The sequence below is a fragment of the Nomascus leucogenys genome, chromosome 22a (genome assembly GCF_006542625.1).
Source record: "Nomascus leucogenys isolate Asia chromosome 22a, Asia_NLE_v1, whole genome shotgun sequence".
NCBI lineage: Eukaryota > Metazoa > Chordata > Mammalia > Primates > Hylobatidae > Nomascus > Nomascus leucogenys.
In genome coordinates this window covers 57,264,877-57,517,362 of record NC_044402.1, presented here as the reverse complement: position 1 = coordinate 57,517,362, position 252,486 = coordinate 57,264,877, and the positions used below count along the sequence as shown (strand labels likewise).

Genomic DNA, 252,486 nt, shown 5'->3' with positions numbered 1-252,486 from the left:
ATACTTGTTACTAAATGTCAGCTCTGGGTTTTATTTTATTGAGTACAAATTGAATCATAAAATTTTTTATATTTTATTTTATTTTCCTTTAAGTTCTGGGATACATGTGCAGAATGTGCAGGTTTGTTAAATAGGTTTACATGTGCCATGGTGGTTTGCTATACCTATTAACCCATCCCCTAAGTTCCCTTCCCTCACCCCCCGCCCCCTAACAGGCCCTGGTTTGTGCTTTTCTGCTCCCTGTGTCCATATGTTCTCATTGTTCAACTCCCACTTATGAGTGAGAACATGTGGTGTTTGGTTTTCTGTTCCTGTTTTAGTTTGCTAAGGATGATGGCTTCCAGCTTCATCCATGTCCCTGCAAAGGGCATGATCTCATTCCTTTTATGGCTGCATAGTATTCCATGATGTATATGTACTACATTTTGTTTATCCAGTCTATCACTGATGGGCATTTGTACTAGTTCCATGACTTTGCTATTGTAAATAGTGCCACAATAAACATATGTGTGCATGTGTCTTTATAGTAGAATAATTTATATTATTTTGGGTATATATCCAGTAATGGGATTTCTGGGTCAAATGGTATTTCTTGTTTTAGATCCTTGAGGAATCATCATACTGTCTTCCACAGCAGTTGAACCAATTTACATGCCCACCAACAGTGTAAAGGCATTCCTATTTCTCCACAGCCTGGTCAGCTTCTACTGTTTCTTGATTTTTTTAATAATCACCATCCTGACTGGTGTGAGATGGTATCTCATTGTAGTTTCGATTTGCATTTCTCAAATAATCAGTGATGTTGAGCTTTTTTTATATGTTTGTTGGCCATGTAAATATCTTCTTTGGAGAAGTGTCTGTTCATGTCCTTTGCCCATTTTTTGATTGGGTTGTTTGTTTTTTTCTTGTGAATTTGTTTAATTTCCTTGTAAATTCTGGATATTAGACCTTTGTCAGATGGGTAGATTGCAAAATTTTTCTCCCAGTCTGTTGTTTGCCTATTCACTCTGATGATAGTTTATTTTGCTGTGCAGAAGCTCTTTAGTTTAATTAGATCTCATTTGTCAATCTTGGCTTCTGTTGCAGTTGCTTTTGGCATTTTCGTCATGAAGTCTTTGCTCATGCCTATGTCCTGAATGGTATTGCCTAGGTTTTCTTCTAGGATTTTTATGGTTTGGGGCTTGACATTTAAGTCTTATGTTTAAGGTTTAAAGTCTTATGTTTAAGGTTTAAGAAAGGGTTCCAGTTTCAATTTTCTGCATATGGCTAGTGAATTTTCCCAGCACTATTTATTGAATAGGAGATTCTTTCCTCATTGCTCCTTTTTGTCAGATTTGTTGAAGATCATATGGATGTAGATGTGTGGTGTTATTTCTGAGGTCTCTGTTCTGTTTCGTTAGTCTATATGTCTGTTTTGGTACCAGTACCATGCTGTGTTGGTTACTGTAGCTTTGTAGTATAGTTTGAAGTAGTGTGACTGGCTCCAGCTTTGTTCTTTTTGCCATTCCAAACAATTGAAAAGGAGTGACTTCCCCCTAACTCATTTTATGAAGCCAGCATCATCCTGATACCAAAAACCAGGAAGACACACACACACGCACACACACACACACACACACACTTCAGGCCAATATACCTGATGAATATCAATGCACAAATCCTCAACAAAATACTATGAAACCGAATTCAGAAGCACATCAAACACTTATCCACCACAATCAATTCAGCTTCATCCCTGGGATGCAAGACTGTTTCACCATACACAAATAAATAAGCATAATCCATCAACATAAACAGAACCAAAGACTAAAACAGCGTGATTATCTCAATAGATGCAGAAAAGGCCTTTGATAAAATTCAACACCTCTTCATGTTAAAAACTCTCAATAAACTAGGTATTGATGGAACATATCTCGAAATAATAAAAGGTATTTATGACAACCTTACAGCCAATATCACAGTCAATGGGCAAAAGCTGGAAGTGTTGCCTTTGAAAACTGGTACAAGACAAGGAAGCCCTCCCCCACCACTTCTATTCAACATAGTATTGGAAGTTCTGGCAAGGGCAATCAGGCAAGAGGAAGAAATAAAGGGTATCATATAGGAAGAGAGGAATTCAAGTTGCCTCTGATTGCAGATGATATGCTGTTATATTTAGAAAACTCCATAATCTCAGCCCCCAAACCTCTTAAACTGATAAGCAACTCCAGCAAAGTCTCATGATACAAAATCAATGTCCAAAAACCACAAGCATTCCTTTACACCAACAGTAGCCAAGCAGAGGGACAAATCATGAATGAACTCCCATTCACAACTGCTAAAAAAATGAATAAAACACCTAGAAATACAGCTAACAAGGGATGTGAAGGACCTCTTCAAGGAGAACTACAAACCACTGCTCAAGGAAATAAGAGGACATAAACAAATAGGAAAACATTCCATCCTCATGGATAGGAAAAATCAATATCATAAAAATGGCCATATTGCCCCAAGTAATTTATAGATTCAATGCTATTCCCATCAAACTATCATTGACATTCTTCACAGGATTAGAAAAATCTACTTTAAATTTCATATAGAATCAAGGAAGACCCCATATAGCCAAGATAATCCTGAGAATCCTGAAAGTTTTCATAGTTATAATAATCTTCTAATGAGTACAAGATTATCATTTTTCTTCATATTTTCAGTTGGTGACTTAATGAAATAGGGTATTTTTTCTCTTTTGACATACAAATACTCTTCTGATGGTCAAAATATTAATGTTATTTATCTCTCCTTGTTTCACTTCAAAGGCAACCAGAATCATGGCATTCTGAAGACTAGAGATGCAAATCTCCCTCATTTGGCATCCCACTGGACCCGACCTGTTTTTCATTGCAAATGTCCTACCGCTAAGACTATGCAAGGACCCTCCCTTTAGGCCCAGAGATTGTTGCAGAAGAGATGGGTGCATGAGATTGTAAGGGCTGGTTTTGATGGATACAGTTAGCTCAGACCCTCCAAATCAAGGAGGGTACACAGGTGCCTAAACAGCTTGTAAAACAAAGAACTTTGCTTTCTCAGCCATTATGTGGCACCTTTTTATCCACCCCAACCATGAAAAATGTCCTGCTTCCTGGAATTAAAAGAAAATAATTATTAAGAGGATAAAGATACCTCATGACCAAGCCTCCTGGGTATAATACTCCCAGTTATAACTTTTGCAGATATATATATATTTAGATATACAAAATTATTTTTTAGAAAAATGCTTATGTTTTGTATAGTTAATCACCATAAGTCTGTAATTAAAACCAAGATTATAGTAGTTCAACACATAGAAGTGAAAGAAGTCAATTTTTGTAAACTCGCCATTGGCTTTTTGTTTTTGGCTCTTTACTTTAAATAAATCTTTTAAGGGGTAATGAATGCCTGTCCGAGTCCATTCCTATCTTTCCTAGAACACTTACTTGTGTATAAGTATTTTGACTTTAAGCCCTTCCACCATAGGGAGTCTCACTGAAGGACAGAATGGACACAAGGCAGGCAGCCATGCCACCCTAGCAGTGCTAGGGGAAAAAAAAATTAATAGCCATTGATGCTGAAGCTGGCAAATATTGGCCATAAAGGGAAGAATGTAAACCAAAAATAAAATTCTAAGTCCCTCAACCATCTGAACGTACCCCTCCTCTCGGGCATAGGGATTCCACAGTGAACCTGAAAATCTAGTTCAGGCCATGATGGAAGAGAGCGTTGGACATGCCTCATTATATTTCTCCAGCATTAACATCAACACAGACCTTAAGACATCAACATCAGACCCAAGAGTCTGATCAGAAATATTTAACATCTATTTTCTCTGAAGCCTGCTACCTGGAGGCTTTATCTGTATGATAACATCTAGGTTTCTCCAACCCCTTATCTTAACCCAGACATTCCTTTCTACTGATAATAACTCTTTCAACCAATTGCCAATCAGAAAATTTTAAAATCTACCTATAACCTGGAAGTCCCCACTTTGAGTTGTCCTGCCCTTCCAGACTGAAACAATATATACCTTACATGTATTGACTGATGTCTCATGTTTCCCTAAAATGTGTAAAACTAGGCTGTGCCCTGACCATCTTGGGCACATGTTCTCAGGGTCTCCTGAGGGCTGTGTCGTGGGCCATTTGTCACTTATATTTGGCTCAGAATAAATCTCTCCAAATATTTTAGAGTTTGACTCTTTTTGTTGACCAGTCACTCCCTAGTAAGTTTAGGAGCAGGGATCTGACAGCAACCAAATCATGCTCAGAAACAGCATTCTCTTATCCACTGTCCCCAGGCTCTGCAGAACCCAGGGTCCTGGTATCCATAACCCAAGGAAATGGGAAGAAGTCATGAGCTCTTGGGCTTTCTCATTCTCTGAAAATGGGCAATTGATAACTAGCCTTGATTTTGTTTAGAAGTATAAATAAATGTCACATTTCTAAGCAAAATCAAGTCTGGTTTCAAATGTGTGAAAGGAAAATAGAAACTTGGGACCCCAATTCACTCTGCCAAAAGGAGAAAGTTAAGCTGAAAGCTGAGTCATGCGAGAAGCCAACTTTCCTTTTGCTCCTAAGCACACAGCTCCAGATAGAATGTTAAATATCCCCACAGGTAGGTGCTCTGTCCTCATCTTACCTTATGTGAAGTGCTGAATTACTGAGCATAAGATGAATACAAAACTGACTATTCCCCTGCCTTATCCTTTTCTTTTGCAATGTGTGGATTCAGTAATGTGATCATACCCTTCTTTCCCCTCCAGCACACTCTTACCCTTTAAATATTGAAGGCTCAACATCATCTTTGGAGAAAGGCACAGACCACAGATTGTTTCTATGATTCTGTGTTTTCTCCTTCCAACTTGTCCTTAATCTTGGCAAAATAGACTTCTAAATTGATTGAGACCTGTCTCAGATAGTTACTGGTTTATGAATATTAGAAGCAGTTTGTGTTCTCATTGTGTGTGTTATTACAGCTATCCCTTGTTATCCAAACTTTTATTATCAACTCAATAATTGAATAAAATCAGATAACTTTTTAGTGAGTCCCTTTCCATATAAACTCTTGCTATTCATACTGGAGCTACATTCATTAGGATAGTGCTCTCCCTCCTGAGTCAAGCTTGGTGCTTGACTCTTCCTATCCAAATCAGAAGCCAAATAGACTTGGAAGGTTCGGGCAGTCAGTGTACACAGAACACGCACCGAGCTTTTTGTTTAGCCATTGCTAGTTATCTCTAGTGGGTGTAATAATGAGAAAAGTTTACTTTTCAAATACATTGCTCTGGTGTTTTAATTTTTACAAGCGTGTTTACATAACTAATTTTTATAAAATACACCTGTTGCTGCATACCTCTTGTCCCTATCTTGATAACCATCACCCAGATTTGCAAAGGAGGCCTTGCTCAAATATTTGGAAACTAATGCCCTCAGAGAGATATCCACCAGCCTTGTTCCTCTCATTCCTATTTAAAGATGGTGATGTCATTGGATCTTTCCCTAGGCTGGACACTCCTGTGTTGAATATGCATCGACTCACATACTGCACAAATGTTTTAGATTTTACGGTGAAGGAAACAACTCACTCCTCAGACCCTCAGTCACCCAAGTCCACATCTGGACTTGAGGTATGGCTTCTCTGGTCCTAACTGGGACTTATCTGACCCTGACAGGAGATAACTCCGGCAGGGACTTTCCCTAATAGCGAGCATGCACACTTCAACTTGGCTTGCCCTGAAGGTAACATTTGCTCATTTTAATGGTAAAAATCATGCCCCTGGGTGGAGATTTCAGAGATTACTAAGACATGTGATATATGTACTAGCATGTATCACCATATAGCATGTGCACCCAGGAGACCACCCAAAACATGTTTGCTAGTAACACCCCTTCACAACCCCTTTCATGAATAATCATATGAAACCTTCATACGGGAGCTTCCCCAGTGCCAATCAGTGCTGTCTCTTTTTCCAAGCAGCCCGCTCTGACTTGGCTTTTAGAGTGTACTGTCTCTTTAAATAAACTCTGCAGCTGCTTCACTGTCACTGCTTACTTCTTGGCTGAATTCTTTCCTCCAAGAAGACAAGAACTGAAGACACCACACCTCCCAGTAACATTACCAACTCTTTCTACTTTTTCTCTGGAGCTGGTGCTCAGATGTTGAGAGCCCTGTGCTAATGGTCCCAGGATGGGAGCCTGTTTGCCCCTGTCTGGTACTCAGCAATGTCCTTGGTCAGCTGCCTGGCAACAGCTGTCGATTACCAGAGGGAACAAGTGATCAGCACCAGAGTCTATCACTTCACAGAGGAGCTGAAGTGGACGGGGTCAGCTCAGGCCTCCGGGACCAGGGCGAGAATGTCCCGTGATGGCAGGTTAGTGTCTTAGCTACCTTGGAGACACCTCTTCATAGACTGCAGGGATCATTTAGGTAAAAATATAGCCTGTTGATTTTTACACCTTGCTGAAAATCTTTGCTAATAGCGATCTGTTAACTGTAACAATTACCATTATTTTTTATTTTTCATTTTGTTCCTTATTACTGAAGATATTCTATGGAGATTTAAAGCCTCCTGCAGCAAGAAACTAATAAAGAAAAATACTGTTTGGAGGAAGGAAAATTACCCACAATTCTTGATCTCTAAGGTGCGTGGTTGTCATTCCAACAGCCATTCTCAGCAATGAACTGAGGACCCTCAGATGTGTTTCATTCCCTTAGTATTTTAATCCTCTCCTCCACTCTCAATTGCCACTTTTCCCATGAATGGGGGAAGAGGGGTTGGGATTAACATCTCCTGTCTTGGGCCCATAGATTTTGAAGTTCAAGTCAGAAGCTCCAGTGATTGCCTGTGTGTAGTAGCCAGGGGGCGAGACAGATGTGTGGTTAGTAGTCTTTCCTTCTCTGTACATCTGGCAGCCTCTCTCCTCAAGTTGGGGCTTCATGGAGTCCCAGAACTTTGAACCTGAAGTAGTGTCAGCAGCCATGCTGCAGCTGGAGCCAGGCCAAATGTTGGTCTCTCTCCCTTGTGACTGGGACGCTTGGAAGAGCCAAATGAGCAGGCTTGGAGAGCACGTACTTTTGGAACTCAAGTGTATCTTAAACCATTTCATTGCAACTATGTGTGTGTGTGTGTGTGTGTGTGTCGGGAGGATGCATAACATCCTCACTGAGGGGTGACTGACATATAATAGAAGGACCGTGAAACCATCACCATTATCAAGACAGCGAGAATGTCCATCCCCCATAGGTTTTCTTGTGCTCCTTTGTGATCCCTTCCTCCTGCCTCTCCTGCCATGCTCCACCCCAAGCAACCACTGATCTGCTTTCTGTCACAATATATAGATCAGCAAACTACTTACAATACCAGTTCTAACCTCATCAGGCAAATACTTTCTTTTTGTAAGTTGGGCTTTTCATTGTGTGTTCAACATTCTTGATTCAGAAAGAGTGAGAGAGAAAGGCTGGTGTGGGCCCCTCCTGGGAGGCCTGGCACTATCCACAGCTCCAGTGTGGCTCACATGCCCTGGAGCCCCTGCCCACAGGACAGCCCTGACTGCTCATTCACAAGCTTTGCGGTATCCTTTACCATTCCTGGGCAGGCTCTGTACAGTGCAGAACTTTCTCCTAGTCCTTGCACCAAGATAACAAATGCCAGAGATAGTACATTTGGAGTCAGTGGCTGTGCCCTCACCTCTAGATGCCTGTAATACTGAGCTGCTAAGCAAGAGGTCCCTCCCTTCTTGCCCTTTTCTTGGGGCCTCACCCCTTGTGCTCTGCTCTTCCTCACACAGGATCTATCTTCTGATTGCTCCTCTCCCACCTCCTACAGTCCCTGGACCCCCATGGCAATACAAACAGACTCTTCTATATCCTTAGTCCATTGCAGGACCACAGCTCTGACCTGGCTTTCCTGCATTTTCCAAGCCGTGCACCTGTGGAGTTGGGAATTAGCACCCACCTGACCCCATTGTGGCATCAGGCCTACCCTCCCCAATGCAGGAAGAGTTCCAGATGTTGGGGAGCTATGGCATTATCCTGCACACATATCGTGTCCTGGCCTGGGAAAGTGATGATGATGATATTTTCTCACAAAATAGACAATAACATCATGAAAGTGCCTAGTTCATTTTCTAGCATAATATATATATCAAAGCAGTGGGGTTTGGTAGGCATATGTAGATTTTAAAAGCTCCTCAGAAGGCAGGGAATGATTTCTTCAATAGAAAAAAAAAAAAACACTACCCCAAAACGAGAAGATCAATACATTAGTTGATAGTAAAATTAAGAATCCCTCAAGAAATTCAATGAGAGGGAAAAGATAAGTCACAAATGGGAAATATGTTTGTCACAATATAACAGGGAAAGTACTCATGTCCAGAGTGCATGAAGAATTTCTACAAATAAAATAAAGAATCCAACAGAAAAATGAACAAGAGAAAGGAATAGGAACTTCATTTTTTAAAAAAAGAAAGAAAAGAAAAAGGAAGTAAGGAAAGACAAATGAACATCCAAATGGCCAGAAAGCATATAAAAATGCCCAACCTCATAAACCATCAGACAAATGTGATCCACAATGAGAAGCCAATACACACCGACCAGCATGGCTAAAATTAAGAAGACTGTTAATACCAAGTGTTGGTGAGAATGTGAAGTAACTGAAACATTTATACACTGCTGGTGGAAATGTGAAATAGCACAACTACTTTGGAAAATTATTTGGGAATACTGCTAAAGGTGAGCACCCCTATGATCCTGAAATCCCATTCCAATGTGAAAACCCAAAAGAAATGCATTCTGATAGAGGCACTTTTAATAGTAGCCCAGTGTTAATCACGGAAGAATGGACAAATATATATTATACCATGGAATTTTTATAGTAATGAAAATAGATTAATAACTGACATGCACAGTTTGTGAATCTCACCAACATAATGTTGAGTGAAAGAAACCTGATACAAATAAATGTGTGCTGCACTATTTCATTTCTGTGAAGCTCCAAAACAAGCAAAATGAACCTATAGTGTTATAAGTCAGCATAGTGATTATCTTAGTGTTTGCATGGGAGTTCTAGTAATGTTTTATTTCTTGATCTAAGGGATGGTATCCCAGATGTGTTCACTTTGTGATAATTCATCAATCTGTTTTCTTGGGATTTGTGGCTTACCTGTACAGATATCCTTCAATTAAAAAAATCATTCAACTCAATGACAACAACAACAACAACTTGATTTTTTAACATTTTGTGGAGCGTTTATTATGATCCAGTCAGCATACTAAATACACTATTTTATTTGATCCTTAAAATAACTTAAACAACTTGATTTAAATATGAGCAAAGGACTTGAGAAGACATTTCTCCAAAGAAGAAATACAAAAAGCACATGGAAAGACCCTTGACATCATTAGTCATCAGGGAATGCAAATGTAAACCATGGTGGGATACAACTTCACACATGTTAGAATGACTATTATCCAAAAATAAAACAAACAGAGAATAACAAGCATTTGCAAGGATGTGGAGAAATTGAAACCCCCATGCATTGTTGGTGGGAATGTAAAATGGTGCAGCTGCTGTGGAAAACAATTTGATGGCTTCTCAGAAAACCATACACAGAATTAACATATGATCCAGCATTGCCACTTTCAGGTATATACCCAAAACAATAGCATGAAACACATAAAGAGACATGTTCATAGCAGTATTATTCAGAATAACTAAAAGGTGGAAGCCATGTTAAGTGTTCATTGACAGATGAATGGATAAGCAAAATGTGGTATATCCATCCAATGAAATATTATTCAGCTTTTAAAAGGAAGGAAATTTGATACATGCAACAACATGGATGAATCTTCAGGACATTGTGTTCTGTGAAATAAGCCAGTCACAAAAAGACAAATACTACAAGATTGCAAATACATGGATGCCTAGAATAGTCAAATTCATACAGACAGAAAGTAGAATGGTGGTTGCCAGGTCCCAAAGCCAACATAAAGCAGCGGTTGTGTACAGCTTCAATTTCAGCTGAACTTGACTCTACGTTATGCTGAAACCAGGGTAATCTGATGTCCAATACTCAGAGCCAGTTAAAACTTTTGTTTCTGGCTACCTGGGGAGCTGATGGTGCTTTTCAGGCATGCCAGGGATGACTCTTATTTCCCAAATGGGTTGGGAGATTGTTGTGGGTGCCAGGTCTTTGATGGAATGGATTTAGACACAAATAAATAGCCTGCTGGGATTTTGATTGGGATTGTAGTGAATCTATATTGAAGCTGTGTTTTAAGAGTATAACCTCTTAACAATATTGAGTCTTCTGACTCATGAACAACATATATCTCCCCATTTATTTATGGCTTCTTTAATTTATCATAGCAATATTTTATAGTTTTCCGTGTACAGGCCTTTTACATTTTTTGTCAGATTTGTTCCTAAGTACTTTACATTTTTCATGCTATTGTAAATGTTGTTAATTTTTTTATTTTAATTTATTTTTTACTTGACAAATACAAATGTTATCTATTCATAGTATACAATATGATATTTTGCAATATGTATACATTTTGGGATCGTTAATCCAACCAATAATATATGCATTACATTTTAATTTTGAATTGTTACAAAGCTCTCATTAAACAATTTTTGTACACTAATTTATCCTGAAACCTTGATAAACACACTTATTAACTTCTTGTACATTCTACTGAATTTTCTACACAGACAATCATGTCGTCTGTGAATAATGACAATTTATGTCTTTCTTTCCAAACTGAATGTCCTTTATTTCTGTTTCTTGGCTGATTGCACAGTCTAGAGCCTCCAATGCAGTGCTGGATAGAGGTGGTGAGGGCAGGCATCCCTAGTGTGTTCCTGATATGAAGGGGAAAGTATTCAGTCTTCCACAATCAAGTGTGATGCTAGCTGAAGGATTTTTGGAATTGCCCTTTATCAGCTTGAGGAAGTTCCCTCTGTTCCTAGTTTGCCTCAGTTTTTATCAATAATGGATGTTGGATTTTGCCAAATGTTTTTTCTATATTGATTATGGTGACCATATAATTTTTTAGTTTGTTTATGTGGTAAATTACATTGATTTATTTTTTTATTCTTAAATCAACCTTGCATTTCTAGGATAAATACCACTTAATTATGATGTATTACCTTTCTATTATATTTAGGATTCCATTTGCTAAACTTTTGCATTGAATTCTTGCCCCATGTTCATTAGGAATATTGTTCTGTAATTTTGTTTTCTTCTAATATCCTTGTCTGGCCAGGGTACAAGGATAATTTTGGTATAAGGGTAATGCTGACTTCATAGATTGAGTTGGGAAGTATTTCCTCCTCTTCAGTTTTTTGGAAGAGTTTGTGAAGTATTGTTATTACTTCTCCCTTAAATGTTTGGTAAAATTCACTACTGTCACCATCTGGGCCTGAATTTCTTTATAGGTAGGTTTTTATGTTATGTTATTCTTTTTTTTTTTTTTGAGACAGAGTCTCGCTCTGTCACCCAGGCTGGAGTGCAGTGGTGCAATCTCAGCTCACTGCAGCCTCCACCTCCTGGGTTCAAGTGATTGTCTTGCCTCAGCCTCCCAAGTACCTGGTATTACAGGTGAATGTCACAACGCCTGGCTAATTTTTTGTATTTTTGGTAGACACAGGGTTTCACTGTGTTAGCCAGGATGGTCTCCATCTCCTGACCTCATCCTGAACTCATGGTCCACCCACCTCAGCCTCCCAAATTGCTGGGATTACAGGGATGAGCCACTCATCCTTTTTTTTTTTTTTTTTGAGGGGGAGTCTCACTCTGTTGCCCAGGCTGGGGTGCAGAGGTGTGACCTCAGCTCACTGCAACCTTGGGGGAACCCACCCCCGATAATTCATTGTGGGTCATTTTCTATTTTCCCTAAGTGTCAGCCAGTCTGAGAAATAAAGGGAAAGAGTACAAAAGAGAAATTTTAAAGCTGGGTGTCCAGGGGAGACATCACATTTTGGCAGGTTCCATGATGCCCCGCAAGCAGCAAAAGCAGCAAGTTTTTATTAGTGATTTTCAAAAGGGAAGGGAGTATATGAAAAGGGTGTGGGTCACAGAGATCACATGCTTCACAAGGTAATAAAATATCACAAGGCAAATGGAGGCAGGGTGAGATCACGGGACTGGGGCGAAATTAAAATTGCTAATGATGTTTCGGGCACGCATTGTCATTGATAACATCTTATCAGGAGACAGGGTTTGAGAGCAGACAACTGGTCTGACCAAAATTTATTAGGTGGAAATTTCCTCATCCTAATAAGCCTGGGAGTGCTACAGAGACTGGGGCTTATTTCATCCCTTATCTGCAACCATAAAAGACAGACATTTGCAGAGTGGTCATTTCAGAGACCTCCCCCTAGGAATGCATTCTCTTTCTCAGGGCTATTTCTTGCTGAGAAAAAGAATTCAGTGATATTTCTTCTATTTGCTTTTGAAAGAAGAGAAATATGGCTCTGTTCTACTTGGCTCTCAGGCAGCCAGACCTAATGGATATCTCCCTTGTTCCCTGAACATCGCTGTTATCCTGTTCTTTTTTCCAGGTGCCCAGATTTCATATTGTTTAAACAATTTGTGCAGTTAATGCAATCATCACAGGGTCCTGAGGTGACATACATCCTCAGCTTATGAAGATGATGGGATTAAGAGATTAAAGTAAAGACAGGCATAGGAAATCACAAGAGTATTGATTGGGGAAGTGATAAATGTCCATGAAATCTTCACAATTTATGTTCAGAGATTGCAGTAAAGAAAGATGTAAGAAATTATAAAAGTATTAATTTGGGGAACTAATAAATGTGCATGAAATCTTCACAACTTATGTTCCTCTGTCATGGCTTCAGCCAGTCCCTGCATTCGGGGTCCCTGACTTCCTGCAACACGCCCCCATCCCAGGTTCAAGCAATTTTCCTCCCTCAGCCTCCCAAGTATCTGGGGATACAGGTGCCTGCCACCATACCCAGTCAATTTTTGTATTTTTAGTAGAGACGAGGTTTCACCATGTTGGCCAAGCTGGTCTCGAACTCCTGACCTCAAGTAATCTGCCTGCATCAACCTCCCAAGGTGCTGGGATTAAAGTCATAAGCCACTGTGCCTAGCCTATAGGGAGGTTTTAAAACAACACTTTGCATCACTTCTAGGCCTTTTACCCAAGATCAAGTGTAAAAACCAATTTGAGTTTCTTTAATAGATACAGGGCCATTCAGGTTATCTATTTCTTTTTGGGTGAACTTTGGTAATTTGTCTTTCAAGGAATTTGTCAATTTTATCCATGGTGTTGAATTTAATTGGCATAAAAGTATTCCTAATGTTATTTTACTATCCCTTTATATCTGTAGAATCTTTAGTGATGTCACCTCTCTCATACCTTCTACTGGTAATTTTCTTTCTTTTTTTCCCTGATCAATCTGGCTGAAAATGTATCAATGTTATTGATTTTCCCAAAGAACAAGCTTTGGGATTCATTGATTTTCCTCTAACCTATTTTCTTTCACTGATTCCCACTTTGATCTTTATTATTCCTTTTTTCTGCTTACTTTGGATTTAATTTGCTTTTTTTCCCATCTTTAAGTGAAAACTGAAGTCACTGATTTGAGACTTCTTTTCTAATATAATATTTAATGACATAAATCTTCCTCTAGGTACTGTTTTAGTGACAGCCCATATATTCTATATTGTTTTCTATTTTCATTCACTTTGAATTGGTTTCTAATTTCCCTTTAGATTTCTCCTTTGACCTATGGGTTATTTAGAAATATATTAGATGTCAGATATTTGGGGATTTTCAAGGATCTTTCTGTCACTGATTTCTAATTTAATTCTAATTCATCATATGCAGTATGTTCCACAGAGAACATACTGTGTATGATGAATACTTTTGAATTTATTGAGACTTTTAAAAATGAGCCACAATATGGTCTAGATTCATAGATGTTCCATGGGCACTTGGGAAAAATCTGTATTCTGCTATTGTAGAGCAACGTGTTCTACAAATATCAAGTCAAGTTAGCTGATAGTGTTGTTCAAATCTACTATATTCTTTTTTGTTTGTTTGTTTGTTTTTGAGATGGAATCTCATTCTGTAGCCCAGCTTAGAGTGCAGCAGCACAATCTCGGCTCCCTGCAACCTCTGCCTCCTGGGTTCAAGTAATTCTTCCTGCCTCAGCCTCCCAAGTAGCTGGGATTACAGGAGCTTGCCACATGCCTGGCTAATTTTTGTATTTTTAGTAGAGACAGGGTTTTGCCATGTTGGCCATGCTGGTCTCGAACTCCTGACCTCAGGTAATCTGCCCACCTCAGCCTCCCAAAGTGCTGGGATTACAGGCATGAGCCATTGTACCCGGCCAAATATACTGCATTCTTACTGATTTTCTGCCCACTTTTTCTTTCAATTATTGAGAGAGGGCTATTAAAATATCTGATATTTGTGCATTTTTCTATTTCTCTTTGATGTTTTATTAGTTTTTCTTTTATTCATTTTGAAGCTTTATTAGGTACAAAAACATTTATGATTGTTATATCTTCTTCACTGACCACATTGTCAGTATGAAATAACCTTTGATTCCTAGAAATGATTCTTTGCTCTGAAATGTATTTTGATATTAATATAGCCACTCTAAATTTCTTTTGACTAGTGTTAGCATGGTATATCTTTTTCCATCTTTATACTTTTAACCTATTTGTGTCTTTATATTTATGGTGCCTTTCTTATAGGCAGAATATAGTTGGGTCTTAGTTTTTCAATGTAATCTGACATTCTCTGCCTTTTAGCTGGGGTATTTAGACTATTTACATTTAATGTGATTACTGATATGATTAGGTTGAGCCACTCACCTTGCATATGTTCTTTATTCATCTCATCTGTTTTTTATTTCCTTTTTCCATTTTCCTTTGAATTAATCAAGTATTTTTATCATACCATTTTATCTCATTTTATCTCTCTTGTCAAACGGCCACAATTCTTTTTTTTTTTTTTTTTTGAGATGGAGTCTTGCTCTGTCACCCAGGCCAGAGTGCAGTGACGCGATCTTGGCTCACTGCAAGCTCTGCCTCCTGGGTTCATGCCATTCTCCTGCCTCAGCCTCCTGAGTAGCTGAGACTACAGGTGCCCACCACCACACCCAGCTAATTTTCTGTATCTTTAGTAGAGACGGGGTTTCACCATATTAGCCAGGATGGTCTCAATCTCCTGACCTCATGATCTGCCCGCCTTGGCCTCCCAAAGTGCTAGGATTACAGGCATTAGGCACCATGCCTGGCCGACAATTTTTTTTAATTGTAAACCTTAAGATAATACATTTTATTTGAAGAAAGGTGCTGAAGAGGTGTTATTGGTGTAGGGTGTTAAAATAATGGTAAACTATGAAAAGGGGAAAAGGGCATTGAGGCTAAGGAGTTAGTATGAAAAAAAAAAAAAACAGACCAGTACACATGGGAATATTGGTGTAGTTTTGTACTGGGGTGGTTAGATTTGCAGTCGCTGAAGCTAAGTTTGTAGGCAAAGACTGAAGGAGAGATGAATCTGGAATGGCAAGTTCAAATTAGTCACTAGAAGACCTCAAACCATCCCCCCTACAACCCCAGTTCTGTAGATATTGAAAGAATGGTGGACCCGGGGCCTGCTCTCTCTGAACTTGACTCCTCACTTCCGTATGAAAGCTGGCTTTGCTATGTGCCCTGTAATATATATCTGTTTGTCCCCACTTTACAAAAGTATGAACCTTGTCTCTGGTTTACCTCCAATGCCTAGAAAAATATGTGGCAGAATGCATGCTTCAGTAAATAATCTTTTAATCAGTGAATATTTCAAGAATTCCACATAATTCTATATGACATTACTAACTATTGTAAATTTTTAAGTGGAGAAAAAGTACTATGTTGCCTTTATTTCATGAAAGCAACCTTAAGAGTTGGCATGAACACATCTATCCATCCACTTGTATTTGTGCTCATATACTCGTATCCCACTTACTATGGATGAATGGAATGATCTGTCATCTAAAGTCAGTATTTCTTTTTCCTAACTTCCAATCGAAGGACATTATTCCAGAAATACTTCCTTGTATTTCCTACATTATCAATTTTGTCCTCTCTGTGGAATATTTCCATTGGCATGCAAACATGCTATTATGTTTTCTCGTCTTATAGAACATTAAACACAGCAATCTTGACTCTACTTCCTCTATAACTACTTACCTTTTCTCCATTCCCTTTTTGAATGAAGCTTCTTGAAATTGTTGCCTGTGCTTACTGCATTCAACCCCTCTACTTCGTTCTCTCAGAAATCCCTTTCAGTCAAGCTTTCTCCTTATCACTTCACCTAAAGGACTCTTGTGAGGTCATCAGGGCTAGCCACTTTACTAAATTCAATGGCTGATTATCAGGTCTCATTTTATGTCAACTTTCAGCAGCATTTGATAAAGTTGGCCACCATTTTCTTGAAATAATGTTTTCCTTTGGCCTTGTGAACATCATACTCTCCTTTACTGGTTGCTTTTCAATTTCTTTTTCTGGTTCCTCTTTACCCTTCTTTATTTTTATTTCAATAGGTTTTTGTGGGGAACAGATGGTGTTTTGTACATGAATAAGTTTTTTAGTGGCAATATCTGAGATTTTTGTGCATCCATCACCAGAGCAGTGTACACTGTACCCAATGCGTAGTCTTTTATCCCTCGATCCCCTCCCACCCTTTCCCCCAAGTCCCCAAAGACCATTGTATCATTCTTATGCTTTTGCATCCTCATAGCTTAGCTCCCACTTACCAGTAACAACATACAATGTTTGGTTTTCCATTTCCGAGTTACTTCACTTGGAATAATGGTCTCCAATTCCATCCAGGTTGCTGAAAATGCCATTATTTCGTTCCTTTTTATGGCTAAGTAGTATTCCATTATATATATATATACATACATACATACATACATACATACATACATATATACCACATTTTCTTTATTCACTCGATTGATGAGCATTTGGGCTGGTTCCTTATTTTTGCAATTGTGAATGCTGCTATAAACATGCATGTGCAAGTATCTTTTTCATGTAATGATTTCTTTTCCTCTGGGTAGATAACCAGAAGTGGGATTGCGGGGTCAAGTGGTAGATCTCCTTTTAGTTCTTTAAGGAATCTCCACACTGTTTTCCATAGTGGTTGTTATTAGTTTACATTCCCACCAACAGTGTAAAAGTGTTCCCTTTTCACCACATCCACACCAACATCTATTTTAATTTTTTCATTTTTTTATTATGGCCATTCTTGCAGGATTAAGGTGTTATCGTGTTGTGGTTTTGATTTGCATTTCCCTGATAAGTAGCAAGGTTGAGTATTTTTTCATATGTTTGTTGGCCATTAGTATATCTTCTTTTGAGAATTGTCTATTCATGTCCTTAGCCCACTTTTTGATGAGATTGTTTGTTTTTTCCTGAATAGCTACAATTCTTTGGCTTGTTATTTTAGTGGTTGCTTTAGGGTTTATGGTGCATGTCTTCAACTGATCACAGTCTACCTTCAAGTGATAATATATCATTTTAGTATAAGAAACTTACATCAGTATACTTCTTCCCTCCTGGTGTTTAAGCTATGACTGTCATCCATTTTATTTTACATGTCATAAATTCCATAGTAGTTTATTATTTTTGTTTAAACAATTATATTTTAAAGAGGCTTAAGTAATAATAACAAATCATATATTTGCCCATGTTGTTACTATTTCCAGTGCTCTTCATTCCCTTGTGCAGATCTAGATTTCAATATGGTATCCTTCTTACTGCCTAAAAGACATCCTTTAATTTTTCTTGTAGTGCAGGTCTTCAGGTAAGAAAGTCTTAAGTCTTTACAAGTCTAAAAATGTATTTATTTCTTCGTATCCATTATTCTCTTTTTGGTAGTATCTAGTTGGCTGTGACACAAATCCATTAAACTTTCCATTTCAATTATGGTATTTTTCAAATCTAGATTTCTATTTGGTAATTTTTCCCAATCTACTTGATTATTTTCATACTCGTGCTCTTTAATCCGCTTGTTTCTTTACGTGTAAGACACACTTTATGTGATGTTTGGTGACTCTAATATCTTAAGTCTCTGTAGGTTGTTTCCTCTGTACATTGTTTCTGCTGGCTCTTGCCCATTATACATGTTTGTAATTTTTGATTAAAAACTTACATTCCTTGAAGCTGTCTTCCATTTTGCTTTTGCCAGGCACCTGGAAGGCATTAAAAACCTGATGTCACTTTAAATTTGCAGCTTGGGACTTTTTAGATTTTACAGCTTGTGTGTGAAGCCACCAGTGGAAAGGCTGCCCATGGTTATATATTAATGTATACTCACTCTCAGAGGGATGTTTTCCCTCAGGGTGGACAATCTTGTCTGCTGTTCCAGGGGCTGCAGGGATTGAGGGGGCAGAAGACAGGGGAGGCAGACAGGTTGATTCATAGTTCCCTCCTACACTAAACCTATCATTTTGGTGTCCTACTTTCTGATGTCTTTTCCTAACCCTCCCACCTTGGACAGGATCTAAACTTTGTCTGCTATTCTGCTGCCCCATCCTCATCCCAGACTATGAAAAGAGAGTTTCAGTATGACACTTGGCAACTATCTTAAGGGTGAAAAGTGGCATCTAATTACTTCTTTGGGTTTCTACTTTCACTTTTTAATTTTAATTTTTTTGCCTTTGCGAACCCTTAATTATTTTGCAGCTCATTGATACATTTTTTAAAATGGTTCTTGATATGTATTCCAGAAGTTTTTGTTGTTTTCTGGTCCTTGTCAGCCCATGTTGCCAGAAATAAAATTCTTTCAACTTGTTCTTTAACAATTTACAGCATCCATATATTCTTTCCTGTTCCAGAGGCAATAGAGTGAGAACACACACTTAGGAGCCAAATTGGCCTGAGATTAAGATCCACCAGCAATGTGACCTCAGTAGCCTATTTACATTCTGAGCCTCAGTTTCTAATACGGTTGGTGTGATAATTAAATGAGGTAATATATGAATAACACTTAAAACAGAGACTGACACTGGCAAGGATGGACTTTCTTGTTATCACTATCTGAAAAAGTTGAAAAATTATGATCCTGAGTAACAGTTATACATCTTACCCAATGGTTCACTAACCTCTGGTCCCTGGCTACCCTGGCCCCCTCTACTATGCAGTCACCCACACCCATGCTTATACTGATGGAGAGGAGTCAACTATGAGCTATTCACTGGATGACAGGCCCAGCTACGGTCACAGATGCGCTCCAAGTGCAGGACAGAATGCTAGCAGATAGCTGCTGGTCTGAGAAATGTCATCATCATATAAGCCTGAGTGAAAACACAGCCCCTTTACTACTAAGAAATCTGAAAACAAACAGACATAAACAAACACAATTTTAAATTTTGTATTTTTTATGATGTCATTTATCCCAACAGCCATCTGACATCAATAGCCCTGATTACTAAAAGCCTCAACGTTATAGAAATGTTCTCCTCCTTTTTGAAAACCACGTTTATTTTTCCCCCACAATACAGCGCTATCTGCAAAGCCTTGAACTGATAACATAGCTCAGGGACTAATTGTGTCTTAGCAGAGTAGCAGCTGAAAAAAGAAGACAATTCTTAAACAGGGAGACCAGGAATGCTCACTTCTAAAAACATTATTTATTCAGGGCAAGTGGTATTTCTGATGTGCGAATGAAGCTTAAACTTCAGCTTTAATTTATAAGAATTAGGAAATGCAGATTAAATCTCTGATGCCATATTGTGAATTCAGTGAAGGTTAAATAATCTACGACGCAAAGACAAACGTTAGCTATCCTAAGCTTATTATTCTGGAAATCTAATGAAAATTAAACAAGCAGACTCACAGAGTGTAAGAATTATCCCTCCGCCTTAACAGTGCTGTTTTCAGCCTCTGTTGCCTGAAACATTGCAGAATAATTCAGATTTTTTTAACCCCACCTTTTTATTGAGTAAAACCAAAGTACTAAACTAATAAATGTGAAAAAGGATGTTGGGTTTAAAAAGAGCCTCTAGCCATCGAGCCTCTCAGATATTTTAAAAGTGAAGACTGAGAAGCAACGCACTGTTGCTAAATAGAATTAGAGGATTATGGTCAGTTTATAATCCTTTCAATACGGGATTTGAATGTTCTGATATTAGATATGATGTACACACTTTATTTATATAGTACCTCCCGAGAAGAAAAAAAAGCAGTATTTGTTTATACAGTATTTGGCATGCTATTCACGTATGCAGTGATGTATATGATGTCAAAGCTAGAAAATAGCTTAGATACGATTTGGATTCAGCGCTGGGCGGGTCCGCCCCCGCCAAGCCCCGCCCCGTCCCCTCCCCCTCGCCTCGCCTCATCCTGGCCCTCCGCCCCGCCCCCTCAACCCCGCCCAGTCCCCTCAACCCCGCCCCGCTCGCCTTGGCCCCCTCCGCCCCGCCCCGCCCCGTCCCCTCCGCCCCGCCCCGCCCCGTCCCCTCCGCCCCGCCCCGCCCCCTGAGGCATGCGCAGTGCGCCTGGCCGGCGGGGCTGGCTGTTTGAGAACTGCGAGCGGAGCTCCCTGTCCGGTGTCTGAAGTCATCAGTTTACTGCTTGTAAGGAACATAGCGATCACTGGGAACCTGGAAGTAGAGACTCCTTTCTGCCGTCTCTCCGTCCCTCGGACTGCTGCGAATCTTCCCCCACGCCGGTCGCCAGGACCCCGGGCTAGCTGAACGCCCGCACCGGTCCCGCCGCCCCAGGGCCCGCTACGCGCCCGGCATAATAGGAGAAAAATCACGACGGAAAGGCTCAGCCCCTCTCCATGCAGACGGGAAGCTTGGCCGCACGTGTGATCACCCTTACGCCCCTTGGGGCTTCACCCCCGCTTCGCAGGCTCCAACAGCCTGGGTTGGGGCCTCCTTGTCCTGTATGGGCCTCTCAGCGGTAAGAACACAGTCCCGAGCCCCAGCGAGCTCGCGGGCCTCCCACCCGCCGTGCACAGGCTGCACTTCTGCGCCCCAGCACTGCGCCTGCGGGACCACCTGGGTCACTTTTCCATTCTGATGACGTCCTGTACTTCGTGACTGCAGGCTCCTCAAGCCCCAGGTCTGTGCAGGGACGAGCAAAGCAGCAGAATATCCATGCCACATCTTTCTGGAGCACCCATTTTACTACCAGATTTGGAAGGAACGCAGTTAAGTAATTTCCAAGGTAAGTAATTAAAATTTTACGATGAAAAGGCTGGAAACTCTTCTGCTGGTAATAACTGTCAGACATATCTGTGCCTGAAATGTCAGACTTTCTCTGAGAAAGAAACTGAAAACTTGTTTCCCATTATTTTAAATAGGAAAAATTATAGGGCACAGCAAGTCAATAGAAAAAAACCTACCAATTTCCTAACTCAAAGTGTGGCAGTAGGTTTAAGTTGCACATAAGTTAGGATATAAAATGCTTAAATGTTGCCACTTGGTCACCCACATTTGATATGGTTGTTAACATGCAGTTGCCTTGGATGCAGTAGCTGTGGCTTGAGACCAGCAACATCACACGTGAACCTCCCCTTTGTCAACACAACAAAGCTTTTTGAAGTGACTGTCATGATCCTGATGGACTACCAGTTGTTTCTGGAAGCAACATGTGGCTTTTCCAGCGAACTATTTAGTTTAATATGTTGTAATTTTTGAAAGCTCAAACATTATGTCTACAACCATCAGCCGAAAAATCTGAGACAGGTTCTTGCTCTTTTGCCCAAACTGCACCACGATAGGGGCTCCAGCGATCCACCTGCTTCAGCCTCCCCAGTAGCTGAGACCACAGGTGTGTGCCACCATGCCTGTTAATTTCTAAATTTTTTGTAGAAACTACATCTCCCCACATTGCCCAGACTGGTCTCGAACTTCTAGACTCAAGCAATTTTTCCTGCCTTGGCCTCCCAAAGTGCTGGAATTACCCGCGTGAGTCACCGACTGCACCCAGCCTGAAAAATGTTTTGTGAGATAAATAGCTGCTATACAGTTTAGATATTAAAAACTAAGATGTGTTCTTCCAGGAAAGTAATAATTTCGGGTATATTCTGTGTCACATCCTGTATTATGAAATAGATGGCAAAAAAAAAATCCCATTAATTTAAAGATGGAAGCTGTAACTTCAAGTAAATTTGGAGCTGAGGAGTCCTTTCGGGCTATGACCCCAGAATTCTGGGGTTCTCTGTACTGATTTTTTGCTAGTGTCCACACACAAGCATTCCTTAGTGCTGTGCGTTAAACAAATAGACCTTCTTTGACCCCAGGTTTCTCTCCATTTACCATTCTGTTTCTCTGCTCCATTCAACTACCTCACCTCCTGTCCTCTCTTGAACCCACTCCTTTCTAGCTTTCCTCCAGGGTACTTTGCTGAAACGACTTTTATCTCAGTCATTTAGCTGCATTTGACACAGACGATACAATTGAGGAGTTCCACCCTTTCTTCTGCATTTTAAAGACCTTCCCTCCTGGATTCCCTCTCACCTTTGTCTTCATCCTCCTGCTCCTCTTCCACCAGATCTCTAGTGATCCTCTCAGAATGATCCCACACAGTCTCATAGCTTTAAATACCATTCATCTGTTGATAACCACTAGGCTTGGGTCCTCTTCCCTGAGGGGAGCACCAAGAGTCATCCCTGACTCTTTTCCCTTCTCCCCCAACACCCATGCAACCACACAGCAAGTCCTGTGGCTCTTGAGTGCAACCAGCATCCTGATTCACCATCTCCATTTCTACAACCAGTTTCAGTCACCTTCCTCTCCTACTGGTCTACTGCCAAAGATCCTCCAACCTTCCTGTATCCTGTGTTGCCCTCCTACAGTCCAGCCTCCCCTCAATCATCCAGAGTGATCTCTTGAAAATATTAAAACATGATATAGGCATACCCCCACCCCTGTGTAAACCCTGCCACTGTCTACTCATTGCAGTAGAATAAAAGCTCAGACAACCTGGTGCCTGCCTCTTCAGCCTCATCTCCTACCCTTGCTTGTTCTTGCTATGTGGGTCAGATTTTCTGGTCTCCAGAGCTGAAAACAATCTTAACTGACAGACATTAGATCATAGACTCTATCCACAGCATAAGACATGGAAGGAAAAGTCTGAGAGAATGAAGGGCCAGAAAAGTTTGTTTAAAAAAAACTGGAAACATAACTAACCTGTATTTATATACTCAAAAGAACGTGGAAACAAAATGAACTCTTTAGAAACTGAGCCAACAGACTTGCAAACAAATAGAAATACTTTGGTCTTACTCTGAAAACAAAAAGAATCCTTAGTGAGTATACAAGAACAAAAATTGTACACATTTCTGGGTCATAATGCAATAAAACTAGAAATAATTGAAAGAGAATTTAAAGATGTTCAGCTTCCTGAAAATGTAAATTATCCTTTTCAACAAATTAATGCCTACATCAGGGTGCAAATCCAAAACACAAATACCTTGCCTATAAAAATATATATATATATATATTTTTTTTTTTTCCTTTCCAATTGGTATACCTTTTATTTCTCTTTCCTGTAGAAAGAGAACGGACGGAACGTGGGGCACACCTACAGCTCGCGCAGCCTCCCAACCGCTAGGACTCCGGCCCGGTCTGGCGGGATCCTTCCCCGACTCGGAAGGGGGAGGCGCAGGCCACACAGTAGGCGACGAGCCACCCTCGGCCCCCACCGCGGAGGCCCGCGGAACCCTCGCTCTCCCCCCTCACCCCATCGAGGGGGAAGCGGAGGAGTGTCCTCTGCAAGCGAGTCACTATGGCAGCGCTACCTAACGCAGAGAGACGTGGCAGGCCGGGGGATCCTGTACCCCAAAGGCACACCTCTCGGATCGCTAGAGAAGGCTTTCTCACTGAGGGTGTGTCACACTCCCCACCCGCCAGTCGCCCCTCGTGGGGCCTGCAGAGGCGCTCAGGGACGCCTGGGGAAGGGAGGGGGCCTGCGGTACGAGGAAAAATCTGCCTGCGGCAACCTTGAGCCTTTGCGGTCTGGGCGGGGGGTCCTGGCCGGTGCGCATGCACGCAATCCCCCAAGGCCCCACCCCCCCGTCCACCCGCCTCCTTTCTCCCAGGCAAAGCACCTCCAATCCAAGTAAACCCACACACAACCGGACGGAGGCAGAACGGTAGCCCCTCGGCGGCCGGCCGGCGCACACGTCACCTGCCCGAGCCCACCGCGATCGCTCACACGGCCAACGCGCACCCACCAGAGGGGAGCGTGGGACCTGCGTTCGCCAGACCAGGCGGCGCCCTTCCCCGCGTGGGAGGGGCGCGTCTTAACCGCCTCGACCCCCACACCAACGAGCTCCCTCAGGACACACTCGCGGACACCGAGGCGGCTACTGGAGGAGGGGGCGCTGGGGGTGGGAACGACACACCACTGCTAGGCCTCGGGCACCTGAGGGATAAGCTGGGGGGGGACGGGGGGAGCCCGGCGCGGTAGGCTTACGCCTGTCATCCCCCCACTTTGGGAGGCGAGGGAAGGTGGATCCCTCCATCCAAGCCTTGGCAACATGGTGAAACCTAGTCTCTAAAAAAATACAAAAACTAACTGGTTTCATAACCTGGACTCAAAGTTAATAAATAGATAAATAGGCCCGGCGCGGTGGCTCACGCCTGTAATCCCAGCACTTTGGGAGGCCGAGGCGTGCGGATCACGGGGGTCAGGAGATTGAGACCATCCTGGCTACGACAGTGAAACCCTGTCTCTACTCAAAATACAAAAAATTAGCCAGGCAAGGTGGCGGGCGCCTGTAGTCCCAGCTACCTGGGAGGCTGAGAAAGGAAAATGGCGTGAACCCGGGAGGCAGATCTTGCAGTGAGCCGACATCACCCCACTTCATTCCGATCTGGGCAACAGAGCGAGACTCCGTCTCAAAAAAGAGTAATAATAATAATAAATAGATTAAAATTGAAAATTTAAAAAAAAACGTAGCTGGCCAGGTGCAATGGCTCATGCCTGTCATCCCAGCACTTTGGGAGGCCGAGGCGGGCGGATCACAAGGTCAAGAGATCGAGACTATTCTGGCCAACATGGTGAAACCCCACCTCTATTAAAAGTATAAAAATTAGCTGGGCATGGTGTCGGGCACCTGTAGTCCCAGATACTCGGGAGGCTGAGGCAGGAGAATCACTTGAACCCGGGAGGTGGAGGTTGCAGTGAGCCAAGATTACACCATTGCACTCCAGCCTGGGTGACAGAGCGAGACGCTGTCTCAAGAAAAAAATAAAATAAAATAAATATCAAGAGAAAGTATAATTCTGAAGTCATAACTCTGTGGAAGCTTTTTTGTCAGATACGGTTATCTTTATGGTTAATTATTATAGCAGTTGAGTTTTATCACTTGATTTGCTTCTAAATCTGAAACATTATATTACTAAAACATTTTTTGATTTGTGAATGTGTTGCTTAATGGATTATATCTCATTTTGCAGTAGTAGTTGCAGTGCCTGAAAGATGGCCAAAAAAATAGTGCTAGCTTTTGCTGACCAATGTAACAATCAACTTGCCAATACTGCCTTCTCTTCTGATGGCTATGTTCTCCGTAATATTTTAAGAACTCAGTTCTTCATAAGACCTGTATTGTTTTAGATTTTTTCCCAAGTCTGGTTGATCCTTGTGTTTTTTTTTAAATGTGTATTGTCTGTTCAGCTATTTTGCAGGGAGCACATTCTTAAAAAACTTAACCATATCAAAAATTGTGTTTAAAGGAGGATTATTCAGATTGGCAAGCTTTCCCTAGGAGAAGTTTAAATTCTGACGTATTTAGGTAACTCTAAATACTGAGCAACTGTATTCTAACTACAAAATAGATAGCCTTTCTTTTGTTTTCACTTTTACTATCATTAGCACCGTGTTTAATACCTTTTCTTCATCTATAACGATATATAAAGCCACTCAAAGCAGATATATTGTGCTGTTAAAAAAAAAAGAAGTCATTATGTGGCACAGAATGAGGTGTGGCTCGAATCTAGAATCTCCAGTGAAAACCAATGAAACAGGGTGAAACCTCGTGTCTACTAAAAATTAAAAAACGAGCCGGGCATGGTGGCGCAGAGGCAGGAGAATGGCTCGAACCCAGGAGGCAGAAGATGCAGTGAGCTGAGATCATGCCACTGCACTCTAGTCGGGGGGGGGACAGAGCATGAAGGCCGGGCTCCCAAGAGTCTCCCCGGAGTTGGGGCCTTGGGCAGGCTCACAAGGATGCTGAGGGTGATGGTTGGTGACGGTGATGTAAGTTGGAGGCCTCGGGCCAATGCAAAGGTATCCATTTGACCTCGGTGGGACAGGTCAGCTTTGCGGAGTCCCATGCGTCCTTCCAGAGGCTCATCCAGCGCTAGCAAGCATGGTCCCGAGAGGATCCCAGCTCCCAGCAGTCACTTTTGTTCACACGGAATCCTGGGCAGGAAAGTTCTCAGCAGGCTTAGGCCTCCTAGCCAAAAAGCCAAAGCCACTTATGGGATTTTTTCAAAGAGCCAGTGGTTCCACAAGGGGCCGTGGGTAGTTGTGGAAATGGAGAGAAGTGTTTGCAGATACATATTTGAGACAGAACAGACAGGGCTGGGTCACAGGTCATTTAGGACACGGGCAGATGCACATTGAGAAAACCCTCCCAGCATCCTAGGTGAACAGAGGCATGATTTTTCGAGACAATCGAGGGAGATGCAACCCCAGATTTTAGGGTTGGATCTTTATTAATATGTAGTATCTATGAGGTATCCAAGTTCAGAAATCAACTCGCCAGTTCTGTACAGCATTCTGAAGGGAGATCAAATCTGGGATGTCTAAAGCTAAGAATTCAGGCTGTGGTAATGGATTAGATTAGATGTACTTGAACTTATTTTGCAAAGAAAGAGAGGGCAGGAGATAGCGAGAGCCAGAGAGCGAGCGAGCGTGAGAGAGAGAGAGAGACAGAGACAGAGACGGAGAGAGATAGACAGAGAGAAACAAAGATACACAAAGAGAGAAAGACAGAAAGACAGAGAGAGATAGACAGATAAAGACACAGACAGAGAAAGACAGTGATGGACAGAGACAGAGAGAAACAGAAAGAGACAGATACAGAAAGAGAGAGAGAGACAGAGAGACAGACAGACAGGCAGAGAGAGTAAAACAGAAAGCAGACACAAACACACACACAGAGAGAGAGAGAGACAGACGGAGAGACAGAGAGAAAGAAAGAGACAGACAGACAGAGAGAAAGAGACAGAGAAAGACAGAAACAGAGGGAGACAGAGAGAAACAGAGAGACAGAGACGCAGAGAGAGAGAAACAGACAAGGAGAGAGAGAGACAGACAGAGAGAGAGAGAGACAGACAGACAGGCAGAGAAAGACAGTAAGACAGAAGACAGACACAGAGAGAGAGACAGACAGAGAGAGAGAGACAGAGACAGAGAAACAGACAGGCAAAGAGACAGAAAGAGAGAAAAAACAGGGAGAGAGAGAGAGACAAACAGACAGACAGGGAGAGAGAGAGAGAACTGAGAGAGAGAGAGAGAACTGACAGAGAGACAGACAGGCAGAGAAAGAGAATAAGACAGAAGACAGACACAGTAAGAAAGACAGGGAGACAGACAGAGACAGTGAGACAGAGAAAGAAAGAGAGATACAGAGAGACAAGGAGACAGAGAAAGACAGCGATGGACAGAGAGAGACAAAGAGAAAGAGACAGAAAGAGAAAGACAGAGAGAGAGACGAAGAGAGAGATGGGCAGGCAGAGAAAGAGAGTCAGACAGAAGACAGACACAGTGAGAGAGATAGGCAGAGAGAGAGACACAGAGACAGAGAGAAAGAAAAAGAGAGACAGACAGAGAAAGACAGAGATGGACAGAGAGAAACAGAAGGAGAGAGAGGCAGAGACGGAGAGAAACAGACAGACAGACAGGGAGAGAGAGAGAGACAGACAAGCAGAGAAAGGGAGTAAGACAGAAGACAGACACAGTGAGAGAGACAGGCAGAGAGCGAGAGAGAAATAGGCAGAGACAGAGAGAGAGAAGAAAGAGAAAGAGAGACAGAGACAGAGAGACCGAGAGAGGAGGAGGAAGGGCGTGCTCAGGAAATAATTACACATATTTTATAATGCTTTTGATCCCATAAACGGTGGCCGGGGTGTGCTTTGAAAACAACAACAGCAACAAGAGCAGAAGCAGCAGCAAGAGCAGCAGCAGCATTCGCTTACGGATTTCTAGAAAATAAGAAGTTATGAAGTATAGTAAACATCAACCGGCTCTCACTGCACTCGGAGAGATTCAGAAAAGTGCTAGTTAATAACAGGAGAAAACAGCTGGTTCCCAGCTACCGAAGAAGAATCACTGGAACCCGGGAAGCAGAGGTTTCACTGAGCCCAGAGAGCGCCACTGCACCGCAGCCTGGGTGACAGAGCAAAAGAGACTCAGTCCAAAAAAAAGAAAAGAAGAAAAAAAAAAGAACAGGCCCAAATACTTCATTGTCGCTGAATGTTCCCCCAAAAAGCCGGAAACCCCGACTCAGGTCAAGGAGGTGGTGTTTCATTTTACTTCTCTCTCTCTCTCTTTCTCTGTCTCTTCCCCTCTCTCCCCCTCTCTCTCTCTTTCTCCCCTAACTTTCATTTCTTGTTCAAGCATCCATGTGCAAGATTGTTACATAGGTAATCTTCTGACGGGGGGGGGGGGGTTCAGTGTGCAAGTGATTTCATCACCCGGATACTCAGCGCAGTACTCCACAGTTTTCCTGTTTTGTTGTGTTTTGTTTTTTCCTGAAGCTGTCTGTCCTTCCACCCCTCCTCCCTCAAGTAGGCTCCCACGTCTCTCGTCCCCCTCGTTCTGCCCACGCAGAACTCTCGTCTATAAGTTCCCACTTCTAGATGAGAACACGCGATATTTAGCTGATTGTTGCTTTCATCTTCGGTGGTGGCGGTGAAAGAGACATGATAGTAAATCGACCCTTAGAAGGCTCCCCTCCGTCCCCACCCCGCACCCCCTCCCCACACACACCCTCATTCCTGCGCCCCCTCCTCAAACGCAAGAAAGGAAGAAAGACAGAAATTAAAGTAAGAAGTGAGCCTCCAAGACGGTGGAGGCAGGGGATCTCAAAGGGTGAGCAAGCGATGGGGGTCGGGGGATGTCTTGGCTGAGCTTGCAACAATAGGATACCGAGTGTCCAGCCCCACCACACCCCCCTAATCCTCAGCCGCAGCCAGCCTCTGGGTGGGGTTGTGCCTGTAAAAGCTTCTGAATGGAAAGAAGCCCAAGGCAATGGAAGGCATCAGCTCCAACTCCAGGAAGGGAATAGGGCTCTGTGCATTTGAATGGGGCTTTAGAAGGCGGTGCTGCGGCCTTGCCTCACCTCGCCTCGCTCCATCTCAAAATCAATCAATCAGTCAATAATAAAAAAATTCATCAATAAGAAAGAAAGAAAGAAAGAAAGAAAGAAAGAAAGAAAGAAAGAGAAAAGGAAGGAAGAGAAAGAGAAAGAAAGAGAAAGAAAGAAAGAATTAGTACAGCGATCGTGGTCCTGAATCATTCCCCGGAGTCCAGGCGCAGTGGCTCACGCCCGTCAGGCCAGCACTTGGAGACGCAGAGTCAGGAGGGTTGCAACAAAACGATGAGACCCTGTGTGTGGAAAAACATGTAAAAATGAAGGCCAGGCGCAGTGGCTCACCCCTGCCATCCCAGCACTTTAGGAGGCGGGGAGGGCGGATCACCTGAGGTCGGGAGTTCGAGACCAGCCTGACCAACATGGAGGAGCCCCGTCTCTACTAACAATACAAAATCAGCCAGACATGGTGGCGCATGCCTGCAATCCCAGCTACTCGGGAGGCTGACGCAGGAGAATTGCTTGAACCCGGGAGGCAGAGGTTGCTGTGGGCCAAGACCACGCCATTGCACTGCAGTCTGGGCAACAAGAGCGAAACTCTGTCTCGGGAAAAAAATAAATAAATAAATAAAAATGATCTGGGCACAGTGGCACGTGCCTGTGGTCTCAGGTACTCCACTCTGGAGGCTGAGGTGGAAAGATTGCTTGAGTCCAGGAGCGCCCACGCTGCAGTGAGTGAGTTATGATAGCACCACTGCCAGGGTGACAGAGTGAGACGCTGTCTCTAAATCAGTCAATCAATGAATCAGATCACTGGAAGGCGCTGTCTGTGCCTTACTTTCAAAGGGAGTCTCTTTAGGCCAAGTAGGCATGGTTCCTCACGCCAGTAATCCCAGCACTTTGGGAGGCCGAGGCGGGAGGAAAGAAGAAAGGGAGGAAGGGAGGAAAGAAGAAAGGCGGGAAGGCAGTCAGGCAGGAAAGAAAGAAAGAAAGAAAGAAAGAAAGAAAGAAAGAAAGAAAGAAAGAAAGAAAGAAAGAAAGAAAGAAAGAAGAGGGAGGGAGGAAGGGAGGGAGGGAGGGAGGGAGAAAAAGGGGAAGAAAAAAGAAGAAAAGAAAAGAAAACAGGGAGGTGCATATCTCCTTGACTGGTGACTGCCCAGGATACAGCTGACTGAAGCCTCCACCTGTGGGGTCTCAAGTGATCTTCTCTTTATCTCAGCCTCTCGAGTAGCTGCGACTACAGGCAGGTATCAGCACGCACAACTAATCTTATAATAATATTATGATTATTATTGAGACAGAGTCTCGCTCTGTCTCAATAATTGCCATGGCACGATCTCAGCTCACTGCAACCTCGGCCTCCCTGGTTCAAGCAACTCGCTCGCCTCAGTCTCATGAGTAGTTGTGATTACAAACCTATGCCACCAGGCCTGGCTAATTGTTCTATTTCTCATAGAGATGGGGTTTTGTCATGTTGGCCAGCCTGGTCTTGAACTCCTGGCCTCAAGTGATCCACCCGCCTTGGCCTCCCAAAGTGTTGAAATGACAGGCGTGAGCCACTGTGCCCAGCCCAAATAATCTTTTTAATCAATTGTAGAGAAGGAGTTTCGTCAGCCGCCTGGTGGAGGTTGGGGTGGGTTTTACTCAGTCTGCGTACTGTGAAAAGGGTAAATTAGTGTGGTTTGTGAACTAGATGTGGAAATTGTGTGTGTGTGTGTGTGAGAGAGAGAGAGAGAGACAGAGACAGAGAGACAGAGAGAGAGAGACCAATCCCACCATGAGGACCTGGAAATGGTATTTGATGTGGGTCCCTGTCTAGTCACCTGTCTGTAGATGACTGAGGATTCCACAAATGAAGGTCAACAGTATCTATTGAGCTGTTTCTCCCTCTCATGGGTCTCATCTGTGTGGTGGAGGAAGGGAAGAAAAGAGGTTCTGATGGGAAGATGTCTTCATGCCTGAGGAAGCTGCAGGCAGGCTGACTGGAAGGAGGGCATCCTATGTGCCATTTCCATACCAGGGCACCCTTTACAATGCTGGGGCTGCCAGTCCACCCTGTACGTCAACCCACCCCCAAGAACAGCACGGTCCGGGGTGGTCCAGTCTCAACCCATCCGGCCCTCCTGGGGCATCTGGTGGAAGTCTTCGCTGGAGGATTCGAAAGCAGCATCAACGCGGTTCCCTTGAGGTCGCCTGGCAAAGGCCAGCCGGGGGAGGGTGGCGGGATGTGAAGGGGGGCGGGGCATCGGCCTCAGAGCTCCCCGGAAGGTGGCAGACAGCCGGAAGGTGGCAGGCAGCCGGTGGGGCACGCTGGGCCAGAGACGTCTGGCAGGATATAGATCTGGAAGCCGTGTCAGTCTTCTCCCATACCTCTCCCATGGAAAATCCCACGGCGGCGGTGGGAGCCTTGGCTGGAGGAGAAGCGGGGACAAGGGGGAGAGGGAAGGAGGCCCTCAGGAGGATTTAGCACTGAAAACCCACCCAGCCAAGCTCCCTCCCTCCTATCGGGTCCAACGTACACCCTGGGAGGCGGCAAGAGAAACGTTCACCCCGTGCTTTTTGTCTTTCTCTTTATTTTTTCATCTTTTCAATTTTATGAGAGATGATCATTTCAACAACCAGACAGTGGATGTGACGGGAGAAGTGTCAAGGCCAGGAGTTTGAGACCAGCCCGAGCAACTGAGCAACACAAGTAGGAGAGCCCAGCTGAAAAAAATGAAAAAAAGGAGGAGGAGGAGAAGAAAAGAAAAGAAAAGAAAAAAGAAAAACAACCACCAAGAAAGTTACAATTTTCCAGTGGTGCAGGCACAAAAATGAGTGAACTAGATGTGGAAATTGTGTGTGTGTGTGTGTGAGAGAGAGAGAGAGAGACAGAGACAGAGAGACAGAGAGAGAGAGACCAATCCCACCATGAGGACCTGGAAATGGTATTTGATGTGGGTCCCTGTCTAGTCACCTGTCTGTAGATGACTGAGGATTCCACAAATGAAGGTCAACAGTATCTATTGAGCTGTTTCTCCCTCTCATGGGTCTCATCTGTGTGGTGGAGGAAGGGAAGAAAAGAGGTTCTGATGGGAAGATGTCTTCATGCCTGAGGAAGCTGCAGGCAGGCTGACTGGAAGGAGGGCACAAAAATGAGTGATTTCACGTCTTTTCCCACAACATGGATAGAGCTGGAAGCAAGTATGTATCCAGTAAACTGCCTTCTTTTTTTTTTTTTTTTTTTTTGATACGGAGTCTTGCTCTGTCGCCCAGGCTGGAGTGCAGTGGCGCAATCTCGGCTCACTACAAGCTCCGCCTCCCGGGATCATGCCATTCTCCCGCCTCAGCCTCCCGAGTAGTAGCTGGGACTACAGGCGCCCGCCACTGCACCCAGCTAATTTTTTTTTGTATTTGTAGTAGAGACGGGGTTTCACCATGGTCTCGATCTCCTGACCTCGTGATCCGCCCGCCTCGGCCTCCCAAAGTGCTGGCATTACAGGCGTGAGTAAACTGCCTTCTACTCACAAGTGGGAGGTAAACAGTGGGTAGGCACACAGTCATCAAGATGGAAATAACAGACACTCCAAAAGGGAGGAGGAGGGTAAGAAGGGGATGAGGGATGAATAAATCGCCCGTCGGAGAAAACGTTCACCACGTGGATATCGGATACACTGGAGGTCCACTTCTACATCCGGAGGCAGTAGTATGCTGTTCTAACAAACAAGCACCTACACCCTCTGAGTCTGTAAAATACCAAAACAACGACGACAGCACCAGCAGCAGCAGCAACAGCAACAACAACAACAACAGAACAGAAGCTGGAACACAAAAGCAGCACCACCACCACCACCACCACCACAATCACCAGTTGGGGGTTGGGGGAGGGTAGCCGTGCTCTAGGCCCTCAGGCTCAGTCACCTCGGGTTTAAAAAAGAAAACAGCAGACTCATTCCTGTCTGTAGACAGGAAAAATCCAATCAAAGTTCTCCGTTGCTAGAAAGGGAAGTAGAATAAGGAGAAGGGCTTATTGATCTTGTGATCGATCGAGACCATACATGTAGGAAAAAATTAAATACAGACAGCAACACTTTCTACACTGTTCAAAAGCATCGGAGATCAGGCGCACCACACACGATGGGGCTTCTGCCACTAGAAAGAAAAGGCAGGCTGGGCACGATGGCTCACGCCTGTCATCCCAGCACTTTGGGAGGCCTAGGCGGGTGGATCACGAGGTCAGGAGATCGAGACCATCCTGGCTAACATGGTGAAACCCCATCTCTACTAAAAATACAAAAAATTAGCCAGGCCTGGTGTGGGCGCCTCTAGTCCCAGGTACTCGGGAAGCTGAGGCAGGAGGATAGCATGAACCCGGGAGGTGGAGCTTGCAGTGAGCCGAGATAGAGCCACTGCACTCTGGCCTGGGTGAAAGAGCGAGATTCCGTCTCAAACAAACAAACAAAAATAGCCAGGCATAGTGCTGCATGCCTGTAGTCCCAGCTACTCAGGAGGCTGTGGTAGAACAATCACTTGACCCAGCAGTTTGAGGCTGCAATGAGCTATGATCGTGCCACTGCACTCTGGTCTGGGTGACAGAGTGAAACCCTATCTCAAAACAAAGAACAACCAAAAACCTACGAGCATACTCAGAGACAGTGTGGGTTTGGTTCCAGACAACCACAATAAGGCAAATGTTACAATCAAGTTAGTCGCATGAACATTTTGTTTCCCAGTGCTTATAAAAGTTATGCTTAAACTGTGTTGTAGTCTAATTAATTTAATAAATAATTATTAATTAATTAATTAGTAATCGCATTATGTCTAAAAAACTATGTACATACCTTAACTTAAAATACCTCATTGCTGAAAAATACTAATGAATATCTGAGCCTTACCAAGTCATAATCTTTTTGCTGGTGAGTGAAGGGGTGGCCTGCCCCTCCACACTTGTGGGTATTTCTAGTCAGGTGGGATGAGAGACTGAGAAAATAAGTAAGACACAGAGACAAAGTACAGAGAAACAACAGTGGGCCCAGGGGACCAGCGCTCAGCATACCAAGGACCTGCACCTGCACCGGCCTCTGAGTTCCCTCAGTTTTTATTGATTATTATTTTCATTATTTCAGCAAAAAGGAATGTAGTAGGAGAGCAGGGTGATAACAAGGAGAGGGTCAGCAAAAAACATGTGAGCAAAGAATCTATGTCATATTTAAGTTCAAGGGAAGGTACTATGCCTGGATGTGCACGTAAGCCAGATTTATGTTTCTCTCCACCCAAACATCTCAGTGGAGTAAAGAATAACAAAACAGCATTACTGCAAACATGTCTCGCCTCCCACCATAGGGCGGTTTTTCTCCTATCTCAGAATTGAACAAATGTACACTCGGGTTTTATACTGAGACTTTCAGTTCCCAGGGGCAGGCAGGAGACAGTGGCCTTCCTCTATCTCAACTGCAAGAGGCTTTCCTCTTTTACTAATCCACCTCAGCACAGACCCTTAACGGGTGTCAGGCTGGGGGATGGTCAGGTCTTTCTCATCCCACAAGGCCATATTTCAGACTATCACATGGGGAGAAACCTTGGACAATACCTTGCTTTCAAGGGCAGAGGTCCCTGCGGCTTTCTGCAGTGCATTGTGCCTCTCGTTTATTGAGACTAGAGAATGGCGATGACATTTACCAAGTATACTGCTTGTAAACATTTGGTTAACAAGGCACATCCTGCACAGCCCTAGATCCCTTAAACCTTGATGTCATACAGCACATGTTTTTGTGAGCTCCAGGGTGACTCAAAGTGGTTGGGGCAAAGCTACAAATTAACAACATCTCAGCAAAGCAATTGTTTAAAGTACAAGTCTTTTTCAAAATGGAGTCTCTTATGTCTTTCCTTTCTATATACACACAGTAAGAGTCTGATCTCTCTTTCTTTTCTCTACAGTGAGGGTCTTGCCTCTATGATGATGGCTGCTGACTGATCAGTGTGGGGGCTGCTGAAGGTTGGGTGCCTGTGTCAATTTCTTAAAACAATGAAGATTGTTCCTTTCACAAAAGATTTCTCTGTAGCATGTGATGCTGTTTGATAGCATTTTATCCACAGTAGAACTTCCTTCAAAATTGGAGTAAACCTTCTCAAACCCTGCTGCTGCTTTATCAATTAGGTTTACGGAATATTCTAAATCCTTTGTTGTTATTTCAACAATGTTCATAGCATCTCCACCTGGAGTAGATTCCATCTCAAGAAAATATTTTCTTTGCTCATCCATAAAAAGCAACTCCCCACTTGTTCAAGTTTCATCATGAGTTTATAGCAATTTAATTTCATCCTAAGGCTATAATTCTAATTCTAGTTGCCCTGTGATTTCTACACATCTGTAGGGACTTCCTCCACTGACATCCTGAGCCCTCAAAGTCGTCCATGAGGGCTGGAATCAACTTCTTCCAAACTCCTGTTAAGGTTGATATTTCAACCTCCTCCCATCAATCACAAATGTCCTTAATGGCATTTGCTATTAAGGACATTTGTGGTTCATGGGAGGAGGTTGAAATATCATGAGGGGATTAATGGTGAAACCTTTCCAAAAGGTTTTCAATTCAGTTTATCCAGATTCATCAAAGAAATTACTATCTATTACAACTATACCTTTACAAAATGCATTTATTATTTAATAAAAACACTTTAAAGTCAAAACCACTCCTTGATCCACAGGCTGAAGGATAGATATTGTGTTAGCAGCCATGAAAACAACATTAATTTCCAAGTACATCTCCATCTAAGCTTCTGGGTAGCTAGGTGAATTGTCAATAAGCAGCAATCTTTTTTCTTTATTTCTTTTCTTTCCTTTTTTTTTTTTTTCCTTTATGTAGTTTCCCTCTTGTTGCCCAGGCTGGAGAGCAGTGGTGTGGTCTCTGCTCACTGCAACCTCCACCTCCAGGGTTCAAGACATTCTTCTGCCTCAGCCTCCCAAGTAGCTGAAATTACAGGTACCACCACCATGCCCGACTATTTTTTTTGTATTTTTAGTAGAGACGGGGTTTCACCATTTTTGCCAGGCTGGTCTCGAACTCCTGACCTCAGACGATCCACACACCTCGGCCTCCCAAAGTGCAGGGATTACAGGTGTGAGCCACTGCGCCTGGCCAAGCAGAAATCCTTTTAAAGGAATCTTTTTTTTTTTTTCTGAGCAGTAGGTCTCAATAGTGGGATTGAAATGTTCAGTAAACCATGCTGTTAACAGATGTGTTGTCACTCAGACTGTGATGTTCCATTTCTAGAGCACAGAAAGAATAGATTTTGCATAATTCTTAAGGGCCCTGAGATTTTCAGAGTGGTCAATGAAATGAGCATTGGCTGTAACTTAAACTCACCAACTGCAGTGGTCCTCAAAGAGAGTCAGCCCATCCTTTGAAGTTTTGAAGCCAAGTGTTGATGTCTCTCTAGCGATGAAAATTTTACATCTTCACTAAGCTTAATCATTTCTAGCTCTGGACTTCAAGTGACAGACGTGCAATTCTTCCTTTCACTTGAACTCTTTGAGGCCACTGTGGTTACTAATTAACACCCCCGGCGGGTGTCAGCCTCCTCCCTCCTCAATCGAGTTCACCCACACCCGGGCGTGGGGAACTGGGCTTCCCGCACCCCACACGCCCTGCACGCCTGGGGATCTCCCACAGGGGGCTTTCGTGAGCCAGGGAGCAAGTGACGTTCCCCCGCTCCAGCCCAGCCAGGCTGAGCAGGCAGAAGGAATCTCTCAACCTGCCCTGGCACGCGGGGATTTTGTGTTCGCTGCCCTGGTTCCTCTGGAAGTAGGACTGTCCCACCATCGGACTCCTCAGTGGCCTCCGCACCCCAGTAAACGCCAGGAGGACCAGGACCCGCAGCACAGTGGCCTGCTAGGCGCGTGCTCAGTGGGACAACTTGGGCCCCCTCAAGCTGTGTCACAGGGGCAAGGCGTGTTTGTGCCACCCACGTCCCACCGGAGTCCGCGGTGGGGTTGGAGCCCTAGGTCGCCAGGGTGGCATGGGAAACCGAAGACGGGGCACATCCACCTCCGAAGCTCGCGACCCCAGAGGCCTCCGCGTCAAGCACAGATGCAAGCCATCCAGGCGCCTCCCAACCACTTAGGAGCCGGGGCGCTCGTCTACACTCACCCCCAGCCTGTTAGATGAGCTCCTGTCAACCCCAGAGTTTCAGCAAAAGTCACAACCTTTCCTAGATCCAGCGCCACTGGGTTAGCTGAAGGACGTGGAAGAGCCCGCTCCGCTGGAACCACTCCTCAGTCAGGAAGAACACCGGGCTCTGCTGGAGGAGCTTTAGGACGCGGGGTTGGGGCGGGTTGGGGGCAGGGCGGCGGCCTGTCTTTCGCGGTGAACCTCTGAGTCTGTATGGAGAGGCGTGTCTTCCCTTCCAGCTGACCTGCCTAGGATCCCTGAGTTCCAGGTCCCGTGAGAGACTCCACTCAGAGGAGGGCTGCCATTCTTTCCTGAGCATCACGGGGATCCCAGGGCCCGTCCAGGTAGCGGGAGGCTGACTGTCTACTGCTCATGCGCGGGTTAGCAGGCAGCAGCCTAGGTTTTCTAACTAGCCAAGGAGGAGCTCTCATTCCTTCCCTCTTGGCCCCCGCCGCGTTCTTCGGTGGGGCCGGCGGAGACCATCCCGGGAAACACTGGCCCAGGCAGGCGCCAGTCCTGCTCTTCTTTCCGAGCCCTTTCTACGCGGGAGGGAACTCAGGCAGAGATGGGGAGAGGAACGGAGACAGATAGGGAGGGAGCGATGGAGGGAGGAAAGAACGGATGGACAGTGGGACCTCAGAAGGGATGGAGGGATAGAAGGAGGGAGAGAGGGAAGGAGGGAGGGAGGGAGGGAGGGAGGAACTGAGGGGGGACGGAGAGCAAGAGGGAGGGAGGGAGCAAGAAACAGAAAGAGGAAGGCAGAGAGAAAAGCGGTCTTCTGCCTCCAAGACCAGCAGGATCTCGCACTCCGGGAAAATGTTGGGTGCCCAGTGCAGGCTAAGTGCTGGGCCCACAGCCGCGTCGGCCTGCGGGGCTCTCACCGGCCCTCCGGATCGCCAGCCTGGGTTACTTCATCCGGGAATGATTCAGACGAATTTCGTCTCCCAAGGAATGAGCGAATTGCCCAGAGAGCAATGAGCGGAGACTGGGGTGATTGTCCATTTTTCATCCACATGGTTCACAGATGAGATAGCCCCACGTTGAGCCTGCAATGGAGCTCGAGGTGGATAGTCCCGTCCACACAGGAGTCACACTCAGGCCGACTGAAGCGTGGTTTCGGGTTGCACATTCCTTTGCCTTCTGCAAGGGGGCCTGTTGCTCATGTGTCTCTGGCCCCTGAAAGCGTGACCATGTGGACTGTTTCCCGAGCTCTGTGGGGACACAGAAACCTCCAGAGAAGCGTGGAAAAGCAGCATCGTGTCTTCGCTCTCCTTTCCAGTTTCCTGTTTGGAAACAGGCCATAGTGGAGACTCCCCATGTTGCAGGAAACAGGAATCCATCGTCAGGCCGTGATGCACAGGGCGTTTCTTTTCTCTGTAGTTTCGCTCTCGTTATCTACATGAAAATGAACGAGATCCATAAGGAATCAAAAAAGGATTTATAGTACACAAGTCTTGACCACTGTTGCATTCCACTTTGAAATCACTCTGAGCTAAAACAATAATTTTCCAAGATTTAAAGAAAAATAGATTTTATAAAAGGGATTCTTTTATTCACTCAATACGTCATTTATGTTACTGACAGTAACAAGTGACATTTTTTCCACTATAATTTGCTCTGATGAAAGAAATAATTCTTTTAATTCCTAACAAATGCTACATTTTCAAGACTAAAGGAATTATCAGTAGGCATTCTTTCTTCTTGATCTAAGTTATTTGTCTCTAAAATATGTCAAATAAGCTTTTAAAGATTCAGGGAGAGGCAGCTTCATGATTTTTTCCTCAGCAAATATTGAGGTGGCTCCTCTGGCTTCATCGCTTCACTGATCTTTTTCTTCCTCTTCTTTGTTATCTTCTTCCATTTTTTCATCCTCCTCTCTGTCTAGAGGCTGAGGAATAAGCTGATTACCCACAAATACGTAAGTGGTAATTCTCTGTTTAACTCACTTTCTTTTCCTTTTGGGTGGAGCCCTTTGAGGAACCCCCTTGGCCTGCATCTCATCATTTATGAAATTTCTAAGTGTGCGTCAAATGTAAATACGAGCCAAGTCCTGTAGATTCCTGACAGTGATTCCTTACAGATTTGTAGTGGTGAGGGTCAGATTTAATTTTATATAAGGTTTAAATAATTGTTAAGCTTATGTAACCTGATCTGAATTTGCATTTCCTCTATGAAAACTTCATTTATCTACTAAGGAAATAAAATGCTTTGCAGATCTATTTACCTTACTTTTGTTGCAATCACTGTTGCCGGGTTGCTGTATATATATTCCGGGCAACAGATGAGTGCAATAACAATACAAAATATTGAATAATTTAGCTTTTAAAAATCCCACAAATTTTATGAAATTTTACAGCACTGCTACTTTTGCTTTTGAATCTCTTGACAAAAGACATGAGTAAAATATTCACTTCTCTCATACAGATTTTAAGAGCACAGCAAGTGAATTATTAAAATAGGAAGTATGTACTTAATACAACTCTTTCTATGGACCCTTTACATTTTCAGTATTTTAAAAAATGAGGTTGTCTTAACTCTCTAGAACTTTAAAAGTATATTTAGAATTTTTTTTCTGTAGTTCACTGTATAAAGTATTTGGTTTTCTTAAAAAAGCAAAACCATTGTTATGTGTGACTCTTGATAGACCACAGAACGAGTGAATGAGCATGAGTGAGGCCACTTTCTTAGATGGCTGTAAGTAGCAGGGCCATGGTACACCTGGTCAGCGGATGCACTTTAGCAGTTGGAACTTCTAGTTTATCTGAATATTTATCTTTGACAAGGTAGGGCTGAGCCTACATTTGCTTTGGATCTTTCTAGTACAAGAAATATTTACAGAAATTGTATGTAGATACCCTTTGTTTTGAAAATCCTGTTCAGAATCATAGTGTAATCTTTGGGACTTATGCCATGCTCATTTGACTTCTTCCTATATTTTTTATGTTTCTTTTGGTAAAACTATAATGGTTTTCATTTTTTACTTAATATCACATAATTAAACTGTCCATATTTGAGATTTATTGTAGCTCATCAGTGATAAAAAACAGGTAGTAACTGCCATTGTTTGTTTGTTTGTTTTCCTAATAAGGCCTGAAAACAGCCATTCCTTGTTAAGAAAGTGTGCAATGTAACATATTTGCTAGAGTTACATGGATTATATATTTCTTAAAGGGAAAAATTTGAGAGTATCATGGACTACCACCAGCATTATTATTACAGTAGTTGCTCAGATTTGGTTAAGGAAGCCCAATCAATGTATAGTGAAAGGATTATTATCTCTCTGCTAAGATTCAGATATTGTTTCAAAAATCTCAGCTCCAATAATTCCACAACATCTAAAAACAAGTGTTTGTGATCATGTGTAAGCATGAAATTGTTCCAAGTAAGTGAGGATATTTTAGTTATGTGAAAGACAGTATCAATGGACGGTTATTTGTTTTATACCAGTGGCTGGGATGGTGGAATTGGGGTTATTTCTACAGTTATTCTTAGATGATTACTAAACTGTTAAGAAATGCCCCATATCATTTGTATCTAGGAAAGAAAAAAAATCAGTATCATACTGTTGTCATCTGTCAGAAATATTCATTTTATTTTGAATTAAATGTGGCTTTTGAAGTTACCTTGAATTCCTGGTGACCACATGTTTTTATCTGGAAAACCTGGGGAAAGTTATCTGTCTCATCTACCCTGCTTTTTTTTTTTTTCTCTGTTGGAGCTGCTGTTTAGATGATGCTTTTACTATATAGGAGAGAGTTTTTTTAAGGATATATTTGAAGATTGGCTTTTCCATATTGTCCTTCATTCTTTGACCTTGGCAAAGTGTACAGTAGATTTTCATGATCATTGCATACTTCTTGTCACTAAAATGTATCTTTTATGTTTTTAAATGCATTCATTTTACACTTGTGACTTTATCATTGACTTTAAGAGGTAGAAATAAAAAATGAAAATTAAAAAAAAAGAAAATGAATGAGATCCACACACCTGCGTGTGTGAGACTATCACAGCAACGGTGACACCCACAGGCATTGCCGCCTTCATGGAGAGGGCCTGGAAAACTCCAGACTGTCATGGAGGTTCAGTTCCACACTCCACCCTTCCAGTGTGGTTTCTCCCTGAAATCCTGTGTGAGCCCAGAGAGAAACTTCCAGTTTCCATAGAATTCTGGAGAACTCAGAGAACCAGCCCCAGAAGCCCCCTTTCCCGGCCGATCTGGCCCCCACTTCACCTACCACACAAGGCCCTGTGTCCTTGGTTTCTGGCTTCGGAGGGCGGGTTACCCAGGGCCCTTGCGTGCTCATGCATATTCATGAAGGGGTGAAGCTGGTGGGTCTTCATAAGGGCCACTGGCGGGGTCGGACTCCTGACTGGACCTGCATGCAGCACAGAGGCCAATTGAGGCTCACGGGAGCCGCCGGCCTCTCTCTGCCCGTGTCTGTCCGTGAAATTCCAGCCAGGTGCCCCCGCGATGGCTCTCCCGACACCTTCTGACAGCCCCTTCCCCGCGAGAACGAGGACGGCGGAGGAGACTCCTTTGTAACCTGAACGAAAAAGATGCCCTGCCAGCGTGCTTTGAGCGGAACTCGTACCCAAACTTGCGCAGAGAGACCTGACTTTTGGAGTCCGGGATTCAGATTTCGCGTCAGAATCGAAGGTCCAGGCATCCAGGCCAGGGTGGCAGGGAACCCGCGCACGCAGGCGGCCTGTGCAACGCGGCCCTCAGCGGGTGCCACCCTCCCTCCTTGGTCGCCTTCACCCACGCCAGGGCGTGGGGAACAGGGGGCTTTCGTGAACCAGGCAGCAAGGATCGCCCCTCTGCTGCAGCCCAGCCAGGCTTCGCAGGCAGAAGGAATCTCCCAACCTGCCGCGGCACACGGGGATTTTGGGTTTGCTGCCCTGGCTCCTTCGGAAGTGGCGCTGTCCCACCCTCAGACCCCTGGGTGACCTCCGCACCCGAACAGATGGCAGGGGGACCAGGACCCGCAGTACGGTGGCTTTCTGGGTGCGTGCTCAATGGGACAGCTTGGGCCGCTCAGGCTGAGTCAAATAGATGGCAGGGGGACCAGGACCCACAGCACGGCGGCCTTCTGGGTGCGTGCTCAGTGGGACAACTTGAGGCGCTCAGGCTGAGTCACAGGGGCGAGGTGTGCTTGCGCCGCACACGTCCCACACGAGTCCGTATTGGGGCTGGGGCCAGGGTCCCCACGTCGCCAGGGCGCGTGGGAACGCGAAGCTGAGGCACATCTACCTCCGCAGCTCACGCCCATGGAGGCCTCTGCGTGTTAGAAGCAGATGTAAGCCATCCAGGCACCCTCCCAACCGCTCCAGGAGCTGGAGCGTTCATCTGCAGTAGCATCCACCCTGTTATATGAGCTCCTGTCGACCCCAGAATTTCAGCAATAGGCACAACCTTTCCTAGCAACGGAGCCACTGGGGGAGTTCAAGGATGTGGAAGAGCCCTCTTTTCTGGAACCACTCCTCAGCCAGGAAGAACACTGGGCTCAGCTGGAGGAGCTTTAGGACGCGGGGTTGGGACCGGGTGGGGACAGGGCGGTGGCCCCTCTTTCGCGGTGAACCTCTGGTTCGGTATGGAGACCTGTGTCTTCCCTTCCGGCTGACCTGTTTAGGATCCCTGAGTCCAGGTCCGGCGAGAGACTCCACAGAAAGGAGGGCTGTCATTCTTTCCTGAGCATCCCAAGGATTTCAGAGCCAGCCCAGGTACTCAGAGATGGGCCATCTACTGCGCATGCGCGGGTCCGCGGGCAGCCCGCTAGGGTTTGGGACCAGCCCAGGCAGGGCTCTCCTCCCTCCGCTCGCCCCCCGCGCCGCTTTCTTCAGTGGTGTAGGCGGAGACCTCCACCCCGGGAAACACCGGCCGGGGCAGCGGCCAGGCCTGCTCTCCTTTCAGGGGCTCAACTCCACTACCTCCCCGCTCCACCCTCACTTGCCCACCCGTGCCCCGCCATCCTCGTCGGCATCACGTGGAGCGCCCGGTAACTAAATGTAGACTCCGAGATCTCGCGCAAACCGTGGTTCTGCCCTTTCTAGGCGGAGGGAAGCCAGGCAGAGATGGGGAAAGGAACGGAGACAAAGTGAGAGGGAGGGACAGAGGGAGGAAAGGACGGATGAACGGAGGGAACTTGGAAGGGATGGAGGGAGGAAGGGAGGGAAAGAAAAAGACAGGAAGGAAGGGAGGGAAGGATTGAGAAAGGGAGGTATGGATGGAGGGAGACAGGGAAGGAGAGAAGAACAGAGGGAGGGAGGGAGAGAGGGAGACAAGGAAGAACAGAGGGGAGGATGGACAGAGGGAGAAAAGGAGCAAGAAACAGAGAAAGGAAGGCAAAGAGAAAAGCAGTCTTCTGCCTCCAGGACCAGCAGGACCTCGAACTCCAGGAAAATGTTGGGTGCCCAGTGCAGGCTGAGTGCTCGGCCCACGGCCGCGTGGGCTGATAGTGCGCTCACCGGCCCTCGGGATCGCCAGCCTGGGTTACTTCATCCGGGAGCGATTCAGACGAATTCCGCCTCCCAAGGAATCAGCGAATTCCCCAAAGAGCAGAGCCGAGACTCCTAATGGTTGTCCGTTTTTCATCCACATGGTTCACAGATGACATATCCCCACGCTGAGCCTGCAACAGAGTGCGAGGAAGACACTCCCGTCCACACAGGAGTCACACTCAAGCCGAGTGAACCATGATTCCGGATTCCACGTTCCTTTGCCCTCTGCAAGGGGGCTTGTTGCTCACGTGTCTCTGGCCCCCAAAAGCGTGACCATGTTGACTGTTTCTTTCCCGAGCTCTGTGGGGACACAGAAACCTCCAGCGAAGCGTGGAAAAGCAGCATCGTGTCTTCGCTCTCCTTTCCAGTTTCCAAACAGGCCATTTTGGAGACTCCCCATGTTGCAGGAAACAGGAATCCCTAGTCAGGCTGCGATGCCTCAGTCTCCTGCCCAGGCTCCAGGCCCACCAGGCGGCCTCCCTTTCGCTGACACTCCAGGCCTTCCCCCGGCTCGCGAGCTTCCGAGCTTCCAACACATCGGGCCGGCTCAGTACAGGGTGTGCTCGGAGGCGTCACGGCCCGGGGCCCACAGCCCTGGGATCCCCTCGGGTCCTCCGCCATGCCACGGAAAATTGTTTTGGATCCCTCGCCGCCCCTCCTGCAAGGCCCCCTTTTGCCCCACACACCCAGAGCCGCCAGGGCTGCCCAGGGGCGAACAGCAGGCCCAAACCCGCGGGACTTTTTTTCTCACAATGCCCACACCATCGTCGCTTGTCCCGACGAGGACCCGCCCATGGCCAAGGGGACAGGAAGGCCTTGCCCCGCGCTGGCACTAGAGCCCCGGCAGCCTGATCCCGGGAAAGAGGGGCTGATGGACACCCAGACACACCACACCACCACCAGGAGCAAACCCACCCCGACACACACACAGATACACACGGGTGCACGCACACAGGCACACACGCACACACACGGACACACACACACACACACAAGGACACACACACAAGGACATACAAAGACACAAACACAGCTTGAAAGAGAGCTAGGGAGACCGGGATGGAGAGATAGAAATGGGGGGAGAGAGAGAAAGGTGGAGGGGGAGAGAGACAGAAGGTGACAGAAAAGCGAGAGGTGGAACGGGGAGTACAGAAAAGGAGAGGGTGAGGGAGTTGTAGAGCGAGAGAGACAGAGCCTTGGAGAGGGAGGCTCTGCTCAGGTAGACAGGGCACCTTTGAGCAAGCCGGGGTGAGGAGGAGGGTGCTTGGGCCAGGCTAGAACAGGGGGTCAGGGCCCCCCTGCAGGATAACCAATGGAAACCTGAGACGTGTTTTTTTTTTTCTTGGATTGGTTGGTTGTTTTGGGGGTGCGTTTCGTAGGGTCCTTCCTTTGTTTGCTTCTGTCTCCTTGGTGCAGTGGGCCCCGAGATTTGTAGAGTGCACCCGTCCATCTGGTGGAAGTCGTGGCACCGAGCGTGTCCACGGGGGCCAGGCCTGGGTCTCTCTCATGTCCTTGGGACTAGAGTTTACACGAAATCGGTGGCAATGGGAAACAGGGTGCGCAGGGACGGATTTCTTCATGGCTGGCGAAGACATTGTCCTTCCCCCGGGGAAAGCAGCCCACGGGTTCTGGAGCGGAGGTCTTGGCTGGCGACTGTGGGCTCTGCTAACCCAGCTTGGACGGTCGCGCCGGCGCTTGATGAATGAATTCAATTGCCTGGGGTCCGGGGAGCGGGGAGACACCCAGGAGGGCAGGAAACCCTAGCCTGCGCCTTCGGGGTATTGTACCGGCTAGAGCCGGGCTCCTGGTGGGGCTACAGCCAGGCGGAAGAGGTGGGATGCTGCCTCCTGGCGGTATTGCAGCTGCGGACCCCCACGAGGAGGTTTCGTCTCGACAAAAATCTTTTTTTTTTTTTTTTTTTTTGAGACGGGGTCTCGCTCTGTCGCCCAGGCTGGAGTGCAGTGGCGCGATCTCGGCTCGCTGCAAGCTCCGCCTCCCGGGTTCACGCCATTCTCCTGCCTCAGCCTCTCCGAGTAGCTGGGACTACAGGCGCCCGCCACCACGCCCGGCTAATTTTTTGTATTTTTAGTAGAGACGGGGTTTCACCGTGGTCTCGATCACCTGACCTCGTGATCCGCCCGCCTCGGCCTCCCAAAGTGCTGGGATTACAAGCGTGAGCCACCGCGCCCGGCGACAAAATCTTTTTCTTTCTTCAGCTGTTCTGTATCCTTAATTTTAGATTAGTGGTAACTCCACAAATATAGAGGCGCAAAATGTGGTTGCCCACACCTAATAATCGCATTACCACCTCCCATTACCACCACCTTTCCCCCTCCACCCCACCCTCAACGCATAGACTAGGTCTCGCCATGTTGCCCAGGCTGGCCTCAAACTCCTGGGCTTAAGTGATTTGCCTGCCTTGGCCTCTCAAAGTGCTGGGATCAGCGGTGTTAGTCACCATGCCCAGCCAACCACCCAAGTTTCGATTCAGCAGCACTGGGTCGTGGAGCTAAGGACCCACAAGTTTAGAAAAGTTTTTAAATATCATAACGTTTCTGTGAGGAAATAGTATTTGGTATTACATTTTTAGACTCTTTTATAATGTTCTGTTTTTTTCCACTGAGCACAGTACTAAGTAGTAACTGGAAAATCACAGCATAAGTCATATTACTTTTTCTAATACAGACACCTTGGCTGTTCTCTAAGCTAAACCTAATCACCTACATTGAGAAAAAAAAAAAGCCCCAGAGTGTGAGGAGAGAGGAGATAGTAGCCAAACATCCAAACAGGTGGGAGTGAATAAGGCAGATGACACAGATGAGATGTCCAAAGGTCAAGGAGAAAGCCAGATCTTAAGTGGTTTGTGAAGCTATGCTCCAGTGGAAATCGTTTCTGAGAAGCCCTGATTTCTTTCTCTTGCTTTCAATAGAGACAGACGTCTTCTGCCCCATGCTCTTCAATTTTCTAGGGCTGGACTTCCCCTTCGACGATCATTCATCTAGGTTACAAAGAAAATCAAAGCCCTTTGCATGGCTTACAAGGGACTGGAGGACCTGGCTGCTTGCTCTTTTATTGCCTTTGAGGACATGGGGCCATCTGTGATTTTTAAGGAACTCTATATTAAACATTTTCTAATTTCCATTTTGAGTCTTGTCTAAAATGTGTGAGAGTAGTGGAGATACTGGGATTTGGTTTAGAAATCCCAGAAACACCACATCCAGATGTCCTATGTTTTCTGCTTTATAATTTCATATCCTGTGAAGGTTTCTAATGTGATTCTACAGAAATTCGTACTCAATAATTTTATCAGAACACTAAGCATCTGCCCCATATAATAAAACCTAATGTTATTTTACTTCAAAATTTTAAGTTTTTGGTATGTATTGAGGCTAATAGTGTAAACACTCTGTGCCATAATTCCTAAACTGTAATATGGTTTAATGTATCTACTTTCTACATTTAAAACATGTACTTTGCCATTGAGGAACTTAGAATATTGCTGAGCATGTATGAAATACCCATTTGTTTCCTCATTTTTAAATAGTTATCATTTTATAATTTTCTCTTGTTTAGTTTGAAGCTCACTAGGATTTTGTCATTGATATGTATGTGTGTATATATATATACACACACACAAGTATATATACATAACAACATATGTAATTGATATATATATGTGTTTTATATATTTGTATATACGCATGTGTACATAACATTAATTTTTTGACCAATAAAAATTGCATAATTATGTATTGTGTACATTATAATAATTTGATAGATATATAGTAACATGTTTAATAAAATTAAGTAGATGAACATTTATGTCACCTCACATGGTTATGTTTTTTGTAGCGAGAGCATTTGAGGTCTCCTACTGTTGTAGCAAATTTTAAGCATACAAAACACTGTTATTAACTACATTTTAAAGCTATACATTAGACCCCAAAACTTATTTATCTTATAACTGAAAGTTTGTACTCTGAACACCTTATCATTTTTTCTACCTCCAGGCCTGGTCATTACCATTGTACTCTCTGCTTCTATGAGTTCAGGCTTTTTAAATTCTCCATTTAAGTGAGAACATACAGTGTTTGTCTTTCTGTGCCTGGCTTATTTGGCAGAGCATAATGTACCCAGGTCCATTCATGTTGTTGAAATAGCAGAATTTCATTCTTTTTTATGGGTGAATAATATCCAGTTGTCTATTTATACCACATTTTCCTTATCCATTCAGCATTTACAGATAAGTCGTTTTTTAAAAAAATGCCCTTGACGGTTGTGAATAACGCTGCATTGAATACAGGGGTGCAGATTATTTTTGAGAAGCTGATTTTATTTTGTTTATAGACAGAAGTGGAATTTCGGGATCGTACAATAGTTCTATTTTTTAAAATAACCTGCATACTAATTTTCATAATGACTCTTCCAGTTTACAACTCATTAAGACTGTTCAGAAATATTTTGCCACATCCTAGTTAACACTTGTCATATTTCTTTATTTTTATATTAGCCATTCCAACTTCTGTAAAGTGGTATCTTTTGATTTGCAATTTTCTCATGAATGGTAATGTTTAGCATCTTTCTACACAACTGTTGACCATTTGAATATGTTTGTAAAAAATATTTAGTCTTGGTCAGTGGAGCCAAGATAGCCGAATAGGAACAGCTCCAGTCTACAGCTCCCAGAGTGAGCAATGCAGAAGATTGGTGATTTCTGCACTTCCAACTAAGGTACCAGGCTCATCTCACTGGGGAGTGCCGGTCAGTGGGTGCAGGACAGTGGGTACAGTGCACCACGCATGAGCTGAAGCAAGACGAGGCATCGCCTCACCTGGGAGGTGCAAGGGGTCAGGGAATTCCCGTTCCTAGTCAAAGAAAGGGATGGCAGATGGCACCTGGAAAATTGGGTCACTCCCACCTTAATACTGTGCTTTTCCAATAGGCTTCACAAACAGCACACCAGGAGATTATATCCTGCATCTGGCTCTGAGGGTCCTACACCCACAGAGCCTCACTCATTGCTAGCAGAGCAGTCTGAGATCAAACTGCAAGGTGGCAGTGAGGCTGGGGGAGGGTCGCCTGCCATTGCTCAAGCTTGAGTAGGTAAACAAAGTGGCCAGGAATCTCGAATTGTGTAGAGCCCACCACAGCTCAAGGAGGCCTGCCTGCCTCTGTAGGCTCCACCTCTGGGGGCAGGGAACAGATGAACAAAAGACAGCAATAACCTCTGTAGACATAAATGTCCCTGTCCCACAGCTTTGAAGAGAGTAGTGGTTCTCCCAGCATGCAGCTTGAGATCTGAAAATGGGCAGACAGCCTCCTCAAGTGGGTCCCTGACCCCCGAGTAGCCTAACTGGGAGGCACCCCCTAGTAGGGGTGGAATGACATCTCACACGGCCAGGTGCTCTCTGAGACAAAACTTCCAGAAGAACCAACAGGCAGCAGCATTTGCAGTTCACCAATATCCTCTGTTCTGCAGTCACCGTTGCTGACACCCAGGCAAACAGGGTCTGGAGTGGACGACCTCCAGTAAACTCCAACAGACCTGCAGCTGAGGCTCCTGACTGTTAGAAGGAAAACTTACAAACAGAAAGGACATCCATACCAAAAACCCATCTGTACGTCGCCATCATCAAAGACCAAATGTAGATAAAAACCACAAAGATGGGGAAAAAACAGAGCAGAAAAACTGGAAACTCTAAAAATCATAGCACCTCTACTCCTCCAAAGGAATGCAGCTCCTCACCAGCAATGGGACGGAGAATGGCTTTGACGAGTTGAGAGAGGAAGGCTTCAGAAGATCAAACTACTCCGAGCTAAAGGAGGGAGTTCAAACCAATGGCAAAGAAGTTAAAAACTTTGAGAAAAAATTAGATAACTAGAATAACCAATGCAGAGAAGTCCTTAAAGGGCCCAATGGAGCTGAAAACCATGACACAGGAACTACGTGATGAATGCACAAGCCTCAGTAACCGATGCGATCAACTGGAAGAAAGGGTATCAGCGATGGAAGATGAAATGAATGAAATAAAGCATGAAGAGAAGTTTAGAGAAAAAAGAGTAAAAAGAAACAAACAAAGCCTCCAAGAAATATGGGACTATGTGAAAAGACCAAATCTATGTCTAATTGCTGTATCTGAAAGTGATGGGGAGAATGGAACCAAGTTGGAAAACAATCAGTAGGATATTATCCAGGAGAACTTCCCCAATCTAGCAAGGCAGGCCAACATTCAAATTCAGGAAATACAGAGAATGTCACAAACATACTCCTTGAGAAGAGCAACTCCAAGACAAACCATTGTCAGATTCACCAAAATTGAAATGAAGGAAAAAATATTAAGGGCAGCCAGAGAGAAAGGTCAGTTTACTCACAAAGGGAAGCCCATCAGACTAACAGCTGATCTCTCGGTAGAAACTCTACAAGCAAGAAGAGAGTGGGGAACAATATTCAACATTCTTAAAGAAGAGAATTTTCAACCCAGAATTTCATAGCCAGCCAAACTAAGCTTCATAAGTGAAGGAGAAATAAAATCCTTTACAGACAAGCAAGTGCTGAGAGATTTTGTCACCACCAGGCCTGCCCTAAAAGAGCTCCTGAAGGAAGCACTAAACATGGAAAGGAACAACCGGTAACAGCCACTGCAAAAACATGCCAAATTGTAAAGACCATGGAGACTAGGAAGAAACCGCATCAACTAATGAGCAAAATAACCAGCTAACATCATAATGACAAGATCAAATTCACACTTAAGAATACTAACCTTAAATGTAAATGGGCTAAATGCTCAAATTAAAAGGCACAGACTGGCAAATTGGATAAAGAGTCAAGACTCATCAGTGTGCTGTATTCAGGAAACCCATCTCACGTGCAGAGACACACATAGGCTCAAAATAAAGGGATGGAGGAAGATCTACCAAGCAAATGGAAAACAAAAAAAGGCAAGGGTTGCAATCCTAGTCTCGGATAAAACAGACTTTAAACCAACAAAGATCAAAAGAGACAAAGAAGGCCATTACATAATGGTAAAAGGATCAATTCAACAAGAAGAGCTAACTATCCTAAATATATATGCACCCAATACAGGACCACCTAGATTCATAAAGCAAGTCCTTTGTGACCTACAAAGAGACTTAGACTCCCACACAAAAATAATCAGAGACTTTAACACCCCACTGTCATCATTAGACAGATCAATGAGACAGAAAGTTAACAAGGATATCCAGGAATTGAACTCAGCTCTGCACCAAGTGGACCTAATAGGCATCTACAGAACTCTCCACCCCAAATCGACAGAATATACATTTTTTTCAGCACCACACCACACCTATTCCAAAATTGACCACATAGTTGGAAGTCAAGCACTCCTCAGCAAATGTAAAAGAACAGAAATCATAACAAACTGTCTCTCAGACCACAGTGCAATCAAACTAGAACTCAGGATTAAGAAACTCACTCAAAACCGCTCAACTACACGGGACCTGAACAACCTGCACCTGAATGACTACTGGGCACATAACGAAATAAGGCAGAAATAAAGATGTTCTTTGAAACCAACGAGAACAAAGACACCACATACCAAAATCTCTGGGACGCATTCAAAGCAGTGTGTAGAGGGAAATTTAGAGCACTAAATGCCCACAGAAGAAAGCAGGAAAGATCTAAAATTGACACCCTAACATCACAATTAAAAGAAATAGAGAAGCAAGAGCAAACACATTCAAAAGCTAGCAGAAGGCAAGAAATAACTAAGATCAGAGCAGAACTGAAGGAAATAGAGACACAAAAAACCCTTCAAAAAATCAATGAATCCAGGAGCTGGTTTTTTGAAAAGATCAACAAAATTGATAGACCACTAGCAAGACTAATAAAGAAGAAAAGAGAGAAGAATCAAATAGACACAATAAAAAATGACAAAGAGGATATCATCACCGATCCCACAGAAATACAAACTACCATCAAATCATACTATAAACACCTCTACATAAATAAACTAGAAAATCTAGAAGAAATGGATAAATTCCTTGACACATACACTCTCCCAAGTCTAAACCAGGAAGAAGTTGAATCTCTGAATAAACCAATAACAGGCTCTGAAATTGAGGCAACAACTAATAGCTTAAAAAACAAAAAAAGTCCAGGAGCAGATGGATTCACAGCCGAATTCTACCAGAGGTACAAGGAGGAGCCGGTACCATTCCTTCTGAAATTATTCCAATCAATAGAAAAAGAGGGAATCCTCCCTAACTCATTTTGTGAGGCCAGCATCATCCTGATACCAAAGCCTGGCAGAGACACAACAAAAAAAGAGAATTTTAGACCAATATCCTTGATGATCATTGATGCAAAAATCCTCAATAAAATACTGGCAAACTGAATCCAGAAAAACATCAAAAAGCTTATCTACCATGATCAAATGGGCTTCATCCCTGGGGATACAAGGCTGGTTCAACATATGAAAATCAATAAATCTAATCTAGCATATAAACAGAACCAAAGACAAAAACCACATGCTTATCTCAATAGATGCAGAAAAGGCCTTTGACAGAATTCAACAATACTTCATGCTAAAAACTCTCAATAAATTAGGTATTGATGGGACGTATCTCAAAATAATAAGAGCTATCTCTGACAAACCCACAGTCAATATCATACTGAATGGACAAAAACTGGAAGCATTCTCTTTGAAAACTGGCACAAAACAGGGATGACCTCTCTCACTACTCCTATTCAACATAGTGTTGGAAGTTCTGGCCAGAGCAATCAGGCAGGAGAATGGAATAAAAGGCATTCAATTAGGAAAAGAGGAAGTCAAATTGTCCCTGTTTGCAGATGGCATGATTGCATATCTAGAAAACCCCATCATCTCAGCCCAAAATCTCCTTAAGATGATAAGCAACTTCAGCAAAGTCTCAGGGTACAAAATCGATGTGCAAAAATCACAAGCATTCTTATACACCAATAACAGACAGAGAGCCAAATCATGAGTGAACTCCCATTCACAATTGCTTCGTAGAGAATAAAATACTTAAGAATCCAACTTACAAGAGATGTGAAGGACCTCTTCAAGGAGAACTACAAACCACTGCTCAGTGAAATAAAAGAGGATACAAACAGATGGAAGAACATTTCATGCTCATGGGTAGGAAGAATCAATATTGTGAAAATGGCCATACTGCCTAAGGTAATTTATAGACTCAACGCCATCCCCATAAAGCTACCGATGACTTTCTTCACAGAATTGGAAAAAAAAAACTACTTTAAATTTGATATGGAACCTAAAAAGAGCCCACATAGCCAAGTCAATCCTAAGGCAAAAGAACAAAGCCGGAGGCATCACGCTACCTGACTTCAAACTATACTACAAGGCTACAGTAACCAAAACAGCATGGTACTGGTACCAAAACAGAGATATAGACCAATGGAACAGAACAGAGCCCTCAGAAATAGTGCCCACATATATACAACTATCTGACCTTTGACAAACCTGACAAAAACAAGCAATGGGAAAGGATTCCCTATTTAATAAATGGTGCTAGGAAAACTGGCTAGCCATATGTAGAAAGCTGAAACTGGATCCCTTCCTTAAACCTTATACAAAAATTAATTCAAGATGGATTAAAGACTTAAATGTTAGACCTAAAACCATAAAAACCCTAGAAGAAAACATAGGCAATACCATTCAGGATGTAGGGAAGGGCAAGGACTTCATGTCTAAAACACCAAAAGCAATGGCAACAAAAGCCAAAATTGACAAATGGGATCTAATTAAACTAAAGAGCTTCTGCACAGCAAACGAAAGCACCGTCAGAGTGAACAGGCAGCCTGCAGAATGGGGGAAAATTTTTGCAATCTACTCATCTGACAAAGGGCTAATATCTAGAATCTACAATGAACTCAAACAAGTTTACAAGAAAAAAACAAACAACCCCATCAACAAGTGGGTGAAGGATATGAACACACACTTCTCAGAAGAAGACATTTATGCAGCCAAAAAACACATGAAAAAATGCTCACCATCACTGGCCATCAGAGAAATGCAAATCAAAACCACAATGAGATACCATCTCACACCAGTTAGAATGGCCATCATTAAAAAGTCAGGAAACAACAGGTGCTGGAGAAGATGTGGAGAAATAGGAACACTTTTACACTGTTGGTGGGACTGTAAACAAGTTCAACCACTGTGGAAGTTGGTGTGGCGATCCCTCAGGGATCTAGAACTAGAAATACCATTTGACCCAGCCATCCCATTACTGGGTATATACCCAAAAGACTATAAATCATGCTGCTATAAAGACACATGTACACGTATGTTTATTGAGGCAGTATTCACAATAGCAAATACTTGGAACCGACACAAATGTCCAACAATGATAGACTGGATTAAGAAAATGTGGCACATATACACCATGGAATACTATGCAGCCATAAAAAATGATGAGTTCATGTCCTTTGTAGGGACATGGATGAAGCTGGAAACCATAATTCTCAGCAAACTATCACAAGGACAAAAAACCAGACACCACATGTTCTCACTCATAGGTGGGAATTGAACAATGAGAACACATGGACAAAGGAAGGGAAACATCACACACCTTCTGTTGTGGGGACTGTTGTGGGGTGGGGGGAGGGGGGAGGGATAGCATTAGGAGATATACCTAATGCTAAATGATGAGTTAATGGGTGCAGCACACCAACATGGCACATGTATACATATGTAACAAACCTGTACATTGTGCACATGTACCCTAAAAGTTACAGTATAATAATAATAAAAAAAAGTTTAGTCTTTTGCCTATTTTTTAGTTAGGTATTTTAATTATTATTGTTTAGCTTCTGATTTGTATGAGTTTCTGCTATATTTTGAATACTAACCTGTTATATATGGTTTGCAAATATTTTATCCCATCTTAAATGTTTTGTTAATTTTTGCTGTGCACGATAGTTTAATACACTACAACTCTATGTCTGGTTTTATTGCTATACTTTTGATATGATATTTAAAAAAACATTGCCAAGACCAGTATCATGGAGGCCTTTCATATGCTTTTTTAAAGATTTTCTTTTAAGGATTTTTGTATTAAATTTAAGTCTTTATTTTAAGTCAATTTTTGTGTCTGGTGTAAGAAATATGATCAAGTTTTATTATTGTGCTTGCGAGTATCCAGTTTTCCCAGCACTAAGTATTGAAAAGGTTAAACTTTTTGCATTGCGTATTCGTAGTGCCCTTGTCAAAGATTAACTTTAGATGCATAGATTTACTTCTAGGCTCTGTATTCTGTTCCATTGGTTTTTGTGTTTGTTCCTATAAACATAGCATTCTATTATGCTTACTGTAGTCTTGAAATGTAGTTTTAAATAATAAAGTATAATGTCCCCAGATTTTGTTTTATTCCTCATGATTGCTTTGGCCTTTCAATATTTCTTATAGTTTTATATACATCACAGATTTTATTTTCTATTACTGTAAAAAGTGGCACAAGAATTTTGATAGGAAGTTGAATTAATCTACTTTTTTCCAAATTTACTTAATTTGGAAATAATTTACTTAATTCCAAAGCAAAGATTGCTTTGGATAATATGGCACTTAGACAATATTCTTCTAATCCATAAACATGTATTATATTTACATTTATTTGTATCTTCTTTATTTTTTTCATTATTATATTTTATTTTTTATTGTAAAGATCTTTCACCACATTGGTTAAATTTATTGGGAAGAAATCTATTATTTTGTTGCTATTGTAAACGAGATTTTTTTTCTTTTTTACTGGTTCGTTGCTAGCATATAGAAACAAAACTGGTATTTGTATGTTAATTGTATATTCTGCTTCTTTACTGAGTGCATTTATTAGACGGACTATATATAGAGGAATTAAATGCACTATTTAAATGTACTATTTATGTTTTTTATATATAACATTATGTCATCTACAAACAGTGAAGTTATTTCTTCTTTTCAATTTGGATCTTTTAGCTTTTCTTGCTTAATTATTTGATGTAGGACTTCATTATTCTATGTAGGACTTCCAGTTCTATGTTAAAATAGAACCGCTAGAATGGGCATAATATAGACTTGAATTGGTGTTTGTGCATTTGAAGGAGCAAACACCTCTTTTCATTTTGTTGTTATTGTTGTTGTTTTGTTTTTGAGATGGAGTCTCGCTCTGTCACCCAGGCTGGAATGCTATGGCATGATCTTGGCTCACTGCAACCTCCGCCTTCTGGGTTCAAACAATTCTCTGCCTCAGCATCCCGAGTAGCTGGGATTACAGGTGCCAACCACCATGCCCAGCTAATTTTTGTATTTATAGTAGAGACAGTGTTTCACCATCTTGGCCAGGCTGGTCTTGAACTCCTGACCTCGTGATCCACTCACCTCGGCCTCCCAAAGTGCTGGGATTACAGGTGTGAGCCACTGTGCCCAGCCATCTCTTTTCATTTTTATAAACTGGTTTTTGTAGGTAAAGATCTTCAACTGTTGGGTCTCAAGTCTGATGAGATCTTTACTGGGTTTGCAGTAAAAAGGATTGTAGCTGCGTCACAAGGTGGCTGCCGAATCTGGAGTGGGTTTTACCTTTAGTGGGCTTGTTACCAGGAGCACGTGTGGTTGTGAGTTCTGTCATGTTTTTGGGCAGGCTGGATTGTCTTCAGGGCTTTGTTCTGTGGAGCAGGCACTAGGGCAGGTTCTGCTATATGTTGGGCCTAATAGCAGATGTGTGGGTGAGTGTGTGGCTCCCACTGAGTACCTAGCAGGGTTTCCCCAGGTTATCTACAAACAGTGACTTTTGAACTGTTGTGTGTGAGTCACGAGTATGATGTCCCCATCTTTTTCTTATTCCTCATGTTTGTCTTGGCCATTCAGCCTACATGGTAGGCTTGCATTTTCTATTACTATAAAAAGTGGGACAGGGATTTTGATAGGGATTTGAGTTAACTTACAGATTGCTTTGGATAATATGACACCTTATTAACCAAAGGGCCTGCCTTCTCAAAATGACTCTTCTCGATCTTGGGTTTTAGCAAGGTTTCATAATGCCCTGTATCCCGAAGCTCACTATATTGCCCAGGCTGTTTTTAACTCCTTGCCTGAAGCAGTCCTCCCGCCTCAGGCTCCTGAATGGAGGAGGTACTGTCATGAGCCACTGTGCCTGGCTCTCTCATAAAGTTACTTTGGTTGATGGATGGCTGACTAGTTTTTATTGCTGCAGGGGAATACAAAAGTAGGGACCCCTATTCCACCACCTTGATAATGTCACTGTCTCCATACATTTCTTCCTTATTTTGTTGTCTTTTATGCTTGTGTATTATTTTAGGTTCAAATATTAAGACCAATAGGCTAGGATTTATACATTGCGTAAAAAGTAAATTAGATAGCTAGTAGGTATCCTATATATATTAGAATGTTCACCTATAAGATCAAGTTTAGTGCAGGCAAAAAGGGCTCATTAAAATTTTCATCCACTTTTTTCAACCTCTATCCAAACTATGATATAATTTATGCCCCAATTTTTATTTTATCAATTACTCTTAACTGTACTTCATAAAATTTATATTTTTTCCTTATTTAGAAATGTAAGGCTATTATTTGCTTTTACAGGCTATAATACAGCTTTTTTTATTTTGTGAAATAATAGCAGCAATATTATAAATATTTATAGTGTAAATACTTATTCATTAAAATCTTCCCATTAGAGAATTTTATTAATTATTGTAGTGCATTTCTGTAAAATTGTACTGCCACACACCACAGGGCAATGATTCAAAATGCCTGTTCTTCACAGATGCACAGTCACAGTTGAACATTGTAGTTATTTAGAAAAATTCTTTTCTAGTGTTATATCAATGTTCCAAACAATATTTTATGGGTAAATGTTTCTCCCATTCTAGTTTTGCAATTCCATGTTAACTGTATTTTTATTTTAGGGTAGGTTCCTTGACATTGGCTTATAGTATTTTTGGTTTTACCTAAGTATTATTTTGGATGACAATGTGCAGCAACTTTTAATGTACAGTTTATGTCAACGTGAAGTTTAATCACAATATGAATCAGCCATATATTTATTCACAATTCAAGTTTAACAAACTTAATGAAAACTAAGCAAACTAAAGTTACATGATAAAGCCCCAATCAGCTATCTTATACTTAAGCAAATACACCAAAAAATAGTTTGTAGCTTTATTGCTGCTTTTGTTCAAACTATGTTTTATATTCCCTATGACCAAGGAAATTTGTGACATTGTCCTACCAGGCTAAAGAAACAAACAAAAAGACAGTGATTATACTTTCAAGTAGCAGTTTGTTTAGAGCACCAGATATTCCATCTGTAGACCACTATGCTCATATTTGTTTGTTTTAATAAGGCTGTAGCCCAAAACCTTACATTTTTGTGGAAATTAAAGATTTTCTTTTCCATACTAAAGACAGGACAGCCCCATTATCTAAATCCAAGGGTGATGGCTTACAGTGAGGACCATTCCTTGCTGAAACGGAGATGGTTGAGTTGGTCTACAATAAATCTATGGGAGAGACAGGTTGTGATTAGTTGGAAGTGTTGACTGCCTTCATGGTCTTAAAGTCCTCTGTCAATTTCACCTCAGCACTGCTGTACTCCTGTTCTGCTGTCAGGTTGGGAATGCTTGGCCAGTAGTGGTTCTCCACATGGTCCTCAACTGCCAGTGCTTCCCTGATCCACTGCTTGCCAGAAGTGCAATTGTAGCAGAGGAGGCTGGTAAGGGGATAGAAGCCAGAGATGGTAACTGGCCACCGCCTGGCTGGGGAAGAGAGCGGTAGACTCTCAATCCTAGCTCACATGCCAAGTACCATTCTCATCCCAGCACCCAGCGGTGTCCCCCATAATGTGCACTGCCTGGCCTGAGGTAAATGGAGAGCTCAGCTAAGGCCTAAAGTTGAAAAGGGGCTTTCCAGAGCCCCAAGTGTGCTGGACATCTCACCAGCCATGGAAAGAGTCTGTGTCCTTGTGGCCACATACAGGCAATGATGGGAGCCTGCCCACATTTCAGGGCCTTCTGGAGTCTTCACTTGAGAGTTCAGCTCTGGCAACACAGAACACTTCTTGTGTTCAGAGATTCTCAGTGCCTGGAGGATGTAAAACTGATTGATGGCATCTGCTGGCTTCTGGGAGCACTGCTTGGCCATCCTTATCTGTGGGTCCCAGCCAAGGCACTGCAGAAAGCTTTGCCTCTGGCTAGCATTCTGGACTGTGAGACAGCGTGGCTGCAGCTAGCACTGGATGGAGAGAGTACAGTGTGGTGAAGTGGGGACAGTGGACATTCTGCCACATGGCCTAGGGTTTCTCGTGACTCTGGACTGCCCACATGCAGTGACCAGAAGGTAAACACTTTCTAGGCCACAGCTCAGGGAGGGTGAACCCAGGCTGAGCCTGGTGATGGTCCTGAGTTGAGGAGATGAAGCTGGGAGTCCAGGGAGACTAAGGAAGCTCAGATAAACTCTGCAGGGCAGAATATTCAGGCCATGAAAAGGACAAAGTCACAAAACAAAAAAGCTCCAAAGTCTTCAGCTAAATACTAATCAGCACATGTATGTGTGTAAACTACAAGTCTGGGGGAAAAAATACCTGAAGGAAACAGAAAGAACAATGCTTGAACTTCTCACAGAACCAGGCATATTTGGTGTTCCCACCAGCAAGAGTGGACAAATCTTATATTTCTCAGACCATTGGATGAAACACTCAGAAACGAATTGCCTCAGTAGTGTGGAAGATTAGATCTAAGCCAAGGCTGCTAAGGTCCTACTTAACAAGACCTCAAAGAAAACCCTCAAAGAACCAAAATCTTTCCAGATAATTTAACTGTATCCTAGAACATAGCTCAATAATATTTATAGGCACCCAAAAATATCCAACACACAATAAGATAAATTTCACGTTGTCTACCATCCAGCTGAAAATTACCAGGCATGTGAAGAAAAAGGAAATGTCTCAATAATGAGAAGAAAACTTGATCAATAGATACAGAAATGGCAAATAAGATGGAATTAGTAGGCAACAATATTAAAACAGTTATTGTAGTGATAACATTTAACAAGAAGAAGGTAAAGGGAAGCTAGAACATGGAAGTAGAGACATGGAAGACCCAGCTTGAACTTCTAGAGATGAAAAATACAATGTCTGAGATGAAAAATATACTAAATGGCATTTAAAATAGAATAGATATTATACAAAAAAGGATTAGTCAACTGGAAGATGTAGCAGTAGAAACTATCAAAAATGGAACATGGAGAAAATAATGGAAAAAATTGAACAGAAAATCAGCACCAACAGGACTAATATATGTGCAATTGGAGTTCCTGAAGAAGATGGGGAGGAGTAGAAGAAAAAATATTTGAAAAAACTGTGTCTGAAAAATTTTAAATTTGAGAAAAACTGTAAACCCAGAGATCTAAGAACCAATGAACCCCTAGCATAACAGACATGAGGATGACACACTGAAGCACATCATAATCAAATTGCCCCAAACCAGTGACAAAGAGAAAATCTGAAAAGTTACCAAAGGGAAAAGGACATTATACAGAGAGGAGCAAAGATGAAAATGGGCTGAGCGTGGTGGCTCACACCTGTAATTCCAGCACTTTGGGAGGTTGAGGCAGGATGATCACTTGAGACCAGGAGTTCAAGACCAGCCTGGGCAAAATGGCAAAACCCCATCTCTAATAAAAATACAAAAATTAGCAGGGCATGGTGGCACACATCTGTAACCCCAGCTACTCAGGAGGCTGAGGCAGGGAGAATCGCTTGAACCTGGGAGGCAGAGGTTGCAGTGAGCTGAGATGGCGCCATTGCACTCCAGCCTGGGAGACAGAACAAGACTCTGTCTCAAAAAAAAAAAAAAAATATGGCAGACATCTGGTTAGAAACAACACAAGGCCAGGCGTGGTGGCAAATGCCTGTTATCCCAGCAGTTTGGGAGGCCAAGGCAGGATTTGAGCCCAGGAGTTCTAGACCAGCCTGGGCAACATGGCAAAACCTGGCCTCTACATAAAATGCAAAAATTAGCTGGGTGTGGTGGCACATACCTGTAGTCCCAGCTACTTGGGAGGCTGGGGCGGGAGGATTGCTTGAACCCAGGAGGTAAAAGTTTCAGTGAGCTGAAATCCTGCCACTGCACTCCAGCCTGGGTGACAGAATGAAACCCTGTCTCAAAAAAAAAAAAAAAGAAAGAAAGAAAGAAACAATGCAAACCAGAGGATAGTGGAGTAACTTCTATAAAATACTTAAGGATAAAACGATTGTCAGTCTAGAATTCTACACCCAGCAAAAATATCTTTCAAACATGATAGTGAAATAAAGACATTCAGACATTGAAAAGCTTGAAGAATGCATTACCAGCAAGTCCTCACTACAAGGAATATTAAAGGAAATCCTTCAGGCAGAGGGAAAGTGAAACCAGATGGAAGTCTAGATCTACACAAAAGAAGGTAGAGCACCAGAGATGGCAAATGTGTGAGCAAAAATACAACATTAAAAAGCATTTTTAAAAGATAATTGACTGTTTAAGGCAAAAATGATAACAAATTAACGTGAGTTTACAGCACATATAGAAGTAAAATTCATGAAAACAATAACACAAAACCAAAAAGGAGGGAAATGAACGGGCACTGTTTTAAGGTTCTTATCCTCTATGTGAAGTGGTATAATGTTGATGGCAGCCAATGTTAAGTTAAATACATATACTGTATTAGACTGTTCTTGCACTGCTATAAAGAAATGTCTGACACTTCTCAGAAGAAGACATTTATGCAGCCAAAAACACATGAAAAAATGCTCATCATCACTGGCCATCAGAGAAATGCAAATCAAAACCACAATATCATCACTGGCCATCAAAGAAATGCAAATCAAAACTACAATGAGATACCATCTCACACCAGTTAGAATGGCCATCATTAAAAAGTCAGGAAACAACAGGTGCTGGAGAGGATGTGGAGAAATAGGAACACTTATACACTGTTGGTGGGACTGTAAACTAGTTCAACCATTGTGGAAGTCAGTGTGGTGACTCTTCAGGGATCTAGAACTAGAAATACCATTTTACCCAGCCATCCTATTGCTGGGTATATACCCAAAGGATTATAAATCATGCTGCTATAAAGACACATGCACAAACATGTTTGTTGTGGCACTATTCACAATAGCAAAGACTTGGAATCAACACAAATGTCCAACAATGATAGACTGGATTAAAAAAATGTGGAACATATACACCATGGAATACTATGCAGCCATAAAAAATGAAGAGTTCATGTCGTTTGTAGGGACATGGATGAAGCTGGAAGCCATCATTCTCAGCAAACTATCGCAAGGACAAAAAACAAAACATCACATGTTCTCACTCATAGATAGGAATTGAACAATGAGAACACATGGACACAGGAAGGGGCACATCACACACTGGGGACTGTTGTGGGGTGGGGGGAGGGAGTAGGGATAGCATTAGGAGATATACCTAATGCTAAATGATGAGTTAATGGGTGCCGCACAGCAACATGACACATGTTTACATATGTAACAAACCTGCACGTTGTGCACGTGTAACCTAAAACTTAAAATATAATAATAATTTAAAAAATAATAATAAATAAATTTTAAAAAAAGAAATGTCTGAGACTGGGGCGGGGCATGGTGGCTCACGCCTGTAATCCCAGCACTTTGAGAGGCTGAGGCGGGTGGATTATGAGTTCAAGAGATTGAGACCATCCTGGCCAACATGGTGAAACCCTGTCTCTACTAAAAATACAAAAAAAAATTAGGTGGGCTTGGTGGCATATGCCTGTAGTCCCAGCTAAGCTACTCGAGAGGCTGAGGCAGTAGAATCACTTGAACCAGGGAGGCAGAAGTTGTAGTGAGCAGAGATGGCACCACTGCACTGCAGCCTGGCAACAGAGAGAGACTACGTCTCAAAGAAAATAAGTGTCTGAGACTGGGTAATTTATGAAGAAAAGAGATTTAATTGGCTCACAGTTCTGCAGGCTGTACAGGAAGTGTGATTCTGTCATCTGCTTGGCTTCTGGGGAGGCCTCAGGGAGCTTACAATCATGACGGAAGGGAAAGGGGAAGCAGGCACATCTTATGTGACTGGAGCAGGAGGAAGAGAGAGAGGGGGAGGTGCCACATGCTATTAAACAACCAGTTCTTGTGAGAACTCACTCGCGATATACTACCAAGCGGGGATGGTGTTAAACCATGAGAAACTGGCTCCATGATACAATCACCTCTCTCCAGGCCCCACGTTTGGCATTGGGGATTACATTTCCACATGAGATTTGGGTAGGGACACAGATCCAAACCATATGATATACCATAAACCATAGAGCAATGATTAAAACTCCAAACTAAACCAAGCAAAAATAGTTATATGTAAAAGGCCAACAAAGAAGATTAAATGAAATAAAAATACTCAACAAATTCAAAAGAAGTCAGAGAAAGAGGTAAAGGAGAACAAACTACAGATGGGACAAATAGAAAGCAAACAGGAAGATGACCAATTAAAACTAAAGTCTCTGGCATTTCACCAGTTGCGTGTGATTATTTAGCAACTCACTGCCTCCAACAACAATACCTGTCACATAGGGTTGTCATCAGAGCTTGCCACATGTGATATGGAAAGCCTGCTGTTCACAGACATGCAATCATTATACATTAGCTCGTATTGTTTGTAGCAGAGTCCCAGGTCTCTGTGTTGGTCATGCTGAGAGCTCCCTTCTCATTGCTCTGTTTCCCTCCTCCTTTCATCCCTTTCTATACTTCCACGCCCCACACCATCTGGTTGGAGAAGATTCTCAGCCTCCTGGTCTGCAAATGTTCAAAGTCCTTGAATCAAATAGCCAACAAATGTATTTCTGTACGTTTATCTGCTACCCAGGGATCCAGGAGAAATGCTTTCCTTCCTGCAAGAAGTCCGTGGCTGCTGAGGCCAAAAATGTGCTCGCTCTGTCCTCTCCTCTTTTCTGATCTGCATATTCTCAACTGCCCTGCACTTCCGGTAAGACTTTACACAGGGACAACTACGAGTTTTTGTAAGAAGATGAGAAGTCACCACTGTGGGAACCATCCATTAGACATTCCAATATTGCTGCAGACATGGACTCTAGCATGTTCTCTTCTTCTCTGACACCCACCCTTCCCCCATTGGCCACAGCAACTTGGGTTTGCTCTTCAGCTATGGCAGTGCCTACCTCCGGGGAACTGTGACTTGCTTTATACCCTATCCAATAACACAGTGTGTCCTTATACAAAGTAGGCATTCAATATACATCTGTTGAACGGATTTCATCACAGGTAAATCTGTGGAGAGTTCAGCAGATAAGTGAGTTGCTCAAGATGGTCAGAGGCTGTCTTATTCCATTTGGGCTGCCGTAAAAAATGGCTTAGCCTAGGGGGCTTATAAGCAGCAGAAATTTATGTCTATAGGTCTGTATGATGGCAAGTGGAAGGTCAAGGTAGTGGCAGATCGGGTGTCTGTTGAGGGCCTGTTCCTTATAGAGGGCACCTCCTAGCTCTGTCCTCACATGGTGGAAGGAGAGAACAAGCTCCCTTGACTCCCTTTTACAAGGCCACTAATCCCATTCATGGGGTCTTTGCTTTCATGATGAAATCACTTCCTAAAGCCTTTGCCTCCTAATTCAAACCTAACCTATCAGGAGTTAGGTTTCAACACACGGATTTTAGGAGCTTACAAACATTGACTCTAGCAGAGACATAGCTGGACCTGGGTCTGGGACTGTCTGGGTCCAGCTCCATTATGACACTCACACTGCACATGGTCTCCCACATGATGTAATTCTGCCCTGTGACATTGTGGCCATGAGGCAGGGATGCAGTAGAGGCCTCTGCAGACATGGCTTGTTCTTGGGACGTCTGCCTGGCTTTGTGCTGCAGGCCTGGAAGAATCCACCAGCTAACCACTCTCATGCCTGACTCAGGTTCGTGGGTCCCTCCAGGCACATGTCAGATAGCCCACTCAATTTTTTACTTGCCCCACCTCCCTGGGTTCCCTTCTAAATTCAGGGACCATGGAGGGAGCTGGGAGTCTCTGTTTTCAGTTCATGCTCTTGTCTCCTGTTTGGGAACAATGCCCAGGCAAGGGAATCTCTTTCCTACTGTTTTCTAAGAACATCAGGGGCTTCCTCCAAACTCTTCACCCACTCCCTCCATTAATCCCTTCTCCCTCAGGGACACAGGGCAGCTGGGACACAGGGCACAAGCCCCCTCCTGTGTGAAGACCCTGCCACAGGGTGGCTCTTTGGTTTTCTGCGGGTATCCAGACAAGAGGCTAAAGGTGAATGCACTCCGGAATCCAGGAGCACTGGCGATTTTCTCTCCTTAGCTCAGAGAGCATCCTCACAGACACCCCGCGCCCCACCCCGGGCTCCCTGAATCCATACCATAAAATGTATGTCAGTTTGTTTAAGTAAGAACCCTGCTGAGTATTTAGTCCCTATTTAAAGATGATGTTTATTTTATTTTTGAGCTTAATCAGCCTCATGATACAGAATTAGATAAGGCCGGGATTTAGCTCCCCTGGAATGATTCGTTTCACATCAAGCCTTCTTAACTCTTTGGCTGCAGAGGGGAAGTGCCTGTATCTTTCTCTGCAGAGTTGCCTAGGGCTGGCCAGGTGAACAGATATGCTCCCTCCTCCCCATCCTGCCAGCCAGGGCACGGTGTGTGCTTATGATGCAGGGAGTTAGAATACTAGCCTTTCCAGCACAACAGTCATAAATCCTCACACAGGGAAATAGAGATAATATACAAGTAGGAAAAAAAGAAAAAAGAAGCAGTCTTGAATTCTGCTACCTAAAGATAACCATTGTTACCATGTAGACAAGTTTCCTTTCATGCTGTGTCAAGTGTTTAAAAAATATGGCTCAATATTGTAAACACACAGGACTATGTAGAGTATAATGATATCAAACTTTCATGTACCTCCCAGTTAAAATTCAAACGTGCTAGCTTTTGGATGCATTTGCTCCAGAGTTTAAGGGAAGAAAACTACGGATTCAGCCATAATGTTCACGCTGACGCTCGAGTTATATGTCCCTTTTCTAGTCCAGTTACCGCCTCCCTCCCCACTATTCTGAAGTCAATGTGTGTCTTCCCATCCATGTTTAATACCTAGTGTGCATGTCCATGAAGAATGGGTAGTGTTTTTTGGTCTGTTTTTGCAATTTTATACAAATAGCAGTCCATACATACTCTCCTGAAATTTGCTTTTCCCTTCAACAATATCTTCCAGAAGAATCTAGAATTCTGCATTTCTGGTGAACAGAGGATGTGCGCCACCCCCCCGCAACCCCCATGTCAAGGTGATGCTGATGTTCTGGTCCAAGGCCTGCACGTAGCCTGGTGAGGCTTGGGGTCTTGGGAAAGGTCTGTTGTCAGCCCTTCCTAGGAAGCACAGCCAGATGACCTTGGGGCTGGAGTCCTCACAATGCCCCTCGCCAGCAGTGCGCACATCCGTCTTCACTCATCTTCATCAATATTTGTTATTGCACTTTCTGGTATTGTTCCTGGATTTTGCTGTGCAACTGAATGCGTGCCTTGTGTTTCCCAGCCCTTCAGTCTCCTCCTCTGTGAATTGCTCCTGGCCCATTTGTCTGTTGGGTCTTTGGTTTCTCCTTGCTGACCTGTAAGTGCTATTTTTTTTTTTAGATGGAGTTTTGCACTTGTTTCCTAGGTGGGAGTGCAATGGCATGATCGCGGCTCACCGCAACTTCTGCCTCCCTGGTTCAAGCGATTCTCCTGCCTCAGCCTCTTGAGTAGCTGGGATTACAGGTAAGTGCCACCACACCCAGCTAATTTTGTATTTTTAGTAGAGACGGGGTTTCTCCATGTTGGTCAGACTGGTCTCGAACTCCCGACCTCCAGTGATCCACCCACCTCAGCTTCCCAAAGTGCTGGGATTACAGGCATGAGCCACCACGTCCGGCCAATTTTGATTTTAATGATCTGGATATCAATGCTTTTTTGGCCAAATACCTTACAAATATGTTTTCCCTATTTGTGCACTGTATTAGTCCATTTTCACACTGCCCATAAAGACATACCCCAGACTGGGAAGAAAAAGAGGTTTAATTGGACTTACAGTTCCACATGGCTGGAGAGGCCTCAGAATCATGGTGGGAGGTGAAAGGCACTTCTTACATGGCAGTGGCTAGAGAAAAATGAGGACCATGCAAAAGTGGAACCCCTTGATAAAACCGTCAGATCTCATGAGACTTATTCAGTACCAGGAGAACAGTATGGAGGAACCGCCCCCATGATTCCAATTATTTCATTTCCCACCAGGTCCCTCCCACAACACAAGAGAATTATGGGAGGACAATTCAAGATGATATTTGGGTGGGGACACACAGCCAAACCATATCATGCACTGTCTTTGTCTTTTAACTGTATTCATCGCCTCTTTTGTCAGATCGAAGCTTCTACATTTAATATGGTTGAATTTATCAGTAATTTCTTTTATGGTATCTGTGTTTTGTGTCATATTAAAATAAGTTTTTCTCTGCTTAGTGTCATAAAATATGTCCTCTGTTTTCTTCTAAAAATTGGGAATCTGCTTTTCACATTTTATATTTTATTTCTTTTGTTCTTTGATGCATAAGGATGTGAGGTAGAAATCTCTATTAGTTAACTCTTGCTTTGTAACCAGCAACCCCACACCTCAGAGGCCTATGACCATAGGCCACCATTTCTCACTCATGAGCATGGGTTGCTTGGTAGGTTTCAGCTCGAACTGTGGTGGCTGAGCTGGATCTGCTCCAAATGTCTCTGATCCTCCTGGGGTTGGGGCCTGCCAGGGTGCCTTCTTCTCATGGTGATGGCAGGAGTGTAAAGAACAAAGGGAAATGTGAAGGTCTCTTATCTTACCACCCAGTCTCATAATGGGCAGACTATCACTTTACCACATCCATTGGCCAAAGTGAGTCACGTGGCCAAACCAGAAGTCAAGGGCAGGAAGTTTAATTATGAATCCCATCTCCATGTGCTATGATTTCCTGGTCTTTCAACTTCTTGAGGCTGAATTGTTTTATTCTCACCGCCCCAGACTGCAGAAAACACATTTTCTCCAGGACTCCTTGAGCCACCGGGCAGAATGATTGTAGTTGACAAGGACTAGATGGAACTCAAGGCTCCAGCCTCTGTGCAGTGGAAGGGTGCCATCTGGCCACTGAGGCCACTTCCTTCCCCTTGTCTCCATCTAGGGCCTCTGTTCTGCTCCAATCTCCCTGTCATTCTGCCCAGGCCTTCCAGGCATTAGCCTCTTAATAGTTCCTGGCTTTGTTCCCTCTCTTCACTTCTACTATGTGAGGATTTCCATCCTAATTTGGTGTAGGAGGACTGAACTGAGTCAACTCAGCCTGTCACGTCCCCACTCTCTGCACCTGGGTACCCCTGAGTGCTCAGCATGAGTGGGGTCCCCGGTGTCTCCCTCCACAGCACGTTCTGAAGGCATAGGAGCTGGACTGATATTCGAGACAACTAAACCTTTGTTCCACTTCTGCCGTGACAGCTTCATGGGCCCAGGCAAATCATGCAGCTCTCTATGCCTCATTTTTTTATTCCTCACACAGTGGAATGACATTAACCTCAGTGCTTACCTAAGGGAGGAGAAATGATTCCTCTGCCTTCTCCCCATTTCGGCATCTGCCAGAGCATCAGATTTTTGTGTCTGGCCAAGAATATAGGGAAGGAAGAACAGGGAAGCTTAGGGCACAAAGAGTGCATTTAGGGGTTTCACTTAAGGAAAGAAAGTCAGGGGGCAGAGAGGGGTGGTGGAGCATGATCTTGGACCAATGGTGAGGAATTAATGAAGTGCATTGTGCACAGGTTAGGGTATGCAGCGGCCTGGGTCCCATCAAGAGATAGAAATCACACAGTGGTTCTAATGGGGAAGTGTAGTATAAAGGATTGCGACTATGATAAAAGAGTCACTGTAAGACATAAAGCAACTCTGCCTGGTGCCCTAGTGCAGAGGGAGGTACCCAAGGAAGCACAGATTTGAAAGGGGTTCAGATGTCATAAAATGTGGTTCAGCCACCACATAAGAGACGTTTGTGGATTTGGCCAGGCTGGAGCTAGTCAGCAGCTTTTGCACAAGCACTAGGCCGGCCACTGGAGTGCAGGTGAGTGAGCCACTGGAGTGCAGGGGAGGGAGCCGGCTGTGAGCCGCTGGTGCAGGGGAGGGAGCTGGCCATGAGCAGCTGGTGCAGGGATGCATGGCGGGAGTCTGGCTGCCTTTGTAGGGCAGGAAGCCACCAGAATGCGTTGAGTACTGCAGGGTCTGGCAGAAGGAATGGCAGCTCTGTGTGGACCCTCTAGAATACAGGTCACTGTGTGCACGTTGCACAAGGGGTACAAGAGGGGGTCTGGACAACTTTTCAGGAAGTTTCAGATCACATGGGCCCTACTGCGTTTTGGTTTCCAGGTCGAGATGTTGCAAGCCAAGGCTGCAAGGTGGCTGAGGGACCACGCCTCGGTCTGTGGTTGGGGCTTGAACATGATCAAGGCCCAGCCAGAGAGCTCCTGCCCCCTGCAGTCTCTCCATCCTCTACCTAGATGCCTGCAGAATGTTCACTTCCAGAAGGTATATTGAACAGTGTTTCCCAGTTTATCACAGTGCACATATTGAAAGGTGCACTGGGAGCTGGGAGGCAATAGACTGAAAACTGACACAGGAGACGCTGGCTCATAGCAACGAAGAGAAGCTGAAAAGGAGTGGGAAGGAACTAACTGTAATTTTACATCAATGATCTGCATCTTTGTTTCGGTGGTTTGTGGCAACCAAAATGACTATTCTTTCTACCCTCCTAGTTCAGACATAGCCTGAGACTTTTTTTTTTTTTTTGAGATGAAGTCTCACTCTGTCACTCAGGCTGGAGCGCAGTGGCGTGGTCTCGGCTCATTGCAATCTCCGCCTCCCGGGTTCAAGTGATTCTCCTGCCTCAGCTTCCAGAGTAGCTGGGGCTACAGGCACCCACCACCACGCCTGGCAAATTTTCGTATTATTAGTAAAGATAGGGTTTCACCATGTTGGTCAGACTGGTCTTGAACTCCTGAACTCAGGTGATCTGCCCGCCTCTGCCTCCCAAAGTGCTGAGATTACAGATGTGAGCCACTGTTCCAGGATGCCTGAGACATTTTTGGCAACAGCTGTGACAGAAGAAATGTGTATCCCTTCTGGGCAGGGGATTTAAGAAGTGGCTCATGGCTGATTGTGTTTTCTTTGCTCTGTTTCTGGAACTGTGGGAGCATCTTCTGGGATAAGGGTCTATCTGTTTGAGTCTCTGAATGACTACGACCACCAGAGCCCCCTTGTTGACCCGTGATGGATGTGAAATCAATTGAGAAGTTGAGGCTGGGCTCAGTGGCTCACGCCTGTAATCCCAGGACTTTGGGAGGCTGAGGCGGGCAGATCATGAGGTCAGGAGATCGAGACCACCCTGACTAACACAGTGAAACCCCATCTCTACTAAAAATACAAAACATTAGCTGGGTGTGGTGGCAGGCGCTTGTAGTCCCAGCTATTCGGGAGGCTGAGGCAGCAGAATCGCTTGAACCCAGGAGGTGGAGGCTGCAGTGAGCTGAGATTGCACCACTGCTCTCCAGCCTTGGTGACAGAGCAAGACTCCATCCACCGCACACACACACACACCTCCCCCCCGCCGCAAAAAAAGAAAAAAAAGAAAAAAGAAAAGAAGTCAATTTTGCTGTTGAAGCCACTGAGGTTTAGGGGCTTGTTTGTTACACAGCATCACCTGTCCTGACCAATGCATGACTCATTTCATCCTTGGCACAGCCCCTGAGAGAAGGGGCTTTATCTTCATTTCACAAATGAAGAGTCAAGTCTCAGAGAAGTTAGCAGCATGAAAAAGTTCACACAGCGAGGGGTGGAGCTTGGATTTGAATCCAGGTCTATCTAACCTCAAAGACTGAAGTGGGGATGAAAATAAGTTGTCATTGTTGTTTGCCTGTCACCCAGGTGATGTAACTCTTGTCTAGGCTTTGCATATGGAGGCTTTGTGACATATCTCTGCACTGATCACCCAGGTGATGGGACTCTTGTCTAGGCTCTTCTATCCTTGGATTGTAACCTTGCAGGGTCTTGCCATGATGAACTTGTGGAAAAGTAGGCAATATTGCCAAATGCAAAATATCTGGGCTATATTTTGGTCTGAGATAACCATTTGAGATTCCTGGAAAATAGGGAATATGGAGGCCAACTCTCATAGGGATGTTGTATAAGACAGCAGGCCCTAAGTCAATGATCTCAACCCTGTGGATCAGCACCCTCCATGCAATGGGGCATCTTAACCCATTTTGTGCTGCTATAACAGAATACCATAGACTAGGGAATCTATAAAGAAAAGAAATTTATTTCTTAGAGTTCTGGAGGCTAGGAAGTCCAAGGATGAGGGGTCTGCATCTGGCGAGGGCCTTCTTGCTGTGTCATCTCATGGCTGAAGGCAGAAGAGCAAGAGTTTGAGAAAGAAACAGAACAAAAGGGGCTGAACTTGCTTTTAATACAAGCCCACTTCCAAGATAACTAACCCACCCCCAAGATAACTAAGCTACTCCTAAGATAATGACATTAATCCATGTATGGGGCAGAATCTCATAACCTAATCACTCTTATTAGGCCCCACCTCTCCACACTGTCACATAGAGGATTAAGTTTCCAACACCTGTGCTCTGGGGGACACGTGAAGACCATAGCATGGGGGACTGATGAGTATATGGGAGGGACCAGTCATGAATATTTTGGCTGAGAGTTGTGTTTGAGAGCTGAAGCCATGCTCCATCATGGCAGGGCACACATAGACCCTTGAATGCTCTGAGGAATGAATACTGAACAGTGTAACTTATGGCAGAAGGTGGAATATTTAAAAGGCAGAACTACCTGGGTCAAGTGAAATAGTGCACAAGCAGCCTGTAGCCTGTGACTGGCTCCTCTTCCCTTCCCGTCCCCACCTTTCACCTTCCTCTCTTTCTTTCTTTCCCTCCCTCTCTCCCTTCCTTCCCTCTGTCCCTCTCCCTCTCCCTTCCCTCCCACTCTCCTTCCTTCCTTCCTTTTCTCTCCCCCCTTCCTCTTACTCTCCCTCCCTGCTTCCTTGTTTCTTTCCTTCTCTTTCCCTCTTTCTCTCTCTCATTCCTTCCTTCCTCTCTTCTTTCTCTCTCTCTCATTTCCTTCTTTCCATCTTCCTCTCCCTCCATCCTTCCTTCTCTCATTCTTTCCTTCCTTCTCTTTCCTTCTTCATCCCCTTCCTTCCTTCCTTCCCTCCTTCCTTCCTTTCTTCCTCCCTCCTTCCTGCCTTCCTTTCTTCTCTCTTTCTTTGACTGATGTGTTCTGAGCCCAAGAACCCTGTGAGGTATTAAGTGGTACCAAAATTGACTCAAGAATCAAGAAGAAATAGAAAACCTAAGAAGTACTATAACATGAAGAACATAAAATCTCTAGTAAAATAAAATCTTTCACAAAGGAAGGACTAGGCCCAGATGGTTGTATGAGCAAATTTTACAGACTTTCAAAGAATGGATCATTCTAATTATGTCCCAAACAACTGTAGCTAGGAATATTAATGCTTGATTCTCAAGAGCCTCACTTCCTAAAATCTGTAGATTCAAAAGTAGACTGGCAGGTGTTGGAAATCCTCAAATGTTGTGCAGTTCCTTGGAGTTTTAGCATTAAAAAAGAAAGGTCTTGTCTGCATTAACTTTGAATTTTGTAACAGTTACCAGTTAATAGAGATACTCTATGCATTTTTATACACTCTGATTTTATAGGAATGGAGGCATATCAGTCACATAGGTCTGCACCCAGGTTTTTTACTTTGTAACATATCTTGGACATCATTTTTGAGCATCATTTTAAAATTTACTGTTTTAAATAGCTGCATAGTATTCTATCATATGAATAACCATAATTTCAATAAACAGGTGATAATCATTAATGTGATTGATAAACATTAAGGTGATTTCTAGACTTTTGTTAATTAAAAATGTGGTATAATACTTTTTCCCATTCATACATAATTCCAGGCATCATGAGTATGTCTGTAGGGTAAATTTCTGGAAATGAAATTGCTGAATTTCCATTTATAATTTTGGTATATATTGTTTAATCACAATTGATAAAGTTTGTATGAATTTATAATCCCAGTAACAAGATGTGAGTACCACTTCAAACTCCACAACTTCACTGGCAGTGCTTGAAGTCATGATGCATATTGCCAGGCTCCCTTCAAGTAAAGTTCTATTAACTCTACAGAAATTTTATAAATGGCAGACGTTACATTTCCAGATAGCTTTGTGGTAACCAAAAAAGAATTGATTTATTAGCAATTTTTATATCACATTGAGACAAAATATTATTTGTGATAAATATCATTATTTTTACATATTTAAAACATCTCATGTATTAAGAAATCATACTTTAGATGGGGCCAAGCTGGCCAATTAGAAGCAGCTGTGGCCCATGGCTCTCACGGAGAGCAATGAAAACTGAGAGTGAATTCTGCACCTTCAATTGAGATATTCAAGTTCTTGCATTGGGACTGACTAGGCAGAGAGCTTGACCCACAGAAAGTCAGGAAAAGCAAGTGGGGCAATGGCCCACCCAGGTATGGCCCAGAGCTATCTGAGCCCCCACTCGCAGGCAAAGGAGTCCATGAGTGATTGTGTGACTCTGCCCGGGAAGCCATCCTTCTCCCATGGATCTTTGCAACCTGCAGATCAGGAGGTCCCCTCATGAGCTCAGCCACCATGACCTTGGGTCTGAAGCACAGAGCTGTGTGAATTCTTGGTGGAGTGCTCACTGGCTCACTGGGAGCATGGAAACCAGGGAGTTTTGCATACTCTGCCCCGAGAATTCCAGCAAAGTGGGAGATACATCCGTGCATTCCCCTAGGAAGGGGGCTGGATCCAGGCAGCCAAGTGACATCATTCTGAGGCCCCACTCCCACAACACCTCACAAGACCCATTGGCTTGGAATTCCAGCTGGCCAGCGGCAGCAGGCTGGAGACAGCCAGAGGTGGACCGAGTTCCCAGGGGGAGGGGCAGCCACTCTATCTGTGGTTTGAGTTAGTCGCTCTAGCCTGTTGGCACCAGGGACCAGGAGGAGTCCCCTGTAACACAGCATAGCTGTTGTAATTGATCATGGCCAGGCTGCTTCTTTAAGTGAGACCAAAATCCATCCCTCCCCTCACTGGACAGAGCCTCCCGATTGGAATTTTAGCAACTCCAGCCAGAGTTCTATGGACAGAACTCTGATTTCTCCCTGGGATGAAGTCCCCAGGGAGAGGGGTAGCTGCTGTCTCCCCAGTTCAGCCGATTGAGCCTTTCCAGCCTGTTGGCTCTGGAGACTCCTGGGGGTCAGCACAGCATACCTGCTCTGCCAAAGGGCAGTCAGACTGCTTCTTTAAGCAGTCCCTGATCCTGTTCCTCCTGACTGGGTGAGACCTCCCAACAGGGGTCTCAAGACACCTCCTACGGGAGCCTTCCAGCTGGCATCAAGTCAGTACCCCCTTGGACTGGTGCTCCCAGAGGAAGGATCAGATTGCCATCTTTGCTGTTTTGCAGACTTCACTGGTGATACCCCTAGATGCAGGAGAGACTGAGGCAACTAGGGCCCAGAGTGGACCCCCAAAAACCACAGCAGCCCTAGTCCTAGGGAAGAGTGGTCTGACTGTTAAAATCAAACAGAAAGCAACAACAACATCAACAAAAAAGACCCCACAAAAACTCCGTTCAAAGGTCAGCAACGTCAAAGATCAAAGGTAGACAAGCCCACAAAGATGAGAAAGCATCAACACAGAAATGCTGAAAACTCAAAAAGGCAGAATGCCTCTTCTCCTCTAAATGATAACAACACCTCCCCAGCAAGGGCACAGAACTGACCTGAGACTGAGATGGCTGAATTGACAAAAGTAGGCTTTAGGAGGTGGGTAATAACAAACTTCTCTGAGCTAAAGGAGCATGTTCTACCTTAATGCAAGAAGCTAAATATCATAAAAGAACACAGTAGCTTATAACCAGAATATTCACTTTAGAGAGGAACATAACTGACCTGATGGAGCTGAAAAACACACCATGAGAACTTCACAATGCAACCACAATTATCACTCACAGAATAGGCCAAGTGGAGGAAAGAATCTCAGAGCTTCAAAACTATCTGTCTGATATAAGACAGGAAGAGAATAGAGAAAGAAGAACAAAAAAGAATGAACAACAAAACCTTCAAGAAATATGGGATTATGTAAAAAGACTGAACTTAAGACTGATAAGGGTACCTTGACCCACCATGATCAAGATGGCTTCATCCCTGGGATACAAGGTTGGTTCAACACAGGCAAATCTATAAATGTAATTCATCACATAAACAGAACTAAACACAAAACAACATGATTATCTCAATAGATGTAGAAAAGGCCTTCAATAAAATTCAACATCCCTTCATGTTAAAAACTCTCAATAAACTAGCTATTGAAAGATCACACCTCAAAATAATAAGAGTCGTATATGACAAACCCACAGCCAATATCATACTGAATGAGCGAAATCTGGAAGCATTCCCCTTGAAAACTGGCACAAGACAAGGATGGTCTCTCTCACCACTCCTATTCAACATAGTACTGGAATTTCTGGCCAGGGCAATCAGGCAGGAGAAAGAAATAAAGGTATTTAAATAGGAAGGGAGGAAGTCATACTATCTTTGTTTGCAGATGACATGATCCTGTATCTAGAAAACCCCATCATCTCAGCCCAAAAGCTTCTTAAGCTGATAAACCACATCAACGGAATCTCAGGATACAAAATCAGTGTGCAAAAATTGTTAGTATTACTATACACCAACAACAGGCAAGTAGCCAAATCGTGAATGAACTTCATTCACAATTGCTACAAAGAGAATGAAATACATAGGAATACAGCTAACAAGCAAAGTGAAGAACCTCTTCAAGGAGGACTACAAACCACTGCTCAGAGAAATCAGATAGGACACAAACAAATGGAGAAGCATTCCATTCCCATGGATAGGGAAGAATTAATTCCTGAAAATGGCCATACTGCCCAAAGTAATTTATAAAAGAATTCAATGTTATTCCCATTAAACTACCAATGACATTCTTCACAGAATTAGAAGAAACTATTTTAACATTCCCATGAACCAAAAAAGAGCCCAAATAGCCAAGATAATTCTAAGCAAAAAGAACAAAGCTAGAGGCATCACATTACCCAACTTCAAACTACACTATAAGGCTGCAGTAACCAAAACAGCATGGTACTGGTACAAAAACAGACACATAGACCAATGAAACAGAATAGGGAACTCTGAAATAAGACCATACACGTACAACCATCTGATGTTTGACAAACCTACAAACACAAGCAATGGGGAAATGATTCCTTATTTAATAAATCATGTTGGGAAAACTGGCTAGCCATATGCAGAAACTGAAACTGGACATCTTCCTTATACCTTATACAAAAAATAATTCAAGATGGAACAAAGACTTAAACATAAGACCTAAAACCATAAAAACCCTAGAATAAAACATAGGCAATACCATTCAGAACATACACATGGGCAAAGACTTTATGACTAAAACATCAAAAGCAATGGCAACAAAAGCCCAAATTGACAAACGGGATCTAATTAAACTAAAGAGCTTCTGCACAGCAAAATAAACTATCATCAGCATGAACAGACAACCTATAGATTGGGAGAAAATTTTTGCAATCTGTCTGTCTGACAAAGGGCTAATATCCAGAATCTACAAAGAACTTAAAAAAATTTACAAGAAAAAAACAACCCAATCAAAAAGTGGGCAAAGGAAATGAATAGACACTTCTCAAAAGAAGACATTTATGCGGACAACAAACATATGAAAAAAAGCTCATCATCACTGGTCATTAGATGAATGCAAATCAAAACCACAATGAGATACCATCTCACACCAGTTAGAATGGTGATTATTAAAAAGTCAGGAAACAGCAGATGTTGACGAGGCTGTGGAGAAATAGGAATGCTTTTACACTGTTGGTAGGAGTGTAAATTAGTTCAGTCATTGTGGAAGACAGTGTGACAATTCCTCAAAGATATAGAACCAGAAATACCATTTGACCCAGCAATCCCATTATGGGGTATATACCCAAAGCATTATAAATTATTATACTATAAAGACACATGCACTGTATGTTTATTTCACCACTGTTCACAATAGCAAAGACTTGGAACCAACCCAAATGCCCATTAATGATAAACTGGATAAAGAAAATATGGCACATATACAGCATGGAATATTATGCATTTATATCCTTTCCAGGGAGATAGATGAAGCTGGAAATCATCATTCTCAGCAAACTAACACAAGAAAAGAAAACCAGGTCAGAAGCAGTGACTCATGCCTGTAGTCTCAGAACTTTGGGAAGCTGATGTGGGGAGTTTGAGATCAGCCTAACCAACATAGAGAAACCCCGTCTCTACTAAAAATACCAACAATTAACCAGGCATATTGGCACATACCTGTAATCCTAGCTACTTAGGAGGCTGAGGCAGGAGAATCGCTTGAACTCAGGAGGCAGAGGTTGTGGTGAGCCAAGATGACACCATTGCACTCCAACCTGGGCAACAAGAGTGAAACTTTGTCTAAAAAAAAAAAAAAAAAAGAGAAAGAAAAAGAAAAAAGAAAAGAAAACCAAACACTGCATGTTCTCCCTCATAAGTGGGAGTTGAACAATGAGAACACATGGACACAGGGAGGGGAACATCACACAGTGGGGCCTGTCATGGGGTGGGAGGCTAGGGGAGGAATAGTGTTAGGAGGAATACCTATGTAGATGATGGGTGGATGGGTGCAGCAAACCACCATGGCACCTGTATAACTATGTAACAAACCTGCATGCTCTGCCCATGTATCACAGAACTTAAAGTACAACAAAGAAAACTTTACATAAATGCATAAAGTCTAGAACAGCTAATATATTATAATGAAATGTCAACTATAATCCCAGCTCAAAGAGAACACCGTAAAATTATGAAGAGCTCTCCACAAATCTCTAAATTTATGTCCTCATAAGATTACATTTCTATTTCTTCTTGAATAATTTCCTCATTTTAGCTATGATTTAGTGATAGTAAGATGGTAATTATGAGGAGAAAATTCTCCTAACACTCCATTGAGAAAATTCTGCCTCATTTCACCACACACCTGAGTCTTAAGTAGTCCCTTCTAATGTAGCTGAATAATAGATCCTCACCTGGCTGAGTCTATGAATTGAATCCATGTATGTGAAATAAGACCCCCAAGGAGAAGTAATAAGCTGGGAATGCCATCAGCTCATCTTTCTTCAGACCTTTATTTGTCATTGTCACTTGTAGAAGCAGGACAGCCCTGGCATTGGGATTGGCAGAAACAGAGAGTACCAAAGGGAAAACTGAACTTCCCTAATTTTTGGGAAACAGCAGATTGGAAACAGATGGGCTCCAGCGTTTTCCTTGTGTGAGGTCATTGTCCCAGGTAGCCTTACTCAGAACCACATTTCTTGTCAGCAAAACAGAAGTCAAACGATATTTCTACCTTCCAAGACAGTAGAACATAATGTCAAATTTTCTCATGGATTCCCACAAGTTCAAGAAACTTTCATGGCCTTACTTAAATGCTTAAGCATTTCAACTAAAAAATTATTTGTCTTTCAAATACACAGGAATCTGGAAAAATTTTAACCAGAAAAAATTGGAATTCTAAAGTAAAAAATGCATAAGGCCATGAAAATTTTTTACAGCTTTTAATTTAGATGTCAACTGGGGAAAAATAAACATTCTCTGAAGTTTGCTTTTATACCATTAAAGATTTACTTTTTATTAACAGCAATACAGGGCGACTTATTCAGGTTGAATCTTGAAGGTAAACTTTAACTTAATTTTATTTATTTATTTATTTATTTATTTATTTATTTATTTATTTTTTGAGACAGAGTCTCGCTCTGTTGCCCAGGCTGGAGTGCAGTGGCACAATCTCGGCTCACTGCAAGCTCTGCCTCCCGGGTTCACGCCATTCTCCTGCCTCAGTCTCTCCGAGTAGCTGGGACTACAGGCGCCCGCCACCACGCCCGGCTAATTTTTTTTGTATTTTTAGTAGAGACGGGGTTTCACCGTGGTCGCAATCTCCTGACCTCGTGATCCGCCCCCCTCGGCATCCCAAAGTGCTGGGATTACAAGCGTGAGCCACCGCGCCCGGCCAACTTTAACTTAATTTTTAGTGTTGGCTAATTTTTAAGCATTTCTCAGTCACCTACCATGATTTCATCTCAGAAACCAAAATCTCAATTTCATTTAGACCTTTGAAACATTAAAACAGAAGATTAAATGCTTCAAAATAATATTCATGTAGAGACTTACATATGTGGACCAGGAATCTCCATGTATTACAAAGTTTATGAGAACATAACAAATGTTGATACACACATTTAATTCTGCAATAAAAACTTACAACAAGTAAAACTGTAACAAATCAAGAAAATTTTGTAGGTTACATATTTTATGTCTAAAAATATAGGTATTAAACAGTCAAGGATGGATAAAAGAAATCACAAGAGAAAATAGAAAATATCTAGAGACAAATTAAAAATATGAAATACCAAAAATTAAGAGATACATCAAAAACAGTACCATAAGGGAGAAATTTATAGCTATAAATGATTATAAAAAATAAGATACCGAATCAACAACTTTACTCCTGAGGAACTTAAAACAGGGAAAATGAGGGACTATTAAAGAGGGACAACTAAAAGCTAGCAAAATTAAAAAAATGATAAAGATAGCAGTGGAAATCAGTGAAATAGACAATAGAAAAACAATATCAAAAATCAACAAAGCCGAGTTTGTTCTCTGAAAAAGATCAAAACTGACAAAATTTTATCCAGATTGACTAAGAAAAAAAGGGAATACTTAAATTATTAAACTCAAAAATAAAATGAGTACATTACTGGCAAATTTTTGGAGTAAAAAAGGGATGTAGGAGAGTACCATAAGGAACTATACACTAAAAAATTGAATAGCCTAAATAAAATGAACAAATTCCTAGAAACAAAAAACCTACTAAGACTGAATCAGAAAAGTTGAATAAACCTATTCAACAAGGAGATTCAGCAGGAAGATTGCATCAGTAATCAAAAACCCAGCAACAAAGAAAAGCCTGGACCAGATGGCTTCACTGTTGACTTCTACCCAATGTTTAAAGCGGAATTAACACCACTTTTTCTCAAACTTTTTCAAAACGTTGAAGAGGAGGTAATGTTTTCTAACTTATTCTAGGAGGCCAGTATTACCCTGACACCAAGCCAGACAAAGGCATCATAAGAAAACTACAAACAAACATCCCTTATAAATGCTGATGCAAAAATCCTCAACAAAATAGAGCAACTCAAACTTAGCAGTACATTAAAAGGATTATACACTATGAATGAGTATAATTGACTCCTGAAATAAAAGTATGTTCCAACACATGAAAATCAGCGTAATATCACATTAACATAAAGAAGGAAAAAACTCTCATGTGATCATCTTAATCAAAGAAAAAGCATTTGTCAAAATGTAACCCACATTCATGATAAAATATACTTCATAAACTATAAAAAGAAAGAAAACACCTTAACATAATGTTATACAAAAAACAAAAACAAAAAAAAACACACAGCTAACATGGTGAAAGACCAAAAGCTTTTACCCTAAGAGTGAAAACAAGGATGCCTGCTTTTACTACTTCTATTTAATACAGTACTGATTGAATGTTCTAGTTAGCTAAAACAATAAGGTGAGTAAAATAAAAGATATTCCAATTTTTTTAAAAGTAAAATTATCTGTTTGCAGATGACATAAACTTGTATATTAAAAATCTTTTAGTTTCTGTGAAATAAACCATCAGATGCAATAATTAAAATTCAGCAAAGCTGCAGGATACAAAATCAATACACAAAAATCTGTTGTATTTCTACAATAACAATAAACTATCTGAAAAAGAAATCAAGACAACAGTATCATGTATGATAGCATCAAAAGAATAAAATACTTAGAAACCCACTTAACCAAGGAAATGAAAAACCTGTACAGCAAAAACTATAAACATGGCATGAAAGTATTAAAGATGACACAAATAAATGAAAAGACATCATGTGTTTATGGACCGGAAGACAAAATCTTGTCAAGGTGCCATTGTTATCGATAGTCATCTACAGATTCAATAAAATCACTATAAAAATTCCAATATTTGCAAAAATAGAAAAACCTATTCTAAAATTCAGATGAAGTCTCAAAAAACCCCAAGTACCCAAATCAATCAATCTTAAAAACTAACAAAGTTAGAGGACTAACACCTCCTGGTTTCAAACTTCAGTACCCAAAACAATGCTGTACCAGCATAGTGACAGACACAAAGACCAATGCAATAGAAATAAGGAACCAAAAAAATATGGTCATGATTTTTAACAAGGGAGTCAACACTATTCAAAGGGAAAAGGAGGGTATATTTTAAATGGTGTTAAAAATGGATATTTACATCTATCTATCTATCTATATGTATATATATTCCAAATTAACTTTTTGCCCGTCATGTATGTTGCAGATCTATTTCCCCAGTCTGTTGACTTTTGACTTTGAGGCATTTTTCTCTCATACAAAGTTTTAATTTTATGGAGTCAAATACATCAGTCTTCTGTTCAGTGACTTCTTCATGGGTATGGTGTTTCAGTTTAGGATGATAAAGAAGTCGTAGATATGGATAAATTAGATAAATTCAATGGTTGGACAACACTAAATATACTGGATGCCACAGAACTGTACATTTAAACATGGTTAAAATGTTTTAACTTTTATGTTATATATATATATATTACCACCAAAAAAGGGCCAGGCTTACATGTTTATATGTTAGAGGTTTGGAGTACCTCTAACATTTATTCCCTTCCAGGGGAATAATTTATAAGCACCCACACAAGAAAAGTAGATACTGACTTCACAAATCTCCTTAAAAGTCCCACAGCAGGGGCAGTCTGGGAAAGCAGAGGTGGAAAAAGTCACATAAACTTGAGGTCAATGTGAGACCTCCCACCCCCCACTCTGGAATCAGATGGAGGAAGGCATGCATGCAGGCTGAGCTGGAGAGATGAGCTGGGGTGGGCAGAACGGTCCTCCCATGACCCTAGACCTGAAGTGCTCCCACATGCTCTCAGGCATGTATCAAACCAAGAAAGCAGGCTAGGAGGGTAACACAGCTACCTGTATACAGGGAGCGATGAAACATCTGAGCTGCGCAAGTGGATGGATTCCTAGATCACTTCTTCCAGTTATAAGTGGTGTTTGCCTGCTGGTGGGTTGATGGATGTCAACAGCTACATTTCCCAGGAATGAGGCCTTAACTCAGGCAATGAATCTCACCCACCACTGAGACCATCACGGCCAGGGGTGGGCTACTAGGAGGGTAGGGATGAACCACTGCTAGAGATCCCGACTCCAGAATTCTGCACTCAGCCCTGGGGCCATGCCACCTTTTCTCCATCTCCCCAGGGAGATCAGGCCCTGATCTGGGGATGGACCCCTGGGTGCCCGTAGTAAAGGGGTTCATTTAGGCCTTCCTTCTACAAACATCAATTGAGTACCTGCTGTGTACTGGGCACCAGGTGAGGCATTGAGTTTATATCCATTTTTCAGACAGTTAAAGTCCTGAAAAGTGGCAGGTCATTGAAAATGACATAAGTCAAACTGAACTTCTCACAGAGAATTTTTTTTTTTTTGAGGTGGAGTTTTGCTGTCACCCAGGCTGGAGTGCAGTGATGTGATCTCAGCTCACTGCAACCTCTGCCTCCTGAGTTCAAGTGATTCTCCTGCCTCAGCCTCCCTAGTAGCTGGGACTACAGGCACCCGCCACCACACCAGCTAATTTTTGTATTTTTAGCAGAGACGGGGTTTCACTGTGTTGGTCAGGCTGGTCTCAACCTCAGGTGATCTGCCTGCCTTGGCCTCCCAAAGTGTTAGGGTTACAGGTGTGAGCCACTGCACCTGGCAACAAAGAATTTTAAAAAGCAGGAGATATATTCTCATGGTTTGAAAAAGTGGCCAGACATGATTACATTACAGTTAAAGAACTGACAATAGATAAAGACAATAGATAAAGAATTTATGAAAAATGAGTATAATAAAAAGTCCATTAATGAAACAAATGATAAAAGTCACTGTCTTGGTCCAGTTGAGCCATTTACAGCATTAACCCATGAGCATGAGCTCTGGTCTTCCTCTTCTCTATTAGGTGGATTCTTGCCTAGGAAGGCTTTTTCCCTCATAGGAAAGTTCCAGATCTAGCACTTGATTTAATCCTGTTGGCTCTGCTGGGTCTTGGGCTCTTACTGCAGGAAGCCTCGGCTGATGCTGGAAACCCATCCTCTTTGTCACAGAGGATCCTAGGGCCCCAGTCTTCCTTGGCTTCCTCCTCTGGTCCCACAATGTTAGTGATCCACATTTTCTACTCAAATGTTCTCACAAAAGGTTTGTAGAGACACACAGAAAACACAGACCTTTACAGAGCAAAGGCCTGTACCGCAGAAATGTCCAGATCTGGTGGTAAATGCGAGGGCGGTGTGGGCTCAGAGGGAGCCTGTTGAATGCCAGTGTCAGGGCCCTGCACTGCTGGTGTGCTCCCTCAGTGAGACCTCTGTCCTCAAAGGACCTCAGTGGGAACTAAGCCACCAATGGGACAGCCCCAGAACTTGAGTGAGGAATTTAAAGCAGGTTGTTCTGAAACCAGTATATGCAACTCAGAAATATTTTAATCCTGATCTTGATTTTTTAAAGTCCCAGATCCTTGTGAGTTAATTGCTCATATACCGGGGATGGGGAATGATGGTGATGGTGAGTAAACAAAGGGGAATAGGGTCCTGGCTTGGAAAGTTTGCACAGAAGTAGGGGAAACAGATGTAGCTGATGAGCAAACCATTGCTGTCCCCAGGGAGAGAAGACGTGAGAAGTGTGCCCATTGGGGACAGTGCTGGACAAAGTGGTGCTGGTGAATTCGGCTTGAGAGTCACCAGGGAGAGTTTCCCTCCGGAGAATCACAGGCTTCTGCTCTCTTTTTCCAACTTCCCTTTTGGAGGGCTGAGGTCTAGAAGCACAGCGGGGCTGTGGGCCTTCCGATCCTTGAGGGGGTCAGGGAGACTGCACAGGAAATGGGATTCTGGGCTGTGGACTTCTCTCCACGGAAAGGCCTGCAGTTTAAAACCATGTCCACTAGGTGGTGCAAAAGCCTCTTTTTGTGTTAGTGTGGGGCCGGGCGGTGGCTGACTGCATGTTCTATGGACAGCAAGCCTGCCTTCCCCCACGGGGAGGTGTGTACTCTCCAGCTCAGGCATGCTCCGTAAGTAGACATCCAGGCCCTGCTTGAACACCTCCAGTGACGGGGAACTCACACCTCCAGGGGGCAAAGTAAGTAGCAGGGGTGGGGGTGGAATTGAGGGGCACCAAAAAGCCAACTCTCCATTGATAGCGTCAGCTTCCTTCCTAACCCACAGGCCACTGGTTTCTGCAATTCCTATTTTCCCAGTCTCTTTATTGGGAATAACTTCTTATCTCCTCTTCTTATGATCACTTTAACCTTGAGTAGTTTGTCAGCAGGGGCCTAGATGAGGCCTCTTACAGATCTGGGACATCTGCTAGGGGCGTGTCAAAGCCTCTCTACCCTCACCCTACCCATGTAGACCTGATTAGGAATCAAAAAGACTGGCCGGGCATGGTGGCTCACACCTGTAATCCCAGCACTTTGGGAGGCCGAGGCAGGCAGATTACGAGGTCAAGAGATCGAGACCATCCTGGCCAACATGGTGAAACTCTATCTCTACTAAAAATAAAAAAATTAGCTGGGCGTGGTGGCACATGCCTGTAGTCCCAGCTACTTGGGAGGCTGAGGCAGGAGAATCACTTGAACCCGGGAGGTGGAGGCAGTGAGCTGAGATTGCGCCACTGCACTCCAGCCTGGCATCAGAGTGAGACTCTGTCTCAAAAGAAAAAAAAAAAGGACCGAGGCTTCCTTAATTTTCTATTAGCTTTAGTTACACCACCCTTCTAGGCCTCACTTTCCACTTTTGTAAAATGAAAGACAACATCCTTTGCCCTGCTTAGCACATGGAGTTGCTGAAAATTTCAAATGAAGTAATGCATTCATTTATTTAACATTCATTGAGTACCTACTATAGGTTAAGCACTGTCTAGAAACAGGAATATCGTGGTGACCAGAACAGATAAACAAATCAATACAGAATATAATGGCAGGTGGTGTTATGTGCTATGAAGGAAAATAAAATAGAATCAAGTGAGAGGGGCCAAATTTAAATTGAGCTGTCAGAGATGTAAAAAACATGTGTAAGCAGGAACAAATCATCTTTACCTATGTCACTTTCTCACCTGTAGTAGTCTGTCCCCTTTCTTTCTTTTTTCTTTTCTTTTTCTTTTTTTTCTTTTTCTTTTTCTTTTTCTTTTTTTTTTTTTGAGACTGAGTTTCGCTCTTGTTGCCCAGGCTGGAGTGCAATGGCACGATCTCGGCTCACCGCAACCTCCACCTCCTAGGTTCAAGTGGTTCTCCTGCCTCAGCCTCCTGAGTAGCTGGGATTACAGGCATGAACCACCACACCTGGCTAACTTTTGTATTTTTAGTAGAGACAGGGTTTCTCCATGTTGGTCAGGCTGGTCTTGAACTCTCAACCTCAAGTGTTCTGCCCACCTCAGCCTCCCAAAGTGCTGGGATTATAGGTGTGAGCCACTGCGCCCGGCCTGTCCATCCTGGGCGCAGTGGCCCAGGTCAAGTCTATTTAACCTGCAGGTCACACCATGAAAGATGGACACTGTTGTTAGTTTGTTGTGTGCAATCCAATGCAATCTTATTGGACATGAATAATGTAGACAGGCTGGGAGGAGAAGATCATCTTGGCCTAAAGCTGCCCCTCTCCCATCCTCATCCTTTGCGGGAGCCATCAGCTAAGACCACTGAGATCATAAAGTCTCCTGAATAGACCTCAGCTCTCCAGATCTGGCCTAGCTAAACATCCCAACTCAAGGCAGCACGGTGTATTGTTGAAAGTGCTCTGGCTGGAAAGCCCCAGAGTTCTAAATGTGGCTCTTAAAATTCCAGCAATTCTGAGCAGGAAGAGATTTCCCCTCAGTCACATGATCATATGCTCCAGCCAGTGACAAGCTCAGGTTCTCGACCTGTGGGGTGGGGTGGGGAGTACATACCAGATTCTCAGGGGACAGCTGATTGTGGGTGGCTGAACGTGGCGTGCAAATCTCTAGAGAGCTTCTAAAGCACCAACAAAGGCACTTTCTTCTCCACCACCCCCACGAGTGTCAGTGAGCTGACCCAGTTTTAGGATTTGGGGGATGGGGAAACTGAACATCAGGGGGACCTTGAGATCTGGGATTCTGGGCTTTCAGCCAGGGACCCTTCCAACCTTAGGAACAGAATATGCCAACTCTAGCCCTCTGCAAACTCTAAAATGATTTGCAATAAGAACATTATTTTTTCCTGACTGACCAGTGAGTAATTTACCAAGATGGGTCTTGATTGGCCACCAAAAGAAAAAAGGGCCTTTGACAAAGCAGGAGACCTGAACTAGAGCCAGCAGTAGAAGGCCCCCAGTGAAATGACAGAAGCAAAAGTTTGGCAGCTCAACCACATCTTTATTTTGAGCAAGATGAAGTGCCTTTCTGACAATACAAATTAATTCACCCAGCTTTTAAGTGAGGAAGACATGTCCAGATCAAAGTTCGGCTTCCCTTCTAAGGAGGCCAGCCCTACGCCATCTGCAGCTACTGCATCAGTTAGAGTCATGCTGGCCATAGCATCTCAAGTGAAATCTCAGTGGCTTGATGTGATAGACATTCATTTTCTTGGCCACATAAAGCTTGGTTCATGGGTGGGGAGGGATCTTCCCCATGAAGTCATCTGGAGACCCAGGCTGATGGAGGTTGTACTGTCTCCTTCATGTGGCTTCTGTGTGGGGGATTGACACCCAGCCAGCAGGTAGGGAAGAGAAAGCGTGAAGGATTGGGGAGGTGTTTTTTTGTTGGTTTTTGCTTTTGTTTTTGAGACAGAATCTCACTCTGTCACTTGGGCTGGAGCGCAGTGGCACAATTTTGGCTCACTGCAACCTCCACCTACCAGGTTCAAGCGATTCTCGTGCCTCAGCCTCCCGAGTAGCTGGGATTACAGGCGTGTGCCACCAAACCTGGCTGATTTTTTATATTTTTAGTAGAGACAGGGTTTTGCCATGTTGGCCAGGCTGGTCTCGACTTCTGACCTCAGGTGATCTGCCTGCCTTGACCTCCCAAAGTGCGAGATTACAGGCTTGAGCCAGCACATTCGGCCGGGGAGGTGTTCTTATGGGAGGCGCCCATCATTTCTGCCCATATTCGTTGTCAGAACTCAGGCTTGTGATATTCCACCTATGTTCCTTGCTCCTTTTGAGTGACTTTTCCCCTTATCTATACCATTCTCCACCCTTCTTCATCTTGCTCTGTGGCCAGGAGACTGTCCTATATGGATTGCCCCAATGGGCTTCCTGTCCTCTGGCTCCTGGTTGGTTTTAGTCAAGGAACTCTCTGGTTGGAGATTGCCAAGGTGTTTTATTTCTCTAGTCCCTCCCTGCTGGCTCCCATAGGTTGGCTGTGTTCTCCTACTTAAGGCCGCAGCTCCTGTGCACTGCCCTCTTTGTGCAGCCATATTCTTTCCAAGCTGTGTCACTGCTCCTTCCTCTGGACCTTTTAGGCTTTCGGTTGAAATCTGTTCAACTGACATTCAGCAGCCCTCTCAGTGGCAAATGGTATCTTGATTTTCCTGAGATACCTGGCTCCCTACATGTAGATTCAAACATAGGTTTCTCCTTGTGGATCCAAAAAAAAGAGATAATTTGTAATGCACTGTCTGCCATATATCTTCTCCCAACTTCCCATCAAAACTCCATGCTGGCTTCCAATCCTTTACAGCTGCTTCTCTGCGTTATGGCATAGAACTTTGATGAATTAACCTGTGATGATGTTTTCACGGATGGTGATGGGGTCCCTTAAATTTCCCTCCATAGTGTATCTCTACTTGATACACGCATCTTCACAGGACAATGCCTTAATCCTTAGGAGAGACTGGCAGTAAAGTAATGCAGGTATCAGCCCAGCATTTCATCCACTGTCCTCCTGGTAATAACTTCATCTCAGGGAGCAACTCTTTTCCTACTCCATCACAGTGTCCTGCCCCCAGCAGTTGAGGGGGACCCTGTAGCCCAGGCTGGGCCATTAAGAGAAGCCCATTTCCGTGGCCACAGCAACTGGTCCAGATGGTGCATGATCCAGGATAGGCCAATCAGGGTCCTCCCTGGGATTTCTCTTTCTGTGTCTGGCTGGGAAGTTACCCCAAGCTAGTGGTAGCTGTGTCTTCTGCCATGAGGGGACACCAGAGGGGCATAAAGGTGAGGTGAAGTCCCTGGAGGGTCTGGTCTCCACTTCTAATCTTGGGGCTCTTGGAGCTGTCATGATCCCTGCAGATCTTTCTTCAATTCTTTTAAAAAAATTGATATATTATAGTTGTATATATGTTTGGGATACATGTGTTTGTTTGTGTGTGTGTGTGGTTTTTTTTTTTTTTTTTTTGAGACAGGGTTTCACTCTTTTACCCAGGCTGGAGTGCAATGGTGCCATCATTGCTCATTGCAACCTCTGCCTCCTGGGTTCAAGCCATTCTCCAGCTTCAGCCTCCCGAGTAGCTGGGACCACAGGTGTGTGCCACTACACCTGGCTAATTTTTGTAATGAGATGGGGTTTCACTATGTTGCCTAGGCTAGTCTCAAACTCCTGAGCTCAAAGCAATCCACCTGCCTTGGCTTCCCAAGGAGAAGGGATTACAGGTGTGAGCCACTGCGCCCAGCCCACATGTGAAATTTTGATAGCTGTAATTGCTTCAATTCTTTGACAATCCCAATAGCTTTCGAATACATCTCCTTTTCACTTACGTTAGTTTGAGTTGTGGTTTCTGTCTTGCACAATTATGAAAGGTCTATTTCTTGAGGAGGTAAAATTTTTAGTCAAGGGATTGTTTGATACTCTTTAGGTTCACCACCAGGCCTACCACTTGTCTCTGTTGTAGGAGGAGAGTTCCTGTAACGAGAGGTTTTTAAGATGTCCTTTGTTCTGGGATGAATCAGAGGGAATGACTGCCTTGGAGCTCAGGATATTAAACTGAGTGGTGTCAAATATTCCCAGGATCAATCGACAATGCCATGTGTACCATCTCCTCCTGCAGGGATTAAAGGCCTGACATTTGGATATGATTCTAGTTTTCTCTCAAATCCATACTTTAAGAGCTTATGGGCTGGGTGCGGTGGCTCACACCTGTAATCCCAGCACTTTGGAAAGCCAAGGTGGGCGGATAAGTTGAGACCAGGAGTTTGAGACCAGCCTGGCCAACATGGTGAAACCCTGTCTCTACCAAAAAATACAAAAGTTAGCCAGGCGCAATGGCGCACGCCTGTAATCCCAGATACTTGGGAGGCTGAGGCAGGAGAATCACTTGAACCTGAGAGGTGGAGGTTGGAGTGAGCCAAGATCATGCCACTGCACTCCAGCCTGGATGACAGAGTAAGACTCTGTCTCAAAAAAAAAAAAAAAATCTATGAACATCAGTGTTATATACCACACTAATCTAATAAAATGAAAGACAAAACCCACATAATCATCTCAATAGATACAGAAAAAGCATTTGACAAAATCCAAGTGTCTTATCATAAGAATATTCAACAAACCAAGACTAGAAGAGAACTTCCTCAACTTGATCAAGACCATCTGTGAAAACCCCACAGCTACCAACCTACTTAGTGGTGAATGACTAGATGCTTTTCTCCTAATATTGCAAGGTTCTAGTCAGATCAGTGAGGCAAGAAAAAGAAATAAAAAGCATCTAGGTTGGAAAGGAAGAAGTAAAACTATCTCTGTTCATAGATAAATGATACTGTGTATAAAAATTCTGAGGAATAAAAAAAACTGTGAGAACTAATTAATGAGTTCAGTAAGTTTGCAGAATACAAGACTAACCTACAAAAGTCAATTGTATTTCTATGACAATGAACAACGTGAAAATGAAATTCAGAATAATTCTATTTCCAATACCATCAAAAGAATAAAACACAAATAAACTTAAAGCACAAGACATACACTCTGAAAACTACAAAGCATTGTTGAAAGAAATTAAAGTAAATCTAAATAAATGGACAGATATAACATGTTGCTGGATTGTTAAGATGGCAATACTCCCTAAATTGGTCTACATATTCAATGCAATCCCTATCAAAATTTCAACTGATTTTTTTTTTCAGAAATGGACAAGCTGATCTTCATATTCATATGGAGTTTCCAGTGACCCCAAATAGCCAAAACAGTCTTGGAAAGAAAAACAAAGTTGGAGGACCCACATTTCCTGATTTTGAAACTTGCTACAAAGCTATAGTACTCAAAACAGATTGGTACTGGCATAAGGATATAGATTAAGAACAGTTTTTTCAACAAGTAGTGTTGGGACAATGAGTGTCCACATGCAAAAGAATAAAGTTGTCCCCTTACCTTACACCTTCTCCAAAAATTAACTCAAAATATGTCAAAGACATAAACATAAGAGCTAAAATTGTAAAACTCCTAGAATAAAACATAGGAGTAAAGCTTTATGACCTTGGATTAGATTAGGCCATTGCGTCTTAAATATAACACCAAAAGAATAAGTAATAAAACAAAAAAGAGATAAATTGAACTCCATCAAAATTAAAAGCCTTTGTGCTTCATAGGACACCATCAAGAAAGTAAAAAAAAAAAAAAAAAAAAAAACCACAGGATGGGAGAAAATATCTCCAAATTATATATCTGATAAAAGAATTGTATCCAGGATTGATAAAGAGTTCCTACAACTCAATAATAAAAAGACAAATAACCCAAAATTGGGCAAAGGACATGAATAGAGATTTTTCCCAAGAAGATACACAAATAACCAATAAGCACACGAAGAAATGCTAACATCATTGTATTAGTCCGTTTTCACACTGCTGGTGAAGACATAACCCGAGACTGGTAATTTATAAAGAAAAGAGGTTTAATTGACTCACAATTCCACATGGCTGGGGAGGCCTCACAATCATGGCAGAAGACAAGGAGGAGCAAGTCACATCCTACATGGTGGCAGGGGAGAGAGAGCTTGTGCAGGGAAATTCCTCTTTATAAAATTATGGGGTCTTGTGAGACTTATTCATAATCATGAGAATAGCACGGGAGAGACCTGTCCCCGTGCTTCAATTACCTCCCAGTGGGTCCCTCCCACAACATGTGGGAATTGTGGGAGCTACAATTCAAGATGAGAATTGGCGGGGGTTGGGGGGGACACAGCCAAACCACAACAATCATTAATCATTAGGGAAATGAATAAAAAACTACCATGAGATACTACTTCTTTCTCACTAGGATTGTTAGGGAAACAGAAGCATAGGAGAGCCATGGTGACATCATTTTAAAATAAACTCCATCTTAAAACTATCAAGGCACGTTCCTTGCCAGTCATGACTCATGGTCCTAAGATGTTTACAGTTGAGGAAACACCTTAAAAATACCTGCAAGGACACACTCCTACAATAACAAAAAGTCCAGATGTCCCACTATCCTTAACAAGATATGCTTTTAAGATGACTATAGTCATGCTTTGTTGTACTTATGCACTAAAATGCCAAAGATACTTTCTTTAAATCAACAAAATACTAAATTTTATCATGCTGTCAGCCCACCCACACACAGACATAATTTATCTTAGCTTTTACATAGATGAGACTCCTATATGAGAAGAGTTTAAGACAGAGATGGCGTGTTCCTCCTCTTGCTTTCTGAGGATGCCCTATTCTGTGACTGAGTAGCTTTCAATAAACTATCCTCTGTCTGCACTTTGTAACTTGCCTTGAATGCCTTCCTGTGCAAGATCCAACAATCCTCTCTTGGAGTCTGGATTGGGACTCTTTTTCTGGCAACAGCAGAGCTATAATTAAAAAAAAAAAGATGGACATTAACAAGTGTTGGAGAGGATGTGGAGAAGTTAGAACCCTCATACATTACTGGTGAGAACATAAAATGATGCAGCTGCTGCGGAAAACAGCTTAACAATTTCTCAAAAAGCTAAAATAGAGTTACTGTATGACCCAGCAATACTGCTTCTAAGTATATACCCGAGAGAATTAAAAACATATGTCCACACAAAAACGGGTACACAAATGTTCACAGTAGCATTATTTGTAGTTGCCAAAATGAAAAACAACCCAAATGTCCATTAACTGCTGAATGGATAAACAAAATGTGATCTATCCACACAATGGAACATTATGCAGTCATGAAAAAGGAATAAAGTTCTAATACATGCTGTAACACGGGTGAACCTGGAAGAAATAGTGTTGAGTGTAAGGAGCTAGGCACAGCATATGATTGTATGGTTCTGTTTATATGAAATGTCCAGAGAGGCAAATCCACCCAGCCAGGTGGGAGATTAATGGTTCACTGGGGTTGGGGGTGAGAGGGCCTGAGAAGGGACTGGTAATGGGTATGGGATTTCTTTCCAGGGGTATGAAAATGCTCTGGAAGTGGGCAGTGGTGGTGATTAATGCACATCTCTGCAAATATATTAAAACTCATGGAATTGTACACTTTTAAAGAGTGAATTTTAGCCAGTCATGGTAGCTCACACCTGTAATCCCAGCACTTTGGGAGGCCGAGGCAGGTGGATTGCTAGAGGCCAGGAGTACGAGACCAGCCTGACCAACATGGCAAAACCCCGTCTCTCTTAAAATCACAAAAATTAGTTGGGTGTGGTGGCACGTGTCTGTAATCCCAGCTACATCAGGAGGCTGAGGCACAGAATTGCTTGAACACAAGAGGCGGAGGTTTCAGGGAGCCAAGATCGTGCCACTGCACTTCAGCCTGGGTGACAGAGTGAAAAAAAGAGAGTGAACTTTGTGGCCTGTGAATGAGATCCCAGTAGAGTTATTAAAAAAAAATTTATGAGCAAACAGAGGCTCTGCATAGAGTGGCAGCTTCCCCAAAGAGGGCAGCAAATCAGGGGCACTTTCTTAGGACTGGCAAAGTGGGATGTAGCATGAGGATTAAGAACCCAGGCTTTGAACCTGAAGGTTGTGGGTCTGAATCCTGCTTCCACGTCTTATGAGCTGTGGAATGTTGGAAAATGGACTCAATCTCTCTGAACCTCTCAACTGTAAAATGAGAATAACTCCTACTTTGTGAGGTTCTTATGAGGGTTAACTTCTTGGTAGCTTCGAATATTCAGTAAATGATAGGTAGTTTTATCATTTTTTTCCTCTGGAAACAAGAAGGAAAGAATTCTCTGGAAGGCGACTTTGACCTTGGACTGAAAGTGGAAAGAACAGGCCCATTTTAAATAAGCACAAAAAGATTTCAGGTTCTAGTTTGGGCTAGAGGGATATGGAAGACCCTCTCCAGGCATGGTGGGTGGTCAGTAGGGGTTCAGGGAGGGTGACTGGAGGCAGAAAAAGTACAGACACTCATTCTCCCACTAGGCTGCCAGGTCTGTAGGTTAGAACTGGATGTTCTGGTATTCAAGTTTTGTGCCAGGAGAAAAATGAGATAAGTTATTACCATCACGTTTTGTTACCACTTTTCCCCTCACTCTCAGAAAGGAGCCTGGAGCTCCTCTGCAGTCTCACATCAGATATCAAGTGTGAGCCCAGATCAGCCCAGGCTGTCGTCGGCTGAGCTGGTGAATCTGCGTTCAAATGAACAACAGCAGCTGGCCTGCTAGGCCCGGCATCTCAGTGGGGCTGGCTGTTTTCTTCTCATCAATATTTGATTCTTGTGGAATAACAGATGATGTTTATTTCATTCTTTGTGCCTCTGCTTAGTTTTCACATTGTCTAAAGGGATGAGATATCTAACTAAAGTGCTATTAGGAAAACCGTAATAAGCATGATTCATGCCCGTGTTGCCCTTTGTCTAGACTTTTCTTTCTCTTACCTTGCATGGCTGCCTCGGTCAAGATAAAGCATATTTGTGAGCTGTATCAGTCACGGTTCAGCTGGAGGAAACCACAGCAGCTAATTTTAGTGGGAAAGGCATCAGGGGTTTACAAAGTCATTGGAAGGGTGGAGGAGTGGGTTCCTGGTGGGGCTCCAGGGATGAGCCGGAACCTCAACACCGCAGCAGTGATGCAGAAGGCGGGAACCACGCTGCGCACGGAGTGTCAGCATGCGAGCCTTGCTGGAATGCGCAGCTTCTCCTTGACCTTGCTTGTTCAGCAGCACAGGATCCACAGGAAAATGCCTTCACCTCACTTCCTCCTCCCAACCTGGGCCAGAGCATCGAATTGTCAGATCCTAATTCACATCAGAAACTCCAGCTGCTAAGGGGCCAGGGGAGTTTACTTTTCAGCTTTCCCACCTCTGAAGGAGAAAAAGGGCCTTTGATGGTGTGGTCCAGGCCAACCCACCAGGACCTTACATCAAGATTTTAACATGTAATTTGGTTCAGTACTTACGTGAGATAACTGACAATCCTTTCATTTTTGTCTGTATAAAAACTGTATTTGTGGTGTAAAGTGAATTCCTCCTGTCTGTGGCGTCTATAAGTTGACCTCTGAAGTCCTGTCTGTGAACATGGGCGCCCTCAAAAGCTAGAGAAGTGGCTTCCTGTGGATCAGTCCTGGAATCGGCTCCTGGCATGTGGCATTTGGTGGGTGCTGACATCAACAGTCTCCTTTTCCCCATGAGGTGAGAAGGGTCTGTGTGCCATAGGAAAACAGAGCTTCCACGTATTCTCTTGGTTATAATGAGCACTTCCAGGAGGAAACAATAGAACTTGTAAGTGGATTTTTTTTTTTCCCAATAAAGAATCTGCTGCTTAGGAACAAACTCAGACGCCAAGAAGCATTTGAGAAGATGTTTAACTTCACTGTGAAAGAAAGGCAAATTAGGTCCAGCATGGTGGCTCACACCTGTAATCCCAGCACTTTAGGAGGCCAAGGCAGGAGGATCGCTTGAGCCCAGGTGTTGGAGACCAGCCTGGGTAACATAGCAAGACCCTGCGTCTACCAAAATAATAAGAAGAAGAAGAAAGAAAGAGAGAAAGAGAGAAAGAGAAAGAAAGAAAGAAAGAAAGAAAGAAAGAAAGAAAGAAAGAGAGAGAGAGAGAGAGAGAGAGGGAGGGAGGCAAATTAAGACAAGAGTGGCTCATCTGATGGACAGCAATGAACAGGCTCCACAGGGTCCACAGTGAGCGTGAGGGTGAAGAAGCAGCCACACTCATTGACACAGCTGGCGGTGGAAAGAGGCACACACTTTTGGAAGGCAATTCGGCAGGGCCTACCCAGGTTGTAAGTGTGTCTCCCTTGTGACCCAGACATTCTGTTTCTGAGAATACACCTTTCACAAAACTTCTCACATACCTGCAGACATATATTTGTAGAGATGTTCTCTAGAGCACTGGTTGTTCTTACAAAGCATGGGGAAAATCCAAAGGTCTAGCAATGGGGTTTGGGTAAGTAAATACAGTGGAATACCCTGTAGCTCACATAAAGAGAAGATCTGCAAGAACTGATGGGGAAGGACGCGTGATGCCCCTGCAGGTGCAAGGCTGGGGCTCCTGGGCCATCTGCCAAGTGGTGATGCTACCCTGTCTGTGAACATGTGGAGCTGGTAAAATGAATGATGATTCAGCGAACATGGCACAGCAAGGCATAGTTGCTTTTGTTATATAAGATAATTTCTATAAATTATTTCGAGGAATTAGACTAAAAGTATGGGATATTCTCTAGTCTGTATATCGTCCATATGTCATGAGAATTTTACTTACCTCTCAAGTGCCCCAAGTGAGAAAAAAAAATGGACTTGGATGTGTTGTCAACCGTCTTGGGATTACAAAAGAGTGAAGCATTGCCTTGGGGAGAGAGGCAATGAGTGACCTTGCTGGGGACAAGCTGATTTGGGTTCACCTCCTTATCCCCTTACCCTATCCCTGTCTGCCTAAGTTGCAGTGGGAGTAAGGGCTGCAAGTTCCACTCCAACTTTGCAAGGTTTCAAAGAGAAAAGTCATCAGTGGAAGGCTGAGAAGTTCATGTGGGTGAAATACAATTATTCCTAATGTCCCCTTGTGTGGAAACCCCCCTTCCTGAGAAGTTGATGGTCTCTTGGAGTTCTGAACCCTTTCCCTTACTAAGTTTTAAAAAAGAAATTATTTGGGGCTTGGAAGAGAAAAGGGAGTCTCCCCCACTCTGTGGCCAAAAGCTCCCTTAGGATAATGTTTTTTGGGAACTGCCACCACCACTGGAACAAAACACACCACCACTAACAACAAAGAGGCCAGACCAGTAGCTCGCGCCTGTAATCCCAGCACTTTGGGAAGCTGAGGTGAGGTGAGTGGATTACTTGAGCTCAGGAGTTCAAAACCAGCCTGGGCAACATGGCAAAACCTATCTCTACCAAAAATTTAAAAAATTAGTGGCCGGGCACAGTGGCTTATGCCTGTAATCCCAGCACTTTGGGAGGCTGAGGCAGGTGGATCACAAGGTCAGGAGACTGATACCATCAGGGCCAACAGGGTGAAACCCTGTCTCTACTAAAATACAAAAAATTAGCTTGGCATGGCGGTGCGTGCCTGTAGTCCCAGCTACTTGGGAGGCTGAGGCAGGAGGGTCGCTTGAACCCAGGAGGTGGAGGTTGCAGTGAGCCGAGATCGCGCCACTGCACTCCAGCCTGGGCGACAGAGTAAGGCTCCATCTCAAAAAAAAAAAAAAATTGTCTTGGCGTGGTGGTATGCCTGTAGTCCCAGCTACTTGAGAGGTTGAGGTGAGGGGAGGCTGAGGCTGCATGAGGTGTGATCATGCCACTGCACTCCAGCCTGGGCAACAGAGTGAGACCCTGTATCAAAAAAAAAGAGGAATAGTAATAATATGATGCTATGTACGTAGAAAAAAATGTCTTGGAAGAGCTTTTTCTAAGCAGTGGCTATTCCTAGGCAGGAAAGTGGCAAACAACAACAACAGTAACAAAACCCTCAGTGGCCATCGCTCAAGTGTGGCGTCTCTGGTGTTGTAAATGAGACACAGCCATGTACTAATTGTTGCAGTACAACAGCCTGGCTCCCAGCAAACCGTTTCAACATGCTCTCTGCTCTTGTTTTGATAAGACCAAAGTCTGTCTTGGCCAGCCCATTTTCTGGTTAATGGGGTGTTCTTATCAACTGAGAGGACAGTCACCTGCTAATGCAAGGGCCCGCCCCTTCCCTGAAATATAGCTCCTTCCCTGAAATACAGCCCCTTCCAGCTTGGGCCTAGTGCCTGAGATCCCGCCATCTGATCATATTTCCTGGGAATTGCAGTTGGTTGGGCTCAGAGGGCCTGACCCTCAAGTTTCACCTTGTGGGCAACCTCTGTGAGTGGAAACCTGGTCTCACCTTGGACTTGAAAGTCAGAGCTAACTAAGAACAAAAGTCACCAAGGGCAGGAAAAAGGGTGAAGACGTGCTTTAGGGGTCAGCCTCGGCACGGTTTTACATTTTTTACTTCAAGATTAATTATTTTACATCATTTTATTTGCTTATTTTTTAGGGCCACAAAGGGAACACTTTGAGAGTGACAGGATGGAAGATCTTCAGGCTCTGCCACCTGCCTGGCACCCACCCCTTCTGTGGGACAGTCAGCTCAACCGGGAGCCTGAGTGAGCCGGATGGGGGCTTCAGGACCTGGAGACCCAGTCAGCTGAGTGGCTGGGTGTGAGAGACAGTGTGTTATTTTCCTAGGGTGCTGTAACAAATTACCACAAACTTGGGGATTTAAAACAATGGGCATTAATTGTCTCACAGGAGGTCCACAATCAGGCAGAGATTGATTCCCTCTGGGCACTCTGAGGGGGAGTCCCTTCGCTGCGTCTCTCCCAGCTCCTAGCCTCTGGGGGTGGCGGGCAGACCTTGGCATGCCTTGGTGTGTGGCTGCATCACTCCCATCTCTGCCCCGATCTTCATGTGGCCGTCTTCCCCCAGTGAATCTCAGGTCTCCTCCTGCTCGTTCAGGACCAGCTCTCACTGGATTTACACCCCCTCCAAATCCCGGATGATCTCATCTTGAAATCCTTAATGATGTCTGTGAAGACCCTTTTTTTCTAATCAGGTCACATTCACAGGTTCTGAGCGTTAGGACCTGGACGTATCCTATCGGGAGCCATTCTTCCGGCCATGACCGAGAGGGACCCAACACAGCTGAGGCCAGTTACTGCTCTCCTTCCCTCAAGTTACGGCGATTAATTAGTCATGGCTGTGGCGTGATGGCAGCAAACCTCTCCTTGCCTAACCATTCACATAACCTCGTATCTGTAAAAGAGGTCCCAGCTCCTGAGGCCTCAATTACATCCTTTTGATGCAGGGCAGGCAAGCCTAATATTGGGGCTTAGCCCAGGAAGATTCTTGGCTCTGCCCCAAAAACAATCCAAGTTCAAGCTGGTGGTGTTAAAACAGCAAATTTTATTGAAGTGACAGTGTACGGCAGCAGCAGAGGTCCTGCTCCCTGCAGAGCAGGGCTACCCCACAGGCAGTGTGCCCAGAGCAGCAGCTCAGAGGCAGGGCTGCACTCATATTTATACTCACTTGCATTATATGCAAATTAAGGAGCAGATTATGTAGAAATTTCTAGAAAAAGAGTGGTAACTTCCAGGTCACCAGGTAGTTGTCATGGAAAGGGGCGGTAACTTCTGGTGTTGCCATGGCAATGGTAAATTGACATGCCGCACTGATGGGCGTGCCTTAGCGTGTCTTATGGAAAGCTGCTTCGCCCTGTCCTGGTTTTACCCAGTCCTCAGTTTGGCCTGGTGTCCAAGCCCTGCCTCGGCAGTTGAATCCTGACTCCTAGGACTCAGCTTACTCTCAGCCACTTCACACCTGGCTGGAGGGTAGTTATAATGGGGCCCATCTGCAGAAGAAACTGTGGTGCTCAATGGAAAGAGAGGTAGGGGCACTTGGGGCAGATAGTTAGCTCCTTCTGGAATCCTCTCTCCTCCTCTCTGCTCATAGTCATTCCCAGGCCTGTGCTGGTGGGGAAATCCCTCCACATTCCCCAAGCGTCAGGGCTTGAACTGGATTTGCTCAGTGTCCAGAGAGCTGGAGCCACAGCTTCACCGTGACAGAGGAGGCCTGGCCGTGCAGCTGGAGTTTCTCTGTGTTACTGAGAGGGCCCAATGTGTGAAACCCAGCATGGATGGGAAGGGATCCTTTCATGGGGAAGAGTGACCTGGAAACTGTCACTGTGGCAGGTACTCCTGGAATCAAAAGCCCTTTGACAAAAAGGGCCTGTTTCTATAATTTACCTGGTGGAGGACCAAGCCAGAGAACCCCTGGTAACTAATTTTCTTTTTTTTTCTTTCAGACCGAATCTCGCTCTGTCACCCAGGCTGGAGTGCAGTGGCACCATCTCGGCTCACTGCAACCTCCGCCTCCAGTGATTCTCCTGCTTCAGCCTCCCAGGTAGCTGGGATTACAGGGGCCTGCCACCATGCCCGGCTTATTTTTTTTTTTTTTTTGGTATTTTTAGTAGAGACAGGGTTTCACCATGTTGGCCAGGCTGGTCTCGAACTCCTGACCTCAGGTGATCTGCCCACCCCAGACTCCCAAAGTGCTGCGATTACAGGCGTGAGCCACTGAACCTGGCCTGTGTAAGAATTTTTTTGGAATATACATGTAGTAGTGGAATTGCTGGGTCCTGGGAATACATACACCAGTTTTGACTAACAGTGCCTGATTGCTTTCCAGAATAGCTGTACCAGTCCATATACCCTCCCGCTGTGGCAGTGCATGGAAGTTCCTATGCCCCTGTGAATGTTCTGGCCAACACAGGAAATCTGGTTTAAAAACAACAACAGGCCGAGCACAGTGGCTCACACCTGTAATCCCAGCACTTTGGGAGGCCAAGGTGAGCAGATCACAAGGTCCAGAGTTTGAGACGAGCCTGACCAACATAGTGAAACCCCATCTCTTCTAAAAACACAAAAAGTTAGCTGGGCATGGTGGCGGGCGCCTGTAGTCTCAGCTACTCAGGAGGCCGAGGCAGGAGAATCGCTTAAAATCCCAGGAGGCGGAGGTTGCAGTGAGCCAAGATCGCACCACTGCACTCCAGCCAGCCAGAGACTCCGTCTCAAAAAAACAAAACAAAACAAAACAACAACAACAAACTAGCATTATGGGAAACCCACCCTCACTCCTATACCCTAAGGACAACTAGTCTCAGTTAATTTGTTTTCAATTTTTCCAATGGCTACTGTATTAGTCAGAGTTCTCTAGAGGGACAGAATTAATAGAATATATATTATTATTATAATATTATATTATTATAATAATAATATATATATAATATATATAATATATATAATATATATAATAATATATATAGGAGTTTATTAAGTATTAACTCACACGATTACAAGGTCCCACAATAGGCTGTCTGTAGCTTGAGGAGCAAGGAGAGCTAGTCTGAGTTCCAAACTGAAGAACTTGGAGTCTGATGTTTGAGGGCAGGAAGCATCCAGCATAGGAGAAAGATGTAGGCTGGGACATCACAGCTACTTTCATTAATCTAGATAATGTTTTGAATATCATTTCAGAGAAACCATTCTGACGGAAAAGAAATATCCTTCTGCCTAGTTTTAAAAATTTCCAACCGAATTGCATATAGAAATTATCAAACATTTTTGTTTGAACCTATTGGTGTAGTTCCCTGATAGTAACAGTTTCCCAGTTTTAAGTTAATCTTTTTTTTTTTAATTGAGATGGAGTTTCACTCTGCCTCCCAGTCTGGAGTGTAGTGGTGCGATCTCAGCTCACTGCAGCCTCCACCTCCTGGGCTCAAGCGATTCTCCTGCCTCAGCCTCCTGAGTAGCTGGGACTACAGGCGCCTGCCGTCAGGCCTGGCTAATTTTTTGTGTTTTTAATAGAGATGGGATTTCACCCTGTTGACCAGGCTGGTCTCAAACTCCTGACCTCAAGTGATCTGCCCACCTCAGCTTCCCAAAGTGCTGAGATTACAGGCGTGAGACACTGTGCCCAGCTTCAGTCTTAATCTTAATCTTTGATTTCCTAAGACACAGTCTTCTGGGTTGTGATGGCTAAGTCATTTAATGCACTTTCAAGTTTAACTTACTGTTTGATCTTAAGAACTACTGTGCATTACTGCTTTATGTGATCCTGTTGTGTCTTTGAGAATGACCAAAACATGTGACTCTCAGTATTAATCAGGGTTAGCAAACTAAGGTCCATCACCTGTTTTTGTATAGCTGGTGAGCCTTTAAAAATTGTTTTTACATTTTTATATGGTTTAAAAAAAATTTTTAAGGAATAATATTTTATGACATGTGAAATTCATATGAAATTCAAATTTCAGTGCCCACAAATAGAGTTTTATTGGAACACAGCCATGCTCATTTGTTTAAGTATCAGCTATGGCTGCTTTCTCCCTCCAACCGCAGAGTCGAATGGTTGCAACAGGGATCATACAGCCCACAAAGCTGAAAATACTATCTGGCACTTTGCAGAACAGCTTTGCCAACCCTTGGCATAAATGATTCAATCAAAAAAAGTTTATGGAGAACTTAAACTTTGGTGAAGGACAAGCTGTTCTGGTCTCCATGGACATTTCCTGTCCTGCTAGGGAAACAGTCACAACACAGGGTGATAAGTGCTAGGATGGTGTGGCACAGGAGACTAAGGCCTCGAGCCACACTGAGGAGATCAGGGAGGGCTTCCCAGAGGCAGTGACATCTAAGTTGAGACCTAGGAGTGAGAAGGAGCTGGCCAGCTGAAGAGGGGTGAGAAGGAGCTGGCCAGCTGAAGAGGGGTGAGGGGAGGCAGGAAGAATGTTCTGGGCAAGTGGAAGAGCATATTCAATGGCCAGAGGGATCAGGACTTGTTGGAGAAACTGGGAGATGTTTGCATTATTATTTGTATCATAGGCTTATTTGTAATTAGACAATTTAATTTTCATGTAGATAAGTAATCATCTACTTAAGGCTCTTAGTGATATAAGCAAGGAAGGGGGAAGGTCAAATCATTGATCAATTGATTGATTGATTCATTCATTCATTCAACGAGCACGGAGTAAACACCTTCTAAGTGCTGAGCACGAGGCTAAGTTCTGAGGATACAGAGGAAAACATGTGGATCCCTGTCCTGAAGCCTTAGTGAGGAAAAGCAGATAGATTTAAAAATAATTTCTGCAAGTATGAGGAGTGTCTAATCTGCCAGGTCAGGGAGGGCCCACCATTTCCATCCTTCTTCCCCCTTGCCACTTAGTCATTTTCCCAGCTCCCTTGCTGCTAGGACTGGATATATATCCCAGTTTTGGCCAATGAGACATACGAGAGATCTGCTGAGAAGTGTCTAGGAAAACTCTCTAGATTAAAGATGATGCCACAGATGACACCATCGCTTTCCTCCTCTTGCCTGCCTTTGAATGGGATTGTGGTGGTGGCACAATGGGATCTGTGGCAGCCATCTTGTGATCATGAATTGATGAGCATTAGGACAACATTGGTGGTTGTTGTCATCATCATGCTGCTGCCTCAAACCTGGAACTACCTGTCTTCAGGGACTCCTAGTTAATGTGAGATCATTGCATGTTGTTATTGCTTAAGCCAATACTTCTCAGCTGGGCGAGATTTTGCTCTCCAGGGGACTTGGAGGCATTTTTGGTTTTCACTGCTGGGTGGGATACTACTATCATCTAGTGAGTAGAGGCCAGGGATGCTGCTAAACATCCTATAATACACAGGACAGCCCCCCTCCCCTCTAGTAAATAGGTATCCAGTCCAAAATGTCAACAGAGCTGAGGTTGAGAAACTCTGGCTTAAACCAGGTGCTTCCTTTACTGGCACAGTGTGAGAGGGCTTGCCAGAGCCACTGGAGGTTGAGGAGACCAATGTCCACCTTAGGGCCCAGGAAAGAGGAATTTGGGGAATTATCCTGGCTGGGCTCACCCGTATGAGACTGTTGGGCTTGGAGCAAGTTCTGTGACAGAGCTGTGGGCCCTAGTGCCATGATGAGACCTCACTGTGGGCTCCTCTACAGCAAATGCTCCCACTACCCAGGTGCCCACCAGCATCCTATGCCAAGTGCTCACTGCATCGCCTCACTCAAGTTTCCTAACAGTCCTGCAAGGTTGCTATCATTTATTCCCATTGTAATGGTGTGAAAATTGAGGTTCAGAAGTAACAGTGGAGTGTACTTTGGAGACTGGCAGATTTTTATTTTTATTTTTTGGAGACAAGTTCTCGCTATGTTGTCCAGGCTGGATTAGAATTTCTAAGCTGGAGAGATCCTCCCGCCTTAGCCTCCTGGGTAGCTGGGAACACAGTTGCATGCCACAAGGCCTGGCTGACTGGCAGGTTTTAATCTGCCATTTACGAGTATCACTTAAGCATTTTACCTTTTTTTTTTTTTTTTTTCAGATGGAGTCTCATTCTCGCCCAGGCTGGAGTGCAGTGGTGCCATCTCAGCTCACTGCAACCCCCGCCTCCCAGGTTCAAGCAATTCTCCTGCCTCAGCCTAGCGAGTAGGCAGGCGCACGCCACCATGCCCGGCTAATTTTCGTACTTTTACGAAAATACGAAATGTTGGCCAGGCTGGTCTTGAACCCCTGACCTCAAGTGATCCGCCCGCCTCGGCCTCCCAAAGTGCTGGGATCACGAGTGTGAGCCACCGCACCCGGCCTATTTTATCTTTTTGAGCCTTAATTTCCTGATCTGTAAAATAACAATATATTCTTTATGAACATTATTTTGGGGGCAAAAATCACGTATTTAGAAGCTGGTGCTACGGGCTTGAGGTCTGGTAACCATTTTGCGAATGGCCGTTGTCATTGCGATCACCAGCGCGCCCCCTGGGGGTGGGCAGCCGGATCTGCAGCGCAGCTCTGCTTAATGTCAAAGCCACAGCTTTCCCACTACATGGGGATGGGCACTCGAGGCCCCCGCTTGCCGCGGAGACCCACAGACAGCTGAGCGGGAGGAGAGTCTAGGAGTCGCTGGGAGCCACGAGGTAGGGGAGCCTGGAGGGGAACTGAGACTCACTGAGCATTTCCGGCACAAGACCTAAATCAGGCATCGCACACAGCAACCGAAGGGATATTCTGAGGCTATTTTCGGGCTGGAGACTTTGGTCCTGGGTTCTGACGGGGCTTGGGAAGGAGTGAGGTCATAGTCTTTCAGGTACCTCTCACTGAGGACACGGAAGGAGACTTAGGGAAGGCCGGTGGGTTGGAGGCTGGACCTCGAATTAGCAGGTTCCAGGCAGAGGGTGTGGCCCGGGAAAGGAGTGAGAGTTCACCAGCTTGCTCTTTGCTCTGCGGTGAACAAGAGCCGCAGAGCAAATGAAGGTCCAGGCTCATTTCCATATGTAGATAATTCTGCCGGAGTGGGGACGGATTTCTGGGAAGCAGGGTTCACACTCAGAGAGGTTAGAGTGTGCCTTGTGAAAATCCTTCTTAGGTTTGTTAGTCGGAACCGCCACATCCCGCGCTCCTGAGACTGGGGCCCTGTGTTCCACCCACTCCTCTCCGTTGGCTGCCATCATTTTTATCCAAGACCACGTTTATCTTCCGTGCCCCGTGCTACACACCCAGGCCACACAAGCGGATGAAAAATCTTCCTAAACAAATGTACAGACTCTTTGGGAAAAAACAAAAAACAACAAAATCTCAATTTTGTGAATATGCCACTGTTTATATATTTTCCTGTTAATAGGCATTTAAGTCGTTTCAAGTTTTTGAGGGTTTGGCTATCACAAACAGCACTGATATACACATTCATATAAAAGTTGTTTGGGGGGGCCATGGGGATGCATTTCTGTTGTGTATCTGTCGGGGGTGGAATTGCTGGGTCACAGGGCAGGTGTTTGTTCAGCTTTGATAGATATTGCCAGCCGATTTTTCCAAGTAGTTGCACCATTTTCCACTCCCACCAGCAGCGTATGAGAATTCTGTTTGCCTCACACCGGCTCTGACACTTGGGATTGTCTGTCTGAGAATGACAGCACAGCAGTATGGCTGAGTCCCGCAGACATGCAGTGAAAAAAGCCAGGCGTAAAAGAAAACATGCAGACCGATGATGCTCAAAAATAGGCAAAACTAATCTAATCTGGGAGTCATGAGGGGAACAAGGTGGGTTCTGGGGTGCCAGGAATGTTCTCTTTCTTCATCTAGGTGCTGGTTACACAGGTTTATTTATTCCCTTTGTGAAAATTCATCAAGCTATCTGCTTATGATCTGTGCACGTTTTTATACGTTATACTTAAATAAAAATTTCAAAAATATTCTCTCTCAATCTCCCTCTCTCTCCCTCTGCCATCTTCCCTCCAAGGACATGGTTGGGAACTGTCACCTTCAGAGCCCCCTTCAAGGCTGTGTGACCTGGACAGTTGCACAGGGTATGCACTCAGAAGGGCCTAGTGCTTGGTTTAATGTTTTGCTGTCTGTCTTGAAACTATTAATACTTTTTGAACAAGGGTGCTTTGTTTTCGTTTTGCATGGGGGCTCACACGTAGTGTAGCTGACCTTGGCCCCAGGAGAGGCAGCTGCCAGAGTCTATCTCCAGATCCCTGGCTCAGGACGTGGTCTTTGGCAGGCACTGAGGGCAGGGCTACGTTGTCCCCCAGACCCCTGATGGAGAAGGTGTGGAGTGCCCAGAGCTGCCCATGACGGTTCTCCCTCCCGTGAGAACCTAGGAGCGCATGTACCTGCAGATGGGACTGCAGATGGGAGATGCCTGCACAGTGACCCATGTGGCTGTCTGCCCCTCCCCTTGTTTTTGTTGTGGTAAAATATGGATGACTAAACATTTTTAAAGTGTACGGTGCAGTGGCATTAAGTACATTTTGATTGTTGTACCACTCTCCACCATTGAACCATGTCCACAACTCAAAAGTTGAGTTTGAGTGTGCCTTATGAAAATCCTCCACATCTCAAAAGTTGTGGAGATGGTTCAATGGTGGAGGTAGTGGTACAACATTCCTCTCAAACTGAAACTCTGTACGCATTAAACAACTTCCCATTCCCTTCTGCTTGCTTATATGATTTTCTCTGTGTGTTTCTCTCTTCCCAACTACTTTGTGGACTCCATGAGGGCTGGGCCAGGCCGGGCATATTCACCTCGGAATAAGAAAGAACACATACAATACACACAGGGCCTGGAAGAAGTGGTTGACACAATAGTTTCGTTAAATAAATGAAAAATATGTAATATTATTTAACCTTTGTTTGAAGGCTAGGTGACTTCTTGGACTAATAAATTCTAAATTTAGTGCTGAGACAGTGTCTGGCACATAGCTGGATCCAAAACCTGTTGACAGAATGAATGAAGCATTAATAACTCTGTTGCCCATAATAAAACAGTGGCCCTTTATTGAGCCCTTACAAGTACCAGGCACTATTAATACACAGAAAGAAACATGTCTGGCACTCCATACATTTTCTTCTTTCCTTCCTTCCTTCCTTCCTTCCTTCCTTCCTTCCTTCCTTCCTTCCTTTCTTCTTCCTTCCTTCCTTCTATCCATCCATCCATCCTTCCTTCCTTTCCTTCCTCCCTCCCTCCCTTTATTCCTTTCTTTCCTTCTTTTTTTCCTTCCTTTCCTTCCTTTCTTCTTTTTTCCTTTGAGACAGGATCTCGCTCTGTTGCCTAGGCTGGAGTGCAGTAGCACGATCATGGCTCACTGCAGCCTTGACCTCCTGGGCTCAAGCAATCCTCCTGCCTCAGCCTCCTGAGTAGCTGAGACTACAGGCAGTGCCACCATGCCTGGCTAATTTTTAAAATTTTTAGTAGAGATAAGATCTCACTATGTTGTCCAGGCTGGTCTTGAACTTCTGGGCTCAAGCAATCCTCCTACCTTGGTCTCCCACAGTGCTGGGATTACAGATGTGAGCCACCATGCCTGGTCTCCTTCTTTTCTTTGTAAGCGTTATCACATTTGGCCCTACAACTACCCTCTGAGATGACTACTTGTTTTATAAGTGAGCACAAGCTCAGCGACATCGTGTCCCCTGCTGTGGTTACACAGCTGGCAGGTGTCTCCAGATGGGGCTGACTCCAAAGTTTGGTGCTTCTGTATCTATTTTGTAATGCCTCCCTGTGTTAATGAACCAAAACAGAATTTCTTAACATTTTTTGCTTTCTTTCTTTTTTGAGACAGAATCTCGCTGTGTCACCCAGGCTGGAGTGCAGTGGCACGATCTCAGCTCACTACAACCTCTGCCTCCTGGGTTCAAGTGATTTTCTTGCCTCCGCCTTCCGAGTAGCTGGGATTACAAGTGTCTGCCACCATACCTGGCTAATTTTTGTATTTTTAGTAGAGATGGATTTTCGCCATGTTGGCCAGGCTGGTCTCAAACTCCTGACCTCAGGTGATCCACCTGCCTCAGCCTCCCAAATTGCTGGGATTACAGGCGTGAGACACCGTGCCCGGCCTTTGTTTTCATTTTAATAAAACTAGTTTTTCTTTTCTGATTATAAACATGTATTTACACTCTATTTTTTAAAATAAGGCATTACAGAAAGTGGAAATCTGACTTTTTAAGACTTCTTAGAATGTTCTCTCAAGATCCATGGCAACCCTTCCCGGGCACAGCAGATCTGGAACACGTGGCTCTTGTGGACTCTTCCTTCTGGGTTGTCTCCAGGTCAAGGGATCTATGTATCCCATCGCTGATCTTTCTTTCTAGGTACCTGCCTCCCCACTGATCTTCAAAGATAACTGAGGGATGTTGTAAAGGCAATAAAGCCACCTCCACTTTCTCTCCCTAACCTGCATTTCCCATTAAGGCTTGTTTTCAACTCTACAGCTGGGGCTTTCCCCAGCCAGACCTTAGATTATTTTCTGAGCTTTGGTTTCTTACTGGGGTTTGGGTGCAATAAGGAAGTTGTCAAGTGAAACTGTTTTTTCCAGGGTAGCTGAGCTAAGCCTCCTATCATTGGAGGAACGGGGAGCAGCCCTGGGATGGGTGGTAACAGGTGGAGGCAGGTGAGCCAGCCCATGGCTCTCTGGATTGGCTGCCATGAGCTCAGCTCCTGGGAGATACTGTATATATGGACGGCCAAAGCATCTTCTGAGACACTCAGAAAATTGCCAGCACCAAAGTAGTGGCATCTTCTCCCTGGGAGAGCTGGGTCTGGCTTCTCACTGGACACAACTTCCAGCTGACAGGGAGCAGAGCCTAACACAGAGACCTCTTGTCTGAAGATCCCAGCCCAGGGTGTTCAGGACAGAAGTGATTTCTGTGGTCCAAGGTTGGTTGAACAATACAGTCTCCTTTGGGGGCAGGAGCAGTGGGTATGTATCTTGGGGTCCGGAGAGGAGTTTAGTCGTGGGAGTCAAACCAAGAGTCCAGTCCCAATTCTGCTTCCAGCATGCTGGGCTCTCTCAGAGAGGCAGCGGGGGTGGAGGTAGGGGAATCAGTTTTCTTATCTCTAAAAAGATGGAGCAAGGTTCAATGACATTATCTCAATGGAGTGTTTCTCAAAGGGCTCTGGACTCACTTGGACTTAAAACTCTGTATTCAAGTCCCAGTCTCGCTTATTAGCCGCCACCCTGAGCAAGGAACTTCACTTCCTTGGGCCTCAGTTTTCTTGTCTGTAGGATGGGGCAGCATTACATAGCTCACCTGCTAGTTTCCCTACCACAGAATATGGTAGAGGTCGAGTTATAGACAGTATGTGAAGGTACATGAGGGAACCCCCCGATAAATGGGAGGTGTTATTATGACCTATGGTTAAATTAAGGTTCTATGAGTTTTAAGGTTTTTGGAAGTTAGTCCAAGAATGGGGAGATCTTATTAAAATAACTCATGGTCTACTGCTCTCTTGGGTGGGAATTTAGAGGCTGGGGGGTGGATTATAACCCACAGTCCTGACCGACTCCTCACACAGTGGTGCATTGCCTGTGGTCTTGGATAGAGGACAGAATGGGAGGGCATGGGTGTCTATACCTAGGCACATGTGATTGTGTGACTCCATGTGCACAGGTCATGGTGGGCATGTATGTGAATGTGGTTATCTCCATCAGTGTGAAATAGCAGGTTTCTCCCCTCTAAGTCCATGTGTAAGTGCGTGCATGTGTATCTATGCTTACATGAGGCCATTTGGTGTAGAATAGAGAATGTAGGATTTGAATCAGGAGAAGTGGAAGAGTCTCAGCTCTCTGCTTCCCGGCTATGTGACCTTGGGCGTGTCTCTTAATGGTCCGGAGCCTCAGTGCCCCACTGTTGGCCCATCTGATTCACTGCCCCTGGCAAAGGTGAAATGAGATCATGTCAATGAAAGGGCTCTCTGGACGCCGTGTGGCTGCATGAAGGTGAGCTGGTTTGGGTTTGCACGTGCCTGTGTATCATTTGTTTGTTTCACAAACACTGAGAGCCTCCCAGGCTCAGGTCCCCTCTCATGGAATTTAGAGTTAGGACCGATGGCAAGTGGTGAGCTTGGTCACATAATTATTTCCTTACACTTGGGACAGGAGAAATACAGGGCGTCTTGAGTCCATGCAGGTCTGTGGTGTGCACAAGTGTGTTCTGGTGACACATGGATGTCTGTGGTGTTGACTGTGGGTCAACGTGTGTGTGCCACACACTGTCCCTCAGGGTGCTGCTGTGGGTGTGCAGCAAGTTGGCTCTCTGTGAAGTTTCTATTGTGTGAATCATGGGGTGGAGAAGGGGAGCCGCAAAGTTATCTCCATGCAAGGCACCAGAGCAGTTAAAGAGTAACGCGGCCAGGTGAACAAATTAGAGAACAGCATAGAGATGAGGTCACCGTGCAACTTAGAAAGTAAACAAAACACAGCAGCTAGCTTGGGGAAGGCAGGCAAACTTCCTGCTCCAGGGTCAGCTTTGTGAGCCTTCTCTGGTTCTTTGTTGCTGTTGCTGGACATGTCACCAGTAAATGTCACGTCTTATCAGAAGAAGTCTTGTGATGTGCAGATCACTCAGGTATTTCTGAGCTGATTTGGACTTTGCTCTGACATCCACTTTCGGCCAGGGCAATAACAAGTTTACAAGATCAGCTGGGTTTCCGCATAGTGAGGCCGCGCTGCTCGCTTAGGGTTCCTGGTCTGGAGCACAGCCTGCGCGGGGTGGGATTCCCTGGTGGTCGGGCTGAACGTAGTTGAGCACCTGGGGCACAAAACCAAAAAAGAAGAAGAAAGGAAAGGAAAGTCTTGCTTTGATAAATCCTGGATAGCAGAATTTTATACTTGGAAAGTCTTGAATGGTTTAATTTTGGCACATGTAGGCAAGGGGAGGTTATTAGGATTAAAAGACAAGCTTCTCAGGGCTTAGAGACTTTAAAAGTCTGAGGACACACCATCCACAGAAGTTCTTTAGGGGTCTTCCTGGGGGCGTGTGTCTTCCCCAGTCAGCCGCACTCTCTCAATCCCTGGCCCAGAGCTGAAGACAATCTTTGGAACATTACAGAGGAGGAGCAGTTGGAGCAGGGGAGAGGGAGGAGAGAGCTGGACTGAGGACAGTCACAGCCACCCAGAGAGGAAAGGGAAAAGAAGGAAGTAGGGCTGGTATCAAATGCTGAAGCGCGTAAGGGAGGACAAGACATGGGAAGAGGCCACTGGATTTGGAATTAGGAAACCTTGGGAGACCCTGGAATCTCTTCCCTGGGGAAACTCTTGGACAGCAGAGGCCCCTTCCTGCCTCTGGGCTGCAGCAGCAGCTGCGGGGCTACTGGCCTTAGTTTCTCTCATCTCCCCGTGGGCTCAGGGCACACCGGTTATTCCAGGGAGGGAGCGGCCAAATCAAGACAGCTTTCCTGAAAAAAACATCAGGGAAAGCATGTGCTGGTGGGATTGTGTTAATGTTCTGATCAAGAGGAGCAGCGTGTCCTTGGAATGTGGTAGGAGGATACTGCTGCCATTGGCAATGGCAAAAACCGTTTCCATAGCAATGACAGCTTTTTAAAAGATTACTGCGTCTCTCTTCCCATTAACTGGGTAAGGAAGCGCTGGCCCTCCATGCAATGGGTCCCACGGAGCCAAATCTGTGCAGACAGAAGAGAGGCTGAGCTGAACAAGAGTGTCCTGGTTCTGTGGTTTTGTTAATGAACAGCTTCTCTGCCAACCCCATCCAATTTGCCCTGACCACAGGAACATATGGAAAACGCAGAGAGAACCCTGACACCGTTCAGTAAATATTTCTGGCTCAGCTTACTTTTTAAAAAATGTGATCTTAAATCACATAGAACTTCAACCTAAATTTATCTTCTTTTAAGACCATGTGCTTCTGAAGAGAGAGCAGATGCAGGGGAATGGAACATTGCTGTCATCACTGTGTACTCACATCCTTACTCCTGCGCATTCAAAGAAGACCAGAATATTCCCTCTGGGGGCACACACTGCATCTCATCCATGATTGTATCCCTAGCACCGAGCATAATTTCTGGTGCAGAGTGGGTGCTTATTAAATGTTTGTTGAGAGAAATAAGTGAGAACAAACATAAATATTTTCCTCTATGATTTCTTCTCCTTATCCTACCCTGCGTCGTCTTTGGAAACACAACCATAAGGCAGCCAGTCTCACAGCCTTTCAGGAACATTAGTGAATTTCCACATAAGGTACAGATACATATTGCTAAAAGTTTCCGTGTAGCCCAGATGTTCCTTTTAAGGAACATTAAACAACAAATAAGTCCTTTTAAATTGCCTGCCTCCTCCCCGACCTGATTTCTCGTTTCCTCCAAGGTCGTCCACGTGTGGACACTCAGCCCCAATGGCCTCTGGCCTCGGCAACCTGGGGCTGCAATACCGTCTGGTTTCCTTCCCAGACTGGTGCTTGGAGGAGGGAAGGCATCCCAAATGTTTGTGTCACCTTCAAATATGTGTGTTCCTGTTTCTTTTCTTCTTTCTCTGTATCTTCTTCACTTTCCTGTGGATCCCACACATAAGAAATTGCAATTATAGATTCTTATTTTTGCCTCTAAGCTGAGCATAGCAATAGAATACATTTTAGAGTACATCCCATACCACTAAACATTACTTGGTCAATGCATGCTAAAGCTTTAATGACAAATTAGAGCAGGCAACCTGTGGTCCTAAACTCCACAGGACTCTCCAGGGGCTCAGGTTTGGCATTCAAAACCATATTTTATTTTTCTTTTACCTTCCACTGAAGGGAAGAGGCCTTCTGAACAACTCTGGAAAAATTGGAAAGCCCAAAGAGTTTTAGATTAAAGACACACAAATCAAGTGCACTGCCCACACCCAGGCCTGCTTGAAATGCTGCCCAAGAAGGAAAGTTTTTTTTAGTCTTTTTTCATTGGCCGCTGCTCCATTCTGGATGGAGAATGGAAGAGCCCCCGCTGCTCTAAGATGAAATTGGCCCGAAAGCACTGATTGCATGTTAACTACACATCCAAAGATAACTTACATGTTGCGCCATTTACTAAATGTGTTATACATCTATTCATTTGTCTAATAAGTGCTTATTGAGTGGCAGTGATATGCTAGACATTGTTCTAGGCACTCAAAGATAGAAGACCTAGTAAAATAAACACAGGAGATGGAGAGAGACTCAGACAGGAAACAACTAAACACATAAAGACACGACATTGCACACCACCAGGCCGTAGGGTAGGAGGGGAAAGGGTGTGCTGATGGGGAATGGGCAGGGAGGGCCTCGATGGGAAGGTGACAGTTGAGTACAGCCTCGAAGGAAGTGAGGGAACAAACCATGAACGAACTCATTCTTTCCATGAGGGAAGAATGTTCTAGAAAGAGGGACTGGTCAGTGTGAAGGCCCTGAGGTGGGTGGGCCTGAAGGACAGCAAGCAGGGCTGTGTGTGTGGAGTGGAGCGAGAGAAATGTGGTCAGAGGGGTGATGGAGGCTGGGACGTGTGGGGCATGCCAGACGCTGTAAAGATTTTGAGTGAAAGGGGACCTCTTGGAGGAAGAGAAGTAACTTTTGTTTTAAAAGCCCCCACAGCTGCAAAGGGGAGAAGATGCTGTAAGGAGGGCAAGAGGAGAGCAGGGAGGTCAGTTAGGAGGTGGTGGTAACAGTTTAGGTGAGTGCAGATGGGGACCTAGAGACCACAGGGGGCCGTCGGGGTGAGGACAGGCTCTATGAGAGTGAGGCCAACAGGCTCTGCTGATGGGTTGATGTGGGAGTAAAAGAAAGAAAGGAGGCCAGCAGTGGCTCATGCCTGTCATCCCAGCACTTTGAGAGACCGAGGTAGGTTGATTGCTTGAGCCCAGAAGTTTGAGACCAGCCTGCACAAACACAGCAAGACCCCATAGCTATTTTCTAAATAAAATTATTTATTTTTTTAAAAAAGAAAGAAGTCAGGGGTGACTTTACATTTTTGGCTTGAGCAGTTGGAAGAAAAGAGTTGCCATTGACGGAGCTGCCTCGTGGAATATTCATGACAGCCTGTGAGAGAGGGCAGGGCTCAGGCATGCTTCAGATGAGAACATGGGGCTAGAAAAGGTACCTGAGCTGCCCAAAGTCCCAAGGCTAGTGAGGGGCAGGACTAGGCCTCTGGCTCCAGCTGTATTCGTTTTCCATTGCTACTGTAACAAAAGCCCCCAGACCCAGTGGCTTTGGACAAGATGAATTAATTATCATGCAGTTCTGGAGGAGAAGTCCCAAATCAGTCTTGATAGACTAAAACCTAGGGGTGGACAGGGCTATGTTCCTTTCAGGGGCTCTGGAGGTGCAACTGACCAGCCCTGAGATCTGAGCACAATCTTCCTTTGGTCCAGTTTTATGCTCTGGAAAATGAGAATAACGACCCCCATTCCCAGAGAGTTTTGGGGGAATTTGCACAAGACAACAGCTTGGAGAAATTGTTGACACTACTCACGTTAGTGGGCAGGGTGAATGGGCCCACTGGTCAGCACCGGAAGCCAACTTCGGTGTGCCCAGGAGGCCTCTGATGAGGGAGCTGTTTGGCCGGGCGAGGTGGCTCATGCCTGTAATCTCAGCACTTTGGGAGGCCAAGGCAGGTGGATCGCCTGAGGTTGGGAGTTCAAGACCAACCTGGCCAACATGGTGAAACCCCATTTCTACTAAAAATACAAAAATTAGCCGGGTATGGTGGCGGGCACCTGTTATTCCAGCTACTCAGGAGGCTGAGGCAGGAGAATCGCTTGAACCCAGGAGGTAGAGGTTGCAGTGAGCTGAGATAGTGCCACTGCACTCCAGCCTGGGCAATAGATGGAGGCTCCATCATAAAAAACAAAAACAAACAAACAAAACAAGCAAACAAAACAAAACAAAACAAAAAACTAAGGGAGCTGTGTGTTTTGATTGCAGCCTGATGGAGAATCCAAGGTGCCCAAGGAGGCCCCTGGCGGAGAAGAAAGCCAGGTCTCTGGACAGGCCGCCGGCCCCCGGGAAAGGCTCGGAGTCGTGGGACTGCCATTGCCTCTCCCTGCCCACTGCCCCCTCCAGGAAGGCGCTTCACTGGATGACCACTGATTGGGCCAGACATTCAGACAGCCCAGCTCCGTCTGCAGAGGCTCACTGCACCACCGCTGCAGCCCCTAATCCCGAGGAGACCGGAGAGTTTCTCCCCAGCGAGCAGAGGCCTTTGCAAGACACCAAGAAGGGGTGGCTGAAGACCGTGCTGAACTTCTTCGTGAGGACGGGCCCTGAGGAGCCCAGAGAAAAAGCCAGCAGGAGGCCAAGGGGGAAAGAGGGCCTCTCCCAGCCTCCAGAGCCCCTGGAAGCAGCAGGGGAGCCAGCCCTCAGGAAGAAAGCCCACCACGACAGGAAGACCAGCCGCAAGAAGCAAGGTCACAAGAAACACGCGGCCGAGGTGACTAAGGCAGTTCAAGACCAGGAGGCCAGAGGCCAAGAGGAAGGGTTGTCCAAGGCGGCTGCTGCCTTGCGCTCCGGGGAGGCTGACCTGGGCCCAGCTCTCAGGGGTGAGTGGACTGTGCCTGTTCCTATGGCAACCCCTAGGGTGCTCTAAACTTGTTCCAGGAGCCTCTCCACAGAGGGACAGGGATAGTCGGGGGAGCTGTCAGGGGCCGCACCGCTGTGACTTCCTTCCTCCCTTCCTCCCTCCCTCCCTCCCTCTCTTCCTTCCTTCCTTCCTCTCCTCCTCCTTCTTCTTCCTCTCTTTTCTCTTTCCTTTTCTTTCTTTCTCTCTCTCTTTCTTTCTCTTTCTCTCTTTCTCTCTCTCTCTTCCTTTCTTTCTCTCTCTTTTTTTTTTTTTTGAGATGGAGTCTCTCTCTGTCGCCCAGGCTGGAGTGCAGTGGCACGATCTTGGCTCACTGCAAGCTCCGCCTCCAGGGTCAAGTGATTCTCCTGCCTCAGTCTTCCGAGTAGCTGGGACTACAGGCGCCCACCACCACGCCTGGCTAATTTTTGTATTTTTTAGTAGAGACAGGGTTTCAGCATGTTGGCCAGGCTGGTCTTGAACTCCTGGACTCAAGTGATCCACGGGCAATGGTCCCCCAACGTGCTGGGATTAAAGGTGTGAACCACCACGCCTGGCCCACTGTGACATTTCTTTGAGGTAGAACAGCACCGTGGCTGAGCGCTCCAGGGAGAACCACTCACAGTGCCGCCGTTCACAAGCTGTGTGGCCCAGGGAGGCAGCTTTCCTCTCTGAGCCTCAACTTTTTTCATGGATAAAATGAAGATAAATATAACATTACTGTCTCACAGAGTGGCCACAGCCCACAAGGAAAGTGCTCAGTGCACAACAGCTGTTATTGCCAACTCCTCTAGTTTCAGGAGCATAGACCTAGGAGAAGTGAGAAGGCAGGGAGCCGGGTGAGGAGGGAAGCCCTACTCCCACCCCACTGGTGCCTATGTGCTTCTGGGCTGCTGCTTCCAGGCCTTGGTTCTAGACTTGGCTCCATCAGGAGTAAACTTGCTGTGTGACCTTGAGCTTCAGCTGCTCCCTCTGGAGCTTTTGATTCCCCACATGTAAATGAGGGTGCTGGCTCCCAGGGTGCCTTCCCATTCTGCCTCCCAAGGCTCTGGAGCTGAATGCCCACTGGCACCTAGAGGGAGGAGGGCTCTGCTTTGTAGCACTCAAAACTCAGTGTTTATGATGGGGAGAAGATTGAGGATTTGCGGGGAGGGGGTTAGCGAGAGAGGTGTCTTGGTGGAAGCAGCCTCTTCTCAAATAAAAATGTTAGTGGGTTTCTGATTTTTTGGTTAAGCCTAGAGCGGGCTGCAGCAGCGCCTGTTGCACTGTGGATTCTGTGCTGTTTTCTCATGTTGATGAACAAAGTCAGGAGAATGTCACTGACACATGCACATACACACCTACATACCCGTTTGCTTTCGTCTCTATTCCAGGTGGGGAAGACTCTGATCACCAGTCCTTCCCCATCGAAGTGGATGGTGCTGGAGCTTCAGATGTTTCTCCCCATGCCACAGGTCACCAGCCAGAAGAGGAGCTCAAAAAGCCTGACCGTGAGTCGGAATCTCTAGTGACCTTTTTGCCTGTGGCTGAGGTGGCTGTTACTGAATGAGACGGATTGTTCTGAATGATTACTGAGACCTTGGATGGTGGCTCTCAAAATACATGCACTGGCCTTTCTTGCCTCTTTTGGTGCCTCTGGCCACATTTGCTTATTTTAGAATTTCACAGAAGGGAGGCTGGGGAATTGGAAAGGCTGCTGGCAAATGCTTTTGCCTTATGTGTTAATGAAAATGAAACTTTTCTTAGTCTTTTAAAATTTATTTTACTTTAAAAAATATATAGAAGAGTGAAAAGTATAGTTCAATGCTTTGTATACTCACAGTTGTTTACATGCTGCCACAACTTGTATACTCATAGTTGTTTACACTCTGCCAGTTTGCTTTGTGTGCGTATCATTTTGTTGCTGAATCATTTTGGAGTAAATCATGCTTCATCCCTAAATACTTAAACATGCATCTCCAAAAAATAAGTACAGTCTCACACAAAACCACAATACCATGAGTGCTCCTAATAAATGGAGAATAATCCCCTATTCATCTAATTCCCTGTAAAAAAGATGAGCATATTTTATCATATATGAAATGAAGGAGCTATGCATATGTCCAAGAATAACTAAAAGGCATTGAGTTAGTTATTTTGCAGCTAATTGTTTTCTTACATGAGAGGGAACCAGCTGGTAGCTGAGTCAAGCGACAAAAGCCAAACAATTTATAAGTGAGAGGGAAGTGAGAGAGGGAAGTTAGGAGTAAAAAAAAAAAAAAAAAAAAAAAAAAAAAACCCACAGACAGCCTGGGAATAGGGAACCTTGTTTGCATCTCTTTTCATGTAAACTCATCAGCCGGCACCTAGCAGAGGAGAGTGTGGGCACATTGTCCTTGAATAGGCTGACTAGGGTATCAAAGGAAACCATTTCCATTGTCAGTGGCTTCTCCGTGCAGACATGCGGGTGTGGCTGAGGCATCAGCGTGGCAGCCTGTCTCTGTGTCATGCCTGCTGACGTCCTTTCATCCTCCACCTTAGTTAGGCCAGGTATCCACCATTTTCCCACTGGAATTTTGCAGATTGGAAGGTCAACGTTAGCCTTGCAAAGTGTTCTCAAGCCCAGTCCCTCATTTGACAGCCTTCTGAGGGAGGCAGGACAAAGATTATGACCACATTTCACTGGGAGAGATAAAGGCCCAGAGAGGTTAAGAAACTTATTCAAGGTCACACAGCTTACTGAACCCAAGTAGACGTTCCTAGATCTGTGACTTTCAAAGGAAATAGTGGGGCACAAGTTGAATGCCTAAAGGGCTGACCTGAAATTTCCTGCATAAAGTGTCATGATTTGGCTTAGTGCCTTCCCCGGTGGATCTTCCAACCTTCTCTCAGAAGAACTTGCCCCTGGGATGTGGTGCTTTCCCTCCACTGTGTGGCCTAAAGAGTTGTTTAAGAGAAATGTCCAAGACGGTAATTTAGAAGGAGTTGTCTGTGCATTTAGAAAGAATAACCGGATGCATTTGCTTTCTTCCAGAGGATGCTATCATTCAGATGATAGTGGAATTGCTCAAAAGAGTGGGAGACCAGTGGGAAGAAGAGGTGAGGAGTAAACTTTGCAGGTCTGCAGGGGCCCTCTGCCTTCTCTTCCCCCTCCTCTGCCAAGCTCCACCTGTCCTTGCAGGCTGGGCTCTAGTCCCTTCCTTCCCTGAAGCCTCCTTCTGCAGCTTCAGAACTCAGCCCGCCCCCTGCTCTGGGCTCTGCTGCCTACCCTCTCCTGGGGCCATCCTGCAGCTTGGCTGCTCTTCACTTGCATCCAGAGAGCTTTCCCCCTCTCCTCAGTATCATGAGCCTGACTCAGTTTTTCTCCTCTCCCCAACAGCAATCTCTGGCCTCACAGCTGGGGGTGGCCCTGCCAAACCCAGAACCAGCTATTAGGAAGAAATCACAAGAGAAAAAGACAAGCCTCAAGAGAACCTCAAAGACAAACCCCAAGAAACATGGCTCCGAGGAGGCCAAGAGGGGGGCTGCAGATGTTTCCAGTCCAGAGGCCCGGCCACCCAAAAAGTCCAGCTTTCTGCCCCTGTGTGTCGGCGGCCATCGGCCTTCCATCTCCAGCAGCTATGGTGAGCAGGCTCTGCAGTTGCCATAGCAACCCTGCAGCTGCCTCCAGCTCTGGAACCTTCCCTGAGGATGGAATTGACCATTTTAAAGGTTGCGTTGTGCCTGGCCTGACTTCTGCACTCTGCCCTGAGTGGTGTGAGGATGACTGTGGGAAGAGAGAAAGAATGCCAGCAGGTCACCTCCACACACAAAACCTCAGCGAGGTCTAGGCAACCCCAATAAGCCCTTGATGGAAATTATGTTCCGGGATTCCCCAACCATCCATATTTCTTGGCCACCTCAGCTTCTGCACCCTGGCAGGGAGGGGAGTAGTGTGTGCAGGAAGGAGCTGGAGCAGGGGGTCAGGAGACCTAGGTTCTAGCATATTGTCTATGTCATTCCCCATTTTTGTGCCTCAATTTCTTCACCTGTAAAGTGAGACATTTCCTTGCTGCATATCTATAACTCAATCAGTCCCCACAGCCATCACATGAAGTACAACTGTTATCCCCACCTCACAGATGAAGGACCTGAGGCTTTGGGAGGTAAAACAATGTGTTCAAGGTCACATGGCCCATGGATGATGGGACCAGAGCTAGAGGCAGAAAGGATCAGACAAGTCATTTCTTCCTGGGCATCAGGGAGAACAGGTCATCCTGTTAGGTCATCCTGGCCAAGAGAATTTACATCTTAGAAAGGAGGGAGTGATGCTTAACACCAAAGAGGGGATTTTCAGGCCTGTGGGGAGATATTTTCATGCAGGGGGATTCTGGCTATGATTCATTAATTCATGCCATGGGACCAGGCCTCTACTATTCAACCTGTGGATCAAGTCAAAACGGTGGAGGGAGGAGAGGGCAGCAAAGCCCAGGAAAGCCAGTTCTATGGAAGCACAAAGGGATAAGGGAGCTTGGTCTGGGCCAGTAAATCAGAGACACAGCCCTGCCCAGCAGCTGTCTTCCAGCCCCGTAAGACCTTAGTGTGATCCAGCCACGGAACCCACTTTGAGTCTGTGCTAGCTTCTGTGCATAGTTAACAGCCCCAGATGGACAAAACACACCCCCTTTTTCCTTCCGCTTCTCAGGCTTGGAAGAACCTGAAGTCCAGGATGCCCCATCTACAGAGGCTGGGGCTCCAGGTCCCTCCGTGCTTCCCACCCCATCAGAGAGCCAGGGACCTGGAGAGGAGCTTCCGCTGGACAGAGCCTCGGAATACAGTCAGTACTCCTCTCCTTTTCTCAGACACCCCTTGCAAAACTTCTGCTCTGACTCTCCCCTTGCAAAGAGACACTGAGCCAGAGAGGGGCAGTGACCTGTCCAGACCTCCCTCTGAGTACAGCAGGCTGGGAAGGCAGCTTGGGGCCCAGAGCCCAGGCCCAAGCCAGGCTGCCTGTCTGAACCTCGATAAATGGCAGTAGTGTTGGTGCTTACCCTGATGAGGCAGACAGGAGGCAACGGGAGGAAAGTGCTGGCCCACACCAAAGGCTCGGCCGATGGGGTGATCTTATGGACCTGGGTTTGAGTCTGGGCTCTGACCTCTTTGAGCTGTGTGGACTTGGGCAAGTTACTTCATCTCTGGTCTCAGTTTCTTCATCTGTGAAATGGGGGCAGAACATACCTGCTTTCTAGAATTGTAGGCAGCATTTAGGGCAGCCCCTGTTAGCAGCTAATACGTGTTAGATGCCATTTGTTGCTCTTATTGTCGTTGTTGGGTGGCCCAGCTTGAGAGCAGAGCTCAGAAGTAAAGAGGATAGGGAGAGGGGTATGGGCCTTGGGAGGGAAGCTCAGCTAATGGCAGCTGCCATCTCTGTAATTATTATTTTACCATTGGCAGAGCCAGGCCTAGAAACATATGTGCGTGTGTGTATATATATATACATATATATATATATACAGGGCAGAGTGCAGAAGTGCAGAGTGCAGATATATATATATCACCGGCAGAGTGCAGAAGTGCAGAGTGCAGATATATATATATATCAATATCACCGCCAGGTCTGAAAAGACCTGGAAAGATCTCTGCCCCCTATCCCCTGCCATTCTGCCTTGTTTGCTTTTCATAGAAAATATGCCTTGAAGGGAAATTCTGCCTGGACAGGGAGAAGGTGCAGGGTGAGGGCACCTGTAGGGAATGGGCCTTTCCAGATGGCCCTGAGGGGCCTCCTCCTGGGTGTCTATTTAGAGGCCCTCATTGGTAAAGTGAATATGTATCCCATGAAACCAGCTCTGCCCTCAGGCCACCTCTGGCAGCCCTTTAGCCCCCTGGAGAATCACCCAGGGAGCCACCGGGGCATTAGGAAATGAAGACTGACCACAGAAGAGCTTTTCTAGTACCAAAGTGTAACCGTGCATGTTGATCTTTTTCAGAAGAATTCATTCAGAAGATCATTTCCATGCTCCAAGATGCAGAAGAACAGCAAGGAGAGGAGGTGAGGAAGACGCTCCCCACGTAACCCTGACCTCACTGTGGGCTCCCCAACCCTGCCTGCTGTAACAACTTTCCTGTCTCTGCTGCACTTCCGTGTCCTGCTGCTCCAGTCCCTCCATTTTTTTTTTTTTTTTTTGGAGACGGAGTCTTGCTCTGTCGCCCAGGCTAAAGCACAGTGGCTCGATCATGGCCCACTACAACCTCCACCTCCTGGGCTCCAGCGATTCTCCTGCCTCAGCCTCCTGAGTAGCTGGGACTACAGGCATGCGCCACCACACCCGGCTAATTTTTGTATTTTCAGTAGAGACAGGGTTTTACCATATTGGCCAGGCTGGTCTCGAACTCCTGACCCCTGGTGATCCACCTGCCTCAGCCTCCCAAAGTGCTTGGATTATAGGCGTAAGCCACTGCACCCGGGCCCAGTCCTTCCTTCTTGAAGCTTCCCCAGCCCCCTCCAGACCACACATATTTCCCCAGCACTGAGCATCAACCACCCTTCTCTGGGCAATGCCTGCTAGCCCACCGTGGCTCTCTTTCCCCAGCTCACCTGAGATCTCCTCAAGGTCAGGGACCCTGACTCAGTTTCTCTCACCTCCCCCACAGCAACCTCAAGTCCAGGAGGAAGAGGTGGGTGTAGAAAACCTGGCCCCACACTGCAGAAGGAAATCTCAAGAAAAAAAGTCGAACTTCAGGAGAGCGTTTTACCATAAGAAACACGCCTCCAAGGAACCCAGAAGAGTGGGGGCAGCAGGGGCTGCCAGCCCGGAGGCCCGACGACCCAAGAGGCCCAGCTTTCTGCCCCTGTGTGTCGGTGGCCATCGGCCCTCCACCTCCAGCAGCCTTGGTGAGCAGGCCTGGTGTTGCCATGGTAACAGAGGCTTCCTCTTGGGCAGGGCTGCTGTGTGGACTGTCTGTCGTTGACAGGCTGGCATAGTGGGGGATGTCCACTGTTGCTGAAAGCCCTGACTGTGTCTTTCCATGCTGAGTAGAGTGGGGGGTGTGGAAGTGTGGGGAGAGGTGAGGGGCCAGGTGCCAGCAGGACCCCACCCCCAGTAGCCCCTGCGCATTGCACACGCCCGCCCCCCTCTCCACACACAAACACTTAACAACAAATATGGTGGGAGATCCGTGCCGCTGTGCATCAGAATCACCTGGCCAGTTCATAGAAAAACACAGAGACCCGGGTTTGATGAAGTAAGAGATGGCCTGGGCCTGTTTTTTCACTACACCAAAGCGTGAGGGCCACTGGTGTACAGTAATTCCCCTGACATCACAGAGTGCCTACTACCTGCTAGTTTCACACATATTATCTCATTTAACCTGCTCGCAACCCTGTGAGGTCAATCTTATCACTCCCACTTAACAGATGGAGAAAGTGAGGTTCAGACAGTCTAAGTGACCCAGAAAACCTGGCAGAAGGAAAGGGTTCGTTTGGTGGGCCCTGTTGGCACACCAGTTTTAACTGCGCCCCTCCCAGACTGAGGAGGCAGAAAAGGTTGGTGGGCGAAAGTTAGGTTTCTGGGGAGGCCAGGAGTGCACCATGAACTCCTCTGAGGCAGAGCCGGGGGCAGGAAACTCACCGAGGAGCCTGGCAACCAGCCCCTGCTTCTGCCCGTGCCTCCAAACAGCTTCTTGTCAGGAACTAGATTCAGCTCTCTGCAAAACACTCGACAACTCTTTTTTGCCCTAGATCCAGAAGATCTCGAGTGCCGGGAGCCCCAGCCTGCAGAAGGGGAGCCAGTTGTGATCTCAGAAGCACCCTCCCAGGCCAGAAGCCACACGCCAGAAAGGGCACCTCAGCTGAGTGGAGCATGTGAATCTAGTCAGTAACACTCCTGCTGTTACCTGGACAGCTTCCCGGGCGCTTCTCTTCCACATGGAGTTCACAGGCTGAATAGGGGAGGGTTCTGAGGAAGGAATGGGGAAGGCAGCAGGCAAAGACCCCAGGAGACTCCAGGATGGGGCAGGGGGGCACAGGCTTGGCCTTTAAACTGGGGCTGTTGGGGCAGAGTTGCGGGTAGAGGACACCTGTCTATCCTGTGGGATGTAATTAACACCCCCCATTTGTTTGCTTGAATGTTTCATATGGAATTCCTAGCTTGCTCCGGGTCTCATCAGCAGTGGTGTGCTGGCAGACAGGCTCTCCACTGGGAGGAGGATGCCCTACTTTGTAGCATTTGCAGATTTCCATGGCATAAATATTTTTACCTTGGTGATTTCAAGCTGCTAACAGTTTATAACAACTAGTCCACAAACGAATTAACCTGGCATGGTGGTGTGTGCCTGTAATCCCAGCTACTTCACCACCAGAGTGCACACTGGCCCATCAAGCTGCCAGCACCTGCCTCCTTGTGCCTGAGGACCCAGGGCCGTTTTGCAACTCACGTAGGGGGCAGAATTAACTCCTGAGGCAGGAGAATCACTTGAACTTAGGAGGCGGAGGTTGCAGTGAGGCAAGATCGCGCCACTGCACTCCAGCCTGGGTGACAGAGCGAGACTCTGTCTAAAACAAAACAGAATAATTAGTCCACAGATTTCCTGAATATTTACAGTGAACTTAGCACGAGCAGGCCCTGGCACACCACTGCTTAGAACCCAGGTGGATGGGTGCATTCCTAATGGGTCAGTAGCCCTGGCACGTCCCCTCCCTGCATTCTGATGTGCTGCTCCTCGTCCAAACTCCCATTCCTGATTGTGCTACCCTGTAGCCTGGATAAGGGACACTGGGAGGGCTCAGTTTCCCACCTATCAAATGAAGCTGAATGTGGTTACAGGTGAGGCCCAGCAAGCCGGAGTCCCTTCTATTTCTATAAAGGGAACCCAAACAAGTATCTCACACTCCAGCTCTAGTTTAAGGCAAGAATTGTCTTGGAACATCATAACTAATGTGTGTGCTGAGTTTTAGAGAGAAAATACCTTCACAGGTGGATGTGTTGTTACAGCACTTTGTTTTTGGAAGGGAACTGGGCATCACCCAGTCAACAGTCACTCAATCCTCCTTTCTTTTCCTTAGAGGAGATCATCATCCGGAAGCTTGTGGTGCTTCTCCAAGAAGTGGATGGCCAACTGGGGCAGCAGGTGAGCACCACTCAGCCCTCCCTAGGCCAACCCCAGCGCCTCATCTACCCACAGCTGAGACCTACCTGGGTTCCATCCCCAAGTCTGCACCTCTGGGCAACTTTGAGCATGTCCCTTAACCTCTCTGAGTCTCGGTTTCCTCTTTTCCAAAATGAGAAATAATTACCTACTTGACCAAGCTTAGTGCATATGTAGAAAACACCAGACATGTAGCAGATGAGAGAACTGTTTAAAATAACACAATGCTCATGTGGCCTCCCTGCCCCAGCCAGGACCACACCTGTCCAATTCAGCTATTAAAGTTCGGCTCGTTTCCCCCGTCCTTGGAAGCCTCCTCCGCCCACACCTGGCCACTCCTGGCCCCACCCGCCTGGCTGATTCCATTCCCTGTGGTCTCCAGGTTCACTCTCCGTCTTGCCGTGCTCTTCAGCATTTATATGGTCTCCCATTCTTTCAAGCTTGTTGATTTTCTCCCCTGATAGGCAGTCTGTAACAGAAGGTTCCCCACCCTTGGAAAACACAGTCTATTTGGAGAGACAAACACAGATCACATGTGAAGAGGTCAGGTTAAAGATGAGTAATCAGCACAGCGGATGCTCTGGGTGCCTCTCTTCACCACCAGAGTGCACACTGGCCCATCAAGCTGCCAGCACCTGCCTCCTTGTGCCCGAGGACCCGGGGCCATTTTGCAACTCATGTAGGGGGCAGAATTAACAGCCTCCACTTCCCCATGAGCAGCCCTCAACCAATGGCTGGTGGGAGTTGGTGGATAGAGACCCCAGCTCCCTTGCCTTTGTAGGATATAACAGGAATGTGCTCTCAGCTGGCTCCCAAGGTGCCCTGAGTGGATTTAAACTCCAGTTGCCACCCCCTGGGCCACCTTCCCATTCTTGTTCCAGGTCTCATTCTCCCATCAGCATTTCCTGGGATCATTTAATGAATAAAATGCCTGTACCCAAGTCCTTGTGTCTGGGTCTGCCTCTGGGGAACCCATTTAGTTATTAGGAGAAAGGAGCTTGTTGGAGGAGGCTTGGAAGGAACTAAAATTCCTCTAGCATCAGTACTAAACATTCCTGTACTAAACATTTTATATAAATTCTGTCATTTCATTCCCCACCCCTCCAATCCCCGCCCAGCAATCCTGGGACTGGGTGGATACTTTACATTTTACAGATGACCAGAGGCTCACACACATAGTAAGTGCGACTTAAGCATCCCAATTCTAGACTGTCATACATTTAAATAATAAAGTACGATTATTTGTCAAATAAGGAGTGGCTAGGGTAGACGAGAAGGCTCTGTGGGGTGTTTGCTTCTGAATTATCTGAGTCTAAACACCTGTACTTCCACCCTTGCCCTCTACTTTGTCCTGCTGCTTTGAGCTGGACCTTGCAGAACAGATTCTGAGAGGCTAGGGGCAGTGGAGGGATGTAACAAGGGGAGCTCATCCCAGGGACAAGGAGGTGCCCCGCCTGCCTGCATGGAGTTGTGGGAGGGGCAGTTGGCAGGAGGGGTACTGCCAGCAACACTAATGACCTGCTTTCATTTCCGCTTCCAGATCAGGCGCCACCCCAGCTTTAAGAGGTTTTTTTACGAGTTCTCGGACTCCTCCCTCAGCAAGCTGGTAGCCACCCTGAGCAGCCAGGTGGCCCACTCTAAGCTGGACAGGAACCGCGCCAGGAGACTCTACCAGTTTGATGTTAGCTTAGCTAACAAATTTGCTGGCAACAACAGCCACGCCATGTGCATCCTCATGGGCCTAAGAGACCACTACAATTGCACCCAGTTCCCATACAGGGGGGACCAGCCGGTGAGAGAGGGCGGGGAAGACAATGGCGATGTAGCATAAGTGACAGCAGGCTCACAGCTGGCCTCCAGTGGGATCTACTTATTCTCCTCTCCCCTCCCCTGCTCAGTTCAGAATTTTTGGGTCTATCTCAAATGCCACCTCCTCACTGAGGCCTTCTGAGACAATTCTAAACCATGACAACATTTTTCTTTTCTGAAACCTCACTGATTTTACTCCATAATAAGCATCTTCTTTATTTGGCTCTAGTCTTCAATTACATGTACATTTCCATGCTTTTTGATAGAATGGCATACTGGACTGGCTACGATCTTAGCTTGCCTTGTTATTATTTTGCGGGCTGTATTGCTTGGCTTCTCAATTCTAGGCTGTCATAAAATGTAAATAACAAAGTAAGGTTATCTATCAAATAAGGGGTGGCTGAGGTAGACAAGAAGGCTGCATGGGCTATTGGTTCTGGAAGGCTTCCAGGAGGCGATCACTCACTGACCTGGCCTTAGTTGCTTAATGAACAGCCTCTCTCCTGCCGTCACCTTCAGAATGTTCTGAGTGCATTTATGCTTTTCCTAATAATTTCCCCTCCCCCAAGTCTCTGAGATATTCCCTTCAGAGTGATGCTTGTCACTGATTTTTTTTTTGAGACAGGGTCTTGCTCTGTCACCCAGGCTGGAGTGCAGTGGTGTAATCACAGTTCACTGCAGACTCAACCTTCCTGGGTTCAGATGATCCTCCCACCTCAGCCTCTCAAGTAGCTGGGACTACAGGTGCATGCCACCACACCTAGCTAATTAAATTTTTTTTTTTTTTTGGTATAGAGATGGGTTCTCACTATGTTGACCAGGCTGGTTTTGAACTCCTGGCCACAAGCAATCTTCCCACCTTGGTCTCCCAAAGTGCTGGGATTACAGGCATGAGCCACCACACCTGGCCTTATTTTTTTAAAAATTCTCAGCTCTCATATTTTCTGGTGGACTCTGATAAAGATTTCTTCATCCTTTTCTAATTCACTTAACATAACCTGCTTACAAACATTTGACCCAGATCCACAGTGTAGAAGCCTCTGAATGAAGGTGTGACTTTAGAGGAATGAAATGTTCTGTTTGCTGGTGTTGGACAAATAGGACCAGAACTTCTACATCCAAGTGGTCCCCTGGGAAACCTTTTGCAATGATGCTACTATCACCCAAAGCACTTCTGTCTTTCTTGGAATTACCTTTAGAAGCCATTTGAAAAGTCTCTCAAGAGAGCTGGCTTATTTCATGGTAGTTGTATCTTGTCATTCAAATGCTCTTCTCTACTTCAGCTCATTTTCCTGGTGGGAAATCCTCCTTACCATGGACCCCTCTCTCTTCTTGGCCTCACTGTCTTCTCCTAGAGAATAGGAATGTTACAGATAATTTGCCCTCTAGGGTGGGTTAGGTAATAGCTTACAGATTAATCTGAGTTATTCGTGAAAGATATTATAGAAACATCAGTTCTGACATCCTCAGTTGCCCTGACTCCATCTTCTGGTTTTACTAACCATTCATTCATTCATTCATTCATTCATTCATTCATTTAACTGGTACCTATTGACAGCCTCCTATGTGCTTAGTTGTGCAAAGGGCTGGGAGGCTCTGTGGAAGGTTCTGCCTTCAAAGGCTTCATCTGCCAATGGAAAAGACAACTGTTTGATGACAAAATTAAATAGCAACCAAATACCAAATGAGTGGTAGCTGAGGCCCATGAAGCAAGTTGGTCCTGGGAGCCTTCCAGGAGGTGGAGGTGCTGGTTTTGACCTTTGAGAATGGGGAGGCTGTCTGGGGAGAAAGGATCATGAGAGCAATGTCAGCAGGAGGTGTTGCAAGAACAAAGACTCAGAGATGGAGGCTGGGGTGGGGTGTCAATGGGATAATGGGAAGTCTCTTGTTTCCAGAGTGAACCCATAAATAATTGAGCTGTGGCTAACATCTATGTTCTTTTTCTCTTCCCAGAACATCACAAGTCCTGAGGTTCAAAGTCCAGATTGAAAGCTGTGTCTTGCACTCAAATTCCCTTGAACTAGCCAAGTGGTTCGCAGCTTTAGCCAGGAGACCCTGAAGATGCTCTGTGATGTCCCAATCCCTGCTTCACAAATGTGATGGAAGACAAGAGCAGACAACCACTCTGTGTCCATACCCTAGTATCTGAGAAGCACAAAGCATTCTTCCACAAGGCAAGACACAGAGGCCATGTCTGGGGAAATCAGCACTGGACTGGGAAAGAGGAAGACCGGGGCTCTACCTGCTGAACCTACCCCAGACTTGCTGCGTGACCCTCTACACATTCCCCCTCCTCTCCAGACTTTGGAGTCTAGGATCCCACCCAGAAGGCCTACTGATATTTTCTCAGATGTTCGTTTTAACTCAGTCTAGTTTTTAAACTAAATTTTTATTTAATCTCTAACCAGAACATCCACATGCATCCAAACCGATGTGCATTGAAGTGTATCCCATCATTTCTTCAGTTGACCAGTAGTTCTTCATGCTCATATGGATTTGTAGATGCCTCCCAGGAACTCTGCAGGCCCAAGATGGAAAGACCTAGATACTGGGGACACTTGGTCTCTCAGAATCCTTCTAACCCTGTGTCCTGTCATTCTATGACTAGAGAAATGGAGCTGATACCTTGCACCTCTCCCATCTCATGGGATTGGCTAGGAGTCAGTGAGAAAATGGATGTGAAGAGTTCTGAAAATTACCTAGTGCCATGTCCATGTAGGTACTATAGCTTCTTTTGGGTAGTTTTCAGGAAGTGGAGGAGGGCTTCAATGGGCTGGACTGCCATGGATTGTTGCACAGGGGTGCACTGCTCAAGAGCACCATACTCCAGGAGGTACAATTCATATCCTAGACATTGTGGATTTGTAGATTTATGATGACAGTTTTGCAGCTGGTAGCAGTAACATGTCTTGAGAAAAGGGCTGTTTTTTGTATTTGCACAAAGGTGAAGTGTGGGGGTGCCAGAGGCTCTGCCTTCTGTACAGCTCAACAGTTTCAACAGCTTGACTCAGGTGTGAAATTTGCTACATGTTCATATCTATGTGCAGGAAGGACAAGACTGTAGACAGACAGCCAGCTCCCTTGGACACTGCCCAGAACATGTGGTCATGGGGGAAAGGGTGTTAAACCTGGATGGCAAGTGAGATCTTGTGACCCTTGGGGACATGGTATTGCCGTGTTGAACCTGCTGTCGCACCATGGGGTAGGACTGGGGAGGAGGAGCAGTCTAGAGCGGAGAGGACCTGGGTGCTTATATGGGACTGGCCTCCAACCTGAGGCACTGGCTTCATAAGCTCAACTCAGCCTATCCAGAAAGCCATTTGGTTTTTATTGCTGCTTCTGAGAAGTGGGGGAGAGGTGAGCTATTTGTGGATTTATTTTAGGCAGTGTTCACAATCATAGCACCTAAATATGAAGGATCAGAATAAGTTATGAAATGAAGGTCAGGAACCTTTTGTACATAGTTTCTTATTTGGAATGATGTTCTTTAAGCTCTATGAGTATTTGGTATGTGCTCCTGATGCTGGCATCTGAGTCTCATTTTTGTACCGTGTTATTTGAGCAAATAAATACATTAATTTGCACAAAGGTGTGATCTGGGTTATTCACCATGGAAGCAAGACAGATACCCACCTGCCACATCTATGACAGTCTGGTGCCTGCAAGGCTGTGTGGGTTGGCCTCCTTGTCCCTGCCTGGATCCCCTCCAGGTGTCCCATTCTTGGAGTGCCAGCTCGCTGATGCAGTAAAAAAGTGTCCTGGGCTGGGTGTCAGGAGACTTGGGTTTTAATCCAGCCACCCCCAGGCTGGGTGACCCTGGGGACAAGATACTTGCCCTCCAGACCTGACATTCTACAACTCAGTGACTCTCAATGTGACAGTTCATTGTATGTCCAGGAAAATTGGGAGCAGTACTGATTCCACCTTGTCTCTTATTAGTCCCCCAAATCTGGTGCTTAAATTCTGTCACTCAGAGCCAAGATAAAAAATTGTTATAATACAGCGCTAGGTTTTTGGTCTGTAACATGTTGTCTCCAAGGACAGACATTGATGATGTCCTTTCTCTTCTCTCAGGTGACACATGAGTGTCTGTTCCTCAACCCCTGAAGGCTCACCCTAATGCTCCGAGGAGAGCAGGAGGAGGCAGCATTATTATCCTCCTCTCACAGATGAGGAAACAGAGGCTCAGAGTAGGGAAGCGCCTTGTTCACAGTCACACAGCCAGATACAGACAGAACCCAGCCAGGAGCAGGCTCTGATAACTCCTATTTTAGTGCCCTTCCCTCCAGTTATGATCTAATCCATTAGTTCATTTATTCAACCAATGTTTATTGAGCACTTACTATGGACCAGCTCTGATGCTAACTGTGTGGAATACACAAATGCAAAAGACACAACCCCTGCCCTCAGGATGCTCACAGGCCCCACTGGTTATGGGGCTTTTGTGCCAATATGAATATAGGGCACCCTGTGAGGGTGCTGTGGAGGGGTGGGGCCCCTCAACTCCCACCATAGATGTTTTTGGTTTTGTTCCCTCAAGTGCTGGCAAGTACGTAGAGCAACACAGATGGTTTTTACAAGAGCACTGGGGTGCATAGAGGTCCTGCTGCTTTGCATGGCTTTAAAAAGGTGGGCAAGTAACATCACAACATAATTAACCTAATTCCCTCCCTCTGAGAAGTCAGAAGCTTAAGTGGGTGAGTCAGAGATGATGGGGTCAGCTGAGAACTGGTTGAGCTGGAGGTGTTAGCGGGGGTTGTGCTGTGGGTATCAGTCAGAGGTGCTTGCCTGCAAGAAAAGGCAGCATTCTGGTGTTGCCCCAGGCACAAGCGAGGCCTCCCAGTTTCAAAGCACAGTGGCTGACATGTAACAATTCATTCATGTTGATTAGGAAAAAAAAGAGAAAAAGGAGAAAGAAGCTAATTTGGGTTGCCAGATTTAGCACATAAAAATACAGGAGGCCCAGTTAAATTTGAATTTCAGATAAATTACAAATAATTGCAATATTGAGGACATACTCCTACTAAATAATTATTCATTGTTTAACTGAAATTCAAATTTAACAAAATGTCCTCTATTTTATCTGGCAACTCTGAAACTAATGTAAGAACAATTATTTTAATTACCTCAAAACAAGAAAAATAATTAACCCAAGTGAAGAGAAATATGCAAGTGGATGTATTAATACTTTAACACAATTGACATTAAGAGCATCTGGGCTCTAAATACAGACTTTGAATTAAAACAATAATTATGATGAAGTTCGAGTCTTCTTTGGGTCCCAGGGAACAAGCATTCCTGGGCTGTGCAAGAGAGGACACTCTCCTCCCCCTAGTTTCCCAGGCCTCAGGCTTCTGCAAACATGGAGGCCACTCCTGGAAGAAAGGCCTGCAGCCAGGCGGGCCTCTCTAGTCAGTCACCCCCCAGTACACACCTCCAGCTGCTTCCTTTGACTGGTCTGGCCACAGATCAACCAGAGTAGGCAGAGGATGCAAGACCCCTGGGACTTTGACCATTTTCAGGGTCTCAAAAGTACATTTTCTTCCCTGAAATGGCTAAGTGGGGTCTGTTGCCGCAGCCAAGCCCCAACCCCCTAAATCCCCAGCCCCACCAGGCTTTAATTTGCATATGGCCTCCTCAGGCTCCAAAGGCCAGTTTAGTATCGTCCTCCACCCATTCATTCTGGGTTTTGCATTTCAGGATTTGGTAAGCAAATGTACCTGAGGCCTGTGGGCAGCTGGGGCTTCATTGCTGGGCCTGGCGGGGCCTGGAGGTTGTCTGCTCTCTGGGGAGGAGGGGGGCAATTCTTTTCTGGACAGGCTGGAAAAATTGAGGCTGACTTTGTCTTCCTCATGGAACATTTTCACTGAGGTGTGAACAGCAGACAGAGAGCCCTCATTTGTGTTGGCTGCAGGGGAGGGACATCTGGCCTCCTTCTTCCTCTACAGCCACCCAGGACTCCAGGGCAGCCTGTCTCAACACCACAGCACCACAGAATCCCGGGGGAGCTCTAAAGCTCTCAATGCCTGGGCTGCCTGACCAACTTCAGCCAGCGATTCCAGTGACCAGCTCAGGCCAAGCCGTTAGTATACTGTAAGAATTAAAAACCAAACAACAGAACTTGGGCTCCTGCCACCACAGGAAAGAGGGAGTGTGTCGTTGGCTCAGTCCTGCTGGACCTCCAAGAGTTTTGCCCTTGGACAGGATCCTGGGGAGACTAGAAATGATCTGGCTCATCTCAAAGAGGCAAGCTTAGGCCAAGGTTGAGAGGAAGGTCCATGAGCGCCAATCAGTGCTGGCATCCATCAGTCTGTCCAGGGTAGGGTAGTGGAAGGGTTGAAAGGATTGCAGGAAGCTGAGATGCTCACCCTAGAAGGGAAACAGATCTTGTGCACCATCGGGACTGACAATAGGTGTTGCCCCTGGTCCTCCAAAAGGCCCAGAGTCAGGGGAGTGTGCCGGACAGCAGTGAGAAGCAGGCTTGGCCTCAGGGTCCTCAGGTTCTCTCCCGTTCCAGCTCCAGTTCTCTCTCTCGGCTCATAGCTTCCTAGGAAATCCCCCATCTAGGACTTCCCTAACCCTAGTTCCACCGAGGATCACCCTTACAGGTTCATACACCTTGGGCAGCCCTGAGCAAGTAGCCAGGCCTTTTATAGCCAATGCATGGAAATTGGAAATCTCAAGCTACACCAAAAGCCAGTTAGAGGGTTCATTTCATTACACAAGGGTCTTTTGCAAGCTTGCAAATGTAATCTCCAGTGGGAGGTGATAAAAGGGTGTTTGAAACATCATTCAATGTATGAAAGTTCAACTGATACTTTTTTTTTTAGGAAGGGGATAGGGCTGAAGTGGTCTCCGGATGGCTGAGTACAGTTGTGCAGATTTTACACTATACAAGGGTACCGTGCCATATAAAAGGGGTAGGCAATTCATAGACTTATGCATGTCTGTGCATGTTCTTTGTAGTTTTCTAGCAGTTGTCAGTCAAGTGTCTTGCTCTAACAAAGTGAGTATATTATGACAATTTTCCAGCAGCTGGTAGTCATGTTCTCCAGGAAGGGGTGCTATTTTCTTAGTACACAAGGTACTGCCTGGGCTAGCGTTGACCTTGACTGTGACCAGGAAGGGAAAGGTGGGAGAATAAAAGGAGCTGGATCAATGAGACCCAGGAGTCACCACAGCATCCCAGAACAGGATAGGCAGTATCTGCCTTCCAAGGTCATCCTAAGGAATTCCACACTTCAGGGCAGCATTCCTGGATCTGGCTGGGATGAGGTCTGTAGGTGACCCAAACTGTCTCAGAAGTGGAGAGCAGAGGGAAGTTGAGTGGGCAGGGAGCAGACCTGGATAGGAGAAGCCGAGGAAGAACAGGTGAAAAGAAGGGAGACAAAAGGGAGAATCAGAAGACCTCACTTCCAAGCCTTGCCTCCACCTCCTGTGTGACTTGGGGCAAGTTACTTGCCCTCTCTAGGAAATTGGAGGAAGACACTTGCCGAGCCCAGAGAAATGCTGGGATGTGGACTTGTACATTCTTGGATAATTTTCAAATCTCCATAATTTTCAAATCTATCATTCTGTTGCTTAGACCCTGCAATGACTCCGCAGCACCACACGGGAAGTCCAGCCTCATTAGCTGGTCATCCAAGCCAGCCTGACCTACCTTCCACCACATCTCCATGTTCACTTCCAGGCCTTTCCGCTACCTCCATCCTTGCAACTGCAGTTAACTGCTTGCGTAGACTATTTCCTTGTTCTGGGCCATCCCGTGTGCCTGGAATACCCTCCCACACGCTTATCCTCAGTCTGACTAACTTCTGCTCATCTTCCACACCTCCACCAGGTTCCCTGAGATTCCCCAAGCTAACAGAGTGAATTAGCTGCCTCTCCTCTGTGCTTCTATTCCATAGTAATCCAGTGGTTCTCAAACTCCAGTGTGCATCAGTCATCTGGTGGACTATGTGAAATACACACCGCTGGGCCCCAGCCCCATTTCGGATTCAGTAGGTGCAGGCTGAGCCCAAGAATCTGCATTCCTAAAAGCTGCTAGGCGGAACCATGCATTCAGATACCCTCTCTCTGCTCCTTTCTCTTGGTGCCCCAGTCCTACACACTGCCCCGGGACCCTCCCAAATGTCCCACACAGGCCTGGGCACTGGTCATAAGGTCCTGACATGTCTTTGTTACCCAGAATTACACAGGATGCTTCCACATTCAGCTTCTCATTTAAGTCCCAAATAACCATGGGTTGAAGGCAGGGTGGATGTTACAGAGAGAAATCGAAACTCCCACCAAGTAAAGTAACTTGCCAGAATAGAGAAACCAGTGCTAACCCCTGCAACTTCTGACTCCCACCCCAGTGCTCCCACCACCCTCGTAGGCTGTATCACTAAAGTTGGAACATCAAGACACTGGTGACAGACAACCTGAATTTGGATCCTGGCTCTGCCACCTATCAACTGTGTAACTTTGGGCATGTTACTTAACCTCTCTGTGCCATGGTGCTGGGCACATAAGTACTATGTAAGTTGTAGCTATGTTATTACATTCACATTGGAATGGGGGAAATTCCATAGAAACTCAAAGAAAAGGATCTCTTCTGGTGGAAACTTGGGGCATCTCACAGACTTGGTAGGAATTAGGAAGATTTGGGGGCAGGATAGGGTCCCCCTTCTCCATTTGTAGCCTGTAGGCAGCCTCTCAATTTCTCAGTCTGTCTCTTCACTTTGAGGCCAGTGACACAGTCCAGAGTCGGATGACCACTGAACTCTTACTGGAGGAGAGCCAAGGCTAGCAGAGGAAAGCTAGGCTGATGCATACACCCACCCAAGCTCCAGGAGAAGAGCAAGTCTGGCATCACTGCCGGTCCTAGAATGAAAGGGGCCTGGATTAGACTTAACCCAGCCTGCAGCCTAAATAGAGCTATCTCAGCCAACACATAGGCCCATGAAAGAGAAACACAAATGTTTGTCCTTGTAAGCCACTGAGATTTGGGGGGTTGTTTGTTATGCAGTGTTATCACAGCAGCAGCAACTGACTAATACAATTTGCATCAGAGTATGAATTTCAACCTCTGATTAAAAAACAACACTGATTAGTGTATGGGACATCTACACTTTAGCTTTTGTTCTATCCTCTCTCTGCTTGTCAGCAGGGATATCAGCTGGGGACTGGAAGTCTGCACAGGACTAGCCATGGATGTGACAGTGGTTGTAATTTGGGAGGAAATGAGCAGGTTTCTCCTCTTCCTGAATCACTCCCCCCTTCTCTATCCCTAACATTTTTGAGCTTCTCTTTTCTACCCCTTACCCCAGCCTTTGGAATTGCTTAAGACCATCAATTGGTAAATTGCCACCTCCAGGCAGGTTCATCATCTGTTCTGGAAAGGAACACAGCAGACAATCACCTGCCTGGTGTATGAGGTGTGACCCAATGACAACAGTGCTTCCCACAGTATGTGAATGTTGTCTTGTTTGTTTTTATCACAGCCTGCTTCTTCGTAAAGCACCTTCATTCCCAGAAGATTTGTTAACCAAAGTGGTTCTTGCTGAATTGCACTGTTCCTGCTTCTCTGCTGCAGTGGGAAGAGAGCTGGCTCTGGAATCAAGGAACTGGAGCCTGGGCTTGGCTTCCAGATAGTGCTCCTAGCCCCAGGAAGGCTCCCCACACCCACCGCAGATCCATGGCTTCCCAAGGCCAAACGTGACCATGAGCTCCTAGAGACAGAGATAAGGACACTCAAAGGTCAGGGAAGTGTTGGGGCTGGAGATCAAGAATAAGTGAGAAGAAGCCCAGGCTGGGATTGTTGATCCCATGAACCCAGGGACCTCAAGCTGCTGTCCTGCACCCTCCCTTACCTACCTGTCATCCAGAAAGAACATGTGGTTTGTTCCACTTCCTGCAGCAGCTCTGAGAATCTCCTCTACCATACTGCTTCCCACCACTCACCAAGTGCATTGCTTAGACTTTGAGATGAGCCTTTGGCCACCGGGTGAGCCTCTGACCCTTCTCTGTCTGATAAATCCGTGTGCCCACCCAGGGACCCCACTTGGGACAAGAACAACCAGGAAGGATGTTGCTCAGAATGATTAGAGGTTTTTCTGACCAACAAAGACTTGAAGCGAATTATATAGCAGTGTGGGTCTGTTCCATTCAGAGAATACTATGTTGCCCAGCCCAGACTCCAACTCCTGGGCTCAAGCAATCCTCCTCCCTCAGCCTCCCGAATAGCTGAGACTACCGGCACATGCCAACATGCCTGGCCAATTCAGAGAATACTTTGATAACCCAATGAAACAACTGTAAATAATACCCATCTTGGTTTGAATCTGAGGCTGTCATTTTGAATTTGCGAGTCTGTTTGTATACATGCGTGGGCCTTTACTTAAAATATGATGACTCAGTAAAAAAATTAAAACTTGGTTTAGGTGGGGCTCAAAGTTCATCAGATTCTTAGGTTTTAGTCTTATCTTTGATCTAAAGTTAGACTAGGAGTAAACTGTTGAAACTTGGGGATAGAGTTTTAATTCATTTTTTATTTTGCCAGAGTCCAGGAGAGTGTTTGGCACTTAGTAGGTGCTCAATAAGTGTTGACTGACTAAGTCAAAGACAGCATAATATAGTCAAAAAGCTCTAAGAAGCAGGCCTACATTGACTAGGGCCCTGAACTGTATGCTGGCAACAGTTGAGTGTCACGTAGGCACTCACTTGTCTAGTTTTGTTTTGTTTTGTTTTTTTCGAGATGGGGTTTCGCTCTTGTTGCCCAGGCTGGAGTGCAATGGTGCAGTCTTGGTGCACTGCAACCTCTGCCTCCTGGGTTCAAGCGATTCTCTTGCCTCAGCCTCCGGAGTAGCTGAGATTACAGGTGCACACCATCATGCCTGGTTAATTTTGGTATTTTTAGTAGAGACGGAGTTTCACCATGTTGGTCAGGCTGTTCTTGAACTCTTGACCTCAGGTGTTCCACCTACCTCAGCCTCCCAAAGTGCTGGGATTATAGGCATGAGCCACCATGCCTGGCCTGTCTAGTTTCGTTTTTTTGTTGGTTTTTTTTGTTCTTTTTTTTGAGACGGAGTCTCGCTCTGTCGCCCAGGCTGGAGTACAGTGGTGCGATCTCAGCTCACTGCAAGCTCTGTCTCTCAGGTTCACGCCATTCTCCTGCCTCAGCCTCCCGAGTAGCTGGGACTACAGGCGCCCGCCACCACGCCTGGCTAATTTTTTGTATTTTTAGTAGAGACGGGGTTTTACCATGTTAGCCAGGATGGTCTCGATCTCCTGACCTCGTGATCCACCCGCCTCGGCCTCCCAAAGTGCTGGGATTACAGACGTGAGCCACCGCGCCCGGCCTAGTTTTGTTTTTAAGTAGTATCTCTTCAGAAGCAGAGAGGTAGCCAGTTAACCTCTGGGAATTATGTAAACTTAACACCTACTTATTGTGAGCCATTACACATTCTGCATTCTATGAAGCAATTTACATCATTGATCACATTTAACTCTCACAACTTTATGAAGTGGTATCATCCCCATCTTACAGGAAATGGAGGCTCAGGGAGAGCAAGTGTCCCAACCATGATCCCTGAGTGGAGTTGTGGCAGAGCAGGAATTTTATGTCGGATGTGTCTGTTCCAAAGCCCGATCTCCCACCGCACCCCCTACTCCCTTACACTCTCCTCTATTCCTCGGCATCTCTCTGAACACAGTTCCCAAAGCTGCTCCTCTCCGTGGGATTTAAGGAACATTAGTCATGCTCACTGCACTTTGCCACTTGGTTTTTTGGATCCCAGATGTCTTGGGAAGCCTTTTCTGGTGCCACTTGTCTTTTGCTTGTTCTTCTTGAAGACCTTATTCACCCAGTTTGAGTCTTCAGCAGGGCTCTCCCTAGGCAAAGAGATTAAGTAGATGGTTCATTATGGGCCTGGCCTGGGCCCTCCAACATGGTGGCCTGCTCAGCTCTGCAGGTGGACACACCCGCGCTGTGGTTCTCAACCCTGGCTGAGGATCGGATTTCCCAGCAAACTTTTTTTAAAATATAATCAATGAATATTTATCTAAGTAACATCATGCCCATGAGTCAAATGAAACTCAGACTTTTATAGAGTTATATGTAAATGTAAAAAAGTTTAAATTATGTGAACAAAATGCATAACTTATGCCTAAGCTCAAAATTGTTAAATTTATACAAACTCTTTCAAAAAGTTTTATGGTTAAAATTATACTTAATGTGGGAAGCAGGTAAATTTTAATATGCTTAATATGAGAGAGAGTGCAAACATTAAAAGCAAGAATGCCTCGGGCTCTGCTCTCTCAATACCTGCAGCTGTGGTCATGGAGAAACCCAGCTACTGCCAGAGTGGTCCCAAGGCAGGGAGGGATGGAGGGATGAGAAGGGGGCTGGGGTTGTGTGGAGAAATACCCTTGACCCAACTTCTGATCTCCTGCGGTGCCTCCCCCACCACCAGTACAAACGGCATTCAGCCAGCAAGGGAGCCTGGGTAATGTGGTCCTCAGGGAAGTTTTTAAAAAAGCAGATCCCCAGGTCCTCTCATAGTTATTGCAAAGATATAATGGAGTGTATGTTATGCAACCCAGACACTTGATGTGCATAATAAAAAAGATTTTCTGGGGACAGTCTACAGTCTAGGACTATCAGGTCATTATCATGCTAATAGAAAATAGTTCGGAGTAAGGAAGGCCTTTGATAGAGACCCTTAATTCATTTCATGCAGGAGCTACCTAAGGCTGGGAGGTAGGATGCCTGCAGGCCCTCTTGGAACTGTGGCATCACCAGAGAGTAAAATATGAGGGCAGGGGATGCACATTCTTTTTTTTTTTTTTTTTTTTTTTTTTTGAGACGGAGTCTCGCTCTGTCGCCCAGGCTGGATGGAGTGCAGTGGCGCAATCTCGGCTCCCTGCAAGCTCGGATGCACATTCTTGCACTGCACTCAGAGAAGGAGCATCCCCAGTGTGCAGGAGAAGAGAATGACATCATCAACACGGACAGGCTCCTTCCCCACACACTGCCCTAACTGAACAAGAGAAGGCGGCTTTGTGAGATGTAAAGGGGTGGACCTGTAATTACACAATCACACACACCAGAAAAGGATCCCAGAGTTCCTGGGGCAGCTAAGGTGGTGGAAGATATCGCTTAGCCAGGCTCGCTTCTCCCGCCCAAAGGAAAGAGCGTGCTCCACGAAGGAGTAACTTACATTACGTAAGGCTTGCTGATGGTTTCCTTCACATGAACCAGAGGCACAGCGCTTTTTGGATTTGAAGAGACAAGAGGAGCTACAGCTAAAAGTAAAAATATAGGAAACCGGAGTGAGATGGGGAGGGGGGATATGGAGTCATTTTTGAAATAGCAATAGTCAGTAAATGAGAATGTTTAAAAACAGCAAAGAACTCTCTTGTCCTCAGATTCTCATCTTTATAACCAAAGTCATGTTGTGGGACTTGACTGAGATGCAGGCCTGCGGCAACTGTGGAGCGGCTGACTTGGTAGAACATTAGAAACAACTCCCAGGGGCAGGCCCGGTGGCTCACACCTGTAATCCCGGCGCTTTGGGAGGCCAAGGCGGGCAGATCACTTGAGGCCAGGAATTTGAGACCAGTCTGGCCAACATGGTGAAACCCTGTCTCTACTAAAAATACAAAAATTTAGCTGGGAGTAATAGTGCATGCCTGTGATCTCAGCTACTCGGGAGGCTGAGGTCAGAGAATCACCTGAGCCCCAAAAGTTGAGGGTTCAGTGAGCCAGGAGTGAGATACCGTCCCCCCGGCACCAAAAAAAAAAAAAAGAAAGAAAGAAAACTAAGGAAAAGAAAAGAAATAGCTCCCTCACAGAAAGCAGCGTGTTAGGGAAGGTTTTCAGGAAAATCCCCTGGAGGGGCCTGGACTTCCCATCACAGGCTTCATGTAATGCTTTTTGCTTGTTTCTTAGAACAGAGTATTAATAGTTTCACAGCCATTGCTCTTAAGTAAGCTCTTTGCATGTTTTTAATGAGTATGGGGGTACATAATATATGAAGGTTAATATGTAATTATGTATTATATATAAATAAAAGTAACATAAAGTGTATGTGGGTTCCTCTGAAGTTATTTTGTTAGAGACTTGTTGTATGTCCCTAACTCTCCCAAATCTATTCACGATGAGGCTTGTCCTTTTGTTTTTGGATTTTCCTAGGGCTTTTAACAATTTTTCTGTTCCCCAATGCCACCAATGGCCATCATTAAATGACTGATACCACTAAACTCTAGGGCAGGGGTGTCCAATCTTTTGGCTTCCCTGGGCCACACTGGAAGAAGAATCATCTTGGGCCCCACATAAAATACGCTAACAGTAATGATAGCTGATGAGCTAAAAAAATAAAAATAAAAAAAAAATCTCACAATGTTTTAAGAAAGTTTATGAATTTTTTGTAGACTGGTACATTCAGAACCATCCGGGCCACGGGTTGGATAAACCCGCTCTAGGGGGTCTCAGCTCTGCCTAACTCTCACAGATGGCCTAGGATGTCACCGTTGAGGCTCAGCTGTAAGCTATAACATGGTTTCTCAATCTCAGTACATGCTATTGACACTAAGGGTCAGAGAGCGCTTTGCGCAGAGGCTGTTCTGTGCATTACAGGATTATTTTTCAGTGTCCCCAGGCTGTAACCACTAGGTGACAACCAAAATGTCTGCAGACATTGCTAAATGTCTCCTGGAGACAAAATCACTCCCAGTGGAGGATCACTAGACTATATATGCCCTCTATCCACCCCCAATATGAGTGAGGAATGCTGACTTGGGGCCCAGGATTGCTCAGGTACCCGAAGATAGCCGCCTTCATGCACAGGTGTGATTAATGTAAAACAAATGTTTTGCATTTAACAGGAAATAAGAGAGCAGGTAAAACACTGTGCCCAATTTTCTGACTCTTTTTTTTTCCTTAGACGGAGTCTCACTCTGTCGCCCAGGCTGGAGTGTGGTGGCACGATCTCTACTCACTGCAACCTCCGCCTCCCAGGTTCAAGTGATCCTCCTGCTTCAGCGTCTTGAGTAGCTGGGACCGCAGGTGCCTGCCACCATGCCCAGCTAATTTTTTGTATTTTTAGTAGAGATGGGGTTTCACCACGTTGGCCAGGCTGGCCTCAAACTCCTGACTGAAAGTGATTTGCCTGCCTCTGCCTCTCAAAGGCATGAGCCACAGCCTAATTTTCTTAATGGTGTTTTGTTTTTGTCTCATTAAAAGAGTCAAAGTAAACGTGTTCCAAAGAAAGGGCATCTCTGCCAAGTTGGGGCTAATTCCCAGACGAGGAGACATTATCGATCTGTGACATTTACTATAATAGCTCTGGAAGTTTGACTGAGGACCATGAGCACCCTACAATCTGGCTTCAGTCCTTCATTTGGGTCTCTGTCCCTCTGTCTCCACCCAGACCATCCATGGTGGCCACACACAAGTCCTCTCCTTCCTAAAGTACCTTGAAAGTACCCTGCACATTCCTGTGCTGCACCTGAGCGTCTTAAATAAACAAAATCGGAAATGCTCTTTCTACTCCAACCCATCCAATCCCACAAACCACGATGTTCAAAATCCTGCCCATTTAAGCTCACCTGTCACCTCCAAGAAGCTTTTCATACTGCCCCAGAGAGAAGTGGTCTTATTCTCTACGAATACCCTCCAACACTGTGTTTTTATTAGTTATATAGTACTTAATACTTCTGATTTTTTTTTTTTTTTGAAATGGAGTTTCACTCTTGTTGCCTAGGTTGGAGTGCAATGGCACAATCTTGGCTCCCTGCAACCTCCACCTCCTGGGTTCAAGCGATTATCCTGCCTCAGCCTCCCAAGTAGCTGGGATTACAGGCATGCACCACCATGTTTGGTTGATTTTTTGTATTTAGTAGAGATGGGGTTTCACCATGTTAGTCAGGCTGGTCTTGAACTCCTGACCTCAGGTGATCCATCCGCTTCGGCCTCCCAAAGTGCTGGGATTACAGGTGTGAGTGACCACACCCAGCCCCTGATTGTATTTTTGAGGTTAGTATCTGTGTTATCTCCTCTGCTGAAAGGGAGATTTCCTGAGTAAGGAATTGAGAACATTTTATCTTTGCAGGCCCTATAGTGGTGCTTCTGAAACCGTCTGTAGTAGTAAGGAAACAGTTTTTAAAAAATTTCTGGCCGGGAGCGGTGGCTCACGCCTGTAATCCCAGCATTTTGGGAGGCCAAGGCGGGCGGATCACAAGGTCAGGAGATTGAGACCATCCTGGCTAACATGGTGAAACCTTGTCTTTACTAAAAATACAAAAAATTAGCCAGGCATGGTGGCGGGCATCTGTAATCCCAGCTACTCGGGAGGCTGAGGCAGAAGAATGGCGTGAACCCGGGAGGCGGAGCTGGCAGTGAGCCGAGATCACGCCACTGCACTCCAGCCTGGGCGACAGAGCGAGATTCCATCTCAAAAAAAAAAAAATTTCTTTCTAGTCTATAACAAACTAGTAATTTTGTGAAATACAATGCAAATTAATTAGTAAAAAATGGTCAAGCTCCGGGATGTTGTGGCAATACCTTAGTGCTATAAACGTTTCTAAATGATTACTCTTAATTTCTGCACACACTCCGTGGTGGGCTAGTAACACACAGTTGAGGGCTGGATTGGTCTGCGGACCACTCTTTGAGTAGCACTGCCCAGCACAGCAGGTTTCACAGTAAAAATCTACTGGCCCAGCGGTCTCAAATGTGAGCAGGCAAAAAATCACCTGGAGGGCTTGTAAAAAAGACAGCTGGGCCCCACCTCCAAAGCTGGTGATTTAGTAGGTCTGCAGTAGGACCTGAGAATTATAATTTCTAGCAAGTTCCCAGGTGATGCTTTTGCTGCCGGTGGGGGGACCGCACTTTGAGAAGCACTGCACCGAGGGAAATGAACCAATGTCTATTATACTGCCCCCTTGTGGCGGACTGTCCTCATAATGGACAGAGACGCTAAAGCTCACTGCTAACTTCAGCCACGCACCCCTAAAGAAGCAGTTATCAGCCCTGGTGTCCTTGCTCGCTTGCCAAGGGGCTCCAGGCATGAGAAAGTCATAAGAAGCCAGAAGGGTCCATACCTTGGGGCTGTTCTTGGCCTAGTTCCTCCACAGGTGGCTGAGCAGGGAAGGCTGAAAGAGAACTTCGGGGTGGTGTTTGAGGTGCCCCCACAGTTGAAGGCCCCAGGGGTGGCCTGGGTGAAGTGGGTGCCTGAGAGTGTGGGGATCTGGCTGGTGATCCAGACGGTTGTACCTGCTGCTGAGGTGACAGAGGTGACAGTCCAGGTGGTGGGGTGGGCAGTGATGAGCCAGGTGTGGAGCTGGGTGGCTTCTGCACAGCTGGGAATGATACAGGTGGCATGCCAGTTGGAGGAAGTGGCGTTGAAGAGGCCAGTGGCTGTGCAGGTGGCAGTTCAAGTGGAGAGACTGGTGCTGAAACAGGTGACTCGCATGTGAATTCAAGTGTCTGCACAGGTTGGGGCACAGGCGGACCATGGCCGCCCCTTCCATCCCCTTTGGGAACCCACTCCGTGTGAGGTTGCGTGGCTCCTTCCGGACTGGCCTGCCATGCTCGAAGGCTTGGTTGACTGCGTTCAGGGCACTCATTGCCAAGGGCGAGTTCTATCTGGCAGTACACTTCTACCCGGGGGAATATCACTCTCTTGGAGGGAGAATTAAGATAAACAGCATCTAGGGAGAAACAACAGCATGGGGAGTTACTCAGCCCTGGCAGCAGCATGGCCTTTGCAAAACTGGTTTCTTGAGTTATTTTCCTAAACAGGAACAGTGCTTTTCAAAGGTCTTTCTGTACTTACTTGAATTTATAGTGAGTGAAAACAAACGTGATGGTTCCTGGCACTTACGGTGTAATGTAGGGGAGCAGGCGTTGCCCACCCAAATCATCTAGAGTTTCAACCGAGGCAAGTGCAGGAAGAGAGGAGTGTGGTGCTGTGAGAGAGGGCGGTCATCTGAGGGATTGGCAGTGAGCAGAGATCTGAAGGGCACGTGGCCCAGGATGGTCAGGGCGGGGTGGTGAGGGTGTTTCAGCAGAGGGAACAGCACACACAAAAGCCACAAAGTTTGAGGACACACCAGGTGGTGGGGGGCCTGAAAGGTCAGTGTGGGGCGGGGGTACTGTGCTGGGGGAGGAGGCTGAGGAGGCAGCAGGGGCCGGACCATGTCAGGGCTCTAGGCAGCAGCTAGGATCCTTGGTTTTCATGGCAAGCATTATTGTAGCATGACTTTTAGGCAGGGGAGGTAACCAGCTGAGGCTGGTTCTGAGAAGGTCACTGTGGCTGTAAAACTCATTGAGAAAGGTGAAAGGGTTGCTTGAGCCTGGGAAGCTGAAGCTTCAGTGAGCCATGATTGCGCCACTACGCTCCAGCTTGGATGGCAGAGTGAGACTCTGTCTCAAAAAGGGTGGCGGGGGGGCGGCATTTATCTAGGCCACATAACGGCCCTTAAATAAGAAAACAAACAATTCAGTTTTTAAAATGTGTAAAAGAGCCAACTTAAAGGGCTCCCAATGGCCAAAGCTGGAACAATTTGAGGAACAAAATAAAGTAGTATTGAATAATAACCCAAAGTATAACATAACCGTGAGTCCATACGGATATAAACATGTATTACGTAAGTAAGTAAATCAGGGAGAAGAGAGAAATCTCCCCTGCAGAAGAATTCTAAGTAATTTATGTAGATGCTTGACCCTTTAGGAAGTGGAGCATAACTTCTCACTCCCTAAGTATGAGCTGTGCACAGTGACTTTCTTCCAAAAACTGCAGTAAGGATAGACGGAGAAAGAGTACTTCACAATGGAGAAACCTGATGGACGCTACCTCGGCCAGGCGGTCACGGTCAACATCAGCAGGGATACGTCATGTTGGCAGCACGTGCCTGTGAGGTAACGTGATGTGAATAGCACCTTACCTCTGTGGTCTCCTCCCCAGAACTCACAACCCCAGCCTAATCATGAGAAGAACATCAAGACAAACCCCAACTGAGGGATGTTCTACAAAATACCTGACTGATAGTCAACTCTGTCAAGGTCATCGAGAATAAGAAAAGTCTCTGCAATCCCAGCACTTTGGGAGGCCGAGGCGGGCAGATCATGAGGTCAGGAGATCGAGACCATCCTGGCTAACACGTGAAATCCTGTCTCTACTAAAAATACAAAAAATTAGCTGGGCGTAGGGGCAGGCACCTGTAGCCCCAGCTACTCGGGAGGCTGAGGCAGGAGAACGGCGTGAACCCGGGAGGTGGAGCTTGCAGTGAGCCAAGATCGCACCACTGCACTCCAGCCTGGGCAACAGAGCAAGACTCTGTCACACACACACACACACACACACACACACACACACAGAATAAGAAAAGTCTGAGAAACTGTTATAGGCAAGAGGAAACTGAGGAGATGGGACAACGAAATGTAATGCGATCCCTGGGTGGGGGGTCCTGGAACAGAAAAAGGAATTAGGTAAAAACTAAGAAAATCTGAATAAGCAATGGCTCTTAGATAATAATATATCAAGATTGGTTCATGAGTTGTAACAAATGTACTGGACTGAATACCATGTTATACATGTACCATTCTGTAACGTCTAACAGATGTGAGACAAACACCCTGTATTATTTTCACAAGTTGTCCATAAATCTAAAACTACCCTAAAAAAACAAAGCTTATTAAGAGTCTAGGTGAGAAATGTACAAAAGAGTAGAACGAATGCTTCACCAAAGAAGATCTACGGAAGGCAAATAAGCAAATGAAAAGATGCTCAAAGTCATTAGTCATTAGAGGAATGCCGATTAAAACCACAATAAGTTACTGACATGCACCTGTTAGAAGGGCTAAAATGAAAAATTCTGAGCATTAATTAAAAATACCAAAAGTTTTGGAGGAATGGGAATGCGCATCCACTGCTGATGGGAATGAAACATGGAACAACTGCTTTGGAAAACAATTTGGCAGTTTATTAAAAAGTCAAACATATATTCTGGTTATATATCCAAAATAATTGAAATAGGATCTGGAAGAGACATCCATGCGCACTGCAGCATTATCCACGATAGCCGAAAGATGGAAGCAACCCCAGTGTCCTTTGTCAGATGGATGGACAAAGAAAATGTGGAATATATTCAGCTTTAAAAAGGAAGAAAATCGACCAGGCCCGGTGGCTCACGCCTGTAATCCCAGCACTTTGGGAGGCTGAGGCAGGCAGATCACGAGGTCAGGAGATCGAGACCATCCTGGCCAACATGGTGAAACCCTGTCTCTACTAAAAATACAAAAATTAGCTGGGCGTGTTGGCGCATGCCTGTAGTCTCAGGTACTCAGGAGGCTGAGGCAGGAGAATCGCTTGAACCCAGGAGGCAGAGGTTGCAGTGAGCCGAGATCATACCACTGCACTCCAGCCTGGGCAACAGAGCGAGACTCCATCACAAAAAAGGAAGAAAATCCTGTCACATGCTACAGCTACAACATGGATGAACCTTGAGGCCATTATGTTAAGTTAAATAAGCCAGTCACAAAAAGACAAATACCGCATGATTCCATTTATATGAGGTACCTAGTGTAGTCAAAATCATCAGCACAGAAAGTGGGATGGTGGTTGCTGGGGGCTGGAGGAGGAGAAAAGGGGGAGTTGTTGATCAACGTGTGTAAAGGTTCAGTTTTGCGAGATGAAAAAGTTCTAGAGATCTGCTGCACAACAATACGAACATAGTTAACACTACTGAACTGTGTGCTTAAAATTTGTTACCTGTTTTTTTACCACAGTTAAAATATTTGTGTATGTATGTTAAACATGAATGTACCATGCAATCCCGTCATTCCATTTCTAGGTATTTACCCTAGAGAAATGAAAGCATATGTCCACACCAAGACTCATGCATGAGTGTTCATAGCAGCTTTATCCATAATAGCCCAAATCTGGAAATAACCTAAATGTCCATCAACAGGGGAATGGGTAAATGGGCTGTGGTATATGCATACAGTGGTATATTCAACTCTTTTGGTAGATGAGCTGTGGTATATTCATACAGTGGCACAGAACGTAAAAAGGAACAAACTATTTATACATTCAACAACACAGATGAATCTCAGAATAATTATGCAGAGTGAAAGAATTCAGATTTTTTAAAAAGAGTTCACATTGTAGTGAATTAATCTATAATGGCAGAAAGCAGATCGGGGTTTCTTGGGAATGGCGGGGGTGAGGGAATGTGGGAGGGATCACGAAAGGGCATGAGGAAATTTTGGGGATGACGAATTATTCACTATCTTAATTGTGGTGATGGTTTCACAGGTGTGTGTGTGTACAGAGAAAGAGAGTCACTTACTAAACTGTGAGAGGGAAGAAGGGAGTGGGGGAGGAGAACGGAAGAGAGGTTTGGCCAGGCATGCCTGAATGCCGGATGGATATTTTAGACATGGCATCCTCTGAGCTCCAACCTCACTCAGCACCCACATTCACACATCTGTGTGGGGAATGCGGATTTTCAAGCACGCCAGCATGCGCTGCCCTTCCCTTTGGCAGAAGGCTGCTGCCAGGATGGGCCGAGTGTAGAGAGAGTGGCTTGCCTGGCAGCAAAAATAATTAATTCTCCTCCTTTGGGAGGGAGGAGAAAGAGGCTGTGAGAATGTGAGCTGAGGAGTGGAGGGTGACACTTTTTGGGGTGTAGTTTCCTGCTGGTGGTGACCCCCCACCCAGAAAGCAGCCCAGGGGAGGCTGGGTGGACTCCCATTTTCTGTTCCCAGATGGCAGGTGGGGATAAGAGTGTGGCTCTAGAGACCAACTGCAATTTCTCAGTATGTGTCAGTAGTTCCTCTTCACACCTGATGCAGGGAGAAAAATCCAGTCCCACCAAATCCAAGAGGACTGAGGTGGTGGAGGTGAAATCTGCGCTGAGAAATCCATGCCATACACTGGCAAATTGGAAGAGGAAGCAAAAATAGCTGGTAGTCAGCACGAGACAATTTCTCCGTTAGAAATTGTATCTTTCCTACTTGGAGTGATTCCAGGGCCATTGAAGAAACCTGCCCCCATCCATATACTGGCTCAATTTTGGGGGCGGATTCCTGAAGTGCCACCATCATGTTTCACCCAGCAGTAGGCGAGACTGACTGTGGCTAGGACTCAGCACTTTGACGTTGTCATGAGAGCTACCATTTATTTGAGCATTGTGCTAAGGGCTTGTGGCTTCGCTCCTTTAATCTTCAAAATAAAACCATAAGGTTCCATGATTAGGCCCCTTTTACAGATGAGGAAACTGAGGCCCCAGGAGATTAATTACCTGCTCAATATCACACAGTTAGTAGGTGTCAGGAGCTAGGATCTAAACCCCCTTTTTTTTATATAGATTAGGAAACCAAGCCTTACAGAGGGGAAGCCATTATCCGGAGGTCACACAGCTTGTGGGTGGGGTGGGGGCCTAGAGCTACTTGCCTCCAGAGCCCAGGTTTTCTCCATCCTGCTCTCCTGTCTGCCCAGCCTCTCCGCACCCCTTGTTGGGAGAAAGGACCCAGGAGAAAATAGAGACAGGATAAGGGGAGCTTGGGAAGCAGGAAGGAATTTTGAAGAAGGGAAAAATAAGTGAACACTTCCTAGGAAGAAAATCTCATCCAACCCCTTAATCTCACCCGCAGAGTATTTTTTAAAGCTACATACACAAAAAGTTTACCACAGAATTACTCATAATCATGAACATTTGGAAACTCAAAGGAATGATCAAGCAAATTTTTCTGCACAGCTATGATGGAATGTTATACAACTGCTAAAAAAGACAGTCACAAAGACATGTGGCAACAAGGAAAATGCTTCTGATGTAACATTAGGTAAACCCTTTGATCTGGTGATCCCTTTTTCTGAAAATGATTGATTCTAAATATGGCAAAGCTTTTGTTGATTTCTTCCTTTTTTTAGAGACAGGGTCTCACTCTGTTGCCCAGAGTGGAGTGCAGTGGTGCAGTCATGGCTCGCTGCAGCCTTGATCTCAAGTAGCTGGGGCTATAAGCATGTGCCACCATGCCCAGCTAATTGTTTAATTTCTTGTAGTGCTGGGAATCTCACAATCGCCCAGGCTGGTCTCAAATTCCTGGGCTCAAGTGATGCTCCTGCCTTGGCCTCCTAAAGTGCTGAGATTACAGGCATGAGCCACCACACCCAGTCCTGTTCATTTCTTTTAACAAAGATGTTTGCCATGCAGTTAGCACATAAAAGACATGTCATTGGAATTGTTTCTTCTACTCTGATAAAGCGCAGAGAATATATAGATGGAGGGACCACCATTCCAAACCTACATAGGGCAAGGGCTCTTCTCTGTGATTTGCTGATCAATAGGTCACTCAAAGTCTTACACAAATATAAACTAATGACATCCAGTTCTGCATTAATAATGTGATTTTATTGGAAGGAGAATAAACTGGAAGAGAATGAAATGACATGAAAATGGAATTCTCCAGGAAGATCTGAACTCTGGATTTCCTAAATAGAGTTTTTACATTCATAAACATACATGTACAACTGTCCTAGACACTGTGCCCTTAGTTAACCCCAAAGGCCCCTTTACATGGAGATCCTACTTTCTGGACCCAGCGGTCTGGGCTGGTCAATGCAGCCTGTTAGGTCCCCACCCCCATTTTCAGCTCTCCCAGGTGAAGGGCGTCTCTGGGTCACAAATTTGAGGGGAATACCCATCCATTCAGCCCTTCTACTGTTTGAACTTTCCCTACCCTCCAACACTACCCTTGCCTGGGGCCCCACTGGTACTTACTCAGCCGCCTCAAGTACAAAACTGCATCATCGTACCCTCGGTAGTAGTAATCGTGCAGGATCTGGGGGCGGGGGCACCAGGAGAATAACCAAGGCTGCAGGGAGGAAGGGAGCCACAGTTCCCCCGACCCAGGGCAGCTACTCCTATTGCTCTTGAACTTTATTTGATGGGCTTTTCAAAATGTACCCATCCAGTGTCCCATCCCTCACTATCTGCTAAGAAGAACTGAGGAGAAATTCCTGATCACACGCCCCAGCGATGCTGCGTTCATGAGTTACACCATTCATGGTGGATCCTCAGCCTCCCCTGGGCGGGAAAGTGTGGGGTGCTCATGGCAGTACCACAGGAGGTGCATCGGGGCCATATGAAGAGCAAAGTTTGGAGCCTGAGTTCAGGTCTCTGGGCTGCCCCTTATTGGCTGTGTTGCTGTCACCTCTCACAGCCTCAATTTCTTCATCTATAAAATGGGGACAGTTATAATATTGATCACAGAGGATGCTAGAGGATTACATGAGATATTGCCCACAAAGCCTTTTCTGTAAAGGGCCAGATAGTAAATACTTATTTTGGGCTTTGCTGGCCACATGCAGTCTCTGCCTAACGTTCTTTTTCTTTTTCTTCTTTTTTTTTCCCCCATAACTCTCTAAAAATGGAAAAAGCTTTCTTAGCTCACAGGCTGTACAAAAACAAGCCATGGGCTAGATTTGGCCCGTGGGCTGCAGTTTGCCGACCTTTGATTTTGTACATGAACTGTCTGAATGGAAGGGTTCAGTTAATATTTCTATCAGCACTTCTGACATCATCTCGCTTTACAGGGGAGAATATTGAAGCTGGGAGAGCTTAAGGCACTTGTTCAAGGTCACATAGCTAGTTAGCAGCAAGGCCAGGATGCAGGTCTAGGAGGAAGTTTAAGGGATCATTTGAGGGGGGGAGACTCAGATGGAACTTGAGTGGGCCCCACTGACTCTCTAACCCCACCCCTAGTCTCTGGTACCTTCCCCCACTCCCCAGACCCCTCCTGCCTCTCACCACCAGGTCCGGGGGAAACAATGCGTGGGTCATCCTGGCGATGTTCTCCAGGGAGAACTGGAAGGAGCAGTTGAACATGCGAAAGTCGTGGAAGATGGCCGGGCAGTCCCGGGGACAGATGTCCTGCTGCCCACTGAAGGTGGAGATGGTGATGGCATCGGTCCAGAAGGCACAGGGCTGCATGCCCGTGAAGCCCCCGTCGATGTACCTCTGTGGGGGCAGAGTGAGAAATGCCCACCTGGGACCAGAGTTCTCAGCCCCACTCGGAGTACATCGAAATGGCCCGTAGAACATGGCACCAGCTTCAAGGGCCCATCAAGGAAGGTCCAGAAGACCCTTCAGGATAAGCCTGGAGACGGAGGTCCTGGTGGGTGTGTGGTGTTCCTTGGTCACTTAGTGAGTCCGCACTGGCCTCTGGACTCCCAGCCCGGTGCTCTGTCCTGCACTGATCCTCCCTCCACTATCTTAGTGGCTCTGAGACTGGGGCTCCCAGGGCTCTGTGTGCAGGGGACCCATATTCTGGGTAAAGCAGGAGATGTGCTCCTCTGCCACAGCCCCACCACCTGTTCATCCACAAGCCCCTTCCTTTCTGGGGCTTCTGTTTTCTCACCTATGAATGAAGGACGACAAATACTGAGGCTCTAACTCTCAGGGCTGGCTGACATGCAATACGGGCTCCATCTACTACCTGAATCCTAGTCTCTGGCCCTGACTTTCTCTGCATATAAAATGAGGAGGGGGCATGAGCTAGACCATGACCACTCAGAGTGTGGCCCACCCACCAGCAGCATGGGCAGCACCTGAGGCCGGTTAGGGGCGCAGACCCTCAGGCCCTGCCACAGACTGCCTGGATCAGAACTTGCATAATTTTACGAGACCCCAAGTGATTCACGGGCACATTAAAGTCTGTAAGGCCCTGGCCTACAGGGCCTCAGAAAACATCCTCATCATTTGAGGTTCCAGGTCCCAGTGCTTCATCTCCTCTGCTCTGTCAAGTCTGGGAAAACCTGCCAAGCCTACGGAGCCTTGATTTGCCCGGCTCGGCAGTGGGTAGGTGGATCCAGAGAGGAACCCACCCCAGCTGGAGAAGTTCATCTTAAAGGCCCAGAAAGCCACCTACATTGGGAATTCTGAGTAACAACACGAGAAACTCTCCAACTCCAGGTCCTCCCACTGCATTCTGAGACCACCCCCCTGCTCCCCCAGGTGTGAGTCACAGGGACCCGAGGTCCCTTGGATCTCGTCTCACCCCTCACCATGCCAGAGCACTTACCACACCGCGGTAAGTCGGGGGGATGAGGCCACAGTACACAGGGACGAAGCAGCTGCAGTATAGGGCCTGTGTGGAGAGAAGAGGGCTGAGATGGTGGAGGCCCGGGGCGCGGGGTAGGGACAGCTCACCTGTCGGCTGCTGGGCCACCCACCACCAGCCCGGACCTCCTTAAATCCTAGGTGAAGGTGCCGCACTGGGAAGCAGAGCTCCGAGTTCAATTCCTGGCCTGGCCTTCACTAATTGCGTCCTTGGTAACCTACTTGGTCCTTCTGGCCCTGATGTCCTAGCTTTAAAGTGGGAGGGGGTCCTCAATAGCTTCGGGGTTCCTTCTGATGCTGAACTTTCATGAATCCAATGGGATTCAACAACCATTAATGTGTGTCAGCCCTGGGCCAGGCCCTGGAAGCAAACGAGGCTGAGAGGCCCACCCTTGGGAGTGTCCTACAAGAGGGAGCGAGCAAGTGAGTGACGGTGCAGTGGGGTGACAGGGGCTTGGTGGAGGTGAGAATAGGCACCGTGGCTCCACAAGAGGGGTGCAGGCAGGGTGGGAGGGGATGAAGGGAAGTGCCCTGGCAGGAGGGACTGGGTTTCAACAGCAGGCAAAGCAGCGTGGGAAAGAGGGAGGGGATCCCAGCCAGAGGGAGTGGCAGGTGCGAAGGCCCAGAGGCCTGGCTTGTGTGTGGTTTGCTAGGGTTGGCATGGTAGGAGTGGAAGGTGGGGGAGAGGGCTGGGGAGAGAAAACTGCAGCAATGGGCGATGAAGTCAGAACGGGGGTGGGCGTGAGGAGGCAGATCTGGAAGAGCTGGCTGCTGATAAACCCAGGGGGCCGTGAGGGGCGAAGGAGGTATCTGTGCCTACTGCCTGTTCATCCCTCATCCCCAGGATTACTGCCAGGCCAGTATGGGATGAGGATGGGGTGGCGAAGGCCCTGTATGTGGGGGAAGGAAGGAGAATGGAGATGTGGGATGGAGGCCATGCAGCTTAACCCCTTTGTCCCGAAAGACACTGGGACCTATCTGCGGCCCTCTCCAGCAATCATTATTCATAACTAAAATTCAAATTAATGAGCTTAGGGCAGTGCACTCAGGATTAGCATGCACTTTTCTAAGTGTTAACTGACTTGGTAACAATTCAACCCCTTATCAAGGGCCACTGGAAGAGAGGGGGCAGAAAGGGGACATGGGGGCCCCTCTCCCCTGACCGTTCCCACAAAGTGGGAGAATTCAGGAGGGATGCATGGCAGCCCAGCCTGGAAGGCCCTGAAGGAGCCCTGGGCCCTCTGCAGGTCACTCCTGGGCCTCTGGGAAGCTCCAGGCTTAGCGCAGAGGGCCCGGCGGGACGGCTGTGAAGGCCGAAGCATTGAGGGTGGCGGTCAAGCCTGGTTTGTCCTGGGCTTCTGTGTCCATCTCATCGAACACTGCACCTTGCACAGGGAGACACTGGGGGCATGAAGGAAGGGAAGGACTAGGGAAGTGAGGCAGGCAGGTGAGGCATCGGGCTGAGCTGTGGAGAAAGAGCAGGAGCAGCCCTCCCGCGCCCCTCCATGGCCCTCCCTCTCGGCCCAGCCCCCTTGCCTCAATGAGCTCCTCCTTGGACGTGAACTCTGAAACCACCACATTCTCTCCGTCCGTTAAGCGGGTGAGGCTCACATGGAGCTTCCCCGTGGTGACCTTGTAGGAGTCCTCGGGCAGGACCCGGTACAGAAACTGCCTCATCATCTGCACCATCTTACAGGACGGGGACAAGGGCCCCAGGAAGGATTTCTTCACCTCGGCCACACCCACGTTGAGGACTCTGAGGTACTCATCTGCAAAGGAAGCAGAGAAGAGGGGGCAGTCGGCGCCACCCGGTGGCCAGGGGCCAAGGGAGGTCTAGGGTAGTTTCTCCAACTCATCTCTGAATCCAACAAATGGGGAAACCTGGAATTCAGAAGCTGGGAAAACCCCAGGAATCAGCCTGCTGTCTTGCACATGAGGGAAGCAAGATACTGAGGAAGGAAGTCGCTGGCTCCAGAGAGCCCAGAGCTAGGCGATGGTGGAGCTGGACCCAGGCATCCTGACCTTTGTCCAGGAGTTGCTACGTGACAGACACCTTCATATCAACAGTTAAAGGAACACTTTAGCCCAACCCCAAATAGCTTTCCCCAACTTCTTGTCACTCTGCCTGGAAGCCCACTGCCAGACCACATTTTTGGAGTCCTGTACGAGATTCCTATTAAAACACTGGTGCAGTTGGAAGTTGTTCCCAAATTACGCCCTGGGATACTTGCTTAGTGCCCACTGAGTCTGTGGGCAGGGAAGGGGTGCTGGCCTTGGGCCGGTGAATCACGAGGAGGAGGTGAACTTTGTCTTGAAACCATTGCATCATCTTTCCTTTATGGCCCTGGTCCAGGTCTGAGAGGGAGATGACCCTGAGATATGGAGTATGTAAGGCTCGCCTGTGCCATGTGCTCAGTGGGCAGATGCGCTATTCAAGGGGTGGCAGAGGAGGGTGTAATCTTCCCCACCCCAAGTCCCCAGAATCCCACCAGGGAAGTCTGGGTTGTAAGCTTAATAAGGGCTAACTTGCTTAATTCCCACAACAATACTGGGAGGTAGGTATTTCTATCTTCCTTTTACTGACCAGGAAACTGAGGTTCAGATAGGTAATATAACTTTCCCAGGGTCAGCGTCAGCCAGTTTATAAGTGGATAAAGTAGCATTTCAACTTAGGATGTGTGACCCCAGAGCCCAGGCTCCTTCTATTACACTAAGCCAAAAGCTTCTTCTGGAGCTGAGCCCACACCTGCTTTTTGCTGACCCCTGCTCATCTCTACCCTGTGCAAGCCTTTGGGAAAATCAGGAGTGAAAATAGCTCTGGAAAGGATTGCTAACTTTTTAAAGCAAACATTTATTTGTAAAATATGCTATAATACGCTATATGGAAGAACTTTCTTATAGTTAGTGTCATGTAGCAATGGCTACATGGGGAAGCCGTGCAGTCATGAATTTTTTGCCATAGCAGGTAACCAGGCAGAGGCTGGACAAGTACCTCTGTCAGAGAGTTTATCAAAAAGATTCCTGCATGAGTGGTAAGGGCTAAGATTCCTTCCAACTTTGAGATTCTGGGATTCTCACAGCCACCTTGCAATATATCTGGGAAGTAATCAGTGTGCCTTACTCGCCTGTTTATAAATAGAGCAGCTGAGACACAGAGAGGTTAAGTGATTTACCCAAAGTCACACGGCAATTTGAGGACAAGCCAAAACTAAAGATGCCTTACTCCTCTTGTGTTTTATGGTTTACCGATTATTCCACCCCAGTCCTCTAGGTGAGTAAGAAAAGAAGCTTCAGCACCATTTTACAGATGCAGAAACTGACACAGAGAAAAGCTAAGTGTCTTGCCTGAGGGCAGGCAGCCAGGCAGTGATTTTTCTGACTCCATACCCCACCTTCTTTCCCTGGGGTTTGGACTGATCTCAGGAATGAAGAGGCTGAGCAAGCCTGGGTTGCCTTGGTGACAGCCTTTTTTTTTTTTTCCAACCTTCAGAGTCACAGCTGCATATGTGTAGTAGGGACCTCCCTGAGCAATGGAGCAACGTAGCTGTCACCCTCCTATAGGGGGAGGGTGCTCCTGGGAGGTGGAAAGGCCCTACAGTTTTAGTGAGGTTAGCCTTACCATGTGCCAGCAGAGGTAAACAGTGTTTGCCCTCAAGGGAGGGCAGCAGCTAACCCACTCACAGGTGATGTGGCAACTGCTCATTTGGATACCAAGGTGTTGGATCACTGAGGTCTCGCCCATAAGACCAGCTGGGATGGGGAGTCAACCCGGGGCAGGGAATTCTTAGTGAGCAGCTTAACACCTGGCAAGGGTCAGTGGCTTTCCCCATGAGGCCTGGGAGCCAGGAACGCCTGATCTCCCAGCAGAAGCCACCCCTGGGAGGGAAGCAAGGAAATTTGTTCTTATTACAAAAATCAGACATGCTTATTGTGGAAAAACTTTTAAAAATGCAGATACGTGAGAGAAAAAAATTAAAATGTCTTGGAATCCCTCCTCCTAGAGACTAATATGTGGTCTGTCTTCTTAAACTAGATATTTTATTTTTATTCATACTTATAAGGGGTCATACAATACACACTATTTGTAACTTGCTTCTTTTACCTAATATGTTGTGAATGTTTTTCCAGGTCAAGAAATATCCATTTATAACCTAATTTGTTTTTTCAAATAGAGTTTTGTTCTGTCACCCAAGCTGGACACCATGATAGCTCACTGCACCCTGGAATGCCTGGCTCAAGCAATCCTCTCACCTCAGCCTCCTGAGTAGCTGGGATTACAGGCAAGTGCCACTACACCCAGCTAATTTTTTTATTTTTTTAAAAATAGGGTCTCATTATGTTGCCCAGGTTGGTCTTGAACCCCTGGTCTCAAGCAATCCTCCCACTGTGGTCTCTCAAAGTGCTGGGATTACAGGCATGAACCATTGCACCCAGCCTATAACCTAATTTTAAAAGCAGTATGGAAAGCTGTTGTAAGGTTATACCATTATTTATTGATCAGGAAACCAAGAGTGGTTGGCTATTTAGTTTGTTTTATTGCTTTTCTAAATAATGATGCAATGAACAATCGCATGCTAGCTTCTTTATCCATATACTTATTTTCCTTAGAATAAATTCCTCGAAGTGAGAATGCCAGGTCAAAGGCACACATATTTAAAGTCTTATAATGCTTACTTTAATGGTGGCTTTAGTATATTATTCATCTACAGTCAACTCTCACCTATTCAGGGGTGGGGTTGGGTGACAGGAACAAAACAGTGGACAAAATAATGCAAACAGTGTCGACATTCCAAAGTAGTCACATCTGAAAATGGTGCTATCTGGAAATTAGCAATGCTCTAGCCAGTCATGTCGGCTGGGAGGAAGAGGGCAGGAAGTTGTCTGATTCTCTCAGTCTAGCTCTCCTGCTGCTGGCTGAAGCCACACACCAAAGGATTCTGTTATCTCTGCATCTTCTTACTTCTCTCCAGGGGTGTGTGTGTGTGTGTGTTTGTGTGTTTCTGTCTGTCTTCAAAGTCTCTGACTGTCTTTCTCTGTGTCTCTTTGTCTCTATCTCTCTCTCTCTCCTTTCTCTCTCTCCCAGCAACTAATCTGGTTAAACAAATCTATGCTGGTAGAAAGTTAAGTGTTAAGCACAGCAATTGCTGGGTGCTGAGAGAAGGGATAAATTTAGCTTCTTTATGTATTACCATATTTTCCAGCACCTTCTCCCATTTAAAGGCCTCCTTCAGAGCTGCAGGCTGCCAGGCTCTGAGACACAGAGTCCCACACTAACCACAGCAAGGTTATTAGAAGCAGCACCGCAGACCCAATGTGTCCTGATCAGGGTACTCCAAGTTGACTGCTCCCACCCCTCAGCCCACCCTAGGCACATCCACTTATGCTCAAAGGAGGGGATTCTCTGAGGGTAAATCTGGTTCTCCTCCTCCTCTCACAATAGCCTATCACTGAGCTTTGCCCATAGGAAGCTCTTCAGAAACCTCCCCTGAGGGCTGGAAATTCCTCCAGGGGAGAGATGGGCCATACTCCATGCCCACCAAGGCTCTCAGTGTGTGAACAAAGAAATATAAAAACCTGAGAGCAATGGAGATGCCCCCAAGGAAGAGCTACTTGACTTAATTACCCAATAAAAGCTTGAAGGCAAGATCATCCCAGATACATGGATAGACAACAAGAGTTAACAATATTGATGAGTGTGGTCAGCTCACCAGGTTTTATGAGTCTAATGTGCCAAGAAAAATAAGTAAATAAGATGCTGGGTCAATGCTGGGTGTGGTGGTTCATGCCTGTAATCCCAGCACATTGGGAGGCTGAGATGGGAGGATCACTTGAGCCCAGGAGTTTGAGACCAGCTCTGGCAGCATAGCAAGACCCCTGTCTCTACAAAAAAAAAAAATTTAAATTAGCCAGGCATGGTGGCATGCCACTGTAGTCCCAGCTACTCAGGAGGTTGAGGTGGGAGGATCACTTGAGTCCGGGAGGTCGAGGCTGCAGTGAGCCATGATTGCATCACTGCACTCCAGCCTGGATGACAGAGTGAGACCCTCTAAAAAAATAAAACGTAAAAAGATGTTGAGACTGGGAGATTTTTGAATGGCACTTGGAAGCTATATTTCCAAGTTTCAGCCACTCAGAGAGTCTTTCTTTTTTAAATTTAATTAAAATTTTTTTTTTTAGAGACAGGGTCTCACTCTGTTGCCCAGGCTCCTCAAAGGATCCTCCCACCTCAGCCTCCTGAGTAGCTGGAACTACAGCATGTGCCACCATACCAGATAATTCTTTTTATTTTGTAGAAACAGGGTCTCACTGTGTTGCTAAGGCTGGTCTCGAACTCCTGGGCTCAAGCAATCCTCCCATCTCAGCCTCCCAAAGTGCGGGGATTACAGGCATAAGCCACTGTGCCCAGCTGATCAGAGAGTCTTTCCGTGACTACATCCATTTCTTGGAAAGAGCTTAGGCTCTGGAGCCAGGCAGATTTGGTTCAAATCCCAGCTTCACCACATGCTATCTAGATCATCACTGGCCACTTAAATAACACCTTTCATCCCCAACTTTGTTGCCTGTAAAATTAGTATAAGAATACCTACCTTACTGGATTATGATGAGGCAGACAGCTTTTAAAGTGCCTGCACATAGTAAATGCCCAAATATTGGGTATGGCAATAATTCCTTATGTGACAAGGCATTTTGATGATTCAGACTCTCAGCCTGCTCATCTGAACAGGAGATAGTGATCCCTACCCCCACATCCTTATCAAGGTGTGGTCAGGCTCATGTATGGAATCAAAGAGCAAAATACGAGCTTGGAGTGAGAGGGTGCACCCCAGTTTCAGAGTAGTGTAGTCCTGACTGGGAGGCACTCCCTCTCCTGTCAACTTGGGGGACCCTACAGATATAGTAGGGGGAAAGAGGGGCTAGAAAAATCATCAAAGGGGAAGAAAAGGGATAATTGTACATGCGTTTATTTTATTTGTTCAGGTGGATAATGTTCCCCCCTTCACGAGGGCAAGGATGGTCTCTGTCTTGTTCATTCCTTTGTCCCTAGCACTCAATATAGTGCCTGGAATACGGTGGGCACTTAAGAAACATGCAAGCAGGCATGAATAATGGATAAATGAATGAACTCCAGAAACTGAAGCGGGATACTGAGGTCCAGAGAGAGAAGTCGCTATTCAAGATGACCCAGAGGATAAAAACAGAAGGCTTCTCTTCCCCAACTCCACATGGCCTCTTGCTAAATGAAAAATCATAGAAAGGCGGGCACTTGGGGCTGATAATTTAAGCTGCTGAGGATGCCGTTCACAGGGTGCCAGAATTAGGTCTGCAGTGAGGGATGGATCTGCCACAGAGGATGGGACTGCGGGGCCCCATGCTCAGGGCGCACTGGTAGCCTAGCAACAACCTCCGGTTCAACCAATCACTGCGAGGCGCCGCCGCCGGCCCTGCTCCCAGAGCAGCGTGCGTGGTGGGCGCGCAGGAAGCAGGGGGCGCAGCAGCCCCTGGGGAGGCGCCGACGAATGCTCAGAATCCCTGCATGGATCACCTGAGAGTTGGCTGCTCCTAGCTGGTCCCTAATTGCAGACTGAATTGTAATCTGCGTTTTCCTGTGGGTATATCTTGAATACCCGACCCCAGCGTAATAATAATTGTTATCACCTTAACAACAATCGTTTCCCTAAGCAGGCTTTCCTACCTATTATCTCAGTTTATCCTCACAGTGACAGCCAGCCTCCGAGGAGCAGTGACCCTGATTTATTTACCATTTTATTTCTATGCCCTACACTGCAGGGGTATTGATTGAAAAACAATTTGGCTTGAAGCTACAGTGTCACTACTAGAAGGTTTACAGAGACTCTCTGGGGCAGTGAGTTTTCAGTAAGGGAGCCTTTGTTCAAAAGAAATCTTAAGTGGAAACCCAATATATAAAACAGCTAAAAATGTGGCTGTTCTGGGTTGAGGCTGTTCTGAGACTGTCCCATCGCCCCACCCACCTTAGGAAGGTAGCCCCTAAAACACTGCCCTGAGACTCCTAAGATTCTGGGATCCTAGATCAGAAATACAAGTCCCAATGAATTCTCACATTTTAAAGGTAAGAAATCCTGCCCAGGAAAAAGGTGAGGCTCAATAAATGTTGGCCAGATGGATGGATGGATGGTTGGATGGTTGGTTGGATGGATGGATGGATAAAGGAAGGACATACCCTAGGACCTAGTTTTTGTTTGCAGAAATAGAACTAGAATGTATATGAAAACTCACATTTTTCTGCTCTGCCCTAAATGCATTATAGGCTTTCGCCAGTAGCAAAACAACTCTGACCTATTCAGCACTTCGAACCAAACCAAACAAAACAATATTTTTAATGGATAATAACAATCCTCCACATAGACCTTCTTCTAACCCTAAGAGTTTACTAAAGAATTGGATTTAAAAGTTCAGACTGGCTTATATCCGATTGTCATGGAAACAGAAGTGTCTCCTGCTGATTCATCACCCATGCTCCTAGCAAGGTGTCCGCAGGACCGTTTGCTTGCCCTCAGATAGAGGGCCTGGGGCCTCAGCCCTCACCCCACTATGAGCTTTTCCCCCCAGAATCCAGGCACAACCTCCAACATCCCACTGCAGGTTCTTACTGATCACCCTGAGGTGAAACAGGCAGAGAGAGAATGCATCTAGAAAGCTCCCTGGAAATGATCATGTATTCAGGGCCATTGCCCCTGCTCTTTTCTCTCTGTTTTCTTTGGTGGACCCAGAAGTCCTTTTGGGGCCCTGCTCCAAGGTAGAAATTAATACTGCCTCTCATCTAGGCTGTGGCCTATCCTGCCGTACAGATTCTCCATGCACTACCAAGGGGACACTGGGATGATGTTACAGCTGTGAACTAAGTCACCCCCTAGTCTTAAGACTCAGCTGGACTTGAGGTCTCATGGGGCAAACCACAGGCAATGTGCTCTGTCAATCCTGCTTCTAACTTGTGCTCCCACAGGGATGCATGCTAGACTCCGAGCTAGGGCATAGGAGGAGATTCTTTCTTTTTCTGTTTTTTCTTTCTTAATCTTTTTAGGGACAGGGTCTCACTACATTGCCCAGGCTGGACTTGAACTCCCGGGCTCAAGTGATTCTCTTGCCTCAGCCTCCTGAGTAGCTGGGGCTACAGGTGCACCACCATGCCCAGCTGAGGAGATTCTTCCTTATGTGGTGATTTCATGAGGACAGAGTTGGGTTACCCACAAGATTCATGGGTGAACTCCTAACTCAGGGGAACCAAAAAAGTCTGGAGGTTTATTTACCATTTGTTTGGCTGTCTTCCCCCTAGAATTGGAAAAAGAGCTCAACTGTCTTTCTTGAATTTGAGCCCAAAGTGAAGCAAAGAAAACAATGCTATTTTAATACTGTCTAAGTGAGTTGGTTTAAAAATGGATCCTCCAAATGCAGTGTGGAATCCTGGATTGGATTCTGGGACAGAAAAGAGACATTAGTAGAAAAATCGGTGAGATTCTAATAAGTCTGCAGTATAGTTAATAGGAATGTACCAATATTGATGTCTTAGTATTGGCAAATGGACCATGGTTATGTAAGATGTTAACATTAGGGGAGACTGGGTGAAGGATACACAGAGCTCTGTACTATTTTAGCAACGTTTCTGTGAAGCTGACATTATTCCAAAATAAAAAGTTTATTATTAAATTTTTAAAAATCACAGATCAGGCCAGGTGAGGTGGCTCACGCCTGTAATCCCAGCACTTTGAGAGGCCAAGGCGGGCGGATCACGAGGTCAGGGGTTCAAGACCAGCCTGGCCAAGATGGTGAAACCCCATCTCTACTAAAAATACAAAAATTAGCTGGGCGTGGTGGCATGCACCTGTAATCCCAGCTACTCAGGAGGCTGAGGCAGGATAATTGCTTTAACCCAGGAGGTGGAGGTTGCAGTGAGCTGAGATCTTGCCACTGCACTTCAGCCTGGGTGACAGAGCAAGACTCTGCCTCAAAAAAGTTAAATTAAATTAAAAACACACACATACACACAGATCAAGCAAGGCTGTTAGGGATACAGTGCCTGGCACTCACAGGGGCTCAGTTAGCACCTGCTGATACCAGGGGGATGGATTAACGTATGTCACGTACATGAGTTGCTTTCCAAATAGATGTTTGTACTATGTAACGAACACATTCAAAGCTTTACCAGATCTTCCATTCAATGTTCTTCTACTAAAAAGTCCAAGGGATTGTTTGGGGAAAATGAATCTTTATCCATTTGGATAGAGAGGTTTAAATATGTAAAGCATAAGTTCCTTTGAGTGAGATGAAGATACTGGTTCCAACATGGTAGTGGGAGTTACAACAACAACCACACAATGACACCATTTCCATAATATTGTATAAAAAGTCCTTTTGTATTTGTCACGCCTCTTGATCTTTCTTTCTTTCTCTTTCTTTCTTTTCTTTCTTTCTTTTCTTCCTTCCTTTCTTTCTTTTTCTTTCTCTTTCTTTCTTTTCCTTCCTTCCTTCCTTCTTTCCTTCTTTCTTTCTGTCTGTCTATCTTTCTTTGACAGAGTTTCGCTTTTATTGCCCTGGCTGGAGTGCAATGGTGCCATCTTGGTTCACTGCAACCTCCCCACCTCCTGGGTTCAAGTGATTCTCCTGCTTCAGCCCCCCGAGTAGCTGGGACTATAGATGCCTACCACCATGCCCGGCTAATTTTTTGTATTTTTAGTAGAGACAGGGTTTCACCATGTTGGCCAGGCTAGTCTCAAACTCTTGACCTCAGGTGATCCATTTGCCTTGGCCTCCCAAAGTGCTGGGACTACAGGCATGAGCCACTGCACCCAGCCAGATCTCACTTTCTTAACCAACGTATAAATAATTGCTTGACCCATGGAGTGTAACAAGAAAGCTGTCATGTTGCTTGCAAAGCAATTTCTGAAATCACAATTAGAGAGGATGTAGAATGTAGACATTTAGAGAAATCCCAGTCTTGGCTCTGTTGTATAAACCTGGGAAAATTATCTAATCTCTAAATCCCTGTTTCCTCATTTGTAAAGTGAGTATAAATATAGTATCTGCTTCATAGGGTTGTGAGGGGATTAGAGTAAACGATGCATATGAAGCACTTAGCACGGGACCTGGCACATTCTAAGTGCTTGGTAAATAGCTGTTATTCAAAATACACTAAGATGTGAATTTGAGCAGAATACATTTTTACAGAAAACACTGCCATCTCAGCTAACTAATTTGGGGAGTGATTTTTAATGAAGACATTTTGATTCTGAAAGTGTACCCAGCAGCCAGGACTGAAATCCAAGTTACATCTGGGCAACATATACACGTACACACCCACTCACACTCACCCACACACCTGCAACAGGAAAAAAATGGAGGTTCTCATTCATGTATTAAGGAACACTGGAGAGACTTCCAACTCCTGTAGTATGGTGGGCTGAGCTAAAGAGGAACCTTTCCAGCTTCAGAAACAAGAGATCAGGTGCCATGGCTCATGCCTGCAATCCCAGCAATGTGGGAGCCGGAGGCAGATTCATTGAGGCCAGGAGTTCGAGACCAATGTGGGTAACATACTGAGACCCTGTCTTTACAAAAAAATTAAAAAATTAGCCAGACATGGTGGCACGTGCTTATAGTCCCAACTACTCAGGAGGCTGAAGCAGGAGGATCGCTTGAGCCCAGGAATTCAGGGTTACAGTGAGCTATGATGGCGCCTCTGCACTCCAGCCTAGGTGACAGAGAGAGAGACCCTGTCTCAAACAACAAAAACAATAACAACAAAAAGCCCAATATTAAATACAATGTAAAGCAAAGTTGTAAGACATGGTTGAACTCACAAGAAAGGAAGAAATGAAGAGGGAACTGAAAGCCAGTGGCATGAGAAGGAAAGCTGATGATGTGGTAACTGCGGGGACTGTTATCAGAAAAGAAACTGTCAGGGACAGGGACTACATTCTTGGGCTGGGTGAACTGAGACCTCTGCTTAAAGCTAGGACCCTCCAAAGGCTGCTGGGCTATTACAAGGTGCCAGTGGCTTGTGTCTGCCCAGGGATCTGGGTGAAAAAACACAGTCTCCCATAAAAAATGAAAGACCCAAATCTGTATTACATATGGTTTAGAGCTTGAATCAATACAACCTACAGAGTAATTAACATGAAAATTGGTCCCAAGTCAGCAATAATCCTAGGGTGTTTGGCTGGAGCCAGTGCATACTAGCTGAGATGGGTCCTTCCACTGCCGGGGCCACACAGAATTCCCACAGAAAAACCAAGTCCTTGTGCAGATGAGCTCACAATTGCCATGAAAAACATTGCTCAGACCAGGCTGGATTTTTGTTTTTGTTTTTGTTTTTTGAAATGGAGTCTTGCCGTGTTGCCAGGCTGGAGTGCAGTGGTGCAATATTGGTTTACTGCAACCTCTGCCTTCCGGGTTCACACAATTCTCCTGCCTCAGCCTCCCGAGTAGCTACGACTACAGGCACGCGCCACCATGCCCAGCTAATTTTTGTATTTTTAGTAGAGACAAGGTTTCACCGTGTTGGCCAGGATGGTCTTGATCTCCTGACCTCGTGATCTGCCCGCCTCGGCCTCCCAAAGTGCTGGGATTACAGGCGTGAGCCACCACACCCAGCCTGTTTGTTTTAATAAAGTTTAATTTGTTCTCTGGGACATTCTTGACTTTGGAAAGTGCTGCTTTATCTATGCTTTTCTATTTCAAGGTAATTTTCTTTTCACGTATTCACCCACTCATTCAACATTCATTCTTCAAAGACTTATTTTGTGACTAATATTTGCCAAGCACTGGGCCAGGAATGCATCCATGACTTCTTTTGTCTTTCACCATAATGTCCAAGGGATGTGTTTCCAATTACCCAAGTTACAGATGGCAAAACCAAGGGCAAGATGGGTCCCTGGACAGCCAAGAACCCACGGAACTTGGGGGCAGAGTTGGAAGTTCAGCCCTAGCCCTCCTCCTTCCTGGGAACTCTATTCTCCACTAATCCTGGCTATGTCTCATTCCTCAACTGAGTGACAAAGATAGGTGCATGAGTGACCAAGGAAAGGAGTTACTAAAGTGAGGTTCTCACAGAGGAAACCTTGACTCTCCAGTGTCAGCCCCAGTGGACCAGAATACACCTTGAGCCACCTAGCAATGACAATAACCAGCCAGCCTCAGCTCCAGGGCCTCAGGAGAATTTCAGTCACTGGGCGGGCAGGAGCTGCCGAAGGTAGCACTGGCCCTAGTGTGGGAGGCTGACCAAAACGCTTCCCCAGTGCTCTGTCTCCATGGGAGGAGTTGTGCTGGGTCCTGTTGTGCACACATTTGCGGGGCAGGGGGCAAAACACATGGCTCCTCTCGACCTCTCATGTTTTGCAAGATCCCTTCAAACAGGCTTCAAGCCTGTTTCCTGCCCTGAGGAACAAGCCATCTCCCTTTCTGAGAACACAAGCATGTTTGCACCAGGGGGCAACTACAGACCTCTCAGCCTGGAACTCTCTTCCCTCAGTGCACGTGGCTCTCTCCCTAGCTTCATCCACCTCAGAGGGGCCTTCCCTGGCCAGCCCACCCAACACTGTGCCCTTGTGTCATTCTCCCATCCTTCCCCTGCTTTATCTTCTCCTTTGAGCACGCATGCTGACCTTTTTTATATGCTTAATTTTCTATGGTTTAATTTCACCAAGAGAATATCAGCTTCATGAGGGTGGACATCCACTGTTTTGCTCACTGCCAGATCCCCAGGACCTAGAATGAATGAGCGAATGAATGATTTATTTCATCACCGTAATTCAGCCAAAATCTGATCCTCAACCTCCTTGTCTGCATCTTGAGGGAACTGGGCTCAAACAGTTAAAAGAAATTACTGAAAGATTTTCTTTACATATAATTTTAGCAAGATCCCCCATGGATAAGATGGACAACAGCGGGGCTGTACTAGTGCAGCTGGGGCTTCAGATGTGTCTGTCCCCTGCTTTTCCTCCCCATCTGCAGAACGCTAAGGATCCCTGGAACACAGTTTGGAAACTATTGGCCTAAGTGAGGTCTGCCTCCAACTAGTCACTTTCTCTCCCAGGGTGTAAATACAATTATCTGCAAAATGAGGGAGCTGGACTTACTGACCTTGACACTGCAACATTCTAGCGTTATATCTCATATCCATAACTACAGAAAATTATCCAAGAGCCAGGGAAACTACAAAATACAAATAGCAAAGACACATTCAGTGTCACACTGGCCAATAGCCAGCAAACACCAGGAGTTTATCAAGGAGTTCTTGTTTTATGAGCAGTTTGTGGGAGCCATAGGACCCACAAGGTCTCAGATTGCTCAACCAACCTAGTCGACGAAATGAGACACCGTATCTGAAACAGTTAAGACCATACAACATCAAATGCTAGAATATGTGGGCAGATTTTATGGGCAAACTAGACATCATGGAAAAGAGAGATGGAGTGGGGTAAAATGGGATGGTGTCTGGGGAGGAGGTTTTCTCTCTGAAAGGGGGACAGAGGGTCATTCTAGGCAGGAGACACAGTAGGTGCCATGGTGCATTTCCCAGGCCCCCCTGCTGCAAGACCGAGGCACTCATGCTCCCACTGCCAGGGGGCAGCTGCTGGTGGGCCAGAGCTGAGCCCTTTCCCAGACAACAAACTGGACTTGGCTTTGTGATTGTTTGTTTGTTTGTTTGTTTGTTTGTTTGTTTTTAGAGACATGGTCTCACTCTGTCACCCAGGCTGGAGTGCAGCGGCACAATCGTAGTTCACTGCAGCCTCAAACTCTTGGGCTCAAGTGATCCTCCCACCCCAGCCTCCTGAGTAGCTGGAACTATAGAGATAGGTCACCACACCTGGCTAATTATTTTATTTTTTGTAGAAACACAGTCTCACTTTGTTGCCCAGGCTGGCCTCAAACTCTTGGCCTTAAGCAATTCTTCCGCCTCAGCCTCCCATAATTCTGGGCTCATAGGCAGGAGCCACTGCACCTGGCCAACTTTGTGATTAGGAAGTCATGGTCTTGGTTTCAGGCAGGGGCAGAGTTTCTCCAGGATCCTCATGCCATTGATTATGGTTGTTGCAACAGAGACTGCTGGTTGTCCCCAATACCCATTCTCCCCTTCTTCCTTTGTAATTGAACCTCCAATTTTTAGCTGGCCACATGGCCTCCCAAAATAAAGTCTACATTTCCTGGGTTCTCTTGCAGTCAGGTGTGACCATGTGACTAAATTCCAATCCATGGGATGTAGCTGACGGGACATGTGTTACCTCCAAGTCCTGCTCTAAAAGACTGTGCCCTTCCCTTTTCCCTTTCCCACTAGCTGGAGTACAGATATGGCAGGGGACACTTGGACCACAGGAAAGGCAATGCCTTTCAACTCCCAATGTCAGTTGACTTGCACTGTTTACCATGCTCTGGAGGCATCATGTTTCCCCACTGTGTGGCTTTGTCGTGTTGTCATGCTATGTCCTTGCTGGAAGCCTTGGTTCCTGCCCAACCTGTCTCTACCTGTCCAACTTCTACTCACATTTCAAGCATGGACTAGCTCAAATACTGCTTCTATGAGGCCTTCCATGTTTGGAAGTGTTTTCTCCATTCCTCTGCACTCCTATGCCTTATAATTCTCTAACATTCAATAGGAGCTTTCTTGCATTATAACTGTTTGGTAGCTGCCTTTAAGTTTGAGTGGACTGTAAGCTCCTTGTAGCAAGATCAGAGTTTCATTTTGTGTTATATCTTCGCATCCTCTGCAGGGCCTAGTATGTGATCAACTAACATGGAAGGAAGAAAGGAAGCAAGGAAGGAAGGAACGAAGGAAGGAACGAAGGAAGGAAGGAAGGAAGGAAGGAAGGAAGGAAGGAAGGAAGGGACGGACAGACTGGCTTGCCAGTTTTTTACGGGGAGAAAGGTGCCAAGAAGTAGCTTAAGTGGGAGTAGGGTTTTAAGTCTGCCAAATCACTATTCTTCAATAAGAAACATTTTATTTTTCAAAATTATGCAAATGCAGCTTCAAGGCATGTTTCCAACCCCACTTCTGACAAGATTGGAAATTCTGGATCCCCCAGAGGCAATCACAGAGACCACCCCTCTTAGGTGAATGAACGGATTAATGAAGGTTACCACATCTCTAGTAAAAACCAGGCACTATGTTAAGTGCTTTTACAACATTTTCATGTGCCTTGAACTGGCCTAGTCACAGAACTGGGCATACACGCCAGAAGAAGCACCTCTGCCACCTCAGCTTTCACAGGAAAAAAACACAGGATCTCAGGACAGAAAATCCCCAAACTGGCTACAGAAGTAGGGACATGGCCTTGAGGAGAGCCTCAGAAAATGCTAACTGGGTGCAGTGTCTCACGCCTGTAATCCCAGCACTTTGGGAGGCCGAGGTGGGTGGATTGCTTAAGGTGAGGAGTTCGAGACCAGCCTGACCAACATGGTGAAACCCTGTGTCTACTAAAAATACACAAATTAGCTGGGCGTGGCGGTGGGTGCCTGTAAGCCCAGCTACTCGGGAGGCTGAGGCAGGAGAATCTCTTGAACCCAGGAGGTGGAGGTTGCAGTGAGCTGAGATCACACCACTGGATGCTAGCCTGGGCAACAGAGCAAGACTCAGAAAGAGAAAGAAGAAAAAGAAAGAAAGAAGAAAGAAAGAGAAGAAAAGAAAGAAAGAAAGAAAGAAAGAAAGAAAGAAAGAAAGAAAGAAAGAAAGAAAGAAAGAAAGAAAGAAAGAAAGAAAGAAAGAAAGAAAGAAAGAAAGGAAAATGGCATAGGTGAAAAAGATCCCATTTCCCATAGCAATAAAAAATAAAACTACAAGGGAAAAACAAATCTAATAAAACACAGAAAATCTTTACTGAAGGATAAAAAAAGACCAGAATAGAAAGATCAACTATATTTATAAATGGGAAGATGCAATTTCAGTCAAAAGCCCAGCAGAGCTTTTCACATGGGGCGGGGAAAGGGCCAAACATAATGGAGGCAACATTTGAAGAAGACAAAAGGAGGAGAAAGAGGAGGAGATTGCTTGTCATATGTGATGAACCCTTTATTATAAGACTATAATGATTAAAACAGAAATAAACAAATTAGCCAACAGAATAGAAGAGACACTTGAATATTCCAGAAGCAGCATTTCAAGTAAGTGTGGAGATAGCCTCTAATTGGCTATCACATGGCAAAACAATTTAAAAATTAGATTTCTACCTCAACCATTAACAAAATAAATTCCTGAGGAATTAACCTAAATATGAAACTTTTAAAACTTTTGAAAGACAATGTAGAAGAAATCATTGTAATAAAGGTATTCTAAAACACAAATTATAAGAGGATGGCCAGGTGCAGTGGTTTACGCCTGTAACCCTTGCAATTTGGGAGGCTGAGGAAGGAGGATTGCTTGAACTCAGGAGTTCAAGACCAGCCTGGGCAACATAGTGAGACCCTGGCTCTACAAAAAATTTTTAAAAATTAGACGGGCATGGTGGCACGCACCTGTGGTCCCAGCTACTCAGGAGGCTGATGTAGGAGGATCACTTGAGCCTAGGAGTTCGAGGCTGCAGTGAGCCATGAATATGCCACCGCACTCCGATGTGGTGCCAGGATGAGACCTAGTCTCAAAAACAAAACAAAACAAAACCCAAGTTGTAAGATGAAAAGATGGATGCATTTGACAGCATTAAAATTAAAATCTGAATAACAAAAGACATCAAAGCAAAATAAAGATACAAGAAATAGAGTGGGAAAAGAGAGGTGCATTGTGTGTAACTGGTGAATGATACGTGTACAGAATATATAAAGAACACCTATACATTAAAGGAAAAAGATAACTCAGTAGGAAAAAAACAGGGAAAGGTGGTGAGCAGGCAAAGTACAGAAGAGGAAACGTCTAGTGGTCAATAAGTACATGGGGATGCTGAACATCACTAGCAATCAGGATAGATAGACTAAATACAGTAGATGAGATACAATTTCACATTTATTATATTGGCATAAGATTTTCAAGTGTGACATTGTGGGGAAATTAGAACTCATATCTGCTGCTTGTGGTTAAATTGGTACAACTGCTTTGGAGAGTAACTTATCAAAGTCATTAACAAAGTTAATGATACAAATACCCTAGAATGATACACATTCCATGTGAGCTTGGGAGATACAAACAAGGATGGTTGTAACAACAAGGAAATTTGTCAAATCCATCAATAAAATGACTAACTATACTGTGGCATAGGAACACAGAGACTTGAAGAAAAACCAGAGACCTAGCCCTGCTTCCTTTTCGGCTTCTAACTAGCGATGAGACTTTTGCTTCTGCGTAGAATGCTCTCCCCAAGATATTCTTGGGCTCATTCCCTTACCCACTTCAGGTCTGTGTGGAAATTCCACCTGCTCAGAGAGACTACCCGATCCTGCCTCCGCACCACTTAACATTGCATTGTTAAGCAGGGCAATTTAAAGGATAAGAATGTAGACTCTGGCCAGACTGGGTTCAAATTCTAGCTTTACCAAGTGCTATCTGTGTGACTGTAGGCAAGTTATTTAAATTTTCTGTGACTCAGTTTCCTCCTCTGTAAAATGAGGATAATAACAGTTTTCACCTGGGAGGGCTGTTGTGAGGACTGAATGAGTTAATATGCCAGAGGTAGAACAGTGCCTGATATAAAGGAAGTGCTAGTTAAGAGTAAATTGTATGACAGTTAAAATGAGTGAATGAACTAGACTGGAGTGACTGACGAGCTTCACAAACATGCTGCTGAGCGGACAGAGTGAGTCCCACACATACCTCCCTCACCCTTCCCTTGACTTCTGCCATAATTACGAGCAGCCCACAGTCTAGTCCTTGATTACACCCCACTGCTTGATGTCCTTTTTACAGGGTTTAGTTCCCACCACTGCCGTCCATGACCATCACAGCCTGGCCAAGTAGGTTTGCGGCAGTATTCATCAAACTGAATGAGTTAAATTAGGTCTGAAAAATCTTTTATTTCTTTCTTCTTCTTCTTTTTTTTTTTTTTATTTTGCGATGGGGTCTCCCTGTATTATCCAGGCTTGTCTTGAACTCCTGAACCCACACAGTCTTCCTGCCTTGGCCTCTCAAAGTGCTGGGATCACAGGCATGAGCCACTGTGCCCAGATGCTGTATTTTAAGATGACATAAAGACAGAAGAGTGAGGGTAATGGAGCAGATGAGCAACGCAGGCACCTGGAAAAGGAGAGAGAATCCCTGCACCAGGTGTTTCCAAGGCAGGACTTCTGAGACTCCAGGATAGAGTGGGTGCTGTCACCCTAGCCCCATTCTGAAGGCCTGGAGTTCACTGGGGAAGAGCCATTAATGGCTACATTCACAGAAGACTGTGCATTAAAAAGATCTGGAAAGATCCATGCCTAGCCCTTAACACTGGCTGGAGGAGGGAGGGTGGGATTAGGGGCAGTTGGGCAAATGGAGGCTTTCTTTCTACTCTTTATTTATTTCCTTATCTGAGACAGAGTCTGGCTTTGTTACCCAGGCTGGAGTGTAGTGGTGCGATCTCACTGCAACCTCCGCCTCTGGAGTTCAAGCAATCTCCCACCTCAGCCTCCCGAGTAGCTGGGACTACAGGTGTGTACCACCACGCCTGGCTAATTTTTGTATTTTTTCAGTAGAGAAGGGGTTTCGCCATTTGGCCAGGCTAGTGTTGAACTCCTGATCCACCTGTCTCAGGCTTCCAAAGTGCTGGGATTACAGGCATGAGCCACCGTGCCTGGCCTCTATTTTCTACTTTTACTCTATACACTTTCACATTGTTTGAATTTTGTCCAGTAAGAAAAATGTGTTTATTACTTGTGAGATATTAAAAAGAAAAAATTATCTTACACATTAGAGGTACTCAGTGAATGGGCATTACTATTATTCTTTAAAATAAAGACTTTCCACCCAGCATAGGGGTCCCCAGCCAGGAAGGCACCTTGCTTGGGCTGGGAGGAGGCTACTGTCTGCAGCCTCTCCCTCACACAGCCCAGCCGGCCCTTCAGCAAGTCTCATTGGCTCTACTTTCAAAGCACATCCTGAACCCAATCTCTTCCCTTATCTAGTTTCCACCTTGCTCCCTCAAACACACTCTGCCCATCGTTCAGAGATCTTAAGAAGCCTAATCAGATGGTTGCCACATTCCGAACACTTGCCATATGCCAGGTATTGTTCTAAGTAGGTATTCATATTAGCTCAGCCAATCCTATAACCAGGGGTTCCCAACTCCCAGACCATGGCTCTGGGTCTGTGGCCTGTTAGAAACCAGGCCTCAAAGCAGGAGGTAAGCAGCGGGTGAAGCTTCATCTGTATTTATAGCAGCTCCCCATCGCTCACATTACTGCCTGAGCTCCGCCTCCTGTCAGATCAGTGGCGGCATTAGATTCTCATAGGAGCACGAACCCTATTGTGAACTGTGCATGGGAGGGATCTAGGTTGCGCACACCTTATGAGAATCTAATGCCTAATGATCTGTCACTGTCTCCCATCACCCTCAGATGGGACTGTCTACTTGTAGGAAAACAAGCTCAGGGCTCTGATTCTACCTTATGGTGAGTTGTATAATTATTTCATTATATATTAAAATGTAATGACAATAGAAGTAAAGTGCACAACAAATGTAATGCACTTGAATCATTCTGAAACCATCCCCCACCAACCCTGGTGTGTGGGAAAATTGTCTTCCACAAAACCAGTCCCTGATGTCAAAAAGGCTGGAGACCGCTGCTATAACAATGCCGGGAACTAGGCGCTATTAGGATCGCCCTTTTCTGGATGGAGAAACAGAGGCGCAGAACGTTCAATAACTTGCTTCAGGCACGCATCATGAAATGGCAGAGCTGGGATCCCTCCTGAGGAGCTCACGCCCTCTGCCCCCTCCCCACTTGCTGTCACAGCCATCTGTACTCCCCCTCCCTTAGGTGAGATCAGAGCTTGTGGCTAAGGCCACATGACCTGGCCCCTGTCGACCTCCCACCACCTTTTCCACACCACAGGCTTCGTGGCTGCTGCTTCACCAGGAATTCTCCTTTTCAGGAGCTCCCAGTAGCTTGTTCTGTCACTATACCCAGCTCTAGGCTTGAATGTCACCTCCTCAGAAAGGCTTCCCTGACCATCTTCCTGACATAGTTTCCATTTTATTCTCAGTCCCTTTCCTGCTTTAATTTTATTCACAGATCATATCACTTCCCGACCTTACACTAGAAGGTGCCTTGTTTGAATGTTTATTATCTGTTTCTTTTCTCTAGAATTTCTGCTCCACAAGGGCAGGGACTTTGTCCTCAGTGCCTGGAACAGAGCTCCGTCTAGAACAGGAGCTCTGTAAATGAATAAATGCCCCTCCAAGGTAGCCCACTAGGCTGTTGGGCTTGTTCCTTGGGACTGCTAGACGCATCTGCTCCCCGGGACAGTGTTTCTCTCTGGGTTAGCAGTGTAGCAGTCCTACTCGCTGAGGGTCCTGGACCAGCAGGACAGAAGGTGAAGTGAGAGCTTCTGTATTCTCTCCCCACCCCTTCCTATTCTTCTCCCACTCTGGGCTCCCTCCTGTCTACCCCTCCAGCCTCAGGGCATTCATCCTTTCCAGCCACCTGGAAATGGTGGACAATACATCCCCATCAGGGTGACAGAGATTTGAAGAGTTGCCTCTCCCAAGGGTATTTGCATTTTGAAAGAGGCCAGGCAGGAGCAACACTGAACCCCAATGTATGACTGCCGCAGTGTAGCTTCTGACAGCACCATGTTCGATGTTCAAGGGAGATACTGCCCTTCACTCTCCCAGGCTCTGGGAGACAGAGCATCTCACAGGTAAGGGCACTGAGGGAGAGGGACAGGGGTCCAGGCTCACCCTGCAGGTTAGAGACTGGGGCCTGGCAGACCCCAACCTTCAAATGTCACAGCTGCTGCTATCCTACTCCAACCAGCTCTTCCCTTCCCTTCCTGCCACCCAGGCCTGGCTTTGTCCCCCAAAGCATTCCCAGCCTCCCTCACGCTCTTTCTGTCTCTGTGGAATCCCCCAAGAGACTTCCCAGGGGACCCAGAACACAGGCCTTACCCATTTCAATCCCGCAGATGGCCAGGGCGGCGATCACAGCACCAGCCGATGTCCCTGCAAAGCGGTGGGCTGTTTCCAGCATCCGGGGGGCCAGGTCCCGCAGGGCGTCCACGGCCCCTGCCTGGTAGAAGGAGAGGAATCCACTGCCGGAGAAGGAGATGGAGTGAGGGGTGTCCGGGTCCCCTTTGAACACCTGTTCTTCCATCTCCTCGGCCTCTGGCTTTCTGCGGAAGGCGGAGCCACCCTTCAGCACTTGCCTGCCCGAGCCTGGGCTGCCGCTCCCTGTAGGAACTCCCTGCCCAGCTTCTCTGCCACCCTGGAGCTTGGAATGTGTCTGTCTACCTGGCTGGAGCAACCACAGGCTGCTCAGGAAGCTGCCTCGGCCTGTTAAGCTCCGCCAGGAGGCAACCCCAAAGGTTGGAAAGGGGCCCCAGGATGAGATGCAGAAGGCCCTCCTGGTGTGTGAGCAGGGTCCTGATCCTGTGAGCCCCCCACTGGCTTCATTTCTTGGCTGGATTCATCTCGAGCACGGGATCCTCAGCCCTCTGCCCATCCGTGGTATACCAGGGCGCATTCACTGCTCCCCAACGCAGGGCCATGCCCAAGGAGGCGGGCTCTGCCCAGCCCTCAGCTGCAACATTCAGTTGCAAAACCTCCCTGATGGTTATCGGTGGACACCTCCCTCCCCAACATGCTGCTGCAGCAGTGAAGGGCTTCCAAGCCCGCCTCCCTCCAGGAGGATGGTGCCTACCCCGTCTCTTTTGGACGGGTCCCCCAAAACAGATGCCCCTCCTGGGCTCCTTCAGGCTCTGTGGTATGTGTGAAGTGTTACACAAGCATTTTTATTTGTTTTTCTTACATAAACACCCCTTTGTTTATTCACTTGTTTGTTTATTTACATGTTAGCATCGGCCCTGGGTAAATTTTTAAAAGAAGTTTAATTTTGGAGGCCCCACCCACCACCGCCTCTGCACCTCTCTCTGTCTCTTCTCCTGGGCCCTTCACTGACCCTGTGACCTTGGTCAGTGCCCTCTCGCCAAGCCCCAAGCCGTCATGCTATCTTCTAAGTGTGCAGGAAGAAATCAACCTGAAATCTAGATCATTCTAAATGTGTGAGGCTTCGTGTTGTGTGCTCTTCTTCCCACTCAGAAATGAGAAGTGTGAGATAGCAATGTTTAACCCCAAGGAGGAGCAGCTCGGGAGGTCACCTGTGGGGACGTCGGGGTCAGAGCAGAGAGACGTTCTGGTAAGGGAGGTGGTGTGAAAGGACCAGGGTTAGCTCCAAGGGCCGCGGTTCTGCCCCCTGAGGGGCTGTATCATGTGGTCCTGACGGGGAGGAGTGGTCCTCACACCCACAAAATGTCCCCTCATGGAGATACAACAAAGAAGGCAAGATGGTGTCTCCCGCTCCCCTCAAAGACCACACAGCAACAGGACCAGAATCAGAATCAAGACAGCAAGGCCTCCACCAAGTGCCAATCCAGCTCCAGCCTCTCTGTCAGGATGTGACATCAGTGGCTTCCCCGCTCCTGGGGAGCTCGCACCATTCTGGTGGACTCACTGATCTGCATGGGAATTCCACAGTGAGGGCAAGGCCAGGCTTCAGTTAGGAGGGAGTTTTCTCTCTTGGATAGGTAATTCCAGGCATATCATTGCCTCAGGTTGAAGAGAGAGCTTTAGATTAGATAAGGTGTGTGTGAGTACATGCGTGTGTATGCATGTGTGCGTGTGTGTGCAGATATGTGAGGCATACTGCTGGGGTGGGGGCGGGTGTGTCAGGGTGGAGTCCAGTCAGCTTTTGGACAGCAGAGACCCTGCCCCCTTCCTGGGAGGTCAGGTCAGCTCCACTGAGGGCTTGTGTGCCAAGCCCTGTGCTGTGTTGGGGCCCTGGGGGACAGGAGCACATAGACGCTCCATCCCCAATTCAGACATTTGCAGGCTTCTTGGGAACAAGACAGGAAAATGTGAAATAAGCAGAAAACCATACAAGGCAATCTATAATTAAGTACTAAACTGTGCAGGGCTGAGATTCCTGCCAGAAAAGTTAAGAGGCGGGGCTGAGCAGTGTGGGCTGGAATATCTGAGGAGCTGTGCGGCGGAGGTGTGGGCTGCGGGACTGGAGGCAGCTGGGAGGAGCAGGCAGGGCACTGGACGAGGCACAGCAAGAGCCTCTTGCAGAGAAGGGAAGGGATGTAATGGGACCTGTTTCACAGGATGAAGGGCTTTGGATGAGAACCCTTCTGAGTCATGACGTTGGATCCCAGCTCTGCTATTTACAGGCAGTGTGACCTGTGCATGATTTCTCTGGGCCTCAGTTTTCCTCATCTGTGAAAGGGACAATACTGTCATTCCTATGCTGCACAGTAGCTGTAAAGGCTAAAGGTAATGGCTGTAGGATGCCTGGTACACGGCATGTCTGTGGTTATCAGAGGGTAGTAAGAGTCAAGGCTTCTGGAACAAATAGACCCCAGAGATAAGGTGGAATAGAAAGGCAGGGTCCAAAGGGGAAGGCTTGATCCACATGTGACATGCAGAGGAGCTTGGGGAGGTCTCAAGCAGCAGAGCCTTGGAAGGAAGATGAGACTGCGGCTGGAGAATGAGGAAGGTGGATGGTGGCCCATTCTCCTAGGATGATGGTGGCCAGGCCAGGGTGGCAGCTGCAGGAAGACAAGTTAATGAAGTTATTGCTGCAGAAGACTCTCAGTGCCAGGGACTGGTTGGATGGGCAGGGTGAGTCAAGGCTGAGGCCTCACTTTTAGCCTGGGGGTAGGGAGGAGTGGGGCTGTCTTCCACAGAGTTGGGGAAACTGGAACAGACCTGGGGAAGGTGGGTGGAGGATGATTTTACTTTAAGTGCATCTGAGATGACAGCAAGACATGGGCACTATCCATGGGGGACAGGGATGGCACCAGAACCAAGAAGAGAGATCCCTGCCACTGAGGCAGCAGAGAAGGGTAAGCAGGCAGAGGAGGGTGTGGGGTCATGTTGAGGGGAGGACAGCTATGGATAAGTTTCTTTTTCCAGGTCATCCCAGTGAAACAGAAAGCAAGGCCACCTGCTGTACATGGGCTGCAGGCACCTGGGGGGCTGGGGACCCACCACCCCTTCAGAGACAGCGCATCCTGACATGGCCCCCCTTGTCCCCACCTCCTTGGACCTGGCTGACTTCCACAAATGCACATATGTTTCTGTTCCCTGTAGACGTGGAGACAGCAATGCCGCACAGCCTCCTCCATGCAAACACGCCAGCCAGAAATCCGTGACTATACCCGGGAAGGCCATAGAGGAGCTGCTAACCTGGACCCTAAAGGCTGAGCCTGGCAGACTCGTCTCCACAGCTGACAAGGGCTGGTGAGCAGCAGGCCTCAGCCTGTCCTCTGCTGGGTGCTAAATTCTTGAGAAGGTTCCTTTCATTTGCCCTGGTTCCTGACCCTCTACTCACGCCCTAAGAACTTCAAGCGAATGACATCGAGGAAGAATCACTTTCCAGCATCTCTGTATTTGATTTTTAGTCATCTCATGATCTTTGCAGGTGTTTTTTAACTAAGTTAACACTGCTTGTATGACTCATCCATCCCTGAGGAAATCACATGGGAGAAATAGATTGCTTATCACACACACTTCCAACAAGACAACCCAAAATGAATTTCTAGAGGAACCTCGACTTCCCATAAGTTTAAGATATGTGAAGCCACCCAGGACAGATACTGGGGAGAAAGATGCACGTAGACTCCAGATTGGCTTTTGCCTGATGGGGTATCACCCTCTGCTTACATCCTGAAAATGTTAATTTAGTGAAGAACCTGGCGGTTTCTTGATTCGGTAGAGTAGGAAGGTCACAACATCACCCGTGAATATTCTTGGCAAAACGATGTCACCTCAATCTAATTGAGGCCTAACTTCCAGCTTACAGTAAATATGGAGTATGAAGGATGCCAGGTGCAAACAATCAGACAAACGGAGCCTGTGGGAGGCTGGCAGAGACTGTTGCTGGCTACCAGCAGCCATCTCTGGCCCACTTGCTCCTTGCCCACCTCCCTGTAAAGCAACTGAAAGGGCTGGTCCTCGGTTTCAGCTAAGGGTGAATCATGAGCTCACGGTGATCATCAGACCCCACCTCCCTGGACAATGAGAAGTAACAGGGACTCTGCTGGATTGCTTCTTAGAAAGATTTCCCTCCTCGATAAAAGGTAAAAGTCACATAGGGAGACCCCTGTAGCTCCATCCCCTTTTCTTCCTGCCAGAGACACTGTCCTGGGAGCATATGGTGTGTGGATCTATGACAACTGTTTTACTTCCATCAGGGGAAACGTGACAGACACACTGAGTGTATTGGTTATTCATTGCTTCATGACAATTTACCCTGAAACATGGCACTTTCAAACAATAAGCATGTATTATCTTATACCATTTTTGAGGGTCAGGAAACTGCAAATGGCTTAGCAGGTGGTTCTTGCTCTTGTCTCTCAAGGTTGCATTCAGGCTGATAGCCAGGGTTGCAGTCATCTCAAGGCTCATTGGAACTAAAGAACCCACTTCCAAACTCACCCTTCTGGTTGCCAGTGGGTATCAGTTCTTGGTCAATGTTGACAAAAGCTTTAGTGCCTCATCAAGTGGGCCTCTCCATTGGGAGCCAACTTTCTTGGCAGCTGACTTTCTTCAGTGAGCGATGAAGAGAGTAAGAGAGATAACGAGGAAAAGAGAGTGTGTGAGCCCAAGACAGGAGCTGCAGCCTTTTTATAACCTAACCTCTGATGTAATCTCAGCTATATTCTATTGGTCACACAGACCACCCCTGGTAAAATGTAGGAAAAGTGTGAATACCAGAGCGTGGGTATTATCAAGGGCAAATTTGAAGGCTGGCTAAGGCATCAAAAATCGTATAAGAGAAAGCAAGAAAAAGCCTGGGTCCTTGATGAGATTCTTGTGTGACTGCACCAACCTTCACACCATTTGTGTGTGTGCTTCCTATGATGACAGATAACTCAATGTCTTTGCTTTTAGTCACTGTTCCCTCGGTGTTTGATGCTGAAAACCTCACGGCCAATGCAAGGGCTCTTAAATATTTCTAGTAAAATGTAGCCCTTATTTTGAGAAAAATGAACGAAATATGCCCTTTGCTTTTAGTAAAAACAAAAGAAATACTTTAAGGTATAGATACTTTGTTATTATAGGTAAAATAACTGATTCATGAAAATTGTGAAAAACTTAATTTGAAAATTTGTATATATTTTTAGAAATTGTTTAACAACTTATTTTTGTTAGAAGCCAAGAAGTAGATTTTTTTTCTCTTCCCTACCCCTCCTGAAAAATACAGTGGGGGTCTGATAACTTTTTTCTTTTTGAGACAGAGTTTCACTTTTGTTGCCCAGGATGGAGTGCAATGGCACTATCTCAGCTCATTGCAGCCACCACGTCCCAGGTTCAAGAGATTCTCCTGCCTCAGCCTCCCAAGTAGCTGAGATTACAGGTATGTGCCAACACGCCCAGCTAATTTTTGTATTTTTAGTAGAGATGGAGTTTCACCATGTTGACTAGGCTAGTCACAAACTCCTGACCTCAGGTGACCCGCCCCCCTCAGCTTCCCAAAGTGCTCAGATTACAGGCATGAGCCACCATGCCTGGTCCTGATAACTAATTAAACAGCCTTCCAATGTAGCACTGGCCTTTTCAGGTGTGTGACTTAATTTTTGAATACTTGAGCAAACATGTAGACATATCCATGGTGGGGGTAGAAGTCTTTAAATGTTTCCAAAAAGTCAGGAATTTTTAAAGATACAATGTAAGGAGAGAGGAGAAAGTTTGACACAGCTGAGATGGGCACAGTTGAGAAGCTTGCTGGCTTCCTGAGCTGTTATTTTGTAGGACCTTGAGATTATTCATGCAGCCTAAATAGTATCTTTTTTTCTCATAATGAAAGAGCTCTAGCATAAAGGACCCAAACTAGTGCAGCAAACATTCATATACCCACCAGCCAGACTGAAGAAATCTTAACATTTTACTACATTTGGCTCAGCTATTTCCCTGGTTTTAAAGCAATGAGACCTCACAAGTACAGGTGAAACCTCCTCAAACTGTTTCCTAATCAATATCACCCTTCACTTTCTCTCCCATGAGAACCGTGTTCCAGGTTGAAGGGACTCTTTCCCTTCCATGTTTTTTATATGAATATGTTTTATAAACAATATATACTATTGTTTTATAAATCTTTTTTAAAATTTCACATAAACAAACACATTGCCTTTATTTTGCAAATTGCTGTTTTTACTCGGTGTTATTATCCCTGGCTCCAGTCTTTTCCATTTTCCTGCTCTCTGGTGACCCCTTATGAGACCATGGGACAACATGTATCATTCTCCTCCTGATGGACATTTGGGTTGTTTCTAGTGTTTTGCTGTAACCAGCAATGCCACAGTGAACGCTCTTGTGTACATCCTTCCTTGGCCCTGCATAGGAATTTCTCAGGTCACAATGTGGGTTTATCAGTGGTACCCACAGGATTTCAGTTGATGGAGGTGACTGAGTTACCACATGGAAAGGCTAGTGTCATTGAAGAGATTTCTATTACACATACTTACATTTCCTTGCCATGCAGGACCGCATGGGGAAGCCCCAGGTTCAGTCAGCGGGCAGAAGGGATGAAAGGAGAGCACAGCCCAGAGCCTTTACGGTGTTTCCCATGGGAAAGGGAAGGGAAGCAGGGAAGCAGCTTAGGGGCAGGGAAGCGGCTTAGGACTGGCTGATTCAAATCAAGGTGGCGGGCTCTGGGTCACAGGGGTGGTCTCTAGTTGACTGGTGCCTGGCTCTGGGTGATTTTGCCTCTTGGAGTGTAAAAGCCAGATAGAGAGGGTGGATCAGAGCATGGGCTAGTTTACATATGAGAGGCGCCACTGCCCCACCCACCCCAGCCCTCTGCTATCTCTAAGAATGGGGTAGCCCTGGAAGGGGCAGCCTTGCCCCCTTCAGTGAGACCACAAATGCCAGAACATCAAAAATTCACAAAATAAGAAAGCATGGTTAATACAGTGGGCACTTCTGCAACTCTACAAGGAGTTGCTCGATTGCTCTCTAGAGTTGGTGTGCCAGTTGCCACTCTCACTGAGTGTTTATAAGAGACCTAATCACGTCACTTCTCTTGTTACCAGATTTAAAACATTTTGCCAGTCTGAGGGGTATGAAATGCTATCTCACTGTTGTTTAATTTATATTTTCCTTATTTTTTGGTGAAGCTGGGCATCATTTCATTCATTGGTTGTTCCAGTTTCCTTTTCTCTGAATAGCTTGTTCTTAGCCTTTTTCCATTTGGGAATGCAGGGCAGGGGGAGTGTTGTCTTTTTGTTAACAACATGTAGACGTTGGTACTAATATTGGCTCCGCTGAATGCATTGCAAATATCCTCTCCCGGTGTGCAGGTTTTTAGTCAACATTTTAATGGTGTCTTCGGTGATACAAAAGATTTAAATTTTAATGTAATAAATGGTATCATTCTTTTCTTTTATAGTTTATATTTTTGTGTTTATGGTTTATGTTTTAAAGGCATCAGGATGCTCTCCCATATAAAATAAAATCTTGGTTATTTTAAACGATTTGACCATCAAGCCTAAGCTATTCATTCAGTCTCCTTTGGAAAGCTGCATTTCGGTGGGCAATTTGGCACCATCTATTTAAAAATCAATACTTGCAGGAATTTATCCTACAGAAATACTCATAGGAGTCCTCCAAAAATATATGCACAGAATTTTTAAATACAGCATCAATTGTAATAACAAAGATCCAGAAATAAGCTAAAAGTATATCAATGGCAAGCTAGTTAAATGAATGATGGTATAGCCACATAATGCAATTCTCTGCAGCTATTGAAAAGAATAATTGTAGACCTGGGTGTGCTCATAGGGAAAGTTCTCCAAGATATATTGGTAAGAAGGAAAAATAACGATAAAGAAACAAGGATTCAAGCAATATAGTATGCTACCATTTATGTCTAAAAGGTAGAGGAAGAGCTTCTCTATGTATATGCACGTAACATTTCATGCTGAGGATGGTTACTTCTGAGGAGGGGACTAGGGCTTGCAGGTGGAGGGAAATCCATTTTTCACTGCCAGCCTCTTGTGTTGTTTTCATTGTTACTTCCATTACAGTAAACAAAGAAGAATTGCTGTGGATGGTCACATTTTCTGTGCGCTGCTATTTGTTTTGGCATTTGGAATATTCTGAGGTGAAGAGGGCCTTTTGTTCCAATAGCTATGAAGAAATTGAATTATTAGAAATGGGGCAGGAGGTTTCATTATATGTGCTGTGTAGCCCCGTCTGGCTAATGAGATTTAGGCTTGCTGTTGTCTGGGGACTGAGGGCAGAGTGGGAGCAGTGGAGGATGGGAGGGTTGTCTGTGGGACAGAGGAAGGGTGGGACGAGGTGGGGGACAGGGGAAAGTGGATTGAAGGTGGGACAGGTCTGAACCAGAGGATCAGCCTGGGCTTCTGTAGCCCCAGGACCAACTGTGTGAGGTCTGGGTCACCCCCAGGCTCTCAGTCTCCTTGCACTGCCTGGCTGCAGGGGTGGAAGAACCTCTGCACCCCCTCCCCAGTGGAGAAAGAGATCCCAATCTCAAAGGCTCTGGCAGGCAATTCTCCCCAGAGGATAAAAAGCCGTGCTCATCCTAGGAAAATGTTCATCCAATAAACGAGAAATAAAGGCACCCTGAGTTTACCCTGGTTAAAAGAAGAGAAAGGGATCGGATCAGCATCCATGGAGCAAAGATAAGATGTGCCACCAGGGTTTAGTCCAGCCGCCTTTCTCAGGGCAGTACAGTATGGCCACTTAGGGAGTCCAGCTGTCTTAGTTCAAGACACAGCTATGTTAGTTGCACCTTTGACAAATTATTTGACATCTCTGTGCCTTAGCTTTCTAATCTGGAAAACGGGAAAATAATTAAACTTGCCTCCTAGGGGTTTCTCCTGGCACATGGCAAGTGCTTACCAAGTGTTAACTGTTTTTATTCTTTATTTCTCACTTCTGTAAGTTCAGTGCAGCTGGGGCCTAAGACCATGATATGGTCAGTGCATGAAGATTGGAACTACGTCTGAGGTGGACACACGTTCACCAAACTCACAAGCCTGATGAATGAATTGTAACCTAACTTGTTAATTTATATTGACCTGAACATGTAGGTAATCCCATCAGCACTTTCCTCTCTTGTCCTCATGTGGGAGCCCAGACTGTCCTCAGAGGCTCTTTGGGGGATGGGAGAACTTCTGTGCCTTATTTACTTCCCTGGCTGTTCCTGCTGTTTGACTGTAAGTCCCTTAGGGGAAGACACTTTGGTACACAGGAGGCTCGCCATTCATGGTGGTCAGAAAAATATCTGTTGAATGAGTGATGGTCATCGCAGTGCTCTCTATCATAGCAAAACACTGGAAACAACCTAAGCGTCCAACAACAGGGATTTGTTATGAAATTGTGGTCTAGTCACCTCACAAAAGTGAACAATCATTAAAAATGATCATTAAAATGATCGTGGCCAAGCTTGGTGGCTCATTCCTGTAATCTCAGTACTTTGGGAAGCCAAGGAGGGAGGATTGCTTGAGCCCAGGAGTTCAAAGCCAGCCTGGGGAACATGGCAAAACCTCATCTCTACAAAACGCACACACAAAATATTAGCCGGGTGTGGTGGTGCATGCCTGTGGTCCCAGCTACTTGGGAGGCTGAGGCAGGAGGATCGCTTGAGCCTGGGAGGTTGAGGCTGCAGTGTGCTGTGATGGCACCACTGCATGCACTCCAGGCTGGGTGACAGAGCCCACACCCTCCTCCCTGCCCCAGAAAACAATCATATGGAAAGATAGAGAAATGCTTGTGATGTAATCTTAGAAAAACAAAATAAATAAAAATAATCGAAACAGACCTGATGTGGATTCATCTGTATGATATTTTAAGTACAAAATGAGGTTCAGAAGAGGGTGTATAATATGCTACTATTTGTGTAAAAAAGGGGGCAAAGAACATAAGACTTCACTTTCAGATATAAGGATAAACTACCTCTGAATGAGACACAAGAGACTGAAAACATTGGTGGCCTCTGGGGAGGGGACCAAGAGATGGAGAGTAGGGAAACCTGTCCCTGCCAATACTTTTGCACCTTCTGAATGTTGAACGATGTGAATGTGTTTCTGATTCAAAATTTAAATAATTTAAAACACTTTCTGATACATAGCAAAGTAAAAGTAAAATAAATATACTTTTTCCATATATTTCTCAATCCTAAGGCACATATTTTCCCCCCACGTTGTAAGGTTTCTGATATTAAGATGTATCTTACCATCAATTGCCATTTTATTATTTTTTATCCTTATTTTTATATTTAGGGACAGAGTCATACTCTGTCACCCAGGCTGGAGTGCAGTGGTGTGTCATAGCTCACTGCAGCCTTGAACTCTTGGGATCAAGCAATCCTCCTGCTTCAGTCTCCTAGTAGCTAGGACTATAGGCGCACACCACAACACCTGCTTAATTTTTAATTTTTTGTAGAGATGGGGTCTCACTATGTTGCCCAGGCTGGCCTCAAACTCCTGGCCTCAAGTGATCCTCCTGCCTCAGCCTCCCAAAGTGCTGGGATTATAGGTATGAGCCTGGCCTCAATGGTCATTCATTTAAAAAAAAAAATTCAACTTTTATTTTAGATTCAGGGAGTACATATGCAGATTTGTTACCTGGGTACATTTTGTGATGCTGAGGTTTGGGGTACAATTGATCCTGTCACCCAGGTACTAAGCATAGTACTCAATAGTTTTTGAACCCTTGCCCTCCTCCCTCCCTCCCTAGTAGGCCCCAGTGTCTACTGTTGCATCTTTATGTCCTTGAGTACCCACTGTTTAGCTCCCACTTATAAGTGAGAACATGCAGTATCTGGTTTTCTGTTCCTGAGTTAATTTGTGCAGGATAATGGTCTCTGGCTACAACCACGTTGCTGCAAAGGATGATTTCATTCTTTTTTATGGCTGTATAGTATTAATGGTCATTCTTATTAGGTTCTCACAGTGTTTTTTTCTCCTGAAAAGCTTTTACTAAATCAATGTTGGATCTTAAAACTGATAGTATTTTATAATCAAGGAAATATAGTACATAAAAATGTGGGTGTGTGGAGATGGACTGTACAGTGAAAACCATTGTGTGGCAGGATTGCGAGGATCTTTCTTTTTCAAAATAGTCTTTACTGGTATATTTACATCACCTTTTCAATATTTTTTTTCTTTAAACACAGTTTTAACTGCTTGCAGCGGATAATTGATGGTTTGGAGGAGTTCCCCAGATAACCGGCAAAGCAATAACCCCATGAAAGTCACCAACTCCTCAGCTTAGTTTAGCTTAAATATAACTGACAGAGTAAAGCCCTGAGCCCTAAATTTAGCTGTGGTTCCAAGGAAAGACCCTTTGTCTTTGGATTTTTCATGAGAAATCCACCTTCTAGGAACAGGTTGTGCAAAACTGGGATAATACTCACTTGGTCACTAGAAGGGTCTGTTCCAGCAATTGGTTCAGACCTCAAGTTTTGGTCTGAACCATTGCTGTGGTTCACAACAGAATGATGAGTTGGAATAGGTGATACAACCCAGAACCTGCTGGCCAGACTGCCATAGTGGGGCAGCATACTGAGCATTGTGACCAAAGGGTGGCCTTGAAACCTTGCTGCTTCCAGAAGTTCAGACCAGTCCTGACAAATCTCTGTGGATAAGGGACTTCTAAATCAAATAAATACAGTTAAGGAATATTGCAGGTGAGATTGGGATAAGCACTTGGAGAGCAACAAAGCAAACCTTCATATTAAAGGCACTGAAAAGTTCTGTGTAGCATGTTTTATTGGATTCTGGTCCCTTTCTTCCTGACTAAACAAATCCTAATTCTGTTACTTTCTTCAGGGCAGCCAAGCCCTTCAGGACAAGAAGACCCCAGAACAGAGGAGTTTAAGAAAGAGCAGATGAAAACAATTCTGGCCCATAAGGTAGAGTATAAGCCTGCTGGGGAATTCTGAGAAAGATGTCTTTGCTCTTTAAAAGGACACTAACAAAAATTTTGCATTCAGTAGCGGCTGAGTAGCTCTCATAGGACCACGAAACTCCCACATGACAAAATTATAAAAAGCAACTATGAAAACCCTGGAGAGTAAACAAAAGGCATGGATATTGGAGGGGAGACAATACTTGGAAGAAGGGAATAGCAATGGATTTTTTTTTTAATTTTTTGTAGTTTGTTTGCTGAGGGAAGCCCCTAGTCAGGGACGTGTGGGTTGGTTAAAACTAGGATATAAAGCTCACGCTTGTACTGGCATGAAAAACCAGAAGACAGAGTTCTGGTGACTACACAGCTGGAAAGTGAGGTAGGAAATCCTGGAAAGGAGAAGGAGCCATAAATGAGTAGCCTCAAATTCTGTGTATAGACTCTGCTCAAATCTCTGAACCCCACATGTGCAGGACAGACTCCAAGCTGCATGCCTAAGGCTAAGTGATCTAAACTAAGATTTCAGCTCCCAGCCAGATGCAGTGGCTCACATCTGTAATCCAGGCACTTTGGGAGGCTGAGGCAGGAGGATTGCTTGAGACCAGGAGTTCTAGACCAGCCTGGGCAATGTAGCAAAACCTCATCTCTACAAAAATAAAAATAAAAAAATAAAATAAAGATTTCAGCTCCTATTCATCAGAGGGAAGAGCATTTGCAGTTTGAGAGTCCAGCCAATTTAACTGCTAGCTAAAACAAATAAACACAAACAGTAATACTTTTCAGAAGAACAAAAGAAATCCAGAGTTCCTACACCGTACACTCGCAATATTCAGGAGACAGTTCAAAGATGCTTGACATTAGAAGCAGGAAAATGTGACCCATACAAAAGAGAAAAAGGAATCAATGGAGAACAACCTTGAGACAACCCAGATGTAAAAACTAACAGACAAGAATTTTAAAGCAGCTATTATAACCATTTTCAAGAATGTAAATGAGAATATGCTCACAATGAATGAAAAGATGGGAAATCTCAGCAGATAAACAAAAACTGTAAAAAGACCTCAGTGGGAATTCTAGCACTGAAAAATACAACATCTGAAAGAAAAAGACAAACAAGCAATAACCATTTTTTGCCTTTGGCCATCATCAGGATGTGATGTTTATTTTGCCACAGTCAACTTCTGGTCATAAGGATAGCCATCCTGAGGACAAGGCCTATGTGCTGTGCCATCTATGGCCGAGCAAGAAGACAGAAGGAATATGGGTCTTTAATCATGTCTCTGAGCCACTGGATTAATTAGAATTTCCCTGCTGCCAGACGTCTTGTATTGGGAGAAAAATAAAATATCCTTATTTAAGCAATTTCTGTTTGGATTTTATGTTACTAATATGAGAAAGAAAGCATTGTTGGGGCTCAGAAAATGATATCCTAAAATATGCTGTTTTGGACTTCAAACTGAGAGTACCTGGGGAGCAGCAAATGCAGGGAAGGGTTTTCTCTGAAGTTCTCTACCTAAAGGCTCCTCTGGAAGATATTTAATTGCTGTGAATCCCTTCCCCACATATTTCACCTACTGGAGGAAACTGATGCATATTGCAAAAAGGAATACTAGAGTTGACACCACACCCAGAGCCCAGGCAAAATTTGTCCCAGGCTATTGTCTGTTCTTCAAAACCATTCATCTCCCCTAAAAATCATTTACTCTTCTTCTAAAGTTGCCTATATCCCCGCACTTCCTCTCCCCTATGAAGAGGGTATTTAAGCTTTAATCATCTTGCCCTTCTTTGAGTTTCAAGCTTTATGTGACTCCCATTATTTGCATGTTAATAAATTGGTATGCTTTTTCTCCTATTAGTCTGTCTACTGTCTGTTTATTTCAGACAAAATTATCAAACCTCAGAAATGTGAGGCATAGGCCAGGTGCGGTGGCTCACGCCTGTAATCCCAGCACTTTGGGAGGCTGAGGCAGGTGGATCATGAGGTCAAGAGGTCGAGACCATCCTGGCTAACATGGTGAAACCCCGTCTCCACTAAAAATACAAAAATTAGCCAGGCATGGTGGCACGTGCCTGTAGTCCCAGCTACTTGGGAGGCTGAGGTAGAAGAATTGTTTGAACCTGAGAGGTGGAGGTTGCAGTGAGCCGAGATCACACCAATGCGCTCTAGCCTGGCGACACAGTGAGACTCTGTCTCAAAAATAAATAAGTAAATAAATAAATAAATAAATATGGGGGATAATTTCTTAGAGCATCATAAGTGATAACACTCTGAAGTAAAGAATTTGGCTTAATTTATTTAACCCAAGGTTCACTAAATGTATGTGACTACATGTTGTTTTTTTTTTTCTAAGACAGGTTCTTCCTATGTTGCCCAGGCTGGTTTCAAACTCCTGGGTTCAAGGGATTCTCCTGCTTTGGCCTCTCAAAGTGCTAGGATCACAGGCATGAGCCACCATGCCTGGCTGACCACATCTTTTTAAAGTAACATCTATTGACATATCAAGCACACTTAGGAAAATCTTGTGTAAATCCTAGTTTCTACTTTAAAAATCTGCATCATTCAATTATATCACCTGTAGGATATTAAAGGCCCAGGCTATTTTGACCATATAACAAGTGAGATATACAAACAACTGGTAACTGGAAGTCTGCTAGGAACCTACTGTTAGAAATTTTCATGTTTGCAAATTACTGGAAACTCTTGGTACTCAAAGTGTGGTATGTGAACAGCAACATCTCAGCCCAAGCCCAGACCTACTGAATCTAAGATCTGCATTTCAGCAAGACCCCTCAGTGTTTCATATGCATGTTAGAGTTTGAGAAGGACTCCTGTAAACTATAAACTGCAGTAGAGATGTTAGCGGCACTGTTATTAATGAAAAAACCACTACAAATAATTTCTTCGCCTGCTATTTCAGAGACCTTCACAGAATCATCTCATTTGGCTTTCACAGCCATGCTGTCAGTTAGATTTTTTTTTTTTTTTTTTAGATGGAGTTTCACTCTTGTTGCTCAGGCTGGAGTGCAGTGGCATGATCTTGGCTCACTGCAACCTCTGCCTCCTGGTTTCAAGTGATTCTCCTGCCTCAGCCTCCCAAGTAGCTGGGATTAGAGGCATGTGCCACCACATCTGGCCAATTTCGTTTTTATTTTGTTTTGTTTTGTTTTTTGAGACAGAGTTTCACTATTGTTGCCCAGGCTGGAGTGCAATGGTACGATCTCGGCTCACCGCAACCTCTGCCTCCCAGGTTCAAGCAATTCTCCTGCCTCAGCCTCCCAAGTAGTTGGGATTACAGGCATGCGCCACCATGCCCGGCTAATTTTTGTATTTTTAGTAGAGATGGGGTTTTTCCATGTTGGTCAGGCTGGTCTCGAACTCCCAACCTCAGGTGATCCATTCACCTCGGCCTCCCAAAGTGCTGGGATTACAGGCGTGAACTACTGACCTGGCCAATTTTGTATTTTTTTTTTAGTAGAGAAGGGGTTTCACCATGCTGGTCAGGCTGGTCTTGAACTCCTGACCTCAAGTGATCCACCCGCCTCAGCCTCCCAAAGTGCTGGGATTACGGGCATTAGATTTTTTTAAACCTCAGTTTATAGAAGAGGAAATAAGATTTAGCGAAGTAAAGTGACAGATTATGTTGAGTTATGATTAGTCCCATAGTTGGGAAAGAAGTTGCCATTCATTTTCCAGGTACTAGGTCATTGTTTTCAATGATGCAGGCATTTGATGCCCAATTAAACTCGGAGGCAAGCCCCTGCCATCCCTTTGAACATCCTTTTGCAGTCTCTACTTGGATCGTGCTCCTCTCTCAATGCCCAGGGCTGTCCTGTGCCCCAGAAGGAGAGAAATGATAATCCAGTTCACACAAGCAGCCACTTCTGTCTGTCTACCAACGGCCCAAAGAGGTCTCAGCCCCTGAGAGGGGCCTGAATCCAAGGCTCAGAGTTAAGTAGACGCAATGGCCACAATAACAAATTCCTGGTTGCGAAAGTCAGGCCAGTCCCTAGAGCAGCCTGCAAGGACTTTTTAAACTTCACTGCAGTTAAGGTGGCCCATTCTTTTCTTTTTGTTTCTGTTTTTGTTTTTGTTTTTGTTTGAGACAGGGTCTTCCTCCGTTGCCTATGCTGGAATGCAGTAGTGTGATCATAGTTCACTGCAACCTTGAACTCATGGGCTCAAATGACCCTGTGCCTCAGCCTCCAGCGTAGCTGGGACTACAGGCGCACCCCACCAAGCCCGGCTAATATTTTAAATTTTCTGTTGAGACAGGGTCTCACTATGTTGCCCAGGCTAGTCTCGAGCTCCTGGGTTCAGGCAATCCTCCCACCTCAGTCTCCCAAAATGTTGGGATTACAGTTGTGAGCCACCCACCCTTCCTAGGATGGCCCAATCTAATCAATTAGGGAACTGAGACCAGGATGGGATTAGGATGTGATTGAAAAGAATTCATGATTAGTCAGAAAAGAGCAGAAGCAATTAGTTTTTAAGAAATTTAAGTATTACTTAAAGGTTTATTTTTAAAAACAATTCATGATGCATTCTTTACTTGGCTATTTAATGGTTGTTTAGCTGTTTAATAAAGGGTTGCAATTTTGTTTCTTTTTTAAAGGTGAGAAAACATATTGCTTTCTAGCTCAGTTAACAGTAGCTACAACTTTAGCTCTGTAGTCAGACCATATGACCTCGGAATGGGAGCAGCATACCCTGACTGTGAGGAATCTAAGATGAGGACAGTGCTAAGGGCTAAGCTCACATGGTGAGAATACAGCCAAAAGACATGTTAACTTCTTCCTGGTTCAGGTGAGCCAGTCTTGCACTTTAAATGTTGAACAAAATTCTCATGTGCAATGATAGAACCATTCTGGAAAGTAATTTGCTATTTATCAAGAACTCTGGCCAGGAGCAGTGACTCACATCTGTAATCCCAGCACTTTGGGAAGCTGAGGCGGGAGGATCATTTGAGGCCAGGAGTTTGAGACCAGCCTGGGCAAAATATCGAGACCCAGTCTCTACTAAAAAATTTTTAAAAGTTAGTCAGGTGTAGTGATGCATTCCTGTAGTCCCAGCCACTTGGGAGGCTAAGGCAGGAGGATCGCTTCAGCCGAGGAGTTTGAGGCTACAGTAAGCTACGATCGCAGCACTGCATCTAGTCTGTGACAGAGCAAGACTCTGTCTTTAAAAAAAAAATTATCAAGAATTATAACAGTTGTGTCTTAGGTGAGACTCACTGTTTTCGATATTTCTTTGACTTATTTATCCCATTTGTGGAAATATATTCTAAGGAAATAACCTAACTCTAAATAAAAGAGCTCACCGCATTATTTGAACTATTCAAGCATTGTAAAGCTACATTGCAGAGTAAGGGAGTAGTAAAATGATCTACAGTGTATCCACCCAATGCTATGTTGAGTAGCCATATTTTAAATGATGCTGACATTCATAGTATATTTGGTATTGAACTAGCCTCCTCTCTATTGCCTTTATTTATTTATTTATTTATTTATGAAGACAGCGTCTCTCTCTCTCTCCCAGGCTGAAGTGCAGTGGCCCAATCTCGGCTCACTGTAACCTCTGCCTCCCGGGTTCAAGCAATTCTCCTGCCTCAGCCTCCCGAGTAGCTGGGACTGCAGGCACACGCCACCACGCTCGGCTAATTTTTTGTATTTTGGTAGAGACGGGGTTTCATCGTGTTGCCCAGGCTGGTCTCGAACTCCTGAGCTCAGGCAATCTGCCAGCCTTGGCCTCCAAAAGTGCTGGAATTACAGGTGTGAGCCACTATGCCCGGCCCTCTATTGCCTTTCTGTCCAACAGATGAAAATGGTTGAAACAAAGTTAAAAATGAAAATTGCAAGGCAAAGATTTTTTGTGAAGTACTAGCTGTAACATTTGGTCTAAGATAATACCAGGAAGGGCCTGCCTAGACATTACCGTCTCTTCTATCTACTCAAATCTGAAGCTCAGCCATGCTTCATGTCCTGTCCTCTCCACGAGGCTTCCCCTGAGTCCTCAGCCCTCCTTTCACAACTCCTACAGCACACTTTGGTCCTCAGATAAACTGTCTTATGGAGTTGATGTCTTCATTAAGTACCTGTCTCTTCCCTTGGGCTCCCTGACATCAGTTCCTGGGTTTTTGTTTTTTTTTTTGACCCCTTTTGCTGTGCACACACACAGCCCAACCCCTGAAACCAGTCACTCACCAAGTCCTACTGATTCCGCTTCCTGGCTTCCTTACTCCATCCCTGCCTCTCTGTCCCCTCCGTGAAGGTCTGAGTTCAGGGCTGCCTCATCTCTTGCCGCGTTACTGCAGCAATCAATGCTGTCTCTGTTAGGCTGCTTTGGGCTGCAAATTACAGAAAACTCAATGTGCAGTGGATTACACAACAAGACTATTTGTTTTATTGGGGAAAAAAAACCCTTTCTAGAAAGCCCTCCAGAAAGTCCTCAGGATCTGCCAGCTGGAACTGGGTCATGCGTCCATGCCTGAGCTGCAGGGGAGACTGGGAAAGCCCTCATTTGGCATTTTCCATCTCTACAGTGATGCAGTCTCTGCCAGGAGGAAGGAGAGAAGGCAAGGGGCAGTTTCTATCAGGATAGGGAGCTGACAGTTCTGCCTCAAACTTCCTTACCTTGGGTCTCCCCACCCCTTTGCTTCATTCCTGACACTGCCACTATTCATTCATTGATTTAACTAATCGTTCATTCATTGCATTAGTCAGCTTTGGCTAGGTCTTTTTGTTTTTTTGGAGACAGGGTCTTGCTCTGTCATCCAGGCTGAAGTACAGTGACGCCATCATAGCTCACTGCAACTTAGAATTCCTGGGCTCAAGCAATCCTCCTGTCTCAGCCTCCCATGTAGCTAAGACTACAGACTTGCACCACCTTGCCTAGCTAATTAAAAAAAAATTTTTTTTTTGTAGAGACAGGTCTCTGGCTATGTTGCCCAGGTTGGTTTCGAACTCCTGGCCTCAAGCAGTCCTCCCACCTCTGCCTCCCAAAATGCTGGGATTTATAGGTGTGAGCCACTGCCTGGTTATGTTGTGGTAACAAACAATCCTGAACTACCAGTAGCTTGGAATAACAAGTTTACATGGCCATGGTATCAACTGAACCTTCACTGGCAGCAGGGGGAAGAGAAAAAGAGATCTGTGCCAGCTCTGAAATACTTCCACCTGAACTTGACATGCATCACTACTGCTCACATCTTACTGGTTAAAGCAAGTCGCATAGTTACACCTAAGTTCAAAAGGGCATAGAAGAGCAATCATCCTTTGTGCAGGATGAACAGAAGTAACAGTTACCACACTCAACACATATTTATTAAGCATCTACTATGACATTGCTAAGCAGAGAAACCAACCCCAGCAGCCCAGGAGTTCTAGGTTGCAGTGAGCTATGATGGCATCACTGTACTCCAGCCTGGATGACAGAGAAAGAGCCTGTCTCCAAAAAAACAAAAAGATCTAGCCAAAGCTGACTAATGCAATGAATGAAACCTTCGTTAAATGAATGAATGAATAGTGGCAGTATCAGGAATGAAGTGAGGGGGTGGGGAGACCCAAGGTGAGGAAATTTGAGGCAGAACTGTTGGTTTCCTACCCTACTAGAAACGGCCCCTTCGCCTTCTCTCCTTGCTGGAGATGCATTGGTGAGCAAAACGAAGTATGTGTTCTGAAAGCCTTTACAGGCCGGGCGCTGTGGCTCACACCTGTAATCCCAGCACTTTGGGAGGCCGAGGCGGGTGGATCACGAGGTCAGGAGATGGAGACCATCCTGGCCAAGATGGTGAAACCCCGGCTCTACTAAAAATACAAAAATTAGCTGGACGTGGTGGTGTATGCCTGTAATCCTAGCTACTCGGGAGGCTGAGGCAGAAGAATCACTTGAACTGGGGAGTCAGAGGTTGCAGTGAGCCGGGATCACGCCACTGCAATCAGCCTGGTGACAGAGAGAGACTCCGTCTCAAAAAAAAAAAGCCTTTACAGATGAAGATGGAATAGTCTACCCCCACCTTTTGCCCTCATGCTAACACATAGAGACTTAGAGACTTCAGTTGTACCACCTCTTACATTTTTTGTTTGTTTGTTTGTTTTGAGACAGAGTCTTGCTCTGTCACCCAGGCTGGAGTGCAGTGGTGCAATCTCAGCTTACTGCAACCTCTGCCTCCTGGGTTCAAGCAATTCTCCTGCCTCAGCCTCCCGAGTAGCTAGGATTACAGGCGTGCGCCACCACACCCAGCTAATTTTTGTATTTTTAGTAGAGACGGGGTTTCACCATATTGGCCAGGCTGGTCTCGAACTCCTGACCTTGTGATCTGCCCATCTTGGCTTCCCAAAGTGCTGGTATTACAGGTGTGAGCCACCGCACCCAGCCTACCTCTTACATTTCTATTGCATTAAAACAACAACGTGCCTGTCTCCCTGAATAAACTATAAAACCTTAAAGATGGTTATCTCTTCTTATGACCCTAATACCTAGAATGGTACCTAACACCAGTAGAGACTTAATAAATTTGTTGAGTGATGTATGAGAGAGGATGAACTCAGCTACAAGGAATAAGATGCCCAACTGTCATTGGCTTAAACAAGCATGGGTTGTGGTGATATTTTTACAGAGTAAAAAGTCTAACACCCAATAACTGCTGGGGTTGGTTTCTCTGCTCAGCAATGTCACCCAGCACCCAGGCTCTTTCCAGCCTTACACCATGATATTCTCAGCTTTTGGGCTTTCCTTCCTGTGACTGTGCCTCATGATCACAGAACTGCTGCCACAGCTCCAAATAACATACAGTATTCATATTTAAGGTGGGAGAAGCAGAAGGGACCACAGGGGGCTCTTCTCTTAGGACTGTTGCTTTAGCAGGGAACAAAAGGCTTCCCAGAAGCCACCCAGTAGCTCACATCTCACAGCAAAGCATGACCACATGGCAGAACAAGGCCAGGAAAGAGAATATCTGGATTTCCAGTCTCTGTGGTTGGAGATGGCAAGGAAGGGGCTGGGAATGGTTTGGGTAGCCAACCGAAAGCATTCACCGCAAATGAGGAATATGTGCTTAATAAATATTTATTAGTGGAGGCTCAGATTTTTATGGTCTGGTTCTTCCTTTATTTGTAATAGCATATAAAGAACCCTCATCATTGCAATGACTAACCACTATTGAACACGTTTTCTGTTCATCCTGAACTCTGTGCTAAGCAAGTTATATGAATTTTCTTCTTCTATCTTTGCAACCTTAGGACAGAGGTAATATCAATCTCTGTTTTATATATGAAGAAATTGGATCTCAGAGTAGTTAAGCAACTTGTCCAACTTGTTCACTTACCAGCTAGTAAGTGATGAAACAGGGATGTAAACTCTCATGATCTGAGTCCAGAGCCCATGTTCCTATCCTAGAATGTTAGTTAGATCTCAGGGGAGCCTAGAGCTCATCAGACACAAATCCTTCACTTCCATGGTGCTGAAGCTGAGGTCCAGAGATGGCTGGTGACCTGCTCCAGGTTACACCACAAGCCTAAATCAGAGCCAGGCCCAGAACCCACGAGTCCCAACACCCAGGCCATTGTTTTATTTTCTGCCGCACTGGGCATCCTCTGTTTAGAAACTCCACATCAGTTCACTGATCTTTAAAAAGACAAAATGCCAAATTTGGAATCCTGCGGACAATTCTGTCAAAAATAGAACTGTATTTGACTTAAGGTTTGGCAAATTAAAACAAGTTGTTTCCTTTTTTGGAGTCAAAACCTGATGATAAGCTGGTTCCAACTCTTTTATTCATCTCAATGGAAACTCCAGTGTGTATAATATTTTTTAGTTCTCAGGAAATAAAAGGAAGAATGTAAGGTCAGAGCCTCAGCTGGGATGTACTGAGATGACTTCCAACCCCAAGCTCATGACCCAGAAATGCCTTATTAGTAATGTTTAATCATGTCCTGTGTAACACAAGCCTTGGGAAGTCTCTTGGAGGAGAAAGTATGCAGGTTATACCACCTCCTGGCTGTGGGATCCCATGACTAGGCCCCTAACAAAAACTAAGCAGCACTAATGGACAGAAACACCTGGCATGAAGTGGGACTCTGTAAGAGCAAGTTCCCTCTCACCTGGCCTCTGTACCTTCTCTGTTGGGCCTCTCTAGGGCAGATATGCAGCCAGCATCCAGTGCAACAAGCAGTGCCGACCTTGCCCACACCCACCCTGTTTCAGAAGATCAAGTTCTTCTCAATAGGACTCAGTCTTTTGGGGGGGAAGTTTGCTTAAATTGAAAAGTTGGCCAGGTTCAGTGGCTCACACCTGTAATCTCAGCACTTTGGGAGGCTGAGGTGGGCGGATCACCTGAGATCAAGAGTTCAAGACCAGCCTGGCCAACATGGCAAAACCTTGTCTCTACTAAAAGTACAAAAATTAGCTGAGTGTGGTGGCATGAGCCTGTAATCGCAGCTACTCAGGAGGCTGAGACAAGAGAATTGCTTGAACCCAGGAGGCAGTTGCAGTGAGCTGAGATCGCACCACTGCACTCCAGCCTGGGTGACAGAGCAAGACTCCATCTCAAAAAAAAAAAAAAAAAAAAAAATTGAAAAGTTATTTTGGTGCAGCATTTAAGACACCTAGAGAGTGAGGTTATAAGCATGAGCCGGAGTGAAGCAGGGTTTGAATTTAGGCTCTGTCACTTCCTAATAATGTGTGTGGTTACGCAATTTCCTTGTGTCTCAGTACAATAGGAGTAATAATAACAGAGCCTCCCTCAGAGGGCTGTTGGAGGAGCAGATGAGGTGCTACATACAGGGCCCTCAGAACTGTCCTGTCGCTCAGGAAGCAAGTTTTGCAGGTTCACCAGAGCCTTGTCGAATCCTTCCATCTGTTCTCCACTGCATTTTTCTTTTCTTTTTCTTTTACCTTTTGTTATTTTTTTTAATCACCTCCCTTCCTCCCATAGCATTGTTCATCTGAGTGTTCAGTGTGGATTACACCAAACATTTTCTCTGCTTCTTTTAAGGGTGTGGACAATTGGGCAAGTGACTGCATGTGACAACAGAGAGAGGGCATTGTACACGGTGGCAAATGAGCCCGGGACTGGAGGCAGATCTGGGTTCCAGTTCCGGCTCTACCAGCAGCACCCATGTGTCCTTCTGTTCTCTGGGCCTCAATTTTCCTGTTGTAAAATTCAGAACTTGGAAGAGGTAAGTGGTTAGGTCACTCCTGAGACATCCCAGATAATCACAGCCATCCAAACGTTGGCTCGGGAGCCTTGAGTAACCAAGACTGCAGGAAGCAACAGTTTAGTAAAGGTTCAGAAGCCTGTGATTAGGGCTCGAGAATGAAATACTCTTCTCAGATCTTCTCCCAGACCAAAAGGAGCTAATTAGGAAAGAATGGTGGCATTCTCTGAGCAAACTGGAGGAGACCCTGGGCTTGGCCTCCTTCTACCTTCCTCCTTGACCCTCCTCTAGCCCCCTTGGACACAATGCAACTTCCACCCTCTACTTTTTTCCCAGATACTAAGGTAAACCTACTCTCAGATCTTTCTCCACACCTAGGAAAAATTCATTCATCAACTATACGCTTTAATGAATATGCACTTACTATGTACCAGATATTCTTTGGCTGCTAGGGCAGAGTAGCAGGGACATAGCCCCTGTCCCCGTGGGGTCAACACGCTGCTGGGGGCAGTCAGAGGTAATAAAATAAGCAAGACACACAGTAGAGCAGGCAGAGTCGGCGGAGAGCTGGATCTAACTGGGTTGGGGTTTTGCCAAGCGAGTACAGTCCAACTTGGGGTGCAGAGGGGAGGCTATAGAAAAGGTAGGGACTAGAATAACTAACCCTGGAATTTAGGCTGGGAAAGGAGGAAGGAGGGATTTGAAAGCGGGTGAGGTCAGTAGTCTGTTGGGCCCTGAGGGGTCAATGGCTCCAAGGCACGAGCCGGAAAGAGGTTTGACAGTGGCTTCTCTGGAGGGCTCAAGCTTGACCAGGAAACTGAGTGCCGAGCCCCGGAAGATCACTGGGGTCAAAGAACTGGGAGCCCAGGGCACCATCGGCGGGCTGGTAAGTGGATGGCGAAACCACCATGCAGGGGCAGGAGGAACTGGAGAGAGGACATGAGATGGAGCTAAAATCTGCAGGGAGTGCGGAAAGCAGTGACAGCAGTGAGCGCGGGGAGGCTGGTCCTGAGTCTGGGATGGGGCATAGAAGACATATTTAAGAGTACTATGTAATTTTACATGTGGGAAGAACCTTTTGTTTTCATAATTAGAACTACAGAAAGGGACAGAGCTGTTTATGTCATGAAAAGCAGGCCTGAGCATTAGAAGACTGAGAAATACCTGGGAGGATCTTGTTTCAACGGGGCTCAAAGCTGTGGGCTAGAAGGATGGAGCTTGAATTGTGCAATTGTGAGTGACTCGAAGCTGGGTGGGAAGGCGTCTAGTTTCTTATGCATAAAGGACCTTCCTGTTGTCTCTGAAATCATACCAAGTAGATGCCACCATTTCAGCAGAGGCTTGAATTGTATTGATAATGACAAGTTATCAGTATCATATAACTAATGTAATTGATTGATAGGAGGAGTTAAGGACACGGGATCTGGCTGGGCACCGTGGCTCACACCTGTAATTCCAGCACTTTGGGAGGCCAAGGTGGGCAGATCACTTGAGTTAAAGAGTTCAAGATTGGCCTGGGCAACATGGCCAGGCAACATGTGAAAATACAAAAATTAGCTGGGTGTGGTGGTGGGCGCACCTGTAATCCCAACTACTTGGGAGGCTGAGATGGGAGAATCATTTGAACCTGGGAGGTGGAGGGTGCAGTGAACTGTGATTGTACCACTGCACTCCAGCCTGGGTGACAGAGTAAGACCTTGTCAAAAAAAAAAAAAAATCCCAAAACGTGGGATCTGTTTAAACTCTGGCTCTGCTCCCTGCTACTCATTACCCTCATCTGTGCAGCAGGGGTGATATCAGCCCCCACCCCTCTGTTTCTGAGAAGTAGATGAGCGCATATGTGCACAGAGACCTGCCTGAAGTGTTGTGAGGACTCACAAAATGTTGGCTAGATATCCTAATCTTTCTCATGTTTGTTGGCAAACAAAAACAGGCTGAGATGGCCCTGTGCCATTGGTATTTCTGTGTGTGGAACAACAGACAGTATAAAGCTGAAAAGCAGGTCCTTCCTTGGCAAATTGCATTTCAGCAGCCGCTGGGAGGCAGTGTGGCAGGGGGCGGGGAGTGAAACTGTGCGGGGAGTCAGGGGGTCTGGGTTTCCTCCTCAGCCAATGAGGCTGAGGCCAAATCAGGATGTCCCTGAGCCCCTGTTTGCCTGCCTGTAACATGGGGATGACGGTTCCTGCCAGGTACCCACAAGGCTGTGGTGAGGACTGAATGAGGAAATGCTCCTTGAAGGTAAATGACAATGCCCCAGAAGAGCGGATGCAGCTCCCCTGTGCTGAGTACCCACCTACTGTGTGCTGGGCACAGGGGCAGAGCCACCCACCCCTCCCTGCAGCAGTGCCTGGAAGGCAGGACCAGCATCCTGATAGCCAGAGCTGAGACAGAGTTTAAGGGCCTGCCAGGCATAACTCCCTCGCCAGGCATGGAAATAAAGGAAAATCTTGAGTTCTTTCAAGGGAAATTCCAGGCACCTAGCTAGCCCTGAGAGTAAATGAACAACATGATAAGCCAGAAGGTAATAATAGCTTTTTAAAAAAATAGCCAAGGAAGTTAGAGTCACAAAATACTTGGTTCCCTATTGAAACTTAAGATAACATCTTAATATATGTTCCTGAGTTGTTTTTCAGAAACCCAGGCCCCCAGCAAATGGAAAATGCCATCCACTGGCACGGAGACTTCAGTTGGGAGCCGAGGACTGAACTCAGACCACCATTCTTTGTTCAACACTTCTTCCTGAGGGGCCTGGAGGAAGTCACGCCCACAGGCCAGAGCTCAACATTCCTTTCTGCTGACCCCAGGTTTTTAGACAAAGCTTTGCCTCCTTAACCAATCATAAACCAGAGGATCTTTGAATCCACCTATGACCTGCGGTCCCCACTTCGAGATGTCTCACCCTTTTAGGTCAAACCAATGCACAGCTTCCATGTACTGATTTATGACTTTGCCTGTAACCTCTGCCTCCCTGCCTTTAAAAACCCTTACCTGTGAGCCACCGAGGAGTTCGGGGCTTAAGCATGAGCTGCCCGATGCTCCTTGCTTGGCACCCTGCAGTAAATGCCTCACTTTCTCTTGCTGCAAATCCCAATGTCAGTGCTTGGCTTTGCTGCACCTGGTGGGCAGATCCAAGTTTGGCAACAGAGTCTGTGGGAGAAAGTGCTGTCAGAGGAACATGCTGGAGCAGCCAGATTATAGAAGAAAGAAGTATCGTTATGGTTAAGTCTGTGAGCAGATTTGAGGAGAAGGTAATGAATGGCACCATGTGTGTTCAGCATCTCCCTCTAGGGTGTCATCTGACAGATGTGTTATCTGACAGATGTGTTATCTGACAGATGTGCTGCTCATGCCTTCTGCACCTGAGGTCAGGGATGCTCACACAGAATGGGTTGTAACTGCATAAGGTCGGGAGCCCCCTCTACATCCACCAAATAGAGGATGAGTTGAATATGCAGATAATAAAGCGGAATAAGGAAAGGCTCTTTATGAACTGCTCTACTGAACCCCACATCCCTTTATCCCGGGCTGCACCTCCTTCCTCAGATGAAAATAGCAATTCTGAAACACAAGTGTGCATCTGAATTTCTGGTGCAGGGCCAATTCCTGAGCCCACCCCAGGACTTTGTTTTGCCCACTGAGTTCTTGAAGATGGAGCTCTTGCCACCTCTCAGGCAATAGGTCCCACACCCTTTACAATCCACATTTCTCCCCAGTTACGCACTGGTTCCCAACATGTCCAAATCTTTCCTCCCTCACTCTCCATGCTTCTGATTTTGCAGATCTCTCCTTCAAGAATCTTCGCACCACCCCCCACCATGTATTCATGCACATTTTCCCACTTGCCTAAACGATGCCTACCTTGGTAGAAGCAGCTCGATCATCTCCTCCTCCAGGAAGCCTTCCAATGTGTACTGCCCTCCAATGTGGGCTCCCCTCTGGCTGATTTTGTGTCTGTCATAGCATCTTCATAGCTTACTTGAATTAGAATTATCCTTGACAACAATGAAAGCTTTGACTAGTGAGTGCATGAATGTGAGTGGTTTATTAACATTGGCCCTCATCTGCCCCACGCCCACAAGAGGTAAGTGCTATTGTCCCTTTTCATAGAGGAAGAAACTGAGTCTGAGGGATGTCAGAGGGTTTGCCCAGGACACAGCACATAGGGGATGGGTTGGAATTTGTCTGTCTTTACCTGTTTTTTTTGTTTGGTTGGTTGGTTGTGTGTGTGTGTGTGTGTGTGTGTGTTACTGCGCCCACTTTAGAGTGGTTGTCAGTTTATTTTTCTCTCTTTCAGGGCAAGGCAAAGTCTAATCCCTTAGTTAATACTAACTTGGATTCTCGAGATGGGGATATTGATAAGAAAGATGTCTGTCAGTGACTTGGGAAGCTGAGGGGGGAGGATTGCTTGAGCCTAGGAGTTTGAGACCAGCCAAGGCAACGTAGTGAGACCCCGTCTCTACAAAAAATATAGCTGGTCATGGCGGCGAGCAGCTGCAGTCCTAGCTATTTGGCAGGCTGAGGCAAGAGGATCGCTTGAGTCCAGGAGTTTGAGGCTACAGTGAGCCATGATCGCACCACTGCCCTCCAGCCTGGGTGACAGAGCAAGACCCTGATCAAAAAAAAAAAAAAAAAAGGAAAGAAAGAAAGAAGGAAAGAAAAGGAAGGGAGGGAGGGAGGGGGAGAGAGAGAGAGAAAAACAGAAGGAAAGAAAAGGAAGGAAGGAAGGAAGGAAGGAAGGAAGGAAGGAAGGAAGGAAGGAAGGAGGAAAGGAAGGAAAGGAAGGAAGGAAGGAAGGAAGGAAGGAAGGAAGGAAGGAAAGAGAAAGAGAGAAAGGAAGAAAAAAGAAAAGAAAAAGTGAGAGATGCCGGGTAGAGACAATTCCTGAGGAGTCTATGAGGAGGTGGGGATGGCTCGAAGGGAAGCGGGTGGGAGACAAACATCATCCTCTGAGAGAAAAGATGGTGTGGTGCAAACAGGACAGGGTGGATACCATTCTGACCCTGGGGCACTCATGGAATTAAGGGAATTTGTTGAAAATAGGGAGGCACAGGGCCAGGGGGAGCAAACACTCTTTCCTTTTCTTCTAAGCATCTCAGGAGGTTCCTTTGAAAAACCTACATGTACACACCCCCATGTGCAGCTGCAGCCTGCTATCTATACACAAAGTTATGCATTGCAGAATCGACTGCAAAAGGCTGGAGCCCACACAGTGTCTATCAATAGGGAACGGGTTAAATCGACCATGAGATTTTCATATGACGATGGAACACTCTCCAGCCAAGAAAGGAGGAGGAAGTTCTCACTGCTCTGATATGGAATAGTCACCAAGACATATTTTAAGTAAAAAAATGCAGCATGCATAACCAGGGAAATGAAAACTAAAACCACAGTGAGTTACAATTTCACACGGATCCGTCAACAAAATTAAAAAGCTGATAACTGCAGGTGTTGGTGAGGAAGTGGAGCGAGGGGAATGAAACTACTAGCGGGTGTGCGAATGGTTATAACCACTTTTTTTTTTTTTTTTTTTGAGACGGAGTCTCGCTCTGTCGCCCAGGCTGGAGTGCAGTGGCGCAATCTCGGCTCACTGCAAGCTCCGCCTCCCGGGTTCACGCCATTCTCCTGCCTCAGCCTCTCCGAGTAGCTGGGACTACAGGCGCCCGCCACCACGCCCGGCTAATTTTTTGCATTTTTTTTAGTAGAGACGGGGTTTCACTGTGTTAACCAGGATGGCCTCGATCTCCTGACCTCGTGATCCGCCTGCCTCGGCCTCCCAAAGTGCTGGGATTACAAGCGTGAGCCACCGCGCCAGGCCTGGTTATAACCACTTTTTAAAATTTTGGCATTATCTACTGAAGTTGACAATGTACTTTCCTAATGGCCTTGCGAATGCCCTAGAGAAGTTCTTACCCAACCCCCCCATTCCCCCCAACACACACCAGAAGAAACAATTAAGAACATTTGCACCAGCTCTGTTCCTAGAACCCCAAAACTGAGGCCAGCAGTGAGGCCAAGCACAGTGGCTCATGCCTGTAATCCCAGCAGGCATGAGCCACCCTTTGGGAGGCCGAGGCAGGAGGATTATTGAGGTTGAGAATTCAAGACCAGCCTGGACAACATAGTGAGACCTCGTCTCTATAAAAGAAGTTTTAAAAATTAGCCAGGTGTGATGGCTCATGCTTGTAGTCCCAGCTAATTAAGAGGCTGAGGTAGGAGGATCATTTGAGCCCTGGAGGTTGAGGCTGCAGTGAGCCATAATTGCACCACTGCACTCCAGCCTGGGCAACAGAATGAGACCCTGTCTCAAAAAATAAAATTAAATGAGAAAACAATAATAATCATTATTAATAAATAAAATAGTCCAATGAAAATAATCATACTATCTCCATGCAATGGAATTCTATACAAGAGTGAAAATGAACTAACTCCAGACATGCATATCAGTACACTGAACTTCAGAACTATAATTATGGGTGGGACAAAAGCCAGCTGTAGAAAACTATTCTATTCTTAATCCAAAAAAGTGAGGTAGTATACCATATTAATTTATTATATATATTTATGTCTGTTATATATAATGTTTATTACATTTATCCTAGTATAAAAATATAGTATATTTATTGTAATCTATTATAAACAAGTAGTAGGATTATAAAAAAAACAAAAAGGGCAGGATAAGCGTAAAATTCATGGTAGTATTTAGGGGAAGAGGAGGGTGGGGCTGGAGAGAGGCACATGGTTTCAAAAGCCCAGCTTCTTTGTCTAGAACAGGGCGTGGGTACCCATGCTGGTCTGTTGTATTGTGGGTGTTTTTAAAATGTATATCTATTCTATAACTACTATTTTTGTATCTACTCAATATTTAATTTTAAAATTTTAAATGAGGCCTAGAACAGTATAAAAAGTATGCTACCGTTTGTACAGAAAAAGTGGATGCGCACATCACTTGTGTGCATAAAGTGTCTCTGGAAAGTTACACGTGCAACTGGTAAAATTGGTTTCCTCTGGGGAGGAGAACTGGGAGACTGGGGACAAGGAGGGACAATAAGTCAATTGAAATTAAAAATCACAAAATTTAAGGAGAAGGAGACAAAGAAGGGAAGGAGGAAGAGAATGGAGGGTGGAGGGGAGAGGCCAAGTCCTGGTCCCAGGAGGGACAGGGAGCAGAAAGAGGACTGGCCAGGCTCTGGCTATCAAAACCTGTGTGTGCCACAGGCACGAGTGGAGCCAGAAGCCTGCAGGCCCGCCCACGAAAGCCTGTGTCCTCCATGCACAACTCAGGCCTAGACCCAGAGAATGCTCTTTCTTGCACCTGAGGACGGAGCTGGCTTCAAACAGTTGCCCAGGTTGACCCTGGCTCTGCAGTCTTTTGTTTCCAGAGCTTTGCTTCCAAACGAGGCTCCCTTGGGTCTCTTTCCCTGGTCCTGCCTTCTTATCTCCAACCTTCACCCCACCTGTGATCCAAGCAATTCCTTTGAAGTTGCTTCAGAGTCTTCTGAGCCTTCATCCTTGATGACTCTGAAATGTGCGTCTGTGGCACCAAGGTCAGCCAACAGCAAGTAGGCCCTTTTCATCTCCTTTTAAACCTTCCCCTCAAAGACTCAGTGTCCTTGCTGTATTGCCTTATCAAAACCTGCTCACACATCCTTTGTTCACACTGGGATACCAGTCACTTAAAGGAAAACAGGCCCACTCTAACCAGGGTCACTGCCAAGTCCCTAAGGATCATGCCCTTGAGAGGTAAAAGCATGAAGCACTAAGGGTAGAATTTTGGGCATCAGCCAGTGGACAAGAACAAAATGGGTGCAATATACAGGGGTCCCTTCCCCCCCACCGGTAACTATAACACCTCAGGACACAGGCTGGGGTCTGTATTCAAAAATGGGTCCCTCAGACCGGGCACAGTGGCTCACGCCTGTCATCCCAGCACTTTGGGAAGCCAAGGCCAGCAGATCCCTTGAGCCCAGGAGTTCGTGGCCAGCCTGAGCAACATGGTGAAACCCCATCTCTACAAAAAATACCAAAATTAGTCTAGTCAGGCATGATGGTGCACACACCTATGGTCCCAGCTATTTAGGAGGCTGACCGGGGAGAATTGCTTGAGCCCCAGGAGGCAGAGGTTGCAGTGAGCTGTGATTGAGCCACTGCACTCCAGCCTGGGCAACAGAGCGAGACCCTATCTCAAGAAAACAAAAACAGAAAATAAAAAAGCAACACTTGAGCAAAAGTGGGTCCCTCAGAGCCCAATGACAGTGATGAGGAGGATGAAGTGGGAAAGGTTGTGTTACTCTGAACTAAAGAGGACTACCCAGTGTGACCCTATTTCCCAAACAGCCCATGTAGGGATCTGGCTGGCACCATAGTACGGAAATGGGTGTTAAGAGATGCCTGGGCTGCACAGCCAGGTGCATACACGCCCTCGCGTCCAGGACAGGATCAGCAGCGAATCCACTCCAGGGAGCTCTCTCCTCTCACCATCCTCTCAATCAGGGTTCCTCAGTTGAAAAGCACCTTGGCAGTTCATAACTCTCCCTCTAAAGCCAGAAAGTGCTGTAAAGGAAAACAGAAGCCTGGCTGCACAGTGGAGCTTAATGGAAGTCATTCAACAAGCAGGTCTGGAGCAAACATCACGGACTGGCAGTACTGTGTGTTGGCACAGATGTGAAGCAACTACACACTGATACGGCTTGGGTATGTGTCCCCACCCAAATCCCATATTGAATTTTAATTTCCAGTGTTGGAGGAGGGGCCGGGTGGGAGGTGACTGGATCACGGGGGTGGATTTCCACCTTACTGTTCTCATGATAGTGAGTTCTCAGATCTGGTTATTTTAAAGTGTGTAGCACCTCCCACTTTGCTCCCTTCCTCCTGCTCTGGCCATGTAAGATGTGCCTGCTTCACCTTCCCATTCTGCTATGAGTCTACATTTCTTGAGGCCTCCCCAGTCATGCTTCCTATGCTGTCTGCAGAACCGTGAGCCAATTAAACCTCTTTTCTTTATAAATTACCAAGTCTCAGGTGTTTCTTTATAGCTGTGCGAGATCAGACTAATACAGGTGGGGAGCCGTGCAAGATCAGACTAATACAGGCAGGGATATAAATTGAACACCAAATGGGAAACTGGCAGAATTCACTAAAGCTAAACATATATCTGCCCCGTGACCTAGTAATTCCACTCCTGGGACATACAAGCACTTAGGTCCATCAAATGACATGTACAAGAATGTTCACAGCAGTGTTATTTATAACAGCCCTAAACCAGAAATAACCCAGTGCCCATCAGCAGGAGAATGGATACACAAACTGCGGTGTGTTTGGATGATGGAATATTACTCAGCAACAACAAAAAGCAAACTATAGCTACATGCAAAGCAGGGTGGAGCTCAGAGCCACAATGTTAAATGAAAGAAGCCAGACACAAAAGAGCGCAAGCTGTATGATTCCATTTATGTGAAATCCAAGAACAAGCAACACTAACCCACAGCAATGGAAGTCTGGATGGTAGTTACACTTGCAGCAGGGGTCCTGATTGGACAGGGTCATGAGGAACCTTCTGGGGCACTGGAAACATTCTGTATTTTGATTTGGGTCACAATTTCATGGGTGGGTACACATATGAACACTCATAGAGATTAAACTTAAGATTTGTGTGCCAGAGTTATTGTATGTAAAACTATATCTAAAATGTGAAAATACTCAAAGTTCGGGCTCTGTTCCTCCTGCTCCCGACCTGATTACTCCACTAACTGGTCCTGCCCTCTGAAGCATGTTGTATCTGCTGTGGAGTGATCTTCGTTCCTGATGCTGGTGGCTGTACCCAAAAGCAGAGGTGGGAACTTCTCAATCAAGAGGAGAATTATATGGCCACATGGTGGCTTCCTCACTCATTAGATGTTTGTACATGGGGCAGAATTTGATCTAGGACTGAATTCCATGGAAATTTACCCAAGAGAGCAAAGTTGTTGGGATGAAGATATATAGCTCCCACCTAATTTCAAATGCTGTGGAGACTAGCAATATTTTAACAAAACAGAGGAACAAACAGGCAATGCTTGGTTTAGGCCAGTCCACGATCCACAGCAAGTGAGAAAAAGCCAGACTTAGGCTGAGGAGGCATGGGAAGGACTCGCATTCCAGTCGTACCACGAACTTCCACAGTGATGTCAGAGAGCTAATAGACTTCTCAACTACCCAGTACAAGAAACTAAAATACACGCTCTACCTAGAAAAAACAAGAGACTATAAGGAATTACCGTAAAATGGTAATTTCTGTGTGGTCAGAATAAGGGTAGTTCTTAATTTCTTCTTTGCACTTAAAAATTTTCCCATATTACATACAAAAAAAACCCCATAAATTTTATAATCTTTCATGACCAGCTTAGATAAAATCTCCTTCAGGTGTCACTCTGGACTGTGAAGCTGGAGGGAAGGAGCCTACCCCTGGGCCCTTATGTGATACTCCCTGCCCATGAGGAACCATCAATGTCGCATCCCCAATATGGCTTCTGTATCCCCCAAAGGGACAAATACCAGGCAGAAAAGAAGAGGAAGGGATTGAGACACGGCTTCAGGAATTCAACCAAATCCACTCTCTTCCAACCAGCCTTACTGGTGTCACGTAAAGGACATAAAATGTTCTCAGAAACAGCACCACGGCCCTTCTGAAATTTGGGGACAATTAGCTTTTTTGACTCTATGTAGCCTGTGATGGGGGTAGAGCTCAGTAGTAGGGTGTTTGACTGCATGTAGCCTGTGAGTCCTGGCCCTATTATTTAAGTTGAAGAGAATACTTATGTATATGTATACACACATACACACGCACGTTTTTTCTATCCCCGATTACCTTCTGCCACCCTCAAAGGGAAAGGGCAGACAGAAGGTCACCCCAGGTGCCAGTGAAATGGGAAAAGTTCCCTTATCCCCCTCGCTGGGCATGCAATGGGGGTGTGGCTCACTTCTTTGGTGCCCCATAGCTCAAACCCCTAGCGGGAGCATGCAAACAGGCAGGTCATGGGGAGGGTGGGCTCCGACCCCACTGCAGCGTCTAAGGTTTGAGTGTTTACAGCTCCCGAAGCCCCAGTGGGTGTGTGTTACAGCATGCTCTTCCAGTTTAGCCATCCGTAGACAGCCTGTGTTCATCAGCTCAATTAGACCCTCTGCCTTATCACAAGGACAGAGGCCTTTCTGTATCCTGGGTTCTTGCCTTGGTGTACCAGAAAAATAGGATCACACGTGGGCTTGGAGGATGGGTGCAAGGTTTTATTGAGTGGAGGTAGCTCTCAGTGAGGTGAATGGGGAGGCCAGAAGGAGGATGGAGTGGGAAGGTGGTCTTCACCTGGAATTGGGCTGCCAGGCAGCTGGACTCCGACCGCCGCGCCAAATTCCACGTCATCTTGCCGTCGTCAATAGCCTGTCGGCATCTGCTGGTGCCTTTTGGTGTGTTCTTCCACTTCTCTGGACTTCCAGCCGCTGGTGTGTGTGTGCCCGCTAGGGTCTCGGGGTTTTTATGGGCCCAGGATCGGGGGCGTGGAGGGCCAGAGTGGTCTTGGAAAATGCAACATTTGGGCTCAAAAACAAGAGTGCCTGTCCTCACCTAGGTCCGTGGGCCAGGCCTGAGGGTGAAGCCCTCACCAGCGACCCCGCTCTTCTCTACCCAGCACTTCCCTGCCCTTCTCCCGTATCACCAGGGTGGATCCAGCACTCCCCTCCAGCTCTAGCCCAGCACACATCTCCCTGGCCCTTCTTCCTCACCACAGAGTAAGAAACTTCTGTCCCACCTTTTGGAGAAACCACTTCCCTCCTCCAAAGACCTCCTTCCCTCATCCCAGCTTCAGTAGAGGCCAGATGGCTGCAGCCAGGAGACCTGCACACTCATTGCCCTACTGCAGACACTGTGGGAGGCCTGCAGACTTGGGGTAGTCAAGGCCCACACCCTCCCTCTCTCCTTCAGCACTACTCCGAGCCTGGCAGTCTTGCCACTAGCCCCCCCTCTTCTCTCAAAGTGAAGCTCAGAGCCTAGCCAGGTCAGGAGAGCCCATCTGACACACTGGCACATTCACACTCAGGTGCTAATGGCATCTAATACATTAATGGAAGCAGCCAAGCTGACCAGGGATTTTGGCAAATGCTTTCAATGATATTTTTTAACTTGTTAGGAGAATGGGATTCTCTATTCCGAGAGTCAGAGTGTCTCCAACACATGTCCCAATATTACAGTATCATTTTAGACTTGAGTTCATGAATTTCAATCACAACACTGATAAAATTTATTAAGGACACTTTTGCCTACTTTGAGTAATATATAAGTCCGTGGAGAGCAGAAAGGGCTGGGTGCTGAGTTCTGGTCCAGCCCTGCCTTTTCCTGCTTTGTGATGCTAAGTACATCTGACCTGCCCCCTCCTCCATCTGTGGCATGAGGGCTTGACATTCCGTGAGGCCCTCCCTGGAGAACAGACCCCTCAAAAAGTGCTGTCTCCCCCTTTCCCCCAACCCCAGACTCTAAATGTAAGGGGCTTCCCTCAGGTCTGTCCTTCACCTTCCTTGCTGTCCTTGGCCATTCTTCTAACTGCCCAGGTGGGCTCCAGGGTGCCCACATTTCTGTCCTCTGCTCCCGTCTTTCTCTTGAATTCTGGGCTCAACTCCCATCTGCTTGCTGGAGGTTTTTCTTAGATGTCCCATAGACAACACAAACTCATCAAAAAACTACACTTTCTCCTCCCTTCAAAACCCACAGCGATCCCTCCAGCAGCCACCCAGCATCCTGTCTTAACACTCTTGCTTTTTAACTTTGATGTTTAGTTAGTTGCCAAGCTCCAGTCTCTGCCCTGTTCAAATCTTTCAATGGATGCTGCTACCTGCCATATATGAATGGCACCTACCTTGCCCTGTCTTTGGGATCCTTTATTATGTCAGTCTTAGAGAGGCCCACGGTCACAGAGTAAGTGACAGTGACAGGGCTTTTAAGCCCGATATACTGCTCGCCACCTCGGTGGGTTCCAGTCACATGGGAGGTCAGCTAGTCACTGGAGCTGGAATATGCACAATCTCTGAGCCATGATTTTGTCTCCTCTTCTTAGCCTCGCCTGCTAAAATCCTACCCATCTGGCCACTTCTCTTTTATTTCTAAAATGTTTTATAGAATGAGCTTGTAATTTCACCCTAAATATTTTGTAAATATTTTGCAAATGTCTTTGCAATTCAACTTACAATGCATAAATACTTTCTTAACCCCATTTGTCAAGGCTTGAATTAATTGCTGCTTCTGAAAGCTTTCATTACTCCTCAACCAAACATGTCTCTCCCAAACGCCTCCACATGTCTGGGACCTTCACACTGGCCTTATGTGGAGTTATGTGAGATGTATCTTATAAACCAGGTTGTGAGTGTCTTGAGACCAGGGGTGTGTGTCTTTGCAGCCCCAACATGTAATACAAGGATGATCAGCACATTGGCAGTACTTTGTCAGTGTTAGGCCAAAATGAGAATTTTGACACTTTTTTTACTTCAATGACCAGGCTGTCAAAGGCCCCGTGGAGGAAGTGATCAAGAGACCCGAGTCCTCAGCCACACCACTGAGACAAGCATAGGAGCCAGGTAGGACCAGAATGGGATAGGAGTAGGGACAGGGGAAAAGCTATTCTATGCCCAGCAACTAAGCAGTTTGTCTCTGGGAACTCCCCTCTGCTTCTGCTCTTCAGGACATTCCTATCCAGAAATGCCGGAGCCACAACCAGTGAGAGAGGAACACGGTACAGAATAGGCCAGTGGAGTCTTGAAATGCTATGGAGCCCATAAAGAAAGCCTTGGCCAGATCCTTGTCCCAGAATTCTGCCACAATTTCTTAGCTGGCTGACCTTGTCTTTTAATTTTGCTGGTCCCTTTCCTTGTCTGTAAAATGAAGACCAGGTAGGCTCAAGGATGCCTTCCAGCTTTAAGAGGAGTGAGGCCTATATTCCCCTGTGTGTGTGTCCCAGCTACCCATCTACAGAATTAAAACAGCAGCAATGACATGAGAGGTGTGAGCATCCTTGAGTCTCGAGTTCAGCAAGCTTGGTAAGCCAGGTGTGTCCAAAGGGTCACTCTCCTTCTGAATGAGGAGCAGAGGCTCCTAAAGGAACATGGCCACAGGGAAGGCGAGGCATGGGAAGGTAGGACGGGCCTTCCAACAGCTCCCAGAAGGTGCCAGCGCTGTCCGGGAGGGAAGCAAAGTCAGAGAACATCTTCACACTGCTCCCAGGGCTCCAAGAGAAAGACAGAGGCTGGGCATGGTGGCTCCCACTTGTAATCCTAGCACTTTGGGAGTGCTAAGGTGGGAGGATTGCTTGAGTCCAGGAGTTTGAGGCCAGCCTGGGCAACAACAACAAAAAAATAGCTGGCCGTGGTGGCACGTGTCTGTAGTCCCAGCTACTGGGGAGACTGAGGTAGGAGGATCTCTTGAGCCCAGGAAATCGAGGCTGCAGTGAGCTATGATCGTGCCACTACACTCCAGCCTGGGCAACAGAGACGCTGTCTCAAAAGAAAAAAAAAAAAGATACAGCCCTCGCTAGCTAGGAAACTTTCTTAATGGTCCTGGCCTGTTGAGGAGGAGGCTGTAGGGAATGGGAAGAGAGGGGTAGGCCCCTACTGATTAAACACAACACAGCGACTACTGCCCATTAGAACATTTATTTCTCAGAGAGAAAATAAGTTTCAGACAGTCATATTATAGTAGGTAAAATTAACTTTTGTATTCTTTACAAGCATAGATTTTTCTGTTTATTACCTCTCTTATACCATCTGTTATAAACAATTCTAGAAAGCAAATAAAGTCACTTTCTACAATAAATAGAGCATCATGTGCTTCACAGCAGACGCGACAGAGACACATAGGCCCCGTGCCACAGCAGGATCTGAGCCGTTTCCCGTTCTAAAAGAGCATTTTAAAAAATGAGACTCAGAGAGAGACTAAAATATTCAGAGATTGAAAAATAAAGAGAGAGACTAAGAAGAGAAAGTGTTGGGGGGAAGAGACAGACATAGAAAGAGAGGAAGTCCCAAGATCTTACAACACAGGTTTAGACAAAGGTCACAGAGTCCACAGCTGACCAACTACCTGGGGAGAGGGGAAGCACTGGCTCCTTTAAATCAACGACACTGTGTGGCCACACAATGGAGGACTCCAGTAATGGAAACTATAGGCCTGAATAATTTAGAACAGTATTTTACAATTATATACACCATGTCCTTCCCTAGCCATATGCTGTATTGTTTTTATTATTATACAAAATCCAAAACCCCATCCTTTTAAGTTATAGTGTTTTGTTGGTTCCCTTTTAAACTCTGGCTCATGTCCCAAATGTATAAGAAGTTGTGGTGGTTGGTTGGTTGTATTTTTAAAAAGTCAAGTGTGTAAAAATGGCAGTGATCTCCCCAGTGACTTTGTTTTGTCCAAAACTCCCCTATGAAAAATTTAAAACAATTAAAAAGAATATCAGGTTAAAAATCAACATGGCAATCAGTGGCCTGCAACTGGCCCTGCGACTTTGGTGCTCAGGAGGTGAAAAGAAATGTCCAGAGAACAGACACTGAAGCCTCTGAAAGTTGTGTTGGTTTGTCAGTCAGCATTCCCCATTCACAGTTTTTTTTCCTTCCATTTTTGAGAAGGTGAAGGTGGGGAGCGGGTTGAAGAGAAAGGAGGAAGGAGGCAGAGGGTTTGAAATAAAAGTAATGCATTCCCTGGAGTTAGGAAGTGGGAGTAGCAGAGGCTAGGCAGGGCAGGGCAGAGCACAGGCCAGGAAGATGTTTGGTGGCAGGCGCCATGCCATCCAGGTGGTGGAGAGTGAAGCTTAAGACTGCAATTGCAGAAAAAGTCCATGAGGGGAGAAAAGAGGGAAGAGGGCAGACCCAGCTGACAAGCACAGCTCCACCCAAACCACCCTCGACATCCACGTGGACAGATGGACACTCACACACCCAGCCTGACAGGAGCCCACCCTGAAGGCTTGGGCCACCTCATGGCAGCAAAAAAAAAAAACAACAGGGGACCCGCCTTGATCCAGGGGGCACACTCGCAGAGCCGGGAAGTTGTGTCAACAGCAGAAGGGAAGGTCTGTGGGTGGGAGGTGGTATCCTGGGGGAGGGGGTCATAGGTTGTGGGCTGGCCTCTGTCTGGGCCTGAGGAGCCTGGCAGAGACACCACCTGGCATAGCAGCTGGCCTCAAGGGGAATGAGACATTAAAGAAAAAGACCAGTGTGGTGATGGTTTCTGTCAGTTTGGCACAAGAGAAAAAGAAAAGGAACATGGGAAAGAGAAAGCAAGACTGGGCAATGGGTGCAGAAGATGGGACCGGGAAGAGGTGTGAGAATAGGCGATAAGCGGGAGAGAGAGTGAGCTTGGGGAGATTCCCCTTGGGACCCTGGCGTATCCACAGCATCTCTGGGATCAGTGTCAGAACCTCACCCGCCCTGAGGTGTAGTTAGTGGGAGTAGGATGGAGGGGGCCAGGCAGCCCCTCAAGAAGGAGCCCAGGACCTCTTGCCATCTGGGCGGGGTCCATCTCCTAAGCTGGGCCCAAGCCCCACAGCTGTTTCTACTTCTAACTAGTTCTTCAGTGAAATATCCCCTGAGGGACCTTGGGTGGGAGTTTTTGGCACACAGCAGGCCTGCCAGGAGAACCATGCAATTGGTCAAACTGGGGCCTTGCCCCTAGTGGGGAGAAAGCCCAGTCCCTGGCCTACCATGAGAGGGGGAAGCTGCCAGCCATACATCTGGCAGGGGCAGAAGAGGCTTCTGTGCCCTGTGGGACGGAGGCAGGGCAAGCAGATGCAGGCCCAGCCCTGCCCTTACAGGTAACTGGAAGTGACGAAGGAGTGGGGCCCCCGGACTCTGCTCAGGTGGATCATCGCACGGTCATAGGCCACCTGCACTGACTTGCGGATGCTGGTCTTGCGGCCTTCCAGCATCTTGAGCTTGTCCACGGTGTCTTCCACACCCAAGGGCAGGACTTTGTCCCTTGGAAGCCACTGCCTGAAATGCAAGCACAGTAAGAGGCTGGGCAGTAGTGGGTCTCACAGGGGGTTCCTGTGGCCCTACTTGGCCAGGACCAGCAAAGCCACGGAGAGGGTACAGGGCAGAGGGAAGCAAATTGGGGGACTCCATGCAGGAGGCCACCAAGAACCTAGCAGGTCAGAACAGCAAGCAGGATATGCAGGAGTCAGGTGGGGGAATGGCATGGAATCAATTTTGCAGCTAGGTCCTTCTCTGGGCCCTTACTCTGTTTGGAGAGTTGTAAGGGTCCATAGGCTAAGAAAGGCCCACCTGCTGCCCTCTGGGGCCAGATGAGCCACCCTGGAGGGCTCTGAGCTTCGCCTTGCCTTGGAGAATTAGGGGGCGATGGCTAGCAAGTAGAGCTGATGCCAGGAACTGATAAACTCATCTGTGGTGGGGCCTGCACACTGTGTATGTGTTTTTAAAGCTCCCCAGGTGACTATAACATGTGGCTAAGGATACAGCCTTTGGAGCAAGATCTTGTTTTGTATCTCAATTCTGGCTACAGGGTCTGGACTTTCTGAGCCTCAACTTCCTCATCTGCAAAATGGATTATGAGGGGATTAATGAAGACTTGAATGAGGATTAAAAGAGATCAGATATATAAAGCAATCTGCATAAGTACATGGAGTAAGCACCCAATGGCAGCTACTATTATCACTATTTTTATTAGCTAGTTCTCCCTCCTCACTCTATAGAAGCTAAGGTGAAAGCACTCTCTTGTTGGTGCTAAGAGAAACCTTAAGTGTTGTAAACCATAAATGAGCAAGTCTCCTGTAGTGGACACTGCACTGGCCAGAACCCCTCTCAGGACGGAAACGTGCTTCCCAGAAGCTACTGGAAGCCGACTGGCTCTCATCTGAGTCCCTCTCTAGGAATCACCCTCCACCAAGGAAGCCTCTGGCCCAGGCCACACCCCTCCCTCGGGGCAGTGGCATTCAATAACTAGTTGGCACAGGGCAAAAAGGCACAGGCCCAATTCCTGACACCTCTATCTTGTTGAGCCACCCAGCTCCAGATGTGCCCAGTGGATGAGCTGAGGCAGCAAGTGGGCTGTAGTTCAACTTCTCCCCAGTGCTGCATCGCTCCCGCCCCACAGCTCTCCTCAATAAGCCTCCTGATGCAAGTCTCGACCTCACAGTGTTTCCCAGGGAATCTGATCTGCAACACCCCTCAGTTACTATTAACATGGCAATTGCAGGCCTGTTGCTGGCAAGTGGAGACCAGGGTAACTGGTAACATCCATGGCCCCTCTGTATATCTCACTAGCACAGCACCACTGGCACAGACCCCTGGCGTGCCCCTCAGCCCCCTCACAGCAGCACCCACTAACCAGGTGCGCTTGTTGTCAAAGAAGAGGACAAGGAAGAGCTTCTCTCCAGCCTCTGCCTGTTTCTGTTCTCCCAGCTTCAGCACGTCCAGCGGGGGGACAGGGATGGGAACGCCATTGTGCAGGAGGCCCTCCCGGGGCATCTTGGGATCGATGATCTGGAGGCAGAATAGAAGATGGGCACTCAGTGAGGGAGGCCAGGGTGAGCAGTGCCCCTGCTGCAGGACCAACTGCTGAAGCACCCACGCCAGGGGAGTATCAGGCCTGAGTGGGGTATCTTTGATGTCCAGACCAGACAGGCAAACCTCTTCCTCCAACGTCCCTTAGGACAGAAGAGTAGAGGTCACTTTTTTTTTCCTGTCAATTTCCCCTTAGTACCTTTGCAATTCACCTCAAATGCTTGGGGGCCGTCCCTAGGTACCACGGCTATGAAGAAGGCTCTGCATCGGGAAGGCCATCCAGTTGGTTCTAATGAGGTCTCTGGTTACCCACTACCTTCCTGTCTGACTACAATCCTTCCTGATACATGGACCAGATATATTTGTGACACCTCCATGGTAAGATCAGAGAGGAGGCTCAGTGTATAGCTACAGAATGAGCTTGGAGGTTGATGGAGAGGGGAGTATGATGTGGGTGGAAACAAGGGCCACTGAAGGCATTAATCCTTGAGGCAACAAGCTCCACAAGGGCAGCAGCTGGGCCCTTCTCCTTTGGGTTTGCTTCTGGCATCCAGCCCCGCCTTGCCTGGCTCAGAGACGGCAGGTGCTCAGCAAAATGCCGGGTAGCATCAACACAACAATCAAAATCCAGGTCTAAGGAGCACTTTCAAAGTTTCCAAAGCTCCTAATTATTCACACATCATCTCATTTCCATCTCTTGCTGATGCTGAGAAGTCTGCTAACAGGTGTTAGCTGACAAGAGGAAAACACCAAGCACAGAAGCAGAATGTAGCTGGCTAAAACCACACTGGGACTAAAACCAGACAAGGCTTGGGCCTCCACAGCCCACTGCCTCCTACGCAGCCCCTGCTTCCAGAGCAGACAGCTAATAGCTCTGGGAGCAAAGACTAGGAACTTACTGAGGAAGCAGCCTTCTCCAGAGACAGAGCAATCTTACTTCCTATACGCTGTCCCAGTGGACCCCTTCTCATAATAAACTGCTCTCATTATTTACCTTTGCATGTCTGCCAATTTCACTACATCCCTCTCAAGATAAGCAGCTGAAAGCAGCTGTTCTGGTTAGGAGTTTAAGGAAGAACCACCTTACCCCACCCACCAGGTGGGTAATTTGATCAAAACTCTCCCAGCCTGTCTGTCCCTCCTGGGATTGAAGTAAAGGGTCTTAACGAGAACTACCATACAAGCCCTTGTAAGCTTCCTTGATTACCAAACAAGACAGTGAGGCTACTCTGATAGGTTTCCTCTTGACTAAGGTATGCTGGTTCCTGCCTTGGAACCCAGGGTGCTTGCAGAGGGTAGATTGTGAACAATTTCCCCTGAGGGCAAAAGCAAGGCAGGTAAGTCTGCCATCTGAGGAGAGCTTTTGTTTCCCAAAATAATAAATGGTCCATTCATTCAATGAATACTATGCAAATGTAAAACAACATGGTAACAAAGCTTGTGATAAAACTTAACATATGTGTACATACACTATTATTACAACTATAATGTGAATATGTGAACAATAAATAGAAAGAATGATACAAAATGCTTGGAGTCAACATTAGAATAGTGGGGGTTTGTGTTTTTTTGCCTCTATTTTTACAAACTTCTATAATGCAGTATATTACTCTTACAAAAAAAACCAAAAAACAAAAAACAAAAACAAGAAAAAATGTTTAAAAGACAAGAAAAAAAAGACAAAAGCCAGAAAAAATTAAAAACTTTATATCCACTATCTGTGGATGCAAATACATACTGAAGAATGCATAGGAAAAAGACTAGGAGAGCGTACACCAAAATAAAAACACAGGTTGTGTTCAGGTGGTGGCTGAATTTCTTTAATCATGACAGAAAATGTATAATTAAGAGGGTAATTTAAAAAAAAAGAAGACGAGTTTCAGACTAGTGTTTTTGCATTGTGAGGTATTCTGTTTGTTTGTTTTTTTAAATCCAAACCTGCACAGCTTAATCACTTCTTTAATGACTGAGCTGGGAGTCCTGCAGTTTCACCGCTGGCAGGGCAGAGAGCCCTGTGAAGGCAGGCAGCCCCAGGCCCTAACTCTTCAGCTGCTAGGTCACAGTATGGATTTTCCCCACCTGCTACTGCTAAGGAGGAAGTAGAGTAGGCAACATGGCTTCCAATATGGCTCCAACAAACTGTATTAATACAACCTCTTTGAGCTATAATTTCCTTATCTGACCAAACAGGATCAGAATTCCTCCTCTCCTTATCTTAAAAGGCTGCTGTTAAAAGTTGCATATATGAAGGGGCTGAGAGAAACCCAGAGTCCTGTATACATGTAAGAGGCTGGTGGGGTGGTTCCCAACCCTGGCTACAGATCATCTAGGATGTTTTCTAAAAAATATTGATGCCTCAGTCTGGCCTCTGAGAGTCTAATTTGATAGTGCTGGGGTGGAGGTGACTTGATATGGGTATTGTTTTAAAAATTTCCACAGATTATTCTGACATGCCCCAAAGGTTTAGTATCAGTGGTATCTTCCAGAGCCAGGTGGACACTACCTCCCCAACTGAGAAAGAGTTCAGAAATAACAATCAAGGTGGTAAAAATTGAATTTTTAGCTGCTGCTACTATGACAGAAATGAAAAGTTTAGTTACTGCTGGTGTGAGTATAAACCAAAATGAACTTCCGGCAACTTGGCAACTTGTATCAGAATTCTGCATAGACTTTGCCCCAAGAAGGGACTCCTAAGAATTCACTGTAAGGAAATAATCATGGATGTGTACAAGGGTAAAACTACAATGATGTTTATTGCCAACTGTTTATCATAGTGAAAAATTCAAAACAATCTAAGTGACCAACTAGGGAATGGTTAAAATATGGTACATGCATACAACTGAAGACGATGCAATCATTAAAAATGATGTTGACGAAGAATGTTTAATGGCATAAGATGTGCACGTTCATGATATGCCGTTAAGTGAAAGGGAGGCTAAAAGCAGTATGGTCTCATATATATGCATATTTATACATTTTTTATAAAAGAGTAAGTGGATATACACCCCAAGTTATCCCTGAATAGACAGGACTGTGGATGATTTCGAACTCAGTGGCTCAGAACACAGGCTTTGACATCACACATTTTAAACCCTGGGCTCAAATTCCAACCCTGTCATTTATTAGCTGAATGACCACAAATCGTCAGTTTTCTTCCTTACAAAATGTAATAATCATACTTTCCTCAGTATTTCAACGACTTAGCATGACAAATATTTAATAAAACGTCTAAGCATTATCAGTAGCTTTAAAGATTCTCTAAAATGGGCCCTGTTACTTTTATGCATAATGAAATAAATAAATGCTATTAAAACTCTAAGAACCCTGGCCTTGATCTGCATACTTTTAGCCTATTTTTAGTGCCCCAAGCTGGGAGCCTTGCTAGTTTGACCCACTCAGGCTGGGGCAAAACCCCCCTCCCTTCTATAGCTAAAGACACTCTGACTCCCACCACACTCTGCTGGCTTAATCCAATCAGATTAGCCCCCAAAGCAAGGCAGGGGAGGTAGGAGGGTGGTGTCTGGGGCGGACTCACCAAGGCAGGGTAGGAGGGGTAGCCTCGGCACTTGGCCCACACCAGCTCCAAGGGCTCCAGGTCTCCGCGGTCTTCAAAGGGCAGCAGGAGGCTTCTGCCTGGGGGTGGGGGAGGGGAGGAGACAGCACCCAAAGGGGACTTGGAATGGTGCCCAAAAGGCCTGCCTGTGGCTTCCACTTGACTGGGGCAACCCAGAAATGAGTCACAACATCCCCTCCACCCTTCCTTTTCCCTCTCCTTTCCTTAGAAGTTAGACTGGATCAGGGGTCGGCAAACTAGTTCTGTAAAGGGCCAAATAGTAAATATTTCAGCTTCTGTGGGCAGCACGGCCTCTGTTGCAATTACTCAACACTGCTGTTGTTACAGCATGAAAGCAGCCACACACACAATCTATAAATGAATGAGCATGGCTATGTCCCAATAAAACTTTATTTTTTGGACACTGAAATTTGAATTTCATGTAATTTTCACATGTTATGAAATATCATTCTTCTTTTGATTTTCTTTTCAATCATTTCAAAATGTAAAAACCATTCTTGGCCCATGGGCTATACAAAAATAGGCAACAGGCCATAGTTTACCGACCTCTGAACTAGAACCCTAAGATGGCTTTCCCTGGAAAAATGTAACTGCTTCATCCTCACGGCCTTAGGGAGAAGGGCCATAATCCAGCTTGGGCAATGCCACATACTGCTCTCTGGGCCTCCCTGAGTGCAGAGTCCTCAAGATGGAGGCTTCATGGACAAAGATGCCAGGGAAGACATCCTGGTAAAATTACTTGCTAACTGAGTTATTTTCTGACAGGGTCACACCTGGCCATCTAGGACACCTGGATGCACAGCACTCAGCAGAGCTAAGCGGTCTGCAAGTCCTTCACATGCCTTCTTTTGTCAGAACTGAGACTGGGTATCCCTGGGGCAGGCACTGCATCTTTTCATCTTACTTTGCTCTGCACTCAACGCACTAACACATGTGAATGAGTGCTTCACAGATGCTTCTGAAGACACAGAAGAACCTCTCTTTTCCTCTCCACATCTATACACTGGAATGGGCAGGTGGCCACACTCAACCAAGGAAAAAAGTCCAAATCTAACAGAGTGGAAATTGTTATTTCTAAGGAAATATTACCACCTCACTTTTTCAAAAATTTTATTTATTTATTTTTTGTAGAGATAGGCTCTCACTATGTTGCCCAGGCTGGTCTCAAACTCCTGGCTTCAAGCAACCCTCCCACCTTGGGTTCCCAAAGTGCTGGGATTACAGGCGTGAGCTACTGTGCTTAACTCTACTTGTAATTTTTAAAAATGTATTAAAATTATAAGATACTATTTTGCACCTATTGAATCAATAGCAGTAACAATAAAAAGATAAAATCCAATACCAAAGAGGTAGACTGAGTAGAAACTGGTGCAATCACATACTACTGATGCAACTGCAGACCAAACCCATCCTTATGGAATGTAATTTGGCAGTATGTCTGAAGAGCCATTTAAAAAATGTATGAACCACCTGTTCCAGTAAATTCCTTCCCTGGGAATTTATTCTAAGAAAAATAACTTTAAAGATGAATAAAAGGATTTTAAAAATATGGGTTCACTACATTACATATAATGTTAAAAGCTGGAAACAACCCAAATGCCTAACAATAGAATGGTTAAGTAAATTATAATGCATTGTTAGATACATTGTTCCAATAATATGAGATATATAAAGATTATGTGTCAACATGAAGAAAGTACAAAAAAAATTGAAAAAAGTAGAATACAAAAGTGCATGTGTTTGGATCAGCATTTTGTTAAAAATGTGCCTAAAATAAACAGAAGGCAACACAGAGAAATGAAGACAATCATGTTACAGGTGATGGAACTATGGGAGGTTAACATCCTTTGGCATCATTTTAGTAAGCATGTGGTTTTAAAAGTAAGAATAAGATGTCACCACCAGAAGCACAAAGTGTGCCAATCCACTCCTGGCTTTGTGTGAGATGCTGTACAAATTCATTTAGACATGAGCCTGACCTTTTGGGAACTGACAGTTACAGAAAGCAATGAAACACACAGGCATGCATTCATCAACACACATACAAGAAAGAAACTGATGCTAAGGGAAAATAAAGCAGTTGGGTAAAGGAAAGAAGGAAGAGAAGCCCTGCAGCCTGTGTGTTAGATGGAAACTTCAAAGACAGGGCATCCAGGGAGCGCACACCCCTGTACAGCAGGGCTGGACAGAGGTGAGCTCAGAGAACAGCCTGCTCTGCACCTGTCCCACCTGAGCACCACCCCAGGCCTCTCCCCCAGGTCCTGCCCTGCCCTTTATTCCCTCTGTCCAAGGAGAAAGGCCCATAAAACTACAGGGTTATGTATGTGCGAGATTCAGTGATAAAGGCTATCACTGATAACGTTTGTGAATGGGGACAGGCAGTATCCATGAAAATTACAAACACACACTTCCTTCAATTCAGTAATTCTACTTCTATAGATAGACTCCCTATGGATATAAAATTATCTATGCATAAGGTTGCTCACTGCAACACTGGTTACGATAATAAATGAAAACAATCTAAACGTCCATCTTTTAGAGGACTGGCTAAGCAAATGATGGCATTCCTATATAATGGGACACTGGGAAGCCAATAAAAAGCATAGAAGGATCTCCAAGATATATTATTAGCTGGAAAAAAATGAATGGTTTAGAGGAACATGTGCATATTAGGCTTCTCCACTCACTCTCTTAATTATTCATGCAAGTTTTGGCTTGTATACATATGGATTACCTCTGGAAAGATATAAAAGAAAATGCCAGCAGTTGATGTTCCAGGGAGGGGAGTGCTAGCTTTCATTATACACACTTTTGTACCTTTTTGATTTTTATTACTATAGGCATGTATAACCTATTCAAATTTAAGATGCAATTAAAAAAAAAAAAGAGTATGATTGGCCTGGGAGAGGGCCATCTCCCTGCCCAAGGGCCCAAGAGTTTGGGGGAGCTCAGGGACTGGCTGCCTGGTACGGAGCCCCAGCAGTGCAGCAGCCTGAAGAGCTGGCTCCTCAGAAGGCCTGGCCCCCTCAGCTCTGCCTGAACACTGCTCCTCACCTGAGCCATTGTAGTCAGAGTCTCCATTCACACCTTCCAGGAAGGGCACTCGAGACAGGGCTGGCTTCCCACGGCTGCGTTTGGGGGGCGTCAGACCACTGCACACAGAGCAGGGAGAGAGGGGTGAAATGAGCAATTTCAATGACTAAAACGCCCACTCCCCTTCTCCCCTCTCCCCTCTCTGACAGGAGTGGAGCTGCAAAAACTCTTTAGGGAGGACAGTTTCTCACCTTCCCCTAAAAACTCACACTAACCCATGTTTTTGACTGAAAAGTTCCCACAAGGTTTTGAGGAACCATTTCATCCACATGGAAGGACTGAACCCGGAAGGAGTTGCTCGGTTCCCTGCTCAGGAACCTTGGACTTCATCCAAAGGAAAGGTCACACCAGTCATTTGTCAATCCTTCCAGAGTCTAAGCAGCCTTGCCATGACAGGGGCCATCTTACATCTGCCCAGAATTCTTTGCTCTGGTTCACGTCGTTTCTTCTTTAGAAACCAATTTATTTTTGAGATTCAAAAATTTGCCTCTTTGCCAAATTTTCTAAAGTGGACATGTGATACTTCCTTAATTAGAAAAGACATTTTTAAATTGGAAAAAAAAATGCACTTCTCACTTCCAAATGGTTTATGTGTGAAGTTTTTCTTGGATAGAGAGAAGTGGATTTTTTAAAGTAAAAAGTGGGCTGGGTGTGGTGGCTCATGCCTGTAATCCCAACACTTTGGGAGGCTGAGCTGGGCAGATCACGAGGTCAGAAGATCAAGACCATCCTGGCCAACATGGTGAAACCTTATCTCTACTAAAAATACAAAAATTAGCTGGCCGTGGTGGCATGTGCCTGTACTCCCAGCTACTCAGGAGGCTGAGGCAGGAGAATCACTTGAACCAGGGAGTCGGAGGTTGCAGTGACCCAAGATCATGCTACTGCACTCCAGCCTGGTGACAGAGCAAGACTCCATCTCAAAAAAAAAAAAAAAAAAAAGTAGGCCAATTTTTGTTTCATGGCAATTGCAGAGGCAAAATATATATTACACAAAGACTAAAAAGTGATAAGCAAAAATTAGAATAGCAATACCAAAGCAATGTTGCAACTGAAGCCCACCTGGGCATCAGTATTTTCAAATTGTTCCCCATACAACTCTAACGTACACCGTAGCTTCTGGGCAAAAATGATATATATGGCTAGCACTTTTTTCCATCCAAACTTCAAAAAATAATATTACTCCTATGTAACTTTAAATTTTTTTACTAAAAAATGCTTAAAGAATAGGTCGTCAATCCGCAGAAAAGCAGAAATGCTTAAAGAAACCCCTGGTGGGATAAGAAACAGCCAGGAGTAGGGACTGGTTGGAGAGTAGGGTATTCCCGTTTTACTGAATCAGAACTGACTTTATCAGGAACGTATGCTAAGAAAACTTTGCTTAACCAAAACCCAATGAATCACAATTTTTCAGTAACCAGTAGTTGGGTTGGTAGTTTTTACTGCTAGTCAAAATAGGAACTGTTTGGGAAAAAACAAAAAATACCCAGTTTACATTTAGGATTTAGTTCCCATTTACCCTACAAAAATCTGCCAACATATTAGAGAAATTGAGGCCTTGTACAAATGTGAAGTGCTAGTAATTTTATCAGGAAAGCCTCTCAAAGTTCACATCAAGATGAGAAAAAGAAAAACAAAGTTCATATCAAGAATCTGGGGAGACATCTTCAAACACAACAGAAGAGAGCACAGTAAAGTAGTTAAGAAATTAAACTCTTGGAGCCTATCTGGGTTCAAAACCCAGCTCTTGTTATCAGTTCTGTAACCTTCAGCAAGTTACTTAACTTCTCCGAGGCTTACACTCCCCATGTGTTGTTGTAAGGATTAATGAACGAACACTCATAAAGCTCTCAGTACAGCACATACCATGCAGTCAATAAACACAGCTGTAGTTATTATCATACGAAGGATAGTAAATTTTAATGTCTTACTGAAAGTATTACAAACTGCTAATACTGTACTATAGAATGATGAGCTCTGAGAAGGATGAGCTCAATAAAATAGGATGCAACACCAAAAATAGGTCTGTATGTTCCTGATTTGTAGAAAAAAGCACAACTGACTCAATCATGGCCTGCATTTCAGCCCTTTCTCCAAGTTACCCTGGCCTAAGCAGACAACCCAACCTACAATTATCTTATTTACTGGTTTAACATCCATATCCATGAGAACAGACACCTTAGAAGATAATCTTCATGAGAACAGGCACCTTAGTGCTTAGAACAGTACCTGGTATACAGTAGGTGTTCAGTTATCAGTATTTGAATGAGTGACCTATAGAAAGCACATGTAGCACCAACCTGCTCAGAAAATCATCAGAAAAGATAAACCAAGGGGTAAGTGAAAAAGGGAGTGTGGGGGATGGGTTAGTGACCAGTTCTTTCAAGGTTATTTCTAATTCTGGGATTATATGATTCCGGTCTAATAAATAAGGTCTTCCCTTATGTACTTATTACCACAGTATGGGGGGAAAAAGAAAAACAACCCTTGCAGTTGAAGCCCTTAGATCTCCTATTTTAAACCCTGAAATATTAAGACACCCTTTCTCCAAGGGGCCCCAGATAAATCAAGGGCATTGCACTGGAGTTCTGCAGAAAGGCAAACACGCCACCTGAATTAGCAGGCTAACCAGAGCCTGGCCTTGCTTGCTCTTGTGGCTAATAGCTGAAAAGAATGCCCTTCATAGAAGAAGGGGCCAACACACCTTCCACCTTTAGTCAAGAGCGAGAAAAGGATAGTTTGATGGGTCCAATCCTACCCTGACCCCAACAAAGTGGGCTTCCAGATACCTTATCTTTGAAGGGAGTCAGGAACTTCAACCCAGGTCCAGGCTAGAAGCATCATGTAAGATTCTGAAATCTTTCTCTTTCCTGTGCCTGATAATTTTTTCCCATCTACTTCCCCTGTATCTCTGGAGGCTGCAATAGGAAGCTAGGGCAACTCTGAGGGTTGGCGGGGCGTAGGGGAATCTCAGAGAAACCACAGCAGGGAACCAGTCCAGGCCAACGAGTAGCTGGTGACCCCCTCAGCCCTACCAGTAGTCCCACAGCCCAGGTAGACTGAATGCCTAAAAGAACACATGCCCAGTCTGCCTTGGAAGCACTTCAAACACAAATAGTCTTCTGGTGCTGCCCTGGGACCTTTCCTCCCCTACTCTGAACCTAAGATCCATTCAGCAGTCATGTGGTGGGGCCATGACATTAGCCTTCAGGACAAGTCACTTTTCCTTTGTGGCAGTGAGGGTTTCTCATTTCTAAGAGTCCTCCCCGCCCTGGTGTCTTACAGAACACAGAACACAGAGCAGGGGCTCCATAAACTCTTGTGCCTGGAAGAAACTTTAAGGTCTGGTCTGAGAAATCCTCTCTTCAGATAAAAGAATGGGAAGAAATCCATCCCTTTTCAGCTCAAGGACTGTAGAAGAGCTTTGGGGCCTTTGTCTGAATAAAAAGCAATTCCAGGCCAGGCACGGTGGCTCACGCCTGTAATTCCAGCACTTTGGGAGGCTGCAGTGGGCAGATCACTTGAGGTCAGGAGTTCAAGACCAGTCTGGCCAACATGGTGAAACCTCATCTCTACTAAAAATACAAAAATTAGCTAGGCGTGGTGGCATGTGCCTGTACTCCCAGCTACTCAAGAGGCAGCGGCAGGAGAATCACTTAAACCCAGGAGGCGGAGGTTGCAGTGAGCCGAGATCGGGCCACTGCACTCCAGCTTGGGCAGCAGAGCAAGACTCCATGTCAAAAAAAAAAAAAAAGGCAATTCCAAATTTCCTACTTGGTCATTTCATACACCTACACCACACCTCTATAAAGAGGCTATGACGCCCCAAAAGGCAAAGAGCAAAACCAAGTCTGTAATGGCTGGGTTGTCTAAATGTGTGTAGGGGCAGCAGGGGACTTTGGCTCAAATGTTAATTTCACTGAGCCATAGGAGATTTAGCTTTCCCTATCCTCTAGAGTCCAAATTCAGCCCCACAAACCCTGTAAAGCATCAGCACTACTCTTCCTCTCTCAGATCAGATCTGAGAGTCAAGGGTCACCCTGTTTCCTAGGAACTCCCAGAGTTACAGATAAGAGGCCTCAGGAAATAGCAGGAGTGGGGGAAGAGAGAAAAAGGTAAGCAGGAGGAGGTTCAATCTGTAGTTGAATGGCGAGTAAAAGGAGGGGTAGCAGAGCTGCTGACAAAGCTTTGGGAATGTGTTCTTACCTGCAAGCTTCAAATGCCAGTCCACCACTGAGACCCAAACTACATTCAGAGTCAGACCCGCTTTCGGTGTGTTTTCCAAAGCCGTTGGTTATGCCTGCCAAGGACACACACAGTGAGTCTGAGTGCAGAAATTCCCCTTCCCAACACATGCTACAGGGTGAGGCAGCCACCTCAGGAGGGCTCAGTGAGGAGTGGAGAGGATGGCTATTCCTTTCCCTGTGAGAAATGGGTCTTGGGTGATAGAGAAGATCTGATCAAGACAAAAGTTTAGGGGGAAATATTGCTGGCTAGGGCAAGGAGCAGACACTGCAATTTCCTTCCCATCCTTCTGCTTTTCGTTTAAGGAAACCATAGCACACAGCTCACTCAGCTACTGTCATTTGGCTACACAGGGAGATACTAAGACTTCTCCTACCCTGGCTGGCTCACAAGTCCTTGGATCTGCTTCTAATTTCAAACCTCAATTATCAGGTAGCCTTCTCTGCCTTTTCCAGGAGCCCAACCGCCTTGCCTCTTCAGATAAACACTCACATAACCTATGCATCACACAGCTGGCAACAGCTAGTTTGATTCTTTGGGGGTGGTGTCAAGAGAGACTAGAGATGGATAAGGGCCCTTTGTCAACCACACCCTGAGATATCTCACAAGGCTAATCCAAAGTGAGGATGGGGGCACTCTTCAGCGGAACTAAAGCAGCCCAGAACTTCCTGGGAGGGAGAGTCAGAACCTGGGGTTCTAGGCTGGGCTCTGAAACACAGGTTCCTTTTCTCTTGCTTTGAGGTCTCTTGACCTCTCCTTTTGTGAAGTGAAGATAATACCTTACTTACTTACTATTCAGTATGTATGAGAGAAGGTCTGTTTATAGTGGGGAGCCCTTCAGAGGCAAATGAAGGCTGTTTGGTCATCCCAGGTATATGACCTTGAAGTGAAGGCTTCCACTCTCCTATCTATCCAATTTATTTTTCTATTTTTTGAGATAGGGTCTCGCTCTGTTGCCCAGGCCAGAGTGCAGTGGCGTAAACAAGGCTCACTAGAGCCTCGATAGCATGGGTTCAAGTGATCCCCTGCCTCAACCTCCTGAGTAGCTGTGACCACAGGCATGCGCCCTATGCCCAGCTAACTGCTTAACTTTGTAGAAACAGGGTCTTGCCATGTTGCTCAGGCTGGTCTCGAGCTCCTGGGCTCAAGTAATCCTTCTGCCTCAGCCTCCCAAAGTACTGGGATTACAGGCATGGGTCACTGTGCCTGGCCTTTATCCAATTGCTAGCCACACTAAAAGTCCTATAATTCTAACAGCTGAGCCAAGAGGTGTACGGAGATGGGCCAGGCACCTGATTTGAAAGCTGTAAATTACAGACACTGTAACTAGAAAACTGTGAGGCAAGTCCCTCCTATAAGAGCAGGTGTCTGAGCCACAATGTCTATCCTCTGACCTGGCTCTGCCTCTAACATTATGACCACAATTTAAATCACTGAAGCCATCTGTGTCTTGGGTGCCTCACTTACGAAGGATCAACACCTCTTTTTGTGAGATTCAACTAAGGTTGTATAGCAGTATTCCTGAGTGCCAGGCAACTGGGATGGTGAGAGAGAGAGACAGGATTCTAGCAGTATCTCCAAGCAACAGGCCCCCTCAGGTTGGATAGGCCTCATGTACAGAGCTACTTCCCAATAGCAGGATCTTTCATTCTTTTAATGCAGTGTTCTCAGCACTGTATGGCTAAGCCTGATTCAGCTGAGAGGATGACAGTAACTGCTACCATCTACTGCTATATGCCAAGTGCTTTATAAAGGGTATTTCTAGTTCTTAGAACCCTGCAAGGTAGGTATCAGAAACTCCATATTAAGAATAAGGAAACAGACTCAGAGAAGTTAATTAATTTTCCTGTGGTTACACAGCCAGTAAGAAATTGCGGATTTGAGTGCAGGTATGCCTAACTCCAGGCCTTAAGCTCTTGCCTCTATATACCAACTTACTCCCCTAACACAGAAAAGTTTTGGCCAGATGAGATGGGAAGGTATTGTTGAAAACAAAATATCAGGCAAGAAGACAGAAAAGCAAGTGCTGGCCACACAGTCCAAAGTCACCACATAAAAGTACATGAGGGACACAAAGAGCAAAAGCCAAGAGCAGCCCTCCCTGCCAAGAAGGTCGGTCTTCCCTAACCCACCAAGACCTAAGTACTCTGCATGGCATTCAAAGTCCTTCACATTCAGTCCCATCTCACCCATCCAGTCTTGGCTCCTGATGCGCTGGGAAGCCCCTCTCTAAGCTATCCCTCACAGAGATTCTGTCCTCCTCCTTGTTCCCACACACCCAGGCCTGAGGCCTTCATAACCATTCCTTTCCACAGGGCCTCATCCCACAGGGACAGCTCAGCCCAACTCCTACAGTTCAAATTCCCTGAACACCTCTAGCAATGCTACCTCTCACCCGACAAATAACAACATACTGTCCACCACTGTGATTTCTCTAAATTTTGAGAGACTCATTTGCCCAATGGCCTGTGAACCTTCCAGAGCTGGAATTAAGTCTGACTTATTTTATTACTTCCCCACAACTACTCATGACTAGCTCCTGCTGGATGTATATTAAGAATACTTTAGGTGAGGCGTGGTGGCTCATGCCTGTAATCCCATCACTTTGGGAGGCTGAGGAGGGCAAATCACTTGAGGTCAGGTGACCAGCCTGGCCAACATGGTGAAACCTCATCTCCACTAAAAACACAAAAATTAGCAAGCCGTGGTGGCGGGCACCTGTAGTACAGCTACTCGGGAGGCTGAGTCAGGAGAATCGCTTGAACCCAGGAGGCAGAGGTTGCAGTGAGCTGAGATCATGCCACTGCACTCCAGCCTGGGCAACGGAGCAAGACTCATCTCAAAAAAAAAAAAAAGAACTCTTCTTTAGTGATGGAACCTCCATTACATACCTCTTATCACCACCTCACCCCACCCCAACCCCTCTGCTGCAGCCAAACTGGTTCCCTCAGTGTTCCTCAGACGTACAGGCATGTTCCCACCTCCAGGACCTGTGTACTTTCTAGTCTGTCTTTTTGGAATGTTCTTCCCCTAGACATACAAATAGCTCATGCCTTCAACTCCTTCAGATCTTTACTCAAACGTTACCTCCTTAGAAAACCTGGCCACCCTCTGTAAGACCACTCTAGCATTCCTTCCCTGCTGGATCTTTCTCCAAAGCTTCTAATACAAGATACAGTTTACTCATTTGCTTTTAATATATTCCCCCATAAGAGAGGAGATTTTTGTCTGTTTTGCTCATTGATTTTTTCCCCCAATGCCTAGAACAGTGCCTAACACAAATATTTGATGAATGAACTGAAATGAAGGTAGGAATCATTTTACTTTATACAACATTGCATTACCCTCAGGGCCAATGAATCCCAGACACAATCTGGCTCTCTGGAAAATACCTGCTCAAAGCCTATTTCCCCTGGCTGCTACTCACGTGCCAGGCCCAACTGTGAGCTATGGTGCCCTCAATGCTACTACTGCTGTTCAATGGGGCCATTAGAGAGATGGCCAATTGGGGAAGGTGCTGGTTGGCAAGGCAAAGCAGAAAAGCAGATGCGAAGTATCAAGAGAAGTCCCAGGCAGGGTCACCTGTCTCTTCCTCCTGCTGGGGGGACCTCTCCCCTTCGCTCTCACTACAGCTCCTGCTCCTTGGCCGCTTCCGGGAGTGGCGCTCTTCCTCGATGCTGGCTGGAGAGGCAGGAGAGCCTGCCACACCATGGTCCTCGCCATTCTCCAGGACCCTGTCTGGGCTTCTCTGTAGCTTAACCCCATTCTTGGCCTTCTTGAAGAGGACTGATGTGCGGCGACCCACACCACTAAGTGGGGTACCGGCTGGGGTGTCAGGGGCCATGAGGGATAGTCTGTTGATGCCATTGTCACTGAGCAAGCGTTGCAAAGGCTCACTCCCTAGCTGCAGTGGTGATTTTTCCAAGAGCTCATCTTCTTCCACCTTTCTGGGCTTTAGGAACCGGCTTGGAGGTTTGCTATCATTGATGGGTTTCAGAGTAGGGGGCTCCGGGGGGGATTCTTGCTCAGACAAGGAAGGTGCAGGCCCAGTGGGCTCCAGGGTTGGCGGAGGAGGCAGTTTGGAGTCATCTATTAGAAAAAAAGAGAACCTGCTTGAACATTTTAGAAAGAGTCTGCTCCTACAAGCTAGATACTGACACTGACAACCAAGGACCAAAAGCATGGGCTGTTATAAGGCTTGAGATGCATTCAAGGTCTTAGATCTGAAGCAAAGAGAAAGGAGGATTAGGTTTGTTTGTTTTTTTTTTCAGAGACAGGATCTTGCTCTGTTGACCAGGCTGGAGTGCAGTGGTCTGATCACAGCTCACTGCAACCGCAAACTCCTGGGCTCAAGTGATTATCCCGCCTCAGCCTCCAAAGTAGCTAGGTCTACAAGCACACACCACCACGCTTGGCTAATTTTTTAAAAAAATTTTTGTAGAGACAGGGTCTTACTATGTTGCCCAGGCTGGTCTCAAACTCCTGGCCTCAAACAATCCCCCTGCCTCTGCCTCCCAAAGTGCTGGGATTACAGGGGTGAGCCACTATACCCATCCCTAGGAGAAGTAAGTTCTGTCTACACTAGTAGTTCTCAACCCTGGCTACGCATAAGAATCACATAGGAAGTTCCTTAAAAATTCCAATGCCTAGGCTCCATCCCATACCAACTGAAACCAAATTTGTAAAGATATGGTATTTTGTTTTTTAAAGCTTACCAGGGGAGTCTAATGAAGTGAGGATTGCAAACCATTGCTCTACACCCAAGAAAGCCACATGCTTAATCAATAAATAGGTTAAGTCTCAGCTTGACAGATTAGGTATCTACAATTCTCACTGGACTCAAGAGTTTTCTCATCTGTCAATCGATTTTATTTCACATCACCCAAGTGAGAACAAGTACAGCAGGCAGAAAAAGTTCAAAAATGTGAAAAACAGAGACCAAGTAAGTTAAATCAGTGGTTGCCAAACATGTCTGCTCACCTACCACCTTGAAACTTTTAAAAGTTGAGACTTCCAAGCCAAAGCCCAGACATCCCTAACTGAATCTATGGGAGGTGAGGTTACGCTTTTTTTTTTTTTTTTTAATTTTCTAGGTGATGCTGTTGGCCTACTGGGCACAACGCTGTACTGCCACAGCCCCAGAAGTAGGGATACAAATGGCATGCTGACTGTCATATGGGGAGTCCAGAGGAGTCGCAATGGACACAAAGCCCTCTGATGTCAAATGTGATCTCTCAACCATGTCTCCATTCTCTGCCAACCTAAAATAAAATGGGCTGTTACCTACAATTTGGGCCCCTATCCATTTGAAGTAACTTCTAGCCTTTTGGACTGTGTGTGTGACAGGCCCTCCCAAGCTATAGGCTCAGATCTGAAGGTAGGTATGAGGGAGACAATTTCATCCCCAATGAAGGAGAAGAATGAGAAGCAGCTTAGCTTATAAGGTTCCTGGGTTTCTGAGAATCACTTCCCCGGCTGTCTTTTCTTCTTTTTTATTTTTATTTTTTTGTCTTTTCTCAAGATTAAGAAAAACTGTGGAAACCAACTATCTTTTATAGTCTGGCCTCTCTACTTGAGATGGGCCTGTAGATTCAGCTAGATGGGGTAAAAACCATGAGGTGGCTCAAAAGCCCAGGGTCTTTCCTTCTCTGCTATCCCCTCACACCCCAACCTAACCTGCTCTAAGAGTCTCTCCACATGATGATACAAGGTAGGCTGATATTTAACTGGTATGTACAATACGGCTGTATCAGGTGCAAAATACTGACATACTTAATTGGCTAATAAACAGCTGCTGGGCTGCAGCACCTGAAACTCCCCACAATCCAGCAACTAAATATCCACATCAGGGGCTTTTGGGAGCCCAGTCCAGTATAACAGCCAACATCTACTGAGATGGATAAATTTTCGTCTCTATTGATTGTTAAATATTTTGAACATCATCCCTGCGTATACATGGAAGTGTGACCCTTCCAAGCACTTTTGCTTGCCCAAAAGTGTCAGATCTAAACTCAGAAAGAATATCCCCATTACGATATTTCAGCTTAGCCTTTCTCCCTCTTTACCCTCCAACCCCTGCCTGCCTGTGACTATCTCTCACCTCTGTCCCCATCGTCTTCTGGCTCCTCCTGCAAGGCCTGCTCCAGCACAGCTGCATCCCCCTGGGGCCCTGCTGGCAGCTCCCCATTGGATACTGTCTTGTTGAGTGATGGTGGCTGTGGTGGTGGTGGCTGTGCCAGCTTCTGCCGAAGGGCATTGATCTCCCGGCGTAGCAGGCGGACACGGCGGGTGCGGGCCCCACTGGACCGCATGGCGCTCACCAGGTCCAGTTTCTCCAGCAGCTCCTTCAGCTGCACCTCTGGGGACAAATGGGCCCGGTTCTCTGGGATGAGGATGTTGTCCACTGCCAGGGAGAAGGGAGGACAGAAGGGGCTGAAGGACCTGCCCAGCACAGGGCAAGAGAAAGGGGCCGAATCCTTCGGATGCAAAACTCTCTCTTGGAATGCCTGGGCCAGCAGCTTCCAGCAGCGTCACTGTGGGCCTTGGCCCTGCAACACCACTGCCCAGAAGGCAGCCACAGGGGCAAGGTCAGAATGTGGGAAACGTCTGCAGGAAGCAGTTCACAGTCATGATTATGGGCTCCATGGAGCAGGCATGAGGCAGCTCGGCAATACCCTGGCCTGAGTGACTGGCTGCTGCCATCGAGAAGCAGAGAGCAGGGACAGGCAGCGTGTGGGGCGCAGAGGCAATTCCATTTTTCTGGTCATCCACCTGCAATCTTCTGAATGAGCCAGACACACACCAGCAATGCACTCTCCCTGTCCCATGCTCCAATGCCATACAGAGGGGATCCAAGAGAGGAAGACCTCTGATGAGGCTTTAAGCTTTTCAAACAGACCACTAGTACCTGATTCCCCTTTTCTACCACTTAAGAAGTGCTGAGTACATTAGTTAAACTTTAACCCTTAGAACTATTCCAGCCACAAAGGTATACCTCAGTCTGTGCTCACCCTCAGCTTTGCTCCTGGAGTCTACCTATAGCCCCAAGGACCACCCTGATCCCTCACTCTGTAGACTCTGTTCCTGTGCCTCCTCCTGGCCCCTCTCCTCCCCACCCATCCAGGCCTCTCACCGTCTTCCCAGGAGAAGCGGTAAAAGTCTTCCAATTTGGGTGACTCAGGCAGGTGAGTGCCCCTCTCGGGGTCATAGCCGATGTTCTCTGCCTGCCGCCGGGCGTGCCGTAGGATGGCCCCTCCCAGGTCCCGCAGGCGGACAGCTGCTCGGTGGAAAATTGTGTCTTTAGCATTATACTTCATGCAGTTGGTAACTATAAGGTTAAAGTCCTCCTCAAACTCCTCCAAGGTGCGGTACAGGTGGGACTCCAGCTTCCGCCTCATAGTAGAAAAATCCATTGGCTTGGATATGAATTCCAGGTAATCTGGAACCTAAACATATAAAACCTGTACAATTACAACAACCATTTACTAGCCAAACAGGCACACCCTTCACCAATACTCTTGGCCTCCTCAATTTCTGATTTGGCCAAGCCAGGCTAACTCAAAGACCTACAGTCCTGGCCCACCCTGGCCTGCTGACCCCTCATCAAGGGCAAGTCTACTAGCTTTGCCAGACCCACCCTCCTACCCCTGGTTTTGTACACCCTGTGGCCCAACTCCTTCCTAGCCTACTCAGACCCTGTTCCAGTTCAAGAAGAATTTACTACTTGGAAAGTAGGGGGAACTTGCCTCACTCAAGTTGACTGGTTCTGCGAAGATGTGTGCAGGATCCTTCTCCTGCAGCAGGTCCAGTGTTGTCCTCAACAAAACATTGAATGGCATCAGCTCCAGCTCCATGGCAGCCTGCTGGACTTTGACCTGTGGGGAAAGTGGGGTGAGATCAGATCAGAACATCCCCTGCAAAGATGTACTGAAACTTTTTCTTGATAGCTTGACTTTTACCAATCATGTACAACAAATTTTCATAGAATATTAAGCTGACCAGTATATGAGCAGCTATCACCCAACCTTTTAGCCTAGGAATAATGACACCAACAGCTACTATTTTGATTGTTTCCTATGTACCAAACATCATACTAAAATTTACAGTAACAATAATAATTATCATTACAATTATAATAATTAACACTTCTATAGCCCTTACTAAATGCCAGGTAATGTTCTAAGCATTTTATGTAAAATAAATGAGTATATGAAGTAGGAACAGATGAGGTATTTTACAAAGAGAAAATCAAGTAACTAAGGAACTAGGAGGAAACTAAGTAACTGGCCTAAAGTCATAGCTAATAAGGAGCGGAGTTGGGATTCAGTCCCAGACAGTGGTTCTACAGTGAGTGCTCTTGACCATTATGCTACACTAACTCTGTACTTGTATTACCTCAATTAATCATCACAATAACCCTGAAACAGAAATTATTATCCCCATTTTACAAATATGGATCACAACAAGGATCACCAAGGACTAAATGAAAAAAAATACAAATTAAAAAAATATATATGGAATCTGAGGTTTAGAGAGAGCATGATGAAGGAGTTACTAGTCTAAGGTCATCTGGCTAGAAAAGAATAGAGATAGGATTTGAACCCAGGTCTGACTTAGTCCAAGGGACACAATGATGATGTAAAATGTGCTTGAACCAGAATTTCCCATTCAGTGTGCTGAGATACTGATTCCATCAGCCCTTGGAGCATCTGGGTCAGCATGGGGTCAGCAGGGCCTCCAGGCTTGCCCCCGCAAGTGGCAAGTAGCTTCATATATTTACAGTAGTATGCTGTACAAATGCTATTTTCTACATATGCCCTAATATGAAAAGTTGGGAAGCCATAAATTAAGACTATAGAAAATTTCCACCTTTTGGCTATATCAAAACAGGCCTGCCTACTTCCCCAGGACCAGGCCTTCTTCTCTCTCTCATTTCTCTGAACCAGAGATGAGATGAGAAGTTTAGCTGTGGGATCATGCCTGGGATAGCACAGACATTTTGAACCCTTGAAGAAGGTCCTGAGATGTCCTCCATGGCCATCCATGGTAAATATGGCATGAGCTGCCCAGGCTATGAGGAGGAAACTCAGGCTACTGTCCTGCTAGAAAAGGGGTTGTGCTAAGGCTGAACATTGAATTAGAATTTGGAGAAAGAGAAGGAAACATCTTTTTTTTTTTTTTTTCCTTTTTGTGGAGAACAGGTCTTGCTTTGTTGCCCAGGCTCGTCTCAAACTCCTGGACTCAACCTATCCTCCTTCCCTAAATGCGGGGATTACAGGCATGAGCCACTGTGCCCGGCAAGAAAGGAACATCTTTAACCTGGGCCTCCGAAGCATGCGAGTGACAGCTGCTATTCCTAGACCAGAGAGAACAGTTTTGGCTTTTCATCCACTCAATTAATAGTATTTGCTCTCTGCCATGTGCATAGACACTTCAGAGAAGCAAAGAGTATTGATAATAATGACAGCAGCTGACACTTCTCTGGCTGTTACTATGTGCCAGGCACTGTTCTAAGCTCTTTACATGATGAAGTCATCTAATTCTCAAAACAACCTTATGATGTAGGCTCTATAATTACCCCCATATTCCAGGTGAGAAAACCAATGTATTAAGCGATTAAAGAACTTGGTTAATGTTACACAGGTAGTCAAGAGGCAGGATTTAAACCCAGGCAGTCTGGTGCCATAGCTCATGTTCCTAAACACTATGCTACACTACCTACCTCAACATTTCCTATGCTCAAGGGCTTAAAATCTCCTAGAACAGAGGAGAAATAGAAAATGTAAATGATTCAAGACCATAAGTGTTTAAGAGTCACGTAGGAACCCTCAGAAGTTCCCAGGCCAGAGGCTTTCAACTGATGATGCCCATGAGAATGGTCTAAGAAGCTTTCCAAAATCCTCAAGGCCAGGCTCCCTCTGAGAGACTTCCTGAATCAGAAAATACAGGGACGGGCCCAGGCACATGATATTAAGCTTATGCTTGAGGCCACCAGGAGCTGAAACCCAAACTATAGAAACCATCAGTAGCACCACATCTAATACAAAGTAGACAGATCTTGGAGCCTACAGTCCTGGGTAGGGAGGGGAGAAAGAAAGCTAGCATAAGGCAGGGACTCCCAGATTTCCCAATACTAGACTAATAGTGGGAGAAAGTGGCCTTGAACTAGGGCCCTAGGGCTGCAGGCTCCTCTTTACCTGCTCTCGTTTGAGCTTCTCTCTCTTCCGAATCAGCTCAATCAGCAGCCGCGCCCGCTCCAAGTCATGCCGGAGCTTCTGCCAATACTTCAGCTCTTCCTTCACTGCACTCGTCTTCTCATCCTCCTCTCGCTATAGGAGGGAAGAGAAGAGGGACTAGGAACCTCCTTCTTGCAAAAGTCCTCTCCCTGTTCAAGCCCCATGGGGCTGCAGCAGGTAAAAGTCTTGTCCCCTTCCTTGATCCACAGTTCCAAGAGCCCTTCCACCCCTCTCTACCCCATGCTGTCCTCCTGAGCTGCCCCAGTATTATAGCACTGTTTCTTCATTATAAAGCAATAACCTTTGATGGAGTAGCATCTGGGACTGCTTCCCCCTACCCCCAGGTACACCAGAGAGCAGCTATGGCCCTCTGGGTCAGAAAGAATTTCATAAGAAAACTGACCTCAGGGGTGAAAAGAATTTCACCCTAGAGCTTTCACTTGGCTAGAAAACAAAGTGAGGTTCTTACTATAAGCTTGAACATACTCTGGTAAAACAACAACAAACAAATCACAATTCCTGCCCTAGAAAAGATTACAGCTGGAGTTAGGGGAAGGGAAGAGACCTAGAGCTTGAAGCACAAGGGCATATTAGCATAAAGATAATACAAACTAATAATATAAACTGGAAATAAAATGCTAAGAGGACACAAAATAGAAGATCTGAGTAGGTGGAGGTTAGATCAGAGAAGCTTCCTGGTGAAGAATCTTACTAGAGTTTTACATACAGGGAGGTGACAGACATGGATGGGCAAAGTAGTAAGGAAGGTCTCTTCTGGAACCAAAGGGAAGAAAGGGGCAGAAACGTAGAGGCAGAATTAGTGATTCTTTGCTTAGTAAGCAAAACAAGCTGGCCAGAACAGAGATGCTGGAGAACTACAAAAGCCAAGGAAGATCCAGGATACAGCTAATAAGAAGCTTCAAACGTAAGGCAAAAGAGCCTTAACTTCGCCTGCCTAGAAAGAGGAGTATATTCTGGAAGAGGAAGTAAGAGAATGGAAGAGCAGGACATTGCTCACCTAGGCCTTGCTCCTCTCCACAGTCAGACATTCCTGCCCCAAAGCCAAGCTTATAAAATCAAGAACTAGGCCTTTCCCCAAAGGACAGATTCCCACCAATGTCCATGCCAAGCACACCTGCCCAGATGTAGGCAGCACCCTCCCTCTACAACCTCTTGGCCATGGAGGATCCCAACAGCATGTGAGTAAGAAACTACCAGTTGAAGATCAAAGAAAGAATTAGAGGCTGGAGATCACCTAGAAGGCTATTGCTGAGATTAAGAGGGCATGGATGAGCAGGAGAGCTGCAGAATGAAGACAAAAAGCCAGTTGATAAAGCCCCCAAAGCAGCTTAAAGGATGATTAACAATGGCCCTTAGGGAGTAAAGAGTCAAAAGTAACTCCAAGGTGGGGAACTCTTGATATGAGTCCAGGAGGGAGGGGAGAGCCATAATGATGGGGAAATAAGTTTACTGAGAGGAAAAAAGATAATTAATTTCCAATATTTGAGTTACAAATTAACAACATCCACATGGAAATATCCCTGAAGGACTGATGGCAGAAAAAAGGGATGAGGACAAGACAAAAAGTCTGGAGCTGCTATTGCACAGTTATTGTCAGTTATGAGATTGGACATGTTCTCCAAGCAAACAAGCAGATAGCAGAGCCACTAGGAATGTTACCATCAAAGAGCAAGAAGTAGGATCAGCATAGGATACAGTCAGAGAGGTAGAAGCAGCCGGAAGTGGTATCACAGAGAAGCTCTTAGACAAAGTCATTTGTGGTGTCAAATGCAGCCCAATGATCAATCAGGTGAGAATATAAGGAAAGACTTCCTGGGAGAAGGTAGTTGATGTTTTAGGGGAGGCTTCAGTGGAGCAGGTGGACCAAAAGGTTCAAGAGGGGCCAGATATAGGCTTATACTTCAGGAGTTTAGTTACAAAAGGCCAAAGTGAGATCAGACAGAATGCAGAAGGCACCAGACTCACATAAAGCTTTGCTTCATCTCTGGAGCAGCAGTGTGGGAACACTTAAAGGCAGAAAGAATAGAACAGGTAAAGGGGGAGAAAGAACTAAAGAGTTAAAATAAGAGCAATTAGGAGCAGAAAACATTAAACATGCAGCAACTCCAGTTGCTAATGGCTAACAGCCACCACAATTGGACAGGCTGTGTGCTAAAACTTAGATCGTAAATTTGTGTATTTACTATGAAACATTTTTTGGCAGATGGCAGTATAATGTCTTGAGGAAAGGGCGCTTTTTCCTAATTAACACAATGTGGCCACCCTGGCTCTCATTCAGAGTACTTCTTGCTTTCTGCTACATCTAGAGGATTTTCCCCACATATATGGAAAGCTAGGCATGCTCTCCACTCTCCCCTAGAATTCTCTACAAAGTCAAGTCTCATCCATCCAGAAGGAGCTGCTTGAAGATCTCTGTAGTGCTGGGGGTTGTTCCTGGGATAGGCTACCCAGACAGGTAGGCAAAGTCTCCATGGAGGGATCAAGAAGGGGTGCCAGCCCCACCCCAACCATCATTCCTTTTCCTTCACTCTCCACCTCCCTCTACCAGCCTCCAATCACCACTGCACCTACCTGCTCAGCGTTTCTTTGGGACTGCAGATGGGAGTGCAAGCGCCGGATAAGAGGGACACCATTCCGTGCCTGCCGCTTCAACAGCCAATAGTTGTGAAGCCGCTGCATAAACTGGTTTTTCCTCTGAAAGGAGAGACCACTACAGATCTTGTTCAACCTTGAGTAGAGGCACATGGAAGTGAAAGACAAGGTCAGTGGGCAGCCCAGATTATAGCTTATGCATCCTATCCAGACCCTGGTTCATTTCTGAACTTATACAGGAAGACAGAATAAAATGGCCAAATACCTCACCTCAGAGAAAGGCTTGAAAAGGACAGTAAAGTTAAGCAGCTCAGATTCAGCATGAGTTATTTCATTTGCTTTTCCACCTCTTGCCTTGCAGTCCTAATCCTCCAAAAGACCCATCTCCCAGAACCCTGTTTCCTATGGTCCTGGACTTCCTTGTTCCAGGTATGGACTGAGAAACAAGCCTATGCCTCAATACCCCCACCCTCCTCTTATAAAAGCAGTGAAAGGGAACAGGAACTTGGGTAAGCTATGGTTAATGTGGCCACTATTTCCTGCCTTCTGCGGCTGAGAGTCCCATCAAACCAGGGGATAGCCCACAACCAGGCTGAGCCCAGTGAAACCCCTTAGACTTGTTTGACCTCTGGTTTTGCATGGTATAAACCTCAACAGCCTAAAAATGCTGTTTAATTTTGAACCAAATAAAAAAAAAATTGGATCTAAAGATGTAAGAGGATGGGAAATGTGAAAACCCAGCTGGCTAAACTACTCAAAAGTCTTAAGGTCAGGGTTTAAGCCAGTAACTCCTTGGGGAAGGAAAAGGGGTAGGAGAGGAACTAATGCAAGCCTATAATATCTGTCTTTAATATCCATATTGCAAGGTGGGTATCATTATTCCCATTTTACAAAAGATGGAAAGGCAGCATAGGAACAGAAGCTGAATAAACTGTCAAAGCAACTAATACAGCAAATAAGATGGTGGATCCAGGTTGGATTTGAATCCACGATCTCTCTGCTATACCACAGTACATCCCCAGACTGGTTATCCACAGGGTAAGCAAGGCCTCAGTGCTCTTGTGGTGTTTCCTCTCCTTTTTCTCTTCATGCCACTCCATTGAAACAAAGATAAGCACAGCTAAACAAGTTGAAACCTTAGAAGGATGGGCATGTTGGGCAGGACATTGCTCACCTAGGCCTTGCTCCTCTCCACAGTCAGACATTCCTGCCCCAAAGCCAAGCTTATAAAATCAAGAACTAGGCCTTTCCCCAAAGGACAGATCCCGACCAATGTCCATGCCAAGCACACCTGCCCAGATGTAGGCAGCACCCTCCCTCTACCTCTTGGCCATGGAGGATCCCAACAGCATTTGTGCAGGTAGGGAAAAGAATAGTAATAATAAAATAGCAGCAGCAGCAGTAGCCACCATTTATTGAGCACTCACTATTTGCCAGACACTGTGCTAAGTGCTTTACTTATATTATCTCATTTATTTCTCACAAGAACTCTATGTGGTGGGTTCATTTACAAATAAACTAAGGCTTAGAGCAGTTAAGCAACTTGCCAAAGGTCACATAGGTACTAAGTGATAGAAATGGGGTTCAAATGTAGGTTTGTCTGGTTCTTAGCCAGCAAGCTCTGCTGGCCCCAGCAAGAGGCATCTAGAACAACATATATGTCAACCAAAGATTCTAGCCTCAGGGTAAAACCACCCTACAGATGGGAACTAAGCATCCACCCACTTACCTCAGGAAAAAGAATAACCTAGAACAGCTCTGTGACTAGAAAACACATTCAGAGTCACTGAAATTCTAACTTGGGTAATAGCTGGCAATAAGAGCCTCCCCCTTCTGATCTTGCACTTATGTCTTCTTCCCAGCCTGGCAAGTCTGGTTGCCTATTCATAGCTCTCACACAACTCTTTCCCCAGCACTCCTTTCTCTCTACCCTTCTCATCAAGAGAGACGGACTACAGGAATGCAACCTAGAGGCATCATGAGCCCCAGCTCTTGTGGTATAGGGTCTGTCACTTTCCACCTGATTCCATCCCTTAGAACAGGACATGGCATGTATTAAGTGCTCAATAAATATATCATTGAATGAATAAAGGAGTGAACAACTTTACCTCCCTTGGCCGCAGTTTCTTCATCTGGGGGTGTGGGAGAAGGTGCAAGGACTATATCAGATGAACAATCTCCAAGACTCCTTCCTGCTCTAACAGTGCATACTGTTTAATGAACACCACCCCTGAAATGAGCCTCTGCTAGGAAATCTTCCTTATCTCTTGCTTCTCTGCCAAGCTCCCATCCCTCCAGTGGCTCCAGATACCTCTCTGATGTTTTAAAACAGGTACCATGGGCTCTCTACAGACTCAATGGGGGGTGGTCCACAGAGCTTAGCTACACAGCTGGACTGAATGATCCTCTTATCCCTAAATCTAAAGCTTCAAGAGGAGGAATAGCATGTTCTCTCCACACCACCATCCCCTCATACCCAGGAAAGAACTTGCTGGACAGCAGATGGCCATTCCGATCCTCTGAAACAGTGGTTCTTCACTGGGTAATTAGTTCTACCCTCCCCAAGGGTTTTTGAAAACATGCATGAGGAGTGTTTGAGTTTGTCACAAAGACCAGGCAATGTGGGAGGGGATGCGACTGACATTTACAAAGACCAGGGATACTAAACATCTAGAAATGTACGAGATACTTCTAATAACGAAGAATTATACTGTCCAAAATGTCACTTAGTGCCCCTACTGAAAAATACTGTCTTAGATATCCTATCACCTGAGTTTCTAAGTAACTTAAGTGTTTTATTTCACTTTGAACTAAAGGAAATACATTACTCTGAGGGCACAATCAAAACCACAAATCAGGCCAGGTGAGCCTGGGGTCAAAATGAAAAGTTTAAATTTGGGGAGGAGAATAGTGTCCAACTGTGTTTAGCGAAGGCCTGGCACAGGGCCAACACCAACCCAAAAAGAAACCATGAGTCCCTAAGGAGCCCTTCTGGGCATGCTTACCTGTAAGAGGGTATCTGTGGGACAGCGAGCATGGGGAGAGTGGAGGGTGTGTCTTGGCCTGCTTCCTCTGGCTCCTTCTTGATCTTCTGCTTCAAACTCATCTTGTTCTTCTTGGGCACTCCCTTGAGGGGGCCACTCACCCCGCCTTGGCCTTCCTGCTCCTCTTCCTCTACTTCTTCCTCTTCTTCCTCCTCTCCATCACCCTCCTTCAGCCCTTCCTCATCACCAGTCTCACTGATGCTTCTAGGGGAGTCACCCTTCCTCCTGGCAGTGGCAGCACCTGGTGGTGAGTGGGCCTCACAGTAGGCAGTCTTGCGCACTGTAAAGATGGTGCCATTGAGGCTGGTTTCGCGCATGGGCTCAATCTTCATGAAGAGCCCAGCCCGCTGTGCACATGTCACGTGGAATGCTGTGTAGCAGTTCACCTTATGGCACTGGATGGCTGCACCTAGCCCTTTCTGCTTGCAGATATAGCAGGTTAGTTTCCAGCGGGCAGGCGGGATATTGTCAATGCCCTCAATAGGTTCCAAGAACACGGTGTTAGCAAAGCAGACTTCAGGGATCCAGATGGCACACACCACATGAGCCCAGTGCCCATCACTGGTCTGTTTGAAGGCGCCACCCTTATTGGGGCAAAGGACGCAATCCACAGGCCGGGAGGGAGACTGCAGGCAGCAGCGGCACAGCCACTGGCCCTCAGGGATGTAGGGGACGCCATAGCACTCCTGGTGTACTGCCAGGTTGCAGATGTCACAGAAGAGAATAACGTTGCTATTGTGACATTCATCATCCAGGCACACACAGCAGAAAGCGTCTTCATCGATGAGTGACTGTTGGGCCCCACTGCTGCGACTCTCCAAGTATGACTCTTTCTCAAGCCGGTCTAACAGCAGCTCAAAGGTGTCTGCAGACACCAAACTGTGCCCATCTACTCGCCGCTTTTCATTCACCATGTCCAGCCAGGCAAGGTCCTCCTCATCCATGTCATACTCTACCTCTGCATCCAGGTCTTCAGGTGGCTTCTCAATGTAGCGATAGTAGGCAGCAGGCAGCGGGGGTGCTTCTGGCTGGATGCCTGAGTCCACCATACGGAAGCTGGGCTGTGGGAGGTGGAAGGAAGTACCAGATGCATGCTTGGAGCAGGATTCCTTCTTTTTGCCCTTGGATGAGGGTTTCTTGGACTTGCCAGGGAACTGAGGCTGTTCACTGTTTTCCTTGTTACTATTGCATTCGGTGATATCCTGGGCAGTTAGCTCATCCTCAGTGATGATTTTGAGTGGGTCATAGATGCTGATACGATGCAGGCGTCCATCAATGTCTACCTCAACAATCCGCTGGGCCTGGGCATAGGTAAGGGTCTCCCGGGTGGGTGAACACTTGAGACTGTAGGGGGACGGGGAACGCCGGCCCTCGGCATTCTGCCGGGACTTCCGACGAGGCTTCCTCATGGCACCTGGGAACTGAGGGGACAGGCCTAAGGAGAGAAGGCCAGGAGACTATGAGTTGGATGCCCTTATGCACCCATTCATCCTACCATATGATCAAGCATCCACCAAGAGGACTGGCTTTTCCCTCTGTCTGAACAACCTGCCCTGCCCCTCAGGCATCCACATGGCTTGCTCCTTCACCTCCTTTGAGTCTTTCATTTCTTCAAGTGAACACTTCTCAGTGAGACCTTCTCTGACCACTTTATCTAAAATTGCAAATCCTTTTCCTCCACCAGCAATCTACCTTTCATTCTGCTTTATTTTTCCCTTTAACATTCATCATCTTATACCATGCTACATAATTTACCTACTACTATGTTTATTGTTTCCTTCCTTCCCCTAGAATATAAGCTCCATGAGGGGAAGAATTTTTGTTTGTCTTGTTCACTGCTATATCCCCAGTTCCTGGAGCAGTGATTAGCTCCTAAGTAACCACTCAATAAGTATTAGTTGAATGAAAGAAGAAATCAAACACACATGATCCCTGCCCTCAAGGAGCCCTGTCTAACTTAAAAGACAGAAAAGTAAACAGATTATTACAGTGTAACATGGGGAAAGATCTAATGTTCTAATGATGTAAATACAGCTGTGCGACAGCTAACTACAGAAAACACATGTAGTTAGGGGTTTAGAAAAGAAAACAAGAACAGCATCCACTGTCAAGCTCTGTACATGAACAATGGGCCCCATCAGAGGATCAAAAGTCACTAGAGTCTTCTCCCAATACATCTTACCACGATCAGAAACCCTACTCCTTGACCCTGCCTAGAGGTGAAGGGGTGAAGGCATCTGAAATGCCTATGATACATGGTCTAAGGGCTTCAAACTACAGTATGCAGGGTATTCCCTACAAAAGGCAGCATCCAGGACAGTGGTCCTCAGCCTTTTTGGCACCAGCGACTGGTTTCGTGGAAGACAATTTTTCCACAGATGAGGGTGGGTGGTGAACACTGTTCCACCTCAGATCATCAGGCATTAGTCAGATTCTCATAAGGAGCATGCAACCTAGATCCCTCACATGCGCAGTTCACAGTAGGGTTCGCGCTCCTATGAGAATCCAATGCAGCCACTGATCTGACAGGAGGCAGAGCTCAGGTGGTAATGCTCGCTTGCCTGCCACTCACCTCTTGCTGTACGGCCTGGTTCTTAACAGGCCACAGTCTGCGGCCTGGGGGTTGGGAATCCCTGATCCAGGATACACCAACGAGTACATTTCCAGGCAGAAACAAACCCTAGAAGCTCTGAGAGTGGCTCCAAGAGATCTCTGAAGTTATACTGGCCTGTCTAGGACCTTCATTCGACCTAAGGCCAAGATGATCTGGGCAGTATCTGAGGTAAACTCTCAATGCATTCTGTTACCTCAAAAGTCTCTCCCAGAACACTCATATCTAGTCTATCCTTGTACAGCCAAGAGAAAGTCCTAGTTTCCCGCATCATTCTCTGGATGACAAGCTCATAAGGGGCTGCGGTAGGCAGTTACCAAGGCTGTCACCACCAGGAGAGACCTTTGGGGATACAAGGCCCCATGGTGTGGGCAGACTTGGAAGGATACGAACAGAGAGAAGATTTCAAAGAGAAAAACAATTCATCGCCTTGGTTACAGGGTCTACCATCTATATAAAGTAGAGACAGTGGTAATAAAAGCACTTTTTCCAAACTACAAAGCCCTCTTACTTTTAATATTTCTCACAACTACCTTAGGAGATGGTGTAGCTATTATCATCTACACAGAAGCTCAGAAAGATGTCACTCAACCTAAAGCTAGTGATAAAGCTACAATTTGAACACAGGTCTTCCGATGCTCAATTCGTCTCAGTGGGAATTAAGAACACCACAGAGGTGCTATGGTCTGGTACAAAACGAGGCTCTGGGGCAATCTAGGTTCTAATCTTGGCCCTCCGTGACCTGGAGAAAGTCCCTTAAGCTCTCTATGCCTCCATACTCCATCAGTAAAATGAGGGTAACACAATCTAGCTCTCTAGGTGCTACTTGTTAATAAGGTATTATTAACATCCTTATCTGAAAGGCCTTCCAATCCCAAAGCGTGACTGAAACAAACAAAAAACCAATTTGGCTGAGGAGCAGTGCCAGGCGGGCTGGCACACACCCCATTTGGAGCCAAAGGAAACAAAATCATCGCAGTAATTCTGTCCGAGTTCCAGAGGCCCTTGGCTACTGGATTCCTTACAAATGCCAAGTCCCTGGGGGCAGACAGGGCCAACAGACCTGCTTCATCACCCACCCCTCCAAAGGCACCAAGGCCCTACAAGAAGTGAGAACATCTGCCTCACACCGACCCTAAACAGCGCAGACAGGTGGTGCAGCGCCCCCTCTCATGAAAGCCGCTCCATCTTCTCCCTCCCCACCTGCCACCTCCTCGGCTGCTCAAGCATCTCTCGACCAGGCAAGACTCCTACACAGACTCCTACACAGACGTGTTTTGTCCCAACCACGCCTCCAGACACCGGGGAGAAACTCTAGAGGGGGAAGTGCTGCTGATGAGGGAAATGAAAAGAGTTTCGCCCACAAGGAGCTTACAGTCTAGACGAGTTTTTTGGCGGGAGTTTCGCAACCTACACAGCCTTTCCCACATACACACCTCCAAAATATCTCCAACAACCCCCGCCCCCCTCAGATTTCCTCTCGGCACCCCCTGATCCCTCGCTCGCCCACTCCATCCAGGTCCCCGAAGAATGAGGAGCTACTGCAATTAGACTGTATCCCCTGCACCCCACACGAGATACTCAGGAGACAAGGAGGACCCCAGCCAAGGCTCCTGCTCCTTTAAGGGGGCACCTCTTCCAGAAGAATCTTGACCCCTCGGAGAAGAAAGGAGGGAAATAACATCTCCTCAGAGGGGAGGGGCGAGCGCACCAGAGACAGCCTGACGTGGAGTCCGACCCTCAGACAGAGAAAGCGAGCGCCAGCGAATGAGCGGGGCAGAGAGGCGAGAGCCCATTGGCTGCCTCACCTGCCCGTCAGAGGGACCCAGGGGATCAAGGGCCGCTCAAGGGGCGGGACTCTCGTCTGGCCAGGCCAATTGGAAGGCGTGGCGGGGGCGGGGCTTAGCGGCTCGGAATCCAGGGCTGGGGGGAGACAAGATGGCGGCTGCGGGAGGGGGTCCTCGCTTCTCAGCTCCCCCGCTCACCCGCCTTCTCTTTCCCTGCCGCCGCCCTCGCTCCAGGAGAGAGCTTTCGCACCGCCCCCGCCCTGCTCGGAAGGCCCCCCGCTTCTCCGGTTTCCCCCCGTGCAGTCCCTGGTCCCCGTAGGCCCCGCTGCCCCCGCCCCCGCTCTGTCCGGCCCCGCTGCCGCCCCCATTACCTCAGCCGCCTGCCCGGCCCCACCGTTCGGGGCCCCTGGGCGCGGGCGGGCCGGCCGCCGAGCAGGTCGGCGCGGCCCAGGAAGCGGAGCGCGGTCTTCTCCCGCGCCTGCCTCCGTGGCCTCCGCCGTGCCCCCTCCCGGCCCGCGCTGGGGCCCCGGCCCGGCTGCCGCCGCCGCTCCCGGGGGAGGAGGGGGAATGGAGCCGCCGCTGCTGCCGCTGCCGCCACGGAGCCCGGCCGAGGGGAGGGAGGGATCAGCCCCCAGGCAGGATCCGCCCCTCCGGCCTCCCCCCGCCACCTCCACCCCTTCCCTCGCTCCCTCCCTGACTCTGCGGGCTCTCCCGCTGAACAGGAGCGAGAGCGCGAAAGAGGGGGAAACGGGAAAAAAATCCCCCCGCCCGTGCCCGGCGTGGCGGCGGCCGGGGCGGTGCGGAGAGGAACGCGGAGGCGCCGCCGCCGCCACGGGGCACCGTCCCCGGCTCGGCCTCACGGTGGCGGTGCGGGCGCGGCGGGGACACCGAGCAGAGACCAGGTCTGCGCCCGCCGCGATCGATCCCTGCGCACCACGGCCCTGCCCGCCACGGGGCGAGCCCGATAAGAGGGCTGTGGACGTTCGGGTCTAGTTGGGAGAGATAGGGGTCCCTGACTCTAGAGCGGTCAGTCATTTTCTCCCCAGTCCTTGTGGGTGACGTGGCTACGGTTTGGAGCAGCAAGCCCCCTCCCCGAACTAAAGGGCCTCTCCAAAGGTTAAGCCAGGGCAGTCATTGAGGTCAAAACCGGTATGTAGTTTTTTGAGTGCGGGTGCCTACACGACTCCCAGAAAGTCGCGTCTCCCCTAACCCCCATGCCCAGGACCTGAGGACAAAGGTCTAGCGATTGTCCGTCCCCTCCCCCAGTGAGGACAGCCGGGAAAGACCTGCCTTTGTTGTGTACAGGTGAGCGTCTTGTTCCGCACCAGACATCTTTTATTTTAAAAAAAGATCTGACTTTCCGTTTAAAAAGAGTAAACAAAAGTTTGACAGTCTGCTTAAGTATGCCTGGTAACTCGTCTGTCACTGTGGGCATGGGAAACACTTTAAACCTGACTTGGTTAATGCACTAGGCGGCTTTCTAAAAGATGCTTGACAAATGGCAGCATCAGACCAAACTGGCTTTTGTTTTGATGTAAAAAAACAAAAAAATAAAGAAAAGGGCTCCATTGCCACCCCCTTTTGCCTGTAAACAAGAAAGCTTACCTCATGTGACTGAAGTCTTAAGCACCAATACATAATGATGTTTATAAGGGACGTATGGATAAGCTGCCTGTAAATGTGAAGATGAGTGACAGTTTGAAAGTGTTTCCTCTGCCGGCACTTGTGGTGTAGCTGGTGAGACTCGATTTCTTGCTTGGTTCTGATGATCAAGGACATGTATTCTAGAGTCAGAAGGATGAAGGTTAAAGTCTTAGGATCCAAATTTTCTGAATGTTTAAAGTGAACATACTGCTACTTTTGAAGTATAGATGTTATACTAAGGAATTTAAATATAGAGAGTTTCAAATTCAAAAGTTTGATTAAGGAAGCTAATTTGTTTCCAAGTAAATAGCATCTTCTGGCAAAGAGATAGTACAAAAATGCTTCTGTTAACCAATTTTTTAAATGCAGGGGGTTGGCTCGTGGAGCTAAGCAAGGGCAGGGCAATGTTTTGAAAGCTGTGAAGATGAAATAGTATGAATTAATGTCAAGTGTTCTGAAGCTAGGGGGAATAATCATTTGGAGGGAAGGTGTGGAAGAAAAAGATGATTAATTGTGGAAGAGAAAGCCCCAGAGGCAAGAAGATATTGCAATTACGGTACTTTTAGTTAAGAAAAAAAAAGTCTGAAAACTAACAGAAACAATCGAATTTCTTGTTCTTTTAAAACATGAAATGTAATAATCATTTATACATATGACTAGTAACTTTTATTTCTTGATGGATGTTCTCAAAATTTATTTAGCACAATTCCCATTTGTGTGATCAGGAGCTATCTTTTCCCACTAAAATGAATGAATAAATACCTTGAGAAAATGCATTGGTTTCGACTTGTAAGTCAAATAATGATTTAAATGCTGTTGAAAAGGCATTAAGTCAACTTAATGCGTGTGATTTTTTTCAGGTTTTTCTGTTCAAAGCTTTCATATTAAGACCTTATTCAACCTAAGTGTTTCTCTTCCATTTTCAACTTCTACTTTTTTAATGATAACATTACAGTTGCCCTCACTTTAATTTTTGACATTTGGAATTGGTTTCTATGAGCATAACTGCACACGTAACCAGTTCCCCGTGATGGAATCTTAAATGTAACGTGGAACAATTATGTTATTAAAAACAAATTTGGAACATATATCACAAATCTCAGAGGCACTAAATTTAATTCACTGTAATCTTTTGCTATTTTAAACGGTTTAAATTCACTAGCCCCTGGCCTTTCCAATAAACCATACAGCAATTAAATTCAACAAACAGGGGCATGGACCTTTGATTCCAAATAGTTGTTTTTAAGAATCGTCCAGCTGTAAGTAGAAACCAACTTATTTGGGATAGGAGAAGGTTTTACCATTTAAAACTAAAAGAAACATGAATACAAAAAAAATCACCATTTCCCCACCTCTTTCTTTCATACTTCCCCTTCATACTTTTTTTCAGCATCTCAGGATATCTTTGTTAATGCTTCACTATTGTCATTAGTTTATCAGGCCAAGAAACCTCTCAAGGGTCAGATGCAGTACCCACTGGATTAATAACGTGGATGATGAGAAAAAAATAGGCCTTGATTGATTGTTAAATTATTTTTAATAGAATATTCCTTCCTTACATACTTGACTAAAAGAATTCTGAAACCACAGTTGGGAGGAATGTTTGAAGTTGGAATCATTGTGATACTTTTACACTAATTAAAATGGTTTAAGAATGTAAAGTTTGCTTAGAAAATGGGAAAAGTTTAGCTAGGTTAACAACAGGTCTTAAATAGAATAACATACCACACCCTCTAGATTTAATTCCATTTATGTATTTCTAAAACATATTCATTGACCACTTAGAGTGTGTCTAATACTGCACAAGTTCTTTGGAAAATAATGACAAAATCTCAACCTAGAAATGGACTAATGATCATAAGTATAGATAGAATATATTTTTCTTGCCTTGAGTGGTGTGCAATCCAGAATGGTAGAAATAAGTAGAAAACACATACAAGAAAAAATAGATAAGGCAGTAAAGAGTATGGAGCCACCATTATTCAAAGAAGGCTTCTTGGAGAATGGGAGACTTCTTTAAGCCAAATTCTAAATCACGATGGATGTGAACTGGTGAAAAGAGTGTAAAATGACATTGGGTTGGTGACAGGACAGTCCAGGCAAAGGGAAAGTATGCAGGGAATAATGCGGAAATTATCCTAGGTGGTATGTATGGGCAGATGGTAAGAAAAAGGTTGAATTGGGTAGGAGGTATGGCAAGGGGACAGGGTTAATAAAAATAATACCTAACACTTACGTACAAGGTACTGTGCTTAGTGCTTTATATACTCCATTTATTTAATAAAGATCTTTGTTGCAGTTAGCAGAAAACCAACTTAAGTGAGTTTAATAAAGGAAATCAACTCTCATAACCAGAAAGTCCAGGGGTGCATCTAGCTATAGACAAGATCAAGTCAAGGGACTCTAATTATGTCATCAGCATACTGTATCTTGCAATTTCTCAGCCATTCTGAGCCAATAACTGTGGCCAGAGGGACATGCTGCTTGTCATGTATCAACTCCTAAAACCAGAGGACATGAGCAGGAGAAGATTCTACAAAGGGATAGTAGGTACATGTACAAACTAGGTCCAATATGCACACCGTATCTTATTTATCAACTTACTAACTCTATAAAATGTTACTGTTATCCTCTTTATGTATTGGAGAAAGTAGAACAAGAGATCTGGTAAACCTGGAAGAGTTTACTATAGGTAATTAGGCATTATGAAAATAAAAGGGCATTAAGCAGAATGATGGAAAATGTGTTAGAGAAAGAGGAAAAGGAATGGTCAAATCAGAAATCAAATGACAAAGCAGCTGTTTTGTCTGATTGGACGTTAAGAACAAAGGAGAAGATTGAAGAAGAATCTAAGTTCAAACTTCGGAGGTTCTCACAGTTTGGTACAATCATTGCAAATTAAGAGGTGGCAAAGGGTCGCTCGGGAGCTCCTATTGGAGGTGGGAACCTAAGGATTGAAGAAATGATGAAAGCTCAAGTTCTCTGGAACCTCTTTTGGTCACACTGAAATACATATTTATTCAGTTATTATTTGTGAGCTGCTGGTAAGGTTCTATTTTATGCCTGTAAAGGCCACAAAGGTGAAAAGAGTATGCTTTCAGACTTGAAGGCACTTACATTCTAATCACAGTATAAAGCAAGGGTATTTATAACTGGAACGTGCTACAATATAAGCACCTCAGATGCAGACAAAGTGGCAAAGTTTGGGGGAGGGAGTGAGCTCGTCTGTTCGGGAGAAGAGGGAAGGCTCTGTGAAGAAGGTGCTATCTGAGCTCCACCTGAAAGCTCTCCAGTAGGTGTGTCAGCTAGAAAGATGGTAGAGGGAGTGTGGTCCAGGCTGAGCCACCAGCATGAGCAAAGAGAAAGAATGCATCAAAGAATAAAATTTCAACAAATGAGTCCCAAAGCCAATTGGCTTTTATTAGCTGTTTATGAACTGAGCAACATCCAGTCTACAAAATAGGAGCTCCTATGAGCTAAACAAGTAGGTGAGTTTTATAGGCAGAAAGAAGTGAAATAAATCAGGAACAATGAGCAAATAGCAGATTGGTCTTTAAAAGATAATTTTTCTTTGTAGGAATGTAAATGAAATCTTGTTGGTTTAATGGGATTTGACTATCATCTCTCTCCTGATTTCTTGAAGGGTCAGATCTTACACTAAAATACAGGTTTTGATTTGATGTCATGGAACCTGTCAGCATGAATGACTCCATTTGGGGTCTGCTGTCTTTTCTTTAATACATGGAATGCCGTAAGATTGATTCAGGAACCAGTGGGTTACCCATTGACCCAAAAATGAGGGATATGAGAGAGAAGGCTGGTAAGGTAAAGTCAGAGCATAGAGACTATTGGGTAGGGAGCTAGACATGAAGGGGC

General features: G+C 45.6%; 3 protein-coding genes across 10 annotated transcripts; 1 reads left to right on the top strand and 2 right to left on the bottom strand.

Moving 5' to 3' along the window:
• The first annotated feature begins 108,200 nt into the window (after positions 1 to 108,200).
• BNIP5 (BCL2 interacting protein 5) lies at positions 108,201 to 129,524 on the top strand. Its single transcript, XM_030803466.1, has 12 exons — positions 108,201 to 108,377; positions 114,395 to 115,008; positions 116,399 to 116,515; positions 118,039 to 118,103; positions 118,384 to 118,627; positions 119,689 to 119,820; positions 120,971 to 121,032; positions 121,635 to 121,875; positions 122,722 to 122,853; positions 124,045 to 124,109; positions 125,668 to 125,919; positions 127,890 to 129,524. Exons 2-12 carry the CDS (start codon positions 114,399 to 114,401, stop codon positions 127,923 to 127,925), a joined length of 1,956 nt encoding a protein of 651 aa, XP_030659326.1. The 5' UTR covers positions 108,201 to 108,377; positions 114,395 to 114,398; the 3' UTR covers positions 127,926 to 129,524.
• An 8,118-nt stretch (positions 129,525 to 137,642) lies between these two features.
• On the bottom strand, positions 137,643 to 201,147 carry PNPLA1 (patatin like phospholipase domain containing 1). 3 transcript variants are annotated; one of them, XM_004087119.2, is made up of 8 exons: positions 201,089 to 201,147; positions 153,582 to 153,814; positions 152,008 to 152,073; positions 150,735 to 150,944; positions 149,706 to 149,766; positions 143,022 to 143,630; positions 139,139 to 139,223; positions 137,643 to 137,810 (listed from the first exon to the last, which is right to left on the bottom strand). In XM_004087119.2, exons 2-8 carry the CDS (start codon positions 153,732 to 153,734, stop codon positions 137,681 to 137,683), a joined length of 1,314 nt encoding a protein of 437 aa, XP_004087167.1. In that variant the 5' UTR covers positions 153,735 to 153,814; positions 201,089 to 201,147; the 3' UTR covers positions 137,643 to 137,680. The 3 variants fall into 3 exon arrangements, with proteins under 3 accessions (XP_004087167.1, XP_003278917.1, XP_003278918.1); XM_003278869.2 differs by lacking the exon at positions 201,089 to 201,147 and adding an exon at positions 174,089 to 174,293 and having other exon boundaries at positions 137,681 to 137,810; XM_003278870.1 differs by lacking the exon at positions 201,089 to 201,147 and having other exon boundaries at positions 137,681 to 137,810; positions 150,735 to 150,986; positions 153,582 to 153,734.
• A 10,728-nt stretch (positions 201,148 to 211,875) lies between these two features.
• On the bottom strand, positions 211,876 to 247,971 carry BRPF3 (bromodomain and PHD finger containing 3). 6 transcript variants are annotated; one of them, XM_030803154.1, is made up of 13 exons: positions 247,338 to 247,971; positions 242,530 to 244,003; positions 239,504 to 239,660; positions 236,873 to 237,004; positions 234,422 to 234,550; positions 233,809 to 234,121; positions 232,777 to 233,079; positions 230,259 to 230,765; positions 226,638 to 226,731; positions 222,393 to 222,490; positions 219,300 to 219,397; positions 215,589 to 215,743; positions 211,876 to 214,234 (listed from the first exon to the last, which is right to left on the bottom strand). In XM_030803154.1, the coding sequence occupies exons 2-13, from the start codon at positions 243,975 to 243,977 to the stop codon at positions 214,051 to 214,053; spliced, it is 3,618 nt and encodes a 1,205-aa protein (XP_030659014.1). In that variant the 5' UTR covers positions 243,978 to 244,003; positions 247,338 to 247,971; the 3' UTR covers positions 211,876 to 214,050. The 6 variants fall into 6 exon arrangements, with proteins under 6 accessions (XP_030659014.1, XP_030659016.1, XP_030659015.1 ...); XM_030803156.1 differs by lacking the exon at positions 247,338 to 247,971 and adding an exon at positions 246,891 to 246,927; XM_030803155.1 differs by lacking the exon at positions 247,338 to 247,971 and adding an exon at positions 246,813 to 246,914.
• Positions 247,972 to 252,486: the final 4,515 nt, after the last annotated feature.

Coding starts and splice junctions, on each gene's coding strand:
- PNPLA1 (XM_003278869.2), bottom strand. CDS start 174,293: ATGGAAGAACAGGTGTTCAAAGGGGACCCGGACACCCCTCACTCCATC. Junction 152,074..153,581: donor CCAAGGAGGAGCTCATTGAG/GCAAGGGGGCTG, acceptor CTCTCCACACAG/GCCCTATACTGCAGCTGCTT. Junction 149,767..150,734: donor TGTTTCCCCCGGACCTGGTG/GTGAGAGGCAGG, acceptor CCCCGCCCCCAG/ATCCTGCACGATTACTACTA.
- BRPF3 (XM_030803154.1), bottom strand. CDS start 243,977: ATGAGGAAGCCTCGTCGGAAGTCCCGGCAGAATGCCGAGGGCCGGCGT. Junction 230,766..232,776: donor AGAAGACGATGGGGACAGAG/GTGAGAGATAGT, acceptor TTTTTCTAATAG/ATGACTCCAAACTGCCTCCT. Junction 214,235..215,588: donor TTTGACAACAAGCGCACCTG/GTTAGTGGGTGC, acceptor CTTGCATTTCAG/GCAGTGGCTTCCAAGGGACA.
- BNIP5 (XM_030803466.1), top strand. CDS start 114,399: ATGGAGAATCCAAGGTGCCCAAGGAGGCCCCTGGCGGAGAAGAAAGCC. Junction 119,821..120,970: donor GGACAGAGCCTCGGAATACA/GTCAGTACTCCT, acceptor GATCTTTTTCAG/AAGAATTCATTCAGAAGATC. Junction 122,854..124,044: donor GAGTGGAGCATGTGAATCTA/GTCAGTAACACT, acceptor TCTTTTCCTTAG/AGGAGATCATCATCCGGAAG.